The sequence below is a fragment of the Gasterosteus aculeatus genome, chromosome 16 (assembly GCF_964276395.1).
Source record: "Gasterosteus aculeatus chromosome 16, fGasAcu3.hap1.1, whole genome shotgun sequence".
Lineage (NCBI taxonomy): Eukaryota > Metazoa > Chordata > Actinopteri > Perciformes > Gasterosteidae > Gasterosteus > Gasterosteus aculeatus.
Window position 1 is genome coordinate 4,706,077 of NC_135704.1, and position 262,259 is coordinate 4,968,335.

Here is a 262,259-nt window from a genome sequence, read left to right on the forward strand (position 1 = left end):
GACAGTCATTATAAATGGCAGGTCTCTTGTTCCTATGACAACAGACTCTGAGGACCTCATTTATACTTACTCCAGCTGCTCTTCTCACTCAAAAAGTGAATGTCTTGTCTGCTCCTACTGGAGAGTCAGGAGTTTCAGAACCCTACAAGCGCCAGTGTCGGAAGGTACAGCACCTGTCCAATACCTATTGCGACAGATGGCGAAAGCAATTCCTCCCAACACTACAGGCACGCAAGAAGTGGCAGTCCACTCATCCGAACATCAACCCAGGAAGTTTTGTTATCCTCAAGGATAGCCAAGTACCAAGAAATGAATGGCCTCTTGGACTGGTAACACAGACCTTCCCCAGCGAAGACGGGAAGGTACGGAAGGTCGAGATCAAGGTCACACGGACAGGACTGACTAAACTCTTTCTCCTGTTTCTGAGATAGTGCTTGTTCTCCCCCCAGAGGCCCAGTTAAGTGAACTTATTGAGTGGCGTGTATTCACGCTTTCACGTTTTGTTACAATCAGTGTGTTATAAGTTTTATTTAGAAACAGGAAATGCCTTGTAACTTGTCAGGTCACTTATAATCAGGAAGTGAAGGAAGAGCGTGCCTCAGAACCGTAGTTTTCGACAGTTTTCCAATGCAGTTGAGTCTGCCTGCATCTTATGACCTTTTGAGCATTGTTGGTACGTATTGATTTGTTTTGTTTTTAGTTACTTATGATCTCAGATGATCATTTTTGTGACAATGTTTAGTTTTGGGAAGTTTTATAGTCTATCGTGTCATTAGAGTTAATGACTATGCTGCTATGTGTCACGGTTTGGGTTCATGTCTGGTTTCATTTTGTAGTTTCTTGCCTCTGTTCTCCATGGGTCACGTCACTTCCTGCCTTGTCCTGTCAGTCCCCTGTGATTGTCTGTGATGGCATGATTGTTTCCAGCTGTTTCCAATCACCTGCACCTCCCTAGTGTATTTAAGCCATGTGTGTCTGTTGTCACTTGTCGCGTCATTGTTACTTGTCGTAAGCCCATGTCCGTGTTCCTGTCTCCTGTTCCCTGAACTCGTTTGTGCCTTTTTGGAGTTTTGACTATTAAAGTCCTTTTTGTTCTCTGCTAAACTCTGCGTTTGAGTCCTGCCTTTTTCCCCACGCAACTTCCTGACACTATGACTGTTATTAAAGTTCATATGACAGAATAAATATGAATAAATGGTACAGTGGTTTACGGGAACATAAATAGATAAATCAGCTGTATATACATAAAAGTAGCGGTTAAAAACAACGCATTTCTTTTGTATTCTTTATGCCTTTTGTGTTTTTTAGTTCTTCTCTTTCTTACGTCAATAAACCTGTGGACAACAGGCAACTGTCTTCAGAGTCGTAATGTCAGGAAGGAGTATGTCTAACTGCCAAGGTGTATCACAGCACATGTACCGGGGCAGCATAAACTCTAAATAGGAGAATCCACCAGAGGGGTTTGGATACTTGGCCAAAGATAACCGGAATGCCTTTTACACCCGACCGTGAGACGTACAGGGAAATACAGTTTAGATCCCCACTTCACCCCAAAGAGATACGGGATGGGGTTTGTCCTGTATTTTCCGAACCCACTCGAATTCTGTGAAGACTCGTCCTATTCTGCCCCTGATTGGGTAATACTCACTGCCATCGTTGGTTTGATTGGCCATAAACCTGAAACAAACCAATCAGTCAGAAGAGAGCGGGTCTCTTGGCGGAGTGTCAGTTCGAAAGAATGGTGGAGGAAGCTACCAATACCGCCTCGCATTCAGCTCTGATGCAAAAGTACCGACGAGAGTGGGAGGATTCACCGGGAGATCGCAGAGTCGTCCCCCATCTGTCCCGTCACGTCCGCGACACCACCCCCTGTCGGCCGTGCTGTAATTTTTCTGTACTAAAGGTGGCAACCCTAACTGTAGGGCAGAGAGGTTCAGAGTGCCCAGGATGCCGTGAGTTTAGGCAAGTCCCTGGCTGCGGGCCGGACACTATCATAATGAGCACTTCTCTGTCCAAGATGGATCAGTAGAGTGGGATGTAGGATTGGGCTATACCGTGGCTTTGCTGGAGAACCCCCAAAGAAGCTGGATGGAGGATCTCAGCTGGAAGCTGCTAGAGAACGGTGAAAAAGGACCGTTCACAACGCAGATCAAGCCCATCAAAACAGTAAGAGACCGGTTTTCCAGGCAGACTAATTTAGCAGGTTTTACATGAACTTTGATTCTAATTGTTTAGTCATAACGTGATACTATATAGCCCTGATCAACGAGTCCGCTATCATGGTGCATTGATTCATGTTTGAGTGTGTGTACCTGTGAATGTGATCATATTGCCTGTTGATCTTTACATTACATGTCATTTAGCTGATGCTGTGTTGATGGTTAGCTAGCTAGCATGTGGAGGTCTGTGAATAGATGTAGGCCTATGTGTTTGTGGGTGTCTAGTTCAGTGATTCTCAACTGGTGGGTCGCGGACCCGTTTTTAATGGGTCACGGGCCTTTGCCTGGGAGAAAAAAAATGTGAATAAAAAAAAGAAGAAAAATCATCCTGTTATTTTATTTTGAAGGGACTTTTTTAATGCAGCGGAGTGTCATTTTTTTTGCCGGCTCGTCCGTCCATGTTTTCAGCAGCGTGTGCGAGGTTGGGTCAAACCATTCTGGCACGGCAGACAAGAACGTAATGGAGAAAACAATCACGACGCATCTGAATAAACATCTGGAGCGGTTTAATGACTACTTTCCCGAGAAACAGAGGGATGACGACTGGATACGTGACCCGTTTGGAATCGACATAGAAAGTGTCACATTGCCAAGCAACGGAGAGTCAGCTGATGGAGCTGTCATGTGACACTGAGCATGACCTCAGACTGGCCTTGTCCGCTATAACTCCAGACTTTGAGACTCTTGCCAAGAGCAAAAAACATCCCCAGTTCTCCCATTAGAAATTCCTCCAGACTCGTCTGTCAGTTTTCACCTCAGGTTGAAGTGAGTGCTGCTTAATTTTCTGTAAAGCACAATGTTTTTCAGGATTTACCTCCTGATGAGGTAATCACAAGAAACGTTCATTTTGTATATCTGAATCCTTTTGAATTGCATTTTTTATTTAATTTATTTTGAATTTGTGCAAAAGCTGCTCCTCAAGACAGTGTTTGTCGTAGATCTGTTAAAGTTGTTTTTTTGTGCATGAAAGCTGTTGAGTTTGTTTGAAATGGCTGAAGATTCTGAATTGTTATGTATGTTGTAATACCTTGTGTCCTTAAGATACACTTTGGGGTTTTTAGCTAATTTAGTGTAAAAGGGAATAGTTCCCTCTCTAGCATCGCTACCAGCTGGCTGTTTTGTTTTTTCATTAAACTTGTTTTTGTACTGGCATACGTATTCTGACTCCATACTTTCTCAGGTTTAAACTGCACCATATTTTCATTAAATAAATTAGAAAAGTTGAGAATGTTCCTCGATTTGGGTCGCGGCTTGTCATTAAGGGGTGATGGTGGGTCCCGGAGCCAGACCAGTTGAGAACCACTGGTCTAGTTCATTGTCCGGCATGCCGCGCTAGCAAAAATGGCGCCACGCCGTCACGTCCACCAAGTGCACTGTGGGTCTGAAGATTTCCTGTACTGAGATATTTTCTACGTTTGTTAAGATTTACCGTATGTTTTGCACTTCGTTACATTTACATTACAGGTCATTTAGCTGACTTACATTGCATTTTTAACCCATGGCTTTATACATTTTTGCCCAGGTAGCAATTAGGTGTCTTGCTCAGGGACTGAGGAGCGAGGCGCAATGACCAGACGTGTATGATCATTGCATGTGTCCGGTCCACAGAATCATCATCATCTGCCTACTTGGTACCAATCCTGGTACCTGTAACACAGGGGTCTCAAACTCAAATCAGCTGCAGGCCAGATGCAGCCCACTTCAACCGAACGCGGGCCAGACTAGCGTCCGAACGGCATGGTCGCCGAATGAGACTACAACACTAGTCCTCCTTTAACTCAGCGGGGAAGACCTAAGGTCATGTGACCGTGGAATTCCTTTATAGCCAAACGTGAAGTTACGTGAATCGAAGCTGCGCAGTAAAGAACGGAGACACTCGTCGGTGACGTCAGATGCTTCATGTGTTGTTAGTGTGAGTCGTAAAGGAAAACTCCATTAAACAAGCGATGCTAACGGTTAGTCACATGATCACCTGCGCGAAAGAGGGCAGGAAACAACTAAATTTCACCCTCCTGCTCTCTGCACTTCGGCCGACACACACGACCCGCCCCCCATGTCAGTCACATGCATGCCACGTTCACTGGACAAGCACACAGTAGGAAACCAGAACATCATAACATGTCCCACACAGCAGCTGACAGTGGGGTTACAGTATAAAACTTGCAGGCCGCACAAACATTACACTTTCATATTAGGGATGGGGCCACAAAATATCGTCCCGAGGGCCGCAATTGGCCCGTGGGCCGCGAGTTTGAGACCCCTGCTGTAACACATGCATTGACTGCGGAGCTGCGCAGCTCTCACACATGCAACAGGCAGCCATCACTCACAATGAGTTATCACGGGAGATGTGCCCTCATGTAGCAGACTGCTCACCCATATACAGCCTAACACGAGTAGCTTAGCTAGCTTAGCTCTTTTACCCGGGTGCATTTTTTAGGTCTCGAAAAGAGGAAATGTTCTGGTAAAAGAGGACGTCTGCTTTGTCTTGTGTTGCACTCGCTTGATGTTTTGATGTTTGACTGTGTTTGGAAAACTGTTGACTTGCTAGTTTTTCATAAACAAAGTAAGTGAACAGGTTTCGCGACGGTTAGGCGCTAGCAAGACATCTCGTTAGCGATATTAGCAAGCTTGTTATAACACGCATTGATGCTAGCACTAAGTGCTCTCGTGTTAGCTTCTTTGTAATGTTGTGAGCTACACAGTTGCCAACTTTTAACGAAACCTTTGAGTAAGATGTTGTCGGGGTTTGAACGCTGCTGCCGACGGGGGGGTGTAAGTTACGCTGCGTGCAGCGAATAGTGTTACAGATGCGCCGATTACCGTTGGCGAGGTTGGAGTTTAAGCGTAAGAAATTGGATGTGTGGCGTGAGAGTTAGCAGCCTGTAGCTTTGTTGGCTAGCTTGACAACAACTTTCCTAACACAGTCAAACATCAAGCAAGTGTAACACAAGACAAAGAAAGACCGCAAATAAGTTAGAAATATATACATGGAAAATAACCTACAATTTCACTCATGTGGGCCTATATGACCATGAGGTCAGAACGCACAGAAAACTGTACCAAATAATACACACTTGATGCAATAGGCTACATGCTGGTGGAGCGTGAGGGTGGATCTTCACCTAATTCTTTTTATTTTAGTTAAGGAAATTTGAATGTGAGAATATCAAACTCTATATGCAAGTAAATGAAGCATTGTTTATCCCATAGACGGTCAAACAGATGCCAGGTAAAAAAGGGAACCGTACAGATGTTTTATTTATTACTATCATAGATAAATATTTCAGTATCCTATTTGTGGTATCGTATCGTAAGTATCGGGTACCGTAATATTTTGGCAGGTATAGTATCAAAGTCATAATTTTGGTATCGTGTCAACCCTATCCCCATCAAATATCTGTATCTGTTATGCAGACACATTTTCCGTTGATTCCCCATTGGTTGGTGACTGCTATGTCACACATGTGTGACGAGATATACAGGTCCTCAGCTGCTCTTGTGAAGCCACAGTCCGTATACGTGCTGTTCCACACAGAGGAGACAATGTAAGCATGGACAACATTTAGGAGCGGTTCATTTGATTAGAAATTGGGATTTATACAGTAAATATAACTGACTCTATAGTCTTTTTGACTTGTTTGTCTTTCTATTTTAACTCAGTTAATTCAGTGCATTGTGAATGTCTCAGTTAAAGTCAAAACCAACCCTTTACTAAACAGGTAAGAAGGAGTTCCAGCTGCATTGGCCCAGGATCCAGCTTTAGGATTTCCTGGCTCTTTCTTACTGTCTATGGAAAACAATACTTTTCCCCAGTATTTTAACCTTACCATGTTTGTGAGCATAGGAAACTACCGCTACCTCGCATTTGTCCTGTGTCTACTGTTGTATGCTTTTATTATCTTTTCTAATCTTGTAATAATAGTGCTGATATCACGAGAGAAAACTTTACATGAGCCTATGTATATTTTTATTATGTGTCTTTCTATCAACTCTCTGTATGGCTCTGCTGGCTTCTTCTTCAGATTTCTGAGAGACCTACTGTCTGATACTAATTTGATTTCACGCACAGCTTGTTTTGCTCAGATCTATGTCATTTACACCTACGCATCCTATGAGCTGACTCTGTTAGGCATAATGGCTTATGATCGTTACGTTGCTATATGTCAACCTTTAAACTACCACAACAAAATAACATCAAAAGCGGTCTCAAAGTTGGTTGCCTTTGCATGGATTTATCCAAGCTTTTCTATTGCAACCTGTGTGTATCTTTCCTCCAGACTTCCATTGTGTGGCAATAAGATACCAAAGGTATTCTGTGCCAACTGGCCTGTTGTAAAATTGTCATGTGTCAGTACTGTGATTAATAACCTTGTCGGCATGTTTGTATCCATAAGCACCGTCTTCCTGCCCCTGGCCTTTGTCATGTTTACATATATAAGAATAATTCTCATTTGTAGGAAACGCTCTTCAGAGTTTAAGAGCAAAGTCGTACAAAACTGTCTGCCACACATTGTTACATTCGTCAACTACTCCATTACTGTGTTTTGTGATGTTGTCCTCAGCAGAATTGATCTTGAAGCGCTGAACCCATTTTTAGCAATAATTTTATCACTCGAGTTTGTTGTGATTCCTCCCATGGTGAATCCTCTTGTTTATGGCCTGAAACTAGCAGAAATAAGAAAGTGTGTTTTAAAAGTGTTTTTACGCTCCGTACCTGTGAAAACAAACCACAAAAAATGAGAGTAAATGTGTCTTTTCTAAAAGTAATTGTTCTGATATACAGGAGGTTCATCATCACTTTCAGGCATTCTTCATCAATATTCTGTTTCATAGTAAATTACTTATATCAATGTGTAGAGATCCATTGTTTTCTGTCAATCAGTAAACAAACATACAAGCCAGGTAAACTTTTTATGATAATATTTTCACTATTGATTCTGCAAATATAATAAATTATACCATATAATGTCAAAAAGTAAAGAAAACCGCCTGCTTTTTGTATTTTTTGTACAAAACCCACAGGGTTCAATCATAATTGGAGTAAACTGGCAAACAGAAGCTTAACATTTTAGTCTAGTTTTTGTCGACGAAAACGTTATTAGTTTTAGTCACATTTAATAGCCATATTAAACTCCTTTTCTTCCCTTCTCAGGCCCAGGGACCCCCTGTGTTGTGTCTACAACTGCATAATAGTCTAGCTTGCAGTACTTGGTTGTCCATCAGATGTCCCTCCTAGGACAGGTCTATAGCAGGTCGGCAAACTTTTTGACTCGCGGGCCACAATGGGTTGTAAAATTTGACTGAGGAGCCGGGCCAAGAACAAATGGTTGAAGTGTTTGTGTGAGCTGATATAAATGACCTGTGAAAAAATAATTACATGAAAGGATTTGGATTTTAAAGGTGTAAAGCTCCGCCAACTTCATGAGGACCAGGGACCTCATTTATAAACGTTGCGTACGCAACAAAAGACAAAAGAAGTCGTACGCCGCTCTCTACGTAATTATTGGTATTTATAAAAAGCAAACTTGACGGAAAAATGTGTGGTCCTTCACACAAGCTCGGACCCATGCGTACGCACAAAAACGGGTGAAATGAGAACTGTCGGCAAATGCAAGAAACACGCAAACGTGTGTGAAAGTGTGTAAAACTCTGCCTCTCATAAATAACAGGAACACCCGATTGATCGATCTGCAGTGTAAAACAAACAGAAATACAAATTAACACATTTTCAAAAAGAAAAGTGAAATATGTTCTGCAATGATATTGGCATGTTATGCAATTCATCCTCAAAACAAAGCTGTTGCTTGTCAGATGCAATCAAATGTACGGTAATAAAATGCCATGATGCCATCACAATGCGCAATGACGCGAAATGGCTGATCTTGCGCTCTTAGAAGATGTGGCACATGGAAAGATTCGCGCTGTAGTACAGCGCACCATTGGCCTGTTTAAGGACAGCTCCGGTGTCCCCTTTCCCCCACCCGGGGCAGACACACTTTGGCGATGGCACACTAAACGTTTTTTTGCATCCACTTTCGTGTCAGACCATTTTTTCTTTATTTCGGCCATGGTCCGAGGTTGTGAGGCTGCAGCGTTGCTCTGCAACCTTTTGCCACTCGAGTGCCTTTTTGGTTAGTAATGCCCACACTGTGCCCTCCAAAAAGCATTTTACTTCACCTTTCCACCTCGCCAATGATCATTTCGACTTCGAAGTTACGTTTCTTCGTTTTCCTCTCAGTGTTTGTCATGATTTCGCAATCGATGAATATTCATTTGTGGGCGTTCAACAGACTATATATGGGCAACTATGGGCGTGACATGAAGCCGCTGAAGCTGCGCTGCATTTAGAATTGATTGTGATTTATTAAGGGAAAACGGCGTAGGACGTGCGTGCGCACGGTTTTATAAGTCGGAATATTTCTGTGTGTACGCACGTCCCATGTTTTATCCGTACGCCGCTTTTGGCGCAAATCCTACGGAAGGTTTTATAAATGAGGCCCCAGGGATCTAAACGCAACACTTTGTTGTCTTTGTCTGTTTACTTGCAATGCTGTTGACACGGCCACCGGAAACTTCATGGTCCTTCATTGTTTCCACTGTGAAATCGCTTGTCCCAACAAAAGAGACCCCTTAACGTCCTACTGCGCAGTTCTATCAAAAGGATCCACCTGTCACGTGTGTGCGCGCCTCGATGTTGCTTAGTAACGAACGTACGGTGCCCGAGACGGTTTAACACCGTCTTCTCACGATGTGGCGTGTGAACTATAGTTGAAATGCGTGTGCCTGAGGCTTCAGAACCTGCAATGAGTTTATTCTGTTAGACGTGTTTGGAGAAGCCTGTAACGGAGCGTCTCATCCACCCGAGGAAACGCTGCCTCCCGTCGCCAGAGAACAGAGCAGAAAGGTCGGCATGGATCTCTGCTGGCCGACAGTCTGCCGAACAACCCCGAGCTGTTAAACGGGTCTTCGTCTCCACGCACATCTTTCTCCGAAGCACCGCGTCTTCAGTCTGCTAACAGTCTGCTAAACAGAGATAGCTGAGCTAAACTAAGGAAGCGCACATTCAAACTCGCCGAAGCGTAGATTTAGTCATAGTTTTTATTTTTAAGATCGTTTTCGTCACGTCTTAGGCTCGTCTTAGTCGTGGAAAAAAGGTCACTAACGAACATTTTTCGTCATATTTTTCGTCGACGAAATTAACACTGTCTCAACTCTCCATCACTTGACAGCTGTGTTTGGAGTGCCAACACTCTCCCCACATTTAGCCAGGACGTTTTCCAAACAAGTGTCTTTTATGGACACAGTGGTGGTCCTCTGCAGTATGGAATGCCGTTTTAGTCCAAATTAAATAAATGAATAAATACATGAAATATGCATTTGAAATACATCATGAAATAAATAAACGAGGAAATAAATACATAAATATTAAATACATTTAATTATTTCATGTTACTTTCATTTCATAATGCCACTTTTCATTTCATGGTACTTTTATTTCATAATACCACTTTTCATTTCATGGTACTTTTATTTCATAATGCCACTTTTCATTTCCAGAGTCTTTTATTTCATAATAACGTTTTTCATTTCCAGAGACTTATTTCATAATGCCGTTTTACATTTCACGTTCTTATATGCAAATCAGGGGGCGTGGCTACATCTCACATTCAGAACAGACAACAGAGCCTTGTGCAAAAGAAGGCTGGCTAAGGGACGTGAGTGTTGACATAATGGAAGACATCGGTGGGCTCCGAGGTAGCGTACTAGCATTAGCAGATCAAATCGATCAACATGGGTTTTCTGCAGACACGATTTTGACACATATTGAGGAGTAAGTGCTCCAAGTTGATGAAGTCAACATTAGCGCTGGTACTACAAGAACAGGTGCTGGGCGCCCGCCTCTGGCAATTTTTTGCATTTCTGCCACAAATCTGATCCTTACATCTAGATTAAAGTTATGCAGCCCATATATTGACAGACTTTATTGCATCAATTGGATTGTTGTGGAACTTGCGTGTTTCACAACTGATACTATTGTTGACAACATAGTTGCTTACATTACAATGATAATTTATGTATGTCATGGTGTGTTAATTGTTTGGTCCTACTTGTATGTCATCAAAACATGTGTGAATTCATTAGAAAACAGGGCAAAGTTCATACTGACATGTGTGCCACATTTAACCTTCTTGCTCATATTTCTTGGAACGGTACTTTTAGATGTCATGCATTTACGATATGGTTCAACAAACTTACCTCAAGCACTTAAGAACTTTATTGCAATAGAATATCTTGTCATTCCTACAATAATGAATCCTGTCATTTATGGTTTTAAATTGACCAACATTCGGAAAAGAATTGTTGCTGTTATTACTTTTAAACTACGTAGATCCTAATTAAACTACTCGTATGCTTTTTATCTAGTCAAACAAAGACCAAGATAAACAAAGAATAGGAATGAATGAATGAACAACCTGATTAACTTTTGAACCAAAACCATGACCAAGATAATTCTTAATAATAACTGTCATAATTGTGGCTTAAATTGTTTTTGATCTCTTCTAAGGAAGAGGTTTGTGAATGATTAATCCACACCTCATGTTTCCATTATCTCCCTTTAGCTGATTCTCTGCACGGTAATAGCTTTTGTTCAACATGTCTAAGAGTGAGAATCAAATGAATGTCGAAGGCATCAATCACAATGCTTTCATGTTTATCTCCTGGACAACTCCCCGCTGCATGTAGAGTCTGTAACATTCACACCGTTCATCATTAGCTTGTGACTCACAAAAACATCCTACAAGGCCTAGTTCGTGCTTACCTGTCACACTCCGCCTGAACCACGTACAACAGCTGTTAGTTACATGTGTTCCAAGTAAATAATGTCAAACAAAACAAGCCATGTCTTCAATTATGTTATGAGGGTAAAGACGGATATTAGTTGATTACTTTCACAGCCACTAAGGGGATTATTTAATCGGATGTCTACGTTACTTTTAGATTAAGTGGACTTTCATTGACTTTTTATTGCTTGAGCTTCCCCCCTTACTAAGTAATGGGTTTAATGCACAGTTTTGTTCTTTGTCAAGAGCAAGAAGGAAAAATACTGTTAAATTTGAGTTTCACCACAAAATTACCTCAAAAAGGTTTGTTCAATGTTTTATTTTCCTTTGTAAACTGTGCCTTTTAGATGTATCCATCTGGCACACAATTTCTAACTGTATCAAGGGAGACTATATCGTGCAGGTCCTTGACCTCCGTATGAGCCATCTCATACTGATAAAATACGTTCAGTAATCAGTATTAGTGGCTCCTATCTATAGCAAATTGTAAATCAGCTTATTTGATGAAATTGCATTGTTCCTTGTTCCTTGTATCCTTATGGTTGAAATGAATTCATTATAAATCACTTTGGATAAAAGCGTCAGCTAAATGACACATAATGTAATATTGTAATGTCATGTAATTAGTAGCGGCAAATCTTGCAATTGCAAAGACTTGCACTTCCAATTCATGCTCGAAGTTGAGCTTGGATCTGTATTTAGTTTTGTGAGTGGCAACAGCCGTCAGTGTACTTTGCACCTTTGTAGTATGTGAAGTTCTCATTATAGTTCTTGAAATTAAATAATTAGGAGTTTCCAGGGCCCTGTCAGGAACTCCACTCCCCGTTCGGACAATGGAGGTCTCCTCTCCGTTAGCAATGAGTCTTTCTACTGGACCCCTACTCCCACCTGGCTAGGGATTCTAATTCTCCAGCTTTGGATGAGTTCTAATCCTCTTGCGGCCCCCGCCACCCTCACTTGAGTCTGAGGCTGGATTCAAATTGTCAAATTTAGGGTTAAGAAGGGACCTAACTGAGTGAAATTACCCTGAAGTAGTGTAAGTGGCCGCCACGATAAGCTCCTTTAGCATCGGAACCACTAGACCATCCTTTAAAAAAGGAAAGGAGATCATTTCGCCCCACAATTCATTGCGGCGGAAATATTTAAAGAGTAACGTATCATTCGGCCGTTCACGAGAAATAAGCATCATGACCGAGAAACACAGATCATGTAAGTGCCCGTTAGCAAAACTCATTTGTATTTCAATCTTGTTAATAAAGTAATAATTTGAACATGATAGTTTGTGTCGTCTGCATGACTCGCACCGTATCAGCACATGGACGAAGGCATCTGAGACGCACTTCTTTTCTAGTCCATTTTTGTAGAAATTTTCGTTTCGTTTCGCGCCGCAAAGCGACGTGACTAAGTCTCTTGTAGTATCATAACTACGTAGCTAACTGAAAGTGGAGTCAGATTCCTTTAACGCTGTGGTTTTCTTTTCCTAAATCCTCATGAATTCTCCTAACTGTCTTTGCTTGACCCTATGACGTTTTCTACAGAGGTCAAGGAATGGTGTTTGTGAATAGACGTTAGAAGGTACCTTTTTTGTTAATACCACCCGTCACTACTTCCTGCCCTATTGCGCAACACATGTAATGCCCCGCCCCCTGGTCCCCTGGGCATACAGTGAAAGGCAGTTTAAAGCTACTATGTTTAAGGTACTAGGTACGGTTCTTCACAAATAACAGAAATCCTTGCATAAGGAACTGCCCACCAGCTCCCCGATCTGCTGAATAGTGTTCTGGCGGGAGCGGCGTACACGGGGGATGACGTAGAAGGAGCAGGTGGAACAGCGTGAGAAGCGGAAGCGCTCATGGCAGAAGAGGCAGTGAGTTGAGTGGACACACACAGAGACAGAATTGAGGAGGGACACGAAAGACACAAGCAAGACAGGGAAACACGAAAAGGACTGAAGTTACTGGAGCCGTGACCGTAATAGCTCTTCTGAAAATGAAGCTAAACAATGGTCCATTAGCTGAGTTAAATGGTAGGGACGAGAATACACAAATCAGCTTTAGTCAGGTTTCTGAGTGCGTTGAAGTAAATATTCAGGAGAGACATTTTTTTGTATCAGGTGAAACAAAACTAAACTATAGACCCGTTTAGTATGGTAGTCCTTTGCGAAAGCCCTCACGTCCAAACGAGGTTCGTCAGCAAAATAAGTCTTAATTGCATCCTGCATAATTATTGTTTCTGAAGCCTTTCTTCGTTTGAATCATCCTACGTCCTCAGTCTTTGCGTCCATGCATCATTGACAGGGATTAGCGGTGTCCTTGCATAATACCTCCGCAAACCGCACCACCAAACTGATTTCCTACTTTACGACAGTTGTACCGCATATGAAGTTTTAGAAGTCAGCTTTCTGTGCTCTCAAATATTGCACATTACATGTAATAATAAAAATATTTTTATGTCTATTTGGAAGTTGTGAATATGGTCAAAACCAAACCTTCAAGACGGATGAGTTTTGATACAGCAGCAGCAAGCTATAAAGAAAAGGAAACTTTCACTGTCCAAGAAACTTACAAAAGATTGCATATGATATATAGATGTGGTTGTTGCTTGAAGCTATGCAAAAATCAGTTTTAAAAAATCTGCATTAAAAATGGCTGTTTTCCTGTGAATATTAAATCCTTTGGAACCTACCACCCAAACGTCATATGAACTTTATTGATCCTACATTTCTAACTTAATGTAATGAATTACATTTGCCATGTTCTTTCATTATTTAATTATTCACAGCTGATACAGTAGATTGCATTAGGCTGAAAAAAGGAGGATCTCAATATCTGAATGTTGATAGGCTGGTTTGAATTCCCAACTGTCGTGTGTCTGTAGTAAGACAAGATGTGAGAAACAGTAATATTATGGAGCAAGTACCATGTTGAGAATAGACATCCATAACGCAGGGCAAAAACAATTCATTAACCATGATTCATAATTCTTCTCATGTAAGGTTGTTTTTTCTTTCAGGTATAAATGAAGGAATGAACCTCAGAGTTGTTCTCTTCTCTGTCACTTTACTCTGTTACTGTTTTATTGTAGTCGTAAATGTTGCTCTTATTATGACCATTATCTTGGATAAGAACCTGCATGAACCAATGTATATTCTATTGTGCACTTTCTGCATGAATGGACTTTATGGCACAACAGGTTTCTACCCAAAGCTTCTGTGGGATCTGCTGTCTCCTGTTCATGTAATCTCTTATTCTGGATGCCTTGTTCAGGCTTTTGTGATGTACTCATTTGCCTGCCGTGACATGTCCATTCTTGCAGTAATGTCATATGACAGATATGTGGCTATATGTCGACCCCTGGTGTACCACTCGGTCATGTCAAAGAAGAAACTTTTAATATTAGTATCTTTCTCCTGGTTCACACCTTTTTATGTTGTGGGAACAAATATGATCCTTACTTCTAGATTAAACTTGTGCAACACGTATATTGCCAGACTTTTTTGTGTGAACTGGGTTATTGTGAAACTTGCTTGTTTCCCAGCTGACACTGTTGTTAACAACATAGTCGCTTCCATTACAATAATCGTTTATGTATTTCATGGTTTTTTCATAGTTTGGTCCTACGTGTATATCATCAAAACGTGTGTGAATTCTTTAGAAAACAGGGCAAAGTTCATGCAGACATGTGTGCCACATTTAACCTCCTTGCTCATTTTCCTTGTGACCATACTTTTAGATATCATGCATATACGATATGGATCACAATACCTACCTCAAGCTCTTAAGAACTTTATTGCAATAGAATATCTTGTCATTCCTTTAATAATGAATCCTCTTATTTATGGTTTTAAATTAAACAAAATTCGGAGAAGAATTTTTGGTGCCATTAATTTAAAAATTAACCTACTTAGATAAGAAAAATACAATACCTATAATAATTACTTATTTGTGTATCAATTTCTTTAGTTAGTACCATCATCTAACATGAACTGGCGTTGGTTTATGTTGTTTTTTTAACTTTTTACTTTAAGTTCATGAATACATTAGAACCAAACTGAACCCCTTGACTCACATCAGTTCTTGATGGGATGATTATGTGCTATATGTATGTTTAAACAACAATTCTTCAATCGTTTCAAAATGTGCATTTAAGATAACTTCTTGTCATTCCCCCTATTACAAATGCTCTTATGAATGGTTCGAAAATGGCCGAGTGTGGAATAGAATTTTGTTCGTTTTTACTTACAAACTACAAACCAATATTAGAATGTATTTCAACTTAATGTAAATGAAACCCGCACTGCGTAGCTTGCTATTGGCTGTGTGTTTTCGAGCGTTAAATGTAATTTTATAAGCACTTCTTTCTTCTCTTTTTGCCTCAATAGATTTCCTACTTCATCAATTTTCATTTTTCCCGAGCTTCATTTTACGGTCTTTCATTTTCATTTGAAATTATTTAAATCTCATGCATATGTATAGAATGTTCTTATTTCTTAGGATTTAAGTGTATTGAATCCTATGACTGTTTTTTATCAGTTAGTCATTTTAAAATGATGATGACGACACTGTAAAACATATGTACATTCTATTTGTATTTTATTTTATTTATCTACAATTATCCCATTAATCCGAGTCTAGTCATTGTAGATTGCTTAATATTGTTGAAATTGTCTTTTACAGACAATTTTAAAGATAAAGAACATGCTTCACTCTATTAATTCTCAAAATCGATGGCCACTTCAGTGTTTATATTTTCAGTATTTAGGAATAAAATAAATTTATTACAATCTGTGAATAATTCTTCTTCTGTCTGTCGTGATAGTGGAGTTAATTAAGGAAGTGGTTTATTCATCTACTCCTCACATTTGCATGTATGGAATATGCATGTTCACATTATCTGCCTTCAGCTGATTTTCTTTATGGTGATTGTTTCTTGATTTATGTCGAATAGACAGAATCATATGAACGGACAAGGCATCAACTACAATTATGCTATGTATATGTCCTGGACAATGCCAGGCTGCACGTAGGCCTGGTTTGGGCTTTACCGGCCACGCAAACAGCTGTTCCATGCATCTAATGAGGGCTCTGTTTTCAAATATAACATGCCATCTGATAGTTGAACTGAACAAGTTGTTGGTTAATTATATTCTTTTTCAAGAATCTCAAAAGATCTGCTGCTAATAAAAAAAGTAGCTGAAGATTGTGCATAACTTGTCACTTAGTGAATAATATTGCAATCTGTAATGTACGTGCATGAGCGTTCCACTCAAATGCAAAATAAATAAAGTTAAACAATAGAAACAATCTCAGGTACATTAATAGATGATCACTTTCACTGCCATAAGAGGCACTTTTTAGTTTGAGGTATATTTACCAAATAACCAAAAAGTTGTATGCACATGAAAATAGCATTCAGCTAAACGAAAGTTCTGTATATAACTACGGTTCTATGAATCCTGGATGACCGACAGTGCTTAATACTGGATTATCTTCTGTCTCGCGCTTGCGCAGGTTGAGTCTTCATACCAACAAGTCACCTGTGACCTCAGATGACCCCTGATATACCCTGTTTTGCTCTGTATTGTAATCACTGTATATGGTTGAACGACAATAAAAAACCACTTGACTTGACTTGATACAACTTGATATAAGTTCCGGTGTCATCCTGAGATCAGTCCTACAAAATCTCCTCCCAAGTTTACGGGAGTGACCAAGAATGGTCATTCAGGATTCATAGAACCGTAGTTACATAAGTAACTTTCATCCTATTCCATCCTTACTGACCGCCAGAGGCAGTGCTTAACACTGGATAACTTTTATCAACAGAGTTGCGAGGAATAATAAATATCCATCTCGTAATGCTGGCCGCGGCATGTATATCCTCCACAGGCATACATCTCGGGACTTCCCATAATGTGGAGACACTCCTGGCAGAGTGTTCCACTCTAAATGGCTGACCCCGGTCCCTCGCCTGGTATGTCTAAGCATGGCCTCCACTACCTAGCGGGACAGGCGCTGCTTTGGGAGAGCACAGCTCTCCTCAGGCCCAGCATAAGTGACAAAGAGTTGTTCCAAACATCCGTATGCAAGCAAGGGGCTTCTACATGAGCTCTGAGGGCCCGCGTTGGGCATAGTAGCCCTGACCTCACGTCTCCTGCAGGGGGGGTCAAACTGTGCAGGCTGAATAGGCTGGTTGATGCGAGAGCGTGTATCTGGAGAGACGCTGCATTAGGCCACAGAGTAGATCCCGAGCCAGATACACCTCAGACATGATTTACTCACCAACCGGACATGCAGCTCGCCTATAGGTTTACCTGGCGTGATTGCAAAGAAAAAAGTACACCCTTGACCAATAGCAATCTCTGCTCCAGCTGTTTCAAGGGTTCAAAAAGAGGCCCGCGTAGGGTCTCCAGTACCACGCATACGTCCCCTGCGGTAGCTTTACGGCCACTCGGAGGACGCAATTGCGGAGCCCCCTTTTTTAGTCAAGGGGATACCAGTCTGTGGCCCCCTACTGTGTCATTCTTGTTAACCCTAGTACAAGGGTCGTGTTCTGAATGGCATACCAGTCAGAAACAGCTTTGATCTCTTTAGTATCTCGGGTGGGTATAGTCAGTCTGACTAGTTCTATGCAACCCGGTCGGGTAACTGGGTGAGCAGGACCATAGTTGATTGTGAGCCAGGGCATCTTGACCCAGAGGACTGGTCCTCTCCGTCATGGTGGGGGAAGTGGGTCGGCATCACACCTGGAGGCAGTAGCCACTCTTGACTGGATCAATTCAGGCTGGTCAGGCAAAGGCAACAGACTCTGTGAAAATAACCTGCTCGCTGGCAGGTTTACTATAAGACACTCAGAGTTTCCAACCGTCTCCTCCCACATGAAGAAAGCTGGTAGACATGGATTGCCCATTCCTACCAAATCCAATTGACATCAAAGCCTTAGTGATTCGAAATGCTTTAAGTTGCGTGAAGTTGAGTCTTCAGACCCACATTAGACGTTTTAGCATTTCCAGAGGAATTTCTGTTAGAACGCTACCGCTTTACTGGTAACTAGGAAACATATGGACGACATTTAATCCACATATAGATTTAACATGGTATTGACCGAAAATCTCACAGTTTCAAGCTGTGCTGTGGACGTTGATGGACCCTCCTCCTGGTGATGCCCAACCATGTTCTGTTCAAGGACAAGAATGTGCTAGTTAGCCATTATCTATGCTCATCACTTCAGTCTACATATCAAACTCCAAATTCCACTCTAGAATGTGAATGGGCAGAGCGCTGTCAGTAGATAATATTAAGACACACTTCAGTAGGCCCCTCCGGATCTCTCCCTGTGGCAGCAGACAGCGTTTCCACCTCATCATCATCATCCTCCTGTGATGCAAGAAAAGATACTGTTTCTGAATACTTTTAACTACCATCTGAGGCAAGATCGGAGTATCTGCAGGGTTTACAACTGTGCAGATGACACCATCCACAACTGTTGGATCAGTGGATATATATTATTTAAAAAGTAGGCTATATATATACACACACTACCGTTCAAAAGTTTGGGGTCACTTAGAAATGCCCTTATTTTTCAAAGTAAATAGAAATATACTCTATACATTGTTAATGTGGTAAATGACTATTCTAGGTGGAAACATCTGGTTTTGAATGAAATATCTACATCGGCGTATAGAGGCCCATTTTCAGCAACTATCACTCCAGTCTTCTAATGGCACATTGTGTTTGCTAATTGTCTACATTTCCACAGATTACCTCAACAAATGAACAGCTAGAATGCCAAAGGTCTGCAATGCTGTAATTGCTGCAAATAGAGCATTCTTTGACGAAAGCAAAGTTTGAACAACAAAATTAATATTCCAAATAATAATGTCTTGACTATATTTTCTATTAATTTTTCCAACTCATTTGATAAATAAAAGTGTTTTAGTGTTTTAATGGAAAACACAAAATTGGCCACCGGGCGACCACTGTTTTGGCTGAGGGCCAGCTCCTCAGCCTCTCTCATACCCCTTTTCCACCAACAAGAACCAGGTGCTGGTTTGGAGCCACAGCTAGAGCCGGTTCAACTGACGAGCCTCCAAAGAACCGGTTTGCCAGCGCAGAGCCAAGTCCTACGTCACAGTTACGTCTCATCTTTCCTAACAACGTTAGCACGGCGGCACCAAACACATACACATCATCAACAATGGCGGACGTTCCTTTGCTATTGATGTTCATGGCTTTGCGGACCTACATCGACATCCAAACACGGCGGATCAAACATGTTCTTGCGGCTCGCCTTTATTTGTACAGAGATTACAAGCAAGAGTAACGGTATGTACAACATTTATTTTTAACAATAAGATGCCGACTTTAGCCTGAGATTCATATTTAGCCTTAGCATGTTGCTAACCTCCTAACATCGACTTTGACTGCTGATAAGCGATCGCATTGCAGTTAAAAAAAATGTATTAAGCATTGGTTGAATAAGTATAACAACGCCATTTTTGTGAACACTTGTATGTATGTCTGAGTCATAGGCAAAAACCACTCACAGTATTAAAACTAGAAAATCTGCAAACACGTGACCAGTAAATTGTCTGAAAAACACAATGCATGAACCTATACCCTATTGCCCATGGATGAAACGTATGTATTTTTTTTTTTTTTCAGCCGGTACCTGTCTCTGCCATGATGGGCGGTGCGGTGACCGCGGTGATCCACGTCGCGCTCTCCGCTCCGGTCGCCGCGGTCGTCCTCGGGGCGCCGCTAGACGCCGGCACCGGCGTTGTAATCTCTGTCTAGAACACGTGGGGGGGGCGGTTAATAATATCACCGGTGTAATGCATCAACATTTCCAACCCGGGGTCTCCCTTTCCCCCCCTCTCCCTCCCTCTTACCTCCCATTGTGTGGCTTTATAAAGCCATTACGTTAAGAGAGCGGTTTATCCGAAAGGGCAAATAACAAAAACAAGGCAACAGGCAATCTTGCAGCTCAAGGCAAGGCGGAGGTCACCGGTAATGTGGGCATTCCCACGATCTGACCACTGGTGGGACACAATTGTTCCAGATTTCACCCTGTTACAATTCATGCAGAATTTCCGCGTATCCCCAGGATCATTTGAGTACATCTGCTGTCTGAAGAAACACAAACTACCGTTTGTGTGTCCCAATCCGAAAGCGTGTGGCTATTGCCATCTAGAAACTGGCCACGGGTGTTGAATACAGGACAATTAGCCATCTTTTTGGAGTAGGCCTCAGCACTGTATTTAATTGTGTTCAGGAATTCTGCAACACAGTCATCCCAGTGCTCCTTCCCATCCACATAAGATTTCCTGATGCTGAAAAGTTGCTAGAAATGGCCACTTTCTTTAATAATCGTTGGAGAGTTCCACAGTGTGTGGGTGCAATTGATGGCAGCCACATTCCAGTAATTGCACCAGAGGACTATCCACGAGACTATTTCAATCGTAAAGGCTGGCATTCTATTGTTCTGCAAGCAGTTGTGGATGGCAAAGGTCTATTCTGGGATGTTTGTGTTGGCTATCCAGGGAGTGTGCATGACCCCAGAGTGCTACGACAGTCACATTTGTGGGAGGCCTTAAGTGACGGGGAATTATTAGGGCAAAACAAAGTGACTATCTCTGGCTGTGATGTTGGACATTACCTGATCGGTGATCCGGCATATCCCACGCAGAATTGGCTCATGAAGCCCTTTTGCGACACTGATTGGATCAAGTTCAAGTACTTGTGCGAGAGGGAAGGACGGAAGTTGACGATGGAGGGATCAGTGAATGAATGTGCTCAGGAACTGACAAGTATGCTTGTGGCAGCAGCAGAGGTTGGCTATTCCAGTCAGTAAGGGAGGTGGTAGGAGGAGGGTGGTACCGTGGTGGACTGATGAATGTTCCAAAAGAGTACGTGAGAGGAATAAGGCGTTTAGGGCACTGAGGAGAAGTATGACAGATACGAAGGTGTTGGAGTATTAACGTAAAAGGGCAGAGGCTAGGAGAACGGTAAAGAGAGCTAAAAGGGAAGCATGGCGTTGGGAGGGGGACGGACATTGGCAGGGTGTGGAAAATGTTCCCGGAAAATTGCTATGCTATGATGGGTAAGGAAAAGGCGGATGCATTGGAGGTAGCATTTGCGAAGGTTCACAGTGGCGAGCACCTATGTGAGGAGGAGATGTGAGATGTTAAAACAAAAGGGAGATGTGTTTCATAAGAAGGCAGGGACGGAGGAGGTGATGGATGCAGAATTCACTAAGTTTGAACTGACGAGGGCACTGGTGGGATGTAGGCGTTCGGCACCGGTAGAGGATAAGGTATGCTATGAGATGGTGAAGAAGGCTCCTGATAATGTAATGGAAGCTATAGTAGGGCTGTTTAACAAGGTGTGGAGGACTGGGGTGCTGCCGGACGGGTGGAAGCAGACGGTAGTACTGCCGTTTGCTAAACCGGGTAAAGATCCAGGGAAGGTGGATAGCTATAGATGCTATAGCTATATACATGTTTTTATAATAATGGTAACTCCTTCAGAACTCTATGTTCTGAAGGAGGAAAGTTATGAATACTTCTACAAAAACAATTAATATCAACTGCAATGTTTCTTCCGGTTTCATGTACGTTAGTCATTGTGCTCACTAGATTGCATCAGGCTGAAGTAAGGGAAACTCTTTCTACGTGTTGATTGGCTAATTGGAATTCCCAGCTAAACTGTGGCTGTTGTTAGACAAGATATTAATAACAGTGATATAATGGAGCACGTTTCATTTTAAGGGTGGACGTACATGTCACAGGGCAAAAAGCAATTCACTGACCATGATTCATAATTCTTCTCATGTGAGATTGTTTTTTCTTTCAGGTTTAAATGAAACAATGAACCTCAGAGTTGTTCTCTTCTCTGTCACTTTACTGTGTTACTGTTTCATTGTGCTGGTAAACGTTGCTGTTATTGTTGCCATCATCTTGGATAAGAACATGCATGAACCAATGTATATTCTATTGTGCGCTTTCTGCATGAATGGACTTTATGGGACAACAGGTTTCTACCCAAAGATTCTGTGGGATCTGCTGTCTCCTGTTCATGTAATCTCTTATTCTGGATGCCTTGTTCAGGCATTGGTGATGTACTCATTTGCCTGCAGTGATTTGTCTATTCTTGCAGTGATGTCATATGACAGATATGTGGCTATATGTCGACCGCTGGTGTATCACTCTGTCATGTCAAAGGAAAGACTTTTAATATTAGTATCTTTCTCCTGGTTGACACCTTTTTGCATTATAGGCACAAATATTTTTCTCACATCTAGATTAAAGTTATGCAGCCAATATATTGCCAGACTTTTTTGTGTGAACTGGGTAATTGTGAAACTTGCCTGTTCCCCAGCTGACACTATTGTTAACAACGTAGTTGCATACATAACAATAACCCTTTACGTATTTAATGGTATTTTCATAGTTTGGTCCTACGTGTATGTCATCAAAATGTGTGTGAATTCTTTAGAAAACAGGGCAAAGTTCATGCAGACATGTGTGCCACATCTAACCTCCCTGTTTTTTTTTGTTGTCACTCTACTGTTTGATGTATTGTATATTAGATTTGGTTCAAACTCTCTGCCTCAAGCACTTAAAAATTTTGTTGCAGTACAATTTCTTTTCTTACCTCCCATTTTAAATCCTCTCATTTACGGTTTTAAATTGACCAAAATACGGAACAGAATTCTGTGTGGGATAATACTTAAAACTGAATGACTTTTATTTTAGGCAACATACATTTTCAGAGGCCTATAATAATGCCCTTCTATTCCTATTGGTTGTAATCTACACTTTCCATGCAGATTTACATATTCTGCTTTTAGCTAATTGTTGCAGGTAAATGAATACACTTTGTGTGCAAATCTCAAATACTCTGTAAATGTAATCTAAATATCCCTACACATTGATTAAACTGTATTTAATTCTTTCCTTTGATCTCTCATTGCACTTTGTAATAAGATTTGTGTAAACATAAAGTATGAAACCTCATATCAGGAATCAAGAAACGTTTATTGCCAAAATATATCAGACATACAAGGAATTTGACTTGGCGGTTGGTGCGTGACAGTATACAGTATGACAAAGACAGCAGTGCACGAATAATACAGTAAAATAAAAATGCTAATGCTATGGGTTAGTTCAAAATAAAAAAATAAAGTTAGGTTAAAAATATTTATAAATGAAAAATAAAGCGCACTAGCGTTTTTTAAATGACAAATTAGTGAGTTATTCTGTGTAATATTCAGTTTAAAATTACATGGATTTGGATGCAATAAGAAAACATAAAGGCATGTAATATGCACCTATATTGTTTTTTGTATGCAAATGCTTGAGCTTCAAAATAATTAATTTTGTATACAACATATTTATTGGTTTATATTTACATGATCGGCCTTTCGCTAATGGTCTGGGTAGATTCATTTATTTTATTTGTGATGACATCCCAAGTTGTTGTTACTTTGCACTTGTAACTGTATTTCAGCTGTATTTCAGCTGTAGGATTCATGAATATATTTTTAGCACACTTGTCAGTGACTTTGCTTTTGAGACTGAACTTTCACTAGAGGCAAAAGACATGTATGGCAAAGTAGAATGAATGACAAAATGATCTACAATTATGTCAATTACGATACCAGTGAACTTACTCTCTGGAACAGACGAGTATCCTGTACCTTTTTGGGCTGCTTGATGAAATCAGTTAAAGAATGTAAATTTGTTTCGGTTGTTAGAAAGTTTACTCCAGGTTTCAGCTGTGAAGAGAGACAGACCTTGAGAGTGTTATAGACAGTATCTTTTCTTACTGACGTTAATCACACCAAAAACGGGGAGTGCTTTCACTCGCCAAAGCTTGCTTATTAATTATTGGACTGCAAGGGCGTCATTTTGTTGTCCCCTCTGACTGTTTCCTGACCTGATCCAACCTTAATAACAGATATGACCATTACATAAACATTCAGAGGTCATGCTGATGCTTCATGATGGTTGCTACAATATGCCAACGGCGGCGCATGTACATATGCAGTTTGTTTTTTTCTGTCTTCCTTTGTAGACATTTTTTTGTGTTCATCAAATATGGCTTGTATGGCCTATGCATTAATGGACATCTGAAAAGGAAGCAAAGAGATTAGATTAAATGCAGCGGCCTTTGAGACGATCACTACCCACGACCGACTGCAGATGGCAGATAGAACCTGAGGCTACTGCCCTACCCAACCCGCATGTTGGCCGTCTGATGTCCGCTTGCTAAAAAGAAAGACAGCAACAGGAGTTTGGTGTCTGCTGAGCCCTCATCCTCACAGAGACATGGCGGATCAAGCAGCAGCTGAGAGGTGGACAGCAGGACAGCTGCAGGGGGAAACCTGGAGGTGGCTTCTGTGTTTACATTATGTCGCTTGCTGCTCAAACCCAGTCAAAGTTGGAGGACAAGGAAGCGACTATACAATGTAGTTGGGTTCATCAACAAAGCCCGGGACCCCACTGACTCCCATTCATACATACGTAGGACAATTACTTACAGTTCCACATCCCTTAAAATATGTCTTTAACATATGTTTTATTGATGGTCTTTAAAAATACATTTGATAACACAAACACAAAAGCATAATTGTTTTCACACACTCTTAATTTGTTAGTTTGTTTATAATATTTTATCTTACATTTTTGTTCTGTGTTTTTTACTCCTGCACTATATTATATTTATATTTATTGTGGCACCAATCCCTAAGCCATGTGCCATGTATTTGGCAATAAAACATTTGGCAAAAATGTGGGCTAGCGTTCCTAAATTTCACAATTCCTCAATTTTTTAGATTTTGCTTGAAACCTAATATACTTTTTTTTTAAACTAAAATTTGGTGTGTTTTTTAGTTTAATGGTAAAAATGTCAACCTCAAATCTAGATACCTATTATGACCCACTAAAAAGATTTATTTATTTATTTTTTAATGCATTGTTAGTCCTACTCAGCGAATCGCAGCGAGTTAAAAACAAGTTTTCTCTTCCTAAAAGTTGATTAGTTGCTTTGAATTCCCAGCTTGTGCGTTGCTATAGCTAGAACATATCAACAACGTTGAGAAGAGGGGCCAGGCACTGTGTTGAGGGTGGAGGTAGACAACACAGGCAATAATCACAATGATTACTAACAATCCCGCAACAATGGATAACACATCTCAAATAACATCATTTGTTCTTTCAGGTTTAAATGTGATGAAGTACCAACAAGTTGCTCTCTTCTCTCTAACTTTAATATCTTATTGTTCTGTTGTGGTGGTAAATGTTGCTGTTATTGTGACCATCATCTTTGATAAGAACATGCATGAACCGATGTATATTCTACTGTGCAGTTTCTGCATGAATGGACTTTATGGGACAACAGGGTTCTACCCAAAGATTCTGTGGGATCTGCTGTCTGCTGTTCATGTAATCTCTTATTCTGGATGCTTTGTTCAGGCTTTTGTGATTCACTCATTTGTCTGTAGTGATTTGTCCATTCTTGCAGTAATGTCATATGACAGGTATGTGGCTATATGTCGACCCCTGGTGTACCACTCGGTCATGTCAAAGAAGAGACTTTTAATGTTAGTATCTTTCTCCTGGTTCACACCTTTTTGCATTTCTGCCGTAAATATGATCCTCGCATCTAGATTAAAGTTATGCAGCTCATATATTGCCAGACTTTATTGCATTAATTGGATTATTGTGAAACTTTCTTGTTTCCCAGCTGACACTACTGTTAACAATATAGTGGCTAACATAACAATCATCTTTTTCTTATTTCATTTTTTTTTCATAGTCTGGACCTACGTCTATGTCATCAAAACCTGCGTGAATTGTTCAGAAAACAGGGCAAAGTTCATGCAGACATGTGTGCCACATTTAATCTCCTTGCTCATTTTTATTGTCACTATAATGTTTGATGTCTTGAATCTGCGATTTGGTTCAAATCTGTCTCCGACCATTCAAAATGTTATTGCATTAGAACTTCTCATTATACCTCCGATCATGAATCCTCTCGTTTATGGTTTTAAATTGACCAAAATTAGGATCAGAATTTTAAGTTTTATAACTTGTCAAATAAAATGAAAAGGAAATTAAAATATATGTAATAATGCATTCATTTTATTTTGAATATAAAATCTTTCTCACCCGGAATTATATTTGCATATCGAAATGATCTGCCTTTAGTGGAAAGATTGGAGGATTTATGTGCTCAACCCACAAACGCCCAGCTAAGGAAATGGTTTGGCTTTGATATCTTTTGTTTTCCTTTGAAGCTTTATTAGTGCTCACTTGTTTGTCTGCCTTAATACAATATTTGCATATAGCTACTGGTTAAATACATAATTTTTTATTCATTAGTTACATTACATGTCATTTTGCTTTTATGCAAAGCCACTTACAATAAGTGCATTCAACCATAGGGGTACAAACTCAGAGGAGCAAGAAACAAGAAAGTGTGATTTCATCAAATAAGCCGAGTTACAATTTGCTGTAGATAAGTGCCTTTAAAAGTACAATTTAAGTGCTACAATTTGTTAGTCTTTTAGTCGAGGTAGAGTCTGAATAGGTGTGTTTTTAGTTTGCGGCGGAAGATGTGAAGGCTCTCTGCAGTCCTGATGTCTTCAGAGAGCTCGTTCCACCGTTTCGGAGCAAAGACAGCAAACAGTCGTGATCTTGTTGAGTGTTTTGCTCCCAGTGAGGGAGGGACGAGCAGTTTTGCAGATGCAGAGCGGAGAGTGTGGGTCGGGATGTCGGTTTTTGACCATGTCCTGGATGTAAGCTGGACCCGATCCATTCACAGCATGGTACCTGAGCACCAAAGTTTTGAACTGGATGCGGGCAGCCACTGGTATACCGGTATACCACTCAGCATCCGGTCAGGCCACTCTGTGGCCATGCCCATAGTTGATCGCGAGCCAGGGCATCTTGACCTTGATCTTGAAGTGGGTCGGCATCGCCCCTGGAGGCAGTAGCCACTCCTGGCTGGATCCATCCCCAAAAGCTGGTCAGGCAAAGGGCTGCCCGAGTAACATGGCCCAAGTATCACCACGGTATAGCCACGGTGATGACCGTAGTCAGTCAGCCAATCCCTTGCCCCCTTGATCTTGACTTTGAAACACAGCAGAGGTGTTGTCCAACCAGACATCTGCTTTCCCTTCAAGTACAGCAGGAAATGTTGGCAGACCTTTAAATTGTGATTTGCATTTTAACTTACTCAAATGAATCCCCTCATACATTCTGTGTGTTTTTACTTTTGTAATGCAATATTTTATCTGATTGTGATTTAACATTCATAACTGAAACCAAAAGAAATGTACAACAAAATGCTATGCATGCATTAGGAAATAGGTTACGTGGACCTTTACGGCTGCTCTGAGATACAAAAAGGGAATTATTAGGTGAGCTTCCAACCTCCATGTCATCAAACAGGTCATCAAACCGGTTGCTGGTTAGCCTGAAGTAGCGCTTGAAGCGGCAGTCATCCAGACGCACTTCCTGGAGGAGTGAAATTTACTAAGCTGTGTGGCAACGGATGACGTCATGAACCCAAACAAGACGGCATTTGCCGTACCGACGTTTGAGTAAGTCACACAAGAAATAAAGAGCAGAAATAGTCGTTATTTCCATGGTGGAGAGCAGAAATAATAACTTAAGTTCTGCGTTTTCAGAGAAACTGTGTTTTCGCTGTTGTTCTTTTTGACTGTAAGGGGGCGGAGACAGTCGACATGGTATCTCTACATGTAATTGGTTACAAACCCCGTCTTTGGATTGGGTGGAGTTATGCATTCTGTCAGGATCTCCAATCCCCCCCGAGTTGGTTGATGAGAAGAATCGCAGCACGCTGATCAATTAAAGTCAAAAGTTAACATTTATTTAGAAGAGAAAAAGATTACATGAGCAATTCTCCGCAGATATCTGGCTCTAACTATTGCTTGCAAGCAGGAGGTCCAACACACCAGCACGTATCTCAGCGCTCGGTGTAATGACGTCTCCGAGCAGTAAAAACACAGAATTTTTATACACACAAGGACATTCTCCGTGCCAGTTACGAGAAGCTACAAAGCAGGTTGAGATAAGAACCCAGGTGAAGCTGAGGGTAGCGCACACACACACACACAAGATCCTCCTCAGTGGCCGGTGCAAATCATAATTAATTGACATAAAGTAAAAACGTGGATCCGGAACTTTCGTACCGAATAAGATATGAACCAAGGCCATGAACGGAAGTCCTGTGTTTTGAAGCGTCTATGAACTCGAGCTGACCGCCCTCCCTTCTCAGGACACAGCTGCAAACTAACGTTTTGTATCATGCTGCTCTTTGCACATCAGGGTCAAATACAGCACACTTGAGACACGGCTTTAGCACAAAACAATGTTATAATATATTTTACCAGTACGTGCATCTCACAATTCACAGAACTATAGAAGCCCATTTTCCGCACTAAAGAAAGGAGCTCCCGGTTTCTCTCAGCCCGCCTTAACACAGCATGTCGAAGATCCTGAGCGTGCATCTAGCCCTGCACCATCAGACACGGACCCAGGGATTAACTCCATAGCCCGCACACGTAGCCAGCCATCAGACACGGACCCAGGGATTAACTCCATAGCCCGCACACGTAGCCAGCCATCAGACACGGACCCAGGGATTAACTCCATAGCCCGCACACGTAGCCAGCCAAGTCAAAGGTGTGGCAACTATGGCTCCTCTTCACACATGAGCAGAGCCCCAACATACCTGTCCAGGGCACAAGTATGCCAGTGCTGCGGGAAAGAAAACCACTTTGCCAAAGTCGGTCGCTCTGTACCGGCTGGGGTTGGCCCACGGACAGGTCCATGAGAGGCTGGGGCTAGCTTGTCAGTCCCAACACCGATACATTCGGACAGCTCTGCACGTGTGTCCTTCAAGACACGCACAGTGGAACTAGATGGAGTCTGTGTACCGTTACTGCTGCATACCGGAGCGGCTCTATCCCTTCTCAACTGGTCCGAAGTCAAGCGCTTTCTGCCCCACAACTCTTTTCTGGCCTAGGCTGCATCTCAGCTTTCACCCATCAACCTCTTCTTCACAAGGACATACAGCCTCTCCGCTGCCTTCCCCTGGCACTACGCGATGACGTCACAGCAGAGCTGACAAAGCTGTTGGAAATAGGCATCATTGAGCCAGTGATTGTCTCGCCCTGGATTTCTTATCTGGTCATTGTGAAGAAGAAGTCAGGTGGTTTGCGTGCGTGTGTGGACCTGAGGGCGGTGAACAAGTCCGTTGTACCTGACAAATATCCGCTGCCCACGGCAGAGGAACTGACTTTTCAGTTTTACGGCTCCAAAATCTTTTCTAAGCTGGACCTCCGCCAGGCTACCTACAGGTACCTCGGCACCCAGACAGCCGTAACCTCAACGCTGTCGTCACACACGCAGTCGTCTTCCGCTACCCCAGGATACCATTTGGTCTATGCTCCGCCCCTAGCTGCTTCCAGAAAATAATGTCCACTATCTACGCTGGCATCCCAGAGGTGTTGATATTCCTGGACGGCCATCCATGCCATCCATGACCAACGTCTTACACAGGTGCTCGACACACTGGCTGAATGGGGAGAAATGTATCTACTCTCGTCCGAAGTGCTGTTTGTGTAGGTTTCGTCTGACCCCAGAAGGCCTAAGGCCACTTCATTCTAACGTGGAGGCCATTCAACGGCTGCCCATGCCTTCCAGCCCTGCCCAAATTGCCTCCTTCCTGGGCAACTTACAATAAGTGCATTCAACCATAGAGATACTGCTGTCACAGATACAAACTCAGAAGAACAAGAAAGAACAAAGTGCAATTTCCTCAAAAAAGCCAATTTACAACTTGTTATAGATGAGTGCCATTATAAGTACAATTTAAGTGCTACAATTTGTTAAGTCTTTTAGTCGAGGTAGAGTCTGAAGTGGTGTGTCTTTAGTTTGCGTCGGAAGATGTGACGGTGTAATCAGAGAGCTTGATCCACCATTTCGGAGCAAGGGCAGAAAACAGTTGTGATCTTGTTGAGTGTTTTGCTCTCCAAACGTAAACCACGTAGATCCTAATTAAACTACTTATATGCGTTTTATCTGGTCCAACAAAGACAAAGATAAACAAAGAACAGGAATGAATGAACAACCTGATTAACTTTTGAACCAAAACCATGACCAAGATAATTCTTAATAATAACTGTCATAATTGTGGCTTAAATTGTTTTTAATCTCTTCTAAGGAAGAGGTTTGAGAATGATTTATCCACACCTCATGTTTCCATTATCTCCCTTTAGCTGATTCTCTGCACGGTAATAGCTTTTGTTCAACATGTCTAAGAGTGAGAATCAAATGAATGTCGAAGGCATCAACCACAATGTTTTCATGTTTATCTCCTGGACAACTCCCCGCTGCATGTAGAGTCTGTAACATTCACACCGTTCATCATTAGCTTGTGACTCACAAAAACATCCTACAAGGCCTAGTTCGTGCTTACCTGTCACACTCCGCCTGAACCACGTACAACAGCTGTTAGTTACATATGTTCCAAGTAAATAATAGAAACAAGCCATGGGTTCAATTATGTTATGAGGATAAAGACAGATATTAGTTGATTACTTTCACTGCCACTAAAGGGGATTATTTAATCGGATGTCTATGTTACTTTTAGATTAAGTGGACTTTCATTGACTTTTTATTGCTTGAGCCCTTACTAAGTAATGGGTTTAATGCACAGTTTTGTTCTTTGTTAAGTAAAAGAAGAGCAAGAAGGAAAAATGAGTGATTTGACAATTTTACTGTTATATTTGAGTTTCACCACAAAATTGCCTCAAAAAGGTTTGTTCAATGTTTTATTTTCCTTTGTAAACTGTGCGTTTAGTATGTATCCATCTGGCACACAATTTCTGACTGTATCAAGGGAGACTATATCTTGCAGGTCCTTGACCTCTGTAGTGTGATGTGAGATTGCTCCATCAGAAAAAAACAAATCATATGTACAATCATCTTGTTAGAACAATGCAAATAAAGTTGTATCTGTGCAAAACCATAAATACATAGTGTATTGTGGCTGTAATGAACCTGTTTTGCACTTAACATTTTTTCAAGATAATAACTAAGTGCAATCTGTGAAAAAAAAAGTTAAATATTCATCCATGAAGAGTTTTGTGTATGTATGAGCCATCTCATACTGATAAAATATGTTTCATCAGTATTAGTGGCTCCTATCTATTGCAAGTTGTAAATCAGCTTTTTTGATGGAATTGCATTGTTCCTTGTTCTTTTGAGTTTGTATTCTTATGGTTGGAATTCACTTATTGTCAGTCACTTTGGATAAAAGCGTCAGCTAAGTGACATGTAATGTAATTAGTGGCGGCAAATCTTCCATGCTCGATGTTGAGCTTGGATCTGTATTTAGTGTTGTAAGTGGCAACAGCCGTCAGTGTACTTTTCACCTTTGTAGTATGTGAAGTTCTCATTATAGTTCTAGAAATGAAATAATTAGGAGTTTCCAGGGCCAGGTCCAACTTCAAGTGAGCTCCCCAGTTGGACAATGGAGGTCTCCTCTCCGTTAGCAATGAGTCTTTCTTCTGGACCCCCTCCTCCCACCTGGCTAGGAATTCTGATTCTCCCGCTTTGGATGAGTTCTAATCCTCTTGCGGCGCCCGCCACCCTCACTTGAGTTTAAGGAAGGATTCAAATTGTCAAATTTTCTTAGGAAGGTTCCTAACTAAGTGAAATTCCCCCGAAATAGTGTAAGTGGCTGTCACAATAAGCTCCTTTAGCATCGGAACCACTAGATCATCCTTTACAAAAGGTAAGGAGATAATTTCGCCCAACAATTCATTGCGGTGGAAATATTTAAAGAGTAACGTATCATTCGGCCGTTCACAAGAAATAAGCATCATGACCGAGAAACACAGATCATGTAAGTGCCCGTTAGCAAAACTCTGTTTGTATTTCAATCTTGTTAATAAAGTAATAATTTGAACATGGTAGTTTGTGTCGTCTGCATGACTCGCACTGTACCATCACATGAACGGAGGCATCTGAGACGCACTTCTTTTATAGTCCATTTTTGTAGAAATTTTCGTTTCGCGCTGCAGACGGACGTGACTAACATGAGTCTCCTGTAGTATCATAACTACGTAGCTTACTGAAAGTGGAGTCAGATTCCTTTAAGGCTGTGGTTTTCTTTTCCTAAATCCTCATGAATTCTCCTAACTGTCTTTGCTTGACCCTATGACGTTTTCTACAGAGGTCAAGGAATGGTGTTTGTGAATACACGTTAGAAGGTACTTTTTTTGTTAGTGCAGGAAGTAGTGACGGGTGGTACTATCGCGCTACACATGTAATGCCCCGCCCCCTGGTCCCCCGGGCATACGGTGAAAGGCAGTTTAAAGCTATTATATTTAAGGTACTAGTTACGGTTCTTCACGAATAACAGAAATCCTTGCATAAGGAATTTCCCACCAGCTCCCAGATCTGCTGAATAGTGTTCTGGTGGGAGCGGCGTACACGGGGGATGACGTAGAAGGAGCAGGTGGAACAGCCCGGGCTGTAGTGGAGGGTAAACGCCGTTTACGCACCTCTGGAATTTTGGAAATAGTGTTTACGCACCTCTAAATAGCGTTTACGCACCTCAAAGTTCCCTGCGCCTTGTATTCTTCCGTTGGAATAATCCGAAATAAACTTGGTGTAATTTTAAAACAGCTAAGACTACGTTTCCTATTGCTAAGAGAAATGTTTTACTTTAGCTATTGTTAGGGATTTAAGCCAGAAGTGCACCCCTAGTCAGGAAATTATAGTACGTGTAATAATGTTTAGTGTTAGAATTATAGTTTGTGTGTTATTAAATATTAGGTATTACATTAACATATTAGATGAAGTGAATGCAATTTCAATCAAACACAATTCATAGTCATTTAAATCATATAAACACTGTACACATTAACATTCTGTCACAATGTGATGTTAAAACCTGGGGACGGATGCCAATTGCCGTTCTTTATGGATTTCTTCCAATTTTATACCCAAAGAGGGTTTTTTGGGAGTTTTTTCTCCTGTCAGGTAATAAATGAACAACTTAATGCGAGGCAGCCGACTGAGGCAATGTCTTGAGAATTGAACCACAAGAACTGTCTTAAATCCTATGATGAAGTGTGATGAACGGTGATCATTAATGATGGGTTGTTGTAATGAAGGTGTACTAGTTATAAGATGAAGACTTAAACGATGTATGCTTTGTTAAATTCACTCATTGGGGCATAAAGCCAACTGAATCTACATTGTGTGCATTGGAATGTGAGGGACAGATAGGACAGAGAGGTTTCAGGTTACGGCTGCAGCTTCACACCTCGACGTGAAGGGGACAGTGCAGGAGGTGGCCCTTTGGAGAAGAAGCCAATGACATTCAAATGCACCAAGGAAGACACACCTCAAGAGTTTTCAAAGGACCAAAGTGGGGAAAAGGACTGGAGAATCTGACCTGCAGCCGCCTTGAAAAGTCACTTTAGACTTGCTCAGAGGATTCTCTATTTCGCGAAATATTCCACTGTTCGCTTAGTATTTCACTTTGTAATTGCATTCCTTATAACATTGTTTAGTTATTAAATACTTTTTGATTTTTTGAATTTAAACGAATTGACTCATTCGTGTCCTCGTTTCCGGCCGGGACGAGAACAAAGGAGTGAGGCCTCCCTCGAGAGCTTTCCGAAACCCTAACACTATAGAATCTTCCATATATATTCCATAATATATTAGTTTTTTAGTTCTGCCTCCCCTGTCAGGGGCAGGAGAGATGGAGAGTGGAGAATCTGAATTAGATTCTTCTTCCTCTGTATCTCCCTCTACTTCAGATTCTGAGACTGAGGATACAGTGAGAGGAGAAATAGAGAGCAGATGCCACCCACATATCTGGACAGAAAAACAACACACACAGTTTTAAAAAGCCAACCCATGGCTTATTGTCAATGGTGAATTTCTTGGATGCAAAATTTGCAAAAAAGTGAAAGGCCTTGGAGTGTTTAGAGAAACAGGAATGTGTCTCTCCAATGAATGGACAGCAACTAAAGTCACATACAGTCACAATCAGGGCTGTAGTGGAGGGTAAACGCCGTTTACGCACCTCTGGAATTTTGGAAATAGCGTTTACGCACCTATAAATAGCGTTTACGCACCTATAAGTGGCGTTTACGCACCTCAAAGTTCCCTGCGCCTTGTATTCTTTCGTTGGAATAATCCGAAATAAACTTGTTCTAATTTTAAAACAGCTAAGACTACGTTTCCTATTGTTGAACATATAAACGCGGTAGTCTGAATCATGTTCATCTGCGCTGTATTACGGTCTGTGACCATCCAATCAGCGCCTTGCGGCTGCAGCAGCAACCAATCAGGATCCAGGAGGTGTGTAAACACACGGATCAGCCCAGTGGTCCCCAACCTTTCTTACCTCACGGACCGGTTTCATGTCAGACAATATTTCGCGGACCGGTCGAGAAGGTCCGACGGGGGGGGGGGGGGTGTAGTAGTCGTTGCGGGCGGAACGACCGACGGGGGGGGATAGTAGTCGCGCACTCTGTGTTCGCTGGTCTACAAACTACTAACACATTTATTCATTGTCATTGATTGTATATGACTTTTACTGATAACATAATGCAATATAGCCAGGACAGCCTTACAGAGTCGCGACGCCTTGTGTTGCGTTGCTTCGCATCGCGTCAAGGTCTGTATAATCACAAAATTCAGAGTTTACCCACCTCTAATTTTACCACTACAGCACTGGTCACAATGGTGATCACAAATATCAGCTATCATGCTTGAGAAGCAAAATTTACAAACACGCAACATCAAAGAGCCACAAGGCAGCCGCAGACATAGTGAACACAAAACACACAATAGCTGTTTCCTTGCAAAAACGAGTGGAGAGTGAAGCACAGAAGACAGCCTTACTGTTTCGAACGGCATACTTCATGGCAAAGAAGAACAGGCCATTCACAGACTACCACGAACTTGTGGTGCTCCAGCAGGCTCCACCAGATATACTGCAAAAAATATAATTGACTACACAACTGATGAAATGAGAAAGAAAATTCTAAACCACATAGTAACTGAAGACCAAAGGTTTAGTGTTTTAATTGATGAATCCACAACTCTAAGCAAGAAAACAGCCCTAGTTGTTTATTTAAGATCCATTATAAGTGAAGTACCCACAGTAATCTTTCTTGATTTGGTGGAGCTGGAAAGCCAGTCAGCTGAGAATATAACATATATAGTAAGAGTTTACTACAGTGCCTCCAGACTTTGGGAATGGATGAAGATTTTATCAAAGAGAATTTTATTGCGTTTGCCTGTGATGGAGCAAGTGCCATGCTGGGCAGGAAGTCAAGGGTAGCTGCACGTCTACAACTCCTGTATCCACATCTCATTGTGTGGCACTGCCTAAACCATAGGCTGGAATTGGCTGTTGGAGACACAGTGGAGATATGGTCAGACCACGTGGCGGAATGAATGACTAAATCATCCAAGTAGGCAGTACAGTTAGGGACCTCACCTAGTACAATATTCACCAGCCTCTGGAACGTGGCCGGGGCGTTGCGCATCTCAAACGCCATTACATTATACTGTAAGAAGTTGTCTGGAGTGACAAAGGCCGAAATATCAGAAGCACGAGAGGTTAGAGGCACCTGCCAATAACCCGTCAGTAAGTCAAGCTTAGTCACATACGCCGCAGCACCTATGGTGTCGACGCAGTCATCAATGCGTGGTAAGGGAAATGAGTCAGGCACAGTGACAGCATTCACTTGTCGATCATCAGTACAGAACCGAAAAGTACCATCAGGTTTAGGTATCAAAATACAAGGGGAGCTCCACGGACTAATACTGGGTTTGGCCATTTGATGTCGCAGCAGATAACTCACTTCTTGTTTCATTGCTGCCCTCTTCACAGCGTTCACACGATAGGGATGCTGCTTGATCGGAGCGGAATCCCTTACATTCACATCATGTTCCAAGATGGATGTACAACTTGGAACATCCCTGAAAAGGCTTGGAAAATCATTAATTAAGGCAACAATATCCCTTCTTTCTTTTTCATCCAAATGTCCCAACTGGGAGTGAAGAGTTAACAGTTGTGAGTTACACAACCGTTCACATTGCTGGAGAGTGTTACGTACCACCAAATCATCCTCCTGCTTTTCTTCTGCTATATACTCTGAATGCAGTCCCACAGAAGCCATAGCCACCACAGTAGGCTGTACCGCTTTATGTGAGGAGTTGGGATGGGTCTCTCGAACATGGTACGTTTTTAACATGTTAGCATGGCAAACCCGGGATGAGCGTCTCCGGTCTGGCGTCTTAACCACATAGTCTGTTTCACTGATTTTCCTTTCAATTAAGTATGGACCAGAAAAACGTGCTGACAAGGCGGAACCTGGAATCGGCAACAGAACTAAAACCTGATCCCATGGTTTCCAGTCACGGCTAACTGCTTTCCGGTCATATTGGAGTTTCATTCTTTGTTGAGAGTTAGACATGGTCTCTTGGGCTACGGCACATGCGTCATGCAATCTTTCCCGCATCTGGCTCACACTGTCCAACACGTTTTTATTAGCAGAGCCAACTGAGTCAGACGCCAGTATCTGCTCCTTTAAAACTTTTAACGGTCCACGAACAGTGTCGCCAAACACAAGCTCAGCAGGACTGAACCCCAGGGACTCCTGCACAGTCTCCCGTATGGCAAACAGCACAAGTGGCACACCCTCATCCCAGTCTTTCGTGGTGTCCATACAGTACTTGCGCAGCATTGACTTAAGTGTTTGGTGCCAGCGTTCCAAGGCACCTTGGCTCTCCGGATGATACGCACTGGATACATTGTGGGATATCGACAATGTCTGGAACACCTTGGCAAACAACTTAGATAGGAAATTGGTTCCCTGATCTGTTTGCAACACTTTAGGAAGTCTGAATGTCGAAAAGAACTTTATAAATGCTTTGATCACAGTCCTAGCAGTTATCTTTGGAAGAGGAATAGCCTCTGGATACCTAGTGGCACAACACATTACAGTTAATAAAAACTGATTACCAGTCCTGGTTTTGGGCAATGGCCCAACACAGTCCACTATGACTCTCTCAAATGGTTCTCCGATCACAGGTATAGGGTAGAGAGGAGCTCAAGGTATCGTCTGGTTTGGCTTCCCTGTTAATTGACATACATGACATGTCTTACAATACCTTGCTACATCGGACTTCAATCCTGGCCAAAAGAAATGTCTCAGAACACGGTCAAATGTTTTAGTTATCCCCAAGTGGCCCTACCAATTGTTATCATGGGCAAGAGACAGCACCTGCTGCCGAAGCGGGGTAGGAATACGGCCCTCCAAGCACTGTCTGCCTTATGGCCGGTCCACTTTCTCATTAATACTCCTTTGTCTAAGAAGTATGCAGTATACTAATTTTTCACCTCTTCCGGCAACACCACAGAGGCAAAACATTTATGAAGACTGATCCTCTTTTTGCTGTTCAATCACTGTTTCAGGGGTGATTGCTAGAAAAAGGTCACCTGATTGGGGCCAGTTATCCACAACGTCCCCTTGAGGGCGAACCTCGTTCAAACGCGCAGGCTCATGAGGAATACACGGAACCTCACTCTCCACAGCCACTGGGTCAAACAGAGACTCAGACAAACTTACATCATCCAGTCGTCGGGACTGCGCTCGGGTAACCACACAGGCCGAAAACACATTAGGAAAATTCTTTGACAGATCCTCATCTTCTGAATTAAGGTTAGGTTTATCCAACACTTCTAACAAGGGCGTCACCTTTCCACCTGCAATGTCATTGCCTAACAGCAAAGTCACACAATTCACAGGCAGCGTGTCCATGACCCCAACACGGAAATGCCCTGAAACCAAGTCAGACGTCAAATGGACCCAATGCAAGGGCAGGGGCAATGTCCTCATCTCAATACCCTGCAGCAAGACTTGGGAACCACAAGACGTCTCTGAAGACCAAGGCAGCGCATCTGTAAGAATAACAGATTGCGCAGCTCCAGTGTCTCTCAAAATTTGGATGGGCCTTTGATCAGTTTCCATCCCCGATAAGGAGACCAAACCTGTTAGCAAAAATGGGCTGTACAGTCTGTCTGGTTTGCTTCGTGCAGAACATGCACCGCTTTTCACCGGGTGCCTCCTGGAACAGACCAGACCAACACCTTTTGGTTTGCTACCGGAAGTCATCGGTCGCCTGTCTCAGGCGACAGGTGGCAATCAGATGCCCCTTTTGATGACAATGAAAACACTCCCGCACATCCTTGGGACTGGATGACCTGTTTGGTGAAGGACGAGCAGGACTTTGTACAGATGGCACAAATGTTCTGTCCCCAAAACAAGGTGGCGTGAACGCACTCTTATGTGTCAAGGTATATTCATCGACCAACACTGCGGCCTGAGCCAACGTTGCCACCTTTTGTTCACACAAAGGAACCACCAGACGCTCAGGTAGAGTGTTTTTAAAATCTTCCAACAAAATTAACTCTCGGATACCAGCAAAATCTGTAACTTTGCTGGTTGAACACCAGCGATCAAACAAAGACTCTTTGGCAAACTCTACAAAAGTTTGATTCAAAGCCTTTTTGTGGTTCCTAAATCTCTGCCTATATGCTTCGGGAACTAGTTCATACACGCGAAGAACAGTAGCTTTTACAACGTTGTATTTTAAACTCTCTTCCAGGGAGAGAGCAGCAACAACTTCTTGGGCCTTCCCGGACAGTTTACACTGTAAGAGAAGTGACCAAACCTCGAGTGGCCAGTGCAGCGCAGCTGACACACGCTCAAAAGCAGAAAAATAACAATCAACTTCTGATTCCCTAAATGGCGGTACTAAAGCAATATGCTTACTCACATCAAAGTGAGCCTGAGGCGGAGCAGAAGACGGACTCACACGGGAGCCAGCCTCTAGCTCCAGTTGTCGAATTCTAATTCTCTTATCTATTTCCAATTTCCGAATTTCTAACTCGAACTCTCTTTGTCAAATACTCTTTTTCCCTTAGCTCCATCTCCAACCTGGCCAGCCTCATTTTGAGCCTAGAAGCGCCATTAGAATGACCTAATGGAGGAGACAAAGGGTCAAACCGGGGCAACGTATTGAGTGCGAGCAACCTCTTCCTCTACACCATCCTCTGTTTTTACATCAGAGGATCCATCAGACTCCTCTCCTGAGACACCCCTCTCATCCTCTTTCAAGGACAAAATTCCCCTCTCTACTAACCCTTCTGTTACTAGGGTCAAAAGCTCAGCTTTAAGCTTTTTGTTTAGGAACAGGGATCTCGTAGTGTTGGAAATGCAGCCAACACTTCAAGAGTAGGGGCTTCGAAGAAACGTACATGTACAACGACTCACAAAAAGACTACAGACGGATAACAACCCACCACCACACCAAGTTCACAATGACGCGCTCAGAGTAACGGGTATTAGATCCATGATCCCGGACGAGCCCCCATTTGTTACGCCCTCCTCTAAAGAGAGGATGCCGTAACTCACCGTCACACGTGAGCTGGCGAAAAGGTGGGTGAGGTGAAAAAATTGCGTGGGCGCACAAGCTGGACCAACAAAACAAAGTACCGTTTAAACAAGGTTTATTTCACCTATAATACGGTAGTGGGGGAAAAGGGGCTGAGCGGAACCAAAGCAAAGAAATTAACCAATGAATAAGACCCCTAACCTATCTAAACACAATCTGCTAAACTCTATGATAAATACAGGGGGTGGTCCACCCAGGTCTTACCTAGTGTATATAGACAGAGGTTTATCTATGGGCAGTATGTAAACCCCAGGGTCACTTACCTACCCATTGTGCGGTCCCCTTTTCCCTGGGACAACTGAAGAAACAAAAACTGAATAGTACAAACAACGTGATAACCACAGACAGAATAACAACAATAACTTATCCTTCTCCAGTTCAAATGACCAAATACATATGTAAACAAAAAAGAACTGTCACTCGAACCTAGCTCCGCTCAAAACAATAGTTCCTTCAACAACTTCTTGGGCCTTCTCGGACAGTTTACACTGTAAGAGAAGTGACCAAACCTCGAGTGGCCAAGGTTTTGTGTGTGACTTATTTTTCACAACAGTCCGCTCTCTTCACCAGCTCTGCCTCCCTGTCTCTCCCTCCCGACCTCCTTTTAAGCCACGGCATCCATGACATGTCATTCAATTCAGTACAGATGGCATCCATTGGTTTGTGTCCATCCTGGGAGAGGGATCTCTCAGGTGATCTCTTTGGGGGCTTTTTCCCCCCCTTGAGGCAGATTTATGATTTTGTGCTATACAAATAAGTACAAGTAAAGTAAATAAGTATAAGTAGAATACAAATATGATGTTATGATATATTATGTTTTCCCGCATTTCATTAAACCCCTTTGCAACTTCGCCTGTTTTTTGGCCTCTGCTCCAAAAATGCCATACCTATGATACAAAGTGTACTCAAAAACTACTTTGCCTTTCTGGAGATTTTTTTCTGTCGTGATGAAGGGGAATCCCTGTGAGTTTTCTGTAAAAATCATACATAAAAATGTTTATGTCACTGGTGAAGAAATAAATGCATATGGCACACCAAAAAAAAAATTGGATTTTGAGAAATGCCTGGAAAAAATCATATAAAAAATGGAGAAACTCACACTGATTGGTTATGAATTCAAGACCATAATCTATATATTTGAATCATTTCTGTCGTGTAAATTGAACGTATTGTACATCTTTCACGTTCATTCTGTACACATGACAAACATCGCAGAGGATGTCACATGTGTACAGACTGTAAAGCCTTCTGAGGCAAATTTGGTCTTCTTGTAATTCAATTATTTCTTGTCTTCAGCATTCTCTCTTATAAAACGTTAATCTAACTGATATCGCTCCTTCATGAATGAGGAAGAGAGCCATTGAGGAACCACGATAGCCTAACATGAATCATCTTGTTAATTTCAGCTGGCTAATTTGATCGATTTATTGAACCACGTACGAGGAATAGGGCGGAGCTCTTGATCAGCTAAACCGCTCCTGTGCCGTCAGGATCCCTGTCTGAATGTGTGTTTGAGTTCTGTTTTCCCCCAAGTCTCCTTCCCTCATGTGTCTGTCATTCCACTGTTTGTTTTACCATTGTCTTGTGGGTCTTTTCTTGATACCACCTCCAGACTCCACCCTTTGCCACATTTACGAGCGGTGCACAGCTACGACCAATGAGACTCATTGAATACGCTGTATTTCAACCCTGGTCCTGTAGACTTGGGTTGTCAACCTATTTCGTTTTCTCCCCAGTAGTCACCACTGCCGCTCTGATTTTCTCCACCTGATCTTGTGCGTCACTGACTTCTCAGTACAGTACCTGCCTCTGGTGTCGATCCAAGGGACTCCATAATCTATCTGGCCCAGTGTCGGACCTCAGGCTCCACTCTTCTTTTTGGTGCAACTAAAAAATTCGGTGAACCGATACCTGCTCATGTGGTCTGCGTTTGGGTCTTAATCTTTTTACTTCTGTGACACGTGCGTAATCCTCAGCGGGTGCCGCTGCTGCAGTCACTCTTGTTGCTTTCTGCTCACTGATGTATGCGGTAAAAGTTAAGGGTGCAGCAACAACATTTCTCTGTTCAACAACAATTCTGTGTTTGTAGCCCATTTTTCTGAATCATTGGAACTTCATTTTTAGATTCTGTAACAAGATGTGGCTCACTGTGTTAGGATAGGAGTTAGGATAGTATACCTGAAAATCAGCTGCATCTCCCTCATCCTCACTTGAGGATTCTTTGTGTAAAGGGAGTCAGAGTGCACAGAGCGGATTCCTCTGGTCAACGTGTTTATACAATTCAAATCATTTTATTCTGTTCAGCTTTGCAATCTGTAAACATGCACCCTGTCCCCAAATCCCCAAAATATAAAAAACCTTCAACCGGGAGAAACCTGAGGGGAAAACAACAGGGAAGAAGGTGTGTAGAGTATGAACAACTTAAAGATGTACAGTACATCCAATTCCTACGATAGAAATGATTCAAATATTGTGGATTATTAAGACAGGGGTAAGGCAGGACCAGTGCAGGGACAACCATCATCAGATGTAACCTCCATCAGATGCAACCACAATCCACAGAAACCTGTGAGGAGGGAAAGCACAACACTGCACGAAAAGTGAGATTTTCGTCCCCGTAAACGCCCGGAAATCTCCCTAATTTCGTCAATTTCCGACAATTTGCAACCCGCGCACGTCGCGTTTGTCTGTGCCACAAATTGTTGAAAACGAACCATGACGTAGGTGGAGAGCTGGCGGAGGTGCGAATGGCCCGAATTAGCATATGGATGCAGCGAAACCGCGGGTGGCCGAGCCGAGCGGGCTTGAATATCCTTACCAGGAATCAGGAATCAGGAAACATTTATTAGCCAAAATATGTCAAACATACAAGGAATTTGTCTTGCCGGTTAGTGCGCGACAGTAGACAGACAAGACAACAGTGCACAAGTAATAAAATAAAGTGGGATGAAATGCTAATGCAATGGGTTAGTAGAATAAGGCTAAGGCTATGGGTTAGTATAAAACAAGGGAATAAAGTTAAAAAAAATTAAATATTAAAAAGTTAAAAAGAAAAATATTAAGCATAAAGTGCACTAACAAACAAGAGACAAAGTGACAAGTGACAAAGTGATGAATTGCAGTTAAAGTGGCATGTGCAGTATGAGGGGGAGTGACCGGTGGAGTGTTATAGTCAGGCAGTGGGGGACCGGGCTCTGTTGATCATCCCGACTGCCGACGGGAAGAAACTGTGGCAACTGTGTGTGGCGGGAGGTTTTGGTCCTGATGGACCTCAGCCTCCTGCCAGATGGAAGGGGCACAAACAGGTTTTGTCCAGGGTGAGAGGGCTCTAAGTCCTGGAGAGACGGCAGATTGCGGCCAATCAGCCGCCTGCCAAATGGAAGAGACACAAACAGTTTTTGTCCGGGGTGGGAGGGGTCGGCTACGATCTTTTTAGCTCGCTTCAGAGCTATTACTCCTTATTGGATGAAACCACAACTTACGAACTAATAAAATCACTCGTGATTGGCAGCAAAACCACACGTGGGCAGACCAGGCTTGAGTTTCCTTGTTCATGATTGGATGAAACCACAACTTTTAATCACTCGTGATTGGTTGGCAGATCTGTCGCTATTGGTCACCCGCCTCATTTTATTTATATATTCATATTATGCTGTATATTCATTTCATGGTTATCCTGTGCAGGCTACTACACTATTATTAGGATACCAACCAGGACATCAATGAATTTATAGAGAAAATTTGACACATGTTTATGCAAAGAAAGAGCTTTATTAACAACACACAAACAACAACTACATACAAAGTGAGGATCTGCCCACACTTGGGTAACGGCGGTTTAAAAACTACAGCTCAGTAAACTGTCCGTTTGCCTCCTCGGGGTTGTAGACCGTCACTGGCGCCGTGTTTTCCGAGGCAGGTCTGTTGTGCAGGCGGCTCGTGTGCGCGTGGCGACCGTACAATCCACCCCGAGACCCCGCCAACAATGCCGTCCCCTCCGTCCGACGCGAGCTCCACGGTGGCGGAGTTCCAGCGTTCCACCTCGTCATCAGCCAGCGCACTTTGTCTCGATTCCAGCAGCTGTAAAAACAACAATGAATCAGTACTGTGCGATGCGTACGGACACAACACATCTATCAATGCACCTGAAACAAGTCAGCAAATAAATTCTGACCGTCTTTCTTCTCGCTCGACTCCGCGCTGAATCCTTCGCAGCTTCCACCCGCAATGAGTGTTCCGGCTGGAAAACCTGAAGCTCCTGCGTCCCGTCTCTGAATACGTCTCACAGGCGGCTGGAAAACAATTAAATGAGTGTGGTATGAATACAAAAAAAATCAAACGCAAGTCACAGTAACATTTAACAAGGAAGGAGAAACAGTGTCACTTACACACAATGACGTTGTCTAAATCTGGACTTTTCCCGGAGCAAATACGAGGTCACCGCCTCATTATGAGGCGAGATTAGTCTGTGAAAACAACATGTACAGTTATGATCGGTATATATACATATATATTCCCTTATACCGCAGAATGAAAGCATATTCTGTAAATCTGACCCTTGCTCCGGTTCGTAGCGCCTGTAGTTCGTCTCGGAGTTGTGAAGACGGCGCACCGCTTCCTGTAAACGACACGGCAAAGAAAATACACTTTAATGAAGCTGTTTCTGCTCACTTGTAAGGCTACTAGGCTACTCTTAGCTTAGCTTGAGGCTACGCTACTTTTAGCTTAGCTAGCAGTCATCGAACGTATTCTTACCCTATCTTGGGATCGTGCGCCCGTCTCCTGTTCTATGAGTCGGTTCCTCTCCTCCATGGACACAAACCCGCAGAGTCCCGAACGCTCCAGTGGAGCGAACCGCTCGTTGATATCGTCAGTTTGTTGTTGGGAGTTGACGAGACGATCCACTGAGAGCATTCAGCAGCTTCTTCTCGTCTGTCTGCGGACCGGCCGAAAGTTGGTGACCGCGGAGAGGAGTTGAAGGCGAGTTGAACGCGAGACGTCGTCCAGCCATTATTCACGAAGCAGCAAAAACCAAACAAAGGAACTGGAGATACAGTTCTTCTGAATATAGTAACACACGTGTCTGTGTATGTCGTCTTGCAAGTACTGCTGTCGGAGTCATGCCTATGACCTCACACGTGATTGGACGAGGAGTCTAAGGGTCCTCCAATCACATACGAGGTTATTGTTATACGGAAGGACCAGTATTTTAGGAAGACAAATGGTTGGGACTTTGAAACAGCTGATATGCTTTATGTAAAGCAGTGTTTTGGTGTCAGCAGAACGACTTTCCCTAGAAATCTGTACAGTGGTGCCTCTTTCTCCATTCCACCAGACACTCTTGAGTCTGACAGACATGCAATGTTGACAATGTATCATCACATGTACCCTTGTGTCACTGAGGTTGAATGTTTTGCCATGACATGTAAACGGGTAACATATATGAATGTAACTCACTCAATCGATAGATGCAGAGCATAAAGGTCAGCATATGTTCATGCTAAGTGGTGTGGAAACACTAACAGTTTTGAGGAACCCGTCCTTGAGCCTCTAGCAGAACTACGACCAGCGATTATAAAGCAGTTTATAGTTGTTAATGTTGTGTCAAAGGGTACGGCATTTAAACATGTTCTTGCACAAGTTTCCTGGCTTCATCCCCACCCGGACAGACATTTTTATGGAAAGCCAATAGAAGTTTGGGGCTTGCAGGGAACAGACACGTCATACCCAGCATCATTTCTGCCAGTTGAGCGCATTGCTAGAAGATGTGTGGTTAATACATCCTCTGTGCATTTAAGTAAGACCAAAGAAAAGGTCACTGTAGTCCTGCCACTATGCACTGTAGTTGAGCTCTAGCAGACTGTGATCTCTGCAGACCCCTCATGCTGATTCAAATGTTGTTTGCATGGAATGCTCATTTTACCTTGATTAAAACTAGTTTTTTAAAGAAGTTATTTTGTGTATCTTTTTTACATAACATTTGTCATTGCTAATGGCGTACACAGTAATCTAGCATATTTGAATTAAATAAATCAATTCAAGCTAAAATGTAAGAGTCTATAATTAGGCTACTGAGCCTGATCTATTTGTACCAGAGATTTTCTTACCTTTTAAAAAAATGTCACCTGGGCTAAAACTCCCTCTGCGACCCCGATTTGCATTTGTATAGCTCACAGCATTTTCATTTACATGTCAAAGCCTGTAAATGTACTGAGCCTGATCTATTTGTACCAGAGATTTTCTTACCTTTTAAAAAAATGTCACCTGGGCTAAAACTCCCTCTGCGACCCCGATTTGCATTTGTATAGCTCACAGCATTTTCATTTACATGTCAAAGCCTCCCCTAGAATTAGGAGGAGGGGGGTCATGGGGGCACAACTGCCAAGGGAGGCCCACATCAATTTCTGACAATTTACGGCAGTTTTCGGCGTTGCCCGCAAATTGCCGCAAACCTGAAATTCCACGACAATTTACAGTGCCGCATACTGCCGAAAATCCCACATTTCAGTCAGCAAAGTTGGTCATTTGGGTTTATGATGACAGTAATAAACCAATAATAATAACAGCAGCAGGTGTGTTAGAACCCTCATTTATAGATTGTTTACTTATTACATTATAAACAAGATAACAATTCATCTGCAACTTATGGCATTTCTGGAGTAACATTTCCAGGTATATTACACAGCATCATGCTTTAAGCACGCAGTAACTTACAATGTTTTGGCCATCTTGTTTACAGACCACAACTTGTTGAATTCAGCCCTTCACCCTTGCAATCTGTATTTAGCCCTATTGCTTTAAAAACGTATTTTCAATGTGAAATGCAATAATATTTATGGGTATAGCAACAATCTAACGCATTAGCAACACCAAACACACGAAAAATATTCTGGGATGTTTACTTTTGGTCCAGGTCATCATGCTGCACGCTAGCATGCTGCAAGCTAGCATGCTAACTAGCTTAACAAAAAGGACCGTCTTTCCCGTATCGAGTGGGCAGCACAAGTAAAACACCTGGTTATAGTTCCAGGTGTGCTTCATTCAAACACTCACGTACGTACAGAGTATTGGAGCCGGTAGTCGTGGTTCTATCAGTCCGTTCATGTCGCTCTGCTGCTGTAACTTCACCTCGTGCTGCACCCGGTCGGAGCTCTGCAGGCGTCTTAAGAACTTGCGCATGCGTTTTACAGATGTGAGCGGAGTTGCGTGTTTACAGTACAGTACAGTACAGTAATGTTTGAACCTGCCCGCATTATTATGTCTTAAACGCATCTTATTAACAGCACGCAGTCCATAGTTTCATATTTATGACGTTTTAAGTGAAATATTAAATACGTTGGAATTACGTCTTCGCGTAGACCAAATTTCGCCGACCAGTTCATTAATTATTATGAAAATCTTAACGTTAATATCGTCTATCTACCTTACGTTACAACATGACACATTTATCAACAAATTTTGGAGACGTTTTCTGGCATGTTGATGTTTCATCCCATATTTAGCCGGTTGAAAAGATGTTGAAATGAGGTCTTAGACGTTCACCCAGATAGCAAAAAACATCGGCACGGCTTCTATTTGCCGCCGGCGCTAAGCTGTTGGCTATAGGTGCGTCCCGCTAGCGGGGAGACAACGTTTGCCGCCGATTACGTCACTCACATTCCTAGCGAGATGCCGCCGGCAAACCGGAACTGCAGTGTTTTTTTGTGTTCAGAAGTCTTTTGGGCGGGGGCTAAGACGGTGGTGACTTTTCCCCAAAACAAGGTTCGCCTTTTCCCCCCACAGGTTATACTGTTACTACGCATGCGCAAGGGTTCTGTTCTGTGCGCGACCGTCGGTGGAACAGCTAGCTAGCAAAACAACCCACCCCGCCAGAACGGAAGTGGATTGCATAAATGGGCGGAGTTTAGGATGTATAGCGGAAACGGCTCATAAACTTGTCCATAGGCCTACATTTTTCCCGGCTTAAGAAGCAGATGATTGGCTTTCCCGCGGGGGGGGGGCGGGACATGAAGTAGATGATTGGCTTTCCAGCGGGAGGGGCGGGACAAACAAGAGACAAAGTGACAAGTGACAAAGTGATGAATTGCAGTTAAAGTGGCATGTGCAGTATGAGGGGGAGTGACCGGTGGAGTGTTATAGTCAGGCAGTGGGGGACCGGGCTCTGTTGATCATCCCGACTGCCGACGGGAAGAAACTGTGGCAACTGTGTGTGGCGGGAGGTTTTGGTCCTGATGGACCTCAGCCTCCTGCCAGATGGAAGGGGCACAAACAGGTTTTGTCCAGGGTGAGAGGGCTCTAAGTCCTGGAGAGACGGCAGATTGCGGCCAATCAGCCGCCTGCCAAATGGAAGAGACACAAACAGTTTTTGTCCGGGGTGGGAGGGGTCGGCTACGATCTTTTTAGCTCGCTTCAGAGCTATTACTCCTTATTGGATGAAACCACAACTTACGAACTAATAAAATCACTCGTGATTGGCAGCAAAACCACACGTGGGCAGACCAGGCTTGAGTTTCCTTGTTCATGATTGGATGAAACCACAACTTTTAATCACTCGTGATTGGTTGGCAGATCTGTCGCTATTGGTCACCCGCCTCATTTTATTTATATATTCATATTATGCTGTATATTCATTTCATGGTTATCCTGTGCAGGCTACTACACTATTATTAGGATACCAACCAGGACATCAATGAATTTATAGAGAAAATTTGACACATGTTTATGCAAAGAAAGAGCTTTATTAACAACACACAAACAACAACTACATACAAAGTGAGGATCTGCCCACACTTGGGTAACGGCGGTTTAAAAACTACAGCTCAGTAAACTGTCCGTTTGCCTCCTCGGGGTTGTAGACCGTCACTGGCGCCGTGTTTTCCGAGGCAGGTCTGTTGTGCAGGCGGCTCGTGTGCGCGTGGCGACCGTACAATCCACCCCGAGACCCCGCCAACAATGCCGTCCCCTCCGTCCGACGCGAGCTCCACGGTGGCGGAGTTCCAGCGTTCCACCTCGTCATCAGCCAGCGCACTTTGTCTCGATTCCAGCAGCTGTAAAAACAACAATGAATCAGTACTGTGCGATGCGTACGGACACAACACATCTATCAATGCACCTGAAACAAGTCAGCAAATAAATTCTGACCGTCTTTCTTCTCGCTCGACTCCGCGCTGAATCCTTCGCAGCTTCCACCCGCAATGAGTGTTCCGGCTGGAAAACCTGAAGCTCCTGCGTCCCGTCTCTGAATACGTCTCACAGGCGGCTGGAAAACAATTAAATGAGTGTGGTATGAATACAAAAAAAATCAAACGCAAGTCACAGTAACATTTAACAAGGAAGGAGAAACAGTGTCACTTACACACAATGACGTTGTCTAAATCTGGACTTTTCCCGGAGCAAATACGAGGTCACCGCCTCATTATGAGGCGAGATTAGTCTGTGAAAACAACATGTACAGTTATGATCGGTATATATACATATATATTCCCTTATACCGCAGAATGAAAGCATATTCTGTAAATCTGACCCTTGCTCCGGTTCGTAGCGCCTGTAGTTCGTCTCGGAGTTGTGAAGACGGCGCACCGCTTCCTGTAAACGACACGGCAAAGAAAATACACTTTAATGAAGCTGTTTCTGCTCACTTGTAAGGCTACTAGGCTACTCTTAGCTTAGCTTGAGGCTACGCTACTTTTAGCTTAGCTAGCAGTCATCGAACGTATTCTTACCCTATCTTGGGATCGTGCGCCCGTCTCCTGTTCTATGAGTCGGTTCCTCTCCTCCATGGACACAAACCCGCAGAGTCCCGAACGCTCCAGTGGAGCGAACCGCTCGTTGATATCGTCAGTTTGTTGTTGGGAGTTGACGAGACGATCCACTGAGAGCATTCAGCAGCTTCTTCTCGTCTGTCTGCGGACCGGCCGAAAGTTGGTGACCGCGGAGAGGAGTTGAAGGCGAGTTGAACGCGAGACGTCGTCCAGCCATTATTCACGAAGCAGCAAAAACCAAACAAAGGAACTGGAGATACAGTTCTTCTGAATATAGTAACACACGTGTCTGTGTATGTCGTCTTGCAAGTACTGCTGTCGGAGTCATGCCTATGACCTCACACGTGATTGGACGAGGAGTCTAAGGGTCCTCCAATCACATACGAGGTTATTGTTATACGGAAGGACCAGTATTTTAGGAAGACAAATGGTTGGGACTTTGAAACAGCTGATATGCTTTATGTAAAGCAGTGTTTTGGTGTCAGCAGAACGACTTTCCCTAGAAATCTGTACAGTGGTGCCTCTTTCTCCATTCCACCAGACACTCTTGAGTCTGACAGACATGCAATGTTGACAATGTATCATCACATGTACCCTTGTGTCACTGAGGTTGAATGTTTTGCCATGACATGTAAACGGGTAACATATATGAATGTAACTCACTCAATCGATAGATGCAGAGCATAAAGGTCAGCATATGTTCATGCTAAGTGGTGTGGAAACACTAACAGTTTTGAGGAACCCGTCCTTGAGCCTCTAGCAGAACTACGACCAGCGATTATAAAGCAGTTTATAGTTGTTAATGTTGTGTCAAAGGGTACGGCATTTAAACATGTTCTTGCACAAGTTTCCTGGCTTCATCCCCACCCGGACAGACATTTTTATGGAAAGCCAATAGAAGTTTGGGGCTTGCAGGGAACAGACACGTCATACCCAGCATCATTTCTGCCAGTTGAGCGCATTGCTAGAAGATGTGTGGTTAATACATCCTCTGTGCATTTAAGTAAGACCAAAGAAAAGGTCACTGTAGTCCTGCCACTATGCACTGTAGTTGAGCTCTAGCAGACTGTGATCTCTGCAGACCCCTCATGCTGATTCAAATGTTGTTTGCATGGAATGCTCATTTTACCTTGATTAAAACTAGTTTTTTAAAGAAGTTATTTTGTGTATCTTTTTTACATAACATTTGTCATTGCTAATGGCGTACACAGTAATCTAGCATATTTGAATTAAATAAATCAATTCAAGCTAAAATGTAAGAGTCTATAATTAGGCTACTGAGCCTGATCTATTTGTACCAGAGATTTTCTTACCTTTTAAAAAAATGTCACCTGGGCTAAAACTCCCTCTGCGACCCCGATTTGCATTTGTATAGCTCACAGCATTTTCATTTACATGTCAAAGCCTGTAAATGTACTGAGCCTGATCTATTTGTACCAGAGATTTTCTTACCTTTTAAAAAAATGTCACCTGGGCTAAAACTCCCTCTGCGACCCCGATTTGCATTTGTATAGCTCACAGCATTTTCATTTACATGTCAAAGCCTCCCCTAGAATTAGGAGGAGGGGGGTCATGGGGGCACAACTGCCAAGGGAGGCCCACATCAATTTCTGACAATTTACGGCAGTTTTCGGCGTTGCCCGCAAATTGCCGCAAACCTGAAATTCCACGACAATTTACAGTGCCGCATACTGCCGAAAATCCCACATTTCAGTCAGCAAAGTTGGTCATTTGGGTTTATGATGACAGTAATAAACCAATAATAATAACAGCAGCAGGTGTGTTAGAACCCTCATTTATAGATTGTTTACTTATTACATTATAAACAAGATAACAATTCATCTGCAACTTATGGCATTTCTGGAGTAACATTTCCAGGTATATTACACAGCATCATGCTTTAAGCACGCAGTAACTTACAATGTTTTGGCCATCTTGTTTACAGACCACAACTTGTTGAATTCAGCCCTTCACCCTTGCAATCTGTATTTAGCCCTATTGCTTTAAAAACGTATTTTCAATGTGAAATGCAATAATATTTATGGGTATAGCAACAATCTAACGCATTAGCAACACCAAACACACGAAAAATATTCTGGGATGTTTACTTTTGGTCCAGGTCATCATGCTGCACGCTAGCATGCTGCAAGCTAGCATGCTAACTAGCTTAACAAAAAGGACCGTCTTTCCCGTATCGAGTGGGCAGCACAAGTAAAACACCTGGTTATAGTTCCAGGTGTGCTTCATTCAAACACTCACGTACGTACAGAGTATTGGAGCCGGTAGTCGTGGTTCTATCAGTCCGTTCATGTCGCTCTGCTGCTGTAACTTCACCTCGTGCTGCACCCGGTCGGAGCTCTGCAGGCGTCTTAAGAACTTGCGCATGCGTGTTACAGATGTGAGCGGAGTTGCGTGTTTACAGTACAGTACAGTACAGTAATGTTTGAACCTGCCCGCATTATTATGTCTTAAACGCATCTTATTAACAGCACGCAGTCCATAGTTTCATATTTATGACGTTTTAAGTGAAATATTAAATACGTTGGAATTACGTCTTCGCGTAGACCAAATTTCGCCGACCAGTTCATTAATTATTATGAAAATCTTAACGTTAATATCGTCTATCTACCTTACGTTACAACATGACACATTTATCAACAAATTTTGGAGACGTTTTCTGGCATGTTGATGTTTCATCCCATATTTAGCCGGTTGAAAAGATGTTGAAATGAGGTCTTAGACGTTCACCCAGATAGCAAAAAACATCGGCACGGCTTCTATTTGCCGCCGGCGCTAAGCTGTTGGCTATAGGTGCGTCCCGCTAGCGGGGAGACAACGTTTGCCGCCGATTACGTCACTCACATTCCTAGCGAGATGCCGCCGGCAAACCGGAACTGCAGTGTTTTTTTGTGTTCAGAAGTCTTTTGGGCGGGGGCTAAGACGGTGGTGACTTTTCCCCAAAACAAGGTTCGCCTTTTCCCCCCACAGGTTATACTGTTACTACGCATGCGCAAGGGTTCTGTTCTGTGCGCGACCGTCGGTGGAACAGCTAGCTAGCAAAACAACCCACCCCGCCAGAACGGAAGTGGATTGCATAAATGGGCGGAGTTTAGGATGTATAGCGGAAACGGCTCATAAACTTGTCCATAGGCCTACATTTTTCCCGGCTTAAGAAGCAGATGATTGGCTTTCCCGCGGGGGGGGGGCGGGACATGAAGTAGATGATTGGCTTTCCAGCGGGAGGGGCGGGACATGTGCATACAGTCGCCATCTTTACCGTGACGTATTTTTCTTAAAAACACGTGTTGAAGTGGCGTGTCTCTTACATGGTTCTACTCGAAGTTGCTACAGCCTGGAGTCTGAAGTCATCGATGTCGAGTACCATTGTTTAGGTAAGTACATTTTAATCAGTAGTGTAAATTGTAGATACACGGTTCATTCCGAGTGCGGGGGGCGCCGGACTAATGCCATTGTAGTTATTATGAAGAAAAAAAAGTTCAAATGTAATATGAAGTCAAACCCTTCTTAAATATAGTTGTTTTGCCAAGTTTCGAAGTGCTGCCGTCTGTTTATCTGCACACAAAAAAACGACCTCACCAGCCCAGCCCCACCGGTTAACTTTTGGTGTTTTCTAACAGATTTGTAATTCTGTGAACTGCTGTACATTTCATGTTAGAGGACAATTCAATGAATACATTTGGCGGATCTTTCCCCCCCCCCCCCACGGCATAACAACTGATTCCTAACGTTAACAATGCGTTTTGTTCCTTTGTTCACATTTTCTTGCAGATACCTTGACCAGAGCATTACCAGTTATCTTCACCCAAGTGACCTACTGTTGGACAATCTTTTTGGATTTAAAGGTAAATGCATTGTTAGTCACAATGTCTAGTTACTGGGCCAAAAGGAGAAGAATATTCAAAGGAGTCGAGAGGGATAAAAAGGAAATTGCGGCTGCAAACAATGCTCTACTTGCTCTCTTTCCTGACTTTGACCAAGTAAATCCCCATGTTAATGAACATCTACATGGAATGGCTACAACAAGCCATGTACAAACTGTAACCCCTGTAGCACAGGAAATAATTGTTGATGAGGCATGTGAAGCTGGTGAGATGTTTTCCTCAAGCACAGAAGATGATGAAGAGGAAGAGGACAAAATTGGCAGGGTGGGCTATTGACAACATGATCCCACATGTGGCACTTGGTAAGCTTTTAACCATTTTGTCCAAGGATCATCCAACCCTTCCTAAAGACCCAAGAACCCTTCTTAAAACGGTGACTTGTGTTAAAACAATAGAACTCTCAGGTGGTGTATACCATCACTCTGGAATTGAAAGTGGAATACTATCGCAGGTGTTGATGTCTCCTGAATTGCAGAAGTTGACGTCAGTTTCAATGCAAATTAATGTTGATGGACTTTTCAAAAGCTCAAATGCCCAGTTCTGGCCAGTTCTTGGTTTAATTGAGCAATACGTGGGTATTGTCCAGCAAAACAAACTTCCGTTTGTCATTGGTCTCTATTATGGAAAGAAGCCAACCAGCCTTCACTTTTTGAATCCTTTTGTAGAAGAGGCACAGCGGCTTGAAGCGGAAAAAGTTTGTTTGAAGGGAGAGCACTTTCTTTCAAAATATCAACATTCATCTGTGACGCCCCTGCTCGTGCGCTTGTTAGAAATGTGAAAGGTCAAAGTGGATATTATGGGTGTGACAAGTGTATTCAAAAGGGGGTCCATTACGAGAACAGGATGACTTTTCCTCAAACAGATGCTACTCTAAGAGTAGACGATGCACTCTGTGATGAACTTTCTGATGACAGTCATCAATGTGGAGAAACGCCATTGTCATTGTTGTCTGTTGGTTTGGTCACGCAGTTCCCATTGGATTATATGCATCAGGTATGCTTTGGAGTGACAAGAAAGCTGTTACACCTTTGGCTAAAGGGACGGCGGCCGACAAGATTTTCGCCCAGCATGGTAAAAGAGCTCTCCAGAGTACTCCTGACCTTTACACCCCATGTTACGTGCGAGTTCAACAGGAAGCAACGATCCATGGAAGATGTCGAGCGTTGGAAAGCTACTAAATTCAGGCAGTTCCTCTTGTACACTGGACCAGTCAGCTTAAAATGCCTTGTACCAACTCAAGTGTACAACAACTTCATGCCGCTTTCAGTTGGCATCACCATCCTACTGAATGTGTCCCTGTGTGCTGACCTTGCAGACTATGCACACAGAATTTTGGTTCTCTGGTTGATCACTGCAGCAAGCTTTATGGAAAAGAACAAGTGACATACAACATGCATGGATTAGTGCACCTCAGCCAAGATGCCAAAAAGTATGGTGTCCTTCATAATATGCTTCCCATTTGAAAACTTCCTTGGGCGCCTGAAGAAAATGTTGCGTAAGCCTACACAACCACTGGAGCAGGTTGTTCGCCGATTGTCAGAGAGAAGTCAGCACAAAAGAACAAACTTCTCCAAAACAAGATCCTTGAGAGAGCACAACCATGGACCACTCCTCACTGGTCTTTCTGTGAAAAAGCAGTATGCGGAGTGTTACTTTCAAGACTTTGTTGTGAAATGTTTGGAGGGAGACAACTGTGTCCTGTTGGAAAATAAGGACATAGAATAAGGTAAATAAGGTCATACAGAATGTCGTTGTTGATGAAATGGACAACACTTTGGTCATCTACAAGAGGTTCCGGAACATGATCGATTTCTTTACTTACCCTGTGGAATCTTCCACGCTGGCCATTTTTCATTTATCTGGCCTATCAGATACACTCCACTTTACGCACACAGCAAATGTGCAGAAGAAATATTATCTTATTCCTTGCACGGAAGGAAAGGCTGGTTTTCCGTTGATTCACTCGTGAAAATTACAGATTTCTTTGAAGGGGTGAGAATTTTGCCTAAAAATGTGTATTGTACAATTCTTTCTTGTATTTTAGATGCTGTTTGCCATTGTTCAGTTTATCGACGAGGAGGGGCCATATGCTATTGGCCCCCATTTACCCTCCGCAAGAAAGACAAAGGCAACATTTTAGCCATCCGCTGCACCTGGGAAAAACATCATTTTAAGTTCATGAAGGGAGCAGGTATGAGGCATGAGACTTGTGCATTTTTTTTTCTTCTGTCACTTCTTTGTTTATGGCCCATAACTGACTCTTATTGTTCCCTGATCTAGAATCTTGGCAAGAGGCGAAAAGATATTTGGAGCGCTTCCAAACAGGTTCCAGCGTTGAAACAACAACAACAGCCGACGACGACAAGAAGAGAAAGCGGAAGAGAATCTTAAATTCCAAGTACAGACCCCAGGCCTCTTCGGATGAAGAGGAGTCTACTCTTCCGGATGCACCAGCTTTGCTGAGTTTTGAAAGAAGTGTTGCCGGTAACAAGTTTTCCGTGCTGCCCAATGCTCCAGAAGTTTCATTCGGGCTAGAAAACCAAAACGTTGAGCCATCTGTAGACTTCAGAGCTGGTATGTAAAATGTTTGGTGTGATGCTTAATTTGTGATCCTGCCACTAAACTATACCATTTGTTAGATTTTCACATTTCTGTTTCCTATTTTTCAGAATAAGGTTTCTCACCAGTGCTCCAGTCTCCACTTCTAAGAGCCAAGAGTTTGAGTACAAGTAAGTGACGTTGTTTGTCTAAGACTATTGCTTCTATTTAAGATTAGGAATCCTTTTATGCATAATCTGTTCTTCATTAGGGCACTTGACTGCCCTGGATGAAAGGTGTCTAGGTTGTCCAATTCAATAAATATATGCAATAACTTGTTGTCAATTTATCAATAGGAGAAAGTCAACACTCAATGGGCCCTTGGACTCCCCGGAAATCACGTGTACAGCAAGTTTCCAGCTATGAAGGTATATTCTTGACCTATATCTCATAATATAGTGGTAATATAATGATCTTAGTCTTAAATTTTGACTGACTAAACCCTGCAGAATCCCGTTTTTTGTGTTATGTAGATTTCCAGAGACTCCAGGCGGAGCTCCAAGCCCTGAGGGAGGAGAACCAAGCCCTGAGGGAGGAGAACCAATGCGCGAGCAGCTTCGGATGACTGCAGCTCACTTCAAGAGCAGGTGAAGCAAGTTGGGACAATGATCAAGACGTTTGCTCGCACTGGGCTATCAGGTACACTGCATATTCGACAGTCTGAATTCACAGCCTGTCACATTTGATATGAGAAGCTTCAGCGAAATGTAATTTGGAGCACTTTTTTGGACTTTCGGCTCTGGTTTTTGGCCATCAAATGTGGGAAGGACCTGAAGACAACCGTGTGGAGAATGCTTCAGAGTATCTTCTCAAATCGCCTTTCAATTTCAACAACTTCGACTGGTGTAGGGGCTAAAGCTTGTTTTAAAGACCTGTTCCTGAAGACCATTGTTCAAAGTCAGTTAGATATTCTCTTAAGTAGATGTGTATGTGATGTGTATTCAAATGGAATGACAGATCTCTATTTTCTACAGGGGCCATACGGAAGAATCCGGCAACCCAGGATGCCACTGATGAGGCGGTCCAGGTTAATGTAATGGGTTACCTGAAAGGAGCATCTGGCCGCAAAGGTGGAAAAAGGCGCCGCACAACAGAGAGGGACCCACAGCCGACTCCTCAAACCTAGGCTTGTCTAGACTACTGACACCCCTGCATGTTCTCTGTGTGTGTGTGTGTGTATATATATATTTTATGTATATATATCTTTTTTATTTATATTTCAGTGTGCTGACACATCTTGTTTCAATACTGTACTGAAATGTGGAAATAAAACGTCAAATGGAAATTTGTCTGGTTTGATCAATCATTATTCTAGATAAACTGCATGCTATAAACCTTTTATTTATATAAATAAATATATATATATATATATATATATATATATATATATATATATATATATATATATTACAGATCGCTCCAAAATAGCGTTTGCCTCCGGCGGGCCGCGGTAAAGCTGCCTTTGTTATAACTGCGGCGGTTGACCTGCTGTCCGTCCGCGAATGGAAGGCGGTCCGCCGGCAAACGCGTTTGCGAATACGCCATTCTGCCGCTGCTACGATCTCTGGCAAACCGCCGGCGGCCCGCTGACTCATTGCTATCTGGGCAGACCTCATTTCAACCCGATTTCAACCATATTTCAATGTTGAAATTACGTCTTGTGCTCACTGGGTAAGCCTAGTTTATGCATCTGCGTTTTCAGAGCGACGCAGACACAAGACCCCCTTGCGTGTTCCTTGCGTGCCTTTTCACACCTCCTTGCATGCGTCGACCCATTTTTAATTTTTCAAAAGCGACGCAAGCCTCCCACAGCGCACAAGGCTGTGATTGGTCTGCTAACTACATCCTTTACGGAGTCTCACATTTTCGGTTTTGTAGCACAATACCTCCATTATTAAAACAAAGAATGTTTACGAATGTTTTGTCGGAAGAAATGCAAAAATATGACCACTTATACAAGCCGTCATTGGCGGGTTGGATTCATGGTCTCCGCAAACGCCGGTTTGCCGGTTCGAGACGTGAACAAAGGAAAATACGGGACAAATGTATCCACGATGAAAAGCAGCAGTGGCGATGCACGGGGCTCGAAGTGCTCATTATGATTGGTTTATATTGCTTTCTTTTTTTGCTGTATAGAGATTGTGGTCCTTTCACGTTTTTCTGTGTGATCAGGTCGGTCGTCAAAGTCAAACATGTGTGAGGTCACAAAGTCAGCAGTCTTTTTTCCAAATCAAACACTAACTTGGTGAGGGTTACATTACTGTGATGGTTCATTCTCTTGACCATTTGCTAAACTGAAAAACATCTTTGTTTTGTTTTGATTTCCCGGGGTGCCCCTCCAGCAAGCTTTGTTTAATTGCTCTCCAGGGATAATAGAGATAATGGCCTGTTGACCATTTACAACTTAGCTCCCCTACAAAAATAACCTTTGAAAAATAAAGCATGCATTGTACCCTCCCATGAGCTCTCATTAGTGTTGACTTCAAACATTGCATCAGAGGCGTTGAGTGAAACACATTATTTATCATATTAAATCTAAATATTTCCTTACATGTTTACTTCTACTGAAACCAATCTCAAGCCTCTACAAAGCGTAACTACCCCTGAAGCTCTGTTATGGGTAGTCGTGGCGCAGGGGTTAGAGAAGGTGTGCTGGGAAGCACAAGGTTGGTGGTTCGAGTCCAGGCTGCCCCATCTATGTCGAAGTGTCCCTGAGCAAGACACCTAACCCCTAATTGCTCCCCAGGCAAAAATGTGAAAAAAGCCATGGGTTTAAAGTGTAATGTAAGTCGCTTTGGATAAAAGCGTCTGCTAAATGACCTGTAATGTAATGTTATAACACCTGCTTTAGTGACACAAGCGGTGGGATTAAGAAGGTGTGTGCTTGTGAAACCTGTTGCACTCGACTATGTGAAAAGTAAGCAAAAGAGATTACATCACAAGTGTTCCAGAATCATTTGTTTTCTTTCAATGCTTAGTAACTCAGATTGGTACACATGGGTGCACAGAGGTTATTGTTGGATACTTTGTTTCGAGGTCTAAGCAGTTATTTGATAATGAATCATTTTAGACATGACTTTTTCTGAATACAATCCTTGTACACATAAATTGTATCGTTACTACTATGCTGAGAAATAAGAGCTAGGTCCTCAATCTCACCGTCCAACCCGGGCCACCATAAATAGCTGCAGGCTAAGGGCTTCATTTTGCAGACGCCTGGGTGTTTATGGTGCAGGTCTTTAAGTATCCGCTGTCGGTGCATTTGAGGCACCACTACTCTGAGCCCCCACAAAACACAACACTGGTCTGCGGACAGCTCATGTCTCCTGACAAAGTATGGTTTCAGGCTTTCATCGTTCGTGTGATTGGGCCATCCATTCATGGTGTGGCTCCAAACTTTACTCAGCAACGGATCCCTGCTGGTGCCTACTTTGATATCCTGAGCTGATATGGGCAGATCTTCCACATGTGAGAAGAAGAAAATGTTGGATTCCTGGGCAGTCTTGTCTGACTCAGTCACAGGAAGTCTGGACATGGCATCTGCATTAAAGTGGTCTGCCGACTTCTTGTACTCTTAGCTAATAACTATAAGCCATCAGGATCGAGCCCCATCAGGGCGTGAACCGGATCACACCTGAAGCCACTCTACTCATTGCGCAGCTGCAGCTCGTTGGCTCGTTCTGTGGAGAGTTAAGTTGGAGGACTCCCAATGGCTCGTCACGAGTTCGTGCCCTGTTTCCGGAGAGATCGGTCGGCGTTTGGAGACTTCCCTGTGGATACCTATGAGAGACTTTTCCCTTTGGATTATTGAGAGTGAGTTTTCCTTTTTTTTTTTTTTTTTGTTGAACTGTGAGTGCCCATGGACTAAGGGATTTTGAGTTGTTTTCTTTTATTTTCCCCTGCCAGTTAAGGAGGCAGTTTTTGTTTGTTCCTCGGAACCTTACGCTCTTGAGTTCTTGTGAAATAATAAACTACGCCGTATTTTTGGCTGAACATAAACGCTGTCTGGTGTTGTGCACTTGGGGTCGAAGACAAACCATAACAGTACGAACTTGTCATGATGACACAGATCGTGGCTCTTTACAAGTGGCCCTGGATAGACCGCTTTAGCTGACGGACAACCACACGCACCAGCTGGAGGCGGCCGCCATTGCTGTGCAGAACCTCCAGGTCCGGCCACTTCAAGCCTCGGTGGAGAGTCTGACTCAGCAGCAGGTGGCGTCGGCGGCCAAGCAAGCGGAGATTCTACTGCAGCTACGGGCATTGACTGTGGCTCTCACCACCCTGCCGCTGAACCAGCCTGCACCTGTGAGGGCAGTGAATCCGCCCCCTGGGGATCCCCTCCCGATAAGTCCTGCGGTGTTCGCCCCGTTAGCCCAGGAACCCGGCCTTTCCAGTCCACAACCGTTCGGGGGTGACTTCGAGACTTGTGCCACCTACACAATGCAGTGTGAGTTGGTGTTTACTCACTGCCAAGTTTTGTGGGATTTTTCAGATTAACCACGGCTCTGCCCAAACTTGAAAAGCGCTTTCTCTCCGGTGGACGCAAAGGTCAACTCGAGAACTGTTATTTTATGATCCTTTATTTTCAAGGGTGGTTTGGTGGATAAGACAAAGAACAGCAGGTTGATAACCTTTCAACACAAAGCAAAACCCATGAATTGGTCAAGTACATTTTGATAATCACTTTCTTAAAGTAATAATAAATAAATGCGGCTGAATTCTCAAACCAAATTCAGATAAACCTAGGATAAGTCTCCATTACTTAATTGAAATGACACATTTCACTAAGTAAAGCAAAGCATGAACAAACAATAAATCATACTGTCCTACCAGTTGCGTCTCTGGGAGATTAGGAGCCGTGGCCACAGTGTCCTTTTCCTCAGGACCAAACCAGCCGGTACACCTCCGACGCTACCCGAGGCGCATATGTGACTAACCTGCTCACCAGTGGGCTGCCGCTCCCTGGTCCATGGGTGCCAGCTTTCGTCACTCCTACAGGGAGTTTGTGGCCGAGCTCCGTAAGATGTTCCACCATCCAGTAAGGATGCACCACCTAACCGGCGGGTTAGTGTCACCCTGTCCTGGGTGGATCAGCGGATTATGGTGGGGGCCCTCCTCGATTCAGGGGCAGATGATTGTTTCCTGGATTTGGAGTTGTCCAGGCTAACATTCCGCTAAAGGCTCTGGAGGAGCCTGTGGAGGCCTTTGCACTGGACAACCGGCGACTAGCCCGCATCACCCAGTGCACCTATCCCGTCTCCCTCACTGTGGCGGGGAACGATGTGGAGACCCGCCAGTTCTACCTCATCCAGTCCCCGTTGGTTCCAGTGATTCTCGGATACCCTTGGTTCGTGCATCATGAGCCACACGTTGCCTGGTCCTCTGGAACAATCCTGGAGTGGGGTGCCTCCTGTCACGCGCAGTGTCCCTTCCCCTGACTTTTCCTCCGTCCCTCGGGAGTATCATGATCTAGGAGAGGTTTTTAGCAAGTCCCGGGCTCAGTCTCTCCCTCCACATAGGCCATATGACTGTGCGATCGACCTCCGCCCTGGGGCCCCCCTTCCCAGCAGTCGGCTGTACCTGTCCCTGGTGGCAGTGGGTTTCTTTTTTTGTGAAGGATGATGGGGGTCTCCGACCCTCCATTGACTATCACCAACTGAACGACTTAACGGTCAAGAACAGGTACCCCCTCCCCCTCATGAGTTCCATCCTTCAGCCCCTGACCCAGGCTGCCATCTTTTCCAAGCTGGATCTCCGGAGCGCCTACCACCTGGTTCAGATCAGAGAGGGGGACGGGTGGAAGACCGCCTTCAAGACACCCCGGGGTCACTGAGTACCGGGTAATGCCGTTCGGCCTTACCAATGCCCCGGGAGTTTTACCAGGCGCTCATGAACGGCGTGCTCCGCGACATGCTGGATGAGTTTGTGGTTGTGTAGCTCGACAACATCTTGGTCTTCTCCAGGACCCTCGTGGAGCATGTCCAGTACGTCTGCCGGGTGCTCAAGCGTCTCCTCCTGAACCGACTCTTCATCAAGGCTGAGATGTGCCATTTCCACTCCGCCTCTCTCTACTACCTGGGTTTCATTGTGGAGAGGGGGCAGACTCGGGCCGACTCCCGCAAGATCCAGGCTGTGGTAGACTGGCTGAGCCCCACGTCGCGAAAGGAGCTGCAGAGCTTTCTTGGATTTGCGAACTTCTACAGAAGGTTCATACGGAACTACAGCGTCGTGGCGGAACCCCTCACCAGGCTGACCTCTCCCTCCCATCCATTCATCTGGTACCCGCCTGCCGACGCCACATTTCGGTCCCTCGAGGAGGTTCACCAGTGCCCCAGTTTTGCTCCACCCCGACCCAGGAAGACCGTTAATTGTGGAGGTGGACGCCTCGGACACTGGGCTGGGGGCGGTCCTTTCCCAACGGGTAGTGGAGGATCAGAAGGTGCACCCCTCTACATTCTTCTACCAATGTTTTCTCCCTGCGGAGGTGAACTTCGACATCGGGAATCGGGAGTTGCTGGCAGTGGTAGCTGCTCTGGAAGAGTGGCGGCATTGGCTGGAGGGGGAGGACCAGCCATTTACCATCTGGACAGATCACAAGAACCTGACATTCATCTGGGCGGCCAGGCGTCTCAATGGGCGACAGGCTCGTTGGGCTGGCTTCCTCAGGCGGTTTGTTTTTTCCCTGATCTATCGTCCCGGTTGCTGCAACAGCAAGGCGGATGCCCTGTCCCTACTACATCAAGGGAGCAGAATGGCTACAGAGGAGTCTGCACCCATCATTCCCGAAGCCCGGGTGATCGGCATTGTGGCCTGGGGTATCGAGACTGTCGTGAGGGGGGCGCTGCGCTCCCACCCTGCTCCGAGTGAGTGTGCCTGTCCATGATCGTAGGTGGAGGCGGGTCCGGGGCAGGAGGCATCAGGGCCACACAGCGGAGTGCTGACTCCACGCTCTGGTTCATCCTCTCCGTCTGCCCGTTAGTCTGTGGGTGATAACCAGAAGAAAGACTGACAGAGGCACCCAACCCCTTGAAGAATGCTCGCCATACCTGGGATATGAACTGAGGTCCCCGGTCCGAGACCACATCCTGGGGAAGAGAATGGAGCCGGAACACATGGCTCATCAGGAGGTCTGCCGTCGAAGGGAGTTTGGGGAGGGCCACCAGGTGCACCCCCTTACTGAACCGATCTACTACGGTTAACATCACCGTCCTAACCTGGGAGGGCGGTAGTCCAGACACAAAGTCCAAGGCCACATGGGACCAGGGTCGGCTAGGAACAGGAAGGGGTTGCAGTTGCCGGCGGGTGCCCGGTGAGAGGCCTTGCTGCGTGCACACACTGGGCAGGCCAATACAAAGTCCCTCACCTCGGAGCAGTGGTTTCTGGCCCAATGCACGCTAAAAATACACTGACCTCCTTTTCCTCCGCAATATTGTTTGCTTCTAGCCAGATTTCAAATCTCTCCAGATAGGATGCAAAGTCCTCCCTCGACTCCTTAAACTCATCCACTCGTCCGATTAGCGCCATTTCCTCTGTCTTGCCGTTCGGGAAAATCCGTGCGTTTCCTTTACATTTCCCCGCGTCGAAACCCTTCACTGCAGACTGGTCATCCTCGTCGCCAATTTGATTGGTGTGACTGCCCTTTAAAACGGAGATACCGGGCTAAAAACACATTTAAGTGATATCCCAGTGTATGACCAGTAAAAATGATAGTTTTGATACAGCAACAGGAAGCTAGAAAAAAGGTTGGAAATTTTAGCTGTCGGAGTGCCTTGCTGTTGCAATAAATTCCATATGAGACACAAAGTTATTGCGAATATGTACGTGATCCATCTCCCAGATTCCGACGGAAATCTTTTTTCATATGAATGTTGGAGCCTTTGGAAAACCGCCATCTGAACTTCATTTAAGAAACATTTACTCTAAACTTTTTAAAAACAAGAATAACAGTTGCCAAACTGTTCGGTTCAATGCAATGTAATGCATTGCTTTTACAGTAGATTGCATCATGATTAAACAAGGAGGAAACCTATTTCTGAATGTTAATTGGCTGGTTTTTAGCTGACCTGTGGCCGTAGTAAGACAAGATATTAATAACTGTTATATGAAAGAGCAACCACAATGTTACGGGTGGACATTCATAACACAGGGTAGAAAGCAATTCACTAACCATGATGCATAATTCTTCTCATGTAAGGGTGTTTTTTCTTTCAGGTTTTAATGTAACAATGACTAACAGAGTTGCTCTCTTCTCTGTCATGTTACTGTGTTACTTTTTCATTGTGCTGATAAACGTTGTTCTCATTGTGACCATCATCTTGGATAAGCACCTGCATGAACCGATGTATATTCTATTGTGCAGTTTGTGCGTGAATGGACTTTATGGGACAACAAAGATTCTGTGGGATCGGCTGTCTCCTGTTCATGTAATCTCTTATTCTGGATGCCTTGTTCAGGCTTTTGTGATTCACGCATTTGTCTCCAACGATATGTCCATTCTTGCAGTGATGTCATATGACAGATATGTGGCTATATGTCGACCACTGGTGTACCACTCTGTCATGTCAAAGAAGAGACTTTTAATATTAGTATCTTTCTCCTGGTTCACACCTTTTTGCATTATAAGCACAAATATGATCCTCACATCAAGGTTACATTTGTGCAGCCCATATATTGACAGACTTTATTGCATGAATTGGATTATTGTAAAACTTGCTTGTTTCCCAGCTAACACTATATTTAACAACACACTTGCTAACATTACAAATATATTTTACCTATGTCATGCTGTGTTAATAGTTTGGTCCTACTTGTATGTCATCAAAATATGTGTGAATTCTGTAGAAAACAGGGCAAAGTTCATGCAGACATGTGTGCCACATTTAGCCTGCTTGCTCATTTTTCTTGGAACAATACTTTTAGATTTCATGCATATACGATATGGTTCAAACTTACCTCAAGCATTTAAGAACTTTATCGCAATAGAATATCTGGTCATTCTGCCAATGATGAATCCTCTCATTTATGGTTTCAAATTGACCAACATTCGTAAAAGAATTGTTGCTGTTATTACTTTTAAAATTACACTACTTATATCCCAATTAAACTCCAAGGCCTCTTATACGGTCCAACAATGACGAAGATCAACAAAGAACAGGAATGATTGAGCAACCTGAGTTTTGAACTTTAATAATAACTAGGAAAATACTGCGAGATAACTGTCATAATTGTGTACTTCTTGCTTGCCTAAAAGATTTTCCAGAGACTTTTATATTGTGATTTGCAATTCAACTTACTGTCTCAGGTGCCGTTAAGATCTCGCCACCCCATTTTTGACTTATCAGTTTGCATGTTTTTGTTTTTCGTTCAGCAGTGTCTCACCCCCGGTGTACCACAGAGTTCAAGGGACTCGTTTCAATCGGACTCGGACTGCGGTGTCGGACCTGGGGTTTTCCACACCAGAACTCTAACTACCCCCCTCAAGATGTCGGAGGAGTTTTCCCTCCCGACTCCAGTTTATTATGAGGAGCGCTCTCGGTTACCCCTTTTCAATTCCTTAATAAAATCATTGGCGAGAAATTGAACTGCTGTGCGCGTGTGTTTGAGCCCACTAAACTACACCCATCAACAATTACATCCTCATATGAATCCTCTTGTATATTATGTACGTTTGTAATAATTGACCTGCTTGTGATTCAACATTCACAACTATAAATTAACAAAATGAGTTCAATATTTCAAATGTATGTAAGAAGTGTTATGTGACAAATGACCACTTATCTGGTTTAAATTAAGACAAATATAAACCAGGAAAATTAATGAATGAATGAGAAACATTACAACATCCATCCATCGTCAAACCGCTTATCCTGCACACAGGGTCGCAGGGGGCTGGAGTCTATCCCAGCCAACTTTGGGCTAGAGACGGGGACTGGTCGCCAGCCAATCGCAGGGCTACACAGAGACATACAACCATTCACACATCTACGGGGAATTTAGAGTCAACATTACCTTTTTAAACCAAAATAATTCAGCAGGATAACTCTATCATAATTGTGGCTTGACTGGTTGGTTGTCTCGTTTTGCCTAAGGAAGTAGTTTAAGGCTCATAGGCATCAACCACAACGCTGTCGTTTATATGTCTTCGACAATGACACGCTGCATGTAGAGTCTGCAAGATTCACAATACAAGGTCTCTCCCGTCTACATTTAAGTTGTGAGATGTACTCACAGAAATTTCCCACAGCACATTCCTGGATTTGGCTTTGCGGGCAACACGATCCCTGAATCATACAAACAGCTGTTCAGTGCATCTGAAGATGGTTGCCATTTCAACTGGTCAAATTATTTATTACACATGCTCTCTGCAATTATGTTAAGGATTGTAACAGATGCTAGTATCACTTTCACTACCAGAAAGGCATTATTTCATCTGAAGAATAGAATAGGGAAGATAGGGAATGTACACATATATCCTCTCAAGGTACAGTATTTTGGCTATGCATATGTTAGGAAATCTACGTTACGTGGACCTTTGCGGCTGCTCTGAGATAAAAAAAGTGAATTATTTGGTGAGCTTTGTACCTTACTAATGACTTAAGTGTTTGTGACGAAGGAAAACATGATATCAGGAGTTCTTTAATATAGTGTTTGAATTGTATATCTCTTCTTCTCATCTCTTCTTAATGTTTGTTTAATCTAAAATAAAGTTATTATTGGTTTAACTTCATTTTTGACTGTTTTGTGTGCGTTTAGACAATACGGGTCAAAATGACCCGCAACATAATAAACGTATTTTTTTCTCAACATAATACAAGGGTTAAATATTTTGCTGTTTGTCAACTAAAAGAAGAGTAGGAGGGTAAAACAAGTGATGTAGCCAGTTTTTCTATATTTAAAACTATTTGAGATTTCCTCAAAATTACATTTTCAAAGAAAAAGACATGATGTACTTTTTTTTGTAATCTCCCATCTATCTGCTGGCACCTACAAAAGTTGGCTTGGACAGATGGCACCGCCCCCTACTCTTCTTGGACTGTAAAAAGGGGTTGTTGATAACCCAAGAAGGCCATGAAGGGGGACATACCTGAAACGGTGCTGGTAAGGGAATTCTAGGCATACTCGATCCAAAGCAAGTGTGCACACCAGAAGGAGTGGAGAGCAGTGACATAACCTTAATAAGACTGCTTCCCAATCTCAATTTGCCCGCATCTTGCCATTAGTCTGATGATCGTATACAGGGGCGCCCGGATCCCAACAGAAGGCTATTTTTTAGATCTGAGACAAAACTTCTGTCAGACACAATGTCCTAGGAAATGCCTTGGAGGGAAAGACATAAAGACCAAGAAAATAGCAGTTTCAGTGGCTATAGGAAATTTGAGTAGGGAAATTAAATGCACAGCCTCAGAAAAACAGTCCACAACAGTTACTATGGTGATGTTTTTGTTAGACAGGGGCAGACCAGTGACATATTCCACTCCTATATGGGACCAGGGACGGCGGGGGATCGGTGAAGGGGCAATTGACCAAGCACAGACAGCAGGCTGACACAAAAGCACGGTTGTCTTGGGACATTGGTGGCTGACAAAACCCTTGTCTAATGAGGTTGAGAGTGCGATGAAACCAAGGATGGCAAGTGAGTTTGGAATTCCCCAATTGTAAAACTTGTGTACTGACAGCGTCAGGCACGAACAGACAAATGGGACGACCGTCACCTGGATAAACCCAGGAACCAATTGTTGTGCAGTTGTTTACTAGTGGTGGGGTAGTGGGGGTCAATGAGATGGAGAGGATATTTGTTTTTAGTTTCCGCAATAGACTTATAAACCAGCCTTGATTTGCCGTTGGCGCACAAAATGAGGGAATCGGTCTCGCCCCAGCTGCATCGGCTACACGGTGAAGAACGGTGCCCACTGAGAAGCTTTTCCCATGTAGATTGTAGGTGGTAGCTGCTGAAATAGGTAAAGAATTATTGTCCGGTCTGCCTTGTGAGTTGAAGAAATTCAACCTGCCAAAGACGATGATAGTGCACTTCTGCACAGCCATCATCGAGTCTGCTCCTCCTCCTCTGCTCCTCCATCACGATCTGGTACGCTACAGCCACAGCCAAGGACAATGGGAGGCCTTTAGTGCAGGCCTATTTTATTTTATACCATTCTTGCACTATGTTGTCAACCGCCAAGTCAAATTCCTTGTATGTCTAACATATTTTGGCAATAAATGTTCCTGAATCCTGATTCCTGAGGTAGGCTCATCTCTGGAGGCCCACACATTTGTGACTGTCCGAAGTAAGCATAAGTCTAAGCCACGTCCAAGGAAGTGATTCCTTCTGCTTTTAGTGCCGTATCATGTATCAGGATATCAGACTGGGTTACTGCAATTCTTTATTATCAGGTGGCTCTTATAAGGCTTCTAAGCCTTTCCAGTTGATGCACAATGCTGCAGCACGTGTATTAACAATAACTAAGAAAAGGGATCGTCATACTCCTGTATTAGCTTCTCTGCAATGACTCCCTGTTAGATGAAGAATAGAATTGAAAGTACTTCTCCTCACCTACACGTCTTATCTTAAGGATCTTACTATACCATATTACTCAAGAGCTCGGCTCTATAAATGCTTACTAGAGTCTGAGTCTCAAAAAAAAAGGATGGGAGCCAGAGCCTTCAGCTATCAAACTCCTCTTTTGTGGAACCAGATTCTAGTTTCAGTCCGGAGGGCAGACACAGTCAGCTCATTTAAGATAAAGCTTAAGACTTTCCTCTTTGATAACGCTTGTAACACTATTCCTTGACCTCTGTGGAAAACGTCATGGGGTTAAGGAAAGACGGTTAGGAGAATTCATGAGGATTTGGGAAAAGAAAACTGCGGTGTTTAAGGAATCTGACTCCACTTTCACTACGTGGTTATGATGAGACGGGAGACGCATGTCAGTTGCGTAAGTCTGGAGTCCAAAACTACAATTTTTCCAAATATAGACCACAAATAAGCGCGTCTTAGATGTTTTCGTCCACAGTGCTGTGTCATGCAGGCAACATAAACAACCAGGTACTTTATTAACAAGGTTACAATATAAATGCGTTATGCTAACCGGTACTTAGTAATCTGCGTTTCTCGTCATGATTGTTAGTTCTCGTAAATTACCAAGTAATAAGGCACTATTTAAATATTACCGCCGCAGGGAATTTTATACTTGAGAATGCATTCATTGACCAATTGTGTCACAGCAGCTGTGAGACACAAGGAACACAGGGAAACACCAGAAATGGACTGGAATTACAACCAAAGGACAAACTCCATAGCGAGTACGGCATGTGTACAGCATTTGTTAGACCTCATAGTTTCTATAAAGCAACAGCAAGCTATTTTCAAAGACAAAGAAAAGGAAACTCTAGCTGTCCAAGTGACTCTTTCTTGAAATAGAGATACATAAATATATGGTTGAACTTTGCAAATGCAACTCAGTTTCCATTGGAAATTTTTGTATGAATGTTTAAACCTTCGGTGCCTACCAACTTCATATGAACTTGATTAATCTTACATTTTGAAGTTAATGTAATAAATTACATTTGCAATTATATAAGGCAATGCTGTTACAGTAGGTTAAATCAAGGTGAAACAGGGAGGAAACCTATTTCTGACTGTTGGGTGGCTGGTGTGTCATACAGGATAATATATTAATATCGTTAGTATGGTGGAGCAAGTACCATGTTAAAGATGGGCGTACATAACACCAAACACAATTCATTAACCACAATGCATAATTCTTCTTGTGTAAGGATTTTTTTCTTTCAGGTTTAAATGAAACAATGAACCTCAGAGTTGCTCTCTTCTCTGCCACTTTACTGTGTTACTGTTTTATTGTGCTGGTAAATGTTGCTCTTATTGTGACCATCATCTTGGATGAGAACATGCATGAACTGATGTATATTCTGTTGTGTGCTTTCTGCATGAATGGACTTTATGGGACTACAAGTTTCTACTTAAAGATTCTGTAAAGTTCAATAAATAGATGTTCATATAGTAATTTGTGTCATTTTTGTCATTTCATTTGTGATTTGTATGCATTCACATGGCCATGGTGCGGCTTGCTATACACTATGAAAGTACAACACATGATGAGAACAGTACAGCTACTATGTATTATGTACTAGGTACGGTTCTTCACAAATAACAGAAATCCTTGCATAAGGAACTGCCCACCAGCTTCCAGATCTGCTGAATAGTGTTCTGGCGGGAGCGGCGTACACGGGGGATGACGTAGATAGAGCAGGTGGAACAGCGTGAGAAGCGGAAGCGCTCATGGCAGAAGAGGCAGTGAGTTGAGTGGACACACACAGAGACAGAATTGAGGAGGGACACGAAAGACACAAGCAAGACAGGGAAACACGAAAAGGACTGGAGTTACTGGAGCCGTGACCGTGATAGCTCTTCTGAAAATGAAGCTAAACAATGGTCCATTAGCTGAGTTAAATGGTAGGGACGAGAATACACAAATCAGCTTTAGTCAGGTTTCTGAGTGCGTTGAAGTAAATATTCAGGAGAAACATTTTTTTGTATCAGGTGCAATGAAACTAAACTATAGACCCGTTTAGTATGGTCAGTAATGCTTTGGGAAAGCCCTCACGTCCAAACGAGGTTCATCGACAAAATAAGTCAGACTGCATCCTGCACAATTATTGTTTCTGAAGCCTTTCTTAGTTTGACACATCGTACGTCCTCAGTCTTTGCGTCCATGCATCATCGACAGGGATTAGCGGTGTCCTTGCATAAACTGTCATACCTCCACAAACCGCACCACCAAACTGATTTCCAACTTTACGACAGTTGTACCGCATATGAAGTTTTAGAAGTCAGCTTTCTGTGCTCTCAAATATTGCACAACACATGTGATTATTTTTATCTCTATTTGGAAGTTGTGAATGTGGTCCAAACCAGGCCTTCAGGTTTAGTTTTGATACAGCAACAGCAAGCTACAAAGAAAAGGAAACTTTCACTGTCCAAGAAACTCTCAAAAGATTGCACATGAGATATGTAAATGGTTGAAGCTATGCGAAAATCAGTTTGCATTGAAAATGCCTGTTTTCCTTTGAATATTGAACCCGGAACCTACCACCCAAACATCATATGAACTTTATTGATCCTACATTTCTAGCTCATTCTAATGAATTACATTTGCCATGTCTTTTCCTTAGGCTGTTTTGAATTCCCAACTGCCGTGTGTCTGTAGTAAGACAAGATATGAGAAACAGTAATATTATGGAGCAAGTACCATGTTGAGAATAGACATCCATAACGCAGGGCAAAAACAATTCATTAACCATGATGCCTAATTCTTCTCATGTAAGGTTGTTTTTTCTTTCAGGTTTAAATGAAACAATGAACCTCAGAGTTGTTCTCTTCTCTGTCACTTTACTCTGTTACTGTTTCATTGTGCTGGTAAATGTTGCTCTTATTGTGACCATCATCTTGGATAAGAACCTGCATGAACCGATGTATATTCGATTGTGCACTTTGTGCATGAATGGACTTCATGGCACAACAGGATTCTACACAAAGCTTCTGTGGGATCTGCTGTCTGCTGTTTATGTAATCTCTTATTCTGGATGCCTTGTTCAGGCTTTTGTGATTCACTCATTTGTCTGCAGTGATATCTCCATTTTTGCAGTTATGTTATATGACAGATATGTGGCTATATGTCGACCCCTGGTGTACTACTACCACTTCTAAGTTATGCATCTCTGCATCCCGTTGACAGAGAATCACAGATCTTTTGAAGCGCAATTCTTCCCTTCACGCCATGGAGCCTGAAAGAAAAAGAGTTTTTTTGTCGTGTCACCATTTTGATATTTGGTATTTGTTTTTATTTCCTTGTTGTTTCATCCTGTTCCTCTCAGTTTCCGCTGATCAGAATTCAAATTCGTTTCAAATTTCATCATCATCATCATTTTATTTCCTGCAGGTTAAAGGTCGCATTTGTTCAGCAGAACCGTCCTACATTAATAAAAGCACCATGTCAATGCTGAGGCATTACAGAGCGTATGTTAGTTGAGCCGGTCAACTAGCTTGCCTGTAATGATTTTTAAGATCCAGCAGGTGTCAGTATTGAGCAACACAGTACCGACACAGTATCAATACAGTTTGGGTAATGTGCCACAACGCTTCATGAGGCCTCACCTACCCATCCCTACTTACATTGGAATCAGTCCAACAGACACATGGAAACTGACCAAACACTCATGTCAGGATACAAAAGGAAGTTGGCCCCAACCAGGCCTCTATTTATGGTGCGGGAGGTGACTCACCACTTGGTACGTCCTGTGGGAAGGAAGGCAAACTGCATGCGGTTTCTAACAACCAGTGTCCCACTGGACCGGTGAACGACCATGGGAGCTCGGCCACCAGTGACCGACTGCAGCTCAACTATATGGGCAAAATAACCGTTCCATATTTCACCATATCAGGTCTCACAAGGGTTGCTGATGAACCGGTGTCCATCAGTGCAGACATGCTTCCTATCTCTATCTTTACACTCTTGCAAAACAATCTTACAAAATATGTGCAGAACATAACATATTTTTATATCAAGTCCCATGTTGCGCCAATAGGCCACCATTAACATGATTAGACTCTCCATACTAAAAACTAAATTTCTCATCAGAGAGCTCTTACCAATATTTGGGGTCCCGGATCAAATTAGCTCTGACAATGGCACTCACTTAGACAATGCAATAATTGAAAAAATAACGCAAACAATGAGCATAAAACAAAAGGTTAGATTAAATAAACACCATCCCCAATCACCAGAAGTGGTGGAATGTTCAAATGGCACCTTTAAAAACTGATTAGCAAAGATTTGTAGGGAAACTACAATGGATTGGTTGACTGTGCTTCCACTTGCACTAAGAGACTTTGCTTAGATTAGAAAAATGTATTAATCCCCAGTGGTGAAACTCATTTGCCACCAAAATATTGTACAGACCAATACAGACAACAATAGACACAGCCAGCAGCGCACAACAGACAGGAAACATGTTACTAGCAACAAACAAGACTAGAAGATGCCTTATAAAACATGATGGACATCAGAAAGATGCTAAACCTAAAGGTGTTCATTCAAAAATTGAACTGTTGCTGGAATAAAAGACTTGTCCCGTGTTCTCTTTTCTATAGTGACTTCTACAGAATCAGGTGGAAGGCCAATCACTGAACCAGCCCCCCGCACCCACAGAGCACAGCATGGAAGAGAACACTAGCTAAAATCCCCTGATAAAAAACATGAGTCTTTCTGAATGCAGACAACCCAAACAATGCACCTAACCTAACACCTAGGTTAGCATGTGTGGCTATTCGAAAGAAACATAGGATCTAGTTTATAATTTAATTGAAATTGTACCAAATCGTCAGATACCAGCAACGCCACCATGGGAATTTCACCCAAGGATTAAGTCTTGCCCACACAGTAGCAAGAAGTCCTAATACACTCAGGCAACTGCCCCCGTGCTCAACGACGCCGGAGAGAAGTAAGTCGAGGAGGACTTCTCTTCTACACCAAATCAACCACAGACAAGATCAGCGGCCAAACATCAAGCTAGTCTCAACATCGAAGATGCAAGGTACTACTGAAGCTTCTGGTGATTTTTTTCCCGACAGAACGACTGCTAACAGGAGAAAGACCAGTGACGTCCCACTAAAGACCAACCATCAACAAAGCCGAAACATTCTAGAGTCGGGAGGGAAGAAAAACTGGGACAGGTGAAGTTGCTTTATGGATAAAATAAAAGTTTTTCAAGTAGGTCATAAGCAAAACAATAACCTGTACCTCTTTTTTTCATTTGTATTTTTTAGCTGTGAAGAAAACATGTTTCATGTCTTTAATTTCATGTAATTTCGGTTCAAATCTCCCTCCAACTATTCCAAATTATTTTTCCAATAAACCTTTCTTTATACCTCCTGTTATAAATCCTCTCGCTTATGGTTTTGAATTGACCAAAATTAGTGAGTAATTCCGTGCAGTATTCACCATGCATTTTTGGATGCAATAAGGAAACTCAAATAAAGATAATTATTATGAACCTCTGAAAAGATTTATTTTCTTTAAATGTTTATATTTGTAATGCATTGTGTCACGAATTGCCCTTCCCACCTGCAGCCCATTCCCTCATTAGCTCCTCACTATTTAGGTCCCCACACTTCCACTTGTCCTCTGCCAGATTGTCTTGTGTACATGCCAAGTTTTCCAGTGTTTTCCCCGATTACCGATATCCCGTCCTGACCTAGCCCGCCTTCTTTTGACCACGAATTCTTCGCCTGCCCCCTTTTTGGATTTGTTTGCCTGTCGTATTGCCGTCCTGTTTCTGGACCCTGCCTGTCCCCGTTTACGTATTTCCTGCCGGCCCCTCTGGATTTGTTTGCCCATTGGACTGCTTTCCCGGTTTTGACCCTGCCTGTATAAGTAAATAACTTTTGATTGGATTCTGCCTCGGAGTTGTGCTTTTGGGTTCAAATACCTGTAACCCTTACACGTTGTTAGTCCCACTCAGCTAATTGCAGCAAGTTAAAAACAAGTTCTCTTTCTAAAAGTTGATTTGGTTGCTTTGAATTCCCAGCTTGTGCGTTGCTATAGTTAGAACATATCAACAACGTTGAGAAGAGGGACCAGGCACTGTGTTGAGGGTGGAGGTAGACAACACAGGCAATAATCACAATGATTAGTAATCAGTGATTACTAACCACAATGGATAACACATCTCAAATAACATAATTTGTTCTTTCAGGTTTAAATGTAATTAAGTACCAACAAGTTGCTCTCTTCTCTCTAACTTTTATATCTTATTGTTCTGTTGTGGTGGTAAATGTTGCTGTTATTGTGACCATCATCTTGGATAAGAACATGCATGAACCAATATATATTCTACTGTGCAGTTTCTGCATGAATGGACTTTATGGGACAACAGGTTTCTACCCAAAGACTCTGTGGGATCTGCTGTCTGCTGTTCATGTGATCTCTTATTCTGGATGCCTTGTTCAGGCTTTCGTGATGGAGTCATTTGTCTCCAGTGATATGTCCATTCTTGCAGTAACGTCATATGACAGATATATGTCGACCGCTGGTGTACCACTCTGTCATGTCAAAGAGACTTAATATTAGTGTCTTTCTCCTGGTTCACACCTTTTTGCATTTCTGCCGTGACTATGACCCTCACATCTAGATTAAAGTTATTCAGCTCATATATTGCCAGACTTTATTGCATAAATTGGATTATTGTGAAACTTTCATGTTTCCCAACTGACACTATAGTTAAGAGCATAGTGGCTAAAATAGTAATAATAAATTCCTTATTTCAGGTGTCTTTTTTAGTCTGGACCTACGTGTATGTCATCAGAACCTGTGTGACGTGTGTGCCACATTTACCCTCCTTGCTCATTTTTACTGTCACTATAATGGTTGATATTTTTAATGTAAGATTTGGATCTCTCTCCAACCACTCAAAATGTTATTGCAATAGAGCTTCTCATTATACCTCCGATCATGAACCCTAACCCTCGTTTATCGCTTTGAATTGACCAAAATTAGGAACAATTTTGGGTGGTTTTAATTTAAAAAATAAAATGCATCATCGTGTTTGATAAGATAACTGAAGGGAGGAAAATAATCCACTAATATTTTTATACATTTTTTGAACTTTTGATATATGATCTTTATATGTAATTTCATGTTTACTGAACTCTTTGCCTCATTGTAATAAGTAGTTAAATTAATGTAATAGATTAAATCTGACACCTACCACTATTAAAGAGTTTTGGCTGTGGCTTTGTTCTGGAGACTGCACATGCACAAGATGAGAACAAGGGAAAAGGCAGTGTTATAAAAAATATACACATTGTACTATACATTTGTATGTCTATTTTAAAAGTGAATTCCACGTGCCAGCTGAGAAGAAAGACCGTAAGACTTGAGTGGACACTATCTTTCTTCTATATCAACTTGCAATGTAAAGAAAGATGTTTATTTGCATCCATGATTCCTAAAAATTGCTTTCTAACTAATCGTATTGCATGAGCATGTGTTGATTTGTCACTCTGACTGTTTAAGAACATTCATCCAACATCAATAAAAGGGTTTACCTTTACCTAAACATTAAGAGGTTGAGGGGATGGCCTCGCTGTTTTGTGTTTTTTAAAAGACATTTATATTCTTCAATATTATGGGCAAGCTGAAATCCTCACTTCCTGAGATGTCGGCCTAAACCCAGTAGACATTGGGTTTTTCGTCGATACTTCACTTACATGTGTGTTTATTTCACCTCTTGACCACCACTAGAGATATTATTTTTTACAGTATATGGTCAAATCTAAACAACTTATCTCCATTACCTCTACATTAACATTAATAACAATGATTATTTTAACGGAAAGAAAATCTTACTTATTGTACAACTCATACAATGGATCGTACAACAACTCTTTGATCCTTCATGTGTGCAGCAAGATGTTGGAGATGTTCCACCAGTCTGTTGTGTCCAGAGCCACATACTCGTCATATGTCTGCTGCAGGGCGCGCGCATTGGAGCCAAAGACACCATCCAACTCTACAAAATGGTTATGAGGACCGGCTCCATCATTGGTGTAAAACTGGAAAGTCTGGACTGCATGTTGGATAGCAGGAGCACCATCTGCACCAAGTGCTGAAGGGACAGAGGAGCCTTTTTCCAAAAGACTCATCGGGCCACATTAATCACACCACTATCCTTCAACACCTTCACATCATTCTTTGTTTTGTTTAATCTTTGCACTATTTTTTTGTTAGTTAATTGAATTTCCTACTTTTCTATTCTGTTTATTTTGTGTATTTCTATATTTTAGATTAATATAGTAACTATCTATCCATGCACCTATAGAAAAAGAGGTGTATGTTGATTGGTCGGTTTGAATTCCCAGGTCATGCGTTGCTATAGACAGATGATATTTATAACAGTGGGATGAAGAAACAGGTTTTGTGTTAAGGGTGGAGGTTCACAACACAGGAAATAATGACAATGATTACAAACCACAACAACTCTCATATAACATCATTTTTTCTTTCAGGTTTAAATGAACCAATGAACCTCAGAGTTGTTCTCTTCTCTGTCACTTTACTGTGTTACTGTTTTATTGTGCTGGTAAATGTTGCTGTTATTGTGACCATCATCTTGGATAAGAACATGCATGAACCAATGTATATTCTATTGTGCACTTTGTGTATAAATGGACTTTATGGGACAACAGGTTTCTACCCAAAGTTTCTGTGGGATCTGCTGTCTGCTGTTCAAGTAATATCTTATTCTGGATGCATTTTTCAGGCTTTGGTGATGTACTCATTTGTCTGCAGTGATTTGTCCATTCTTGCAGTCATGTCATATGACAGATATGTGGCTATATGTCGACCCCTGGTGTACCACTCTGTCATGTCAAAGAAGATACTTTTAATGTTTATCTCTTTCTCCTGGTTCACACCTTTTTGCATTTCTGCCGTGACTATGATCCTCACATCTAGATTGAAGTTATGCAGCCCATATATTGCCAGACTTTATTGTGTGAATTTGAATATTGTGAAACTTGCTTGTTTAACAGCTGAAACTGTTGTTAACAACATAGTATCGAACCTAACAGTAACATTTTTCTTATTTCAGGGGTTTTTAATAGTTTGGTCATACGTGTTTGTCATCAGAACATGTGTGAATTCTTTAGAAAACAGGGCGAGGTTCATGCAGACATGTGTGCCACATTTAACCTCTTTGCTCTTTTTTGTTGTGACTATGCTTTTGGATGTCTTTAATCTGAAATTTGGTTCAAATCTCTCTCTAACCATTCAAAATGTTATTGCAATAGAACTTCTCATTTTACCTCCCATCATTAATCCTCTGGTTTATGGCTTTAAACTGACCAAAATTAGGATCAGAATTTTAAGTGTTATTACATTTAAAATTAAATGAAAAGGAAACTCAAACTCCTGAAAAAATGCACTTATATCATTTTTGTAAAAAGCCATGTGTTAAAAATGCAATGTAATTTGCTTTGGATAAAAGCGTCAGCTAAATGACCTGTATTGAAATGTAATGTATATGAAATCTTATACATCTACAAATGTAACTTTGCTCATATCGTAATTATATTCATGATAGCATAGTTCATTGTCTGCGTATAGCTACTGGTTAAATGTATATCTTATACATTTAAATGTACAAAATGTATGTCTGTCTCATACAAAATGTAGAAATTCCTAATAATTTCACCCCATAACCAACTGACAATCAACGTCTCCTATTTCTGGGAACTCTGCTCGCCCCTCCATCCTTCATCCTTTCTTTCTTATCCTTATAAATTCATCAGTGATGACAACATTTCTGATTAACAGCGCAGTATTGAAGTCTGATGAAACGTGTCCCTATCACGGCAAACATTTGATTGGATAGAATAAATTAGAAATATTGTTATTACACAAATTACAATCTCTTATTTCCCATCATTAGAATTTTGTGATTTTATGAGAAAATCAAACACTTTATGAATATATGAAATATGTTAGAATGTAGTAAGTATGTCATGGGTGGATTTAATGTAGTTAATACTGGAGTTTTGAGGCCACCTAGTGGACATAAACTGTCCATGCCATTTTTAAATTTAAATTGTGTACTTAGGAACTTTGAAACAGGCCAGTTATCATTGAAAATACATGTAATACCAATTATATTAAATATATAAATAGCAAATGGATCATCAGACCAATAATAGCAAAACTATACATTTAACCAGTAGCTATACACAGATAATGTACAATGCATGTTATCATTCAGCCCAAGTAAGGTACAGTTTACTCTTTGGCTTTTGGCCTTAATATCGTATAAATCATTTATTTTGTTACAGATATTCATTCAACATGTATCCTGACTATTTCTACTTCAAGATCTGAGATATTTATTGTGATGTGCACAGTTTAACAGGTTACTCTGTACAATGAAATTATTATTTATAGCATTGAGGCAAGAACAAAGTGAGAGAGACAGTGTCCCGTGCAGTCAGCTTTACTTTGAGTGTTTCAGTGTGAGTATTTAATCAACAGTAGCATCATGAGATTATTGTTTTACCTGTACACAAACACTGTGTTAGTATTAAAATTACTGCTGAAAAACGGACACGAGCAAGACTCCCAAACCTATCCCACTCGTAGAGCCCGGCGGGCCTTGACTGCACGAGTATTGGTATAACATAAAACCAATAATTCCATTTGACCATCTAGTTTGATAGTTGAAGAGGAAAATGTATGTCAGTGACCCAAGCCAAAATGAAAATAAAGACAAATCTTAAGTCAAATGAAATTGAGAATCTTGTGAGTTTGGAGACTACGTTCGTTCAGAGATCTGAGATTATTCCTGCGAACCACATTTGGGTGAGTGTTGTATATTGTGCAATGTTTGTATACGTTATTATGTCCAACAAAAGATTGGTGATGGAAGAGGTCTGGATCGAAAGATTCAGGCAAAAATAAGATCTGGTGGGAAACACTCAAAGCCGTTGCAATGTCCCACTGAAGTCAACATTTGATAACATAATGGCGTCATTTAAATCGGATCCCACATTTTTACTCTGTACGTTATGTAAACAGGTAATTTATTTAACGTTTCACTGGGTTGGTATTATTCCAAACACCTTTACCTCCTCGTTGCGCGCGAGAGAGAAAAAAAATGTGTCGTGTCGCCTCCGCACCGCTGGGCGGCGCTCGTGCATCGTCACCCACCGCGACAGAAACACCGAGACGAAGGAGACCGCCGACGGCCGGCTGAGAGCACCGCAGTGTGCACGCGACCGTACGGCAGCCCGGTCTCCCGTTCCTCCTCCTGCGACGACGCGCAGCGAAGCCGTCACCTTTGTTTTGAGGCGAAGTGGCGGAGAGGATCCCGAGGGATCCGAGGAAACACGAACTTCACGTCGCGGCGCAAACCGTGAGTGGGCTGTCGCCGTGTTATTTTGGGGTTTTGCGGAGGATGAGACGAACGCGGTTGCTAATGTGATTTGGGTTCCGGTTGTGTTTATGTAAGATCAGGCTGACAATCCAGGACGCGGTTCTTCACCCGGAGAAATGCGGATGGGGGCTCACCATCATATGGACTTCTTCCATTCGCGTTGCGAAATAGCCGTGTGTGTGTGTGTGTGTGTGTGTGTGTGTGTGTGTGTGTGTGTGTGTGTGTGTGTGTGTGTGTGTGTGTGTGTGTGTGTGTGTGTGTGTGTGTGCGCGCAGCGGGATTTATGGCTGTCATCCTCTTTCAGCGTTTGCCTGTCAGTGGAGCCGGCGGAGGTCTCGCCGGGAGACCGCGGCACGTAGCTGCGATGCCCGGGGAAACGGTGGCACGAATGCTAAGCTAAGCTAGCGCGGTGCAGGTACGCGCCTCAGTGTGCGTATGTGCACGCATGTTTTGCACAGCCCCGCTGAGCGGTGCGGAGGTTTGAACCGAGCGGACGCCGCGCGCTGACCTGCGTACTCAAACGAAGCGGCGCAAACCCGTGCGGCGTTTCGGAAGCGCCTCGTTTCGCTTCTGAAAAGTGCAACAACTGAGTTTGTTTTTTTACATAAAGGGGAAGCACGTGGACACTCCGAGAGGAATCCTGTTTTTGCTGCATCCGTGCTGTGACCGGTAATGCTGAGCGATGAATCCCGAGTGACGTCTCCCCACGATGCACCTTGACCTGTGGACGCTCTGCGTCACGTGGGTCAGTTACCTGTCCGCCAGCGCGCGCATTTCACCGGAAACAGTCAAACATAAAATACGTGAGAAAAGCCCCTCGCTATTGCATATGAGTGGCAACTCCGTTCCTCCTAATGTTCTGTGCGTAGCAGCATTAAAGCGTGATGCGGTTAGCTAGCTAGCTAGCTAGCCGTTCGCTCTCTGTGGTTGAATCGGCTTTGGTGTGTTTTCTTAAAAGTTATTGCATCTTTTAAAGCAAGGATTTAACAAGGTGGCACAATACTGAGAGATCCTGCGGGTATGCCAAAGACTTACGTTATTTAAAGAGTCGACACGCGTGAAACACAAAAGTATGAAAATCGCACAGCATGTTTGCGGCCTGGTTCCTAAACGCTGTGGGTATTTCTTTGCTAATATCTCTATATATATCTTTATATCTAATAATATATTTTTGAGCACTTGGATGGTCTGTCTGTCCATTTCTGTCCATCATTGTCTTAAGGTGAGAGGTTCAAGAGAGTCCTTGAAAAAGGTCTCTTGTGGCTCACGCCGCAGATTTCTCTCTGTTAAAATATGAGTCTACTTGGCGGCTGGTGCGTATCGATGTATCTGGGGTCAAAAAAAGTTAATAGAAAGCTGTTTGTAGGTTTTCCAGTGGATGGAACGCAAGCTGCAGCGTTCGGCTCCTCGCTGCTCATAAGAAATTACAGCGTTCTTCTCTGATGGTTTCACTTCGGTGTGACACTGGGCTGTTGTGGGCTGCTAGTGGCAATAAATTCACTAGACGGGCAGACAGAAGATATAAAACTTGAAATCTGGTAATCACAGAACCCTTTATTTTCTTTTTCCTCAAAGAGAAAATGCTTGTTATTGTTATTGAGGCAGCAATAGTGCTGCAAAGGGGTGGAAAATTTCCCAAAACTTGTTGTTTTTAAACGCCTTTGTCATTATCATCATTATTACTATTTTACCATTAACCATGATTACTGCTAATAAAAGGGTGAGCAATAAAAACGTAACTCAAAACTAGATGTGAAAGATGTATGACATGCAGCACATGCTGTGTTCCGTTTTAAAGGATCTAGCTAGCAACATTGACGTAGACCTGAAAGGATTCAGGGGAAAACACTGAAACCACAAGCTTGAGAAGCCTAATTAATTTTAAGTGGATTCTTTTTTGGGAGGGGTGCGTGATCATACAAAATACACTATTTTATTTGTTGTTAATGTTTTTGTTCAATGAAAAAAGTTCTCCACACAAATGGATTAAGTCAAAAATGTAATTTTTAAAATGTGTATGGGAAATGGTTGCATGCATGTCTGCTTACGACAAAACAAACTTTTGTTGGAAACGCATGCAAACAAAATGTTGTTTTGTCATATATGACGAGGTAAATACAGTTAAATTACCCCAAAATATCCAGTTAATTCCCGTATATTCTAGTTAATTCCCATGGAAAGTTTACAACTTTGAATATTCCTGGAATTTTACAACCTCAGGCAGCAACAATGTTCACTTATGGTGAACCACAATGAATGCAGTAATGGCAATAAAATGTAACCCCCAACCCTTGTTCATGAGAATCTACATGTGTCTTTACCTCAACAGGCTTTGAGGCTTTCATATATTACAAAAGGCTCAGTGATTGTGCTTCAAACTTCATGCACGGCCTCAAACCCTGAACCGTCGGGTTCTCACTGACGCCACGTGCTAAGTGGCTGAGTCTGAGACACTATGAGGGTTTAAATGGTGTCGAATCGAATGTGTATAACGTTACCGTGGCAACGTCAAAAAAATGTAGGTTGTAAAAAATGAAAGCAGCAATGGACGTGTTAAATGACAAGATGAAGTAGTTAATAAACAAATGAGTTAATGTCTTTGAATCCTTAATTATTCTCTGTAAATGTAATATTCCAGTATGAACTCGCACCTTTTTTTTTAAGTCTCCATGCTTCCAACGATTATCCTGTGTTTAACGCTCACATTGCTGTGACTCGTGGGTAATTCCCTTGGGCAAAGACAGCATTTAATGCTGACTTACAGAAAGGGTCCCTAAAGGGCTAGAAATGTCTCCCAGAGACAAACGCTCAACGATTTGACAGTGGGACAGAACTTAACAGTCAGCGCCTCAAAGTGCGGCTGTCCCTGTAAGTGGAGATTGAGATTGGGCCACAGTTCATTTCCAATACTCTTTTCATGAGGGGGATCCCTAAAGGCCAACACATTAACAGTAGTTTGGAGCAAGAAAATAGATACATTGCAGGATTAGAACAAAAAACGGGACCAATAAACTGTAGAATCTGTAAAAAGATGTTAACTCACATTTTCCAAATTACAGCACTAATATGGAGACTTACTTTTTGAGTAAATATCTCCAAATGATAAGTATGTAGATCTGTAGGTGCATTGCCAACGCTCACCACACCCTCCTGGTCCCCTCCCCAGGTCCCAGGGCCTTTTCTTGGGGTGGTCAACCATTGTTTGGACCATTATCGGGAGTTAATCGCATGCACACCGCTATTTTTAGCATAACATTCCATACATTGGGTGTATGGAACCTCCATGCAAAAAAAGTTCCACTGAGAACCAAAGTTGTTAAAACCTCCTGTCTGATTTCAATATTAGTTTTCCTCTGTATTGCCACGCTAATTATTACAACTGACCGCCATGGGAAATAATAATCATCTGCACTTTAATCAAACCTCTCTGTTCCATGAGAATCCCATTAGTCTGCTACAAGCCCTGACTGTGGACTGCACTGTGTGCGTGAGCGCGTGCCTGTAATTGAGGTTTGGCAAAATCCAGTCGTGAGTAGTCTGCTAAAGCTAAACACTGACTGAGGGCGGCACCCTTATCAAATCCTGATCAGAACCAAGTCGTAAGGGGCCAGTTACACCAGGCCTCTGTGTGTGTGTGTGTGTGTGTGTGTGTGTGTGTGTGTGTGTGTGTGTGTGTGTGTCACAGCAACGGCTGCAGAAGATAACAAGTTGAAAGGGAGGGAGCTCTGAGCAGCCGTCCAAAGTGTGTGTGTTCTGTTACGCTCACACGTTGTGCTGATGTCTCTGGCTGTTGTTCACTCTGGGTAACTTTAATTACCCGGGGGGGGTTTGTGACGATTGTCCCACTGTCTTTACCGGACCAAATTAATACCAATTTTGGTCGAGATGAATGATTGTTTGCAAGCCAAATATTGATCACACGTCTACCGTGAAATAAAATCTCTGCAGCTGCCTCCAGTTCTTGGTGCCTTCCTGAGCGTATTTGTTTCCCCCAGCAGTGCCTCAAAAACCCCTCCGTTTGTACTGTTGTGCATGTTTCTTCAATAAAGCTTACAACGTTTTACAAACGGAAGTCCCGCTCTTTGTCTATAAGTGCTTTTGGGGGGAAAAAACATTTGCCGAATGAACTAAACTCTCTTGACTTCCGCTGGCTCGTTATCAGCGGCCACCCGTGATCCATTTGTTGCGTACCACTACGCATCCTGTCTGCTCTTCCTGAAACACACATCCTGTTTTCTTCTCTCACACTTAGTTATCAGTAGATCGTAGTTTCCACCTAATAAGGGAAAAAGTTTGTACATCTGTTAGGAGCTTCAAACGGCCCTCTCGCTCTAAATAAAAGGCACGTTAGATGTAATTGAAGCGTTCCCAGTTCACACGTGAACATACGTAGGCTCTGATGCGGAAGAGACGCAGAGGGGTTGCAGTACTTTTTCTCTTTTTACCCCAGATTTATCTCATCATCACGCCAGGACGCATTAAGCATCAAGAGCGTGCGCTCCGGGTTCGGATCCTCAAGCCAGAACACATGCCAGCTGCATTGAGTTCAGAGCACAGTTCAAGTGTGGAAAGCATGTGGGCAATTTATCCGATGATCCCGCCTTCCCACCACCACAACACATACATACGCACACACACTAGAGTCCCTGTAAAGGGAGGAGAGGACACAAAGTGGGCCGGGAGCACGACTGAGACCTGTTGCCTGAGTGGCACAATAAAATACTTCATTGTGAAGAATTGAATGACTAGATTACAGCCTTTAAAACCAGGGAAACCCAACATGTGTGCCATGGTACAACTATATTAATGCATTGAACAGCCCCAATGCGGACGTAGTTCCTACCTGCCACATTCAATGACATGAGTGGAAAGGAGCAGACCAAGAAGTCCAGTGAATTCATCTGCCTTAACGTGGTCTCTTATCGCTGCAGAAAGTAGATTTCACGCATATTTAAATCATTATTGATTAATACCGAAGATGTTTTTTTGCTTTGATTGCTTTCATGATGATAATCAGGGATAACGTGGGCCGTCATGTGCCCTGATGGTTCTGCAAATGAAGTAAAGCAGAAGATGAATCAAAATTTTCTTTGCTCAAACTCAACCGTAATTGACTTAAAAATTCTATGCAAATTTTGACGTGGCAGCAACATGTATGTGTGTGTGGGTCCCATTGGGAGGCTTCACAAAAGGCTCCGTTCTGTTTTGCTTGAACGTGAGCTGTGTGTAGGGGAACCTCTCTTTTTATTTCGCCTGCGTTAACCGGTCAGAGCAGCGCGGCTCAGCTGTGTGTCTGCCGGGCCTTTTCTAAAGATTCTAACGAAGGTGTTATTTTTTTTTTCTTCTTTTTTTCTATTTTTGCCCCCATGTGTTGCATGTTGTTCACACAAAAAAAAGACTGTGAAAAAGATCTTTAGACTGTATATTAACATATAGCCGATACCACTGAAATGTGTATGCAGAGACTTGCAAAGCCTTAAGAGTTATTTACCTCATTTTTAATTATTTACAAGTTAGCGTGCTCTTAACCGCTGCAAACGAAGATAAATACTGCAATTGACTCAAAAATGAAATGACTGTTTTTCAAGTAATTGATAGCTGCTACTGCAAACACAGCAGTCTGAGCTCCTCAACGCTTTTAATTGGAGGACATATTGAAAAACATGCCGTCACAGATAAGGTTTGCTCGAGTGCTTCTCTTACTAACTTCAAGCTACAGAGCAGCGTGAAAGAGAGGCTTGAACCGGTGGTATCGGACACCAGTCTGTGTGTTAGCATCAAAGCCTTGGACCAACAACTGTAGAGGATTTTAAAGATGCACCGTGTCATTTTGTATTGGTCTTAGAGTGGTGGGCAGCCTTGGTTGCCTTTTTTCATTTGATTAAAGCTGTTCCTGTTGGCCACGTAAAGGGTCAATAGTATACACTTGTCCGGTGTACTGCACACGTATAGTTGAACAAAGGATGGAGGCAACTAATACGAATATCTTTTACTAAAAGAGCAACGGCACCAATCTTAAATCCAAGCGATTTGATTTTTCATATTTTTGGGGATAAGCTTGTTAGGAGGAAAGGGGAATGTCGAGCAATATGTGCTTTTGTATTTATGTGCTTTTTAAATCTGACTTTTGTATTTAGCGGCAAGACTCATTTTCTGCCTGTTGTGCCAAAGTGCACTAAAGCAGCTCCTTCCTGCCTCTGAGTTGTGCTCGGCCTGCAAGGCGTGCCAGGGTAAGTGCACTTTGCCATTCACAACCGCTACAAAGAAGAAGTCTACTGTCAGCATTTGTGGATGTCAACAAAATCAGACAATTTCATGCTAATCCTTTCTCTATAGTGTATATAATCAGAGGCCCAGGTAGAGGTAATTAATATCAGATTGTCGATCTGAGTGATAAACATAATTCAGTGTTGGACAAAAGGTTGCTACAAGCTAGTATTGAAATTAGTATTTTTGGCTTGCCTGCTAATGCATTCTTGACCTCCCTGGAGGGGGTGTCCAATGTCGCTCCATCACCACTGTCATTGAGAGCAGGTTATGGCCATTGTTTAAGCTGTACACATGGGAATTGAGACACTCCAGAATGCTTAATGTGTCTTTCTACTTCTTTCCTCTGGGAAAACAAGTCTTTTCATTCCTTTTTTTTTTGTTGTGTCTGAGGAATTTTGTGACCTCTTTTCACTTTTACTAAAGATGTGTGTTCTCGGAGGGGCTAATCCATATGCCAGAACAGGTTAGCATCAGTGCGTAAATATGAGAGTACAGTCGATAGTGCGCGAGGGCGTGTGTCCACCAGCAATACAAAGGGCAGGATGAGGCCTCTGTGAGGTCACAGCTGATTGGACATCTCGTCGGGATCAATGCAACACTTTGCAGCTGGTTATGTAAACCAACAGATTATATATTAGGGCTGTCGATGGATAAAATAAAAAATGTATTAATCGCACATTTTGTAATTCATTAATCTTGATTAATGGTGATTAATGAATGTTGTTTTTACAATGATGTTTTTAATGAATGCTTTTCTTAAGACTAAATCTTAAAAGCAATGAGTAAGCTCTTAAAGCGTGCATTTTTAGTTTAGTTTAATTGTTAATGTTATTTTAAACTCAAAACTAAACACATTTCACACACATCATCTTGGAGGCAGAATTCTAACATGTGGAAGAAGAAAAAAAACTAGCGACTCTTCCTGCTTGTTTGAAGTACCAACAATCTCCCCACATTTAGCAGGATGTTTTCAAACCAGTGTCTTTTAGGGACACAGCGGTGGTAACGTTAGATGTTGAGATGCAGGTCGCTTAGCCTAGCAGCTAGCTTAGGAACGCAGCACGGGTCTCCAGCAGTATGGTGGTGTTTCATTGTGTAAGTCACCTAGAGTCAGTATTAAAATGACAGAGATTTATGAAATGTGGTCAGTTAGCCTGGTTCTACCCTCGAACAACTTTATTCTCCTTCATACGTTTGTAGAGATTGTGCTCATTTACCCTGCTCACATTCATCAACCTTCTGCGTTTCCCTGTGGTCCGTATTCTATGTAGCCGTGCACGGTGCCCCTGGTGATACTGCTATATATAGAAGGGAACGGGGGAGCGAGATTAAGAAGAATATAGTGCCTCTTAGCGAGTTGTCCTGGGCGAGCTCGCTAACACGCTCCCATTACAAAGGGTCAATGAAGCTCGGAATTGACCGGTAGATTGCGTTTGTCTGTGCCGGGGTGACTCTGGGCGACGAGGTCGCGCCCCGGCAGTGTGTCATAGACTTCCTCAATTAACCGGAATACCTTCTGGCTGAATACCCTTTGTGAAAGAACCGCCTCTTCAGGCCCTTGCCCCCTTTTAGTTAGCACAATTGCGCATAGGCTGTTATTGGCATTGATGAGCAAAGCGTTAGGGTTCGGGTTGACTCCCTCAAGGCCCATCTGAAGTCCCAGAACACCTCACGCTCCCTGTAGGGCCGTGGTTTGTTCAGATCTACTGCTAAAGAGCTACTACAGGAACGTATCACCACAGAGTCGGGGTGGTTTCCTCAGTGCTACGTCTGCTTCTGGTACCGGCCGATACAGTTAAGATTAGCAAGCTGTATCCCAGTGCTTTACTTACTCTTTATGTAGTTATTAACAAACAAGTACATATAGACCAGATATTGATGAACTAAATGTTATTTATAACAGATCAGCTCCAAACTTAAAGCGGAATTCAAATTCCAGTGTATAATGCTTAGTTTATAAACAATTAAATTGAATGGACTGCTGATATCCGATCCTGCTCCGAGAGTCATCCCCTACCACACACTAGTGTCAACTGGTTAGTGAACAACAAATTCCTTGGAAGTTCCACTAGTAACACCTTACAAGTTAAAACGTAGAAACACAATGTTTTTAAATATTGAGCCTCTCTTTCTCTGGTCAGGTGGTTCTTAGAGCCAATAGAGATGCCACAGTGGATGAAAACGCCATCGGGGGCGTAGCAGGTGCTGCCAGCCCATGGGGGCATATTTGTGTTGTCTGCTCACTCAGTGGGAACATTTTAATTTGGTCCCTTTTTGTTTCTATAAAACAGGTCAGGATTTGTTCCGGCCCTGGGCAATTTATGTCATCGCTCGTACAGAAGCTGCTGCAGGGATGCAGCACCACGTGCAGTCACAAAAACACACACACACACACACACCGTTTTTAGGTTAATCTCTTAACTATATGTTCCTTTTAAAGAACGAAACGACACTGTGCTACACAGAATAAATGTTTACATGGCCGGGCCGCGGAATTTGGTCAACGCGTGTTCCACACCTTTTCGGGAATACTTGAGACGAGTCGTTCATTTTGTGGAATTCTCGGCCTGCAGTTGCGATGGAGAGCAGCGTTATTGTTTTTCTGGTAGTGGAAAGTCTGGGCGAGCCACAGTGGAATGTTTGCTGGTTGTCTCGACGTGCGTGAAGTCGCAGGTCATTTGCTTACTTCAAAAGCAAATCACAAAAATAAGCCCCACTAGACTCTACACAAACAATAACAAACCCCCACTGCAGGATTCATTTTGTTGTTTTTGACCGAATTGTTTTAGTAATGTTATATATGTGTAACAAAGAAACCCAACATATTTGGAAATGTGGTGGTGCAGACTGTTCCCTGTGGTTTCCCTCCGGTTCACAGACCATGGCAGCGGGCTCGGGTGCTTTTGGCGACTATGTAATGGCTTCACAATGAGCGGATTCCTTTGCATATCGCTGATTTGTTTTTGAGAGTTTTCACAGAGCGAGTGTCTGAAAAAGCTTCCTCACAGCATTTAGTTTCATCGTGTCTGGACTTTTCTTGATTGGCTGCTCCAACAGTATGTGTCCTCACGCCATCAATGATGCATCATAACATGTTTCCTATCGGCTCTGCTGCTGGGACTGCTCTTGCTGGTGTAATTTGTTCAAATATACAACATAGATATTCTATCTACATCATTGCAGGCGTGCAAATTAACACCTCCAGGATTATTTTGGGTTAAGTATTTTTTCATTAATTTGAATCAATCATGAACATTGCATGGATGGATGTCATTGCTGGTGTTTTTGCATTGGTGTGGGGTGACGGGGCTGCCGTGGTGTGTGTGTGCGTGCGTGTGTGTGTCAGTCAGAGTAAATAACAACTCAACCCCATTCACTGAATCGATTAATCGATTTATATTCCTGCATATATTGATTTAAAATGGTAAATAATCGATCGTGTTTGTTTTTTAGCACTTTAGACACGTTAAACGTTACTCGATTCAGTCTGCCTGTCTGTGACGTCATCAGTACGCAGCGGCAGCCGCACGAAACTCTGAACAACAACAAACACAGCGTGGAGGAGACGACTGCGAGCGAGACATTTGCAAACCAACTTATCGATCCAGCGCGTGGAAACATTTTGGCTTTTGCCAATACGGAGGTGTTCTAAATAAGTCAGTCGCTGTTTGTAGAATATGTAGAAGACAAATAAAAAAACTACGGAAACACCACGAATCTTTCCGGCCATCTACTAAGGCGCCGTGGGATTAAACAACGCCGACAGTCAGGACCTCCAGCAGCGTCACCGCTGCAGCAGCAGCAGGTAACTCCAGCTCTGCAGACACCTCAGGCCTCGCCAGCACCAAACCCAACATCACAGTAACAAGTTTATCTGTAAAGACATGCGACCCTACAATGTGGTTGAAAATCCGGGGTTCTGTGCATTGATCCAAACATTGTGTAATTATTGTGTAATGTTTACATTGAAAATGGCACTTGATTCAAATAAAAGGTTAATACATTTGCCATCAATTGTTGTTTGCTTGTTTATAATATCCATAATTAATTTAAACCTGATTTCCTTACAAGAAACGTATATAACAATAGAAACAATATATATATATATATATATATATATATTTGCCATCGCATGTTATGCAGATCATCGTTGATCCAAATAACGCGTTGGCCGCATAAAGGAGAGACCACAAATACTCAGTGTGTTGGTCCGGTTTGGCCTCTGTGAGGAGGAAGCGTGCCGCGTTGCCCGTATGCTGCTCTGGCTCTCAGCCCTTTGACTCGTAGGGTCACGCCGCCAGTTCATCACTGCGCGGCTCACCCCGCTTCTGTGTTCCGAGGCTCTCTGTAATGTCACTTTGGCTTTTTCCTTCTGTCAGTTTTGTCAGCGCGTGTGTGCCTATGAGACAGAATCACACGCACCTCGTTGAATTCTTCTCCACACACCCTCATGCTGCCAAAAGATGTGCTCAAATTAAGACGTGTGAGTTTTCAGCACCTCGACCTTCCACGCAGCTTTCTTTAAGAGACTTACATTTCCATCAACACTTTGAGGTGCAGTGTGCGCTTAAGCTTGCGCGCGTGTCCTTTTCTTTCACGGGTCTTTTGTTTTACTTAAGTGAAAATCTGAGTCTCCTGCAGAGTATTAAGTGAATATTAAATGAAACTCTTATACCACAGGCTGGAAGCACACAGTGGTCTGTTTATTGATGCCATGAACAGTAAAGGGAGACTGATGCGGAAGAATTTCGGCGATCGATCCAACAATTATTCAGTTGTTCTACAATTCCAGCTACTGTTAGCAAAACAATTTACAACTTATCACCTTGAAAACCGAGACAGGCTTATTTAATTTATGTTTTCAAAAGGTGTTTATTGCTAATTAATATATTAAGGGTTTCACTGGAGGACTCATGGACAGATGTCGAAGTCACAGATGGGTTTTTATTCTTTAGATGTTTGTCGAGGACCGGCAATGTTTGGTATCTAAAATCGGCAGAAGGAAAAGGAACAGAAGTGGTGGGCACTGGGCAGATACTAAAACAACCAACAGAGGTCAGGAAAGTGGTGGGGACGCCTGAGGAGAGGTACATGACGAACTGGCAACAGCGTGATTGCTTTGGTTGTTACTGGCATCTGGTGAAAATTTCATGTCAATGCAGAATTATGTTTACTGAGAAAAGTGGTGACGTGTTCAATACTTATTTTACCCACTTTACATGCTCCATGAAACGATTAGTTCTGTTGGAGCAGCAAAGGTAGGGCGCCTGACTGGTGTGAGTCCCAATGGATGCCGCGCTGTGGACCATAATGATGGATTCATCATGCGTCAGGAATCAGGAACATTTATTATCAAAATATGTCTGACATACAAGGAATTTGTCTTGGTGCATAACATCAGACAAGACAGTGGGCAACAAGACAGATGAGACAACATAGTGCAAGAACAACAATAGCAATAGGAATTTAAATTAAAAGTAAAAAATAAAGTGCACCAACGAGCAGAAAGTAGTAAGTGGTGTGGAGCGTGAAGGCAGTGAACGGTGGGATGTCAGAGTCAGTCATTGGGGATCCAAGCTCTGTTGAGCCCAACTGCCGACGAGAAGAAACTCTTTGTGTGGCGGGAGGTCTTGGTCCTGATGGACCTCAGCCTCCTGCCAGATGGAAGGGGCACAATCTTTTTAGCCCGGTTCAGGGTCCTGGAAGCGAAGAATATGCCGCGCCGTTGTTGTTGGCAACCAGCATTCATTGGTTTGTCTTGGCCATTATTTAAGAGTCGGCCTGTATCGGAATACCAGCTTTAAATGACTATTTCATGGCATTTCACCACTTCTGACATGCATTTTCCAATTTCTTTTTTCTTTTTTACATCTCAGTGCTTCTTTGTCAAAGAAAATCACGAAGAGAGAAACTCTTTGTAGTGAAAATGTCTCTGAGAAGACATTTTTTATTTGTATGACATGATTACCTTTTAGACTAAAAACAGCGGCCAACGTGCATTTACTCTGGTGACTGTCTGTCAATGAAGTGAAACTATCGAGCTGTGTCGTAACCCGGCCCGATGACCTACATAGTCAGAGTGCTGTCAGCCAGCCGGCGTCCAAACAATGACCCACACGCACACAAACAAGCAAGTGTCTGGGCTGCCTTTTAAAAATGGCAGTGCACCGGCGAGGACCATCTGAAAGTCGGGAACACTTTCAGGGACACTCCGAATGGCAGATTCTGCTTCTTTATACTTTGATTCAATAAAAAACGTTGCCAGTTTGCAGATCAACTTGTCTCTTCTGTTACGAATATCCCTCAGTTGTCTTAACAGATTGGTTCAGATACAAGATAGACTGTAGAATTAGGATGCAAATCTAATATATCTACAAAATCAGAAAAAATTGTACTCACTACACAAGTAGTTTTGAAACTTCTCAGTACAAGATACCTTTTTATACTGTTTGCAAATAGTTGTACGGTTTTGGTCAAAACTCAAACACAGCGGCAGCTACGACCCGGATGGCTCCTGCGGTCAACTAGCAGCTAATTGTGCTAACAGCGCCAACAATGGAAGCACTGTTAACAACATTTTTAACTTTTGAGGGAAACAAAGGGGGCGGGTGGGTATTGTGTAACGGCGCCTTCTTGGGACCAGAGGCGTTCACTGCGGCAACCGCTTAACATCTGTGCAGTGCTCTGGCAATCAGCGACCCAGTGGGACGGACACACACACACGGGCGCACGCACACACTGCTTCCGCTCATGCGATAGGCATCAAAAGAGCACTGACCTGAGGGCACGAGCAGAGTCGCTGCATTAAAGCCCCCTTTCTGAATATTCACAAAAAACAAGCGTGGCATGTTTTTCTGCCCCGTTCAAGCGGCCCGGGTAGGAAGGCGGCGTTGGTGTCCCAACCAGGGGCCTTTGCACTGGAACAGTGGACTGCGGGCTGCAGGAGGAGAGCGTTGCGGACTCTGGTGTTATGTGTCAGCGGGTGCACAGGTGGTGCCAACGGTGGTTTCTTTGGAAAGGAAGACGTAGCGGTGCTATTACTCACCTCGGTAGCAGCGATATTGCTGCGCTGTGCCTCCCGCGGGGGTTCTGTCCAATCATCGGCGCACACTTCATTACCTTGTTCTGTGGAGGTGTGTGTGTGTGTGTGTGCACTCTTGCTGCAGAGCCCTCCACTCTTCACTTGTGTACTGCAAAGGGAATCACCGTCTGTATTTACAGCAGGGTTTGTGCTTTTTGAGCTGCGTCTTTGTTCTTATTGACCCTCAGAGAACGAAACGTGTGTGTGTCTGTGTGTGTTTAAGAGAAATAGCCGTGTTTGCAATGGGTCATATCTCCTCCGCACATACAACAGCCAACCAATTATCCCACTGCAGTTCCTTGGCACTGCATGCACTACAGATGCTTTTATTTGACATTTGATTTGGTACGAACCCTCCTCCATTTGTTTTGTATTTTGTGCTGGATGGAAGAGAGACAAAGGGAGATGTGGGAGATGAGGAAGTGGTGAGACTTTGCCGTCCCACGTCAACTCGCCTGACGCTCCCCTGCTGGCCCCGGGGATGCTGACACCACATTTTTGTTGAATCACCCCCCCCCCCACCGCACCAGTCCCCTTGTCTTTTGTCCGTCTCCATTCCTGTTGCCCTTATGTCGCCGTGTGCGTGATCCGGCCTGCTCTTCCATTCGTCCTCTCGTGTGACCTTGCGAGTGTGCAGCCGCTCTCTGTCATATTGTCAGGTCTGCTGATGCATATGCCCAATGCCAGAGAGTGTCTTTGTCCTCAGGGTTTAAAAGTGTCTTTCCCACGGGGTATTTGAGTTGAAGGGTAGTCGCTGTGCCACAGGGATGGCGTACAAAAAAAAAACACTGCTGGGTGCAAACGCTCTAAGTAGGAAGTGTTCTTTCTTAACGGCTCGGCTTCTTCCATCGCCTAGTTCATACAAACTCAATAAAAGCTGCCGCTGATCCCAGTAGACTGTGGCTGCTTGGTGCCGGACGGAGGTGTGGTGTGACGTCTGATGTACAGACACTTTGTTTACTTCCGGTCGCAATTAATGAATATCAAAATGTGCGATTAATTGGTTAATCTACTGTATTGACAGCCGTAACCTCTCTGGGGGGGAAGCAGTCGGAGCTTGTGCGGGAGGTGGAGCGTTACAAGTTAGATCTGGTGGGCGACGATGGAGATAACTGGAGAGGCGTGAATGGGAGGAATGGCCTCTCTGATCTGAACCCGAGCGGTTGTTTGTTACTGGACAGCCGTAACCTCTCCAGGCCATGGTTCTCAGCAAGAAACCGATGGATTGCCTACTCCAGATAGGGAATGTGTCCTTACCCCAAGTGAAGGAGTAGCTCTGGGTCTTGTTCACGAGTGAGGGGAAGATGGAGTGTGAGTTTGGCTGGAGAATCGGAGCAGCGGGGGCGGTATTGCACTCTTTACTGCACCAGTGTGACGAAGGGAGAGCTGAGCCGGAAGGCAAAGCTCTCGATCTACCGGTCAATCTTTGTTCCTACCCTCACCTTTGGTCATGAAGGATGGGTCACGACCGAAAGAACTAGGTCACGGGTACAAGCGGCCGAAATGGGTTTCCTCAGGAGAGTTGCTGGCGTCTCCCTAACCTCCGATTTCCACCAAATGCGGAACGGCTGCGTAACTGCTCAGCTGCGTAACAGCTCCGTGTTCCGTCGTCCGTCAATACCCACCAGGTCCGGATTTGTTGCCTTCCTGTCCTGCGTACTCTGCCCTGTAGTGCTGCGCAGCGCGCCGGCATCCGGCAAAAATAGAAGCTCTGCGTATTTGCTCCGGAGGGCTGCAGATCGCCGGAGTCGGAACGTAGCCGTCCCGCAGTCAGTGGAAATACACACATCGACTTTAATGCCGTGCCGGAGCCGTTACGCAGCCGTTCTGGAGTTGGTGGAAATTGAGGGTCAGAGATAGGGTGAGAAGCTCAGCCATTCGTGAGGGGCTCGGAGTAGAGCCGCTGCTCCTTTGCGTCGAAAGGAGCCAGTTGAGGTGGTTTGGGCATCTGGTGAGGATGCCCCCTGGGCGCCTCCCTAGGGAGGTGTTCCAGGCACGGCCAGCTGGGAAGAGTCCCCGGGGATTATATCTCTTCACTGGCCTGGGAACGCCTTGGGATCCCCCAGTCAGAGCTGGTAGATGTGGCCTGGAAAAGGGAAGTTTGGGGTTCCCAAACTTTCCTGTTTTTTCTTACAATAGTTTCTTCTTTTGTCCCTGTGTGGGTGCAGTCTTGGAGCCGGGCTGGGACCGAGGGCACTGGTAAGGTATAGGTAGAGGTATGTAGTTAGTAGTAGTCTGAATCTAAGCTATTAAAAATGTGATGTTAAAAATGTGCATGTTAAAGCTCAAGCTCTTTGTAAACCCAAACTGAGCCTACTAACTGCCTAGGCATTTTAACAGTGAAGATTCATAAATAACAAAACAAAAGCTAGCTAATATTTAACTTGGATGTAGCTGTAACTATGTCACACCATAATTACAAGAATGAAACATCGTACACAGGAATGTGACTCGTGGCGCCTCTCTGTCCGTCACACCGTGCTCGTAACTTTGTGCACGGTTTACGGGCCGGTGAGTCGATTGCTCTTTCAAAACACCAACAAACGGCAGCTCCCAAAGAGCGTGGATGCTGCAGTAGCATCAGTGACATCACAACTGGAGATGGCGTATTTCTTATCCGGGCTCGGCTCCCGACTCAATAGTTTGATTGACAGATGGTTGATGTCTTGATCCTTGAAAAAAATATATATTTCATCGTATGTCGACGCAGAGTAATTGGAAGAGAGAAAACCGAACCACAGAAAAAACCTAATTCGATAAAACCTAATAATAACAATTGCTGTTTGCAAATGGCCACCCATGGCAGTTTTCATTTTGTTTTTGCGTGATGGTGATGCGTAAACAGTGATCATGCCGCTACCTACTGTGCGACGTGAAATGCGCAGGTCGGGTTTACAGCCTTCAGTCTGCCGGCAAGTTGAGTGCAGTTCCATTCCATTGAATAGTTGTGAGAAGGAGCAGAACAAGAAGCCGACATGGTGCATTCTGGAGGCTTCCCGGCAAATGGATCCAGTCCGCACTGACCAAAGGCAACCGACTGCATGAGCCTTTGTGTAGTAAAATAATGGCTTGTGATAGTTCCATGGTCAAAGTATGGGACATATTTAGGAGACCAGACTCCCGTCAGCAGACATCGTCTACATCTCTAGGCTTTTAGCACTTTGTTGTAGAAGTGTGATCCCGTGCGATCTTCAGCGTAATGAATGCAGAGCGTCTCAAATAATTTCAGGTTGGAGCAAATGTGTGCCGTGACTTGCCAAAAGAGAAAAATATGACATGGCCCTCACCCTGTTTGAACATCCTGTAACTATCCATTAGAAGATGCCAGTGAAGGGAAATCCCCCGTCTTTTGATCCGGGGTCGAGTTGTAGATGTATGATAGCATGCAAAGACAGACCGCCGCCCCACCAACATTGTAATTCTATCGCATGTTTTCCCTTCTTTTTTTCCCTTTTTTTTGCCACCAACTAGATTCTTCGTGTTGTTGTTTTGCTGAACACTCTATAGTTCGAGATAGATAGAAGAGTCCAGGAGACCCAATGCCACGGTGGTTCATTACCGGCTCATCCAAGCAATTGCCAATCCGGGTCAGTTCATCCAGAGGTCATCCCCCGGCCCCCACATCTCTATTTCACACCCCCGAACACCGAGCATTGTTTACCTTTTGTTCAACATAATGTGCACTTTGATGCTGGAATACCAGGCACCCAAAAACCACGTTACTATGGCAGATGCTTTGCAGGTACTTTTATAAATCATGTATGCTTTGGCTCTGTCGATTTTTCACCAAATATTTGGCCTACCAGACAAACCAGGGAGCCCGACTTCATCTTTTAGAACCAAGTGAGTGTCGCACAGTAACTGATTCTTTGTTTGAACGTTTTTTATTCAGTTAAAATGAATGCAGCCTCCTGAAACTTCGTGCAGACGTGTATCTGTGACACGTTATCAAGCATGTCTGATCCACCGATGCACAAGGGTCTGCCCGATGCTTTGTCCGATGGTGCGTTTGATCCCATCCAAACCCGCTGATGTCATTTAACCGGCCGAGTAACGAGTAAATCAGAGCTAGCGTTGGTGCTTCAGAGTCTACAGGAGGCAAACAAGCACTAGAGATTCCTCCAAACACAGGTTTACCCTAACTGCTGCTGATGAGAGGTAATTAGCTTTTGAATACCAGATATTACTATCAAGGGCTTGGTTCTACAGTGCTTACAAATGTCATCTTTTTAATCACTCCATTTTTTGGCAGACCACGCATGCAGGTAACCGCGTAAGCAGCTTCTGACAAAAGGTTTTTATTTACTCTGGTTATCTTTGTTTAATATAAAAATGTGTTTGACCTGAAATATTTAATTGTGACAAACGTGAAACAAAATAAGACATCAGGAACGGAGCAAACACTCAAATGTATTTAAATAAGGAAACAAACTATCATACGGCTTTTCTCTAAAATATGAATGAACTAGTCAATCCTAAAGGTCTCTCTACCTTTTAGTTAGCCTCCACTATTTACACTATACTCGCCATCACACACTATCGCGCTCTCTAAAGCGTACACACTCGCTGTCGTGCCTCACAGCAAAATGGAACTAATATTGCACATTACACTGATATTGTCACTAGGGCTGCAACAACGAATCGATGAAAACGATCAAATTTGATTATCAAAAGCGTTGGCAACAAATTTCATTATCGATTTCGTTGTGACGCTCGATTAGAACGTCCCCCAATGAGTTGCGGAGATGCGCGATCGGATATTGTTGACAAATATATTTGTGTGTGTTGTACTTTTTAATGCTGTCATTTACGGTAGTCTAGTGCGCATATACTGTGGTTTATACGGTAGTTGATGTTACGCCTCTAAAGGGAGACACACGGTTATCCATTAAATCTAAGAAGCCTCGAATGCATTTATTTACAAATTTTAAATTTGTCTCATAGCACTTGGTTGTTTCTTAGCTGTATACATTTACTTCACTTGCACCACAATGATGAAGCTTATTCATCAAATTATTACCACGTGAACATGGAGGTGTGAGAGTTTGAGTGTATTACAGAGAACAAGTTCTGATGTTAAAACAAAACCTGTTAAAATTTCTGATATGTATTTTTCTTTTTTATAAATTATGTTCAAGGACCAACCTGTACTTTCTGAAGTATTTTTGCAATGTGAATTTGCAGTTCTGTTTTAGAATAAAGGGTTGGAAATTAAAGCTTTTTATCCGATTCATCGATTTATTGAAGAGATAATTGACCAATTAATCTATTAAACAGAATAATCGTTAGTTTCAGCCCTAATTGTCACTTTGCGATCAATGATTTTGGATCATTGAATGATACACGGCAATGCTTCTTTACACCCTAATAGATGTATTGTCTGTCGTTCCCTGTTTTATTTTTATAATTCATTCAGTCAGTAAATCTCTAAAGTAAAAAAACTCAACCCATGGGATATTCTGTCTCCTGCGTCTTGAAGAAGGGATTTTCTGTCGGTTTGACACCGGCATTGCCCTTGAACAAAGTGTTTTTCTGAGATTGAACAAAATCCATTCATCCTTTATTTTACCTTAACTTTATTGTTGAACTTGAACCCTCTCCGGGGGGGTGAGTGACCTTTCCTTAAAGCGGATGACTCCTAATGCAGATCCCAAGGGCACGACGTTGGTGGTTAATCTGCGCCTCCGGCGGCCTCACTCATCACATTCTTCCCGTCTCTTTCCTGTGCGTCACCACTTCCATAGTTCAACATTGTGACTGGACCCAAGGACAGACCTTGTTCTTCAATATGCACAATAGCCTCGGGATTTCTTTTTACACACAACCTGGATTCAGTGCCAAAAAATGAAAACGCAATATCCTTGATTTTGCTCTGCCATCCACGTTGGAGGATCTTGTTGCTTTATTACTTTTCGTATTTTTCTACAGCGACGGGCATCTACTCATTTTCTTGCCAAGCTGTTATACGAACACTATTTAACTGTGTAGGAACCTGAAAGTTATGCTCATTCTAAACCATCTAACGTTAGCCGTGGAAAGTATACGTCAGGTTACAGAATAATAAACGCAGCGTATTAGTGCATTGGAGGGTTAGCGATCGTCACTGCCGGGACAGATGTCCGCTCTGTGGCAGTGGAACTTCTTTCCTTCCTTCGTGCCTGTGGGTGTGATTGTGTCATGAGCGGAGGACATCGATTTCCTTCATTTAGTAATTAGATATTGAAATGCTGGAAGTTTCTGATCAAAAAACATTGATTTAAATTTTTTTTTAATGTTAAGTCAATACACCGTACCGAGTTGTGTGTCTCCACTTCAGACCGTCGCCGCGTCCTTCCAGACCTCCGACCAACAGTAGCGCTCCACCGTATTGAGGGGGCCTCAGCGGATGCGCTGGCTGAGGTCGAACAAGTGCCCGCCGCTCAATGACTCCTAGAGTATTCAGATATCCATTTCCCTTCGGCTTGTTTGTAGTCTTGAGGGCAATCAAACAGGAGAGCAGACAGTGACTGCTTCCATGGTTCTTGAGGCCACTGTTTGATCGCTCTGTGGGGGAGATGAACGGTATATTGTGGTTAGTCGGCCGGTGAGCTGGGCACGTCGTACGCGACTGTGTGAACGCTCTCGGTCTGAAGTCAGCCGTGACCGTTGCAGCGAAGCCGTCATGAACCCGTGACAAAAGCTTTTGATTGATTACAGCAGGGTCAGCCCTTCCTATAGGCCAGTTGTTTTTCAACCAGTGAGCCGCGAGAGGCTGTCAGGTGTGCCTTGAAAAAAAATCATTTTTTACATACTGTCACTTCATTGGTGAAAAAAAAAAGAGCCAACTTGTGTGTATGTGTCTCGCGCTGTTGGTGGTATGAAGGCTCAATACTCCCCTCTGCCTGTGGGTGGCGCTACGCAGCGTAATTAATAAGCAGATTTGCTGAGGCGGCAATTGTAAAGTGAGATTTAAGGCCGGCGCATGTTTCTGCGTTTGCGTCTGCGTCCTTGCGTCGACGCACTCGTTTCAATTCATGGGTCTGCGTGTGTTGCAGAGCAATTCACCGCCAGAACAACAGGCGGAGTGACGTGTTTTGTAGAAGACGACCTAGAGCAGGGGTCTCAAACTCGCGGCCCGCGGGCCAATTGCGGCCCTCGGGACGATATTTTGTGGCCCCATCCTTAATATGAAAGTGTAATGTTAGTGCGGCCCGCAAGTTTTATACTGTAACCCCACTGTCAGCTGCTGTGTGGGACATGTTATGATGTTCTGGTTTCCTACTGTGTGCTTGTCCAGTGAACGTGGCATGCATGTGACTGACATGGGGGGCGGGTCGTGTGTAGGCCGAGGTGCAGAGAGCAGGAGGGTGAAATTCAGTTTCCTGCCCTCTTTCGCGCAGGTGATCATGTGACTAACCGTTAGCATCGCTCGTTTAATAAAGTTTTCCTTTACGACTCACACTAACAACACATGAATCATCTGACGTCACTGACGAGCGTCTCCGTCCATTACTACGCAGCTTCGATTCACGTAACTTCACGTTTGGCTATAAAGGAATTCCACGGTCACATGACCTTAGGTCTCCCCCGCTGAGTTAAAGGAGGACTAGTGTTGTAGTCTCATTCGGACCGATCCCCCAGGGTGGGGTTCAATGACTGCTTTTGAAAGTGAGTGTTAAGTTGTGTTATTGTCGACCATTCCGTTCGGACGCTAGTCTGGCCCGCGTTCGGTTGAAGTGGGCTGCATCTGGCCCGCAGCTGATTTGAGTTTGAGACCCCTGCACTAGAAAGTCACGTCTATTTATTTGTTTATTTATTTATCATGACTTTATTGCCCCGTGCATCGCCACTGCTGCTTTTCATCAAGGACACATTTGTCTCGTATTTTCCTCCACAACTTTGTTCCTCTCGACCAGCAAACCGGCGTTTGCAGCGATCTCCCTCCGTGAATCCAACCCGCTTCTACAACCCGCCAATGATGGCTTGTATAAGCGGTCATATTTACGCATTTCTTCTGACAAAAGTTCTTCAATCTGATCAGTTCTCTCGTAAACGTTCTTCGTTTTAATAATGGCGGTATCGGGCTACGAAAGCGAAAATGTGAGACTCCGTAAAGGACGTAGTTAGCAGACCAATTGCAGCCTGGTGCGCTGCGGGAGGCTTGCGTTGCTTGGGTCGCTTTCGACGGAAGCCTAGAAAAATGTCTCGACACACGCAAGGACGCAAGAAGATGTGAAAAGCGACGCAAGGGACACGCAAGGGTGGCTTGCGTCTGCGTCGCTCTGAAAACGCAGAAGCATAAACTAGGCTTAAGAGATACCTGGGCATAAAGCCTGTGCCATCTTGGCATTAGGATGATGTTAAGTTTAATAAAACACAACAAATAGAACACGCGTTTCCCTGATTTCTTAGAGTACATTATGCTCATGCTGAAACTATGTTTGGGATTGATTTTCATATCATTTCCGGTTGTTGGTGTGCCATGAGATTTTTTCTGTGTCTTAAGTGTGCCTTGACGCAAAAAAGGTTGAAAAACACTGCTATAGGCGACCAAGGCGACCTCCTAGGGTGCCAAATTTGTGGAAGGCGCCCTCCAGTGGTGCCCCTAAGCATACATCCTTCTCTCAAGAACATTGATAAACGAAATAAAATTATCAATAACAAAAATAATCATGGCGCCTCCACCATATGTTGATATTAAGTTCTATGTGTGTTTGTGGGGGGAGATGATTCCTCACATCGGAGCTTATGGTTGCGCGCGTTGCGAGGAAACGAGCACACTCTCATCAAGCTAACGTAAAATTAAAAGGTCCAATCTCTCTGGTGCAAAGGGACGAAGAGGAGGAGAAAGCCCAGTATAGAGGTATGTATTTTCATCTCAGACAAGTCATTTCATGTCACACATCGACGCTTTAGATCAACACTCTGGTTGTTGGCTGTCGTTTACATAGCTAGTGTTGGCCTTGTTAGCCAAACTGCTTTAAGCCTTAAGGAGCCGTCTCAGCATAGTGACGGTGCCATGAGGAGGAAAGCTGTGGCTGCTGACAATCTAATCACTAATCAAAATACACCTCTTCAGGGCTCCGCATTAAGGCTCGTCAGGGACACTTAGTGAGTCTATTACAGCGAAGTGACGTTAGCTAGCTAGCGTTTTTCATAAGTGACGTTAGCAGAGCTGACAACTTAAAACCCTTGGGAGTGAGATTTTGTTGGGTGACCATAAGGTCGACGGAGGGGGGGGTTCGCTACGGGGGGGGCTGCCGTCGTGGAGCTTGAGGAGTAACCAACGCGGCTCTGACCCAAGTCCGATTTTTATTTTCTCTTTTGCGTGAGAAATTGGATGTGTGGCGTGTGAAAACATGCGGAAGCGTCACATGGCGAAACTCGGGGGGGCACACAGAGTTGAAAAGGAGGGGCAGGGAGGGGTGACTTCGGGGGAATCTGTGTACATGGGGAAAAGGGGGCTCTGTGAGGGAGAAAGGGAGGGGGACTTCTGTAGGGGGGGATGGCTGGGTTTGGGGGAGAAAGGAAGGGGGAATACGGGGGAGGGGGGTGAAAGGTGTGTTGGGGGGAGAAGGAGAGAGGGAGACAGTGAGCGATTAAGAGTAAGATTTACACAGAATTAGTTGTTTGTGAGGAGCCGTTTCAGTCCTACACCTGTAAGTGAAATCACTTCGCTTCTCCAGTGTAGAATTAGGTCTCAGGCCTGAAGCATGAGAAAAGGTTGTACCACTTTCTCCTCTGCCTCCTGGGCCTTCGGTTTTGAAGGTCTTCCAGCTGAGACTTTAATGAGGATTCGGTCTTCTGCTGCTCCTCCTCCTTGTCTTTCAGAGTCTGGTGGATTTGTTGTGTTTCCTGAAGGAGGAAAGACTTCTCCTGCTGCCATAAGAGACGTTCACTCTTCAGCTGATGTTCATATTTCTTCTTCAGTGTTGCTATGAGGTTTCCGTGGGCTTTCTCCTGTGTGTCCAGCTTGTCTACACAATTGTCCTTGGCTGTTTCCAGCTGTGAAGACAGTTCCTGATTGCGGAGACGCTCCTTTACCAACTGGTCTGTGGTGCTTTTTAGGACTCTCGTGATCTCGATAGTCTCCTGTCTCTGTTGCAAAAGCGTGTTGTGGGACAGTGACATTTTTTCAAACATAAGCGCAGTCTCGTTCCCCCTTTTTTGAACCGATGTCGTGTGCCTCAGCTTGGTATCATGGAGTTCCTCCTTGAGTTCCTCCAGCCTGGCTTTGAGGAAAGACTTCTCCTGCTGCCACTCGATAGCACGATTCTTTGCCTGCTGCTCAGCCTTCTTCACAGCAGCCAAGAGTTCCTTGTTCTTCCTCTTTTCACATGCAAGATCATCCACCAAGAAGGCGTTCTTTTCCAACAAGAGTTTCTGCAGGGAAGCTTTTTCCTTATTCCATTGACACCGTTCAGACTCTAGTTGATGTTCACATTTGTTAATTCTAGCTGCGAGGTTCTCTTTGTCTTGGTTTGCTATAATCAGCTTGGCACGAAAGTCCGCCTTGCATATCTCGTGTTCCTCCAAGGCTTTTTTATGATCTAGCAGGCTAAGTTCCAAACTGTGCTTAACTCCGAAAACTCCCTGTAGTTCTGACTGGTCGTGAAGCCACTGTGAAATCTTTGCATGCTCTGCTACAAGACGCAGTCTCTTCAACAGCTTCCTACAGGTTTTTTCATGTTTGGTTGTGAGGAAAGACCTCTCCTTGTCCCACCGCAGACAACCATCCTTCAAGTCCTGCTTAGTCTTTTTGAGAGCAGCCGTGGTTTTCTCGTTGATATACATCTGCTCTTCCAGTTTAGCCTGACAGGTCCTCCATATCTCCCCCTCATTCTCTTGGTGGTTTTTCTGCTGATGGTGGCTCTGAGTCTTGAGCAAGTCCTGTGATGCTTTCAAGTCCTGTTCCGACTTGTCAAGAGCAGCCTTGAGCTTAATGTTAATGTCCATCTGTTGGTTGATTTTAGTCTCACAGGAGTCCCGAAATAACTGCATCTCGCCCTCGTTGTTGAGGTGTTTTTGAGAGGAAATCTGGAGGAGGTCTTGTGATGCTTTCAGGTCCTGTTCCGACTTGTCAAGAGCAGCCTTGAGCTTAATGTTAATGTCCATCTGTTGGTTGATTTTAGTCTCACAGGAGTCCCGAAATAACTGCATCTTGCCCTCGTTGTTGAGGTGTTTTTGAGAGGAAATCTGGAGGAGGTCTTGTGATGCTTTCAGGTCCTGTTCAGACTTGTCAAGAGCAGCCTTGAGCTTAATGTTAATGTCCATCTGTTGGTTGATTTTAGTCTCACAGGAGTCCCGAAATAACTGCATCTCGCCCTCGTTGTTGAGGTGTTTTTGAGAGGAAATCTGGAGCAGGTCTTGTGATGCTTTCAGGTCCGCTTTGATGGCGTTTGTCTCCACTCTCAGTTTTCTCTTCTCGATGTTATTGAGGGCAGTCAATCTTAAGCTCAGCGGCCTTTCTTTGCGACGTTGCTTGAACCTGAGAGCTTGTTCCATCTTCCTCAACTCAATGTCTTGTGTCTTTGTTAGAGCCCTCTCATTTTGAAGTTGTCTCTCCAATTCCAACTCTCTGCTGGTTTCAGCGCACGGTTTTAAATTCTCAGCCTTATTAAGTAGAGATTTGACCTCCTTGGAATTTGAGGCAATTTCTTCCAGCTTTATCTCAATTTGCTCGACGTTGGCCAAACTGTTCTTTGCTTGTCTACGTGGTCTCCTGCTCAGTGGGCTTGCCATTATAACTGGTGAAGTTCTCTCTAAAGCGAACCGATATCCAAACAAAAGTTATATAATCCAAACAGATATCCGAGCTGTAGTGACCGCTAGAAGAGAAGCACTGAACTGATCTGATATCTGACTTCTGTGATCCTGCATTCTATTTTGATGACATCATTGGAATCACCATGGCAACATCTGTGATGTCATCATGCATTCTAGTCATGTGATGGTTACCATCTATGGGTCGTCCAATTGGAAATAATTCTATTGTTGCTATTGGATACCAATATACAGTGGGAGCTGGCTCAAGAATTGTTGATAGCGAACAGGAGAGCAGACAGTGACTGCTTCCATGGTTCTTGAGGCCACTGTTTGATCGCTCTGTGGGGGAGATGAACGGTATATTGTGGTTAGTCGGCCGGTGAGCTGGGCACGTCGTACGCGACTGCTGTGTGAACGCTCCCGGTCTGAAGTCAGCTCGTCGCTCTGAAAACGCAGAAGCATAAACTAGGCTTAAGAGATACCTGGGCATAAAGCCTGTGCCATCTTGGGATTAGGATGATGTTAAGTTTAATAAAACATAACAAATAGAACACGCGTTTCCCTGATTTCTTAGAGTACATTATGCTCATGCTGAAACTATGTTTGGGATTGATTTTCATATCATTTCCGGTTGTTGGTGTGCCGTGAGATTTTTTCTGTGTCTTAAGTGTGCCTTGACGCAAAAAAGGTTGAAAAACACTGCTATAGGCGACCAAGGCGACCTCCTAGGGTGCCAAATTTGTGGAAGGCGCCCTCCAGTGGTGCCCCTAAGCATACATCCTTCTCTCAAGAACATTGATTAACGAAATAAAATTATCAATAAGAAAAATAATCATGGCGCCTCCACCATATGTTGATATTAAGTTCTATGTGTGTTTGTGGGGGGAGATGATTCCTCACATCGGAGCTTATGGTTGCGCGCGTTGCGAGGAAACGAGCACACTCTCATCAAGCTAACGTAAAATTAAAAGGTCCAATCTCTCTGGTGCAAAGGGACGAAGAGGAGGAGAAAGCCCAGTATAGAGGTATGTATTTTCATCTCAGACAAGTCATTTCATGTCACACATCGACGCTTTAGATCAACACTCTGGTTGTTGGCTGTCGTTTACATAGCTAGTGTTGGCCTTGTTAGCCAAACTGCTTTAAGCCTTAAGGAGCCGTCTCAGCATAGTGACGGTGCCATGAGGAGGAAAGCTGTGGCTGCTGACAATCTAATCACTAATCAAAATACACCTCTTCAGGGCTCCGCATTAAGGCTCGTCAGGGACACTTAGTGAGTCTATTACAGCGAAGTGACGTTAGCTAGCTAGCGTTTTTCATAAGTGACGTTAGCAGAGCTGACAACTTAAAACCCTTGGGAGTGAGATTTTGTTGGGTGACCATAAGGTCGACGGAGGGGGGGGTTCGCTACGGGGGGGGCTGCCGTCGTGGAGCTTGAGGAGTAACCAACGCGGCTCTGACCCAAGTCCGATTTTTATTTTCTCTTTTGCGTGAGAAATTGGATGTGTGGCGTGTGAAAACATGCGGAAGCGTCACATGGCGAAACTCGGGGGGGCACACAGAGTTGAAAAGGAGGGGCAGGGAGGGGTGACTTCGGGGGAATCTGTGTACATGGGGAAAAGGGGGCTCTGTGAGGGAGAAAGGGAGGGGGACTTCTGTAGGGGGGGATGGCTGGGTTTGGGGGAGAAAGGAAGGGGGAATACGGGGGAGGGGGGTGAAAGGTGTGTTGGGGGGAGAAGGAGAGAGGGAGACAGTGAGCGATTAAGAGTAAGATTTACACAGAATTAGTTGTTTGTGAGGAGCCGTTTCAGTCCTACACCTGTAAGTGAAATCACTTCGCTTCTCCAGTGTAGAATTAGGTCTCAGGCCTGAAGCATGAGAAAAGGTTGTACCACTTTCTCCTCTGCCTCCTGGGCCTTCGGTTTTGAAGGTCTTCCAGCTGAGACTTTAATGAGGATTCGGTCTTCTGCTGCTCCTCCTCCTTGTCTTTCAGAGTCTGGTGGATTTGTTGTGTTTCCTGAAGGAGGAAAGACTTCTCCTGCTGCCATAAGAGACGTTCACTCTTCAGCTGATGTTCATATTTCTTCTTCAGTGTTGCTATGAGGTTTCCGTGGGCTTTCTCCTGTGTGTCCAGCTTGTCTACACAATTGTCCTTGGCTGTTTCCAGCTGTGAAGACAGTTCCTGATTGCGGAGACGCTCCTTTACCAACTGGTCTGTGGTGCTTTTTAGGACTCTCGTGATCTCGATAGTCTCCTGTCTCTGTTGCAAAAGCGTGTTGTGGGACAGTGACATTTTTTCAAACATAAGCGCAGTCTCGTTCCCCCTTTTTTGAACCGATGTCGTGTGCCTCAGCTTGGTATCATGGAGTTCCTCCTTGAGTTCCTCCAGCCTGGCTTTGAGGAAAGACTTCTCCTGCTGCCACTCGATAGCACGATTCTTTGCCTGCTGCTCAGCCTTCTTCACAGCAGCCAAGAGTTCCTTGTTCTTCCTCTTTTCACATGCAAGATCATCCACCAAGAAGGCGTTCTTTTCCAACAAGAGTTTCTGCAGGGAAGCTTTTTCCTTATTCCATTGACACCGTTCAGACTCTAGTTGATGTTCACATTTGTTAATTCTAGCTGCGAGGTTCTCTTTGTCTTGGTTTGCTATAATCAGCTTGGCACGAAAGTCCGCCTTGCATATCTCGTGTTCCTCCAAGGCTTTTTTATGATCTAGCAGGCTAAGTTCCAAACTGTGCTTAACTCCGAAAACTCCCTGTAGTTCTGACTGGTCGTGAAGCCACTGTAAAATCTTTGCATGCTCTGCTACAAGACGCTGTCTCTTCAACAGCTTCCTACAGGTTTTTTCATGTTTGGTTGTGAGGAAAGACCTCTCCTTGTCCCACCGCAGACAACCATCCTTCAAGTCCTGCTTAGTCTTTTTGAGAGCAGCCGTGGTTTTCTCGTTGATATACATCTGCTCTTCCAGTTTAGCCTGACAGGTCCTCCATATCTCCCCCTCATTCTCTTGGTGGTTTTTCTGCTGATGGTGGCTCTGAGTCTTGAGCAAGTCCTGTGATGCTTTCAAGTCCTGCTCAGTCTTTTTGAGAGCAGCCGTGGTTTTCTCGTTGATATACATCTGCTCTTCCAGTTTAGCCTGACAGGTCCTCCATATCTCCCCCTCATTCTCTTGGTGTTTTTTCTGCTGATGGTGGCTCTGAGTCTTGAGCAAGTCCTGTGATGCTTTCAAGTCCTGTTCCGACTTGTCAAGAGCAGCCTTGAGCTTAATGTTAATGTCCATCTGTTGGTTGATTTTAGTCTCACAGGAGTCCCGAAATAACTGCATCTCGCCCTCGTTGTTGAGGTGTTTTTGAGAGGAAATCTGGAGGAGGTCTTGTGATGCTTTCAGGTCCTGTTCAGACTTGTCAAGAGCAGCCTTGAGCTTAATGTTAATGTCCATCTGTTGGTTGATTTTAGTCTCACAGGAGTCCCGAAATAACTGCATCTCGCCCTCGTTGTTGAGGTGTTTTTGAGAGGAAATCTGGAGCAGGTCTTGTGATGCTTTCAGGTCCTGTTCAGACTTGTCAAGAGCAGCCTTGAGCTTAATGTTAATGTCCATCTGTTGGTTGATTTTAGTCTCACAGGAGTCCCGAAATAACTGCATCTCGCCCTCGTTGTTGAGGTGTTTTTGAGAGGAAATCTGGAGCAGGTCTTGTGATGCTTTCGGGTCCTGTTCAGACTTGTCAAGAGCAGCCTTGAGCTTAATGTTAATGTCCATCTGTTGGTTGATTTTAGTCTCACAGAAGTCCCGAAATAACTGCATCTCGCCCTCGTTGTTGAGGTGTTTTTGAGAGGAAATCTGGAGCAGGTCTTGTGATGCTTTCAGGTCCGCTTTGATGGCGTTTGTCTCCACTCTCAGTTTTCTCTTCTCGATGTTATTGAGGGCAGTCAATCTTAAGCTCAGCGGCCTTTCTTTGCCACGTTGCTTGAACCTGAGAGCTTGTTCCATCTTCCTCAACTCAATGTCTTGTGTCTTTGTTAGAGCCCTCTCATTTTGAAGTTGTCTCTCCAATTCCAACTCTCTGCTGGTTTCAGCGCACGGTTTTAAATTCTCAGCCTTATTAAGTAGAGATTTGACCTCCTTGGAATTTGAGGCAATTTCTTCCAGCTTTATCTCAATTTGCTCGACGTTGGCCATACTGTTCTTTGCTTGTCTACGTGGTCTCCTGCTCAGTGGGCTTGCCATTGTAACTGGTGAAGTTCTCTCTAAAGCGAACCGATATCCAAACAAAAGTTATATAATCCAAACAGATTATCCGAGCTGTAGTGACCGCTAGAACAGAAGCACTGAACTGAACTGATCTGATATCTGACTTCTGTGATCCTGCATTCTATTTCTATTTTAGAATTAGTTGTTTGTGAGGAGCCGTGCTTTTCCTGCACGTCCTCTTCGCATGTCTGCATGTCTCAGCTGGGCTCAAGCCAGGCCCAAAAGAGTCGGATCCAAGAAGCAGTTTAGCCAATTACTGATTAAAGTGAGTGACAAACGTAGCGCCCCCTAGCTCTCCTGCCATTTTGGTGGAGTGCAATGCCCGAATTCCTAAACGGTTTCCTCTATCTATATATCTCCATATCTATATCTATATCTCTCTCTCTCTCTCTCTCTCTCTCTCTCTCTCTCTCTCTCTATATATATATATATATATATATATATATATATATAGCGACCGCCTAGGGTGCCAAATTTGTGGAGGGCGCCCTCTAGTGGTGCCCCTAAGCATACATCCTTCTCTCAACAACATTTATTAACGAAATAAAATTGAAATAAAACACTGGTGAAATAAAATTATCAATAACAAAAATACATGTGAATAAATGTGTATTGGTGATGAATGGTATTCTGGAAGGCTAATATTTTACATTTTAAAATGTCCAGATGCACTCCAGAAATGTTTGCAGAGACCCTCACCTCCTGAAGAAGGCACAGCTGATCTGCTAGGTTCATCTCTCTGGACCTTGTTTACTTGTTATAGTTATTTATATCTATAAATGCATATTAATGAAGCTATAATCAGCTATTAGTTCAAGATTATGTAAATACACTCAGACTTATGACCTCACACTTCATTCATTCATTCATTGTAAATTACTTTCGACCTCATTCTCGATCGTTTCATAATTTTAAAGAACTCCACTGGTCTGGTTAAACTCTGCTTAAATACAGCTGCAGGTGAAGGGACATCTAGGATCACACACTGCATGAAAAGTGAGATTTTTGTCCCCGTAAACGCCCGTAAATCTCCCTAATTTACGACAGTTTGCGACAATTTGCAACCCGCGCACGTCGCATGTCGGAAACAAACCATGACGTATGTGGAGAGCTTGCGGAGGTGCAAATGGCCCTAATTAGCATATGAATGCAGCGAAACCACGGGGGGCCGAGCGGGCTTGAATATCCTTACTCCTTATTGGATGAAACTTTCAAACAAGTAAAATCACTCGTGATTGGCAGCAAAACCACACCTGGGCAGACCAGGCTTGAGTTTCTTTGCTCATGATAAAGTAAAATCACTCGTGATTGGTTGGCAGATCTGTCGCTATTGGTCACCCGCCTCATTTTATTTATATATCTATATTCATATTAAGCTGTATATTCATTTCATTGTTATCCTATGTAGGCTACTACACTATTATTCGGATACCATCCAGGACATCAATGAATTTATAGAGGAAATGAACATTTGCCAGGAACTTGTTTATGCAAAGAAAGAGCTTTATTAACAACACACAAACAACAACTATATACAAAGTGAGGATCTGCCCACACTTGGGTAAAGGCGGTTTAAAAAACTACAGCTCAGTAAACTGTCCATTTGCTTCCTCTGGGTTGTAGACAGTCACTGGCGGCGTGTTTTCCGAGGCAGGTCTGTTGTGCAGGCGCCTAGTGTGTGTGGCTCTGTATTTCTGAGTTGCCTCTGGTTAGAGGCGTCTACGAAATGGCGGCGACTGTACAATCCACCCCGAGACCCCGCCAACAACGCCATCCCCTCCGTCCGACGTAAGCTCTACCGTGGCGGATTTCCAGAGTTCCACCTCGTCATCAGCCAGCACACATTGTCCCGATTCCAGCAGCTGTAAAAACAACAATGAATCAGTACTGTGCGATGCGTACGGACACATCGATCAATGCACCTGAAAAAAGTCAGCAAATAAACTCTGACCGTCTTTCTTCTTCGACTCCGCGCTGAATCCTTCGCAGCTTCCGTCCGCAATGAGTGTTCCGGCTGAACCTGAAGCTCCTGCGTCCCGTCTCAAAATACGTATTACAGGCGGCTGGAAAACAATAAAATGAGTGTGGTATGAATACAAAAAAATCAAACGCAAGTCACAGTAACATTTAACAAGGAAGGAGAAATAGTAAACTGTGTCACTTACACACAATGACGTCTTTATCTAAATCGAAATCTGGACTTTTGCCGGAGCAAATACGAGGTCACGGCCTCATTATGAGGCGAGATTAGTCTGTGAAAACAAAATGTACAGTTATGATCGGTATCCATCCTATGGTATCTATACGTATATATTTCCTTATACCGCAGAATGAAAGCATATTCTTTAAATCTGACCCTTGCTCCGGTTCGTAGCGCCTGTAAATCGTCTCGGAGTTGTGAAGACGGCGCACCGCTTCCTGTAAACGACACGGCAAAGAAAACGCACTTTAACAAAGCTGTTTCTGCTCACATGTAAGGCTACTAGGCTACTCTTAGCGTTCATTTTTGGCTACGCTACTTTTAGCTTAGCTTGCAGTCATCGAACGTATTCTTACCGCTATCTTAGCATTGTGCACCCGTCTCCTCTTCTTTGAGTCAGTTCCTACAAATCCAGAGCCGCCAACCTCAAGCGAACCGCTCGTTGATATCGGCAGTTTGTTGTTGGAGTTGACGAGACGATCCACTGAGAGCATCAGCAGCTTCTTCTCGTCTGTCTGCGGACTGGCCGAAAGTTGGTGACCGCGGAGAGGAGTTGAAGGCGAGTTGAACGCGAGACGTCGTCCCGCCATTATTCACGAACCAGCAAAAACCAAACAAAGGAACTGGAGATACAGTTCTTCTGAATATAGAATGCTCGTCTTGCAAGTACAGCTGTATGAGTCATGCCTATGACCTAACACGTGATTCGACGAGGAGTCTAAGGGTCCTCCAATCACATACGAGGTTATTGTTATACGGAAGGACTCGCGAGACCAGCTGAGCTCGCGTATGCTCGTCTATAAACGAGACCGGTGTGCCTGCCTATGCTGTGAGTTGAAAGATGAAAGTCCTAAGACCGAGGATAAGAATAAGAGAATAAGGCTGTAACATAACAACAAAATGTGGAAAAAGTGAAGCGCTGTGAATACTTTCCGGATGCACTGTACACAGGTGAAGCCAATCATGAGAAGGTGGCCAGTTGCAAGTTGTTTTCCTCTTTGCATCTTCTCTGAAGACTGGCAACATGGGAGCCTCAAAACAACTGTCAAATGACCTGAAAACAAAGATTGTTCAACATCATGGTTTAGGGGAAGGATACAAAAAGCTAGCTCAGATTTAAGCTGTCAGTTTCCACTGTGAGGAACATGGTGAGGAAATGGAAGACCACAGGCACAGTTCTAGTTAAGGCCCGTAGCGTCAGGCCAACAAAAATCTCAGATAAGCAGAGGCGAAGGATGGTGAGAACAGTCAAACTCAACCCACAGACCAGCTCCAAAGACCTACAACATGATCTTGCTGCAGATGGTGTCACTGTGCATTGTTCAACTATTCAGCGCACTTTGCACAAGGAGATGCTGTATGGGAGAGTAATGCGGCAGAAGGTTGGGGTGCCCAAATTCATGCACCTGCCTACTTTTGTTTTAGTAATTATTGCACACTTTCTGTAAATCCTATAAAGTTCATTTCACTTCTTAAATATCACTGTGTTTGTCTGCTATAGGATATATTGAAATTTCTGTTTTGAACAACAAATGATACATAAAAGAAAATCTTGAAAATGATCAGGGATGCCCCAACTTTTTCATACCACTGTATGAACAAGAGAAAAAAATCAGTCATTGTATTGCCATAATGTATCTGTATTAAAAGATGAACATCAATTGTATGTATTTGCTTTCAGGTGAAGGAGCAACAGACACAACCCGCCCTGATTCTTCACTACAGCCTAATTTATCTTTTGTATTTGTATTTATTCGGCAGGGAATGTGAGAATGTGTGAACAAGGGACACATAAAGACATTTAGCTAATTCATTTGTTGCTGGAGTTCCAAAGTTACTAAAAATGTAACTTTTCTGAGACCATTGTATTGCCTGTAGTACATTTATCAAATAAAGATGTACAGTATAATACATACAAATTTTAGTATTGTATAGGGCAGCCAATGGGCTATAGCCGCCCTGGATTACAGAATGGCACTTATGTCCTGTGTCATCCGCAAACTCGTTATTGCCTGGTGATTTATTTTCACGGATTTAAACCCGGGGTGAAAATAGTCCCACACTATTCGTCTATTTATGCCCCCCTCCCCAATTTTAACTTCATCCCACATCATGGTATAAGTTGATAGCTGTTCTAAAAGGTGGGCTGCATTAAATACAAAATACCAATGCTGTTTTCTTTCCATTAGTAATATTTTAATGAGTAGAATGTTGCCCAAATAACAAGAAGGAGCTGCACTGGCCCATTGGGTCCGTCCTTGATTCATTCCGTCCAGCTGCTAGATAGGATGGATCTTATCTCAGTATGCAAAGGGAACCCAGTTGTGGGAGCCACCTCCTCTAAAGCAGGGGTTTCCATTGTCTGATGCTTCTGAGCCTCCAATCAAACCCAAATAATAAAAAAATGGGAAGTAATGGATTTTATAACTATTTTCATAATTGTCTTCTGTCTTGGTGATAATCTTCCTCTTTTGAAACTAAAACTCCCATAATTTATTGTAGAAATGGAGTATTATGTTACTATTCTGTCCGTAAATTAACAATAGTTTAAGCTGTTCACCACTTAAGCTGCGTCGAAAGTGTTTAACTTGAGCATTTCCTTTTTGCTTTGATCTTGAATAAAACATAAAACTAACTCTCAGGCAAGTTCCTGGGACATATACAAGGACGTCGTGAGGTTTGAGGCACCTTCTGCTTTGCAATAAAGAGCTCGTCGATTGATTGTCACAAATTGTCACAAAGTCACAAATTGCAGCCTTGGCGGTTATTTGTGATTTAACAATGTTTCATCCTGCCACGTCTTCATTCCAGCGGGGTATTTATAGTTGTAGGACTTATGATGTAAATAAGCACAGCTAGCTTCAGTTAATTTGTATGCATTGCTGCTCATTAGAACCGAATACAGGACTCTATTGGAACGTGTCCAAAAGGAGGTCTTTTTGAAATACAAGTTGAAGAAGCCAAGGAATATGTTGGTGTTACTAAGTACTGCAGCAATAATTTCTTACACATCTCTTTTGTTACAGTAATTTGTTTTTGTTTTGATCACAGATCCCGATGCAGCTTCCTTTTCTGCAGTGTATCATGTATGTCGGCCATTCTCACTTGTATTCCTTCGTTTGCAAAGAGGCCACCCAAGGTGCATAGTGCAGTTATGCTGATTTCAGCAATATGTCTTTTCTCTTACTTAGCCTGCACAAAAAGTGTGTGGTTGCATAGTTTATAACAGAAGGGGAGCAGAACGAGTAGAGTTTGACTCAGCAACTTGTTGGATCTCTCTTGATTTAATACCTCCGTAACAACTACGGCCATTAGGTTATGGTCCCCGTCTCTAGTTTCAAGCCGACAGGCTTGGCTCATGATGCCCTGCAGCCTTTAATCCAAAAAGCTACATCCTATCGATGCTGTTGCCGGGCATGTTAAACATGTACTTTCGTACTGTGAGCAGGAATGTTACTTTCAGGGTACAAATTAAAGTTGTGTATGTGAATGACTCCTGGCTGTAAGTTGAATTTCACTAATTAATATGAATTTATTTAATTAGCTTGTCTGTGTTTACACTGAAGGCGCTAAACGTTACTTGCCAGTAGTTCAAATTTGGCAGTCGCCGGCGCGTTGGAGCCCCGCGGCTCGGGCCGGAGCTCGGCTGTGGCCGCTGGACATGAGTGATGATTAGCGTTCGGCACTGAAGTGGTACGTTGGTCTCGCAGGGCTCCGTGACTTGCAGTGGTTTTTCTCTTGTGTGCCAGTATCATCCCTTTTCCAGTAGTTTGTTGCCATGTAGACCTGGCAAAATTCATTTTAAACAATGGAGCAAAGTGGTTCCCTTTTTCTTTTGACCCATCATCGATTTGTGTTTTAATTAAAACAGTTGGACTGACACTTGTCACTCCATTTTGTACAGTTATGGTACAGACTTTGGCATACCCCCCCCCCCCCCCCCGTACTGTTTGGCTCAACACCTACACCCCACCCCTCCCCCCCTTCGACCGGACCGTCAGCGCAGCCATTCCCCCGTTAACAGCAATGGTCTGCCCGTGTTTCGGCGTTGAAGTGGGCCGCACCTGATTTGTGTTTGAGACCCCCGCGTTTTATCGTTGCATGTGAGGGATTTGTAAAAAGCCTTTGGCCATAGTAGAAGAAGGTTTTGAAAGGTTCTTATGACACGTGCATGCTCCCTTCACACAATAATGAAGCGGTAAGGGTGAGGTGTTTTATTTGAGGGCAACGGAGCATTGCTTATTAACCTTTCCAATCTGGAGTTTCCCTGCTAGTCTTGCAAATCTGACCACTTGATCTGTGTTGCACTCGCATGTATCGCTGCTCCCTCTTTCTCTGACAACTGAAAGAGCATCGTAATCATAAGCAAGACCTTTTCTGACATTTTCACAGCGGATCACCAGCAATTTATGGCCATTAGTTACAATATCCAATGCATTTTTTGGGCCACAAAGAGACATTAATCTGGTGCGATCAAACTAACTTTTGGGGGTGATTTAAATAAATTCCGCCGACTGTTTTGTCAATGGCTTGCTTTAAGTTTCTCCGCTCAATCTTTCTCTGGTTTAGGGTAAGACTAATGTGGCAGCGGATGAAGACGAGTGCACATATGCTACATCAACCATGACAATGGCAACAAACAAAAGTGTGGCTGCTGGGGGAATGACTCACCGCTCACGACTCCGACAGAAGGGGCTCCGTTTTAACAGATTTCTGAAGTCAGGCGTTGGAAAATTTGGGGTAAACAATCTAAAAATAGACGCTACCGTGATGGCATGAAATTCCTGTATCTGCAAAGCAGTGCTGTGCTAAAGAGAATAGTGATAGATCTGTGTATGTTATAGTTTACTTTTTTGTCTTTTTGGAAGAAAATAAATAAAACTTAAGGACCGATGGAGACTTCATGTTCCCCCTCAACGTGACTCAATTTGATGTTGTGCAGCACTGGAGACGGAGCGCGCTGCGTCAGCATCCCAGGTCAGGAGTCACGTGACCTGCTCCTCCGGCCTGGCCGGCGGTTTCTCCCGGTGGAGGGGTGAAGGAAACTGGTTTGGGTCTTAAAAAAAACAAAACAAACTGTGGACATTCCCCTTTCAGCTACTGAATCATCCACTGCCATCGCTGAATCACAGAGTTCCCATTCATTGCTGCCAGACAAAACAGCTGAGTGGAGCACCGCACTCTGTTACAGAGTTGTATTTCAGCACCACAATGGGATTCTGGATGTAAGAAATCTTCCCTCGGCTGCTGGTGACTCCGATATCATGCAGCAAAATGCATACCGTCAGAAATGCATACACACAGACTCACGAAGGGAGAGGAAAACACTTAAGCACGCTGAACAAGGAAAGCTTTCTCTGCGATGTGAATGAGTATATGGCTGAATGGTTGAGTGTGTCCTCTGTCTTTGTGAGGTCGGCAGCCCAGGGAAGATCAGGAGGAAGCACGTCAAATAAATGAGCCAGGAAGAAATGGAGGGGGGGAGGAGCTGATGGCTCAGGAAAACCCTCCGCACTTGCTTTAAGGGAATTATCTGAGTGAGTGATTTCCGCAAGGGTCCGAGACTGGACACTCACTTCATGTCACGCACACTGACTGTCCCCCAAGCTCAAGTTCATATTTATTTGATCGTCTCTGCCTATCTGTAGATGCTGCCCTGATGGCCCCGCCCTTTTTACCTCTTTGACTCGGCGTGCAAATTCACGTTTATTTTTGCAAATGCGTTCCTGCATAATTCATCAGCAGGCCGTGGTCATGCCTCGTGGGGGGGCCGACATGTACAGGTTCTTATCCTGCGCTCTCACCTGCTCATCTGTCTCTCTCTGTCACTCTATTTCCTGTCCTGTCTCATTTTGGAATGCAATTATTTGTTGCTCCCAGTTGTGAAATCACAGCAAATTGGTTAATGGTGGAAATTGGGTGTGTTTGCTGTGCCGCGTGCGAGGCTCCAGAAGAAGCCGTCCGTGTCGCTCACTGGTTGCCGTCGCAGCTGGCAAAGCAGGCTTGTAAAATGGAAGCCGTTTGAAAATAGTCACCATGTGTCATCGCGGCGAGGCCACATCACAGCTCCCCGCTTCTTCTCTCTCACTGGTTCTTGTATGTTCAAACGGCACCGTGTTCCACGGTGTCACATGGCTGCCAGCTCTGCATGTAGATGACAAAAAGATCCGTCTCAGTTTTTAACTTGTAGTACATTTTATTTACGCCCAGCTAGCAACTCAAAAAAAAAAAAGGAAGCATGGCCTGTCAGTTGCAGTCAACAAAGATTGGGTGGATGGACACAAGTTGTCCTTAGGTAAAAATGTCGGCAGCTTACTCAAGGTTCCAAGTGGGCTGACTCAATGCTAAAAGGTGGAGTCAAAACACTGCAGACCGATTGGCCAGAAGTAGTTTCACAAGCCGTCCCTCAGGCAGCTGTGACAACTAAAAGCATTGGCAATGTTGCCACCAAAAGTGAGTTGGGTGAAGCCTAAATATGCAGTTGAAAGTTTTGTAATCAGTGTACGTGTTCTGCAGCTGCCAGACTGAGTGCCCTTCTATGTGGGTTGTGATGGCTGGTTGAGACCGGTGGTTGTAGATGGTCAAATACTCTGGTCTCTGTTACCTGTTATTGTCTATATCTATCTGCCTTGTGGAATAACTGTTTTTTTTTTTTTAATTATCCATTCCCACGTAAAACGTGTTTTATTTTGAAATTGGCATTGCATTTTTACAGTTTGAAGAAAATATACCACACATCCCGCCCTCATGTTTGTGCTGACCTTGACTCCCACTGTCGTGTTCTCTGTCCTTGGCCGCCACTCAAGGTTAAGCATTCAGAAAATCCCTTCTCAGTCAAAATAATTACTGTGCATTTGTAGTAAAACTCCTGCCTCATTTAAATGGCCCTGTAGGCGACAGAGGTCATGTTCATGAAAGGCAGATGAACCCAGACTTTTTTACTGAGCATATAAACAGGATTTTCTTCTATCTGTAATAGTACTGTAAAAATAAAATCTAAATATAAGAGTGAGCATCTAAATGAAGCAAAGCCAATTTGTCGGTTCCACTGTTGATTCCTGCCTCAAATTCCTGATCCGAGAGGTAGAGAAGGCCTCGTCTGACACCAAACCGTATTTCCGCACCTTTTTATTGGGGGTTGAAAGAGATTCACATATGTGTTAACCAATCGTCAAGTCGTACAGCCACACACAAAAGCTAACCCTCGCCATGTAGCGCTGCGGCTCCAAAGGGCGCAGTAAAACATGTGGGTGCACTCAAAGGAAAAAGGATAAACACACCGGTGCACGGAATCTACAAAAGCAGTTCTACAGCTTGACTGTATTATGACATTTCTCAGTCAACGGCACAGAAATCTGCAGCATCGCTAATCACGGAGAACTTTTCCTCCCGCTGCGCCCGTTTCCGTCCATCTGAATAACATCTTTTATGATTTTCGTCATCTGAGGTCAGCTTACCTGTCCCAAGTACGCCCCGCAAATACCTCCTCCCAAGTACTCCATCCGCTGGCAGCATCCTAAACACCGCACGGCGGGTTGTCACGGCGACGTGGGTAACGCATGCCCCGCTCTAAAAGGATCCTATCCCTTCAACATTTGACGTGCAACAAAGTAAAAGTAAATCATGTCACGTTTTTTTTTTGACACACATGGCTAACAGACAGGCGGGTTGAAGGACTCATTCCAAGTTTCAGCTCATTGCCTTTTTTAAATTTTGGGGTTTATTCAGTCTGAAGTGAACACTTGACTAGATTGAGCCCAGATTAGAGGCTGATTGCTCTGGTATATTTTCACTCGGGTCAGGAGCGTGTTTGTCTGTGTTTACATGTGGTACCGGTGCAGGAAGAGCGAGCGCTAAACCCTGCGGGCCGCAGAGGATGTCTGCTAACTGAACCCATGTGGTGTGTTGGCCAAGTGTGTACCGTGCAAACCCAGAAACCTGTTCATTTTGAGTCACGGAAGGAACACATGTCAATGGCTCCCTTCTTTGGTTTACGCCTAGTAAACAGTCTTTTGTTTTAGGGGGGATGCTCGCGGCAAGGCACTCGGGGGGGTTGTAAGCTGCTCGCCGCACCACATTGATCCTCGGCCAAATATCTCACTGTAAGTGATCCCGCAAAGACATTCCCATCAGCAACTTTTAGCGCGCTAGCAGGGTCACCATCGCGTCGACGTAGCTGAACCCGCTCGCTAACCTGGCTTTTCAAGGCCTCGGCCTAAAGCCCAGTGCATGGATATCGTGCATGGAGTCAACAGATAACTGTTACATACACGGACAGTCGATAAACAGATGCGCGTATGCACACACACACAGTCTCTCACACACCAGGGGGTCGCAATGTATGTGCTGCAGTCAGTCGAGCGAGAGTGACCTCTTCTAATGCAGCCGCTCTGTTTAGACCCCTTCTAATAAGTGCTTGTGACTCACAATCTATACTGTGTGTGAAGCCGGGGGTTAATCAGGCCGATGGGGTGTTCACTACATTGTGTATGTGTGTGTGTGTGTGTGTGTCGATAGAATGTGCGGCCCGTGTCGGGCTGAAAAATGCAAAGTGGCTCTCAGACATGAATTACCTTGATGGGGTGAAAAATGATCCATGAAGCCTCCACAACGTTTAGCCTCCTGTAGTAATGTCAAGGGTTGCTCTGTGATAGAGTTGTGCCACTAGATTTGCTAAACACTCTATGAAAACAACAAATCGGGTGTTATAATACTTTAGCCCTGTGACCACGGCTGCAATACAGAATATCTTGAAACTATATATGTTATATAACGATTGCTTTTTTTCACCAGCAATGTATGTTTTTCTTCATTTCTTTTCTATTTTTAAGGCCAACTTATGTTAATGTTTCCAGCTCTGTGGCTACGTGGTTAAAGCTGCTGGTCGAAGTGAGGATGAAGTGTGTTGAATAGAGCGAGTCTATTGCCTGTGAGCTCTTACTACAAAAAGAGGGATTGGAAAAGCAAAGTAAAGGTTCTCTGTGTACCTGAAGCAGTTTGTGCTTCCTTTGTGCTCCGCTCACGTTTCACTCTTTGTGGTGTTATTTCTCGTCACAGTGTGCGAGTCCTCGCCCTCCGTGCAAACGACACAATCGTAGAGGCTTTTGTGCAGTTTGATGCAGTCACAAGGCCATGAATAGAATGAAAAAGCTAGCACAAATTGAAGTTCTCTGATACTTTATTTCACAATAAATCAATAAAACAATAGAATCTGTTCCTCCAACACTTTGAACTGCACGTCAGTTTCACAGATTTTTCACTCAGGGCAAGTCAACTGTTTTCACAGTTTATTTCTCAGGACCTGGTACGAGCAATAAGATTGGTTCGAATGAGATTTAAAATACAGGGTTTCTGGTGAAAGTCTTATTTTTCTGCGAGAAGCATCATTCCACATGATCTGGTTGAGGGATGTTCGGAAAGATGAAAATCTGACAGTATTAACATTTTTTTTACTGCTTCTGATATAATAGACGGTTCACATTTGGCCGTTCTTTGAATAAAACATGCTGTTCCAATCCAACAGCAGGTTTTGGGGTTCTGTTTCTCTTCAACGTTAGTCATGAAAAAAAGAAACCTGTTAGCAGTTTTCTTATAAATCAATAAAATGGTTTGGATAGTGTTCCAGTGTTGGCCCTTTTTTGCAATGGCGTACTTTTGACTACTGGCGCTGAATATTTGCCTTCTTTTAGGCACGAAGTCGAGCATCAGCTGAAACCGAACCTTCTGTGGCTCCTTGTGGGGGTTGGGCTGAAACCCGTCTCTTGCTGCCTCTTGCACTGTCAAGACACACCGAGCTGTCAACAGAGGTGTCAAACGCTTTTCTTTTTTCTTTCCCAGCAAGCAAGAAAAGCAGATGGGTAAGGGGAAAAGGATGTGGGGCAGACAGGCGGGAAGCCGAAAGAAACCCGATAGCGGCTAACTGCGTCGGCTACAGAAGGAAGAGACGTGTCTAAATCATGGAGGTTAATCGTTCTTCCTCCCAGGTTCATGACTCGGCTCTGTGCTTTGTGGTGTTTCCAGCAATTCCTTACGTCTCTTGCTTGAAACAACACATTTCAAACACTAGATTCCCAGCCCCGCCTGTGCGATCCCCATTCACACAGCCACTCACGCTTAGCAGGACGTTAGTTCTTCCAAAGAATGCTGAAGCATTTTCAGTGTAAGCAGAAACAAGTCTCCCCCCCCCTCTTTCATCCTAATTCCCAACTTGCCTCCTCCTCCCCCCCGAAAAGTCTTCAGCCGTCACAGCGTCCACACAGAAGTGAAATGTGAGAGGCCTCATTACAGGTATAATGATGCCTCAGAGTTTCACTTCTTTGCACTTCTAGATCCTCTTCATCAGAAACGCTCACGGCGTCAGTGTAGATGACTATCGGCTCATTTCATTGTTAAAGATATAAACCAGCTCAAGCCTCAAATTTCATTTCTATCGGTGCAATCAGCTGATGGAGTTATCATAAATCAACTGTTAGTTTTCAGTTGGTGTGTGAGTACAGTTGCAAGACTCTTCATCTATTCATTCACGGCCTCGTCCGTGAAAAGGCAGACACCGCATGCTGTAAACAGACGCAAGCAGAGGAGTAACCATGGTGACGGTCACCTTCTCCAGTCACCTCACCTGGCAAATCTTCATCACCTATATTTATACTAACATATCAATACATCAGAGGTTTGAAGATCTCATCACTTAAGAAAGGTATCTGAGCGGGGTCACGGTTACTCACCCCGAGGTCGCTGAAAGTCTACACTTGCCGTCCATCCGTCATTCATGTAACTGAAAGCTGCTTCGTGTTTACTCACGCGCCACACGACACCCTGACGCCGTCCGCTAGCAACGAGATCCGGTGTTTTCTGAACGCCAGTATGCACCAGGATATATATATATATATATATATAATATATACACACACACACACACGTGTATATAGGCCCTGCAAAGAATGTTTTGCTCTTCTTGCTGTGGAACGTCTGTGGAATCTGAGCACAACCTTGACGCATTTCCTGGTTTTTCGTGCTTTTACTTTGACATCAGCAAGTCCGATATAATCTTCTAGATTTGTATTTATCTTTTGTCAGCGACTGTAAAAAGGGGAAAGGTTAAATTCACCGCTAAACATGTCCTGTTTGGGGGAATAGTACAACATGGACTGCATTTCTGATCAGCTCGCTCCGCATACTTTCCTATAAATACTGTAAAAGACGTCACCTTGTGTTTCTCGGCCCAAAGCCAGTCTGAAGTGAGACTGCAGAGGGAGTCTGCATGTGGAAGGGACCCGTTGATGAACTGATGTTGTAGTTTTTCTTTTCTAATGGACCGCAGCAGCCTCTCCCCTCGACCAGCACCATTTTGGGTTTCCGCCTCTGGGAGCTGCCATGTAAGAAATGCAAGTGAACTTCTTCCCTTCCTCTGGAAACGGGGTTAATTGCGCAGTGTTGAAAGTTCGGATTAGCTCAGGGCGGACTGAGCGAGCAGCGGTCGCCACTCGTTTTAAAAAAAAAAAAAAAATTAAAAGAATCTGCCTTCAGCGTTCACAAATTAAAAAGGCTCTCCAACATGCAAAGCTCTTTTAAAATATTAGCAACCCAAGTGTTGTGATGAAGTGATTCATCGTAATTTAATTGCTTACTGGCTTTTGTCTTTAATGCACCATGATTGACACGATTGACCGCCATGTTTGGCTGCTTATGTGGAACACACGAGTCGTATGCAACGAGGTCTGCAGCTGCTGGGAGAACCACATCATGCGGATTCTTCGAGGGTCATCTCTGGGACACGAGTCACTCCCCTCCATTACAGCAAAGTACTTCTAATCAGGCCCCCACCTTGTTACCGGGGGCTGTTTCCCCACCGACATGCTCGTCGTTTAGCAGCAGGCGACCTCTGCTGTCCCCACCAGCCCCTTTGGATTCTATCCAGAGTGTCTTCTCCTTTTTCCGATTCCACAATCGGAATCCAAAGAGCAGATAACAGTGGGTGAACGTTCTCAGATTGATTGCTGAATTAGCCGTGTGCACTTTTTGCCCGTGGAGACTTAGCGTGGCCCGTCCTCCTCTTCCGCTGCATTACTCCGTCACAAGTCACCAGCCAGAGGAAGCGCTAGGTGAGTCATAGCGGCTCGCAGCTGACTTGTTATGTAACATTGGGTTCAGAGAAGACGTCTGACTCTCTTGTAGATACAGTAAGTAGGCAGATGGAGCTCAACGCCACAAAGTCATGTCTGATACTCATACTGCACATCTTGAGGCGACCACCTAAACTGGGACAGTCAGGACCAAGACCAGGGTGTTGGGGGGTTGACCGAGGCTTAGGAAATGAAGGGAAGGAGCTTTAATGAGGTTATATTTTTCACAATAATTCTTTATTCATTCATTTTAGTGCTGTATCAATAAGTGTTATAGTTTGGTATAGTGTTGCTTTTTAAATGACAAAGATGGCGAGGACATCATTGTTAGACGCAGAGCGCTTTTTTTCGATGTCTACGAGCCGGTCTATGTTCGGGTTGTTATGATACGCAATATCTGTAGAAGTGAGAAGCAGCTAAGCTGTTTTTTATAATGTTGCTGCATTCTGTTTTTCCCCATTGGATGCCATAAATCCCCCAGAACATGCAACGGACCGGCCTCTTGGCATGATGTGTAAATTCAAACTAACTTTTCAGAAGGTGACTCCTGAGCACGAGGTCCTTCTGGCAGCTCAGAGGTGTAGAACACCTTGGTGGGTGTCCTGAATACAGATGATGGAGACACACACACACACACACACACACACACATTCATATCCACAGGACGCAGTAGATTTATAGTGTCTTTTTTTTTGGGACATATGGGCATGTGGATCCCATATGGTCTGCAGGAGTTACCCGTCTTTACACTTTTCAGGGTGCAACTGCTCTGCTAGAAAGATTTTTAATAAATTAGATTTTCTGGATTTGTTTGAGTAGATGATGAGGTTTTACAGGTTATACTAATACGTATGGTAATAATGGTACGTGATCCCCCATTGTTCATGTATGTTACATGCATTTAATGTGCGCCTGAACCTAAATACATATCCTTTGCTCTTTTCTTTTTTTCCTCACTTGGTTGGTTGGGTAGAGAAACATATCTTGAATTTCATTTATCTAGCCAGTGTCACCTCAGATGTTGCTTGTGTTTTTGGGGGAAAGGGAGGGTCCTTTTACCAGCACCTGCTCCTTTCCCTCCTCACCCCTGTGGAGCTTCAGGCTGTTACCTGCCTCTCCGTCGTGCTGCTGGTCCTAGGCCAGCCGCCGCGCTGAGGAGGGCCGACCCGTCCGCCTGCAGAGACTTCTTTGTTGTTTCATTTTCGTCGCCACTTTTGGGTGGAACGTGCAGCCTCTGCTCCAAAAAGTCACAAGTCAGCTTCTTTTCAAGAGCCAACTTGTGACTTGTGTACCCTGTGCGTGATAACAAAAGCCTTAAATGATGAAAGAAATGCCTCCTTTCCGTCTGCTTCACTGCAGGGTGTTTGAATTGACCGGGTGCTGTGCAGTTGTAGAACACAACACATCAGCGGGCAGCCTTCTTTCCACGGCCACTTAACTAAAACTATTCATTCCATAAACTTCTCTTTGTAATATAAGGTTACACATGTTTGTTTCTCTTTTTGTGCTAAAAGAAAAAAAAATGAGGTTAATTTTGTTTATCCATTAATCTGTTTCTTTTCATTTTTAGCTGCTCTTTAATTTTAGTTAAACAGTAACATACACCTTGTCCACATACACCGAATGAACGAGTCCAGAATACTTCACATCACACATGTATCAATGATCTTCTTTTCTCGCAGGCGCGTGGTGGGGAGTCCGGACCGCGAAGGATTGGCACATCTAAAGCGTTTTCCCCGTGACTGCTCAGTGGAACGGTGAGTTCAGGAACGGCACTCGGCTGGCACTCGCACGCAGTGTGACCAATGGGTACAGCGCCGTGTGTTTGGTCGACCAAGTGAAGCCCGACGAAGTGCAAAGAAGGTCCGACCAACTGGTTGGGAGAAAATAATCTAGGCTGCATTTCCGTTGAATCAACAGACGTGTTTGTGGACGGGGAACGCTTAGTGTGGCTGTAATCCGCCCAGCGTAGTTTCTAATGCGATGTTTACATTTTTTTTTAAACGCTGCGTTGCTGGAGAAGCGGCTATCGCTGCTGAAACGCCGTTAATGTGCCCAAGCTGCAGAGGACTGACTCATGACTCTGTGACCCTGCAGTCACTCCAATTACATAATGAGCAGAATGAGGCGTACGGTTACCAATCGCACTGAGGGGAAGACGGTTCATATTCAGTCGCAGACGCTGCACCCCGGCGACCTGGAAGGGAATCTCTGCCGTTCCCATCTCCCTTCTCCTCCCTGCACCATCTGAAGACTTTCACAAGTACAATTCATATCTGTGCGCCAGTGTGGCTATTTTTAGATGGGCTCAAATATCAGGGGATCCTGGACTCCTCTATTTCATTCTGTTTCTCTCTCTGCCTGTCTCCTCCACTTACCCCCATCCGATTGCATTTCAAAAGCCCTGCCTGTGTTTGTGTGTGGACGGTTCATTGCAGCGCATGGAGACACATGCGGTGCACACAGTTTGAACGTATGCGTCTCCCTTTTGTCCTTTTCCTGTCGGGATGGCTGGCTCACTCAAGGTGAAGATGGGCTACTACTACTGGGCCTGTGAAGCTGATTGCGTAATCGCCTGTGTGTCTCTGAAGGACAGTCTGATAAGGATGACCTCGAGTCCTACACATGGTGAGACAGGATATCTGGACCACCCTGTATTTATTTTAGTACTCACCTTCATGGAAGGGACGATAATAAATCCTCGCTTACAATCGTTTTAGTTCTTGTTGTTTTTTTGTTTGACATTTTCCCGAGCGCCATTGTTCATGGGCGAGCCGGAGACGCCACCGGCACCTGTGGCGTTGGTAACGAGAGGAGACATTCATCGCCTTCACTTGCGCTTCTCTTAAAGATTCTTGGTTTTCCTGCTAGAGGAGGGGAGGGGGGTGGTTAGAGATGATGGGGGGGGGTCGGACTGTGCCCCGTGGCGCCCAGATAGTGGCACCACGCTTTTTGCAGTCAATATGTGCAGGCAGCATGACAGGAAGCAGTAAGTAAGCTCTTACAATGTCCTATTTTTAAGTATGTATTGATACTACAAATATCCAAATTTGTGTGTTATCCGGGTTTTGCCGTGCGTTTTTAGTATCAATACACCGTTATTTACATCATCGACCCACAAGCAGCCCTTCACCTGCAGAGGTGCAAGCCAAACCCGCCGTGGCGGCGGGCACCCGGTTTTCTTGCGTCCCGGCGCCCCGTTCAGGTCCTCCACTGAATATTTAGCGCGCTGTTTGTGGCTCTCTGGCAGTGCGTTGCTGCTGGTGCTAGTCAGAGACGGGCTTTGGTCGAGCTTGTGGTCCTCGTTTTTACACAAGCATAAGACAAGGTAGACGTTTTTCTCCCATGATGTATTCATACTTAAACCAACTGTGAAATTCTGTAGAGGAGAACTGAGAAACCCTCCACGGTGCTCTTGAATATCTGCTGCCTTTCTCTTGGTGCATTTCTTCCTCTTGGTGTCTTTGCAGCAGGTCACATTGATTCCCTCCATTAATGACACAGTGTTTGGTCCTGATGATAATGACGAGGATCATGATGAAGGCAACCACTCACTAACAACACACCATATTATATCACATCATGTTGCTGCTACGAGGTCGGCCGCCTCGGGTGATTTATACCACATCCATACCGCCAGGAAGTAGGCCGGCAATATTTCACGGGTGTCATGAGCACCCCGGGTTTTTCTTTGTTTGAATGTGTGAATCTAAGCACCAGTGAAATGGGAGCGGCTGGAAAGGATGACCTTTGGTCTGATGCCTCAGGGTGGAGTGTGTCGCTGTCACAAAATAGAGCTGGGCTACCTATGAAGCTGAGAGGAGACTAGATTAGAGTTTATCTCTACTCCCCCTCCTTCTGAGGACACACGTATGGCCAAGAACACACACACACATACACAAACACACAGTGTATTTACTGAATGCGTGACCAAGGTTTTTGGCTCAATCAACAGCAGCCGGGGGCTTCGCTGAAATCTTTTCAATCTCTTGCTTTAGTTTGAGCATTTCAAGCTGAGGCATTTCAAAATTCTGCACCAGTGGAATCCTGAGCTTATATTTAATGCCTCGGCAAACCCTTCTGGACAATGATGTGGAGGTTCTGCTGACATTTTGATACCGAATCTGCTAGATTGACGTACATAAGTGAAGTGTTTTTGAAACGTCTTTCTGTGTTGCCTTTGATTATCTTACTGAAGCATTTAATGAGTTCCAGCCCCTTCGATATTAAAAAAAAATCCTGTAATAATTGACAAATGATGTCGGCCTCTCACAGGTTTTCACGTTCAGATTGGACCCATTGATGAATCCTGCAAAAAAGCTCAGCTTTGACCCCTCTGGTGTCAACCCCAATATACCCTTATATATATATATATATACTTAGCTCTCCAAAGTGACCAGCAGAATGTGCCCTGGAGGCCAAGCATCACCGGTAAGGTTTGAAGAAAGTGGAAGACTTTTTTTTCCCCCAGAGCAGCTTATGAGGTCTGCATGAACAAACGCTCAAGGTTTAAATGGGACATGAGTTTCCTTAATTTGGCGTCCGTTCAATGAGATCCTTCCAACATCCATCCTCTCCTCGTTGTTGTTGGAAAGCGACTGACTCCCTGTCTGGTTGAGTTCAGTTACGCCATCCATGTTTTGATAGAATTATGTTACTGTCGTTGCCGCAGATGCTCCGGCGCCATATGTTCCGTGTGAGCCAGTAGCCAGAGTGCTTCGACATCACCGCTGCCACGCTGATTAGCATGTATTTCTGTGTGAAGAGCCCATCTGGAGAGTACCTGAGTTCTTTCACACTTCTGCACCCACGTTCTGTTCGTCTTGTTTCTCACCGTCGTCGTCCTGTTGTTGTTGTTTTTTACTCTCGCTTGCCCCAGTGCATCACATGGCACATGCACTCTGGTTCCCGTCCACCCCTGCCTGTGACCGGACGGATCCGCTGTCAAAGTCCACGTTTGTTTTGGAGCTCGGTGACTGGAAGCCGGGGGGCCAGATGTGAAAACAATGCGTCCGCTCGGGCAAAAGCCGCGACGCAGGCTGCTGCTGTCGCTGATAGCGTGGGTTCGATCCCCGGAGAGCATGTCTGCTCACCGTCTCTGTGACATCTGTTTTGCTCTGTGCAAACTGCAGATAGGACGCGGTGCATCTGGAGGGGCGACAAGACGTCATCCATACGACTACAATAGCAGGGCCGTGTTTACGGATCTCCACGGGAACCTGGGTGCTGTGCACTTTGAGGATGAGTGAGGACCTGACATGTTGTGCACGTAGCAGGAGTATGTTTATACCTTTTTTGGCGTTATGGTGAACTGATTGATGCTGGAATCCTGAAGCCAATATTATTCTCTTTGGAAACGCAGCACTGGTTATATAACAAGTTTAGTGTGTGTGTGGTGTTTTTTTTGAGTGCGGCAAAAACAATATCGCATGTGATTGAGTAGTGTGTTTATTTTGGTTTAATGTTCGCTAACTAGCGTACCACAGTCGTGAGGCAGGATTGAACTTGTTTTAAGAAGTGATTGCTGACCTGATGGGAAAATGAGTACAGTTCCAATCAAAATGATTCAAGCCTCATGGTACATTAGGTTTATTGGTCAAAATACACATTTTGGATACTTGAATAATGTTGTGCAAATACCAACTTAGGACAGCAACTTTGTTTCATTCAGTAGCAATAATATTGTAAACGTAGTATAATGGTTTACTTTTTGGGACTTCAGGTAAACAAGCAGCAAAGGTAAGAACAAAACATGCCGCAAATGCCTGAAACCGTGTCTATTTTATTTTTTTAATATTATTTCATGAAATATCCGGACATCCCGGTTCCAATAGTGAACGCAAGGATACACAAAGCTCAGCTGAACAGGTGGAGGACTACTCTGGTCTAGTGGCTGTGATACGTTCACCACAGGTTGCTATCAATTCTAAAAATAAGCACATTTGTTGAATTAATTCAAAAATAATTTTGCGGCCACAATGGCCTGCAGACCCTGGAGATAGCTGTACCTTTCCCCGCTAATCAGCCTCCACGCCGTATTATCAGATTGTTTTGGTCCAAACCAATTTTCTTTACAACCCGACTGCTGTTGCTGCCGTTACTGAAACCGCCTTCACGCCCAGCAGGAGAAGAGCTGTGATTTCATCTGCCTCACCTTGATCAGATTACACACTGGAATTAAGATAATTACAGCTGTCGCTGATTAATGGGCGACTTAGTTATAATTATCACCCTGGATATGGCGAGACTGTAGGTAGGTGTGTGTGTGGTGTGTGTGTGTGTGTGTGTGTGTGTGTGTGTGTGTGTGTGTGAGGCAGAAAAAGACAGTGCATTTGTTAAGATGTGCGTACAAATCTCACGTGTGCATATTCTTCCGTGTGTGTGTGTGTGTGTGTGTGTGTGTGTGTGTGTGGCGCTGAAGTACAACAGAGAATAAGTAGTTGAATCATTATTTTAGAAATGATCATTTGTGTGCTCAGAGGAGACTGTTGTGCGCTGCTGAGTGTAAGAGCTGGTAAAACCCAGCATTAGCACACTAAAGTAGTATTATTGTATGAACTTTATTCAAATGACACACAGGGAGAGTAACTCGCACACACATTTTGGCCCAAGATTTCATCAATGTGCTGAGGACTTCCTACTTAATCAGTCATCATAGCTGTGCACATTGAGCCTGCTGTCTCTGGCTTATATCATATATTCATATTATATATATATATATATATATATATATATTCAAAAAGCTTATCAGCTACATATTCAGCCATGTATATGACAGCCGAATATATAACACTTAATCTATGGTCTCAACGCAAAATACTCTTTCTGGTACACCTCTTGAAATTTCTTTTCTTGATCCTCTTAATAATGTTGTCAGTCACTAAAAAAAACCTAATCGTCATTGCACTTCAGTCACAATTCAGTCAATTGTGCAGATGAATAGAATTATTATTTCCTTTACTTTGGCTGAGGAGGGGGGGGGTTTAAAGAAATTGTGGGTTCTCTTGGTGAATCAAATGAGAGTCCAACCAGCTAGAAATGGAATCAGGGATCCGTTTGTTAGGTCACCCCTGATAATGACTTTCAGATCTGTGCTATAGTTTCTGGTGCAATGGTGAACTAACTCCGGTATTGGTGAAATGATCTGAGCAATTTAAGTGACAGCAAGGTTAGTTTTTTTCAATAATATTGACAGATACTTGATATTAATAAGAACATGCATGTACACTGTCACAGATAAGTCAGAGAAAAGTACACCTGTACACCGAAACAAAAGAAAACTACTGTCTTGTGTAAATTAGCAATAAAGAATGGTTGTAGTAAGTGAAGTATGTAGTAACGTGGATTGACGTGTGGTTTTACATGTGTGTTAACATCAGTGTAAGTCTCCTCATGCACAAGTCAAGACCCTCCCTGCACCCTCTCTCCATGCAATCGTCCTTCAAGATTTCACTGCTTACCCCAGACGTCTGCATCCTTGTCTATAGTTGGATGGATTCCGGGCTTTTCATTTCAGTCTGCCGACACGCTTCTGCTTATAGCGGTTTGTGGATTATTGATCCTGAGATGGGAATGGGGGATGTGTTTTATTCCTATCGTCTGGATGCAAATCTTGCACATGGTGTCATCAAGATTTCTGGCTGTCACTGCCAAATGGCAGCAGTTACATTCACATGAGTGACCAACTTGTTTACATCATCTTCTCTGTCTCGCGACTTGAAGAGGAGCAGTCATCTGATGCTAACGGAAATTCAATACCCAATTATACCCTATTGCAGATTTACACACAACGCCGAGTCGTTCAGTTACAGCACATAGCAGCACGGCTAGTATTTTACCACCCACGCACCACTGGGATTAAAATCTTGTGTTAAATTCAGGGCTTGAGAAATTTTGCAGCTATGGAGGAAGACGTATTCTGAGATTTTCCACTTTAACTGAATCGCTAAGCAAACCCCCGCCTCACTGAGGGAGCAGTTGACACCAACAAGATGGATTTTATGAAGCTGCTCTCAAAAGGGGAGGAAGCGAGCGATAAGAGATTGAGCTGCTGGATTTCAAATATTAATAGAGATGGAGTTATATCAGACATTGTGCATGCATGAGCTATTTATGTGCACTCTAGGTTTTCAACGAGCTAAGCACCCCCCTGCTCCCCAAAGCAAACTTCTTAGTCAGCGACCAAGTGTAGCCAAGCAGAATGGACGAGCTGGCAAATGGAAAGCCAGACTTTAACAGAATACGTACAGTGCCTTGCAGAAGTATTCAGCCCCTTTGGACTTTTCTACGTTTTGTCATGGTATAACCACAGATTCAAATTTATTTCATTGGGATTTTATGTACTGGACCAACACAAAATAGTCCATCTGGAAGTCGGGAAAGTTAATTCACAAAATGATTCACAAATAAAAATGTGAAAAGTGTTGAGTGCATTTGTATTCACCCCCTTTGCTGCAAAACCCCTAACATCTGGTCTGCACCAACATCTGGTGCAACCAATTGCCTTCACATGACACGTTTGCAAGTCTCATAATTAGGAAATAGGTTTCACCTGTCGGCAATTTAATCTCAGTATAAATAAACCTGTTCTGTGGAGGCCTCAGAGTTTGAGGGGGGTGAGTAATTATGCATCCAACGGATGTCCTCTTTTTGTTTTCATTATTGTTTGTGTCTCAATACAGGGTATTTTGCACCGTTTAAAGTACTGTTGATCAAATGGGAAAAGGTCTATGCGACCGCTACCTCAGTGGCAGAGCTTGTGTGCTAAACGCTAGCTTATCACAACCACTCTGCCTCGGGCCCAGAAGAGCAGTGATAGAGATGAAACTATTAAAAAATGGCTAAAATGGCTATGGACCCATTTACGCTCGATGACATGTGTTATTTGGAGGCAAAAGAAAAGACTGACTCGAGGCAAGCGCAACAGAGCTCAGAGTTTAGCCTGTTGCTAACATCACCACAGCGAGCTAAATGATTAGAAAAGTCTAATAGGCTAAACCATTAGAGAGATAACAGATGACCCGCAGTTGGCCTCATTTTCTGTAACCACTGTAGGTATGAAAACATGCTGAATATAGAAAGTAACCAGTGATGAATCGCGAAAAACAATATTGTCTCGTATGTGCTGATAGTAATGTTCTTCCCTAAGCTGTAATGACATTGTTCGGATGAACCATCAAGTTGCATCTCACTCATTTAGCAGCTGGATAGCTAGCTAGCTACTGTACTACTTTGCTACTTTGCTACTTTGCTGCGCTGGTTGCAGAAAAATATAGACGCCTCTTATTAGAAATGCTTTTTATGAGTCTGGAAGAAGAGCTTTGTCTCCTCCCGCTATATATAAGAAACGTGTTTGTTTAGTTAGGTTTTTGTGTAGTATCATAATCTTCAACCTGTTTATACTAATGCACAGCTTCAGCTAATGTTTATAGCTTTATAGCAAATAGTTTTACACCTATTTATCTATCCAAGCGTTGCTGATATTAGCCACCATGCAGACATTATGTGGCAAAACCACTAAGTAAGAAGGAATCTTGTTTTTATTGGGTATATCTTTTTTTCTATAAGAGTAAGATGTGTGAAACGTGTTAAACCATCTTGCTTTAACATCACCTGCAATGATGTTGAGCATTTTAGGCAGTGGTTCCTGTTTTCCAAACTGAATGAAAAAAAGATTTAGCACATGACATTTTATTGGCAGGGGAATCCACGGCCCATCGGCACAGCAGATTGCTCCCCGTATGCAATGTTGAAACACCAAACATTCACTGTCCTCACACTGCAGCACTGCTGGTGTCGGCAAACATAAATTGCACCGCAATTGATTAGTTGAGGTGAAGATTTTGTCAGTGATCATGCAAGCTATTTTCTTTTTTTGCATTTTGGGATTTGAAGTAAAATATTAATCCAAGGAGAACCTTTCTCTTCAGCAGCGCTATCTGCAGTCATTTAAAAAAATCAAAAACGTGTTCTGTGCCCAGTCTAGGCTTTTGTGCGTATTTTATTTAATCCCTTCAGTGAACACCATCAGTGATTTCGCCCCATGTCAAGACTTTGCTGTCACATATTCCGTAAATAATCCAGAATAAAGTAATAAAACACCCGGTGTTCATCTAGATCGCAGAGTAGCTCAGTGCTAACATTTTCAAAATCTGCTAACTTGAAGGAAAGCACCCCACATTCACAGAAATATTCTATTCTTTATAATAATCCTTGCAGTTGATGTAAAACGAAATATGGGCTTGGTTGTTTGAGTTTACACAGACACACTCCCACTCGGTGACGGCGTGACCGTGTTTGCCGTTAAGCTTCATGCTGTTCACCCTTTCCGCCGCAGCGGCGTGTCTACGAGCCTGCGAGGTTTGCTGTTAAAATTAGCGCAGCAAATTAGCACTGATGAGTCACTCATTATCAGCGATGCTGGCAGAAGGTGGTTTGTTGTGGGCCGCGCTGCCGGTCCCGGTCCTCTATTTACAGCAAAGCAGACGTAAACAAAGCAAATATGCGCGTGTGGAATTTTAACAGTAGGTCATAACTATCTTTTCACAGCTTTTTGACGTCAATGGTCATAATGCACGCAAAGCCAGATTCAGGACAGACTTTTAAAAAACTACATTTAAAAGTGTCTCCTGCACAGTTGGATGTTTCTGCTTTTCCAATTGACATAATGTATCCAGGCGGAAGCTCTGAGTTGGGTAAATGGACCCAGCTTTACTTAGGACTACAGGAGTGTTCCTTTAGAGGTGTCTGTCCATGGACGTTCGCACAGGATTCCAAACAACAGCAGCACTTTTTTTTCCAGCTACATCCCAGAGCGTCGTTTAAATGGGGCCAAGCGCAGGAGAACAACTCTTTTTTTGTCCTCGGAGCGGCTCCGCTCACTTTAACGGCTGCGCTTATCCTTAATTGAAAGTGTCCCCTGCAGTTTATTTGTTTGCATGGTTCCACGCTCGCAGTGCTGTGATTCTAAGGGAAACTACTCAGTTTTTGTTTTTTAACCTCGGGGGGTAGATTTGACGAGTCCAATGGGTTTCAATAAACAAAGGATCAAGGTGAGTCGCAATCATGCAGCTCCAACAGTTCCATTGAAAGTCGGCCCCTTACGTCGATGCTGAAGATCTGCTGAAGGCGCGCCGATGAAAACATTATCGCTTTCTCCCAGACATCAACACCAGAAGCAGTCTGACCTTCAGAGGAGACACTGGAATTATTGTGAGACGTTGTCTTTTCCTGCTGGAGATGCCTGTACCATTTGTTTGCTTTAATTCAGTAATAACAGCGTTCCTGCGTTCCCTTGTCACCATGCTCTCTGTGCCCACTTTTGGCACGGTGCTGTGCACTCACATGCGATGCTGTCGAATGCCACGCGATTTGTGGCCGCGCAGTCGATACATGAAAAATTGATGTGATGGAAAGACAAATTGCCTCTGCTTGAATGTTTCATGCAGGAAAAGACAGACATCTGCTGGTGTGTTTTAGTGCACTTCAAAGCCGTCGGATGACATTATGTACCGATGGCTGACTTTTGACATGAACATGATCATGATACATATACAGCGGCGAGGATGATGTTCAGCCTTTGACTTTAAAAAAAAAAAAGAAAAAAACTCACTAAGGTGTCTGTGGGAAAACCACCTTCCCCCTTCAGTTTTTCGGTGCAGGGAATCACCTTTCTGCACAACACTGTCAATATGACAGCATCCTCACTTCCTCCTGCCACCGTTTTTCGTTCCCCCCCAGGGCAACGCGTGTGTGCTATAAAGAGTGAAGCTCTGGCTCAGTATCTCTCTGGGTGGAACGGGAACGAATGGACGAAAGATAAAAACATGAAGCTATAAAGGTTAAAGCTCTGCTGCAGAGAGGAGGCCTGTAGACTGTATAGAAGTGGACGTGGTCGGCCATTGGGACCCTGGAGTGAGTCATTTTTCTGTCGCCCTCTTGTATTTTGGCTGTTACTATCTTTTTACGGAAGTACAACTAAACTTTGAATAAGGTTAAAATCTAAGTAAACTGTGTTACAGTTGTAAGACCAAAAAAACAACTTCTATAACTGAAAATGCAACAATCTTCTATATTTATTTAAATTGGACCTTAACTTACGAAATTAGCACCATGCCGTACTGAAGAAGACATAAAACTAGAGATTTGAGACCATAAAATCACGTGTATAATGTTTCCTGAGTTAATAAATGAAGCAAGATCTCATTGTCTAGTGGACTAGTGTTTTCTAACTAGATGAGTCGCCCTCTAATGGCCATTAGAAAGAATGCAAGTTCGTGCCTATTCTGCATCGGCTTCACTTTTAAGACGCTGAGGTTGTCGCCCGGTGCCACCATAGGCCCCTGCTGAGCACAAGATCATCAGCTGTGGCGACTCATGACCTCATCGTCTGTTTGTGTCAAACGCCTCTCCCAAAATTCAGTTTGCGTCCACAGCCCACCTCAGGATGGTAGTTTGGATGTCCCATTATGTCATTTCAACACAGTTACGCATGCCTCTCTCACTGACCCTGTTTTGATTAAGATGATGATCAACAGTATATCAGGCGCACTCTTCTGGTCCAAGGACCAATTCTGGTCTAATTATTGTACTCTGCTCAGTTGGTCAGCATTTTTACTTTTAACTTTCTCTCACGCTCGGCCTCTTTCTCCGTCTCCATAATTGCCGCATGAGTGTGACCCATTCCCATGTTGGGGAACTAGTTATATAAACAGGGCCTTGAGCATTTGAAACACCAGTGGCAGCATGCGGCCCACGCACTGTACAATCTGTTGGGTTCAACTGCGTCGCCAGGCTTCATTCAGAAGTTAACATTAGATGCAATATAAAAACAACAACGAATTTTAAAGTGAATAATTATTTTTAAGAGAAACCTTTCCTCTGTAAAGGTCAACCTGACCATCACACACACAAATGTGACCATGAAGATCAAGGCCAGCTAATATTTTTTTTTTTTTAAGTGTCAGGAGAGAACGGAACATTGTGTCATTGAAGTCCACTCAAGTTCAATGACAGCAAATGTACCCATGATGCTTTGTAACACACGAGCGTGTGTCTCCCAGGGCTCCAAATTATCTCTCACATCTGCCGCACGCTCGGTGCCAAACAAATACCCAGACGCGACGCACACAGTCATGCAAACACACAATTCTACCCACACACGCAAAAACAAAGCCAGGAGAGGGCCCTTGTGAATTGATTAGACTGTCATAAGTGAAGTGATGATGGGCTTACATGGAGGTGATAGAGGACGTTTTTCGAACTGATTGTTCTGTCAATCTGGTGACTCTGTCTTGAATGCAAATTGGGCTCAAATGACTATTTCTTACTATTTCAGTGGAATCTGCATGCTGGCACGTGCCTGGTAAAAGCAACAAAGACATCATTGACATATGTACTGTATAATTTCCCTGTGCAGAAACAGCTAATATTTTTAGACCTCTTAACATAGCAAATTAGATGGGGGGGGGTGAAGGGTGGGGCAGAACATTTCCTTTTGGTCAGGAGATTGCTTCTATTTTAACCCCAAAGCTGTCATGTTTTGTTTCCTGTTGGTGGAGAAGCCCGACAAGAAAATTTGGAGCCAATGGGGCAGATCTCTCCAAACGGCGTCAAGAAGGGGCGAGCTTTTCCAGCGCTGTTCTAATGTGGCTTTTAACGCGCAATCTGCAGGTCTCAATTCCTGTACCCTTTGTGTTGAGCAGGCGGCAATCGAGGAGCTGATGGGTCTGTTTTGGGTGTCGATGTTACAACATTGTAACATTGAAATTGAAAGATCATAGCCGTTTAAATATCTTTTCTTTGTTTCTTTTTTTGTGAAGCAGTGTAACCTGGAGCTCTGGATAGTCTGCGTGTGGCTATGAGTATTTTCATATGTACCAATCCACACACATCGACCCCAAGACATTTTTATTCTATGGAATAAATGTGGAAAAACCCAATCGGGCATCGTTTTTCTTATTGACTTGTAGTGTTAGGGAGCAACATTTATTCCACCAGGTTTTGGTATTCGTCGCATGCAGTCCATTTCTGGAGGTCTTATGTTATTCTGATAGCTGGCAGGAAATAAAAATAGGCTTTTTAAATATAAATGCAAGATGTCAGAGGTAGACGTAATGCCTTTTGGGAGAGAAAACTACTCCATTTAAACACAACTTGGTTTGTTAACAAGGAAACTCCACAGGGTAATATTTAATAGGACGCCCCCGTTTAAGAACCACTGGGGTTAAACTCTGTTTGACCCTTGAAAGCTCTGTTTCCTCTATATGAACAGCCACTTTGTTTGCGCTTTGATCCAACGATGTCTGAATTATCTCAAAGATCGACTCTAATTCAACCCATTTAGCCGCATCTTTGAAGTCCCTCCTTTCAAACGGGAGCTAAATGGTCACAAGAATAGAAGAATACGCGGTAACCCTACTACTACATCGGGGAGGGGCCCCTCAGCGGGCCGACAGCACTCGTAGGAGAATGACGTACGCAAACGTCAGAAGTAATAAATGCAAAAAACAACTACAGGCGCAATGTGAACGCTGGAGTGAGGCAGGGTTAAAGGTCGCCCCAGTGGGCTTCACATTATGGGCTTGGAAGGTGGCCTAAGGATCCAGTTTTCTTTTGCTTCTGGAAAGAACATGACCCCTTTTCTTTGTATCAACAATTTGTGTCTAAACATCGTGCAACTGAAGTTGGGCATATCTGTGGATATACATTTCATTTGCGACTGCTTCACCAGAATATCTCACTATGCCAATAACAAAAAAAGTGCTTCTCCCCCCAGGATTCCTCTCGTCGCAGGTTCTGAACATGGCAGCGCAATAATCAATGTTTTAAACCTGTTCCTTGATGCATATATAACCACACTGGATTATAGACTATAATCCAACGCGTGTAGTCAAAGTGCTAGAGAGTGAAGCTCATACTGGAGTGTTTTACAACATCGGATTCTCTCTACCGGCCAGCAGGGGCGACCCAAGTGTTTATTTAGTAACTCATGGTCCATTTTGAGTAAAATAGATGCTAATCCGTGTGATTGACAGGTTGCTGCCGTATACCGCGTAACTACGTCACTCCTCCTCCTTCAAAGTATGGTCAGTTCTTTTCACCGGTTTCAAAAAGGCGACGGCCAAGTTGAGGAACTCCACACACCGATGGGTGACATCACAACGGCTCCGCCCCCTTCAGGCGCTATTTGCAGGTCAGTCCTGCGGCTGTTGGCCAGGACTCCCTTGGATTTTCACAATTCTATGGGATATAATTCTAGTATGATATCATTATCAATAAATAATACATGTATTGCCAGTATTTACGTGCTGGAAATACTACATTAGTAATTACGGCCAATGGTGTACTTTTTTTATTTTTTTATCCTTGCACAATCGAGAACCCCAAGCGGAGTAGGACAGCGCACCCTAGACACTGTGTGCTGTTCCAGCCCCTAATAGTTACCAAACTAAAATAGCAGCCATTATGTAACCGTGGCCATTGCCTGGTGAAGGGAGATGTCAGTGGCAGTTTTGCAGTGTAATGCCTTTAAAGCTTTCTCGGCGTGCGACAGCGAAACACGCAGAGAACAGGACAGGAGGGAAGGAGGATCAAGTTAATGGGCCATTTGGGCTGGCGGTGGTCTTGTTAATTTCTAAAATTACGATCCTCTGAGTACGACATGAAGAGAGACCAACGGTGGCATGTTGAAGTGGCCGCACATCATGACTGATTCCACAAATCTTGCCTCAGTTTTGAGTAATTTGGATCATTAGATGGAAGTAAAATATGTTTGTTCGTCCTTCTGTCAGCGACTTATTAGTAGCCTGCGTCTGTACATGCGCCTGCATTCAGAGGCACTTCGCACAACTCTTATTCTCCATCTTAAATAATTCACCAAGTCTCTCAATTTTGACCTCACAGCCACAGGGGTCACACAACCGCCATGGAGACGGATAGAGAGTCAAACCAGCTCTGTGGCCCCCGGCTGCTATGTGATAATCCCCCACCGCCCCGTTCCGCTCATGCCTCGTCTCTCTTCTGACACGCGCTCACACGAACACCGCACGCTGCGACCAAATCCAGAGAGACAGACATTGAGTCATTTAAGGCTGCATGCGCGTAGCTCGACAGGGAATTGTTTTTCTTAGCTGACGTGTGTCAGGCAGACAGAAGACAGGGAGAAATCAAAGGGAGGGAAAGGGGGGTGAAGGTGGGGCGGGGGGGGGGGGGTCAGAGGGACCCGAGCGCCACAGGGTCATCTGCCCGTGCCTCACTTGGCCCTCTGTGGTTCCCACCGCCTGGCACATCGACACCGACAACAACGCGCCAGGATGCTGTCGCTTCGGTTCTAGGCAGCGTCATCGTACCGAGTGTGACTGGATGTCTTCTCCTTTTTCTTTTTTTTCCCTTAAACAGCTCTACCTTGTGCTCGAGTTCCTCTAAATTTTGCATTTGCACATTCTGTCTGGGGACCCATCCCGTGGCCAAACTAACCCGAGCGGTCTGGGGTTAGGCTTGGCTTGCTCAACGGCCTCCCAGCGGCCCTCTCCCTGGGCGGAGAGCAGACCGCGCTGCTAGGATTGTCTGGAAGCCTTGCATATTGCCACAGATCTCGCTTCTGCAAGATGGCAGTTGAGGGTTTATTCATTGTTATATGTATTTGAAGCTACTTTTCTGAACGGTAATTTGTCTGGGATAACCTGGAGGAGGCTGTGAACGTAATCAAAGACACGGTTTTAATACATCTTTCTTCAGGTCCGCTCTCATCCGCCACCTGGCCCATAACCGGCTGTCACTACCTCTGTATTTCTTTCCCAGGCACCTCTAACAGGCTCACCTGGAAATAGTACAATTGATTTTACAGACCGACGTAAGGTAATGTCTTAAAATAATTTATTGGTGTTTGTGCGTGTTTACACACATTTGCTTGATCCTCGAGAAATGTCCCCTGCTGATAAAGCTCCCCCACCTCAAAGGGCTCTTATTTTACCTTCCTCAGCCTATTTTACTCTACACACTTTTTGCCACACACATACATAATTGCACACGCACACACACACGCGCACACGCATACATACAAGAAGACGAAAGCAACAGTCCGTGTCCTACTTTTTCGGAGTACCTCCGTTGTAATCTCTGAGCGACCGCTTTAAAGAAAGCCGCATGGGAAAGCCTAAACCGCCATTGTGCGGCGGGAGGGTCGGATGGGGGGGGGTGAAAGGGGCTCGGTTCAGGCTCCGTTTTGGAAAAGCTTGTTGGCCGGGACTCCACATTCCTGTTCAGTGAGTTTGTGCCCGATGTTTTTGAGGGCGCACATCCACGTATGCAAACATGCACATAAACACAAGCGTGTACTCGCACATTCCCCGATGATTACAACCAGGCTGATTCCCACAGCGCTTCCACCCCTCCCACCGTCACGGGCTGCCGCCTCCCCCCACGCGAGTGGGGATCAGGTGGCAGCGCTCGGTGGACTTGGACTGGGCGGTGGCAATGCAGATGTCACCTGGTGGCGCCACGCTTTCCCCTCCCGCCCTGTGTGTCTGTGTGTGTTTTGGCTTGCCAGCTGTGATGGACAGATGCCCACTTTACCAAGGGCCTTGGCAGCTCCCCAGATGGTTGACCCAGATAGACGCAGTCAGCGAGGACGGGCGCACACACACACGCGCTTTCCCTTTGATACGCACTCGCACACACTGTGTAGACCTGCGTGGGCCTCAGCACAGGGAGGCTCGTCCCATCAGAGCAGGTGAGGGAGGAAAGAAGCGCTTCTGACCTCCAACTCGCCGGGTGCAGTTTCATCAGGTCACTTTCAAGTCTGCTATGCACTCTGCAGAACAGAGGCAGGGCTGGACGGGGAGCGGGGGCAGAGTCGCCGATGAACCCAGCGGGGACTTGGCGAGCGGGTATTTGGGGCGGGGCCGGCGGGTTCCCGTGGGCTGACGCGCCGCAGCCTTCATTTCATTCGCTGCCCGCTGCTTTTTTGTGTTTTTTGTTTGGCCGGACCCACTGCGGAGAAGGATTCGTTACAGCATAGCAGAATATCACTTTGGTAATGCTTAGTCCTCCCCCCTGCTGCAGCAGCATGAGGACAATTTATCCCTGGTGGCAAACAACTAAATTCAGCAAACGAGAGTCAGCAGAAAGGGAGAACAATTTTACTTGGGCGCTATTTTTAATACACTGCGGTCAAATTCATGATTTGGCGTGAGCATAATGCCGGGCGTAAGTTAGCGCATTATTGGCTAACGTTAGCATATATGCTACACTAGTTACCGAAGGCTACTCGTGCCTTTTAATGATTGTTGACTTTCATGTCATTGTCCTCTGTCCCCATGTCCAGCTGATGGCGGGCTTCATTTGAACTCAGTGGTGTGCAGCTTTTGGAGGTCCGTCTTTATCCGATATCTGGATATTTCCATCGCACTCAAGTTCTTGACCCTTCTGTATAATTCACTCGGAAATTGGTTTTCTTTATTTTTCAAGATAAATCAAATAATATTAATCAAGTTAGTGACAGCGGGGGCTTTACGGACTCGTTGCGGGGGCGGGGCTTACCGCACTGGCTAATCCTCACCTGTCACACCGTCCCCGCGGTGCTTGTTTTTCGAGGTGTGTGTGTGTGTGTGTGTGTGTGTGTGTGTGTGTGTGTGTGTGTGTGTGTGTGTGAACCTGTGAATGCAGTCGTTATTCTCAATGTCAAACCGCATTGCGGTGCAGTAAAAACCCTTTTCGCGTCTGTTCTCTAGTCAATCCAATAGTTTCCGAGCAGGCGCGCGTTTCCCTCTGTGAGCGGAGCGCTGACATTTGAAAGCGAGCCGGGCTTTTTCTCTTTGGCAGCTTTTAATATTTCTCCGAAACAACTTGCCGTCAGTCTTAATCATCCGTCCGCCTCGCGCCACCTCGGCCCGTCTGTCCGTGCCTTGTTAATTAAATACCCACATTTTCTACGAGCAGGGCTCCGTTTCTTGTTCGCCGTGACCTCACCCCCCCCCCACTCCTCCTCCTCCTCCTCTTCCTCTGCAACACACGCAGGAAATGGGAGGTTGTGCCGTCAACCGCGCACACAGCGGGCCACGCTGACGAACAGGCCGAGAGAAGGGGCTCATTCGTCACAGGAGGAAAGTGCTGACATCCATGTTGCAACATATGATGGGGGGGGAGTGCTAAAGGCGAGGAGAACCATGTGGTGCTCCGCCGCACCGCTTGGCGGGGAGCGGGGTGGAGACGGTTTGCAAATGAGGTGTGGGTGGATGCGTGGAGCCACTTCAGGTTTATCATCCCTTCACTATTTAACCGTCCTCGAGCATCCTTACAACATCAGGTATGTTCTGCTGACATCTCCTGGTAAAAGTACGTGACACTGGCTCGGAGCGTCATGTCAATAATCCCCCCCCCCTCCCGAAAGCTGCTGCTGTTGTTTTAACTTAATGGATCAAACACGTCTTCCAAAAACCACATCCGGAACCCGTGCAGCCCAAACCTGCACCCTGAAAAAAAGCCACTTTGATGGTGTCCGTGTTGCTATGACAACATGCAAATCGTGTAGGATTTCCCGGAGATTGTTTTTAGAATGTTGTTCTTGCAGCAGCTCATCGGAGTCGGAGCGGACGCGAGGAAAGACGCAATCACAGCGGCTCAGCTCGATCGGCATCCACCTGCGGTCGTCACGTCCCAAAGGGAAAGGCCTCCTTTTGTTACGCGGACACTGACACACACGCGTGTGTGATGACATCATGTGGGTTTATAGGTATGAAATATGGCTTCATATGCAATCACTGCGGCTCAAGATAAGTAAACTCTTCCTTTTGTTTTTCATGGCAAATACGTCCACTGCCCTTTGTTCTAGCTTGTTGGCGTTGCCCTTCAAGTGTGTATGTTGCCAGTGGGGCAGACAGAGCAGGCCATTGTTCCCACTTGCATCCAGGACATTGTGTGTGTGTGTGTACACACACAAACGCACTCACACGCTTCTGCTGGTCAAGCACCCTGCCAAAAAAAACCCGTCCACCACAAGCAGTGGAGCGGATGTGTCCCAGGCCGAGGGCCCGAGGCTGGTGAAGGAGGGGGACCACACCCAGCAGCGGGAGCTGGTGGCGGTCTCGGGAGCCGAAGGGAACTCCCATGGGAAGAATAAAGTCATTGCTATTTACAGGCCCTCCTATTTAGAGCAGAACCAGGCGCCTGAGAATGTAGCTGGTAAACGACGCAGAATAAAGCAAAATGTTTACTGGAATAATCAGATTTCTGCAAGTGGCCAGAAATCACAAGAGGGTTTTGGAAGTCTGGGTAGTTCATAGATAATTGTTAGATGGTTGTGTGATTTGTACGCAAACACACCCATTTCCACGCTTGCTAACCGTGGAAAAGAATGCCGTGCTCAGCAAATATTCTCTCCCTGCAATGAGACCCACACGTGGTGCGCTTTCCAGTTAACGCTAGTTCTTTCAGTTTCTCTCCTCTGGTCTCATTCCAAGTATCCTAACAGTTAATCCATTAACACAAGTTTCACAGAAAGGTCAGATGCGGTCTTCCAACGCAGCAGTACTTCCTAAACATGTGTCCTACCTGTCCTTCTAACTCAGATGTAAACACTGACCTTCAATTTTAGCTTTGCTGAAAGTCAAAATCATATAAGAACATTTGCATTTAAAAACATAAAGCTATGTATGTATTAGGGCTGTCAATAGATAATATTAACTAATTAATCTCACATTTTGAAATGCATTAATCATGATTAAAAGTTTGTTTTTCTAAACAAACTAAACTTCATGAAGGACTAATCCCTTTATAAAGCGTGTATTTTAGATTTGATCGTGGAACATGTTGAACTAGTGATTCTTCCTGCTGTCCTCGTGCACTTTTCAATCATCATTTAACGGCTATATGCATGTGTATGTATATTAGTAGCATGTCGGTAGTTTGACTAGCTTATTTATTAATTCCTAATCATGTTGAAATACCACAGAAAAGTGTCTGAACTGAGACGGTTTTCTTCCAAAAGTTTGTTTAGCAAAGCGGAGCAGCGTCTAGAGAGCATGCTCCACTTTTACAAAGAGGCAAACAAATGTATAAATACAAATACATATTCACCTCTAGTCCTTTGCCATGGGGATCACCTCAATGAGTGCAGCACCGAAATATGCACCTCTGACCCCCACTACCCAGAATGCTTCAGTCATTCCCCTTAAAATATTTCGTGGAGCTCGCACATGAATACTGAAAAGCTCTGCGGGGGCGGAGGGGGGGGTGCACTGACAAGTGGTTCCTCAAAACGGCCTCGTGACGGTTTCAGGGCTTTTGGTGTGTGCGTGCGTGCACGGTCTCCGGAGGGTCTACCGTTGTGACACCGAGAAGGTGTCAAGTGTGACATTCCCCATTGGTCGCTGACATTTAGCACCTCGCTGTGCGTGTGCACGTGTGTCTGCTACCTGGGGCCCTGACCTGCTTTCCACACCCCTTTCCTCGCGCCGTCCACGGGCTTGACCCTTGAACTGATAAAGCCGCATGGCACGTGTTGGCCAGTCACACAACAACAGCATGAAAATTCCAATCCGAACGCTCTGCGTGGACGTGCTGCAGAATGTGTGATTATCTCGTGGCGCCCTCTGCTGGACAACCGTCAGTAGAACAGAAACACACTGGCAGACATTGACAGAGGGGGGATGGAGAGTGCACGGCTGATCCTTCTGTCCTTTGCACACGGATATACATACGAACGCACACAGTCAGTCGCACAACAAATCACACACACTTAATTAAGTTATGGATTTAATTAAAGTCGTGGCACTGTACAGGCATGTATGGGGAAAAAGCTAGGTCACGGGGGGGAGGGGGGCGGGACATTGTGTCTGTGTGGGGGGGGCTAGAGGTCAGGGTTTACAGACACGCACTCATTGTCTCCCTTCCCCTCTGTCTGTCTCCCTCTTTCGCATCATCAACCTCACTAACCCCGTTCTCGTCCAGCCTCCCCGTCTCTCTTCATCCCTCGTCTTCAAGTACCAATCTGAGCAGCACAAACGTACACACACACTCTAAAAGGCTCTCCCTGTCTCTGCTAATCCGTCTGACAAAATCCCCCCGTCCCCCCACCCCTCCCGCCTCTTAGAGTCTTCTCCACTGTCAGGTTTCAGGTATTCTGGCCCGTACGACATAAGCGTGTGGTTGGTTCGCCTCAGCGACACACACTAAAGACACAAAAGTTTGTCTTTGTGTTCTCAAATCTCAGCATCTGAGGGGACGCAGTGCCTTTTTTTTGCTCTTTCTCCTCCATTATTCTCCTCTAGGATAGAGGGTCGTCATTTTTCCAAAGAGCCCGTCGGACAGAGGGCTTATTTTTGTTAAACCCGAGTTTAATTAGCAATGCTTAAAAACACTAATGAGCCCCTTTTGGTGCAGCCGAAGGGTCTCGTGTGCTCGCCCTGTAAAAATAATGCAGACATGTCAGTTTAATGACGCCCCGGTAACTGACATGTGACCCCGTTTTGGGAAGTGCCGGTACATCCGCCGGGACCGAGCTCCTCTTATTCTCTGCTACTGGCTTACCAATTTCAGACGGAATGGTTTTGAGAAGCCGTTCCCACTAAATCTATTTTTAGAGCGTGGTGCTTTGTAGTCCACAGCGAGGACCACTCACCGAGGAGCCGACAGATGGACGCGCCCCCCCCCGGTGAAGCTGGTTCTTGCCACTGGTCGAGTTTCTAGTGGGTCTCCCTCGCTCCCACGTCCCTGAAGGAAACACACAATGCATGGAGGGGGACGTGGAGGGGGACGGGGAGGGGACGAGGTCCGAGCCCACTCTCTCTCTGGTCGGTGAGAGCAGAGCGAAGACAAAAACAAAAGTCGGCGGGGGCCGCGGCGGCTGTGGCGGGACTTGGCGGTCCGTGGTCAGCGTTGGCCTGCGCAGACGAGGCGTCTGGGGGGGTGATTTAGGTTCGTCCGCTTCCTCTGGCGGAGAATCACAAATCTCTGTGCTGGCTCTCGTTCCTCTTTGGCTCCAAACCGTCTTCCTACTGCCCTTTTATTTTCTTCTCTGTTTGACTGTTTTTAAGTTGCTCTCTTTATGCTCGGTTGACTTTAATTCGATTAGCTCAACCCGAAAAAACCTCTTGGCGTGCCGAGCGGAAGGAGGGAAGTCGGGTCGTGTTGACCTGAGACGACCCCAGAGGTCAGACCTCTTTTTGGACTGAGACACCTAAAGATGTTGCCCCTCACCGCTTCATACCCGCCTGCCTTATGTCCCCCTCTTCATTTCCTCGTTCTTCATTTCCCCTGCTCACTTTTTCTTTTTCTCTTTTTTCTCCTTTCAAGCTTTTTACGACGGAGCTTTAAGGCTTAGTTAGCACTCTAGTTCTGTCAATTATTTTCCTTTAAAAAAAATACAATGCACTTTTTGCATTTTGGAGTGTTGAATCTGAATAATTACTGGGATTTGTATCAAATTGAATAAGCGTATGAAAAATGATATCATGGCACTTGGTTACAGTGGTACAGGAAGGTCTTTCTCTCATGAACAGCAACAGGGGTTTGAACCAACGAGTGAACCTCAAGGGATTCTACTCGGTTCCCCATTTAGGTCTCAGGCCTGACGTGTCCACTAGCGCCACCTGCTGATGCCCAAAGATGCCCTTTTATCATTGCTGTGAAAAGCTGTAACTAATCACCACACTGTCATGTTCAGGGTGAGACAAGGTCGTACGGCGCGATGTGAGCGTCCGTCTGATGAAACGTCTCCCTCCTTTCAAATTGTGAGCTTCGTATCTTGGCTGTGATGTCACGTCTTTGCTAGCGTGTGCCGGCGTCAAACTGTCGTGCACGCGGCGGCTCGCGTGCGTAAAAGTGTCCGGCGGAATGTGGGAGTGTGACAAATGACCAAACCTGCTGCCGCCCGGCCGCTGGCTCTGTGGGCAGCGGATTGATTGGCGCCTCTCTGCTGGGGAGTCGCAACTGATTTCTATGGATTTTCTCTCTGACATAAAAATATGTGTAGCAGACGGTGGCTGGTTTTGCTAAAAGAGCATTCAATGATATGAGACTTAGTTTATTAGGATTAATAACCGCGTTTTCCGCCCATCATTCAGGAATAAATTTGTTTATTTGATCTAGTGGAGATCACTGTGTGAACCAGCACATCACATTTCAGAATAGGGGCCTTGTGTTTGCCAAACGAAGTGCTCTCATTGTAGCACATTATATTTAATGAATTAATTTTTTAGAACAATTTTGCCGGTTTATGGCCGGCGCAGACCAGTTATTGTAAGAACCTGGTTAAAGAATCACCAGTGTGTGAACCTTTCTCTCCCTCTTATCCACCATGATCTCCATGTGGCACCACATCTGTTGCACACTAATCCAGATGTTTGGCAGTAACTCCACTGATCACTAACTTTGAGCCTCTACTTTGTCTTTCCATCAGGTCTTTCTTGGATCACAAACATCACTGCACAGCCAAAGGTGAGACTTCTTTCCCATTGGGGTTGTCACTTTTCTTTTTCTTTCTCTTTATCCAACCCGACCCAATTGTGTCTCAAAATAGACACTTGGTCGACCGTCCAGTCAACAAAACGCACACAATGACTAATTCAGCCACAATCATCATCATTTTGAGCATTAGAGGGCAGTTGGGGGCAAAAGAAGGAAAAGGTGTTGCTCGAATGTGGTTTAGCGTCATTACCAGAGATCACCACTAGAGGTGAGCAGAGCCTCTCTGAGAGGCCTCGCACCGTTCCACTCCTGGTGAGGTAACCAAGGCAACGCAAGCACAAGAGATAGTTATTTCAGCATGGTTTTACATTTCAGCATTACACGGGTGATCTATTTGTATGAGCAGGTGTGTGTTTGTGTGTGTGCGTGCATGTTGCGGTTGTATTGAGTCCTCACGCGCCGCTCCGACACGTGCGATGCTTTGAGAGGGGGACCAGGTCGGTGCAGGGTTCGATTCCGCTCCCAACCATCACTCCTCCGCCAGTCTCCTCCCTCTTTTCCCTTTTTCTTTTTACACTCACCCCCTCGCTGACTACTGATAGGGCGAACATGGAGTCAGCGGAGGAGAGAGACGGCGAGAGGGAGGGAGGGAGGGAGGGAGGAGGGGAGTGATAACTTGGATACACGGGGAGGACAGATGTAGGAACAAAGAAGCGGTGGAGGTGTGTGGTCGTCCCGGGTAGCCCATGTGTGCAGGCTGAGCTCCCCGTCAGGTGCACGCGTTGCTCTCCCTCGTCGGTCTCCTCGCGGCGGCATGGCGCCTCTCACCAGCGGAGCGCACAGCCCGGGCTCCTACTACTGCCTGATCCGACGCAGGTTCAAGAGGAGGCGCAAGAAACGCTCCGAACGCAAAGGTAACCCGTCTCAGGGACAGGGAGGCTCGGATCAACTTTTGATGTTTATCGGCTGGAAGGAGACGAGTGAGCGCTCTCTCCTTTTTAGACAGTTTGGCCTCGCTTGTCTGGGAAAGTTTGAAGTTCATTCTGCAGCAGACTGATCAACGTCTCGTAGTCAAAATGCTATGAATTGTTCTGTTTGATCTGTTTTGTTTTGAGTTCTTTTGAGACAATTTTTTATTTTGTCTAAAATTGTTTTAGGGCATGTAGAGTATTTGCTACAAAAGAAAACTAAATATAATTTCAATAAGAGAAAATGTCCACATTTAATCATATATTCATCACCCATAGAAATATAAATTCTATACAGCTTTATTACTAATATTATTGAACATATGGATTTTATTTTTGCGTATTATTGTGTTTATTATAAGTTTTACTCTTATGTTTACTATGTCTAATGTAAACAATCATCAACAATTATGCCGCATGTGCTGTTATCTAAGGATGCAACGCGAGTAGAACTACTCGTAGTAGCATCTGTATTAAATCACAACTGTCAATCAATTCAGGACAAAGGCGCTTACAAATGAGTGTTTGTATTTGTGCCACATGTTTCCGTTCTGTATTCGGTGGCCGATGGAAGCCGCGGCTCTAAAGAAAACAAGTCCGAGGTAAACATGATGTGTTTGGATTGAAGCCACGCCGCTGTGTGTATTTGTTTAAAGATCCCAATCGTTCATCCACGGAGGACTGTCTCTCCCTCACTCCCCCCCCTCCCCACCTTCCCAGCGTGAGACAGGTGTGTTTCTCTGTGTAATTGAAGTCGGGTGACCGGGTCCCGCCGATCTTCTCTCCCCCCGAGTCAGCTGCTCTGCTCCGGGGATTAGCCTGACCGCCAAAGTAGTAATTACTCAGGTGGCCACAGCTCACTGGCGGTATTAGCCGTGTCTCAGCGCCCCGCCATCCTCCATACCCACCTTGTCCCCCCCCACCCTCCACTCCTCGTTGAGCCGCGTCCATTCATCCAAGCAAATCCACACCTCTGCTGATGCTGCGTTTTGGGCCCCCCCCCCCCACCCCCATCTCCCCCCCACCAGAGCCTTTCGCTCAGCAAACCGACTACGTCCATCAGCATTACACACGTCTGATTTTGGCCTTTTCACTCTCCTCCTTATCGCCTCTGGAACAAAGGTGGCACTTTCTTTTCTGCCTCACCGAGAGAAACGATGACTAAGCGGGCCTTTGGGGCCCGTGTGCCGCTCCCCTCGCTGATGGCTTTATTGCCCCTCCCGCCGGAAGCCCTCCTGATAAGTTGCATAGTGCTCCAGCTTTAGGGCCCATCGGGTTAGCAGTTAGCAGCTAGCCGCGGCGACGAGGTCACACGCTTACTTAAGACAATCCTAGCGGGCCACGGAGCCGAAGAAAAGGTCTTTGCTCACTCGGCCGTCGGTGAGGTCACAGACTCGCTGGTCCTTTACAGTAAGTGCAGATTAGTGTCCAGGGCGGCTGTTTCAGTTGGGTTCCTTATAAGAACACTGCTTTAATGGGCCCTTCTGAGACGGCAACTCTGCCCCACTGATGGATGGAAGGCTGCATTCATTCAGCGCAGTGTGTGCACATGTGGAATCACACATTTGAACACAGAGAGAGCAGCAGAACAGGTGTTTGCATCAACATGGGGTGGCGGTGGGCCGTGGTTTGGCTCGGCTGCAGAGGGGGCCGGGTGGGCTCGGGGGAACTATGCCAGCTGGAGGCTTGGCTGTATCAGGTTAGGTTGACTGGGTCTCTCCCCTTTAAACAACACAGTGGCGATCCGGCAAGAGAAAAAGGGTGGACGGAGAAATGGTTGCTCTATTGTGCCATTATCAATAAAGAAAGCATTCCTGAACCGCAAGAAGTATGTGTGTCCGCCTCCTTAAGCCCACAAGAACCCATCGGTAACCACACTCACCACATGTGGTAAATTAGATGAGTGCAGCTATGCAGGGAATTGTGCAATGTCCCCTAACTAATGAGATGGATGAAAGTGTACTTGGTCCTGTCCTGACAGTACCGTTTGCTGTACAGATGTGCTGGGATGTTGTATCGCTGTGGGCCTCGCACTGGTTCCCTCATCAAAATTGCCAGTGGGGTCTCGGGGTCTTGTTTGCGAGTGAGGGGAAGATGGAGTGTGATATTGGCCGGAGAATAGGAGCAGTAGTGTTGCACTCGCTTTACCAGAAAAAGAGCTGAGCCGGAGGGCAAAGCTCTCGATCTTGGTTCCCACCCTCAGCTATGGTCATGAAGGATGGGCCGTGACCAAAAGAACTAGGTCACGGGTACAAGCGGCCGAAATGGGTTTCCTCCGGCTGGCGTCTCCCTTAGAGACAGGGTGAGGAGCTCGGAGTAGAGCCGCTGCTCCTTTGCGCGGGAAGGAGCCCGTTGAGGTGGTTTGGTAAGGGTGCTCCCCGGGCGGCTCCCTAGGGAGGTGTTCCAGGCACAGCCAGCTGGGAGGAGACTAGGTGGACAGAGTATATCTCGATTACTCATCTTAAACGGTACGTAAGGATTAAAAACGGCTTATTTCTATTAAGGACCCTGCGTCTGTTTTATTAATGTTTCAGTAGTTCTACTGTCTGCTGCTGGAAGAGGTTCTGACTCATCGCAAACATTACTGCTGATCTATGTTGGCATTGGATAAGAATATTGTTTATTAATGACATTTTAATATGCATTGTCCTAATATTTTGTCGCACTGCCCTTTTCATCTTTTTCAAGTTATGTATTTAGTCATACCTAAATAAAATGATAATTGTATTCTTACATGGCTCATATTACATTTTATATATATATATATATTATAATTATATATATATATATATTATAATTATATATATATATATATATATATTATAATTATATATATATTATAATTATATATATATATATATATATATTATAATTATATATATATTATAATTATATATATATATATATTATAATTATATATATATATATATAGTGAGATGCTTGTGTTATACCTTTCCTATGCAGTTTTACGGAATTAGCATAGAGAGCACAGTGACTTTCAAAATGCTGAACTTAAGCATTTCTTCCACATTCTTGAAGGCACCTCTCATAAATGTGCCAAGCCATGACACTCAAAGACGATGCTCGCCAATGGGCCGTGTATGAAATATGGAAAATGAGGGGAACAGAGGCTTTTTCTGCCGTGCCAGCAAATTCTCCAAAATGAGCTTTTGTAACTTGGAGGGGGGCGGGGGACTGGGGGGGGGGGGGATCTGCCCGTCTGAAGCTCCCAATCCATCGTCGTGGAAGCGACTTTCCCAACAACGTTTCTGCCTTTCAGCGGTCCTTACATCCTTCGGCCCTCACACAACCGCTTCCTTTCCTCCCGTTCTTCCAAACCACCTTCCTTCTGTTACTCCTCGGACTGTTCTCATGTTCATACACACAAGGATTGAGTCACTGAAAAACGATTTTGAACCTACTTGGAACAATCTTTCACATAACGGCACGTGCAGCTTCTTAATTGATTTCGCCGTTTCCTATTTGAGTATTCGAAGGAACCGTATGCAGACGCATAACAAGATTTACAGCCTCGGGAAAGGCAAAAAAAAAAAAAAGCTCAGCCAGACCGATTAACGTTTGACAACAGACACAATGGAAACGAAAGAGCAGACACGGTCCCATTCATTTACCCAGCGACGGCTGATTATGTGCAGCGCTTTATTTAGTGGCACGGCGGCGCTCCGTCACCGTAGGAAATGAGCTGTGTCCGCCCGTCTCTGTGTAATTAGCCTTGATTAGCACGCCGGTATTGACTGTAACAGACTGATGGGGGGGGGACCATTTGTATCTGGCGAACAGAGACCCTTCATGGGTCGGCTGAGGGGAATCTTTCGTGGTAACGGAACCAGACGGCGCGTCATATCTGTAATGTAATAATATAACATCCATTCTCCCATAACAAATGTGAACCGTCGTCGGCAGGTTTGTCTCAAACTTTCCAATCTCCCCACATAAACCTGCACACAGCTTCAGCCCCCACTTTGTCTTGCGCAGCACGCTGCACCCTCCCACCACCTCTGACATCCGTCCTCTCAGGGTGTGTGCACGCTTTATCCCGCCCTCTGTCAGCTGCCACAACCCTTTTCATCAGGCACCAGTCATTGTCCCGCCCCCTCCTCTCCTCAACCCACTGCGCCCCGTTTGCTGTCTGTCAACGGTACCTCTCTGCCTGGCGATGGCAGAAGGCGCGAGGTACGAAGTTCAGCTCCCTGGATGACAGCGTGGGGCAGATGCCTGGCACGCCCACACAGCGGCATCATGGCGTCTCCCCCCATCCTCGCACACGTTGCTCTCCGTGAGCAGCGGGGCGCCGCTGCGTCTGAACCGGCCTTGGTATGTGACAAACGCAGAGTACCCATGGGCATCCAGGCGGGGAGGACGGTGGAGTTAAATGTACTGAGGAAGGCACGAGATGACAAAATACACTTTAAAATTCCAAAATGAAACGGCTGCTTTAGAAGAAAAGCATGACCACCCAAGAGCGCCCGAGGATCCACAGCAACACGAGACAACGACTATTTCTGTGCCTTTACAAACTTGGAAAATATACAGTTTTGAGGTCTTTGTCATCTTTGTAGCCATAAGAATTGACTTAAAATATCCTGGAAATGTACAGAGAAAAGGTTGTTGTTTGATGCTTGAGTTCAGTGGATTTGTCTGCTAAGAAATTGAAAAGGCTTGTTTTTGTTTTCTAAAACAACTTAAGTACACATCTTACAATTGTAATGCTTCAATAACCTGTCAATCATTACATCTAAACTGGTCATATAAACCATATTTGTTAAACAAATTAATTGATGAAAAGCTGTGAAAATATTATTGCGAAAGATGTCACATTTTAGCCCTTATAATTGTCCCAGTAAAACCAATGTGACAGTAATGAGCCAGTTAATGTATGTGGCTGATTCCTTTGTCTAATTAATATACTGAATTCATGAATGTAAATGAAAAATAATTGAATCGTTAGTACAACTTATTATGAAATCAATTTTGCTTATTAGTAACTAATGCTGCGTTCACGCCAAAAGCAAAGCGAAATTATGTGAGTAGATTCCATGCATATAACATCTGGATCCACCAATTTGCCTGGATGGACACATGGAATAAAATGGTACTGGCCATTGTAACACTTCCAAGGATACCAGAGGGTAGAATTAATATGAACTATATTGTAGAAATGGACAGGAGATGCAATGGGGTCTGAACATCAGTGGTGTCCGTAGTGTTGCATGCTGGGGGTTTGGGTACTAAAAGAACTTCCCAGTCGGTATGCACCGTGCTCGGTCTGCTGACGTCGGTACACGCCATCAAAGGGGTCCGTGTCGGGACATTTGCGCGCTGGCGGAGGCTCCCTCTACCCGTGCGCCCCGCCGGGTTGCTTGAACATTGAGCACAGCAGCAGTTTGGGCATTTCACGTGCTCACATTAGCAACTTTCAAACACACACACACACACACACACACACACAGGCACTCGATGGCTGTGCTGCGTCGTAAATCACAGCTGTCAGATAGATTTTACAGCTGCCAGTGAAAAGAGGAGAGGCAGCCATCCAACAACCTCGGGAAAATGGGGCAACGCAAAAATTTAACGTGAGTGGTGGCAGAGTTTATGGGTTTCTCCCTGTGATGAGCGTGAGGAGTAACCGCACTGGCCGCTCCACCAGTAAGATCCCCTGGTTGTGACAGCTTGATGGTTGATGACAGCCGTTGCTGCCTCATTCTCCTCGTTCAGAGAAACCTGCCGGTTGGGAATCAGCAGTATAGTTGTTGTAGCAAAACACACGTTTTGGGGCTCGTAGGTAGACAGCCATTCTTGTATTGTTACTCTCTCCACTCCATCATGAGTGCAACCCGTTTGCTGGTTTTGTACAGTCGAAGTGGGGCTTTGTTTCTATCAGAACATGATGAAAGATTCTGCACAGTATGCAAAAACCAAAGAGCGCGTCAAATCCACTACGATGTCTGTTTGTGGGAGTTCCGAGAACAGATGCCAGGCTTTATGCACGACTCCTGCCACTGATTGGATACTTATGCCCACAACCAGGGGACAACCAAGTACTGGTTTTACCGCCAGTAAGGAAGAGATTGATACAAAGCCATGCGTTTTAGCCCTGGCTCAGAGTTTCTGGTGCCTTTTATAGCGTGACGGACATGCAGTGAAATGTCATATTTCTACCGTATACTCATATCTGGGTCCTGCCCGTTCCACACGTCTATTACCTGGATGTCTAACTTGTAAGGTGTGTGTTCCAGCTGCAACCAACACACTCCTAGATCTTTGCAACAGTGTTTTATTTAGTCTCGGATGCCTTCCTCATTCAGCCAAAAGTCCCCAATTGGATGTCAGTGAATTGCTTCCTCTAAATATGCAGAGTGGAGAAGAGCATGTCCGCCCAGCAGCGGGGCTCCGACGGCAAATCGCTTCTGGCAGCCTAATTCACAGGTCATTAGAAGGGCCAAATTGAATAATGGAGTCGGCGGTAGGCGTGTCTCTCTCCCTGTTTGATGAGACGGGGAGGGCCGTGTTGGTTGGCCCGGTACTCCGTGGCCCCCTTTACCTCGGCCCCATCAGTTTCAATCAGGCAGCGCGACAGGCAGCCCCCTCCTCCCCTGCCGCGAGCCCTCCCCATTAGGACACCGGTGCCCACGCGTGTACTCGGTGCATTACCTGGTCAGTGCCCGGGGGCCGTCAGACAGGGATGAGGACGGATTCTGACTCACCCCATTTCTATTAAGATTCTTCCTCTCTCGCACCTTTCCTGAGGTAATCAGCGGACTGCCAAAGCTTTATTGGGGAAAGTAATGGGATGGTAGGATGGCGCCAGTAGCCCGCGCTTACCTAACCACATACTCAGGCAGTTAACAATGATCCCCTGATCCTCTTTAGTTGCCATTCCACCCCGCACAGTTTTCAAACAAAGTCTCTTTGCTGCATCTGAGGCATTCACCCGTTCTGGGCCTTTTACAGCACCGTCGATCACATCTGACATTGTGTGGACGGCGTCCGCACACGCTGGAATACGAAACGCACGCTTTTAAGAAGTAGATGTGGCCGTTTTATCTAATTAATCTCAGCCAATGACGATTAAACGACCACTAAATGATTCCTTGAGGTGCTGCGATGAAGCTGCTCCCAGTGTGGCGACAGGGTTCCTGCTCAGAGTAACATTTGGCTTTGAAAGGCGGCGTGAATACGGGGAGGAATCGGATGGGAGCGGAATGGATTGGAGTGGTAGCGGAGCCCGGTGGGCCGATCAGTCTGCGTTAGGGTCGCTGAGAGGGCCGTCGCATCGGCGGGCTCCCCCACACCGGCCATTTCCCCTGACCATTTGTCTCTGTCCGGTTCCCTTTTTTTCGTTTTCTCCCTTTCATCTCGTCCTCCCCCTCATCGTTGATTCCTCATCACAGGCTCTCAGTCTTGTTCGATCCTTACTTGTACTCTCGGGCCACAGCTCCTGTTTTCTTTCTTTTCGAGCTACTCCTCCGAGGATAACCGTTGTTTTACTTCTGGCAATGGATGGTGGTCATTAACTTAATTAAACAAAATGCATTCAGCCTGGCTTCATTCTCATTTAATCCGATTTGTATTGTGTTCAGTTTTGTCTTCAGTAGGGAGGGACTGATCTGTCCAGAAGTAAGACAGGCACGCAAACATCTCTAATGTTGGTTGAACGCCTTCAACCTTGTGCCCATCGGGACGGACCCCCCCCGTGCCCCGAGATTAGTGGAAAATTTAAATGTAAAAAACAAACTTTCTTGTGGGGGCGGGCTGCCCCCCTGTAGAACTTCAGCGTGGACAAACATACATCCTACTCTCACTTCTGTGTGCCAGTTTTTCTAAACTTAACCAGGTGGGTTAAACCGAACACAATAGAATACAACTCGTCCCGGTGCAGGAAAACCGTTGCTGCAGTTTGTGAATATATTTCACAAACTGTCTCAAGCCGGTTTGTCCCTAATTTGAGTTGTGATTGCACTCCGTCGCCATGGCACCGATACGATGATCACAGCCAGCATTTGTTTGTCTGGCTGCCTCTGCATGTGTTCACCTGTGTGTCCGTCTGAAAGTGTGCGTCGCGCCCGCAGGCCGAGCCCACCTTCTTCGCCCTGATGGGGAAGTGAAGAGGGCCATTTAGCTGCAGCCTCCCATCAGCCCCCCTCCCGCCCTCATGGCTCTGCTGGGGGAATCATAGCTACTCACTCTGATGATTTATGACCACACCTGAAGCCAGCCAAAGTGTGTGTGTGTGGGCGGGCGGGCGGCGGGCGGGCAAACTGAGAAAAAGAGCGGCAGGAAATGCTTCTGTGCTGTGTGTGCGTGATGGGGGGGTTTGTGGGTTTAAAGGAACCAAAGATGGAAACAGCGTCAGGGAGTTTTCAGCTTCGAGCTGAATGAAACAATGTGATTTACAGCGTTCTGTGTTTGCAGCCATAGCAGGACCTGGTTTATAGTGTGTTACCGACAGCCGTGCTGGTGTGTGTTCCTCGTGTGCGGGGGGCATTTATTTGACAGCCGGCCTTTAAGACGTGACCCCCCTCCCTCTTTCCATGAACCTTGACTGTGCCAGCCTTCTGGAATCCAATCTCCCTCTAAAAGCCATCAAATAAAAAATTCCCATTGATGCTCTCTGCCTGTGCTTTCTCCAGCTTTCCCCTCCTCTCAGCATCAGCGTCCGTGGTGACAAACAACCCAGCGTCACATATTAAGATCTGCAACACAATGAAAGGCTGAACCTGTCAATCCAGACCTTCTCTTTTCTCGTTTTGGAAAAAATCTTATCAACAGTGAATACGTCCTTTGATTTAACAGTTTTTTGTTTATTATGAAATATTTGAAAATTATGACATGAATGTATTTGTGTTGTGTCTGGTAACGGTAAATAAAGGAACATGAAGTAAAGGTTTACCTCAAGTAAAAGGATTCATAGATGTATGATGCTGCAATTTTCCTCTCCCTCTAAATATATTTCCTCTCTGTCTTGCTTGTATGCTATTATTTGATTAATTATTAAAGAATAATATAATACATAAAAAAGAGTCAATCAACTAAATGGAAAAGTTTCACTGTTCGTGTTCAAGGACTTTTTTCATTTAAATCAAACTAGCAGGAACAACGACAGAATACTTGAATTAGTCAAGTGATTGAACTTGAATTAAACGTATTTTCTTTTACAGCAGGGACTTTTCAAAGTGAGCTTTCCAAAGTAAACGCAGAATCAGTTTTATCTTTGAGTTTTTCATTTTGCCCTGTACCCACATGCTTCCTTTCCTTGAGATCTTCATTTGTTCTTCATTCAAAGCTTTCATTCTGTAATTCTTTCTTGCATCTCGGGTTATCCTTGGATACGACCACTACCGAGTTGTTTGGTAGAGCTTTGATGGAACGCTCAATCAATTGTGATCTGTAAAAGCATCGGTCTTTGGAGTGTTTTTTTTGTGACCATAAAAACACTCCAAAGACCGATGCTTATGCCATAAAACCAGGTGAGGATCATTGAAGGGATCATGAATATCCCAGAGACCAGTATGCACATGGATGTATTTGTGCAACGACAAACGCTTTGCTTCGTTCTCCTGTCTGTTATGAATGGAGCTCGTCAACGCGGCATCAAAGGGGGGGTGGTGCTGTGTCTCGGTCTGCTGTTAATGTACTTGGGGACAGGAGGAGCTTTGTAAGTGGGACAAGCATTAAGGGCTGTTATTCTCTGCCTGAGGCAAGAAGAGCCTAGTTAACCAAGTCCTTTCAAAAAGTTTAACCGCGGGTTGTTGGCATTTAACTGTCAAACGCTGCTATTTGATATCGAGCAGGTTGCGTTTTTGTGTCCTTAGAACAAGTACTTTTTTTTCAATGACAGTGGACAGCTTGAGTAAAAGGGTGGACGACTTAAGTAAAAAGTTAACGATGAGAGTTTTCAAACCTGTGTGTGTGTGTGTGTGTGTGTGTGTGTGTGTGTGTGTGTGTGTGTGTGTGTGTGTGTGTGTGTGTGTGTGTGTGTGTGTGTGTGATCATCCCAAAGAGTGAGCCTTTTCCGTGACATGACACAGTCAAACGGAGGCCATCATCTCGTCAAGGGACCAAATGGACGACTTCATTCCATCCTTGCTTACCGCCGTTTGGTGGTATCTGATATAAGTGGCCTTGGAACACATGTTGGAACGACTGGGTTGTGTAAGGTCAAACTAGAACCATCAGTAGGTTACGTGTAATATAGACTCAATGCGTCAGTCTGAAGGGCAACGGTTAATTAAAGATATGAAGAAAACATCCCATTCTTCCAACATGCGGTAAAAGCAGTAAAATGGAGGATGAATAGGAACATAATGCTGCTGTTGATTTGTTTCAATTGATTCGATGAGTTTGCTGACAATGAAACTCATATTGGAGAAAGGGGCCGTGTTTCTGATAAAAGCACTGTAGTCTACAGATAAGACACAGATAAGTCAAATATACTCAGGAGTGAATCGTACACCAGGACCGATCAAAGCTAGTCCGCTTCATGAAAGCCATTATTGCTACCAATGGCCGCAGCAGCATGTGGACCGGACGAAACTGGCTTTACAAATCCACGCCGACTGACACCTAAATAAAAAAGGCAAAATGTAGGCAGAAAGCTTGAATAAAAAGCCATACAAAGAGAAAGCGTTTTGGAGGGATACACTATAGAAGCGTCCCAGCTAGTTATCTATGTCCCAAGCGCTTTAAGATCCGTCCCTTACCATTTCCAGTGAAAGGGCAGGTAGATAAATCACAGGCTGCATCCCAAATAGTTCCATTATTCTGCAGGGAGAGACATGCGAGTGAAAGGTGAGGATAAATAGGTTTTCTGAGATCTTTCTAAAATAATTCCCTGGTTTATTTGCTGGACATGAGTTGAATGTAGCAAGGAGAAATTAGAACTTGTTCAGAGATTGTAGCAAAGCGTCAGACGGCTCAGACCAGGTCACAACTGTAGTGGTAAATACTAAATCTTTTTAGCCTGCTTTTTGTTGCTGAACTAGTTTGAAATCCTGAATATATCCTTCAAACTCACCATGTAGAAGCCTCTGTCTGCTCCTCTCTGATTTCCCTTAAACTAGGTGATATTTCTTTGAGGAGTGCAGTCAGTGACAGTGGGCTCAGTAGCAGCGGCCCTTTGGTTCTGTCGTAGTTAGATAGAAAATATTGCCTTAATGCCGCTAATGAATCGCTGCCAACTACGGCTCGATACGCACTCACCGTCCACTTTATTGGGGCCACCTTGCCAGTAAAAGGTCGGACCCTCTTTTGCCTTCAGAACTTCCTTAATTCTGGGTGGCAGGCACTCCTTTTAACAAGGTGTTGGAAACATTCCTCACAGACTTCGGTCCATATTGACATGGGAGCGTTGCTGCTGATATGTTGGCTGCACATTTATGAATCTCCCGTTCGACCTCATCCCAAAGGAGCTATTGGATTGAGATGTGGTGACTGGAGGCCATTGGAGTGCAGTCTGTGATCGCCTGATTAGCAATTTGTGTTCACAAGCAATTGAACGGGTGTACCTAATAAAGTGTCCGGTTAGTGTGTATTCATCCTGTGCATCATTCATTCATTCCAAGTTACTTTTCATGTTTTTACTTTGAACTTGTAACAATGTGGTTACAGAAGGATACTCATGTGTTGCATTTGAGTTTTAAAGGTTAGTTTCATTATTTATGCCTGTGCCTCTCCAATGTTGTAGTTTTTTATGGTCAGAAGTTGGTCTGAATTGATTTTGATGAACTTGACTTCATTCTCTATCCTCTAGTTTGAACCCCACGCCTCCCAAGGGCAGATCTTTCCATCGCTTTCTGTTTTAGAGGAGATAATGATTCACTTTTACTTGAATAAGATTGCATTTTCCCATTCCTCTCGTCCTCTATTCTTCCCTCACCTTTACCTCCCTATCCCCCGCTCCACCCCCCACCCCCTAACCACCTCCACCCGCCTGTTGGCCGGTGCGTGTTGCTCCCTCCACGTTGGCGATACTCTATCGCCCCGTCACAGCGCAGGAGAGGAATGAGGTAAATCAAAACCGCCTTATTTCCCCTCAGTCCCTCTCAGTGTGCCAGATTGAATTTGAGGTTTTTCATCTTCTTTCTCATCTTTCTCCTCTCCCTGCCTCCCACTCAGTATTACCTGAAACAAAGCCGTCTCACAACTGGATGACGCAGTACCCTTCGGAGGGACGCTCCGCTGGTTTGGTTTTGTTTGCTTGGAAAAGGGTCGCGCATAGCAACATTTCCCAAGGACCCTGTCTTTAAAAATCTCCATGCATGCAAATGTCCAATTTACTTTTGCAGACTTTAATGTCCAAAATTGTCTGGACTCTGCTCACGGTCTGAATGTGATCTAATAGTAGTGCATGAGCTGCGAGGAGAGCATAACTCTCTATCGGTAGCAAAGCTTACTCTTATCAGTGGTCACCGTTTCCCACCGGTAGTGAAGAGGTTTACTCAGTAGCTCTGTAGAAGAATACAAGCATGCATGGAAAAAAAACATATGCATACCTCAACTAAATCACATTTTGATTGGTCCTGGAATAAGTTAATAAGCTATAAGCAACCCCTGTAGCTGTGAATATTTCCAACGATACAAATGTGAGGTAATAGGCTTTGGGGAATCAGGCAATGGACCATATTAGAGAAAAAGCATAATTGGTACTCCTTTAGGGAATGCATAATTTCTTCTCCTTTATTAATGATCAGTCAGCTTGATATATTTTCTAAAAGGGGGGGGATTCACATTGATCTAATTTTTCTTTTCTGTTCAGCATGACCTTGGAGGTACTCACATCCACTGAGACCCACTCGTTTACCCACAGCGCAGCACCTGAATGCACCCAATTTCTTTATTTTCTAATTTAAATCGGGAACAATTATATCCCTCAATACATGAAGTTAGTCTTTTTTCTGAAGCCCACTGTCCTTTAGGAATGCGTAGACATTAACCTCCAGATGTACTGCTGGAGACACACGCACACACTCTCCCCGCTGATTGCACCTGATTTCAGGAATAGTTGCCGATGTATGAGCAAGGCGGTCTCCTCGGAGAATCGAAACTGACAGGCTCATCGGCGCCGCGCGCTGATTAAGCTGCACAGCAGTGTGTGTTGGAGGGAGCGAGAGGCAGGAAGAAGACGTGTGCGGGTTAAAACACCGTTCCTGCCAACATTCTGTCTTTGACTCTTGAGCTGAATGTAATGATTTTATTTGTTACCCACGTCTGTCCAATATGCACATAGCCGATATGTTGAACCAAATAGTGTAGCAACCTGTAAGTATCTGGTCCTGGTGGTGGCTGTGGGTTGCTGGATGAGTGTTCTGGAGCGTGGGGGTGGAGGGGGGTGGAGGAGGGTGGAGGGGGAGAGGCTGTGGCCTCTGCTACCTGAGAAAAATGACTCTTCCACTCGGTTGTACCCACTCCCGGCCGTCCTCCCTTTACCCCACCTTTTCATTTTCAATTATGGGTTGGAATATGAATCTTTAATAGCTTGATAATTGTGCTAGCATATTTGCTGTCACCCACCATTAGCCCAGATTAATTAGCCCATTTAGTTTAGCTTAAGAAAGTGTCTGGCTGAGGAATGGGCCCACCGATGGAAGACGAGGGGGAGCGAGAGAGAGTAGAATCAGCACATTCGGTTCTGTATCAAAATGCCGTCTTTCTCTCTTCTCTCTCCTCCTCTTTGCGGCGTTCTTCTCACTCCCTTTTTCCTCTCTGCTGCTTTAACTTTGTCATTCTCTCATCGAACGGAATCTATTTGTTTTCTTTTTCTTTTTATGTCACGCAACAATTTTTAAGTGGTTGGTTTGGGAGACCGATGGAGCAAGTCATGCAGTTGAAGCTTTCTTACAACCATTAGTTCTGTCATTAATCATTTACTTCTAGCCAGTAATGCAACTTATCCATGGACGCGCATTAATGGATCAATAGATTTGTGACCAGCAGGCGGAAATTGAAAGAATTTCATGGTTGACACAAATCATCAATTTGTTTTTCCCCTACCAACGGAGGAGTTTGTGCTGATGTTGCACACCTGTTAACACAAATGTGCAACATCAGCACAAAGTCTTCGTAGGTATTCTTTAGGTACGTGGTTTCATTTGATTATTTTTAAACATGTTTTATGCTGATTCTATGAAAAAAAGGTTATCTGAAGGCGTCTACTTGCATTATCATGCTAATATATTCTCATTATATGTTGTAGCTTTGTGATTTTTTTTCCGTTTTCCGTGATTGTCATTGTAACAGGATCGCGTTGCATCATTTTTACTTTTTTTGTTTGATCCTGTTTTTGTTTTCCCAACAGTTGACATTCCTGTCACCCAGTCATTGTTGACTTAAATCATGTCAAACATGGACCCAAGAACTCATTTGCTGCTTTGGATTCAACGGTGCACATGGCAACTGGCTAAAAGGAGCTGGGGCCCAAAATAAAGGGAAGACACACAAACTCCTACAGCGTTGTTTTTTCATGTGTAACCGGCGGCACGAGCGAACAATTCAGATAACAAGAAATCATTTGATTCCGTTAGCGGGAAAAAAAATTGCTTAATTGAGCTTTAATCGCACTCTCCACCTTGGGATGAGTCTTGTGCGTGTGCACCTGTGCTACTGGAGTAACTTGGCCATGTCGCTCGCTGAATATCTCCCAGGAGGCAGTGGGAAATGAGGTCTAATCGGAGGGATATTAAAGTCACAATAGACTGCTCCTGCTATTAAGGCCTGTCAGCCCCGGCCTCCTCCCTCACCTTGATATCTCTCAGGCTCTGAATATTTATACGCCTGAATCACGGACACCTCGCACGGCGCAATGTGTGCATTCTTTTGTGTGTGTGTGCGTGCGCGTGCTGGAGCGTTTGGAGAAATTGATCGCCGCTGTAGCCACTCGAGGTCTCTGAATGTGCTGGTGTGACCCTGCTCATGCAGTCCCCCCCTGTGTCCTCTGATCTCCAGGTGCAGCGGGGGCGAGGCAGCTCTCGGGTCAGAACAAACCCGCGGCCATGGATGTGGATGAGGAGGAGAATATGAGTGAGTCGACTCCTGATTTCTTTTCTCCATCTTCATCAGGCCGTCCGTCTCTCTCCATGTCTACCTTCAGATGTCCATCTGTGTTTGTGTCCCTCCTGTCTGTCCGCCAGCATGTCTTCCCTGGAGTGTCCACTTTGACGTGTAATCAGTGTGAATGCATTTCGCTGGCCTGTCTCAGTATTGGCACAGTGCTTATCCCACATTAAGTAACATGCGATACCAATGCAGTTATCTCACGCCGTACAGTTTCCTAAAAGTGTGTCTCCCTTTGTATCTGTTATGTGTCTAATCACACTCATCCACTTGCCCCTCCATCAGCATGATGGAAGCCATCATTTGTCCTGACCAACTCACAGAGCAGTGCATACACCCACGAGCATCTCTGATGTTTAGAACAAACCAAACCATTTAAAAATTGATTGAAGATTGAGCAAGTTATTATTATTTTATTATTTAAAGTACCTGCACCACTACCAACACAATGTTATGGGGAGCGAGCTCACTGCAGCAAGTTGGCCGCCATACGCGGACGTTCCACACTCCGCCGTAAGCCATCTAGCCTTTATATATATATCTATCCCCACGAGTACACTCAGGCCATTGTACAGAGACTAATCATTACATCTGAGAAGCTTCAGGTCATATAACAGATTGCCTCTACAAATGTCCTCTCCTCTCCAGCTTATCAGAAGTTAATTGGAAATCTCAGTTTGAGCCCAGTAACGGAGCCTCAGAAGGCACGGAGAGGCATGATTGAGTGCGTTTCCACCCACACTTCAGCGTTTCCCAGTGCGGTCACTGCCTCCCAGTCTCCTCACCTGCAATACAAATGAACCGCTTCGGTTGAGGCGTCACACTCGCCACAGGAAAACACGAGAGACGCTTTGACTTCTATGTGACAAGCTTTGCAACCAAACAAATCCTTTCGAATCAAAAGCCCTACAAACAAGTGGCATTTCAAAATGACTTGTGGGAGAAGACTGTGACTTTCTGCAGTGGTTGGTTCATGCAGCCTTCACAAGGAGTTTGACTGACTGATCCAACAATATGGAAGGTTTTGTCTTTGCATAACTTAACGGATGCCGATTGCACAGACGCTGGCATGACGACCCAAAGCGCATGCGCGTGCCACAACTCATTGCATGGTGTTGTTCCTGCAGCTCGATGGCTTTTGTTCTCTGGTCCGATTTGGAGAACTTTTGTCCCGCAAGAAGTTCTGATACAAAAAGAAATAGCTTTTTTAACGCTGTGGGATGAGTTCAAATGTGACGAATGACCGAGAGAGAAGGAGCTCCAATCTATTTGTCTGTGATTGGCTTTTCGCTCTAAACACTAATTAAGGGACTACCATGGGAGGTATTGACAGTATTCAAGCATATCACGCATTAAACTCAATGACAGCACTACATGCTGCGTTGTTTTAAAACAATTCATTTTGAGAGCCCAACTTGTAAAATAAAAATTGTCCACCTCAGCAGAAATGACCGTGCCGCAGCATCTGCGGTGGTTAAAAGGCTCCGGCTGGCCAACACACACACATTTCACCTGTCACCATTTAGATCGGTGATAGTTCCGCCTGGGCTCCGGCACTGCGATGCTGCCCCTCCTTTCCTCTTGTTCATTTTCAAAATCATCATTTGCTTGGAGAAAGCATGCACACGCCGAAACACAAAGCATGGTTTCTGTGCAGATATTTCTCGTAAATTGAAGGATATGCAGGATGTGTTTTTGATCTTTGGAAAAAAGTGTCTTTTTTTGTTTTGTTTTATTTTGAAAAACATGTCCGTGGCATTATGCAGATTGTAACGGCATGCCGGTACACTTTGCAACCCTAAAACACTGTTTTCTCTGACAAGCTCCATGGGGGGGATCTCAGAGGCGCAGGGTCTTATGAATGGCACCTCATTAGAAACTGATTTGGAATTCAGAGTTTCCTTTTCCAAATCTTACGAAAAACAGGCACACAGCATTTGAACCTCTCATCAGTGTCACAAGTCAAGACTTTAGGATCCTGCAGTAGGTGGAGTCTCCTCCTTCCGCCTCTTTGATGTATCCTCCTGTTTGCCTGGTCCTCAGCTCCTCCCCCTGCACTCTTCCCCCTGCACCCCCTCAACCCAACCTGCAATCCCACTCATGCACACTGCGGCCTCTCTTTCTCCTGAGTACCGCAAGGAGTAACCTAGCAAGCCTTTGCTGAAGGATGTTATAAATGAAAATTTTTGCCAATATTCCATCCACTTTGCTAACTGGATACGGTGATATGTGTTCCCCAGTAGGGTGTAGTTCAGGACCTGCAGCTCAAACCGAACACTTAAAATGTAACTTATTCCTCTGTAGGCACTCAAGCAATTACAAATTTATAGAGCGGATGAGAAACAGCTCTGCGTGTGTGTGTGTGTGTGTGTGTGTGTGTGTGTGTGTGTGTGTGTGTGTGTGCGTGTGCGCATCACTTAGTGACGTGTGAGCATTGCTGTGTTTGAGACTTGTTGCACTGTGCAGCCTGACAAAAGACAGTAGTTAAATTTCTCTCCTACTTTACCCTGACCATCAGAAAAACAAGCCTTCAACTATAACTTCAAGCGGTTCATTGAACATAAAATACAAAATATAGTCCCAAAAATGCCCCAAGACTGTTTTGAATGTTGACCAACTCTAAATACTCGTCATATCTAGACGTACTATTTGTAGTTACATCGATAGTCTGAAGGTTAACGTGTTCAATCACATTAAAAGACGGCTTCTCCTGCTTTGATAACGGAACACAAATCATTGGTTCAGTTCCAAAGAGTGATAAAGGAATCTATAAATTTTGCATTTACAAGATCCTGCAACGAAGGCGCTGTAAGTTACTCTTTCTGGGCACCGCAGGTTCGAGCAGCACCGATGTTAAGGAAAACCGAAACCTGGACAACGTGTCCGGCAAAGACGGGTTGGGAGTGGCTGAACAGCTCCCCAATGGAAGCGGCCTGGGCAGTCGAAAGCGCCCCTTGGAAGAGGGAAGCAATGGGCACACGCACGCCAAGTTCCGCGCCAAGAAGCGCAAGAAAACGCCGGGTCCGGTCCTGCCCAAGAACGCCCTGATGCAGCTGAACGAAATCAAGCCGGGCCTCCAGTACAAACTGCTGTCTCAGACGGGACCGGTCCACGCGCCGGTCTTTGTCATGACTGTGGAGGTCAACGGGCAGATGTTCGAGGGCATGGGCCCGACCAAGAAGAAGGCGAAGCTTAACGCGGCGGAGAAAGCGCTGCGCTCCTTTGTGCAGTTCCCCAACGCCTCGGAGGCGCACCTGGCCATGGGGCGGACGCTGACGGTGAACACGGACTTCACGTCCGACCAAGCGGACTTCCCAGACATGCTCTTCAACGGCTTCGAAACCCCGGCCGCACCCGAGGAACCCTTCTATCTAGGCTCCAACGGTAACGGCTCCCTGAGCTCCCTGGGGGAGTACCCGCTGCCCACGCCGCCCGGCAGCAACCTCGTTCAGGCCCCACTGCCCCCTCCGTCAACGTTCAGCTCGCCGTCCAGCGGCAAAAACCCAGTCATGATCCTCAATGAGCTCAGGCCAGGCCTCAAGTATGACTTTGTCTCTGAGAGCGGCGAGAGTCACGCCAAGAATTTTGTGATGTCAGTAACGGTGGACGCACAGACGTTTGAAGGCTCAGGGCGCAACAAGAAGCTGGCCAAAGCCCGGGCGGCACAGGCGGCGCTCTCTGCTCTCTTCAACATGCAGCTCGACCAGACGCCGTCCCGGCAACCCATACCAAGCGAGGGACTGCAGCTACACCTGCCCCAGGTAACGTGTTCCTTTCTCTCTGTATAGATTGCCACATGTCTAGAGAGTCAGAAACCCAAGCGTGTCCTGCATAGCCCAAGAAACTCAACCACGGAACCCAGATCATCCATCATGGTGTCATCCAGTGCATGGAAGAAGGTCTGCTTGGTTTTATGCTTTAAGAGAACACTGAGATGGGGTTTTAACATAGCAGCGTGGTATGAAGCCAGAACTAAACCAGAAGACATCGGTGTTTAACGTTAGCGTCCCACCTCGGGTGTGCAGGGATAAAGGGTGGTCGGGGTTCACTTTTCATGCGTCAGAGTGTGTGGACAGAGATAACAAAGTCAGCAAAGCTAATCAGCGCAACGCACTGTCAACAGTCCCCTCCACGCCCCGTTGCTTCCCTTTACTCCCTCTCTCCGCTTTTCAACTGATTTATTCTACGAGAACCCCGTTTTAACGATTGAGCCCCCACTAATTGCTCTATTAATTCCACGTCGCTCCGTATTTTATACCCGCAGCCAGGAACTAATGGTGACAAATGGTCTGAGTCCCCTGCTTTCTCCAAAAACACATGTTAACTTTTGTGTAGTAATTTGGAGTTTGGGATGTTGACGCTCAAAACGTTGAAGAAATACAAAAAATGCATTTGGGCATGAAAGTATAAAAATAAGCATCTATTAGATCCATTATTTTGGACCTGAGTGTTTTTTTCTCCGCGTCTTGGCCCCAGACATTCACACTCCTTGTGACACTATGGACGACCTTGCCGTTCAAGTCAAATGATCCGGCTAAGAGTGGCTGACTCCAAAGTATCAGGGAAGTAATACTGGAATAATCTCTCTCATTCGTGGTCATCCAGCCGTCGTCTCTCTTCTTGCTTGTCGTCATTTTATCCCATTAGCAACGGATTGAGAGCCAACGAGAGGAGAGGGGGGGGGGGCAAAGAACTAAAGACGCCTGAAGTTCACTCCAGGTTTAGACGAACACTTTGCTCACATCCGCTGCTCGGGGGTTCGTTTGCTTTTGCTTTGCTGTCCGGAGGGAGATGGTGATCAAACTGTCAGAGGAGCGGGTTACGTGGACCTCAGGGGGGGTCTCAGTGCTCTGACTATGGTTTGGAGCCGGCTGTGAACACTGTTACAGGTACAGGGTCCTCTAGGGGAGGATAGCTTCAACAACGCTCACGTTTCTGTGTGTGTGTGTGTGTGTGTGTGTGTGTGTGTGTGTGTGTGTGTTTGCAGGTTCTGGCTGATGCAGTGTCTCGCCTGGTGGTGGATAAGTTCAGTGAGCTGACAGAAAACTTCACCTCCCCCCACGCGCGACGGAAAGTGCTCGCAGGAGTCGTTATGACGACGGGTATGTTACAGGGGGCAAAACGTGTATGACATGTGTAGAAAATACAGCAATGAAAATCAATTCTCAGGTATTGCAAAGGCTCACCGACAGAAATTGAGAAAAGAAATGTTAAGTATTAATTTTTGCTCAGTTTCCTCTAAAATGAATGGAAAGACTATCAATGCCAAATGGTAACGACACACGCGTGTGAAATTCCTTTACTTAAGAGCTGAACATGGACATATAAGAGTTACCAAGGTCTCACAGTGGGGAAGAGGCCGTGGTCAAAACTCATTAATCTGCTCAGCCTTTGTCAACATGAAAAGCGACGCCACAGACGGTGTTGTGTGTCTGTCGATCGCTTCTCTCGTTTGCCTCGTAAACACACAATCTATAAGCTTGTTCTGCTGCCATTAATGATTAAAAAACACTGACGGGTACACTGCCCCGAGGGGGGCCATCACCGCCACCTGTGTGTAGTAAAAGACCATTTGTGCTTGAACACACATTAAGTCTCACACACAACCAATTCTCACTCACTCTAATAACGTGCGTTTCACTGACGTGCCTTTTGTTCCCTCACTCCCCATCAGGGACAGATGTCAAGGAGGCGCAGGTCATTTGTGTCTCCACAGGGACCAAATGCATCAACGGCGAGTACATGAGCGACCGCGGCCTGGCTCTCAACGACTGCCACGCCGAGATCATCGCCCGGCGCTCGCTCATCCGGTTCCTCTACAGCCAGCTGGAGTTCTTCCTCGGGTCAGTCGGTTTGGCCCGCGATGGCGGGAGGTCACTCGTATGGAGGATGTAATTCACTTCGCGCTGTCCGTCTCCATCCGCGTTGAACGCGCTGTGAAGCTGCGTTTTTGCCGTTTCGCCCATTGAGTCTTTGTCGTTGCAGCAAGGAGGACCACCAGAGGTCCATATTCGTGCCGTGCGACAAGGGCGGCTACAGGTTAAAGGACAACGTTCAGTTCCACCTCTACATCAGCACCTCGCCCTGCGGAGACGCCCGGATCTTCTCCCCTCACGAGGCCGGAGTCGAAGGTACATCGCCGCCTAAATTCACCATTTTTTATTTGTCTCGCCTTCAGAATTCAGTTGCAACGACGGCGGGTTTCTATTTAATTCAGTTTGCAGCTTTTCCTACAACGCATGGTTTAATTTAATCAGAATTTTCACCCTGAATCCAAATAGGCATTACAGGCGCATTTAAACGAGGCTCTAGTAATTAGAGCTTTTTGTCATTCTTTGTCTGTCTCTATCAGTCGTCCTCCCGCCCAGCGCACTCGCTGTCTGTCTGATTAACCTCCCTCTTACTCTTGTCAAAGTGTTTCCCGTTGCACATGGCGGGCTTAATAGAAAACAGCCACATTCAATTAGTCACTGAATAGATGGCGCCTGCTGGCGGAACAGTAGAAAACATTGATAACAGAATAATAAATAATGTGTCTGGCTTTTGTGGAAGCCATTTTTCCATCTCTCTCTGTTTGAAATCTCTGTTTCCTCATGTTGAGGTTTGTGTGGACATTTGCGCATCGGTGGGGATCCATCAGCGTCCAGCAGAGCTGCGCTCACGTCCTCACTTTTATGCATCCCTGCTCCTTTCTCTCAGACCAAGGAGACCGGCATCCCAACCGGAAAGCACGCGGGCAGTTGAGGACCAAAATTGAGTCTGGGGAGGGCACCATCCCCGTGAGGTCCAGCAACACCATCCAGACCTGGGACGGGGTGCTGCAGGGGGAGAGGTTACTCACCATGTCCTGCAGCGACAAGATCGCAAGGTGATCCGTCTCATCGTGTCTCTGTGTGGCTTCAGCTGCTGCTTGGGAGTAAGATTGTGAATATTATTCAGTCATAACAAGCAGCTGTAGCTTTTGCGGTCCTCTGTTTATTTCACAGAGGATCATTGAATGAATAAATACAGATTTAAGTTTTTTTTTTTGTTAGTCCAATTTCTTCCGACGAGAAGACTGACTGCATTCTAAGGTCTCTGTGAAACAGAAAAGCAAGATTCAGCTGGGAAAACCCACCTACCAGCCCCCCTGAAGCTTTCTTGTCAAATTTAATCTGCATGAAAGGCAAAAAATCTGCCTCCTCCCAAATAGCTCTCGCGTCAGCGTGAACATGTGGCTTTTCATACCACGTGATGTTCGGCCGTATGGTTTCATTAGTGCTTTTTATTGTACCATTTACTTGGGCTGTGGTGAATCAGATTACATGCCGGCCTTGTCTCCTTTCGCCGTGTCGGGGACGGCTGGATTGATGGATCCTCCGTCCCCAGCAGGCTATGGTGTCTTTAGTCTCTGTCTGTGCTCAAGGCAACTCTGTGCCTCCCTAGTGATGAACGATGAAACTTCTCCATACCTCCCCTCCCGCTTGGCCTCCTCCCCCTCCTGGGGGGTAATAACTGAATGATGAACGTGTGTGATGGGGGAGACGTCGACGGAGTCGGGGACGCGCCACCGGTCTTACCGGTCTTCTAGCTGTTTGGATTCCCGGCGGTTCAAAGTATAGAGATCCAAGTCAGTAGAGGGCAAAGTAGGCTGGAGGCCGTACACCTGGTACTTACTAGACAGCGAGGAGAAACGGGAGGTAAGCGAGCTGGTGCGGCGCTGGAGAACACGAACGGGTTGCAGTTGCGAGAAGATGTGGAGAGTACAGGGAAAAAGACTGCTGTCTCACCCCGGCTGACTGCGTCCCCTCGGGACTCAGCCGTTAACCAGGTGAGAAATCGTCCGCCCGCCTGCTGCTGTCCGCGTGGTGACGGATCGTTGGCCGCGAGGCCTCTATTTCATACAGCGACCGGCCGGAGCGTTCTCACCCGCGTCCCCCCCCCCTTCCTCTTTACACAATGTTGTCCCTCTCCTCTCGTTTCCTTTGGGTCACATGACCAGCCCCACGGCCGTCCTCCGCCTAGGCGCCGCTCTGATGAGCTCATGAGCTCCAGGTGCGAAGCTCTTCAGGGAGATTTCTCTGTTTTCCCTCTTTCTTTAACAGCTGACTGGGAGCCCGCTGACTCCTGTGTGTGTGTGTGTGTGTGTGTGTGTGTGTGTGTGTGTGTGTGTGTGTGTGTGTGTGTGTGTGTGTGTGTGCACAGAGCATAATATTGGATAACAACAAGGAAATATAGAGACGTTATGCAGGAATGAAATTGAATGCTTCCAAAAACATAAATCTGTGTGTGGTTCTTTTTTACATACCCTGTGTGTCCTTGGGAGTGTTTGCTTTTTCTACAGGTGTATTTGTGTAACCCTGTTTTGATGAAGAAAATGTGTGTTTGTTGTAACACGACGCTGTTCGACTGTGCTGAATGTGTGTTTTACTGCTCGCAGCGGATGAATTCTGAGATGGCATTATGACACGCAGTATCAGGCCCTCTGTCACACACACACACACACACACACACACACACACACACACGTACACTCTGGCAATATTGCATAGGGAGACAATGGTGTCTTTTGAGTAGCCCGGGTATTATGCTCGCATATTCCTCATTCTTCCGGGTCCATTTTGGTAATTTCACACACTCTCAAACAGTCTGCCTGGAGCAAAAGGGAGAATAAGAATAGTCCGTGTCTTGTTTTGGGAATTTTAAAGAGCCTATAAAGGATACGGGCTAATCAATATATTTCTAAATATATCATCAAACCCCCCCCAAAAAACACCAATACTAACTGTATTCATCCTACTAGCTTTTAGTATTGACTGTGTAGAAGAAGCCTCTTGTAGCCTATTTGGTCAAACTATCTATGACGCCTGTCATTTTTTATTAACAATGCATTATAATGTTTATGACACTGAATATTTATAGTTATAAGCACTCGTAACAGGTAAAATAATCATAGTTAGTGTTGTATTATAAATTGCATTGTTATATTTATATTATAATCTTTTTGACAAAGCATTCTAATCACTTTAAGAGGTTCATTCATGCAAAAACTATATTCCTTTACTTAACTTTACCGTTTCCAGATTTTTACGCCAACGGCAGCTGCTTGCTGTGGAATCCACGTGTACGTCATCCAAGTTGTTTAAATGCCATTTATGTTTTCTGATATGTATGAAAGTCAGATGTCCATATAATGCATATAAGATGCATATAACTCCTTATACTTATGTCTATGATGCATTTGAAGAATAAGTGTTATTATAACACTATATACAAGCACGTATTCCTTTGTTCCACTGAGCTCTATATAAAAAACAAAAACAAATGTCCACACACATAATGGAGCCACACCGTTGCCCTCGGCAACAAGGTTTTTCATTGCTAGGAACGGGCAATGGAGTATTTATGCCAATCCCACATACACTAAAATTCATACTAATATATAAATGTGCATTAAAAACAGGCCCCATCAAATGCACATGTACTTACGTATGAGTAATATCTTTTACAACTATAACTTTTTAGTTGACAATCAATAATAACAATACTATGGTATGGTTTAGCAATGAATGAATGGCTCGGGGGCTTCAGGGTAAGTTACACCCGCCTGTAAGTCTTCAATCTAACGTCTTTTCTCTCTCGCTCTTCTTGGGCGATGCTTCACAGAGCATGTCAATGGGAAAATGACACCGCATAGAAATACACCAATGAAATTGGATAACCCACAGTGTACACGACTGTAGGATTGTGTGTGATTGTGTGTGGTAGATTGCATCGGTGTGTTATGCACTAAAATATTTTTGCTTGTGCAGCTGTGTGTGTGTGTGTGTGTGTGTGTGTGTGTCCACCTCTGCACGTTGCACATTATCACACAGTATCCGTGTATTAAGCCTCTGAACTTCCCAATTGTCAGGAGACTTTCCGTCCTTTTCGTACAGACCAAAGCTGGGCAGAGGCCGATGAAGGAAGCCACACACACACTTCTGTAAGCAGCGTTGACAAAAAGCCGCTACGTTGGGCTCATTTCCTGGAATGAACAATAAAAGAAATGCTGATCACTCATCCTGCAAAATGGGATGTAATTCGTGTCTTGACTCAATAACGGCGTCTCCTAATTTAACATTTGTAATGAAGCGCTTTTACTATAGAAACAGCCTATTGGCTGCATCAGCTCGATCTCACCTCGTATGGCCTCCTTACCGCCCCCGACTTCTCCACAACCCTCATTGTTTCAACCCTTTGCGATTCGCGGGTAAAGTCCACCGACGTAGGGAGTTTGGCAGGGAGGCATAACGCATACTCGGCACTATTGGATACTGAAACATTCCGGAAGTGAACTATGCAGAATCAAAGCACTTTGTCAGCCGTTTCATGGGAACTTCAGGACAGTTGCCGCTGTCTTTGCCGTAGAACGTCTTGTGAGGTGAACCACAATATTTGGTGTTGTCTGCTGGGACTGTTTGACTATCTTCTAAAATAACTGTTTAGAAAGTCAGACCTTCAAATGGAAGCGTGCTATGAAGTTCACAGATGCAGCCAAAATCAACACAAGAAAGCGGTTAAAGCTGCATATTTCTGAAATGTCGGCATAGATTGCAGGTTATCTCATGTGCGTGTGTCTGCTGTGCAGGTGGAACGTGGTGGGCATCCAGGGCTCTTTGATGAGCTACTTCACAGAGCCAATCTACTTCTCCAGCATCATCCTTGGCAGCCTTTACCACGCCGACCACCTCTCCAGGGCCATGTACCAGCGCATCGCAGAAATCGAGGACCTGCCCCAGCAGTTTGCTCTCAACAGGCCGCTGCTCAGTGGTGAGTGGCCGCTTCCATGTGGAGCAGGTGGGGCAGGAAGCTTTACCGCTGGGAGACTTTTAACGAGGCGATAGCACGGTCGTGTTCACGCCGCCGCATCTCCTTGTTAATCTTCGGCAATCCAACTGCGTCTGTCTAAATATCAGAGAGGAAGACGGCGATCGTGAGCAGTAAACTCATTTATCCACCTCAGTGGAGACGGTTATGTCCCCCCCCCCCCCCCTCTGTTTGATGTGAGCTGACATTTACCTTGTTCCTGTGGAATTTCAATAGCTTCATCACTGTGTACATTTTCAGCATTGGCTTGAACTTGAAAAGGCCACGTAGAGCAGGACTCATGCCGCCAACCGAAAACAACAACAACAACCGTGTCTGGCAGAGTTTATATCTGCAGCTAGCTAGCTAACGTTAGCCACGCGACCGAGTCGACACTTTGGTCATTTACGAGGCCTTTTAACGTAAACTGTAATCCACTAATGTAGTTAGTTAATGATGGGCTCTGCCGCAGGAAGTGAGATATTTAGCTGGATACCACAGTCCTTAGATTTTATCTGTTATGTTTCCTTACTGGTGGTTTTGGTTCACGAGAGGCTAAAAACACGTCATTGAGTTATTAGAAAACTGTTCTTTGGGGGAGGAGTTTAACAGAACATTATTAGAGTTTTTACAAGTGATAATACCCAAAACCCAATCCGTGTCAGCAGAACCCCCAAATAACAAAGCTTCTGAAGCCTCACGTGGGGATGAGGCCATGGGGCATCTCATCCCACGGCCTGAAGCCATGTGCTCCTCCCGGGTTGCTCCCTAAATGAAGGAGATCATAGCGGGGGAGATGGGTGTTAACCTTTTCCGCTTTAGAGCGTTTTTGGCGGTGAAGGGCCGTGGCGTCGGAGCGGCGAGGATTTCATCCCTTTAAAATCATGTCCTGCCACGAGGGCTGTGAAATGGAACCAATGGGCTTGATGCACACACATACACACAACGAGCAGGACACCGGGATTTATGGCTTATTTCTCCCATTCATGCTTCACATACAGTGGAGGCTGATGGCCGGTGCCTCGCTGGAAGGAAGCAGGCTCTGACCTCATAATCCCCCTGTTTGTTTTCACCCAGTAGCACAAAAAAAAGCCAAAAAAATGTTGCTGTGGGAGCAGTTTTTTTTTAAAAGTAATGTGTTTCCAGGTTTTGTGCCATATCCATTTTTTTTTATCACATCCATGCCGTCGGATAGCAGGAGGTTAAATTCCTGTAGGTCTCCCACGGACACTTTGGAGGATGGAGGGAGAAAATAATTATCTCATCAAAGTCCTTTTACCGCTTGAAAGCTCGAAAACGTTTTCTGAAAAAGGTTCTTAAATTGTCGACATTGTTGCCACAGGAAAACATTTCCTGTCTAATATAACGTGACGCTGTCAAACTTCCAAAATGTCAAACTTGCTGACAGCGTTCTTCCTTATTGAGTTGTCTCAGCACACGAAGGAAATCCTTGAGCTTATGTTCCAAAACAAATCTTAAAAATTCATTAGACACCAGGTTTTTTCCTCCGTGTGGCCGGCGGGTCGTTCACCCTCGTGCTCCTTGATTCCAGGAATAAGTAACGCAGAGGCCAGGCAGCCGGGCAAGGCACCCAACTTCAGCGTGAACTGGACGGTGGGCGACGTGGCCCTGGAGGTGATCAACGCCACCACGGGCAAGGACGACATGGGCCGCGCCTCGCGCCTCTGCAAGCACGCCCTCTACAGCCGCTGGGTGCGCCTGCACTCCAAGGTAGACGCACCGCACGCCGCCTCGTTGCTCTGGACCACCACGGAGATTTGTCACCTGTAGTCAGTCTGAAGCAAATCTTAAAGTCTCACTTTTTTTTCAAATATGACTACCTGCATTTAATATGCTAGTCCGTAGCTTTGTATTGTGTTTATTTATATATAACACTTATATTTCTGCATTATGTCTTTCATCCACTACTGTTCATTAATGTGTTATTCTTGTTATGAGGGACTGCAGATGCAAACTAGCTGAAGCTATAATCCGGACCAGTGCAGCAAATGGTGAAATGTATGACTGAGCTGTACATGGTCCCTTTAAATAAGCACGTATATAAAGTCAATGTCTGGAGACACGAACCCTAAAATCAGTCTTGCTGATTGGAATTGTTCTTTCGTTTATGACAGACAAATAGAGAGAGGTAGAAAAGACAGAGCTGCAGTGGATGTCGTGAGCTTTTCTTCTGCAGTTGGGGAGAAAACTCATCCCCGCTCCTCTCTCCCTCTCAGCTGTCCTCCATCCTGTGGATCAAGGTGCTGAAGCCCAGCTCGTACCACGACGCCAAGCAGGTGGCCACGGAGTACCACTCTGCCAAGCAGGCGCTCATCAAGGCCTTCCACAAGGCCGGCCTGGGGGCCTGGGTCAAAAAGCCCAGCGAGCAGGACCAGTTCACCCTCTGCTCCTGAGGGACTCCTGAGCACCACGCCAGCCCCCAACACACACACACACACACACACACACACACACACTCCATCTCTCCCTGAGCCAGGACTGAAAGCAAGAGACCCCCCCGCCCCCCTTCTCTCCCCGTTGAGAACCGGCCCACAGAGGCACTTACCTCCGTCCTGCACTGTGGAAATAAACGAGCCGCCCACAGCTCACCACTGTCATTCCTCAGAGGACCTCGGCCTCGCCGCCTCCTCGCTCATCCTTTTCATTTGGTTTTAATGGATCTGCTGGTTTTCTGTTTTAAAACTGGAATCCATGCTTTTATGCCGTGGATGTGGAATTTGAAATTATGCAGTTTTTATCTATTTTTCGGATCCACCAGTGTAGCCACTTTAGGGTGAAATGTAGCCTAAAAACGCTGGACAAAAAAAACGATATGTACGGACAATGGAAAAATATGTTTCAGCATGTTGAATCGACTGCTTAAAAGAAAGAGAACACCCGAAAGCTCTAAAACATTTGAACGCGTCATGTGGTCCGTTCCTTAGACCCCTGCATTGAAACGTTCTACTGTGGCGCCGTTTGACTCGCTGACTGGTGAGAGCAGGCCAGAGGTCACAGCAGCTCGGCACACTTTTTTTTTTTACGTCTCCATCATTAATCCGCGCACACGATCTGTAAGTTATTTTAAGGCACTCTCATTTCATACTTGAACAGTGAGGGAGGGGAAAGCATTGCAGCGTACTCCTCCCGCCCCTCCCGCCCCTCCCCCCCTCGCCCGGGTCTCTGGACAAGCTTTGGGAGGTGCTGCACGTTGAATCTTTTCCTCGATCCATGGCTTTGCATGGGAACTGAACTGGGAGGCGCGCAGAGCAGGAGAAAAAAAAAAAGAGCCCCGCGCTGCCATCACTGAATGATTTTAGAATGATTGCCAGCATCTTCCTCCACAGGCAGCTTTGAATCTTTGTCTCTATTTTGTAAATGTGTTGTAATTGTTTGTTGTTTTGATTGTTTTGGGGCAGGAGGGGGGGGGGGATTTGTTTTGTTTGTCTTTCTTAAGATCGGGCATTTGAGGATGTGGGAAGCTACTGTAGTGAAACTAGTGATGAGCCGACCTCCTGGGATCGGTTAACTGTGTCACCTTTGTGGTTGAACCTTTAATGGAACATTAACGCTGTGTGGAGCCGCAGATACTCGCAAACACGCCGTAATCCCACCACGTCAACGCACACGGCAGACACGCGCGTTGCATGCTAATGCGTCGGCTAAGACCTCCGGCAACGGGTTACAACCAAAATGTATCACGGTGTGATGTCATTTCCTGTCTTCTACATCTCCAGCAACACCTCTGTGATCTCACGTTTACACCCTGAGCGCGTCGATGTGTGAAGTGTTTTACAGTTTGTAAATGACGAAATATTTACCAAGTAACAGTCAATTCCTTTTCCCAGCTGTAGGAAGTGTGTGTGTGTGTGTGTGTGTGTGTGTGTGTGTGTGTGTGTGTGTGTGTCCTTCAGCATACTCCACCAAAGATGATGTCCATGTGTGTTTCTGCCCCACTATTCTAGCTTCTTCCTATTTTTTTGTTTTAAACTATTTCTTTTGTTTTTTTTGTATATTCACTGAATAATGTAGTGATTGCTACAAAAACTGTTTATTCTAATCCATATGGGGGAAATTTCAAATGTCAGTTCTTCTTCAGTGGATCTGTAGCCGTCAGTGGACACGTGTGTATTGTGGGCGGCGATTGCTATTGCTGCCTTACAGCAAATTCTCTGTATATAAGGAACTACAAAAATCTGTCCATCCCATCCTAGAAAAGTGACTGAGTCACCGGGCACCGTAAAGCATGGCACCAACACTGCCGGGGTTTTAACAGGCTTCATCCCCATTGTAGCCACCAATGTTCGAAAAGAAACACAAAAAAAAATATGCACTGTAAGGTGCCTCAGCTAAAAGTGGCATCCACCAGCTGGCACGTGTGATGTCATATATGTACCTTTTTTAAGTGTAATTGATTGTTTTATGAGTATTAGAAAAGCAGGTAAGGAGAACCCAACAGAGCTGATTGGAAGAAAAAAAACCTCAAAGAAAACGGTGATATTCCAGAGCGCTGCCCCCCCCCCCCCCCCCCCCACCTCGACGAATAGGCCCAGACCAAAGTCACAAGCAATACTCCTGGCGTCTCCTTTTATGTCGCTCCATCACAAACAGGAGTCCCCCCTCTTTTTGTTTGTTTTTTTGTACAAGCGACTGCCTGCTTCTGAAGTTGTTACTTTCTGTTTCCTTTTAACTGCACTAAAGATGTCAACTGATGATGTCATGATAAAAACCGTCCCCGTTTATGGATCGGATGGAAACTATCACAGCAAGAACTGAACAGCTTCTGCGTAACCCTTTGTGAGTCCTGGATGATGGTCACACTCCTCCTCTGCAGCTCCGCCTGTAGTGGAACACTATTTTTTTTGTGGCGACTCCGGAGGGGGCAAGTGGGCAGCCCTGGTCCGCCCAGTGGGGGGGGGGGGGGGGGGCTTCCGGAGCCACGTTCTCTCCAGTCTCTCCAGGGGTCCGACGTGTGAAAACCTCCACCGACAACACTCCACAACCCCGCATGTACCAACACCGAAGCTGCACCTAGCATGAAGACAAACTTTTAAAAGACTCGAGTAGAAGAAAAAAAAAACCCTCATCTAAACATAGATATATAAAATGAACTAAAAAAGAATAAAAGAGTTCCTAGTTTACTTTTGCACATGGTTGGGATTCTTTCTCGTGGCGCTGTCTCTGTGTTTGATTGACGACTCAGGAGAAAGGGGGGAGACGCTTCCCGTCATGCTGTTCTCCGTTGGAGCGGAACTATGGTTTCTCAACATGGCGACGGCTGTTTGTTGTTGGAGTCCAACCTGGTAGATGGCGCCGCGCCGCCGACCACACCTGAGAGCCGCCGAGGGTTTTTCCATCCAAACACATAAAAAAAAACACATTGACTTCAAGACAATGGCACAGAAAAATAAAAAAATGTAACACTTGCGGCACTCCGTTACAACCTGCAGATATTAGTGTGTTGCTATATTAAGTGTTGTTGCTATACATTGTCTTAAGCATTAACAGTAATTAGAAGATTTCCTACATGAACTTTTGTGTGATGAATTAAAACAACTAGCCTGAAATGACAAGTAGCATCTTCACATTGTGCTACACGGTACATTCAGCCACATTTAATCAGAAAGCCTCCAGACCTGAAAATGTCCTCCCGTGGTTGTAAGGCGTCTTTCAGCTGTCGCTCTTTGACTGAACTTATCCATCCAGTAACTGCTGAAGCGCTCCGTTGGTGCAGGCGGGTCGGCATTATCACTATTGACCGCCAATTGTTTATTAACCGCAGTGACATCCAAGAGGAAATGCGCACTTTTAAATATGCCCCCACCTTTCACTGCAACCATGCTGAATGGTGGAGCAAACTAAACGCAGACCTTCATCATCAAACGCCAGTCTTCAATAATCAGACAGTTTCTGTTCATCTGGTGAGTCCAAACAGAAACTCTACACTAGCCAGCAGCCGTGCACATCCAATGTCTGCATCTCGTCTAACGTTTTGGTGTCACAGTGTGCGCAACATCAGCTGTGTGGGTTTAACAGCAAACCCCGGTGCTCAGTCTGTGGCCCTCGAGTCGTGACTGTGAAACGTTCCTCCATCAGCAACAAGCGTTTAAAGTACTTTATTATATTCCTCACCGTAAAACCAAATCGCCGCAGCGAGAATTTGAGTGAAGCAGAAAGCACAAGTGTGGAGTTGGAGAGCGGCGGGGCGGTGGGGGATGGGTGAAGGCCTCGCCATGCGGTGCGAGGGCTCGTGCCCCTGAGAGAAACGACAAGTCATTATCTGTGGTCCAGGGCTAAACGGGAGCCGCGCTCTTCCAAGGCCCACATTTCCATTTCAATTTTCTGCTCAACACACTTGATATATGTGGCAAATGACACGGCAGCAGCGCTCCCCACCTCCGGCCTGCGGTTACTCACCGGCGGGACCGTCTCCGTGACCTTGTGTCTCCCGAGGGTTTTTTTTTTTTACCCTGATGGCGGGACACCCATTGTCCCCCGAGGCCACAGAGGCCAACAGAGGCCCTGGGTGCAGGTGTGTTTCCAAACGGAACACCGTGATTCATGTTTCCGATGAGGGGGAAACACGTTCTCTAAACGGAGCGTGTCGATAGAAGAGAGAGTGATGAAACCGTTAAATGAATGTGGCATCGCATGTGGCCAGATGTGCCGTGCCTTATAAAAACACAGATCTGTTTACAGCACAGAAATCCTTCTTATACGTTGATAAAGTCATAATGATGTATAACAATAATCAGGTATTAGGTCAAGTTTCATCACACTTCAATACACGGATCATTATAAATCTCATATTTGTACTACATAATATATTATAATTCAGTCTAATTGGTTATTTGTCTTAAAGTTATGTCGGTATTCCCGTCAGTTTCTCCAAAATGGGGCTGAGCCAGCCGCCATCTACAAGTCAACTCACTGACCCCCCCCCTGCCCCCTGCCACCCCCCCAATTCAACAACTAAGTGAAATAAAAATGGTGGTACAATGCATTGTGCAAATAGTATATTGTACCACCATTAGGGAAATTGTAATACGATCCTTGAAGAAATAGTCAGTGACTGCACAGCATTATGAACGATAGTTTAGCTCTTAAGTCATTCTAAAATGTTTTATTTTGGGTTGTGATCATTGTTGTGAAGCATTATATTTTGGGGCTCTCCTAACTACTGCGCTACGAGTATGTTCATTAGGTATCATGGACGGTGTGTCATGGACAGGGTTCCCATAGAGACCAGAAAGAACATGCAGCCTGATGGAAAACAAAACCTTAAAGCAACTCTCAGGTTTTCCCTGCTGTAAATAAAACATCACATAAGAAGGGAAATGCCTGGGAGGCGACAGCCAAACGATGCAGATGAACAGAGTGAGATGTTTCTTCTGCCTTACGACACAGGCCGTTACACTTTAACCTGTTTAACCAAGAAAAAGCCAAACGGTCCATGATTCGTGGGTTGAAAGATACGAGCAAGTACGGCCTCAGTGGCTTTTATGCTGTCCTCTTCTAAAAAAAAAAAAAGTGCAGACATATTGGACAATTAAATTAATTTTATGTTGTTGCTTAATGAAAAATGAAATGTTAATTAGGAGTCTCCTCTACAAAGAAATCCACAGAGCGCTCCGGTGAATGTGCGCGCTGTGGCCTTCATCTGATTTAATCACCTTGATAAGTAATGAGTATGAAATGGATTTGGAATGGCACAAAAGGTCTTTCTCGTGAAAACATTTTCATTTTCAAAGGTCTTGGTAGGTAAAATGAGACCGGTGAAACTTTCCTTTTTGGTTTCATCCTTCTATAATAATGCAGAGCACATCTTTACCTTCAGCACTACAACCCGAGCCAACAAAACGGCTCCCCGCAGATTAAAGACATTGACTCAACATCCACACAAGTCGCCTGGTAATTACTAAAGCATCTCCTCGCCACCGCCTTTCATGCCGATCCATTGTAATTTGCTTTGAGGTGATGCTAAGTGTCGCTGTGTGTGTGTGAGAGGAGTGTAGATGGGCTCAGTATGGAGGAGAAAGTGTCAAAAGGAGACACAGATTGAGCTTATCTGTGAGCTCAGGCCTTCCTTTGTCACAGCGGCTCCTTTCTGATGAAGCCTCTTTGAACCCGACAGAATAATTAAAAAGCAGAGCGGGATGAAATTTGCATTTGCATTTTGACCTTTTTCATTTGCGTGGCGAAAATTGCGCCGCGTTTCTGTTTCTCTGTGTTTAAGAGTTGGCGTACGTAATGGTTCTGCATGCATACGGGCGGTGTGTGTTTGTGACTGTGTGGGAAAGAATAGATTCATGGCATATTACCCGGCCCATCTCTTCATTAAGGAGCTGTTTTCCAGTAAGCGGGCTCTATTTGAATAGCTAAATTGTCCAAGCAGTGTGCAAACGAGGACTAATGGCCCCGTGCCCTTGTCACAAGCGCATCCAAAGTCAAGCTGAAGAACCTTGTATGTGTGTGTGTGTGTGTGTGTGTCAGCCTATAACACTGTTTCTGTAAATACAAGGGGGCCGGCTTTGTTTTTATAATGTCCATCTCGATGTAGTCACACTTTTGCACACCAAAGCTCGCCCCAAGACAAAGACCATGGTGGAGACTCTGTGAATCATGGTGGCGACTTCTTCGTGTTTCCCTTCTCCAACGAGACAATACCATTCTACTGAAAATCTGTTGCATTTTTATATCATCAACATTGTTACAATCTTTCACAGACAGCGCGAGAGCGGCTTAATTCTACGACACTAAATACATTGTATTCAGCTTCATATGCTCTAAACATCGTATCCAGAACCTTCACTTACCCTAATTGTTGTGGATCCCATCGGTAGGCCTGGATCTGTACAGCAGAATGAGAAACATGAGCATGGAACCCATCGTGTTGTTGTTCTTTAGGGGGCGAGTTTAACCGTGGTGAAAGGTGTTCTGTCTATTACGTACACTTTATTACAGCTATATTCAGGTTCTCTAGTAGTAGCAGTTTTTTGTAAGCACTATTTAGTGAGTTTCATTACACCCAATGATTGGTCTTTTTGTCAGTAATGGTAGACTTTACCTAAAATGACCTTTTCTTTGAGGAAGGAATGAGGCAGACGGGGAATCGTCAGGCCAGATAGAGGAGAGTCTGAGTAGAAAACACATTTATTATGAACCCAGGAGTCTGTAAGCCTGTGAAACCTATTTCTTGAGAAAAACATTGCAAGGAAATAGTTGAAAGATATCAGGAGGTTTCTGACGATTCCTCTTGGGTCCAAATGAAAAACAGAATTTCTTTTGAGGAAAGAAAAGGCTTTGAAAGTCATTCCTCCCTGATCAGATGTTATGGAAACTAATATGAAGGAATGAAACTCAATGACCCATTTTAAATGCTCTGTTTTCTACCTTTCTTGTTTTTCTGGGTTAAAATGATGCGTTATGCTTATTAGTTTGAATAAGTTTCAGTGTGCAGAACAGTCTCCATGTCTGCACCACTTCTTCAGCAGGGGAAGGCAGAAGAGCGCAGACATTGATCCTTTCTATGACGGCAGAAAACGCCATCGGGGCTATTGGGGCGTTGCAGCGCTCTCATTCTGTCCGGGCCTGAGCTGAGGTGTTTCTTCAGGGAGGATCCTTCAACGGGAGAACACAAATACAGCTAAGTGAAGACTCGAAACTAAGGATCGTTGAGGACTACGTGTGCAGCGACGTAATTACTGGGGAGCTTCGAGGAGTCATCCATGAGACGTTTGACGAAACATGATGGACTGTAAGAAGAATACAGAGTTGTGTGTAATGACACACAATATATAACCTGTGCTAATCGCTCTCAGTAAAAACTGCATTCAACTCATATAATGAACCTTCAGAACATCCATTCTGGCATTGACAATAGTACAAACATCATTTCGGTGGAAGACGTGATGGGACCCTGTAGGTACGATTATACTGCCACTCAGTGGTTCGAACACGCCACCATGCGTGAGACCTTTCACCAATTATTTCAGTGTTCACTTCTGCATCTTTGGATGTAAGTCTACAGTTCCGCCCAAATTCTCTAAAGTAATGCTCACCTTCACTAATTATACGTGTAGTTTATCTCCTTTTGTAAATAAAATAAAAACTAGAGGAAGAGTTAAAGTGATCTCAATAGGCTTATTACCCCAGATGACTTTAACAGCTCTACAATACTACCTTATTTTTAAGATGATAAGATCTGTGAGTTATTCGTTAACTCACAGATCTTATCGAGCTTCAATAGTCCCAGGATTCCATCCACACAATTACTTAAGGGTAACACACTGGACACTTTCATTTTCAATCACTTATTTTGGTTTTATTGATGTAAAGACGTCCGTCTTAGAACACTGAGCAGGTGTCCCAGCAGGGGTCCGGGATGGGGAAGGTGTAACCATTGGACCTGGTTAGAGTTCAGCCTTCTTCATTTTTTGGGCTTTCTTCATGTTTTCAGCCACTGTTGAAAGAGAGCATACAAATTAGAATATGCAACATGCATTTTCTCCCTTGCAGGTGAAATGCTCATCTAAACAAAAGTAAAAACATTTGAGACGCGGGGTTTCTTGTGCTTGTGAATGCAAATACAAATACGCTGTAGCTCATTGACGTGGATGATCCACTGAATCTCCAGCACCACTAGCCGCTTTTCCCATATGTAGGAAGATATCTCAACTTGTACTTAATGGCTTGAGACTAAATTGTATTCAGATATTTGTGGTCTGGGAATTATTTCAGAAGGTTTTGGTTGAACGGATAATGTGCAGAGTTAGGTTTTATAAAACAAGATTTTCTGCCTTGACACTTGAGAGCTTAGAGTATCAAAGCATTCTGCGGGATCAGTAACAAGCAGTCTCTTGTGTCTGAGCAAAACCCCAAATAAGACAGACTTGCCATTTAAGACAGAGAAGACATGAATTACGTTAAACAGCCTCTTATGGTCGGCGCTTTGAAAACCGTCTCACTTTCTTCAGAAGTATAGTTTCTGCAGAGCTTAACGAAACACGGGTGCTGTGTACCTGTATGTTGTGTTTTCTGTTTTCCTCAAAGGGTTTATTGGATTTGACAAATGTGATGCTAGATTGGGAATAGAAAACTCGAACCACCTTGTCCAGGCAGGTTGTATGTTCTTCGATGGCGCAGGAAGCTGATGGAACTGGACCTTACATCGCATGTTCTCAGGATGTGCACACTCACTTCAAACGGCATCTCGCCATCATCTCTACTACGGGCCTGTCGTAGCTTCTGGCAGCATTATTTCAAAATTATTTTTCAAAGTGCAAAGTTGCCAGGGTGCTATTGAGTTCATCTCTTTCGCCGACTCCAATTTAATGCACCACTTAAAATTTGATTTAAACATTTGAAGTGATTCTGTTCTTATTAATGATCATCATTTCTATAAAAAAGAGCGCGTTGTGTTTCTAAGAAAACATCATTCTGCAAATTGGGCGAGGATGTGTGGAGATTTACACAAACTCTCTCAAAGCAGACAGAGCAGGCTGCAAGCTGCAAGACATTTAGGACATATAAGTTCCTCTCAAAATATAGAGTCAAAAACATGTCTTCATGCCGCTGACTGGTCATGTGACCATCATCACCATCAGAGGACGTGGACGGTCACTCACAGAGTGTCATGTCAGCCGGCTCGTAGGTGTAGAGATGGCTGGGGAACTTTCCCACGAGCTCAGTGCGCACAGTGTTGGATTGATCTGCACAGAGAGTCACACACACACACACACACACACACACACACACACGCGCGTTGATCATTTCAATAACTGTTTGGCAAATATGAAATGACAAAAGAGACGAGGCCAAGCAGTGACGGTAAAAAAACATCCAGCGAGGAAATGGAACAGGAGTGACAGCAGCCATGTGTGGACATCTCACATGGCTGCTAACTGGTGATTTGGGACTGTGTGGAAAAGGGGAATCTCCATTCGTAGTTAACCTGACAGCTTCCCACAGCATCATTAAGAATGCGTAACTATTGTTAGCATGTAATGTTTTATATATATAGTCACCCCGTCATGGCTGAACACTTATTCTGCTTCAAAGATTTCAAAACTTCAGTGAGATTTTCGGTGTCGATGGATTTAAACATCTAGTCAAATGCTAAGTATAGTAATAATGCAATGGAACTCATTACTTTTTTTACCTGAAAATTCTGAAGTTATTTTTACTCAAACAGACAGTCTGACCAACACTGTCATAAAAACATGTAATTTGCTTTTGCAACATTGATAAATGATAAAAGACTTGGCGTCCATGTATCAATACAATTTTGCATTGCAAAACACAGTTACTGTGCTGGATCAGACTTTCGCCCTCCCTCCATGAATAGTGTAAGTATATTTACCAAGAAAGAGGATTCTGGGAGTGTAGCGTCCATCGGGGGCTATTCTCTCATCCGCAGTCTCATTCTGTGAAAAGCATGAATATCGTTGATTTCTGTTAGTAAAAACTGAGCATAAAGTATTTGGCAGATGGTTACTACTAAATACTGTTTTTATTTGCAAATAAATATGTATTATGCCGGATGTTGTAACAGTTTTCCACACTGAATTCAGTGTGAGATATTTGACTTATGGCATATGAATTTAGTGGCTAATAATGCAAACAGTAAAACATGCTGAAACCAAAATCACAAAAATACCAGTTAGAAAATCCCCTCAGTGTACTTTGCTACAGGAATTACATGGCATCACATTACCTCTTTACCACAGTGCGCGTTATTCACCACATGCTGCAACTTGTGCACGGCTAAGCGTTTTTACGCTGACACAAACATCTTCACCCAATGAACCTACCAAAAGGTTGAGCATGATGAAATCCCTCCCCGCCATCTTCTGGATGGACTTATCAGCAGCAAAGGCCTTCTTCAGCGCTGTTGGAACAATCCTGCTTAGCGTGTATTTGATATTATAAAACAGGACTGTCTTTAAACTTTTTATTATAGGAATACTTTATGTACTATGTAATGAATCTGGTTGCAACAACGCAGCAATAAAGATTGAAAAAGGAGCTTGTGTGCATGGAATTGTAATTGTGTTAAGCAGTGACGGGCCGTGGATTTTCCCACTACAGTCAACCTCATTATGATGCAACAGTTACTGGTCAGTATTTTTTTCACAAAACACATTTACAGTGAAATAAAATGCTGCATGAGGCTCCACACCTATAAATACACTGCAGATGCATGAATACGTCACGATGAGACGCTGCGTAATTAACTGACAATGGATATAGTCAAATCAATGTATTTAACTCACAAGAACCAGACATATTTATTTGACAAACTATGACAAAACAATCTATCAGAACTGCACCACTAAAACCCGGCACAAGACTGGAGCTGTGCGATGGCAAAATAAGCACAATACATAATATATAATCCTATATGCAATATAATAAAAAGTATATATAAAATGTTAAAATAGATACAACTTTGTGAATGGTGAACATATATTGTGTTAATAATATTAACTTTATTAAGTTTGGATCAAGATTTGTAAGCAGGTTTTACAGAGTACTTCTAGTTACGCAATGCAACTAACATGCCTAATTTATTTAAACTTTCCTCAAGTCAGTATTTTTGAGTTAAACTACTTAAATCAAATCATATACATGCATGAGGGCCACTAGTATGTGACGAGTCAAAAGCAACAGCCAGATTTTGCCCTGTAGGCGGCCTCACTATTTATGAGCTCAGAAATGGCAGAAGAGACTTCCATTGAGCTTCCTTCCTAAAAACCAGCTGTGTGATAGATAGGACCAGCTTGGTTGGTTGGGTATTATTGAGGAATGCCCCCATTGTGTTGCCCATGAAACCAAGCCCAGGTGTGTGTTGTGAGGACAATGCAGGGTGTGTAAGCCTTTACTTTCATATTTAATACTACTCAGCTGTGACGGACCGGAGTGACTGCAGTACCTTGGCTGTACGGGCAGATGTCTTGATGATGGATGACCATCAGAGGCTTCTTACTGTGAGAGCAAAACCACAGGGAAACCACTCAACCCACTGCTCGCACAACGCTGGGTGTGGACGCGGTATTACACAACAGCATCCATGAGATAGTCGCAAGGCCATATTTTAACAGAATACTGACCAATAAATCATGTGGTACTTTTATTTTTATTTATCAATGAGTCTTACCGTTTGACCATCTCCGACAGGCCCTCTTTATAACTTTTGACCCAACGAATGCCGTCCCCCCATCCTGCAGAGCAAACCAGCAAAAAGCTCGATACAAATGAACACGCCGCACTATTTCTCAGGACTCAACTGAATCACTTCACTGACACACTCAAATTCTAGTCATTATTTGTGTGTCTTATGACCCAGACCCAAGCTCACAATTTTAAATCCACTGAGTCAATAACTCACCCACCTCTCGACAAGGACTGCGGCGTCTCCTTCTTTTTCTGCTGTTTACCAGCACTGGCACAGACACCAAGCAACAGAGCAAACACGACAAAGCGAAGCATCTCTACCTTTGGGAGAACTGCAATGACAGTTGACAATTAGAACAACAGGGAAATTCAGTGATTTCAGCAATAACCGGTAAACTTTCAGACAAGCGGCGGTCACAGGGTTTACAAACGCACACTTTACAAATCAACAGCAGAAACCCAGTCGCTGTCTTCATGTAAAATCTTTCTCATGAAAAGCTCCAGCTGCTACAGTGTTATGATCATTGTCCTTTGATCTGTAGAAAAAGCCATTCCTATTTCAAGTGTTCCCGACCTTAAAGTCACACACAATGTGTGTCTTACCTTGACAGCAGGAAGCAACAAGCGCATGTACCAGACTTGGATATACTGTGTGTTCTCTCTCGTTAGGTGTGCTTTCTATTGGGTGAACCCACCAAACAGGTAAAGCAGAGCAATGCGTTATTTCTGAACAAAAGAAATCACTCCCTAAAAAACACCCACAGTGGTTTGAATTGCTTGAACGGAGGTGCAGAGAGATACAGACTGTCAGTCTGTATCTCTTAACAGAATACTGACCAATAAATCTTAACAAAATACTGACCAATAAATCATATCGTCAAAAAGAATAGCTTGCTAATTCTGCCTGTCTGATGTTGTGGGAAGGTATACCCACCCAAACCACCGGCCTACACCTGCTCACCTCCAGCCCCAACGGCCTATGCACGTAGGCGTGGGCCTTTAAAGGATAGCAAACATAGTATTACAGAAACGTTTTAATTTCATTTGAATTTTCCTAAACACATCTAAATTGTTGTTCTTTACACTGTGAGAGTTGCAAGAGTTTTCACTGTCTCTTTCCTTTCCCGGAGCACTTTAGATGATGTGGTTCCACTCTGCCTGTATGTCTACCCGGTTGTCCATCCGAGCAACCAATAAACTAGCTAGTTAGTTGGAATGCTTTAAGCATTCCAAGTATTGTTCTTCTAATCTTTATTGTTGGAATGCATTAACGATGCATTCCAAGTATTGTTCTTCGAATCTTTATTTCTTCATCTTCAACTTCTTCTATTTCTTCCGCGCCACCTTTCAACTCCTTCACACTTTCAGCTATTAAAACCGTTCAAATATTAAAATGTTCAGCTCCTTTCTGGCTTGAGGGCTATGACTTTTCAGCTTTCTACCTCTTATGCTTGAATTTATATAAATCAATAATCATTAATATTTTAACATGGTTTTCAAATGGAGTTTGCTTTCAAATCCTCCTAAACTTCTTCAACTTTCAGATTTTTCAGCTTTGCAAATCTTTCAGCTACAGACACCCTTTCAACTCTCAAATGTTCACACAAGTCTCAACTATTTTATGAAAAAAACTGCTTCTTGATATCTATTGTACTTTTTTCATAATCACTGATTATGTTTCACTAGTTCTTCGCTCCGTTTCTGACTTTTACATGAGTGTGTATTGCGTCTGCTAGAGTGGAGAGCTCGCGGGCTAGAGTGTGGGGCATCGCAGGAATCTGGTTAAAAAAATATGGAACTTCTGTCCTTGCAGCCAAAGTATACACTCTAGAGGCTTCATTTCTTCAGATTAATGAGGGTATGGTTGTGCTGATTGGATTAATGTGTTCATGGAATCCCAGAGTTTTTTAGTTTTGGCGCAAGGAGTGTTTGAGTGACACAACCTCTGCCAAAAGCCCCATAGGCTCCAATACAAATCTGCCGACATATTTCTCACAAAAATCCACAAGGTACACGTTTTGTAAACGGCCATATGAGCCGTATTTATTACCGGACAGACATAAAAAGCACATCCACGCGTTCGGTAGAGTCTTGGGTCTCATACAAACGCCGTATTTTTTAGATAGCTGTTATAGTTTTGCGCTGGTTCTCATTTGTTTGAGGTGTGGATTCTGTGTAACTCGCTGTCCTGTGTCTGCACTTTTGCAGCCGCACAGGTGCGCCGTTGTCGTGGTTACGAGCACTCACACGCTGCAGGATCTGTCTGTGGCTCACAGCTGCTCCTTGTGACCTGATTAGTGGAGTCACATGACGCAGCTATGCTTTCTGTCAACAGACCAATATGATAAAGACACTAGCCCCCCCTCCCCCCTCCACCCTGACCTCTACTTACTGTTAATCACTGTCAGTCAGTCAGTCAGTCTAATTCTCCTCCCCTCTCCCTCTCTTCCTCACCACCATTCCCTTCCTCACCCTCTCACCCTCCCTCCCTCTATCTACACCCCCCCACCCCACCCAATGCAATAGGTGCGCCGTTGCCGTGGTTACTCGTAAACACGCTGCAGTATCTCTGTGTGTGACTCACAGCTGCTCCAATGACGTGATTAGTGGAGTCACATGACGCAGCTATGCTTTCTGTCAACAGACCAATATGATAAAGACACTAGCCCCCCCTCCCCCCTCCCCCCTGACCTCTACTTACTGTTAATCACTCTCAGTCAGTCTAATTCTCCTCCCCTCTCCCTCTCTTCCTCACCACCATTCCCTTCCTCACCCTCTCACCCTCCCTCCCTCTATCTACACCCCCCCACCCCACCCAATGCAATAGGTGCGCCGTTGCCGTGGTTACTCGTAAACACGCTGCAGTATCTCTGTGTGTGACTCACAGCTGCTCCAATGACCTGATTAGTGGAGTCACATGACGCAGCTATGCTTTCTGTCAACAGACCAATATGATAAAGACACTCGCCCCCCCCTCCCCCCTCCACCCTGACCTCTTCTTACTGTTAATCACTCAGTCAGTCAGTATGTCTGTCTATTTCTCCTCCTCTCTCTCTCCCTCTATCTCTTCCTCACCACCCCTCCCTTCCTCACCCTCTCACCCTCCCTCCCTCTATCTACACCCCCCCAACCCACCCAATCCAATAATTTCAAAATAAAAGCCACATGGAGGGAATTTTTACTGTAATGTTTGTGATGAGGCCTATTAATTAAAAACTTCTTAGTTTGAATAACAAACATTCTGTCTCCCACTACGAATATTACTCGTACTTCTAGTACTACAACTGATACTTCTACTACCATACTACTAGTATTTCTACTGCTATTAATACTACAACTACTACTAATGTTATTACAAATACGACTATGGCTAATAGTATTACAGCTGTTTCTACTGCTATTGATACTAAACCTACTATTACTGCTAGTACTACTAATACCACAATTATAACTAATACTACTACTAATATTACTACAAACAATTTTACACAAATTTAAGTTCCTGCAACTTCTGTTTTTAGAAAATCTATTGAAATTCAGCTTCCCCACTTCCTGTATTTTCAGCAGTTCTTTAAAATAATTTCAGCTATTCTTATGCCTCTATCAACAGCAATTTTTCACTATTCATTTCTGTATTTTTTTGCAATATTTCAAATTTATTTCAGCTGTTTTCATTTCTGCTTTTTCAGCAAATCTATTGAAATTCCTTTCAGCTTCTCCCATTTCTGTATTTTCAGCAATTTCAAATTCATTTCAGCTTTTCTAATATCTATAATTTCAGCAAATGTATTCAAATTCCCTTCAACTTTCTGTATTTTCAGCTATTTTAAAAAGTTCATTTCAGCTTTCAGCTTTTTGCATTCCAACGCATTTTCAGCAGGAAATGCATTTTCTAGTTGTTGGAATGCATTAGATGCATTCCAAGTATTGTTCTTCGAATCTTTATTTCTTCAACTTCTTCTATTTCTTCCGCGCCCCCTTTCAACTCCTTCACATTTTCAGCTATTAAAATCCTTCAAATATTAAAATGTTCAGCTCCTTTCTGGCTTGAGGGCTATGACTTTTCAGCTTTCTACATCTTATGCTTGAATTTATATAAATCAATAATCATTAATATTTTAACATGGTTTTCAAATGGAGTTTGCCTTCAAATCCTCCTAAACTTCTTCAACTTTCAGATTTTTCAGCTTCGCAAATCTTTCAGCTACAGACACCATTTCAACTTTCAAATGTTGACACAAGTCTTAACTATTTTATGAAAAAAACTGCTTCTTGATATCTATTGTACTTTTTTCATAATCACTGATTATGTTTCACTAGTTCTTCGCTCCGTTTCTGACTTTTACATGAGTGTGTATTGCGTCTGCTAGAGGCGGGGCCTCGCAGGCTAGAGTGTGGGGCATCGCAGAAATCTGGTTTAAAAAGTATGGAACTTCTGTCCTTGCAGCCAAAGTATACACTCTAGAGGCTTCATTTCTTCAGATTAATGAGGGTATGGTTGTGCTGATTGGATTAATGTGTTCATGGAATCCCAGAGTTCTTTAGTTTTGGCGCAAGGTGTGTTTGAGTGACACAACCTCTGCCAAAAGCCCCATAGGCTCCAATACAAATCTGCCGACATATTTCTCACAAAAATCCACAAGGTACACGTTCTGTCAACGGCCATAGGAGCCGTATTTATTACCGGACAGACATAAAACGCACATCCACGCGTTCGGTAGAGTCTTGGGTCTCATACAAACGCCGTATTTTTTAGATAGCTGTTATAGTTTTGCGCTGGTTCTCATTTGTTTGAGGTGTGGATTCTGTGTAACTCGCTGTCCTGTGTCTGCCCCTTTGCAGCCGCACAGGTGCGGCGTTGTCGTGGTTACGAGCACTCACATGCTGCAGGATCTGTCTGTGGCTCACAGCTGCTCCTTGTGACCTGATTAGTGGAGTCACATGACGCAGCTATGCTTTCTGTCAACAGACCAATATGATAAAGACACTCGCCCCCCCTCCCCCCTCCACCCTGACCTCTACTTACTGTTAATCACTCTCAGTCAGTCAGTCAGTCTAATTCTCCTCCCCTCTCCCTCTCTTCCTCACCACCATTCCCTTCCTCACCCTCTCACCCTCCCTCCCTCTATCTACACCCCCCCACCCCACCCAATGCAATAGGTGCGCCGTTGCCGTGGTTACTCGTAAACACGCTGCAGTATCTCTGTGTGTGACTCACAGCTGCTTCTATGACGTGATTAGTGGAGTCACATGACGCAGCTATGCTTTCTGTCAACAGACCAATATGATAAAGACACTCGCCCCCCCTCCCCCCTCCACCCTGACCTCTTCTCACTGTTAATCACTCAGTCAGTCAGTATGTCTATTTCTCCTCCTCTCCCTCTATCTCTTCCTCACCACCCCTCCCTTCCTCACCCTCTCACCCTCCCTCCCTCTATCTACACCCCCCCAACCCACCCAATCCAATAATTTCAAAATAAAAGCCACATGGAGGGAATTTTTACTGTAATGTTTGTGATGAGGCCTATTAATTAAAAACTTCTTAGTTTGAATAACAAACATTCTGTCTCCCACTACGAATATTACTCGTACTTCTAGTACTACAACTGATACTTCTACTACCATACTACTAGTATTTCTACTGCTATTAATACTACAACTACTACTAATGTTATTACAAATACGACTATGGCTAATAGTATTACAGCTGTTTCTACTGCTATTGATACTAAACCTACTATTACTGCTAGTACTACTAATACCACAATTATAACTAATACTACTACTAATATTACTACAAACAATTTTAAACAAATTTAAGCTCCTGCAACTTCTGTTTTTAGAAAATCTATTGAAATTCAGCTTCCCCACTTCCTGTATTTTCAGCAGTTCTTTAAAATAATTTCAGCTATTATGCCTCTATCAACAGCAATTTTTCAATATTCATTTCTGTATTTTTTTGCAATATTTCAAATTTATTTCAGCTGTTTTCATTTCTGCTTTTTCAGCAAATCTATTGAAATTCCTTTCAGCTTCTCCCATTTCTGTATTTTCAGCAATTTCAAATTCATTTCAGCTTTTCTAATATCTATAATTTCAGCAAATGTATTCAAATTCCCTTCAACTTTCTGTATTTTCAGCTATTTTAAAAAGTTCATTTCAGCTTTCAGCTTTTTGCATTCCAACGCATTTTCAGCAGGAAATGCATTTTCTAGTTCCGACTTATTCCTCTATTTCTTCCGCCGCACCTTTCAACTCCTTCATACTTTCAGCTATTAAAACCATTCAAATATTAAAATGTTCAGCTTCTTTCTGGCTTGGGGGCTATGACTTTTCAGCTTTCTACCTCTTAAGCTTGAATTTATATAAATCAATAATCATTAATATTTTAACATGGTTTTCAAATGGAGTTTGTATTCAAATCCTCTTCAACTTCTTCAACTTTCAGATTTTTCAGCTTCGCCAATCTTTCAGCTACAGACACCATTTCAACTCTCAAATGTTCACACAAGTCTCAACTATTTTATGAAAAAAACTGCTTCTTGATATCTATTGTACTTTTTTCATAATCACTGATTATGTTTCACTAGTTCTTCGCTCCGTTTCTGACTTTTACATGAGTGTGTATTGCGTCTGCCAGAGTGGAGAGCTCGAGGCTAGAGTGTGGGGCAGCGCGAAAATCTGGTTAAAAAAATATGGAACTTCTGTCCTTACAGCCAAAGTATACACTCTAGAGGCTTCATTTCTTCAGATTAATGAGGGTATGGTTGTGCTGATTGGATTAATGTGTTCATGGAATCCCAGAGTTTTTTAGTTTTGGCGCAAGGAGTGTTTGAGTGACACAACCTCTGGCAAAAGCCCCATAGGCTCCAATACAAATCTGCCGACATATTTCTTACAAAAATCCACAAGGTACACGTTTTGTCAACGGCCATAGGAGCCGTATTTATTACCGGACAGACATAAAAACACATCCACGCGTTCGGTAGAGTCTTGGGTCTCATACAAACGCCGTATTTTTTAGATAGCTGTTATAGTTTTGCGCTGGTTCCCATTTGTTTGAGGTGTGGATTCTGTGTAACTTGCAGCCATGTCTCTGCATTTTGCAGCCGCACAGGTGCGGCGTTGTCGTGGTTACGAGCACTCACACGCTGCAGGATCTGTCTGTGGCTCACAGCTGCTCCTTGTGACCTGATTAGTGGAGTCACATGACGCAGCTATGCTTTCTGTCAACAGACCAATATGATAAAGACACTCGCCCCCCCTCCCCCCTCCACCCTGACGTCTTCTCACTGTTAATCACTCTCAGTCAGTCAGTCTGTCTAATTCTCCTCCCCTCTCCCTCTCTCTCTTCCTCACCACCATTCCCTTCCTCACCCCCTCACCCTCCCTCCCTCTATCTACACCCCCCCACCCCACCCAATCCAATAGGTGCGCCGTTGTCGTGGTTACTCGCTCACACGCTGCAGGATCTCTGTCTGTGGCTCAAAGCTGCTCCTTGTGACCTGATTAGTGGAGTCACATGACGCAGCTATGCTTTCTGTCAACAGACCAATATGATAAAGACACTCGCCCCCCCTCCCCCCTCCACCCTGACCTCTTCTCACTGTTAATCACTCAGTCAGTCAGTATGTCTAATTTTCCTCCCCTCTCCCTCTCTATCTCTTCGTCACCACCATTCCCTTCCTCACCCTCTCACCCTCCCTCCCTCTATCTACACCCCCCCACCCCACCCAATCCAATAATTTCAAAATAAAAGCCCCATGGAGGGAATTTTTACTGTAATGTCTGTGATGAGGCCTATTAATTAAAAACTTTTAAGTGTGAATAACAAACATTCTGTCTCCCACTACGAATATTACTCGTACTTCTAGTACTACAACTGATACTTCTACTACCATACTGCTAGTATTTCTACTGCTATTAATACTACAACTACTACTAATGTTATTACAAATACTACTATGGCTAATAGTATCAGTATTCCAGCTGTTTCTACTGCTATTGATACTAAACCGACTTCTACTGCTAGTACTAATACCCAAATTACGACTAACATTACTACAAACAATTTTAAACCTCTTTTTATTCATCTCAGCTTTTGTTATTTCTGTACTTTTTAAAGTTCATTTAAGCTCCTGCAACTTCTGTTTTGCAATATTTCACATTTATTTCAGCTGTTTTCATTTCTGCTTTTTCAGCAAATCTATTGAAATTCCTTTCAGCTTCTCCCATTTCTGTATTTTCAGCTATTTAAAATTAATTTCAGCTTTTCTAATATCTTTTATTTCAGCAAATGTATTCAAATTCCCTTCGAGTTTCTGTATTTTCAGCTATTTTTAAATATTCAGCAAATGTACTCAAATTCCCTTCGAGTTTCTGTATTTTCAGCTATTTTTAAATATTCAGCAAATGTACTCAAATTCCCTTCAACTTTCTGTATTTTCAGCTATTTTTAAATATTCAGCAAATGTATTCAACTTCCCTTCAACTTTCTGTATTTTCAGCTATTTTTAAATATTCAGTGCAGCTTTCAGCTTTTTGCATTCCAACGCATTTTCAGCAGGAAATGCCTTTTCTAGTTTATCATGAGACTTGTTGGAGATCGTTAGCTGTTGCTATGGGCGCAAGCGATGCTTAGCAACCGTAACCGTCAGCGCATGCGCAGTCTTCATCACTGGTGCACTGTGGGATTGCTGAATATTGACATGGCAACCAGGCGACAGAGCCAGCAGGATTTTTTTGTACACTCCTGAATAGTTGTTGCTGTCTCCTCTGCGTTTAAGCCCCTTAGCTTGACGTTCGCCCGCTGCCATGAACGTGGCGGTGGTGAAGAAGACCCAGGACACGCTGGGCAAAGTGATAAAGAAACCTCCTCTCACGGAAAAGCTGCTAAGCAAGCCGCCGTTTCGATACCTTCACGACATCTTCAGCGAGGTGAGACTCACATGCTAACTTCAGGATTAGCAACTTTGCGTTTGTTTCACCGCCACAACGGGCCACTTTAGCCCTTATTTACCGAAAGGCTCGCGCCAAATAAAAAGACGAGCCAGCCAGTCGTCTGGCTAATGCACCGTTAGCATGAACTATGCTAACCAAGTAACACTCAATTCGCGGTAACGTTAACTGACGTTACGGCTACCACAGCCGTCAATGCGACTCTGGTATCGCGGATGAGGTTGGTCGAGCAGTTAAACCATCAAAGTCGACCATGAACCAAAGGAAGGGTTGCTAAAGATCGCTAACAATTGTAAATGAGGTCGCTTTACGTGAGTAATTTAACATAGTGGGTAAGCTAACTTGAGCTATCCGTGCCTATGGCGTCGTGTAGTTTCGAGCACACTCGGGGATCGAACCGGTTCCGTTACCGTCGGCTAACCACAGTGAGCCGTTCGAGGTACCAGGTTGGATAAATGTGCGTGGCTCTTCGTCACGTTGAGATCACGGATGCTGAGCGGCTTATCGCCGCTGGGCTGTTTGATAAGACCAATGGTTACGTGGTGCTGCGATGAATCACTGCGTGTTCAAAGCTGCCCGCGCATCATCACAGGGGTTTGCAGAGATAGTAGAAGCCTCAGTGGTGGACTCCTCAGTAACACGCCTGCTTCACCACTTCAGCAGCTGCTCCTCTCCGCTCAGCTCCAAGCTCCCTAACGTCACTAATCTCCAACGTTAGTTGTCCCCTCCAGCTTTGAGGTGATGTGGCCTGTTACACAGACACTTTGTGGACCATACTGAGATGGAGCAGACTAAGTTTGAACCCATCAGAAATAAGTCAGTCAGCGTGGTTACATGGATTCGAATAACTGGCTTAGTCGGACTGAAATCGAATTATCCGTTTCATGTAAACACCTTTGTCCGACTATGTGCGGTCCGACTACGATCCGACTAACACCCCTGGATAACTCCATCCGATCCAGTTGATAGTTCGACTATTGCGGCATGTAACGGTGAACCGGATAAGGAACTGGCCTTTGCATCTTTGCGCATGCTTGTGTCTCTATAAAACCATGCATCACATCCAGGGCTCTTTCTTTTATTTATTTTTTTCACACACAACAGAATCCTTTGATACAAAGTGTGAAGTACGATAAAATCTGTTCAACCTTTCTCAACCCACGTGAGATCTCATTCCCACTCCACGCGTCTTAAGTAGTCAGAGGCGACCCATGTATATTTGATGAGGGAAGCGTGTCGGGATGTGTGACTCCTTTCCGCTGCTGACAATGTGTCTGACTGCACAAATAGGCATCCACATTATAGAGGATGCTGAGATATTGATGCCTATGTGTACTTTATATATTTTTAGTTTTTAGGGAAATGCAAATAATCTGACAGCTGAGTGTTCAACCTTAACTTGTTATTCCTTTCAGGTCATCAAGACCGTAGGTTTTATGAAAGGTCTGTATGGTGAAAATGAAATGAAGTCCGACAATGTTAAGGTAAGTGAACCACTCTGTCCTCCTGGTTGATTATTTCTACTCCTTTAGGCCTCCTGATGCATAACGCTGATATCACTATTTTTGGTTAATTGCATTTCCCTCATAATTGTCTCACATAATCTGCACGTATGTCCTAAGCAGCAGCCTTATTTGTGTATGAGATAGCCTGCAGGTGATCTGACGCCCAGTCTGAGGGCGGCAGTGTGTGAGTAACTCTACACGCTCCCTTTGTGAGAGGATCTGGCATGACATGACTAAGAGGGCATCCAAGGTGTCAGAAGTGTGCTGCTTGATAGTTGACCCCAAATCGATACTCGACAGAAGGATGCTGCATGGGCTCAGCTACAGGTCCCTGTTTGAAACTGGATGTCCCCCAACAGGAGCATCACTGTAATCAGATCATGTAAAATTGAGGATGTTGAGTTCAGAAGGTACCATTGTTATGCTCATACACGTCTGTCATGGGATAACAGACGTTATAACAACACTGCTGTGTTGTTATGTGATAATCTCATCACTACCTTACTCTCTTCAGTGCAAATCTTTTTTTGTAAATGATGTTTTTTAACTCCTTTGCACTGTCTGCTGGCATCTCAGATGCTGCATTATAACAGACTAGCAGCACTGCTTAGCTGGGTCATTTATCTGGAATTCAATGTCATGGGGCGGGGGGGGGGGGGGGGGGGGGTGTTTGCTCTTCTTTTTGTGGAGGCAGGCTTTGTTATTAAATCAGATTTTACAATGGACTCTGTTTGCCTTGTCTTTTTCCTTCTCAGGATAAGGACTCCAAGATAGTCTTCCTCCAGAAGGCAATAGACGTGGTGATGCTGGTGAGTGGCGAGCCCCTGGGGGCGAAGCCGGCACGCATTGTGGCCGGACATGAGCCCGAGAAAACCAACGAGCTGCTGCAGGTCATGGCCAAGTGCTGCATCAACAAGGTGTGTGTTCTTGGCAACGCACACAGACAGAAGAGATCAATTGCAAAGGCTCACTTTCCAATTCTCTCCTGTCCCCAGTCTCCTATCATTCAGATGATATATTTGGAAAAAAACTGTTTCCCATTGTGTGTTATTTCTAGCAAATAATAAAAATCTATGTCTAGTAATGTCTAGCCGGCCTCGGGAAGAACTTTTTAATTGAGCCCTGGAGAGTAAAGAGATGAGCACGTCCCAATTGGATATCTGTTCTACAAACACTGTTTTGATTTCATGTCATGGGGAATGTTTGTATTCCTCGGATCTTATGCAACCTATTTGCTGTTGTTACATACAGCCTAGATTTAATAGATATATTTCAACAATGAAAAAAACAACAATAAAAATCCCCCAAATTAATGAGCATTGAATCAATATTAATTTAGCTCTGAATGTAAGAAACTTAAGTAAAGCGTTAGCTGAATATACTGGTCCAATATGTGATAGCTGATTAGTTCATTCAAATATATTAAAATAATGAAATTCTATTCAAACAACATTTCATATTATTCTGGTAGCATTTCTGTATTAAAGCTTTTCTCCGTTGCTTTGGCACAGTAGTTTTCATCCTGTGAGTTGTACTGGTCAAAATGTCTGTCCTTATTCATCAGCGCATTGTATAAGAGTTTACTGTGGGAAGACAATAATATGTAGTATACAATAGTGTAACAAGACTGCAAAAAGAAAATGATTGACTGTATGTGTACAAGTCTGAAATGATTGTTTTCAAAAGACGGTAAACAATTCAAATTCATAACATGAACCAAATGTTGTCTTCCAGATGTCCAGTGACGATGCCGTGAAGCGAGTGCTTGCCGGAGAAAAGGTGGACATAAAGACCAAGGCCAGCACCACCAGGTCCCAGGACAAGGAGAATAGGGAAGGACGCGAACGTCCTCTTGATCGAGAGGTGAGAGTCCTCCGCCCGCTCTGAGGATGGAATTACACACTGCTCACTCCCAACATCTGGTGCACTATGTGCCGTCTGCGTTAGCAGTTAGCAGTTAGCATCGGCAGTGTCCCAGCATGTGCCTTGGATCCTCACCCTGTGTGTTCGGCGTGAACTATTTTAGGAGAGGAAGACGATTACAGACCGCAGCGGGAGCCGAGACCACAAGGACCCGGACCAGCCCAAGGAGCCGCAGAGCCGACGCAGGGATGGGGAGAAGGAGCAGCACGGCGCCAGAGAGCGCTCAGAAAAGGACCCCCGCGCCAAGGACAAGAGCCGGGATCGGGAGCGAGACAAAGGACGGGGGAAAGACAGGGACAAGGAGAGGGACAGAGAGAGGGAGCCAGAGAGGGAGCCAGACAAAGACCGAGATAAGGCGAGAGACTCTCGCGGAGCCCGGGAAAGAGACAAGGACAAAAGAAAGGACCGAGGCAAAGACAGGGAGCGCCACAAAGAGCGGGAAGAGCGGAGCAAAAGTGGAGAGAGCGGCAATAGCAAGGTATGCCTGCCTGTTTGCCTCAAGTCTTAAATGTTTAGCAACAGACCATTATTTACCTCACGTGTGTGTTCGTGCGTAGGCCAGAGTGTCAGAGCAACCACAGCAGGCGGCGAGCCCCGAGCCCAGCAAAACAGCCAAACCTGTGCCAGCCGTGAGTTCCATCACTCATGATACATTGTTTATTATTAGAAGTGATTGTCTCATAGTGATGATGGTGTGCTTTACTAGACACACTTTACATGTTCATCTCTACTTTATTTATGCTGTGCCCCTTCTTCATGTAAGGATGAAAGACCAGACGAGGAGGTATTGAAGCCCGCAGAAACCAAATGCGGAAAAAATGAGAGCTTTGCTGTAGTCTGCGCTTTTGTTTAGGATGCTGTGACCATTGATTGCAATAGCGTTAGGGGGGCGGCTACTTGTTTTAGTGCTAATTTGGGCTATGGTGTTTAGCAGGCATGTGAGGCCTTGTGTCCTCATATTATTTGTATCATTGCTAAATGTGACCTCAGTTTGTGGTGTAATGTTGTGTTCTTTGTCTCTGCAGCCTGCAGAAGCAGTTGAGAACCAGGTAAGTTCATAATCTGTGGCAGTTGTTGTTTTTTAAACACACTTCATTCCGTTTCAGTGTTTTTATTGTTGCTGTGATACAACTAACTTGCCCCCCATGTGCTGTATTTCGCATGCAGCAGTCTGTCAGTGTGTACGGTTTCAACATTAACCCTCCATGTTAATTGGGGCCTAATTGTTTAGCAAAGAAGTTGATGACTGATCATGAAAGGACGGCCCAATAGAGGGTTCTACATGACGGGGCGTCCACAGTCAGTGAGTGATGTGTTGCTTTTCACTGCTTATTGTTGTAAACGTGTATCCTTTGCCTGCTTGTCTCTGCTTCTCTCACAGCCTGACAGTCCAGCTAGAATACCTCGGCCTTCATCTGCCAAAGGGCAGAGGCGGAGACCCAAAATTGGAGGTCAAGGTAACCCCCATCCCTTCTCCCCCAGCACCCAACTTAAAACGACTAACTGCCCTTGACTAAATGACTAAATAACTGCCCTTGAATCATCAACCGAGGGGCTCTTCGACAGCCAAATAGATTTTACAGTTGACGGGTTTCTATTTGCGAACTGGTCTTATAAATTCACTGACTGGTTCCACTCAGTGGGAGGTAAAAGTGACTCATCAGGATTACTGTTGGCAGTGTCGACAAAGGTTTCATGGAACTGACATTAAGAAAGACACTTTGTGTTTTCATACTCTGTGTTTGCATGTCCAGAAACTAACAAGATCTTTTTCTGCTCTCCGACAGATGAATCTGACAGCGAGGGAGGTAATTGTTCTCTATCTCATCTCATTTAACATTAGGGATTTTCCATGTGGTCATCGTGACAGCAGAGGTGCTGCCCTTAATCAAAAATGCATTTTGAGGGGTTCCTTTATGAATTGCAGTAACAGAAAAAGAAAGTTTTAAAATTGATCAATTCATAAATAGACCAAAAACTTTAAAGTCAGCGCTCCACTTCTTTAGTCCTGAAAGCACAAGGATCAAAGGATCCAGAAATGTCTTCCCCCAGTATGTCAGCGCGCTCCCTTTAGAGTGCATGCTCGACATTCTCTCACTGCGACTAAATGACGTTCTAGATGGGGCAACAATATGCTCTTTTTTTTTAAAGGTCTGAGCAAGTCAGTGAAGTTCATTAATAACGTTCAATGTCTCAAGGGCCTCAGAGGATTACTAAAGCAACTCTCCTAGAGGACAAGAAACCCCACCGCCGTACGCAGCGAGGGCAACAATTGAGTCTTAGCAGCCGGCTGGTTTGGGAAATGTCAGTCGAGCTCCGTCCAAAAGAACAAAATCCATCTGAGCAAATTTCTCTTTTGGCAACGGTGTTCTGAACTAGCGGTATCTTTGTCAGGTTGTGAGCATTCAGGACATAGAAACAGGCCGGTACTGTGTGCACTCGTTATACAGGCATGTACATTAGTGTCCAGTGGAAGGACGGATCTAACCCTCGCTATGTTATACTGAGCTAACTACAAGTCGCTGCTGTCCCTTCGCAGACGGAGATGCTCTGTTAGCCCAGAGACCGCCGCCCCAAGAAAATGGAGAGACTGCAGCGTCCTCGGTGCCATTTGACGTGGCCTCCAGGTCTGTACAGTCAACACTGAACCGTACCTCATTATGCAAGCGCTTTGCTGAGGTACAGGACATTAATCCAGCAATACTCTTCACTTAAGACAAAAACACCTCATTAACTGTAAATATTTAAGCTGCTCTCACAATTATCTGGGAAACATCAACATCTAACGCAAAGTAGCTATTTAATATGACCTTATGACCTTTCTTTTTTGGAAGATTTGAGATGTTATTTTAATCGTGTGGTAATTTTTTTCATTATGATAATTTTTCACAATGAGGGCAATGATTATAAGGGATCCGTCTCACTGGTTAAATCATCTTATGCAGTAGGTCATCAAACATATAAACGTTAAAATTCGGTTGTAATTTCTTAGTATAAAAGTTATTTCATTGCATTTTATCCGATTTATTTAAATATTAGGGTAGTTGCGCTAAAGCTAAAATGAAGCTTGTTCCTGGGCCATCACCAGTATCTGTTCCAGCAGAGCACATAGTGGAGTGATTGCTGTTTTTATTTAAACATTTATGAGTGTTTGTGTGTTTAAACCATCTAATCGAACGATTGGCCGACGAGCTGCGTTCTAGCGATTTTTTTTTGGTTCCAAGCAACAATTATCATCCTAAAGTCTGAATGAGCTGTCTTCTCTCTGAGAGCCGCTAACAGAAGATTTTCCCTATAAAGCACGTCAAGAAATAAAAAAACTGCAACCTGTAAAAAACAATGAAAAATGGCTTTTATAAATGCACTCGTATGTAGTTAGAAAATTATTGGTTTAACAACTTAACTTCAGTTAAGTGTCTAAATCTTTTTCAATGGGCGACAACAGGCGGATGCCACGGCCGGGCAGCGCTCGCCCAGCCCCCCCCCGAGTCAAGAAACAGGAAAGCTCCGATGTGACGCCGGCTGAGAGGTGACTACACTGTTTGTAACTGTGATAATCTGACCGCTCCGTCAGACAAACACACGCCTCACCCTACATGGTACATACACAGCTTTCAGTCAGAAACGAGTCTCTGTCCCAGCAGGCTGTCCAGTGCCAAGCCCCCAGCACCAGTCATCATGGACGGGAAGGTGCTGTCTGATGACGAGGAGGACGAAGATGAGCAATTTCTCGTGGAGGAGGCGGTGCCTCCGCCCGCGGAGGCTCCTGACATGGAGGCGGTGAGTGACTTGGACGGCGAGCTTCTTGGAATGTAATGCGAGTACATTGGATAGTTATCCTCTATTTCTTTCCCTTCCAGGGGCAGGACCTCAACGGCGAAGACAAACATGGTACCCGCTCGGATCTGATCCTCACGTTATTTACTGCTTCTTCATTTCTTATTCTGGGAGGCTCATTAGGGGCACATCTTCTGTCCCCTGGTGCTGTGAGGAGGCTCACCTCTCATCTTCCTCTCACCGTTTCTCTCCGCGCAGGCAGCCTCGTGAAGAAGATCCTCGAGACCAAGAAAGACTATGAATTGTCCCCGTCGTCCCCCAAATCCAAAGAGCAGGTAAGGACGGTCTTAGCAGTAGTTTCTCTGCTTGTCCTCTAGGGGGCAGCATCAGCCTAGTCTGACTGACTCGGGGGACACTCTAAAGCTCGCCAGCCGGTCTCTCCACTAGCTTTGCTCTGCAGTGCAAATGTTTTAACCACAGTGAACGGCCCTGCGCAGCCCTGGCTATTATCAAAATGAAGATATAAACAAATGGAGTGGAGAGGTGTAATTGCGCCGCCTCGTAACCACAAATATGCTCCCCTTCAGTGAGGCCGAGGGGCTAATAAGCAGAGAAGCAAGTGTGGCCTCTAGCAGACCACACACAAGTGATACACTCATCAAGATGTCTGGAGCAAAATGAGCTGGTTGCTCAATGTCTACGGTACGCTTCATTCTTTTGTCTGTTCCTTCTGTCGATATCTGCCATCTCGGAGACTTGCATTCTGAGCAATCTTATTCTGGCTGTTTACTCTCCTTCCCCTGGTGTGTTATTCCACAGAACAGACGGTGAACAACCAGTTTGAGGTTTCACTCCTGACGTATTTCTTACTACTTTCTTCTCAACATCTCTTCGATGTAGACTTCTTAGGCGTGTTTTTTTTGTTTTTTGTTCAACATGACTCATCCCTGCTGTTGATCACGGATTCCTGTCCGTCAGTCAAGAGAGAGCCGCCTGTCATTGTTATTTTCAGTGTGTAGCTTCGGGTTTGGTCTGTAGTCCATGGTGTGAGATGGCTTATGCCGCCTGCTTTGGGTGGTCCTTTTCACTGGAGCACAGTCTCCCGGGCACCCCTTCCTAGCTGACCACCCTGACTCTGATGGATGCTCTGTTTTGGGCTGTCACTCATGCAAAGCATCCCCCGATCCATCTCCTCCCCACGGCGTCTCAGACAGCATCCCTCGTAACTCACACCTCAAGTTGTCTCAGCTTTGCCACCAGTAAACTGAAATAGCTTGACAGGAATTCGTTGGCCAGACATTTCACTTAACAGGTATTTGTGTGTGTGTCTGTGTGTGTGTGTGTTACATGTACTTTTTACATACCTCTTCCCTCTCGGGATGGGATGAAATACAATTTTCTACGCCGGATCGCAATAAAAAACACTCACAATAATTCGATTGAGGTACATTCCCATGATCAGAATAATTGAATATCATCACAAAGCATTATTACGGTAAATTAGTGTAAAATAGAACTTAATCAAAGAAGAATTTATATTTAGGCTAAGAAAGAACAGACATGTTACTTTTTCAGAAATGTGTCTAATTGGTGGACTTTTTCCTCATGAAAGAGGTGTGTCCTATTAGTAAAGCAGAATGCAAGATAGTGATTCCTGTATGTTAAGCGTATTTGTATGATAGTAGGGATTACATTGTGTATCTTAATCTCTTTGGCCAGGATTATTATGACGTGAACTTTTTATGTCGCCCCGTTCCCACCACCCACATCAACTCTTCTCTTACAAATAAAAGAAAACATGCATGAAGATAGAGGAGCTCTTTGTGGAGCGCGAGCGTTGCGTAGCCTTGTAGAGTTTATCCTAATTTCCTTAATGGAGCCTCCTCTGTTTTCAGAGTATCCTGCACGGTCTGCACAAGCGGCCTCTAACAGGTATGTCTGGACATCGGGCCTGTCGAGTGCACCCCTCCACCATTATTGGCCTTAGCTCGTCAGCTGCATAAAGAACTGTAATGACTTCCTTCCTGACATGAAAGGGTGCAGAGGTCAACCTAATTGAAGAGGGGTTTTTTTCTCCTCTTTTTCTTGTAATCACGGTAAAACACACACGGTCAAAAATGTAAATATTGAGCTCCTTCATTCAATGCGGTATGACCGACGGGTTTGAGGTTTCAGCTGCCGCCTTTCATTTTCTCAAAAGCCGATGTTTATCAAAACAGCGAGTGAGTCACAAGCCCCCCTGTTTGGGACCTGACGCCCCGTTCCGTCAGGGGAAGGATGTTGATAATCCAGGCCACGCATTCTTGTGTTCTTTGTCATTCCTGAATGAATTCAGGCATTGTTTAAGCCGGTTGCCACATTATGTAAATAAAAGTCATTCTTAAACGGTCAAATGATTATATTTGCCACGTCCCACCCCAGCGTGTGTGTGACGGGAGAGTTTGTTGTATATTTATGGGGATGCCCTTCCTCATGACCCCCTCGGCGGTATTGTATATTATTGCAAGATAGCTCCCTTTTTATTTAGACAGAATCTGCCCTTCGCAGCAGCTGCGTTTTCATAAGAATTTTTGTGTACTCTTTTCCCCCCTCATCAAATTAGCCTTGATGAAGGTTTGTAATGTATAAATAAACCCTGTGGCATACAAATGGATGGCTGCTGAGTGAGAGTCACGGAGGAGAAGGGCCAGAATACTCTCTGCAGAATTGTCAAGAAAATAAATACTCCTCTCTGCAGACCTCTGTGTCTTTATACACATTTTTGTGGGAGCATAAGGAAATGACCCTGTGGCATTCCATTAGTCATACTACTTTTGTAGATGTCGTTGGATCAGGGGGTCCGGTTTTTGAGGAGTACCTACCTGAAGCACCAACAGGCGGGGCCACACCTCGAGTCACAACCCTCTGAAATTTACTTTTTTTCTCACCACGAAAACGTTTGAATGATGAGCAACTTCTAAAAAAGCTAATTTCCATCTCCAGTTACTGCCGAGGAGCCTCCGGAGGTTTTATGTCAGCTCACCTCGTAGCCCCGGGTGTCTCAGTCGTCTCCCCGAGGGGCTGCCGTGGTCTTACAACAACATCCTGTGACCTCAGTGGCCGTCAAGCTTTGCTCCTCACCTCGCTGACTCCACGCTATTTTTATGATCTAGCTCAACTTTTAAAACGGCCCGCTGTGACGAACGACGAGGAAGCCCATAAACAACGTCCCAGAGCCAGTATCCGCTCGGTGCGTCGCTCCCCAGATCGTCTGCAGGAACACATTGTTAAAACCACTGGGACGCCCGTCGGCGTCTTCAAATGGTCGCCAGCAGGATTGTTCCCCAGACGCTCTGACCTTTATCCACGGCCTCTTCAATCATCTGAACATCCTTTGACAAATCTTCTTTTTGTGTGCTTGTGATGACAGAAGAGCAGTTCATAGTGAGAGACATTTGAGCGTGACCTACTGGAACGACTATAACTTGTCCTTAAAGTGATACAGCTAGAATGTTCCAATGGGAGGTTTGTACACTTGTCTCTTATCCTCCCAGTGAAGCCGATTAATGACCAACGATGGAGCGGCTCTCCTTATGATGTAAGCTAATCTCCCCATGTCAGCTAGCATCTAGATAATTGCTTTCCCAGCTAATGATACCCTGGAGGTATCTCCTCCGCCGACGGGCTCCATCAATGTATATTTCTAATCTCAAAGGAGACTGAGGAATGCCTTCCTCTTGCCTCCAGTCCATAAATCACATATTTGTTAGTTACGAACTGAGGCAAACGGGCACGCGATAACTGGGGTGAAGTTCAAGGTACATTACAGAAGGATTTCAATCTAACAGCAATGTGCAGTCAGTGCTGATGAAACCAAATACACTTCCACAAGACGGAGACATCTCAATCCACCAAACAATTCTTTGGGTAAAACTCTTCTCGGTCCACCTGCCGTTTGGAGCGTTCGCCAGTGGCTGAGTCCTCCCTATTGCCGGGGGCTTTCATCACCGTCTGAGATAATGGGAAAACCTTCCTCACCTCCCACTCCTCTGTGGTCACTACGTCCAAATATTGTTCCGTGATCCGGGTGAAGAAAAAGGAAAACCAGGAGCACCCAGGTCTCGCAGGCCCTGACGGGGACCTCCATAAAGTGCTGATTTATACCCAGCTGGACAGAGTGCACACGAACCAGGGGTCATGTTTTCATGCCGAGTTTTTTTTTTTTTGTTTTGTTTGTTTTTCCCCCAACAGAGAAGGAGAGCTCGGGGGTTGAGGGGATGGTAGCAAGGGGACGGCGAATAGAAAGAAGCCCTGGTCCTGTCTGGGCTGTGTGGAGCGAAACCGCAGCCCGGCAGGCGGAATGAGCCGTAGAGTGTTTGTCTAGCTGCGCCCAGTGGAAAGCCACCCACCTCGTTCCAGAAGCGCCGGGGGCCGAGGCGTTTCGGGCCCTCGCACTGCGGAGACCCCACAAAATAGGTACCGCAGAGCGAGGGCCGTTCGGACTTTGTGCTCGCTGACTGTAAAAAGACGTGACGGCAAACACCGGATGTTTGATGTCATCTCTGCAGTGTGGTCTTGTCCAGTCAGGCTGTAATTAGCGGCTCGTTCCGAGAGATGGCTCGATAAGGACGCATGTGCCAGCGATGCCAAGCATGTGTGACAGGCGATGCGTTGTGAAGAGGAAGCTGTCGCTCAGTTTACACTGCGTGGTGAATAGGATTCCCGCCGCCTTGTGAAGGCAGGTGCTCCCATGTGTGGAGCCAATTGGTATAAATTGGTCCGAGGGTTGAACTTGAAAGGAGGAAGAAGTGTAGTAGTTGTTACTCAATACTGTAGTAAAATAACCCCACTGCCACAGCTTGTTACTAAAATAAACAGGACTTAGAGACCGAGAGTGGTGCGAGCGCGTGCGTGCGTGCGTGTGTGTGTGTGTGTGTGTGTGTGTGTCTTTCTTTAGAGTCGCAATGGTGAGTGCCGTCGCATTGCACACTCGGTGTGCAAAGCCTTGCAGAGCCCAGCTGAACAAACATCCTTGGATTTACTCCCCGATACCCCCCCCCCCCTTGTTTCTGCCATTGAGTGTAATTTGTATATGGTGAACGTCCCCCTCCCCCGTCCCACAACTACCACACGCAGCACACACTGGAGGCCTTCATCAGCCAGCCCCCCAGCTCTGCCAGCACCGTTTGATCTCTATATATACAGCCAGGTCGGTGGAATTCCTGCCCAACATTTTTAGCCTTGAAATCCTAAACCACTAAATGCAGGTTGTGGGCATTTGAGCCTCTGCTGGCAAAGGTAGAATTGCTAAAGAGGGTTTGTTATGTTTTGGTCTCCGGAGGCCCAAGTATTTTTTTTGTGTGTTCATACAGCTGTTTTATTCATGTTTTAGTTTAAAGGTGCTAAATGGTTAATAACACAGAAAAAGACACATTGCATTGTAAAGATACAGGGCAGTAAGGCCCACCTGAGGGGAGAGGGGAGAGAAGAGGGGGGGGGGGGGGGGGGGGCATTCTCCATCCTTTGTTGACGTAGCTGAGCCTGCACTGCTCTCACACAACTGTTACAGCTGACAACAGTGTCTCAACCAACGATGTCGCCACGGAAACGTAGCACCCAGCCTCCCGTCCCCCCTCAGGTTCTCGCCGCTCAAATGTCTCTTCTTCCCTAAATCGCCTTTCTCCTCCACTCGCAGGGCTTTGTGTCTGACGCTGCAAAGAAGAAAGAGCGGGAAATGGTGACGCGGGAGATAGAGCGCCTGCGCTCGTCCATCCAGACGGTGTGCCGCAGCGCCCTGCCCTTGGGTAAGATCATGGACTACATACAGGAGGACGTGGACGCCATGCAGGCTGAACTGCGCGCCTGGCGGCGGGAGAACAAGGAGCACGCGCAGGCTTTGCTGCAGGAGCAGAGGTGAGGTCGGCGCGCACGCTGCACACTTCATAGGCTGAGCCGCGGTCCCGCGCAACGTGCTATCTTAACATTTTGTGTACCGATATCAGGAGTTCATATTCAGCAACTACGCATGTGTTGCTTTTTTGTCTTTGCTCTGGTTTTAAACCTCCAAATTGATGTTAAGCTTCTACCCTCAATAACCTTTTCTTATGCAATTTTTAAATATTGTGTGATGCCTTGTTGTCTTAAATCAAAAGTGATGAGCAACTGTAAGGTGGCAGTTTGAGGAGGATCTTCCAACAGCTAAGTGTCTGTTTGTTTATTTATTTTTGTTCAACCTGTTTTTAAAATGTTGTTGTGTGTGTTTGCATGCTTGTGCTGCAGAGTGACGGACAGGGCGGTGGAGCCTCTGAAGTCGGAACTGGCTGAGCTGGAGCAGCTGATCAAGGACCAGCAGGACAAGATTTGTGCCGTGAGATCCAACATTCTGAAGAATGAGGAGAAGATCCAGAAGATGGTGACAGGAATCAACTTCTCCTCCAGGCCCTGACGTGACAAACTAACTGTAGTTAGAAGAAAAGAAAGACCAAATAAATGCACTGGATGTCTGGGGATGAACAGTGTCTCGTTCACAATGATGGTAAGACGAGAGTTGTTCTTCTCTGAGACCAAACGCTGAACCTTGAGCTGGTTTTGTCACAAAAGGAGATGGACCCAAACATATCAGGCACCATCTGTAGGTGTTGGTAAATAGAGGCTCCAAGTGATGGCTTGGAGGTCCGACTCTACTCTTCTATCTGCTTTGAATGACTGATGCATACATTAACTGAATCTTCTTGCTCAGCGCACTAAACTGACCGACCATCTACCCCTTTCCTGTAATGGTGCCTTTGTGAAACAAGCCTGTGCACAGTTCACTTAATAGCTGCATTTCATTTGGGATGATGTCATCAAAAGCCCTATATATTCACTATATAGAGTAGTAAAACATAAACGTTTGTTTTCTCACTCCTGATCCCTGAACTTCAATTTGAAACCTATTTACTTTCTGTTTAACTTTTATTTTTTTAACCGAGCAGAAAAGTTGTGGCACATTGTGGTGGGTTTTGTTTCATTGCCTCTTGGCTGTGGGGGAACTTTTAATCCAGTTAGTGCTGTTTCCAAGGTGAATATGACATCTGCTCTAGTATTTGTTCAACAAGCAATACACAAGTAATTAAATATGTATCCAACTACAGTTTCAAGGGCTGGCAAATGAAGCCAAGAAGAGGACTGTTGAGTCCTGATGGGCGGATTGATTGAAATGTACGTTACATGTCGTACTGGGCTTTTCTTTTGCTTTCAAACGTTGTTCTTTACGCTTCCTTCTTCAAGTTACTCTTCCAAAACAAATGAAGAAAAGAAAGAGATTGATTCTGTTTTTCAAAAACTAAACAACGTTGTAAATATGGACAAAAAATGTGATTTACAGATGTAGCAAATACGACAACATGAGGCAACACTAGGCCGATAATAGGAGCAAAAAAGTATAAAAGTGAGTGTGAAAGAAACCACTGTCCCTGTTTCCTTACCACAATGTGTGGATGAAATGCAAACAACAGAAGAAGATCAGACCAGTCATGGGGATTCCTTGCATAGTGGGCGTTTTCCCCTCTGAGAATGTAGTTAACATATTCTAGTACCAATGTAGTTTTAAATTGCCGTTATTACTTGGACAACTGTGGGTTGCTACCTCTAGTTCTACTGCACGGATTCATTTCCAGTGTTTACACCAAATTATTTTTAAAAGTCTTGGTTTGATTGATGAATGTAAGCCATTATTCTTACGTACATGGTCAGTACAATAGTTGTGTTAATGGCCATAAACAGGAAAACAATGCAGTCGAGTTTCACTCATTCGACCTTCAACAAACTGCAGTTGCTCAGTGCTAATTTGAATTTGATCCATTTGACTGATCTTTTTGAGAGCCTCTCATTAGGAGGAGCCAAAGGTTTCATTTGTAGTCTTATTTGACTTCTTTTTCACATCAGTATTGTATTTAGTCCATCAAATGTAATCTGTTAAAGTCAGCTATAGAGATATTACATAAACCTGTGGAAAGTGAGAACCTGCGTGTTTGTCTTATATGAAACAATGTAAACTACTTGTATCATAATCTTTAAACTGTACATTTTGTATATGTGGAGATTGTATCATAGTTCAAAAATTATATAATTTTGTAGTGGCGTGCAATAAATGGTTACGTTGCAGTAAAGACGTGTTTCTTGTTGTTTTAAGAATGTTGCTCCGAGATGTTAGAGAAAAGCTCTAGACCCAAAGTCAAGTTGGCCCCATAATGGAGACTTAATGAGGTCTGGAGCGAGAGCAACATGATAAATGACCTTGGTTTGTGATTTTCACGAGTCCTCGAGGCGTCTGGCGCGGCCAAATCACACTCAGCGGGACTCCTTTTCTTTTGAAGCCATGTCCGACAAGACAGAAGTAAAACATTTCACTTTTCTTATTGAGACCCTTGAGTAACATTAGCAGGTCTGGAAAGCCCTGAAACAGCTGCAACACGCACAAAGCTTAATAGGAAGCCCCTCTAACAACTATTGAGCGAGATTTGGATGGAGCATTTGTGATGCAAGTCAGAGATTTATGTGAAAGCCCCCGAGCAGACGGACTGGACAAAGACACCGGGCCCAGTCTCAACAGGTGGATTAAGGTAAGGCGAGCGCGCCGTCCTCTGTTGTCCAGCTGCGTTTCCCTTTCCTTTTTTACTATTTAAGGAAAAAGCCTCTTTTTTTTCTTTTTTTTCCCCGTTTTAATTCTACAATGGATCTTGCTGCTGAGGAGTGACCACACCGTTTACTTTCACTTTTGTTGTCCTTATGTTAGGCCCAATCGCTACACCACACTTTGTCTGGGTAAATCACACGGCCGGGGGTTGGAACTGGTCACATGACCTCTCCGAGCTGACCTTCATTCATTCGTTTACCCGTGAATGGTTATTAACCTGAGAGTCGGGGATCAGCTGCACACTATGTCCCCAGGTACTGTGATAGAATGGGTTTCAATCACAAAATTGTATTTGCCAATCACTGCTCCCTAAACGGAGATATGATGACTGAATTCCAGAATTTAAAAAGGTTTCCCCGATGAAACGGCTTTGTCTGATCAGACGGTTGGACCCGTACGTTTATTTGTGGAGCACCAGGCTCCGCATGCCTCTCTGCTGTACGTTACCCACGCAAAGCACTCTGCACAACATTCAAAAAGAGGGTTTACGCAGCATCTTTGCTGCAGCTGAGCAGCGTGTATACATTTAGGAGCTGTATGTGAGGCCGTGGGCCCTGCATTCCTTTCGGTGCTGCTCCGTGACCTTTAAAACGACCTTCTGTGAGGTGGGCTTCATTCATTGTCATAACCACAGATGAGCCCACCATTCTGTTAAAGGTGCAGTGCGTGGGACCGGGAGGCCTCGGGGCTGCTGTTGAAACATGGCGGCTGGCTCCGTGAAGAGGTGAAGACATATAAACTGCTCATTAAGGCAACAAAAGCACAATGGTTGTCATCTGCGTTTCATTATACACTGAAGGAATCATTCGCATTATTTTCATCACTGCCGATCACTATTCCCCTAAATGCTACGTACTGTTACTTTGCTACTATTGATGGTGCCGAGGACTTGTGTGTATTACATTTATAAAGAAGATAAAGAGGAAAATTCATTGAGTCATTTCAATATTTGTTTGCTTCAGACCAACTGAATGAGTTTCCCCCCCCTGGATTTAGGATTTGAACAGCGTCATTTTGAACCATTGACACCAGTATTTCTAAAGTCTAGTTCCAGCCATCGTTATTCCTTTATTTGTCTTCGATTCATTATCATTGAAAAGTGAATTCTTTACGAACTCATTTCCTCTGTTCACGGACATTGTGACGTTTCCCCTTTAAATCCGCCAGCTGAGCGCAGCCAGGAAGTTACGCAGGAAGGTGCGCGTCAACACGCGCACCTTCCTGCGCTTTGGCGTCTCTCCTCTCACTCCGTCCGTGTTCTTTTCAACCGTGTGTGCGGGAGACCTGTTCCGATCCTCCGGGGGGGGGAAGAGGGGGTGGGGGGTGAAGGTGTGACAGTGCAGCAGCATGGCCGACGGTCCGCGGGCTGATGACGACCACCCGCCCAGGACCCGGTCCCCCCCCCTCATCACCGTGTCTGATCTGCCCAGCGCCACCGCAGCAGGTAACCGGGAATGCGGGTGCTCTCCTCCCTGTCCGTGCGCAGGGAGACCTCGCGACACGTGACACAGAGTTGTTGTTATTGAGGCGGACCCCCCCCAACCCCCCTTCTGCTAGGTGCGCCCCATGTCGTCCCATTGTTATTGATGGATGCGTTCATGACCATCGGAGCCTTTTTGCACATTGACAACAAGTGCAATATAACGTTATAGTCCTGCCACGTGTGGGCAGAGCGGCCTGAGTTCTCCTGTTGTTGTGGGTAACTCGTCTGTTTGAGGGACCCAGATCTCTGTGAGGGTTTCAGAAATACTGCTTCTTGCTACAGTCACACGGCAACGAATTAGTATGCAGTGAGAAAAGTGCTGTTAAATGCATGATTCTCAAATAATTCATTGGTGTATTTTCACAATATCCTGCATTCTGAAACCTTAAAAACTGACTGTTGTCAACCAAATAAATTCTTAGTGACCTCTTACAGGCGACTAGTCTATTAGCTGACGTTAAACGACTCATCTGCAAAATAAGGAATCACACAAAACTGTCAGTTGTGTACCAGATACATCATTCATAAGTCATTCAGCGTGAAAACGCACAACAAATCAGAGCCTTAGCCTCTGATCTGTGTGTCCTCACCAGGCCAGAACCTGAAGGAATGGCTCCAGGAGCAGTTCTGCGACAAACCCCTCGAGCAGGACGACATGCGGCTGCACAATGCGGCCTACGTGGGAGATCTGGACACCCTGAGGAGCCTGCTGCAGGAAGACTGCTTCAGACGGTGGGAGGCAGTGAGGCTTCTGATCGAAATCTCTTTTTGCATTTTTAGTTTTGTGTGTTTCAGCAGTCGCACTGCATGCTGCGTCTTTCTGCCAAAGTGTTTGGACCAAAGTGGTTTGTGGTTTCGGTGCCGCGTGGCTCGGTAGGTCTGCTGAGTGGCGGCCCTGTAAGCCCTCGGCGTACAGAACATTCCCTCGCACGTCTCTACCACCGAACCGGCGTGTAGCACACGGCCACAGGCTGGACCTTTCAGCGCCATTGCCTCTGAGCGAAACGCGCCCCTTTTTTCTCCCCGTGTGCGTCCTGGTTGATTGATTGGGCCCAGTGGGGCTGTAATAGAGGGACCGGGGGCCACAGGTAGTGAAACGTGTAATGCTTACAATGTCGGAGCCAGGCGTGACCATCGAACAGCGGTCAGCACTCGTTCAACCCCAATCCCACAGTGGTTGTATTCAGCACTCGCACTCCACACCCAGCCAACCCATTATTACGGGCTCGGGGCAGTTCATCTCCATTCCACATGCTTTACAACATGCTGTTATTTCAATAAAGACAAACGTTGGGTTTCTCCCTGCCCTAACTTTATCCAAACTTGCCCGGGGGGAGTGGCGTTGAAAGCAGTTTACCAGGTAGCTGTTTGAAATGACCCAAGTTTATTTTGTTGTTCGTGTGGTTGTATCGTCAATGGCCTGTTGGACTTTGGGATACAACCATTAAGGACTCCCTTGTCTCCTTTGGGCGCCAGGCGTATCAATGAGAAGTCCGTTTGGTGTTGCGGCTGTCTGCCCTGCACCCCGCTGCGGATCGCGGCCACGGCAGGACACGCCGCCTGCGTGGCCTATCTGATCGGCCAGGGCGCCGCGGTGGACCTGGTCGATGTGAAAGGTCAGACGGCCCTCTACGTCGCTGTGGTGAACGGCCACCTGGACTGTGTGCGGATCCTCCTCCAAGCCGGAGCCGACCCCAACGGGAGTCGCCACCATCGCAGCACGCCGCTGTACCACGCCGCGCGGGTGGGAAGCCTGGACGTACTGCAGGAGCTCATCAGGTAGGAGGGTCGTCTTTTAACGGCTTGAAGGCGTCTCTCCTCTCCATGACAAACTAGTCCATCTTTAAGCCCCCTTATTTTATTATTTTATTTTCATATACGTGTGTGTGTGTGTGTGTGTGTGTGTGTGTGTGTGTGTGTGTGTGTGCGTGTGCGTGTGCGTGTGCATTTATCTTTTGTTTAGGCCGTTGTCTAGCGAACAAAACAAGGACCAGACTGGAGACTTTACTCAAAGCAGCATGACAAAGTTTATTTGCAACAAATTGTTGTGCAACATGTTTGTGTGTTGGTGTTGTGACTTGAAATACATGCTGTTCGTGCAATCCACCCGTTATTACTATGCATTCATTGTTTAAGTGTAATTTCATTCTAGCTTATTTCAGGACCACTTCCTCTGCATTCTATCGAGATTCATCTCTTTTTATTAAAGGCAATCACATTTAAGAACTGTGCTTCCCTCCGTCCAGGTTCAAGGCTGACGTAGACATGGACCACCAGCTGGGGCCCCGCCTCCTCTTAAGCGCTCGCACCCTCAACACCCTGGTGGTGTGTCCTCTCTACATCAGCGCGGCCTACCACCACCTCCACAGCTTCCGGCTGCTGCTCCAGGCCGGCGCTCAGCCCGACTTCAACTACACGGGGCCCGTCTGCCGGGAGACCCTGACCCGCGGCCTGGCCTCCTGCCTGCTGGATGCCGTGCTGCGACACGGGTGTGAGGCGGCCTTCGTCCACCTGCTGCTGGACCACGGGGCCGACCCGGCCCTGGTGCCCTGGGACGGATTGGAGCTGGAGGGTCCCAACCGGAGGAAGGTGGATCCGGAAGCGCTCAGCGTGTTCCTGGAGGCGAGGCGTGAGTGACAGCTGAGTTAGTCAGGAGGAAGCTTGGGGAGGTTTCTGATATTTTTGGAAAGGAACTGCTTTTTCGTCTTTTGATGATTTATTCTATAGTCAAATTAATGTGTTTTAAGTCGTGTAGAACACTGGTCATCAACCTTTTTTCATGTCAGGCAATATTTCGCGGACCGGTCGAGAAGGTCCGCCGGGGGGGGGGGGGTGTAGTAGTCGCGCGCTCTGTGTTCGCTGGTGGGCGAAACTGCCGTGCACGTGCACAGTAAGAGGACAATTGTAAACGTGAAGAAAAACGCCTGGTGACTCGTGGGGAATCTGTCAGCGGGACGAGCGCACATAATTAGGAGAAAATCCAGTCAATTTTCAAAATAAAACATTTTTCAGAAAAATAATATATATATATATATATATATATAAGCTTTCTGTGGTGCGGCCCGGTACCAAACGGCCCACTGACCGGTACCGGTCCACAGCCCGGTGTTTGGGGACCACTGGTGTAGAACACTTTTTTTGGGGGGGTTGCTGGTTACAAAGTTTTATATCATTGTGAATATATAATTCACTCTTTAGAAAATCCCCCCAAACTTTCACATAAGTTTCCTTTTTAGAAAGTTACCTTGATTGCTTTTACAGGTTGATACCCACCGGCAGCGCTTTTCTGTTTCAACCATCCTACTAGTGTGCCGCTGTGTTTGTTCAGCCACCGTCAAGAGAGAACGATCTCTCTGAGTCGTCCACGGCCAAATATTTACACCAGGAAACTGCCATTTCACAGCCTTGTCCATTCTGGATTCTTGTCACACTTTTGTGACACTTAAATAGAAACGAGCCCTTGTTTTATCAGTGAGTCGTGTGCTTTTGTCAAATATAGATGCAGAGCTCTAATTAGGCCGTTCGGTGTCCTGTTATCAGGGTTTTGGCTGTAAAGGAGATCCTCCTCTGCTTTGCCCCCCCAGGATGCCCTCGCAGGCTGACCAACCTGTGTCGCATCGGGATCCGCAGAGCCATGGGCAAAAACCGGCTACATCACATAACCTCGCTACCGCTGCCAAAAACCATCAAGAACTTCCTGCTTCATCAAAACGGACAACCGGAGCTCTTCCCGCCCAAAGCTTAGAGGAACAACAAAGGGAAATAGTTCAGCACAACACAATTTTGTGATCCTTGTTCGCCAATCGCTAAGGCAGACAGTTCATTTTATATCAATGGTCCTATCTTGTTGTTGTTGTTGTAACGATTTATCGACCTATCGGAGAAGCGTTAGTAAGTCTTGGCTTGCGTGTGAAAATGTGATTTGGTGAGAAGCTGTGAGCTAGCAGGCCATGTGTTGATTGTCAGAAGAAGATCACCCACTTCCACTTCCAGCTCTTGAATTGAACTGTTTATGTAAACCAGGATTTGAGATCTTTCACTAAAACGAATGCAAACATGTGCAGCTACCAGAGGCGTTCCTTTGGATCTCCACAGCATTGATCTTACTCGCTCTCCCTTCTTCTTCTTCTTCTCGCTTTGTCGGCCGGTCCTCAGTGCATGTGACGCCCCTCTGCACTGCTCCCACACAGCGGGTCGATGCGGATGCATGGCACTCCCCCCCCCCCCCCCCCCCCCCCCCCACCCAGGACACATTGTTAGCTCTGTGAAGACTTTTGCCCATTGTTTGCAATTTTAGTGCTGCGAGCCATTAGGAGGAAGATGAAAAGCTGTAAGATCCACGTACTTATTAAGTTCAGACTGTAGGTCATTTATATATATATATATATATCTGTATCATATATGCTAATTATTACTAATGTTAAGTACAAGTGTAAAGAAATGTTCAAGTTTGTATTATGCTTCTATTGATGCATCAAGCACTTTAGTTTCTCATTCTGTGTTTACAGTCAATTATCTTATTTTAGCCGTATGCCTTAACATTGAGTTAAGTTTGATGAGACCAGAAATACTCAAAATAAAATTGTGGATATTTAAGGAAAAGAAATATGAATAAAAAGTATTGCAATTGATCTTAACTGTAAACCGAAGCAGGAGAAGATTCTGCGTTTGGGAACAAACTACTTATTTCGGTCACCATCATGTAAGACCCGCCCCGTTCAAGCATATTGAAAACTGGCTGCTCTGTGAGTCTGTTGCACCTGTCTGCTTCCCAGCACGTTTGTTGCACATATAAATGGCTTTGTGTTGTTTCTCAGACGTTGTTACCGGTCAGCATGAAATGTCAGCCCGTCTGGCTTTGTGTCTCATGTCTGTGTGCATACAGTTCATGTACATTCGTTCCTTCTCTCCTGGGCCGGGCGTCAAAAAGTGCTACCGCTTTCCATGCTTCTGGTCCTGTTAGCAGAACATGATTCGTCCTGCTTTTCTCGCAGCTCGGCACAAGCTCTGTTCAAGTCCAAAATATCGCCACAGAATCCTGGGAGTATAAATTAAATCTTTCATTTGATTAAATCAAATCTAGCTGAAGAAAATCTCTCCTCTGTCAATTTCAAGGCAAAGGACCCTGCAGAGCTTCAGCACACTAGTTAATGACATCCCATCCGCATTATGGATCCTTTTACAGACTCGTGTCTAGAATCTGTTTCCAATAAGTCCTAAATGCTCAGGGTGGTTTAACTGCAGAGATCAGATTTCATATAAAAATTAAATTATGTTAAACTACTTTTTTTCTGTTGCCTAAACGTATCAGTGCACAATGGCTTTGTGTGCTAACAAGGCACGCTTCTTAACCATGTTGATTACCACACAAGTCAGTCACTCCCCTGATTGATCGCTGTCATGTTGTCTGGTAACTTGTGACATCTGCACGGAGTAATACAATACCGGTGTGACAAAGTGCTGAGTGGAGACTTTATTTTATTGTTGAGAAGCTGTTGTCACGAAGTTTGAGTTGGTGGAAACCCAACTGGAGAGTCCGGGTCCTGGGAGCGGCGAGTGGACGCAGCGCGCAGCCAATGGGCCAAGCCAGAAGAGGGCTGCCGATCCAATAAAGGTCCCGTAAAGACGGACGGGGTCTCTCTCTAAAAAGCCGTGGACCGCTCAAAAGAATCATCCTGTAACAAGCACTTCTTGATCATTCAGTTATTTATGAAAAACAACAAGCTTACCTGAAAGTGGCAGCTTTTGTGTGCGTGCTCGTGCATGAAGGGGACAACTGTCACATGGCGTCTCTAGATGGCACTGTCTTCCTTTCAAGCGTGGCGGATCTTTCCCCATATCTTATTTCTCTTGCTTTCCCATCTCCGCCTCTCGTTTTACCTCTTCTGAGTTTGCGTTCAGCCGTGGACCTCAGCATGTGTCCTCAAGAGCCTCGTCTTTTCAGAACTCCTTTAAACAAGTCTTTCATTAGCAGAACACACACACACACACTCACACGGCCCTTTGCATCCACGCAGAGAGAAGCGGAGATTGGACGGTTTGGGAAACCGCTGTCTTCCTGTGGGGAGTTTCCATTGCAAGAACCTTTTCTCTCATGTCTGATTTATTTAGTTTATTTAAGGCCCCCCTGCAGTTATTAGAGTGATTTCACGTGAGCTCCTTTATTCCACAGTTACACAGCACTGCTGACATGAAAACCTGAACAAAACGATGGCACTAGACGAGAGAGGCCGAATGCTACACAACAGCAAGTTACAATTTAGTACAGTATTTAAACTCTGAAGTCACTTCCTTTTGTCCCTCATGCAACAAAAGGGAAACGAGGCTGGAAAAAGGTCTGTTTCTTTAGGAAATCCCGGGCAGGTTGCGGTTCATAGCTGCATTTGCACCGTGAATCTAGCCGGTGCTAATCTGTCCCCCACGCGGAGGAGACGCCCCGTTCACGAGGAGCCCACCGCGTTCAGACGTGGGCTCCGGGTGCTTTCCACCGATCTGGTGTTTTCTGTATCAAGTTCTGTGTGTGCTTATTGTGGACAACATGTGGATGTTTGTGTAAAGGGCAGAAAGAGTTGTCGAGTCATTCCCCACATTGTGTGAGCTCTGCTGCACTTGCACCGCTGGGGAGCCGGTTACCATTTGGTAATTGCCACCCGTTTTATTTGCAGTGATGTCATTGCTCAGGCGTTCTGTAACTCTGCTTCCTCCAATGACCACGTCGTTGCGTGTTTACCACACACGCACGCACGCACGCACGCACGCACGCACGCACGCACGCACAAAGCTTTTCAATTTTCGCTCCTATCTCACATTTCACACGATGGTGGAATTTGTCAAAACGTAAAACGGTTTAACATGACTCATGTTTCTTCCAAGAATACCGGCCCGTTGACACTGGTCCTTTGAAGTGAACAGGAATGGTTAGTTATGGATGACAAAGCCTTAAAATATTGATTTTATTTTCCTCTTGTGGGTCTGTGGTGTTTCTAAGTCAAAAATGCTTCCCGGAATGAAAGGGTCTTCAGAGTCGCCCCCCTGGGGTGTTTGGTGTGCTGGTATGCGGAAGAAATTTATCATATGGTATTTATTTATTAACTATATTTAAGAACAATTAGCATGGACATTATTCTTTGACAACGTATTATACAATTACCTTTTCTGACATTTTAGGATATACTGTACTATTACTTTTTTAATGATAATGGACTCGTTTTAAAGCCATTTTAATTATATAATTTATTCTTTACTCTGTTTTTTGACATACTATATTTTCACTTATGACATTTTTAGAACATACAATGACATGTGATTACGTAATATTCCTTGACCTTTTATCTCATTTCAACAACATACAATACTTTTTAGTGATATTATAGCATCCAGTATCATTTTGTTTTGTGCAGACTTGAGTTCCATGTCCTTCTATCCCTGGAGGTTATCTAACTTTAGAATATTAAAGAAAGGATGGGAAAATATCCTACCGGGATCCTCAGGAAAACTACCAGCAGGAAGCTAATGCTATCAGAACAAAATACTCCAGAAATATATTTTTTCTAAGTATTATTTTTCCTGAGGTTTTTCCAAACGTTATCTAAGGATCCGGGAAAGTTATTTTTTATGTTCCAGGAACATTATTTATGTAACATTCCAGTAGCTTCTTATGCTTTTTAATGACACTTAGCATAACTTATACTTTGACCTTTTTAAAACATTACGACATATTGTTCTGTGATTTTTTTCTTTAAAGATTTAAAAAAACAATAACCTTGTTTATATATTGGTAGACATTCTTTTGTGATTTTTTTCTTTTTTGATACTATAACATGTAAGAGTTTGAAGGCAGGCGGCGGGTGTGCGGCCGTCCTGCCCGTGGCCTCATTCAGCGCCGCGGCGAGCTGTGATCTAAAGCAGCGTGTTGTGCCAAACTGTAACGCCACAGATGTGGATTGTAACTCCAAGTCAGGAAGCACTTTTCTGCGTTTAAGGCCATCTTGCTCTATAAACCACTCAATCAGTGCTTCGGTGCAGCACAGCCAAAGGAATTCCTTCAGCTTTATAGATATAATTACGGAGTATATGGTTGGAAATTTTGAAAAAAATCTTTACTTATCAGTGTGTTGTAATTAAAGCCCTTCTACGAGTTTCCCCTCCGAGGGCTTTAATTAAAACACACTTAATGAGGCTTAATTTGACAATTTTCCAGGAGAGACTTAGTCTGGAATTGTGGGCGAGAGCAGGAAGGACATCAAGTCATTCTGTAATTACTGTCGCAGCGCGTATGAGCTGTTACACTTAATTAGCGAGAGATACTAAAGACTTTCACACACCTTCTGACTGTGAAAAAGTAATCCGTGAAGTGTAAGAACCATAAATGCAATGAAGTCTGTTACAATTAATTGTCAGCAGTGATGATGGGAAAGGAGGATGTGGAATAGAATAGCAGATCGATTCTGATTCTTTATTGCAAGTTAGCGGTGCTGGTGGAGAGGCTCTGTGGCCTGCTGGCTTCTTTGGTCTGGTCGGGTAAATATTGATTGGTTCCCCTCATGGGTTTGGTGGTCCCCTAAACTCTTAAACTACTCAGATGAAACTGCTGGCATGTGACTGACCGTCGATCTGCTCCACCTCACAACAGAACGTTTAGGTAGAAATGGTATTTTCTGGCTTTCGTTTAGGAGACACACACTTCTATCAGGAGGCTCCTGAGTTTGTGAGCCTGGGGATCAGTTAATGGCAGCATGACAATGTCCATTACACCAAACTACCCATGTTTAATTACTTCCGCAGGGCCGGACCGCTCATGGGAAGGATTTTCCGCCACTGAGAGGATCCCGTGGTTAGGAGTGTGTGTGTGTGTGTGTGTTGGAGGGGAGGGGGATGCTGTGGACGGGGAACAAAGCAGTAGAGCTGTCAGGGGTGGTCGGGTTAGGGGTACTGTGTGTTTCCCATCCTTTTCCTCCTCCTTCTTGTGCCCTTATTTAAACCAACTAAAGAAACGTTGGGCAGCTTCCCAAACCGCCGCCTGACAACAACAAGAAAGCCCAGTTCACAAAAGAGGGGAAAAGATGAAGACCGTCATTCGGTGGCCACCACTGTGGGAATGTTGTAAATTGGGTTTTCCTGAGGCCTTGGGAATCCCACACCAGGCCCGGAACCTGCGGGCATGGAAAACGGGGCCCGGCTCCCCCGAGAGAGGAGATGTCTCTGGTAAACAACAGCACATGACCTCATGTTGAGGGGGAGCTGACAGTGACGCACTTTCTTTACTGTGCATTAGGGAGGCAATCAGGCAGCATAGACAATCTAAACATTGCAATACAGAGGATCAAATGTTTGTCCGACCAAATCAACTAATAACATGTGATATTTATTTATAGCATATAATGAAGTAAATGAAATGATGACGGCTCTACGGTGGATCCAGGGTTGTGCAGTTGATATTAAACTAATAATCTAGTTATGAATAGTTCAAGTTCAATTAGAATTCTCACTACTATTGTGCAAAGGGGAAGTGAAGGAGCTTCTAACTGTTACAGCAATCATTGGTAGTGGAGATCTATAAGCGATATATCTGCAGCTATAATAAATAGAAAAAAGTGTAGACTGCACCCGAGGGTCGTCATCGTTGCAACCATAGCTGAGCAAAGTTGTCTTCTTTTTCAGAATCCTGCTCTGCCTGCATTGTTTTTTGTTCTTGAGTGTGTATATTATGGGAGGGTTTTATGTTTGCATAAGTGGCTCATTGCAGCCGTCAATGGTGATCATTTGGTCCTGAAATTTCTACGCTATCAGAATTTTACCGCAGAATATTTTTGGGCTGCAAATCCAAATGAGATCTACCTGCAGACATTGCATAGCGTAACCGGGCCTTTACTTTTACATCTGGCCGGTTGTTGTCTGTTGTTGGAAAATATCAGAATGTGGCATGAAGAATATTAAATGTATTATACTGTATAACACATGTTTTGAATGCCATGCTGATGCCGACACATTACAGGTTGAGCTGCGAAGCCGCAATGGAGCACCACATCAAATCGAGCATTCCTCTGCTGATAAGCAGCTTTCCAGATATTCTAGCAAGAGTAAAAAAAACACTTTAAGGGAAATGGGTTTGGCAACAGCCAATAGTACAATTTTTACTCTCTCACTGAAAGTGAAACCTTAAACTAAGTGAAACTGACATTAGTAATTGTCGAATATATTTAAAAACAATACAGTGACACGGTGTTGATCCATTCTGGCAGTGTTTAGGGCCTGGTGCACATAATGTGTAATGGGAATGAAGACTGAAGGCAGAGATGAGTGCAGCATCGCGTGACTGAAGCCAACTTCCTGTCCTCAGTGAATTCCACGGAGGAGTGTGCGTCTCCTTTGGTTTCCGGTGCTTTTTCTAGAGCCCCGACTAACAGGGAACGTGTTTGTGTTTGTGTGTGTGTGTGCAACAAAAGTGGATGGGTAATAGCAAGACATAACGTATGCAGCCCTTCCCATTTATACCCCAAAAAGCCACATAACATTTTATTGTTGTGTACCTAAAGCAGAAAACAAACAAACAAAAACATTATTTGACATGTATTTATTATAAAACTGCTCAGCCATGTAGTTGGATGGTGCGGAACGTGTGTCTGGTGTCATTCAACAATTCAAAATGAATATGTATGATAAATAATGGGTTTAAAACCGTATATGGGATATGGGAATTTATCAAAATGGAACGTTTTGAACAGAATCAACCTCTCGAGTTGAGCGAACCCGAAACGGACTTCAGCGATGGAGCTCGTCTCCGCTCTGTGGGCCGAGTTATCTGTGACGTGTCATCTCCTGTGGGCGGAGAGCCAGGCAGCCATTAGCACAGCCCGCGTCTCTAATCAAGCCACTGGAGGAGGTAGCCGTTGACCACAGTGGGCCTCCTCTCTCATTTTCTCACCCACTGGCTCGCCCGCCCTGTGGGAGAGTCCTGTGCTGTGTCACAGCCTCGGTGGTTCAGTGACAGGTGGACAGGTGGCGGCTCCTCGGGGCCCCGTGGCTGCTGTGCAACAAATATCCCCCCAATGCAAAGAGGAGAGAAAGCATTTGAGCTCACATCCTTTATAGCTGTCGCACTGGCTTTTTGTATCTGGACAAAAGGGGGCGAAAAAGAAATGAGTAGAATTTGCTGCTGGTTGTTTGTGTGCGTTCAGCTTCGTCTTTGTTGGAAGGAGGAGGAAGGAAACGTGCATTCTCTGGCCGCGGTAAAGCACCACATAAACATTTCACATTCTACAGCTATTTTATTTATCACGGCTCACATCCGCATCCTATGGTAATGAACCGCACATTTCTCGGATTAAAGGGTATGACGCGTTTGCATGTTGTGTTTATACAAAGAAATATGAAAGGTGTCAGATGGAGTGTGTGTACAGCACAAGTCCATGAAGATTGTTTGCAGAGAGCAAACTCTGGTCTGTGCATGGATGTTTCACATGCAATGCAGCAAGCTCTTTTCTTCCTGACTGTGTGTTCCATGCACAGCACTGTGACCAGGTGTGTGTGTGTGTGTGTGTGTGTGTGTGTGTGTGTGTGTGTGTGTGTGTGTTTATCCTGTCAAATGTGTCCCACATGTGGGTGAAGGTCTTACGCTTGTGCACACTTCTCTCCTCCGCACTAATGCCACTGCCACCACCAATGGAGCTGAATGGTGTCAGACAAAAGGTATTTGTTTTGACATAATAAGTGATTTATTCTTTCCTGCATGTAATGATGAGTTCAACTGCATTATTGTTGCCTGAGATTTAATCTCCATCTCCAATGTTGTCATACAAGCTGTTTCTACAAGTGTTTAAAGGTATGTAGGCCATGTTAATTGTGAAATGTTTAAAATAATACCAGATTAATATAATTATGTAGCAATGGTAGGCCTATACCCGTGTTTCAAGTGCAAACTCTGAAATGGTGGCGTGTTATTCATTTTTTTAAGGTTGTAAAATCTAAACTACACTTGGATTAATACACTTAGACTTCATGACAACAAACATACTTAAAGTCTTAGTTTTGATTTGCAATGCTACACATTTAATGTGAATATTTAAATACAAAAAACGTATTCGTAAAACAAAAAAATAATAATGTACATTTTCATGGTACTAAAAGCAGATGGTGATAAAAACAAAGCAAACACCACACGGCAAAGCTCTCGTCATGGCTGTAAATCCCCCATTTGGTTGTGGCTTATTGTTTCATACTTACTGCCCTGCTGTAAACAGTTGCCTGTCTCCTTCAGACCCGCGCAGACATGGAACGTTATCTCAAGACTATCTCAATCGTTCTAGTCGAACCGCGACATTGAAGCGTCCAAGGTTCTAAAGTACAGTCTCATGAAAAGCTTGTTTCTTATCATCAGTGTCTCTCAGTGAATCCTTTTCTCAGATGATCTTTACCCAGTTTGTCAAAAAAAAAAAGACAACAATTCAATGCCTCTAAAAGATTTGTGGGCAAACGCCTCCGATGTGCACAGCAGTGTCCTGTGCACTCAGAGACTTGCATAGATACAGATTATGAACACAATACAACTCAGTTGCTCAGTGGCCTTCACGCTGAAGCTTAAAGCTTTGGATGTGGCGAGGAGGAGCGTGTCAGTTTCTACATTACATAAAGTGCCTTTTCAAAATGAACTCCCATTTTTAAAAGACTTTAGACCTTCAGGTCGTCTGGGTCTACTTTCTGTTCCCAGAGTCAGAACTAAACACGCAGAAGCAGTGTTCAGTTATTCTGCCCCACGTATCTGGAACAAAGGTCCCAGAAAGCTGCAGGTGTGCAGAGTCCCTCCACTTTTCTGTCTGCTGCTGCCTTTAATCGACCCTTTCTGCATTACGGAATTTTGGTAAACTTCACTGCAAATATTACAAATGATATTGCGTTGCCTTAGTAGAAAACAACACTTAGTTAGGTTTAGCAAAAGGAGCCTGCTGGACTTTAACTGGAGTAATAATTCACGTTTTAATCTCAACTCTGTTGAATGGGATACAGACATCAGTGTCCTCGCTAAAAGTCCTGTGTCTTTTTGCAATACACAGTGTATAAAAGAGGACAACTGTCCCCCCTGTAGGACAAATAGGAGAACATCGTCACCTGAGTTTCACTGACTGTTATTAATGACTCATCACACAGCATGTTATTTTACATCAACAAAACTATATTTTGATGCAATCTAGTTTATGTCCCTCCCCAATGTCCCCCCGGGACTGCACATGAGCATCCCTCACGCCTTGCTCCCCTCCTCTCCGGCCTAATTCAAAGCATCTTGTGGGGTGGCTGCAGCAGAGAGAAGGATGTGGCTGACGCAAATAAAAGGATCATAACAAAAGGATCAAAGCGGTCGCCCAAAATCTATTCCGTCTGGACACGTCGGCTTTTGCAAGAAACAAAGCGGGTCAAAGACAAGACAGAGAGGGTGATACAGAGAAAGGAAAGGGAAGGGAAAGAAATAAAGAAAATGGGAGAGGAGGAGGAGAAGAAAGGCCTGAGCTCTGTATCTCACGGCGGAGGTCATCTCGTGCCGCGGTTTGATTGATGCGCTGCTTCTTCCATTCCAGCTTCTTTATGTCTCTCACGCTTCCAAATGTCCATCACACTCTCTTACTCCGGGTGATGATCAAACAGCTGTGTCGAGCCTCGTGCATTACTCAAACTAGTCGCGCGGCTTTTCAAAGTCCAACCAAACACGTCACACGCGGCGTTTGATGGGGCGCTGACGAAGCAGCGCGCTGGAATCCGAGCGGTCAGCTGGCATCGGGTTAGAGTGAGTAGCTCCACCAAATCTAGAGGATTTGATTTACTTTCTGCTTTGTACCATCATCACAGCTGCATGAGCACGGTCCGCTTGTCATAATCCATCACTGTCTCGTTCCTTCGGTCTGTTCTGCTCTGTGGTGATTTTGGTCACTCTGTACTTTTGTCTACTGTCTTCACCAACGCATGTGCAACGTTTATTTTCTTAAAAGAACGTACATGCATGTAGCCGTACAATGCCACCAGAAGCTGTCAATTAAAATGTAAAATCTTGTGATGATCGAGTGACAATCACTCTAAATATTCCAACAAAACAGTTATTGGTTCACTTTTGTTAATACGGAAAGAAATACAACTTTAATACGGTCTGTTCAGATTCCCAAAAACATCTTGTAGTACTTTTTTCTGCCACCTGTTGGGATTGTATTTGTCAAACTTTGCACATCTGGCGGTGAGGCAGGATAAACCAAACAGGCAGATCATTCTTGTTTATTATCTATTATCACATTATCTGGCTTTGTGTGTCAGTGTCTGTTTTTTTTTGCTTATTTTTCTCTTTTCTCTGAAGCTCAAAGAGTCTGCGATGTTCAACGTAAAGTTTTCGATGAGCGCTGTGATCATCTGGTGAATTACCATGAATGTCTAGTGTTGTGGTTCCTGCTATTCTCTGTTTTCATCCCCCCTCGCGTGACTGAACTCATTGAGTTAAATGAACAACCTTTTTTTTTATATTTGATTAATGGTAAATATTCATTTGAGATGAATTTGATCAAAATGAGTTGGACTAATTCAATGTAATCCTGTTGCATGGATGTTCTTGGATTGAGTCATGTCTACACATATGTATTGGATGGAAATCCTGCACACAAATAAATTGCGTTCTTCCAATGACTTATTCTTTTGAGTGCAAAGGAAAAAACAAACAAGCTGAATCTGCACAGAAATCTCTTTAGATAATGATACTTAATCCTCTCCATTCTGTCCTTTTAAACTCAATTTAAAATACGCCGAAGCTCTGGAATCCGCAACACATTTTCCCTGACACAAAAGAAGGAAGTTAATGATGCAAAGACACAGGCAACTGTCACTTGGATCCTTTTCTAAACAGATCAGTGAGCATTTTGAATTTTGCCTGAAAAAGCACAGCGTGACCGGCGCCCCCCCCCCCCCCTCCTGCACTGGCTTTTCCTTTCCCTCGACGAAAGGAAAATGTGGATTCTCGGAATTATTATTCCGTTCCCCTCAAAAATATACAAAGTATGAGCAAGAGTGAGAAATACATATTCCAGATCCATCGCTGAAACGCCGGCGTTTTGGTGCAGGGCCTTTTGTTTGACTGTGTTGAGGTCCCAGGTGGGCCTGAGGGATGGGCGGGTTTACAGTAGGGGGGTGAGGGGGTGCTGTTTGCTCTGTAAAGGGCCACCTCCTGCCAGTCTTCCTTAAACAAAGTCGCTGTGTGACAGTTTGGTGGAAGCCTCCCAGTCACCGTACGGGTCTTTGTAATCACCACAGAAGAACATGCCAGCAGAGTGGCTCCATAACTCATCCACACAAACAAACTCTGATGTCGGTAAATGAGGCCCGAACTCCAACCCCCGAAGGGTGAGACTTGGCTTTTGTGGTTTTCGCTTGATGAAGGCAAACAATGCAGCTGTATGCTGGCGAGAGGACGGGAAAGTGGCAAGGATTTTTTTGTCCAAGCCAGACGTTGCAGCCAGGAAACTTCCCATCAGTGGAGGTCAAACGGCTTTATTCATTTGTTTTATGGTCTGTTGGTGATTTCCGTTTGCCGTCGCTGTTTTTTTGCACAATCCCTTTGGTGTAACTTGACGGTGATGGCAAAGGCCTTTTGAGATTCATCGCTAACAATCACAGTGTACATCCTCTACGAGAAACCCGTCCGCAGGGAGAAGAGAAATCCTATTTCGTCTTAATGTAAAGTAAGTGATACAAAGTTTTAACACAATTCAAAGGACTTTATCTATACTGGATATGTGAGACATAAACGTTTGCCAATCTATTCACTGACTCAGTCCAAACATGCTGCCAGCTGTGCTTGGGTGGCCGACTTCAAGACTTGCATCAATGCTGCTGTTGTGAAAACCCTGCGTGTGCGGACCCCTGTCTTTGGTCTAAACTTATCGGTGCACAGTTTGACGCGGCTTCGCGAGACCTCACAGGCCGCACTTGTAACGTCTGACAACCTCTGAGGCCGGAAGAAAACCCGGTCAAGGCCGTCCATGACAGCTGGCTCGCCGCACGGCCTAAAACAATACACAACGCGTCCCTGCTGACGGCCATCGGTGCGCACTCGCACGGTCACGGCGGGGGGAGGAACGCACGCTCGCCCTGACATCGCCAGACAGCGAAAAATAAACGGACGCACGGAAAAAGAGGATACGTAATGAATACCAGCGGTGTGCGGAAGAAGGAAAACCCATCTTCTTCTCCGTCACACGGAGCGCCGTCGCGCTGCCCTTTCTCACCCGGAGCTTCCACGTGCAGCTCCATGAGTGCCATTGGAGAGTTAGCAGCAGGACCGTGAAGGCACCAGCCGCAGGTCATTAAAATACCTTTGATAATACGGGATGCCTATCAAATAATGTGAACCACATTGCACCGCTTTCCCCCTGTATGAAACGGGGAGTGCACGTGGGGTTGAGTTGATATCTCTGCCTTTGAAGTCGGGGTATAGAGACAAGCGCCTGGGAAAGTGGAAGAAACGTAAGACACAAGTAGAGCAGAGTGCAGGCTTCTGCCAGGGTCATGATCCGGCGTCTTCTCATGGTGTTCAGACCAAAAAGCAGCGGAGTGGATGGTGTTTATTCAGCGAGTGTGGCATATGTTCCTGTGTGAGAACACATTTTACAGCTCAATTTAAACTTTTCCTTCCTGATTTGTGTTTTAGGCGGTGATTCAAGTTCAAAGTGGTGAATTGGTAACCTCAAAGAACACCCGTGGCTGCCTTGTGTAAATACCAACCGTTGAAATTGATGGACATTTAGAGGGAGGAGGATTTTCCATTTTGGCCCATTATTTTTTCCAGGCTTCCGATGTCCGGCTGATTTAACTTGAAGAGAACACCGGAACAAAGTGCATTCTATTGCTGTGGAATCTAGAATCTCTTTCACATGAGGTTGAACAAAAGGTTGTTTTCAAAGAAAATTGTCCCGCTCGATATTTTTTGCCCTGCACACATTTAGTGACTCAACTTGGGTGTTTGGCTCCACTCTGGATGTGGAATTCCTTCGTGGCACCGTTTAATCAGGTGCTGGGTAAACAGGTCTGGGGTGCAGCAGCCTGGCTGTCTGTCTTTGACATTGCCGGAGTCTCTGACGGTCTGAGCCTTGGAATTCCTCCTGCGTGGCTCCAACTCCTCTGCTGTGGGCCAAGCCGGTTCCCCCGGGGCCCGGCTCCAGGAGGAAATTATTTTTCATTGCCCTAAAACACAACGTCTGCTGCCAGTTTGGCCGCGTACCCCTGACGCTCATCTCTAGGCCGTGTGACAAACTTCTTCCTGCCAGTGAGGGTCCAGCTGTGAGGTCACACGCGGGGCTTCGGTCCTTCGGTTAGATTGTGTATTATCTCACATGTACTCCCGTTTCTTCTCTCAAGCAGTCGGAGAATGCCATCGATCTCTGCTGGATGTTAAACTTGACTTGACGGGAGGCTTAGTGGTTTTTACTGTCAAACAAACAAGGGTTTCATGCTGTGCTATTAACCATTGTGTTTCCAGTGGTTGGCGTTGGCCACTGGGAAAACCTTACCCAAATATTTCTCCTCAAATGATTATTTGACTGACTTTTTGTCGTTGTGGTTTCCATTGTTTCCACAAAACATTGATAAAAATGTGTTGTTGATGATTGGGTGGTTTGTGTATTTTCTCCTATTCACTGTGTGACAAGTCACAAGTCTTCCCTTAAGAATGCAATGATTCATCAGGTCGACTAGATGGCTGCAGCGTTTCAGGTGACTAAGCAGGAAATCCACCGAGTAGATTGATCTCTGGCTTTTCCACAATGTTTTAATTATTTCCACAAGCCAATCAGATCTGGATTGTTCCTACAAGATTCCGAGAAGAAAAATGAAAGGAGCGGTGAGAAGGAGGAGACAAGGGGCCAAGTGGAGCTTCTGTCACTGAGCATGATTGTAATAATAGCATCAGTACATTGTTAGAAAGGTTCAAGAACTGTGAGAAATCTGAGTTTTTTCACAGATCCTCAGATTAAAAGAAAATTAAATATCACCTCATCCTTCCAAAAGTATGAACATGAAATATTATAGGGGATAGTTGGAGATGGACACACACTGTGTACTTTTAGGATCGCGTTGTGGTGGAAAGCTTTGCTTGTTTCAGTCTCTTCCCAGCGTGCATGAAGACGGGTGAAGAGAAGATGAAGGGGAAAGATGGTGGTGAAGAGACTGAAGCCAGTGTCGTGTCCGGTGGAAGATGTCACGCTGTGACGGGTGTCTTCTCGTTCTCATCCACTCTGCGTCTCTTTTTGACTCTTCCCCTTTGTTGTCTTCCGCGCCTCAATCTTTTTTTGTTCCCCTCTTTATTTGATTTATTGAGTCTCATTTTTTGGACTCTCCTTTTTCCAACTGTGGTAAAAGAAGGAAAAATGAATCATTAATATGCCTTTTGCTCTCATGGATGAATTTTCCGGCTCCTGGGAATCTGATTTCCTGTTTCTGCTCCTGTCAAGTGATTGGTGTTTATGTTTAGAGATCTGTTTCTTATAAAAACCTTTTGTTTTCCGGCCTCTATTCCTTCTCTCCTCCGCCCCACCACTTCCTTTCTGCCTTTCTTTTTGTCTATATGAGACGTTCCAAGATTAGGCTGACTCAAGGATAAGGGGTCTTAGTCCTTGGCAGCAGATGAACCAGTCAGACGGCAACACCTACAACATGAGCCGTTTATTCCAATCCAAACGTCCGTATCGGGGAAGGGGTGCGTGTGTTGGAGGCGGGTTTGCCTCGGATGGAAAGAGCACATTAATCCCGGATGAAGTCAACCTCTTTTTACACTCCTCACACCGGCGTTTGAAAGCTTAATAAGCTGTTGTCGGTTAAGAGGTCAGAAAAATCCTCACTTACTGCCATTCATCCCTTTGGATGTTGGATGGAGTCATGGTGTGCAAACATTAGTGCACAAAGAAGGAATCTGCTTTGTAAAAGCACATTAGAAAAAAACATTTAATGAGGCACAAAACAGAACCTTCCTCAGCTCGTGATGTGCTGGCTCCTCTCTTCCTCCCCTCAGTGTAAAATCAGAGCATCGTCCCAAGAGCCCTTCGATGTTAAAAGTCAATTATGTTATACAACCTCTTTGGGAGACTTCAGCGTTCTCTGCCCGGAGAGCGGAGGCGAAGTCACAACCTGGAACTTGTCCATCATTCTTAATTAATCAGAATTAATGTGTTCTTTTTCAGTAACGCCCGGCTTCACATTTCTGCAGTTCACACCTGGGAGCCTCTGGCACAGTGCTGTAGTGCTGAGCGGCTCCAATTGGGAAACCAGGGGTTGGGAGCCTTGCATAGTAAAAGACGCCCCATTGCTTGTGTGGTGCTTGGTAATTCAGATTATGCTAACCCATATCATTCATACCCATATCATTCATATTATCATACGGACATTAATGTTGATGCACTTTTCAAACGTCTAAAAGGATCGTATTTCCCAAAATGTGCAAGTATTCCCTTGAATATTTAAAAGGTGAATTCACCAAACATTGCTTTCCTTTTCCCAGTAGTGCTATTTATAAATTTAAATAGTTTTGAAAATATCAGCCAAATAGATGTCTTCCTTCTCTCCAAATAATGGAGAGATTTTGCAATGTTCTGCAAATTTCTGCAATTTCAAAACAGTGCCCAATATGAAAGGTTCATTCTTTGGAACAAACAAGGGGCTGTGGGTGCACGGCGTGCCAGCAAGGAATGCAGCACTCATGTCTGCAAATGGATCGGAACATTTTAGAGTTGCTGCTCTTATTTTCAATGCTGTTTTCTTTGACTTTGCGATGTAAAATTGCTCTGGGCCCATTGCTTATGTGTGTTGTCTGGTTGTATGATTTGGTACGGGAGGTGCCTCCCTCCAGCTCCCCCAATCCCAACTGCAACTGTCAACTGGCAAATCAGCTTCTCACGGAAACCAGACGTTTAATTGTTCTCAGATGCTAAAGCCTTTGGTGTGAGCAGTAATGTGTGACTTTGTTTAGGCCGGATTAATTCAGGGCCATTGATTAAGAACGCTTGTGTCCCTCCTCAGCTTGAGGTCTGAGGGGTTTAGAGGGCAGATGAGGGCAAGGTTTTAGGGAAGATAGAAGCGAATTATTGTGCATTGTTACCCTCCCTATTAGCAGTAATCACTGTTAGCAATAGTAATAGTATTACTGTTTCTGTAAACCGTTAATGTGGTAGGTTCTGGTCTTTGATCTGCCCAGATCAAGTCATATGTCATTGGGAGGGAAATTTCCCTCATCTGCTTTCTATAAAACTAAACCATACACACTTGATACAGCAGGATCAATGCAGACGCTTACTGAGAACATTACATTACACATTTTGAAGAACAAAGTTAAGTCAAGTTTTGTTTTGTTTTGAACATTGGATCAGCAGTTTTTAGAGACACTGGATAATAAACTGCTGATCGAGTGATACATTTGTGATAAACTCCAACTGTTTCTCAGTCTTAGTCTTAACCCTTTGACATGAACACCAGCTTCAGACATCAGAATGCTCGTCATGCACACCCTCTCACATTGCCGGCCACTGTAGATCGTTTGAGCCTGAGCTGAAAGCAAGACTTTGGTTGAAAACAAGTTGTGACATGAAACTCTATCCCCGGCCCACGTGTCCCGCTAGCATTTGCTGGATGAGTCAAAAACTCAGTCCATCAATTCTTGATTGTTCCCCAGTCAGTTTGTAGTTTTACCTTCAAACCTGACCATGTGACCCAGCTGCTGTGGACCTGTTTTAATCTCCAGGGCGCCTCTGTGCAGTTGTTATTCCTCTACAGTCCGCAGGTTTGGCTACACTGTGCCAACAGCTTGGGGAAAAATAATAGAGCCATCATTATTCTTTCAGATGGGAGCTGTTTGGAAGGTTCTCAGCATAGTGCACCCCTTCTCTTTCCTCACTTTAGAGTCATGGCAAGAGCAGCAATTTCCTCCTGGTTGGGATGTTTTTGTCATATGACAGTTGAGTCCAATAAAGTATAACGTCCAACTGCGCTTCTTTGGCATATACAATATCTGTTTCTGGTCCATATATATTTAATGATATGTTGATGGATTACTTGTTATGAAATAGTATACAGACTAAAAAAATAGTTGTTAAAGAAATGAATCCAACTACGGGTGTGAAGAGCGTGGTGGGTGAAAGCTTAGCTGGTGGAAACAAACAGCGTCCTTTCCATTCAGAATGTGAACCGTTCCAATGAGTGTGGCCTGTATGATACTCCACCATAGGCCTGATTGGTCACAACATTTCATACTAAAATGGATAAGAGTAAAGTTTCATTACATAAAAAAAAATAAAAAGCTTAATTAATTAATTTGAAAAAAAAGACGCACTCCCAAATTTTTGTTTGTTGAAAACGTATATAAAAGAAGTGGACGTAGTCGGCCAGCCATTGGTTTGTGCACCGTAGATTATGAGACTTTGCATTTTTGTTTTTTTGGCCATCGCCACGACACGAGGAGCTGACGTTAAGCCCCACGAACGCAGAATAAGAACAATTTTGTCACAATTGCAGGTGAAGGAAATACAAAATGTTTGAAATACTGAAATGCTTTAATTCACTTTTTAAGAGTTCGATAAGAAGATTGATACGACCCTCAAACCTAAACATGAGGTTAAAACAGGAGTCAGCAACATGGCTCATGTCAAGACTCCGTGAAGACGCTGCAGCCTGCCAAGAAATACTCCACAATATAATGGCCTCTGCCATTTAGAAGTGCTGCTGGATAGATGTTGTTATTGCTGCTATTTCTCAAAATAGTTGAATCTATCAGAACAAGTAGGAACTATTGATCACGAGAAATCCAAATGCAACTGTAAAATGAAAAAGAAGAAAAAGCAAACAAGCCTTTGTTGTCTATCTATTGCACATCCTGTATCTGTCTCCCTACTGAGGCTGCTGCAACACCCCAATTTACACCATGAAGGATCAATAATTTGGCCACATTTCCTCACTCAATTTAATGAGAAAACCTTTAACTGGTACTGTGACCGTCTATCTCTCTATCTATGCAGAAATGAATTCATCTAGCAGAGATAAATGGAAACGGCACTTGTCACATTCTTCTTTCACTCAGGATTTGTCCCATCAAAGACGCTGAGCATCTGTCAGCGGAGGGAATAAAGCATTCATGCTACCAGAAGAAAATCATTGGATGATCAAATAATCACCTGGCTAAATATAGAGTGACATTGGAGATCTCTTGATGTCTCCGAACACTCAACAACATATTCACCATCTGTCCTGGGGGACAGATTGGTGTTTGTTGGACACATCAGTGTCCGGCTACACTTGTTTGGGGTCCTCCAGGCTTTATACTTCCTCAGTCATGTTTACCTGCATAGCATACTATATTATTTTCTGCAATATCTACAAACTACGCTACATTCATTTCCGTAGACCTGAGGCGGGACGTGAGCCGGCTGGACGACGTCATCAGGGTTGTCTCACCTGTAATATCTTGCTGTCACTCATTAGAGAAATGTCTTGCCCCTTGCTGGTTTGATTGTTACATTGAACTGCTCCTGTCACCAGGATATTATTGTAGTCATGGAAACCATTTCTTTTCTTAGTGGACCTGAAAGTTGAAATGGACATTTAATGGGTTGAGTGAGTTTCATTGTCCTTGAGCTCTGGAAATCTGCTTTAAAAAAAAAACAGTTTAAAATTCAAAATGAAGGGAACATTTTTTACTTTTGAAGGGAACCTCCATCTTTTGCAGCGTGGTGATTTATTTTTTGGGGAATGGTATTGACATCTGGTGCTCTGCAGGTGTCGCCACGATGATTTCAGTCTACGCATTCCTACAGATCAGTCCTCACATGGGCTCTGCGACCCTGCAGCGCATTCCTCAAGGACACACACCAAAGGTCTCATAACGAATGCACGGTTTGGGATTAATGAATATAATGGTGGTATGAAGGAGGCGATGATATGATGTGCACACATATATTGTAATATTATCGAAATACCACCTGTTGTCACGCACTGTATACACACCCATGCTCCAAACTGATGTGTTTCTATCAAGCAAAGCGCTCTAATACATCTTGAGGCTCAAGCTGCCCCAAAGAGACGGCTGGTGCCCCCAGAGTGGTGTTTGCATGAGGCCCACTTTATGACCATGATGCTTTTTCCAGACCAGTGCTCGGCCTGAAATGCAGACAGAAATGGGCCGGGAGCCAATAAGCTGCTGCTTAACTTTAAGGATCAGAATCGGAATTTCTTTGGCAGGCCTTTTAGAAGTACCTGAGTTTGTATTTAGCAGCGTCACACAATGTGTCGTCGCCCAGAAGATGCCATAAACCGACCGACGGTACCCCAAACCCCAAAAGGTCTCGCATGCAGGAGAGATTTGCACGCAATCATTCGAGGCATTTCCTGCATCATTTTCTCTTCAGCTGACTGGCGTGCGCTTTGAAGCTCATTGCCTTACAGTAATGCTGAATGTAGCCTACCGTTAATTACAGGTAGAGGCCTGAGGCTATCCGAGTCCTAATCTGTGGTCAAGGATAACTGCCGCTCTGAGCTATCGCTTCAATGTGCCGTGACACGCTAATGGCTCAGTCCCAGTGGACATCAAAGAGCAGTTTGTGGCCGGTGCTGAAGATTACACCACGCGGCTGCCATGCTTTTCTCTCACAGCAGCCAAGGCAGATCCCATGGTTTCACAACCGAGATGTGTATCAGCCTTGTGGCCAAGAAAACAAGACGTGCGTCACCAAACAGAACCCTGAAATGTTCTGTGTCCTGTCTTAAGAGCTTTTTGTGGAAATCCAAGTTTGTGTGTTACATTTCTTAGGATTGGGTCAAAGGAGACCTCAGTAAACATGCATGTGTGTTTGTTTTCATGTATGTGTGTGGGTCTGTGTGAGAGAGAGAGTGTGTTAGAGAAAAAAGAAAAATAAATGAAAAGTGCGAGCGAGGTTTGAACATTATAATGTATCTTGGCACCTCCTCTGAAAAGAGTTAAGCAACACAGCAAAGTAATTTGTCGGAAATGACACAAGCCCCGTGTGAGCTAACACAGTGTAATCCGCCCAAATATGTCACTGATTTAAAATCATAACATTGTACAGGACATGAAACAGCAGGTGCGGATCAATCGCGATGCGTTTGATTTACAGTCAACGTGCTTGTTTTCCACTCAGTAACCCCCAGGTGGGAAACAGCTTCGAACCCCACGCTCCGTAATTGCGAGCATGTGGCCTCGCGCAGCGTCCAAGGCCCTCTGGCATGTCCACGGCGGTCTTGACTTTTTTTTTTAACAGCATGTCCATTGGAGGAGCACAGATTGGTGCCGCAGTGTAGTCTGCATGTCACCCATCGACTCAACGGTATAACAAGCACACACAAGACAACGTCTCCACGCCACGGTAGGGAGATGAAAAAGCCGGATGTCGGCGGCTCGGTTTGTCTCTCTGTTTGTACTTTTCCCTCACTCCTTTCAAACTGGCTGAAGGGGCTGCTTATCGCTCCTCTCGGGCCCTCCGGCCCCCTTCAATGGTCCCATAAACAATGAGAGCGGATCTGAATGTGACAGGCGCGTTCTCTTCAGCCCGGACCAAACCCAACCGAGGGCCGTCAGCTGGGGGGGGAGCCGGCGCTGGCAGCCGGCGCTGGCAGCCGGCGGGCAGCCGGTGCTGACAGCGACCCGCTGCCCTCTCAGCGCAAGCTGCTCGCGGAGGTAATGCGCATGTAAAGTTAATGCGACGACGCCTTCATCCCAGAATTGATCATTTTAGCCACAGCAAACAACTTCGTTTGGTGCCTGATTTACACGCCGAACGGGTTGACGGACTTTTGGACAGAGTTGGAGACGAGACGCTGATGGGCGAGATTACACAGCACGCATTAATCAGGATGTTGTCCTTTCTGATTTCGCCTTAATGAGTTAATTAAACTGTGGGGCGGAAAAGGGGGGTTAGAGCAACAGTGGAACTGAAGGTTCATTAACTTAAGAAAAGTAACCGCAACTTTCATGTGTGTTCCTGAAACAAACAGTGACGTCCCTGCTGGGAAATCAAACCCACACGAATGACGATGGGATTGTGACCTTCACATTGTTCCCTCCACAAAGAAAAAAACTCGCCTGTGCGTCATGTTCAAAGAAACATTCAGGATCCATCACATCTGCAACTATTTAGGGAGAATGAATTATTTCAGTGTTTAAACTTGGGTACAGCTAACACCTTAGGGGAGGAAAATCAAATGGGACCAACAGGCCAGGAAATGTGCGCCAGGGGACTTTTGTCAATCTCGATCTCCCCGGATCGGTCTGGATGAATCCGGTGAGATCAGCTGCTGCTGTAAACAACACTCCGCAGCTGAAGCCGCCACGTGTTCACTGCCACAGGCAGACCCCCTTTGAGTCCGCGTCCTGGAGGACTTTGTCATATCAGAACCACGTGCCCGCCAACACGCAGCCTTTTTGAATCAGCGCGCGGCTCTCCGTGCAAACCTCGAAGGAAGAACTCGCTTATCGGACTCCCCTGCATACGCACACGCTACGCACACGCTAACGCACACCCGTCATTACAGAGCGCATCCTCGCCTTGGTTTGCCATTTATTCATCATGTCATTTGCAAAATAGGACGATTTTACTGTGGCTGCTAGACCTAAATTATGTGGGAAAATCTGTGTTGATGCTGCTGGGATGTTTGCTCAGGTCGCTGAAGCGTCACAATACGCGTCTAATAAACCCCGTTAGCATCTTCCATTTTGAATAACAAAGAGAGTCCGCGTGTTTCTGACAGTAGTGATTGTTACAGATAAAACAGTCCCATTCAGAAGGCACCGGGTTTGCGCGGCCTGCTGCGCCATGATGCTCGCCACAATCCCCTCAACGTCTGCTAAATACTGAGTGTTTTTTGTCAATATTAGCGGGACTACTTGAGGGGAAGTTTATAATTGGACACGTGTTTCCCCCGCTTTTTTGTCGTTTGGAGATCAACTGATTCCATTGTAATACGTTTTTAAAGCAATGAGCGATCCACAAGGAGGGGTAAAGTGTTCTTAAGAGCTCCCTTTCAGCCTTTACAAATGGCCAGAGCAACCCGCAGAGCAGCACGGAGGCCCTGGAAGTATTTAATCCATGAGATGTGTCAAACAGCGGCAGAGATTCAGGCACATGCAGGTAAGCAGTTGGTTTGAGAAGTAACGACGCACACTGCCCTCCGTCGCTCAGAGACTGGGGAAGAACCGGGCTCATTTCATTTTTGCCTTTACGATTTATAGACAATGGAGGATATGCTTTTTGACTTCGACCAGGATGGCGCAAAGGATTTTGCATTTTGGGGACAAATGGACCAAAACTTCCAGTTTCAGAGCCAGCTGGACAACTTCCTGCTGGACTACAGCACGGCCGCCGGCCAGCTCTCCCCCTGGTCCTCCCTGGGGAGTCAGTCCATGTTCCCCGACGCGCAGCTGACCTTCACCGACCTCGACGTGCAGTCCCCGGGGGCGGACGTGTGCACAGAGGGAGAAGGCTCCTCCATGGACGACCCCCTGGAGGTGACCAAGCACAGGGCGCGGCGGATGGTGACCCATCACCCCTACAAGGTGCAGCGACACGCCGCCAACATCCGGGAGAGGAAGAGGATGCTGAGCATCAATTCCGCCTTCGAGGAGCTGCGGTGCCACGTGCCCACGTTCCCCTATGAGAAGCGGCTGTCGAAGATAGACACCCTGCGGCTGGCCATCGCCTACATTGCCCTGCTGAGAGAGATCCTCGTGTCGGGCTGCGACCCCAAGTCCTACGTAGACGAGTGCATGAAGAGCGGCTACAAGAATCACACCAACGCCATCTGGAACACCAGCGGTGAGCTGATCACCCTCGTTAGCTCACAATCCAGCTGTGATTACCTGATGACTGAGTGGCTTCACGTGCAGATGAGGTCGAGGTAATCTTATGGCCAGCTAATTTAGATATGTTGGTCAGAACTGTCAAGGTTGCTGGGTGGAAGGCAGGACTCAGACGCAGAGTTGTCAGGAAACACAAAGGACTTTAATAGTCAAAGGTCAAAAATCCAAGGGGGCAAAAACACACAGGCATGAACTATGGGTATCCAAGACAAAGACAGGACATGCGTGGCTAAAGACAATGACGCGACAAGTGACACAAGAGACACATGGCTTAAATACACAAGGGAGGTGCAGGTGATTGGACACAGGTGGAAACTATTAGACGAACACAGGGGATGACGAGACTAGGCAGGAAGTGAAGTTACCCGGGGACACGAGTGGCAGAAAACTACAAAATAAGACAGGAAGTGAACCACACCGTGACAGTACCCCCCCCTTAAGGGCCGAATTCCAGACGGCCAACACTAGAGCGAACAAGGGGTGGGTGGGGAGGGAAACCAGAGACGTTGGTCGGACCACCCGGGAAACTCTGGCGGGCGGCCCGGCGGGTGGCCAGACGAGCGGGGAGCCTCTGGGGGTCGGCCCGGCGGGTGGCCAGACGAGCGGGGAGCCTCTGGGGGTCGGCCCGGCGGGTGGTCACCAAGCCGGCTCCGGAGCGGCGACTGCAGGGCACGGAACGTCTCTAGAATGGCAGGCTCGGGGACACGGGAAACCTCCGGGGTCGGCGGCGGCAGCTCGGGGACACGGAACACCTCCGCGGTTGTCGGCGGCGGCAGCTCGGGGACACGGAACACCTCCGCGGTTGTCGGCGGCGGCAGCTCGGGGACACGGAACACCTCCGCGGTTGTCGCCGTCGGCAGCTCGGGGACACGGAACACCTCCGCGGTTGTCGCCGTCGGCAGCTCGGGGACACGGAACACCTCCGCGGTTGTCGCCGTCGGCAGCTCGGGGACACGGAACACCTCCGCGGTTGTCGCCGTCGGCAGCTCGGGGACAGGGAACACCTCCGTAGTCGGCTCCAGCTCGGGGACAGGGAACACCTCCGTAGTCGGCTCCAGCTCGGGGACAGGGAACACCTCCGTAGTCGGCTCCAGCTCGGGGACAGGGAACACCTCCGTAGTCGGCTCCAGCTCGGGGACAGGGAACACCTCCGTAGTCGGCTCCAGCTCGGGGACAGGGAACACCTCCGTAGTCGGCTCCAGCTCGGGGACAGGGAACACCTCCGTAGTCGGCTCCAGCTCGGGGACAGGGAACACCTCCGTAGTCGGCTCCAGCTCGGGGACAGGGAACACCTCCGTAGTCGGCTCCAGCTCGGGGACACGGAACACCTCCGTAGTCGGCTCCAGCTCGGGGACACGGAACACCTCCGCAGTCGGCGGCGGCTCAGCCCCCCCCATAACCCACCCCATAGCCCCCCCCTCAAGGGCCGGATCCCAGACGGCCCTCAAATCACCAACGGGAGGGTGGGAGAGGACCATGGGATGGGAGGGAGGGAGCCTGAGTCTCGGAGCGGGGACTGGGGGCGTCGGGGTCATGGCTGAGAGTCTCGGAGCGGGGACTGGCCGAGTCGGGGGCATGGAGCGTGGCGCCGGAACTGGTCGGGTCGGGGGCATGGAGCGTGGCGCCGGAACTGGTCGGGTCGGGGGCATGGAACGTGGCGCCGGAACTGGTCGGGTCGGGGGCATGGAACGTGGTGCTGGTACCGGGGGCATGGATCGTGGCGCTGGCTCGGGGGTCGGGGACATGGATCGTGGCACTGGCTCGGGGGTCGGGGACATGGATCGTGGCACTGGCTCGGGGGTCGGGGGCTTGGGTCGGGAGGCCGGGACGGGAATCTGCTGCGGCCCAGCGCGGGACATCTTGCGCTGCGACCGAGCGGGGTCGGGACGACGCTGCGGCCCAGCGCTGGACATCTTGCGCTGCGACCGAGCGGGGTCGGGACGTCGCTGCGGCCCAGCGCTGGACATAGTGCGCTGCGGCCGAGCGTGGGGAGCATAGGTGGCCTGTAGTCGGACCGCAAGGTCCATTACCCGCTCCCAGTGCGAATCGCCGCCAGACGACCACGAAATGGTCTCCTCCTCTGGGGACCATGTGGGGGGCGGCGGATGGTGACCCAGATGCCTACTGAGGGCTCCAGATGGGGAGACGGAGTAGTACAAGTACCCAGCTGGAACCCCCGGGAGGACCGTTCCCCCACTACGGGCAGCCCGCTGGAGACTCCGTGGACCGCCCATTGCCAGACGGGTTCCCCTGAACTCGTCCAAGGGAAAAAACTCTGCTGAGTCCTTTCTTGGTCGCGTCATTCTGTCAAGGTTGCTGGGTGGAAGGCAGGACTCAGACGCAGAGTTGTCAGGAAACACAAAGGACTTTAATAGTCAAAGGTCAAAAATCCAAGGGGGCAAAAACACACAGGCATGAACTATGGGTATCCAAGACAAAGACAGGACATGCGTGGCTAAAGACAATGACGCGACAAGTGACACAAGAGACACATGGCTTAAATACACAAGGGAGGTGCAGGTGATTGGACACAGGTGGAAACTATTAGACGAACACAGGGGATGACGAGACTAGGCAGGAAGTGAAGTTACCCGGGGACACGAGTGGCAGAAAACTACAAAATAAGACAGGAAGTGAACCACACCGTGACAAGAACATAATCATAACCCGAACATAATCAATCAGCAATGTATTATTTCTAAAGAACATCAGTCTTGACTCATACAGGTTTTTGCTAAATGTTTGCAAAATAGACTGGCTACTTTCCTCTCTGAATATTGGAGAACATATTGTTTACTAGATGATTCACTGAATTCATCTTCACATATATGGATGATATATATTGGATGTCATGAAACCCTAATAGAGGTTTTCAATGAACACACAGTGATCTCAGACTAATGCTGTGTGTTTTCTGCACACTCTTACCCCTGAGCGCGGTACCATCAGGCATCTTTCAACTGAAAGCTCATTTCACTGAAACACAATTACCTGGATTCTTACGGCCGCCGCGCTCTTAACTAATTCTGTGGGAATCTGCCTCTTCGTGGCGCTTTTCAGGAGTGAGTGTGCCCCCCCATCAGCCGCCCCCCCCCTCCCCCCCGCCCCTCAGACCCAGGACTTAAACAGTCATTAAAATGTAACAAAACTTATGTGTTTGTCCTGCTTTTGTCTCGCTCTGCCCCCCGTGCTCCCTTTCCCCAGACCTGACGGCCCGCCTCTCTTGGATAAAGTGGGATTAACTGAGGAACGTGGGGCACCCCGAGCGTGGCCATGGCGGCGGGGAGGAGGCTCAAGTTTGTTTCACGCTCTCTCTACGGGGTCGACGGATCGACATCTGCAGACTTCTCATCGGGTCACACACCTCAGGCTTTTCTCAACCTCGACCCACTCCTTCCGCCTCCGGGGCTTTTAATATTCTAATTTATTGTTGACTGGTAATTGAGAGCCATTGTTTCTGCTGTTTGGGGGGGGGGAAGAGGGTTGGCATTGTTTGCCCAATTGGATGGGTGGCACTTGTCCCGGAGTGAGGGAGAGCGATGGGGGGGGGCACACTGGCACGGGTCTGAATGGACTTTCTAAAGGGCTCATACTTCTGCATGTAGCGCTGAAGTGTTGTCTGGACTCCGCCTCATTAGTCTGCCAGCCGATGTGTTAAAAAGAGCCTTGATCATGTAAATGAGACAATGGGCGTGAGAAGCAGATCCGTGCAACGTCTTTTAGCGCGTCAGGTGCTGATTCCAAACACGCCATGGAGGCTAGTGGCGTACTGCGCGTTTCATTTGTCGTCTGCTGTATTATTTATTTATTTATTCGTCATTTTTGTTATTTATGACTGTTGTACTACCTTGGATGTGTCTTCCAACCAACTGTGATTATTTATTGTTCTGTCGTTTGGGATTTACTGTCCATTTGAAACCTGTGAAAGTCTATCTGTGTATTTGTCAACATTGATCTCTACTCGGGATCATAAAAAGCTTCTTTTCCCACAACTTATCCAGTTCATTTGTGGTCGATTCACCGTTTCAATAGTACATCACCTCTCTGCCTCCCTGATATCTTTTTGTGTTCGCTTTACAGATGACTCAAAAGCTCTGATATCTATTCAAACCAGAAGGCCACGTTTGACCAAACACCTCATAAATGTAGTGAAGACTTCAGAGCTCAGCGAGTCCAGACGGAGCGCTTTGCTCTCCACACAACCAGGATCAGTGAGGAATGTTACAGGTGTCATTCCTCAGAGGTGAGCTCTATTCCAAGCCTCAAACTACCGCTGTGCCGATGATGGATGGACCGCTGGTACAAATTGAGAAAACACTCAGTCTCTGTTGCCGTGACAGGACACAGACTCTTCATGTAGAAGCTGGGGGACAGAAAACCTTTAACCAAACAGTTCCAATGTTTCTTATATTTACCTATATCATCATTTTGTTATTGTCCTGACTAGCGGCATGGCAGGCAGAGTGGATATGCTGGTAATTCAAAATTAGCTCTAAACACAAAATTTAGATCATCATTATTTTTCAGGTACTGTACATGGTTATAAACCAAAGTATTGGATAATCTGTTGCTCCCGTTCTCACCCCCGACTCATCAAATACAGACGTTTGAGCTCCGCACTCTCTGCACACAAAATAATGCTTTCTACTTGCTCCAATGGAAACCCAGCTGCTTCGCTATTAGTTGGTAAGTCAGCATAATGTGTGAGGTATTCTAATACCGGTGTCTGGGAGGTGGATGGTAAACCAATTACAACACTGTTTTCCTGTCTTGAGTGAAACTGAAAGCGATTATTGACCCTTTGTCTTGAGAGTTCTGAGTCAGTCCAGTTATACATCGAACTCTCTCTTTTGCTAAATCTGACTAAATGACTTTGTGACTCTGTGAAGACGGTTGTGAATTTAGGAAGAAAATGACGTCAAAAACTAGAGCTGTTCCTAGAGCATCATAGTTTGAATTTTGACCTAGCGTTGTTGCCAAATTTCATGGACATCCATTGAGAAAGAAAATCAAGCAGGAAAAGTCAATAGGATTCATCCATTGGGCACAATATATTTTTTTGCAAAATGCAACGGCAATCCATTGAATAGTAATTGAGACTCACAAACCTCAAATTGTCTATCAGAAGTATCAGTATCAGACAGTCAGTTGTACGTCCTGTAACGATCCATGACTATCCGTTTTTACTCTATGAGGATGTAAAGCACAAAGAGAAGATGAAAAGTGGTTATTTGTGTTTCATCTGGGTAGTTTCTCCCTGCAGCCCACAGATGCTGCTCCAGCGCTGCAGGTTTATATGTGTAAAACAGGTAAAGGGTCCACAACTCCTCTTCTACACGTAAACGTAGGGCCAGTAATGGAGCCCTGAGGAGATAATTAAGAAATAACCCAGTTACGAGATGCACACCACGTCCACACGGACTGAATTCCTGGTTCGGGGGGGTTTCGTCACGGTAAATAAAAAATGGCTCCCTAGTTGTTCTAGAAACCGAATGAATGCAGCATCAAATATGTTGCCTATTAGTACTCAGCAAAAGGGTAATAAAATGAAATTGGATCGGTGGATTCTAGAGAAGAAAAGCTGTCCTATTGTCCGTGTGTGTGTGTGTGAGCGTGCTCAAACACTTCAGTGACTCCCTGCTCCTACAGGTGCTTACAGATGTTGCGGTGACTCCGTCTACACACCTGTTTGATGTGAATGCACACAAGGGACCTTGGATTATGTAAGAAACAGGTTGTCCTGAGGAACATGGCTTAGTAAAAGAAATATGTGAAACATAATGTAGAGCAGTTTTCATAGCAGAAGAGCATTACGTGAACTTGCCCACAATAATTATGTCAATGCATTTGATGGAGCCGATGTGGCACTGCGATGCTCAGGGGCCCACGGGTCCCCCTAGTGGCGTTATTTGTTTCCTTTATTCATTCATTTATTCAAGCAGAACATTCTGATTTGTGTCGGAATCAATAGCTTTGAGCTGTGGAAAGATTTGTATCCAGCCTGAAAAATTCTGATATTTGTTGTAGTCTTTTTTTGAACCATTTGTTACAAATGTCCCATAAAACAAGCAGACGTACACATGAGTGCAACAAGAAGTGGAGCAGCATCATCGACCCATCAGCTGTTTTTCGCTGCTCAGGATCACTATTACAATGTGTGTCGCACCACGTTCATTTACATGACGACTCATTTATACACGCAAGTATATTACTCTGACAAATTTAAAGTATGAGCTAAAAGGCTTAATTGGGTATTGTAGAAAAAAACAAAAGGAAATCTGCAGGACAACTGATGAAGCTCATGAGATATGGTTGAAAGCTCTAGAGAAAGCTACAATTGGTTAAACGCAATAATCAGCCATACGTGTAACTATTTATGGATTCAAGTAACCAAATTACATTTAGAAAGTCACCCGGAGATGTGAATCACTCTGAATACCATCCAGATGACACTCAGCCAAGCGGAACATTTTGGGGGCCAGAAAGAGGAAGACTCCTCCAGTCTGTGGGCCGCATCAGGCGTCCTCTATATTTGTGGGGAGGTAGTTTATTGATTTAACATCCGGCAGACTCACCGCGGACAAACAGAGCGAGGCCGCGCTGCCATCAGCCGGCAGTGTGTTTATCGTGCTGGTGTAGACGTGGAGTCCTGCACTTGTAAATACAATTAGTGCATCACATCCTGTTGGAGCAATGTAACGCTCTGGGTGCAGGAGATGTGAAACAGCCCTGTTGAAGGGTCAAACACGTGTCAATTTCAAGTCTCTTGGCTAAAAGTTGACACCAAAACGTAACATGACAGCTCACGAGGTGTTCTTTTTTAAATGCTCGTGTGAATGCACACTGTCCCCTTTCGTTCTCCTCTTTCCAGTCTGAATCTCATGTAATTTATGAATTTAAAATGGTCAAAATATGTGATGATATGGTATCGTCCCCATGGACATCACTTAGTCCAAAGAAGAGACAGAAATGAGGCTGCTAGAGACAGTGAGAGACGGACAAATACCGTCTCCTGGTCCGTGCAGGGCCGTGATCTTTAGCGTTGCCCAAACTGATTTAAATGTACAAGAAATAAGTACCCCAGGCTTGAGGCAAAGCGCTCTTACATCTAAACGGTGTATAGTTTATGTTTCTGTTCCGCTATGTTCAATAAGCTGCATGTGGAACACTGGAAGAGGACTTAAGCACCGGGCACAGGATGGTTTCACATGTTATTATCATCAACATATTTAGGAATAGCACACTGCGCCAGTGCAAACTTTTCTTAGAAGTGAGCTCTTGGGAGTTTTGTTGATAATCCACACACATCTGCTTAGAAATGTCTCTTTCCTTGTGAACGCTAAATTAGGTAAATGAGTTTATCAAAACAGAGAAGAACACAAACACATCCACACAGAAATGCTGCTCGCTCATCGCCATGGTGACCCAGTGTGTTGGCACTTTAATAGCTGTGAAGCTCTAGTTAAATAGCTCACCTGTTTTTCTCATTACAGCTCCTCCTCACGAAAGCCCGCTCAGAGCTAATAACTCAGATCGCAGTGTGTGACGGAGAGATGCGGTGTCGTCTTTACGATGCGTCCCCGGGGGCCTGCGCTCCAGGGCCCCCCGGGCAGCGGGGCCGCGCGTATGAAGCCTTTTCCAGAGGAGCTCGGGAACATTCAATAATTTCCTCCCCGGATTAGAACCGAAGTCCTCCTGGTGCCCACAGCAAACCCGCTTTGTGGAGGGAAATAAACAATCAGCTTTCCAGGCCCGGAGGTGCTGCAGCATGAGCCATGGGGGGGTAATGAAGCCTTCTTTAATGATATAATCTTCTACTGCCACACAGTCCGGCCTTTAACAGAGCAGAGGGTGGTATTGGTGACACAGGTGACATTGAGGGAGTGACAGTGGACTGTAAATGCCCCCCCCCCCCCCCCCCCCCTTACCCATGTTGACATCCGGTGTCTTCACCCTACTCGTCCCAGGCCAATCAGCAGAGCAAACAGCACTACTGTTTGTCCAGCCCTCCTGCGCCGCCTTCCCCCAAAGCTAATCCAGTCTGACGCCGCAGCGGCCCGAGTCCAGCCGGGGCCACCTGGCCGGAGCACTGTGAGCCCGGGCCGAGCGCCGCGCTAACCTCGGCACCAGGGTCACAAGTGCAGCACTAATTGCATTGCGTTATTTGCGCGGCGGGCTGCGAGTGCACAGTCTCTCTGTGGTTTGTTCTGCAAATTTACTCTGACCCCATCAAACAGGCCCCTCCCCTCTCGCTCTTTGGCCGTGGTTAAAGTTCAGATTCTGAAATTCTGGTACGTTCATAATGAATGTAATTGTGTTATAGCCAACATAATTGTGCTGGCAACTCTGCTTTTTGTCAACGTCAAGTCAATGAAGTGCATTGGAGTTGAGGTGAGGGTTGAATTAAAGGTTTGTGTTGAGAGTTTGCTCTTTTTTGGCAAAACTCATAAATAGAATGAAAGAAACTGCATACCGATGTGCACCCCCCACAACTAATCCACGTGTGGGTGTGTGTGTGTGTACATACACAGGGAAGAGAAGGGAATGGTGAGCAGGTCTTGGAGCGGGTCGGCCATTAATCATAGGCGTAGGTGGTTTGGTCCAGCCTCACGTCTACACGGAAACCCAAATTGATCCCACTGTGTAGATCTTGGGGAAAAGGATAAAAGTGGCTTTGGGGGAATACACAAGTGAAATTCTTTGAATGGACATTTTCTCAATGGCTTTGTCCACGTGTTCTCATCCCAACTCGTCACATAATGACACTCACACACGTCAAACTAGAACAGCTACAGTAACCACGTGTTTAGCGCTGTGAGAAACTACTTAGATAAAAAACATTGACGTAGCATAATTGTGCGGAAATTTCACTTTAAACTGGTTAAAGGTTTTTTTCTTGTATCAAACTGTCGAGTTTTATTGTATTTGCGTGAAAGGCCGTTACATGTCACGCAGGCGCAGGCCTCGCCAAGGAAGGCCTCGCCAAGGAAGGCCGCGCCGAAGCACCAGTATTCGCCGACCTGGGAACAGCAGCCGGTTCTTTACGCGGTGATATTTTGCAGCCTCGTTTTGATGAAGAGGTTGGGTTTTGGAACAGGGCTTCCTCACCTAAAAGATCCAGCATGTTGGCCGAGATGGACACAGTGCTGTATATCATGATTCCTGCTCCCCTCACTCATCTCTCATGGGGTGTGAAGCCTCGCAGAGCCGCACTTCAAAGCTTGGCTTGTTCATTGGATGGCCATAACTCTACAGGGCAGCAGGGCAGAGTCAGGTACTGAGCATACAGGTTTCAGGGGGGGGTGGTGTGTGTTGGGTGGAAGGGAGGGGCCTTGTGTACCCCCCTCCATCTCCAGATATCAAAGCGAACCCTGGCAGTGGGGGTCTCAGCCATCCCGGGCTCCTTTCCACACAGGAGACAAAGCAGCAAGCCGCGAGCCTGCATCGTATTAAACAAAGCCTAAATGCTTCAAGCTGTTACACACTCCCCAATGAAACCTCTGTGAACGGGCCCCTAATGCGATTTCAGAAACACCTTGTCATCGGCCCCTGGGGCAGCAGAAAGGAGAAGTGTGGATACATGAATGAATGGGCGCTCGGCGTTACGGAAGAATGGCTCTATGAGTGGAGGTGCCTATGGTTTTATTGCCCAATATGTACCTTTCACCAATATTGCCTGTTGTTCCGCCCACTTTAGAAACCTCTGCTAAATACAGGCCCGTATTCGACGCACCACCTGTGGCTGATAATGTTGAGCGGCCCTTTGGTTATTTCATATACGCTAGAGGAAAGTCTGCGTCTACGCACGTCGGGATGCTGCAACATGAACAAACTTGTAGCATCTAACTATTTTTCATAAGAAAGAAAACAATGCTGGTTCAGTTTGTCCTTTTAAGTAATATGAGTTTTTAAGAGGTTTTTATATAAAGGTGCATGTGCTTTTCATACTATAACTATTTCCACACTATATTCCGACCACCATCGGTTGTCAAGTTCTTCCTTAGAACAGACTTGTGTGTCACATTTTCACAAACCAATGGGCAATAAAACAGACTTAACTTTTGTTTTGGAACTTGATGGCACCAGTACACTTGGGTTTAGTTTAGTTTTTGTTCAGAAAAAAATAAATGTCTTTTAGTTTTACCTCTGGTGAGCATTAACATTTACAAACCATGAAAACATGATAAAGTCCAATGAAAGAAGCAGCTGCGCTGTTGTGTTTGTGATGTTGGACTTTTTTTTTGTCTATTCAGGCATCTATGAAAATATTTTATATTTTATTTTAAGTTACTTTCCTAATTATGGGCACTGCATAATGCTAATGAGTATGAAACTAGCATGTACCATTCAAGTAAGATGAAATGGTTATATTACCTAAGAAACCTTTCAATTCTGCACAATGAGAACCAGCAGCTGGCCCCCTTTCACTGCTTGGATCATCTTGAATCAATTTCTGACACACACACACACACACACACACACACACACACACACACACACGTGCATGTGCATGTATAGAAACACAGATGTACCCAATGCGTTTGATAATCAGGTGATTATGTATACTGTACATGAGTTTAAAGGCCCATCCACACACACATTCACCAGCCGAAATATGCCAGCACACGGGCCATTTCTTCAGATCCCGTCTCCAGGATCATTTGGGGTGAGCCCCGCAAGTGTCTGCAGAAGTGGAAGTCAAGGGTAAGCGATCCTGGCAGGCACATGGACCGCAGAATTCCACTCATCACGACCTCTAACAAATCATCCCTTCCATAACTTCTCTCGCACGTCCGTAACCATCCCCGTCGGATCAAAGGCGGAGGGAGTCGTCACGCCGACGTACATTTGGCCTCTTTCCTCCGTGAGCGTCCTCAGCCGATTCTTCTTTTCTTCCTCTCTCCAGACCTGTTCTTCATCCCTCAGCACCTCTCGGCCTAACTTCCTGTCCGGCGACCGGTGCTTTCGGTTTACGAGGTGCACGTGAAGGCAGAAGGTCGTGCACGCAACAAGGATGTGTTGTCACTGATGTGACAAGCGAGGGGATCTGGGCTTATTAGGACCCGGCCCGGACTCAATGTGGAGCTGCTTTTAAAGGTGTCAGACAAGACAGAGGTACGTCATCTGCCACGCTGGGCTACGGCCTAAGCTCACCTTTGATCTGAGAGGCAGGTCATCGGCCTCTCTCTCTCTCTCTCACTTCATTCTGCGGCCTTTGCCTCTCCGTCTCCCGCTCCATTCATCTCTCTCGCGGGGTTCAAGCGAGAACCACAGAATCCGAGAATTCCTCTGTTCTCTAACAAGCGTTGGGTGGGATGAACATGAATCACTCGCTGACGCGCACAAAGAGCCCTCCAGCCATAAAATCCCTCTAATGGGTTTCCCATCATTTCTATGATTTCACGGACTTTGTTCACCTTCATTTGGTCACGATCAGCAAATCGCGTCGCTGCGTCGAATCTGTTCTCCTCTCTGTTGCTGTCAGCTGTCAATTTAGGAGAAATCGCCCGGCCCTCCAGCCGCCATGTGCGGTGCCCAGGTTGAGTCCGTCCGACTCTCCTCCTTGCATTCATTACCTCAGCGTTCTCATAACTACCAGTGTGTCAACTCCACAGGGGCCTTTTTCTGTCGTACTTACGGCTTCGCCACCCGTTTGAGATACAGAATGTTAACAGCAGCACACTATTCGCCTTCTCATCACGTTGTGCGTATGTCAATTAAATATCCCTTCACCCAAATCAAAGTCCCTCCATATGTGGAGTCTCACTTCTATATTGATATAAATGGAAAAAAGAGCAACTTTGAATGCTTGCTAGTTCCCAGGGGAATCACCGTTCCCCTGGGCACGGAGGCCTCCTGCAGCTGAGCCCGGGAGCAGGAGGTCAGAGGTCAGTGAAGGAAAGGGTGTGTGGGTGTTTGTGTGTGTTCTCTCACGTGTGCACGTTGCTCCTTTCATCCGAACGCGCTGCGCTTATTTCAGCAATACTTTCATATTTTCCCGTGAGAAACATTACCTGCTCTATAAAGATGGAGGCCAGTAGAATGTGACCACACGTTGGACCTGTACTGAGGCCCGCAGGTCGGAATCCACCGCGCTGGTACCGAGTAAAAGTAAAGTGACAGTCAGCATTACCAACGCGAAACACTAAGCAGGCCGAGGTCTACTTTGGGCCGGGGGAGAATTAAAGGTCCCGGTACCAAGGCAGCACTCGTGGGCTTAAACAACGTTGTGCAACTGTGAAGTTCTGCTCCATTTACAGCAAGCGGTCTCCTCACACGGGTAGAGGCCCAGATACACGCTGGAGATACACGCAGTTTGATTATTTTCAGATACTCTTGTTTAACTAAAGTTTTCACTAGAGTGTGAATTTACTAAATTGCCTCCTAATAACGGGCAATTATTTGATAAAATCTGACTGACATTAACAGTTTACGCCTTGTCTCCTTAATAATCTTTTTAGGAACATCCTCCAATGATGTTGGTCAAAGGTTACATGTCTCATTAGAACAGAAATAAATAATGTATTATGTTCATTTATTTCCATTTATTTTGTACAGCCCAACGCGGCGAAGGGCTTCACAATCTGAATAAACACGGCCTCCTGCGGTTTGTAGCGTATACGCATGGTTTCAAGGAAAGTACATTTGACTCAAGGAACATAAATCTTATACAAAAGATCACCATATTTTTGTGAGAAAGCCACAACTATACAGAAACACCAAATGTTCTCCAGGTCAGTCAGCTGATTTGGACAAAGTGTGCACAATGTGGATGAAGTCAGTCGGTAATGTGAGCCACCTGCGCTCTGTGGGGGATACATGACATGACAGATGAAGAGGTGGACCGCTGACAAAACGCATGGAGGAACCGTCCAGAGCTCCTTGGTTAGTTTAAGACTTTCCTGTTTCGCTTCCACATTATAAGAACCGTGGCAGCCGACGGATTTGATTCGATTAAGGATCAAGCAGATATATTTCCACAACTCCGCGTAAATCTCCCATGAGCGCACAGAGAAACATACAGTGCAATAATATTAGTATTTACTGTTTATGGACCAAGTAAAATGCCCTGCAGACACAGCTGAGGTTTCCCTCAAAATGCATACGGGTAGCTCAAGGTTTTGGGACAATATTTTGTGGGAATAATATTAGTATAGACTCTAAACTTTCATACTAATTTCACCAAACCAAATATTAAAGATGATCACCACTAATTGAAGGTAAATATAATAAATCCAATAAAGTTTTAAAAGAGGTTTCACCAGAATTGTGTGTAATCGTTTATTTCATAATTTAATTAATTGTGTTTTCAATACCAGAATGAAGTCAAACCCATAATGAAATCCAATCAAACGAGCACTAAACGAGCGCCCTGCTTTAGTCACGTCCCAGAACACACACGCAACCGACGGGTCCCTCCTGCTCACAGCGGACCGGGACGCACTGACTCCCCCCCTCCCGCCCTACAAAGCCCTCCCCTTCCCCTCCCAGAACTATTTAGCATCTGAACCCGGGATAACGTTTCCAAACGAATTTAAAAGGGAAAAAACCTCCAGGCGCGAGGAGAAGCCTGCCAACACCAGGTTTGCGATCCAGCTTCTCCCGACGCGAGAGGCGCAGAGCGCGAGGCATCCACCAATCACCACCCTCATCTTCTCGGATACCCTCGCTTTCTCCCCCCCCCCCCCCTCCTGTTGCAACCACGGCTTCAAAGGTGGACGGCGCGTTTTCCGCTCTGTCCCTGACTTTCTTCAAGAAAGAAATGGAAGAGGGCTCCAGTTGTCCGGGCTCCCCCGTGGATAGTCTGGGGACCAGCGAGGAGGAGCTGGACCGGCAGCAGAAACGCTTCCCGGCCAAGAGGAGGCAGAGCAAGAAGTCCAGCGGGGACAGCAGCGGCAGCAGCCCGGGCCCGGTCAAGCGGGCCAAGAAGCCCAGTCCGAGCAGCAACCAGTCGTACGAGGAGCTGCAGAACCAGCGGTGCCTGGCCAACGTGCGCGAGAGGCAGCGCACGCAGTCTCTGAACGAGGCCTTCTCGTCGCTGCGCAAAATCATCCCCACGCTGCCCTCGGACAAACTGAGCAAGATACAGACGCTGAAGCTCGCCTCCAGGTACATCGACTTCCTGTGCCAGGTGCTGCAGAGCGACGAGATGGACAACAAGATGTCCAGCTGCAGCTACGTCGCGCACGAAAGACTGAGCTACGCGTTCTCCGTGTGGAGGATGGAGGGCGCGTGGTCCATGTCAGCATCCCACTAGCAGCCAGGGACCTTTGAGGCGACGCCAAAGCGGTGGGTACCACATACTGAAGGGAGGGGACATCTGTGGGGACGGACGAGGGGGCCCATCGTTTCATTCCTGAGATGGACGACGATATATTACGGGATCGCGATATGCGTGTGACGCTCACGGATTATTAAGCTGCACTGTGATCTTGGATAGATATTGAAATGATTAACAAAACGTGCGCAGTAGCCGTGACGTAAAAGCGTTCGAGGGGCACGTGCAGCTCAGTGAGGCCTCAGGACCCCCCCGCCGGGTCGACCCATTCCGCCCATCGGAAAAATGCATTTCCATTTGAAGTTGATTATTGATACATATACTATATATAGAATATTATTGTTTATTTATATACAAAACGACTGATTTTCTCGTGCCGCGCGCAATCGAGAATGCGCCTCGCGGACTAAAAAAATAAACACAACTGTTTTGTTTTCATTTTACGAGAAACGCTTTAAATGGGATATTTGTTATTTCTGTAGCCAGTCCGCATTCAGACGCTCGTAACTGCAGGTAGAAATAAAATAAAAATACACGCGTCTGGGCTCCACCAACACGCAGCTGTATTGAGCCACGCGCCTCGTTTATTCCCACAATCACGCGCTTCGCTGTGCGCAGAGGAACAAGTCGAATACAGCGCGAGACAATAATTAAATACAGTACAAGAGGGCCGCACGCAGGACATCGAGCTGTTGGGATTTGGTCACTTTAAGCAGGTGAGAGCGGACTTTTGTTGGAGTTTGTTTTCACCTTCTCTTGGTAAAAGACACTGTGACGTAACGACCGAATATCCCGCGATTCTTTAGTCTGAGTCTCCGGATTGACAATTATTACAACGTTGTTACAAAATAAAAGCACAGGTTGGAGTAAAGCTGCTTCTTCTCGGGTGGCTTGAAAGAGTTCAAGCTGACGCTGACTGACACTTTGGGTTAGAATAACACGAGCCGGGGTTTGTTTATTGCTCGTGGGCCTGACAGAGCGCCCATCAGCGGGCCTTTGTTGTCCTGTAAACCGGCCCGGTTCCGTGTGGGAGGCCAACGAGCTTCATTACAGGGATTTGTGTAAGCACAGTAAATTAAAAGGGTTTTCAGCTGAATGGAATGTTACAGAAAAAAAACCCGAAACATTGAAGCCTTTGTAACTTTGTATCTCAGAAACTCTCCTCTTCCTTCTCAAAATATGGGGCATGAAGTACCGTGTTCTCTAGGAATAAATTGTCTTAAATCATTTGGTTGCCAGGATTAAAATGGAAAAAGAAAATGAACATCAACATCCACGCGAAGATATTATTCATAAACATGTATAAAAAAAAGGCCTGTGAAAATATAATTAATTGTGACCATATTTAGTCTTTTTTTTTATTTCTTTGACTTTGAACAATGTTGCTCTGAGGAAATCGATTTTATTGTTTCAGTTTGTCCACTAATCCACGGTGATTTTATTCAGGTGCATAAAAACCGTGTGCGTGTTTTCCTCTCTATTTAACTGCAGCTTAAGGGCCACATTTAAAATGCACCATTTTCCTGCTTCTCAGTCACCATGAGGTTTGACTCATTATTGATTCATTAATGACTTCCCACAAGCTATGCAAGTCAGTGAATGTAAAATAATAAAAAATAAATATTAGAAGAAAAAGAAATATCAATAGATTATTATTATTATGATTATGCATGCAGTTAGTTTGCATTTAAATATTGATTATGTGTATCTCTTCTCTCCATTGCAGACTGTTTACTTCTACAAAGTATGAAAACCAAAGGAATTATTGAAGAACCCATCAACCTCAAAGGCCTGGCAGAGAGACGTAATGTGACCTACAAACGCTTTGGAAGTGTGTGTGTGTGTGTGTGCGTGTGTGGATGCAGATTCAACACACGCTTCTGACTCTGCAGCTGTTTGTTGCAGAGACAATATATATATATAAATATATATATTGTTTTTCAAAGACTTAAAACCAAAGTATAAATTTATATAGAAGGAGGCATATTGTACATACCTGTGTAACTACGCCTGTAGTCTGTAAAGGGACCAATGCAATTTTGAGTCATTTGCTGCATGGATTTGTTTCACTGACTTTCTTTATTAAGTCTCCAAAAATCCGTCCGATGTACATTTTTTTGTTTTTGCTTATTTATTAAAACACATATTTTTGAACAAAATATGATTTACATTTAATTTTGTTGTATTCCCTCTGTAGATTTAAATCTGTTACAGTTAGTTTGGTCGATTCAAGTGAAATTTCTGCAGACATTTCATCCAACAAGACAATATTGAAAAAATGAATAAATATCTAGAGCAGATTTAAACAAAGTGTTTTGCTGGTTCAGGTTATGGTTGCTCGATTGAAAAGTGCATCGTAACATTTTCTTTTCACTGGGTGTGTAAATCTCCCCCTTTCTTTCTCCCCCTTCTCCTAGTTATGGAAAGAAAACACCGACTTAAAAAAAAGAAGAAAAACGGTCATAAAATATACAGCTTCATTAGAAATATCAGCCAGTTTCAAACTCAGCCCTATAAAATACTCGTCCGCTCGCATAACGAGTAATCATTTGAAATGCCGAAGCCTTTGGGCTCTCTAACGAGCAGGGAGCCCCGACAACCACAGATAAGGACAATAACTCTCAGCCTGCCTTTAAATAATACTAATTGACAAAGAAAGCATGCAGGAAACTGAAGAGACGACTGAACACATTCCTTTGACTCTCTCGCTCCTAAAGCATTAAAGTTGTTTACATCTTGTTTCCCAGACATAGTTAGATGCAATCGGAACACTGAAAGGACCTCATTGTTAACGTGGGGCTCGCTGGTGTAAATGGTAGGCTGGCTCTGTGTTGCTGTTTCAGCTAAACTTTGCACCGTTGAGATCTTGACTTTCAAGTGGCACCCTTAAACAGCTTAATCGTTTTATCGCAAGCAAAACAAACACTAACTTTCACTTCAACTGTACTGAATCTATATTAAGATCTTAGATGGAAACAGGCCAGGAAATGCCAGTCAGACATTTCCCAGGGAGGAAACTGTTTCACAAAATGGTAAATGCCAATAAATGCTTTGTATTGCACCACGAGGATGCTATGAAATATGAAACAAAAGCTTAAAGGTTTGGGAAAATATTGTGTACATATGAGTGTTTTTCCGTTATGCGTGATTCTGTCTACAGGGTTCGAAGGAGAAACACCTGCGAGAAGATTGAACACTAACGCACCAAAGCTCCATTATTTATTAGTTAACAGCCACGCGGTTCACTCCTCCACCCTCTGATGCGATTTGTTCGGTGGATGGCGACCTGACAACAACTCATGTGTCCCTTTGCTTTTTATTACCAATCGTACGTGGTTAAAGGAGGCTCACTAGAGGGAAAATCAGCTGTTTTCATTCCATGGCCATGGTTTTGAAATTGAGTGATGTATGTGACACGAAGACGTGTGTGACACTGGGATCTCTGTGACTGATTCTAGTTCACTGGTTCAGGTGCGACGTGGCCCTCCCTGCAAGGAGGCCTGCATGCATTAAGCCAGCGATGCTCGGCGGTGAAGTTTACACGTGCTGATATTCTCTGCAGGATCACAGTTTTAAACATCGTTCATGTTGGCGTGTCAGGGATGCGGTTCGGCGCGGTGGTCTCGGATGCTGCTGGACTTCCCGCTCTACCCACGCCGGCTTATCCGTAGGAGCCCGTCTTAAACCTGCTCATTATCCCGGGTCCTCACAGCTGAGCAGCCCAGAATCACCCGGGGCCACTTCTCCAGCGGCGCGAGAGATCCAGATGTTTCCCGTAAAATCAGACGGAAAAAGCTACAAAACTTTATTTTGCAGTAAAAAGGGAATAAAGTGAAGGTTTACACTGTGTGTGCCTCAAACAGTATTCGGTTTTCGTCTGGTTCAGTAAAAAAAAAAAAAAATTAAAAAAAAAAAAAATCTAAGGTTAGCCTTACACCACATTCAACTTCCCCTGTGTGTGCGTGTATTTATGTGCGTGTGTGTGTGTGTGGGTTTGTTGGCAAAGCTGAAGGTCAGCTGTCTCACCACTGCCATTCACAAAGCATTACTCAGACTTACGTCTGACCATCCCTCTTCCCTTCTTTCTCTCATTGGGTGCTGTTGAGGATCTCCTGGTTAAACGGATCAAATGAGAGGCATTTAACCAACTAATATGTATTAATATTAATTTGCATAGGTCCCTTTTATTATTAACATTTTTAAATAAATAAAAAAACTAAAATAAAGTTGAAAGGATTGGATCCTGGCATATTCCATGTCATCTCAAATGAGTTATTATACTACGTACAGTTTATCGTACAGAATCAAGTGTTTGATTGTAAAAAACAACGTTATTTTACAGGTGCTGCGCTCACAGTACTACGCTGTATGGTAATGGTAAAAACAGCAGACATATTGAAGATGCCGCTGCTTGACGGACAAAGCGCAGCAGAGGAACCCGCGGAGCCTCGGCTGTCAAGGCCGCCTGGATGAAACATAAACAAATAATTGTTCTGGCCTTTTCTTCATTCCATCATCTAATCAAGAGCCCAAAGACTTTGATCCAGCTCTAGAGGGCCCCCTCTGCATAATCATTACACCTCAGACCCAGTGCACCCCCCATCCCGACTTCACAGGCACACACACGTCTACACATTCACTCCTGCATTTTGTCTGGTCCAGATGGGGCCTGTTATTGAGTGGAAAGAGAAGCAATAGTAACCTGAAAAGGACGAGGATTTAAATCAATCAGCTTCCAGTCACAAGCCTTCTCTTCTCGGCCAAAATATGGTCCACCTCAAAATAACCTTGGACAGGCTTCACATCACTTGGCCTTTGACACTGAGGCCCTCAAACTGGCTCCTTAGTGACGCCGTGAAAAGGGAACATCCTCGTGTCACGCGATGAGACACGGGGACAATAAATGTTATCGCCGCGTTGAGTGCTCACGCCTGCATCCGTATACCTTTCTCTTCATCCGAGGAGGAGTCCGCAATTTCCTCCGTTTCCAAAGCTTTTGACGCTCTCGTCTGAGTGTTCTTTATTTAAATGGCTGGATGCCACTGTGGATGTCATCCTCTCGCTTCCAAAATATTTATTGCACAGCTCATCGGGGCTTCTTGTGGATCCATGACTTTGAAATTTGACAGGAAATGAAGTGTAAAAGTAGCCTATTGGGATGTTTTCCCTCTGAAGTGATGAGGATCACATGTCTGTGGTGCCGTTGGAAAAACAAACAAAAAAACAAAAAAGAACAACTGTGTCAAACTGTGAACTATCGGTCATCTCACATTGCCATTTGAGCACAGACGGAGCTGAAAGAAAAGAAACCTTGGAGGAGATCCAAGGTTCTAAGATACCTTAGTGCTTCGCGGGGTATGATGGGTAGTTAAGTCAATTAAGGCCAAAACAAATAATAATAAAAATAAACAACGATGTATGAGCACAATACTGAGTGCTATCAGACGTCTGAAGACAACCTGTAGCTGAGCAGGTTTTGCATGGGAATGCATCTGTACTGCATCATTCTTTATGTGTAAGACTCTGCCCTTGGCTCCGACTATTGCAGTCCATCTTCTCCTCTGGCACCGTCTTCTGTCCATCTGGTCTCATCTGACACACACGGCCCAAGTGTGGACCAACTGCTGTGGACAACGTTGTATGGGTCCGTTATCCGTTCCCACCCTGAACGAATCAGCCTTTGTCGTCCTCCATGTAATCTTCTTCCAGCATTGTCTGGTGCTTTTAATACACGGCGGCTATGGCTAAGAGGGCGTCCCGTGGACTGAGGCGAGGGGTACCA

General features: G+C 44.8%; 12 protein-coding genes, 4 long non-coding RNA genes and 1 pseudogene across 27 annotated transcripts; 13 read left to right on the forward strand and 4 right to left on the reverse strand.

The window, feature by feature from the left end:
* The first annotated feature begins 6,011 nt into the window (after positions 1–6,011).
* Positions 6,012–10,806, forward strand: LOC120834067 (olfactory receptor 6N2-like). The gene is made up of 3 exons (XM_078091333.1): positions 6,012–6,917; positions 8,300–8,353; positions 10,789–10,806. Exons 1-3 carry the CDS (start codon positions 6,012–6,014, stop codon positions 10,804–10,806), a joined length of 978 nt encoding a protein of 325 aa, XP_077947459.1.
* A 3,228-nt stretch (positions 10,807–14,034) lies between these two features.
* Positions 14,035–14,976, forward strand: LOC120834266 (olfactory receptor 1D2-like). Its single transcript, XM_040202180.2, has one exon. It carries the CDS (start codon positions 14,035–14,037, stop codon positions 14,974–14,976), a length of 942 nt encoding a protein of 313 aa, XP_040058114.2.
* Positions 14,977–21,621: 6,645 nt separating this feature from the next.
* Positions 21,622–23,248, forward strand: LOC120834267 (olfactory receptor 5AR1-like). The gene has a single exon (XM_040202181.2). It carries the CDS (start codon positions 21,876–21,878, stop codon positions 22,806–22,808), a length of 933 nt encoding a protein of 310 aa, XP_040058115.2. The 5' UTR covers positions 21,622–21,875; the 3' UTR covers positions 22,809–23,248.
* Positions 23,249–25,113: 1,865 nt separating this feature from the next.
* LOC120834268 (olfactory receptor 1D2-like) lies at positions 25,114–26,174 on the forward strand. Its single transcript, XM_078090629.1, has one exon. It carries the CDS (start codon positions 25,224–25,226, stop codon positions 26,172–26,174), a length of 951 nt encoding a protein of 316 aa, XP_077946755.1. The 5' UTR covers positions 25,114–25,223.
* Positions 26,175–43,407: 17,233 nt separating this feature from the next.
* On the reverse strand, positions 43,408–44,400 carry LOC144388835 (uncharacterized). The gene is made up of 3 exons (XR_013453104.1): positions 44,213–44,400; positions 43,831–44,122; positions 43,408–43,736 (listed from the first exon to the last, which is right to left on the reverse strand). It is a non-coding gene; the product is annotated as an uncharacterized LOC144388835 (long non-coding RNA).
* A 3,974-nt stretch (positions 44,401–48,374) lies between these two features.
* On the reverse strand, positions 48,375–49,367 carry LOC144388855 (uncharacterized). Its single transcript, XR_013453122.1, has 3 exons — positions 49,180–49,367; positions 48,798–49,089; positions 48,375–48,703 (listed from the first exon to the last, which is right to left on the reverse strand). It is a non-coding gene; the product is annotated as an uncharacterized LOC144388855 (long non-coding RNA).
* Positions 49,368–52,683: 3,316 nt separating this feature from the next.
* Positions 52,684–57,200, forward strand: LOC120833543 (uncharacterized). Its single transcript, XR_005714347.2, has 8 exons — positions 52,684–52,809; positions 53,207–53,280; positions 55,364–55,510; positions 55,600–55,893; positions 55,989–56,048; positions 56,214–56,285; positions 56,391–56,556; positions 56,892–57,200. It is a non-coding gene; the product is annotated as an uncharacterized LOC120833543 (long non-coding RNA).
* A 6,888-nt stretch (positions 57,201–64,088) lies between these two features.
* Positions 64,089–65,054, forward strand: LOC120834259 (olfactory receptor 4K1-like). The gene has a single exon (XM_040202173.2). It carries the CDS (start codon positions 64,089–64,091, stop codon positions 65,052–65,054), a length of 966 nt encoding a protein of 321 aa, XP_040058107.2.
* Positions 65,055–67,545: 2,491 nt separating this feature from the next.
* On the forward strand, positions 67,546–76,606 carry LOC120834270 (olfactory receptor 8H2-like; annotated as a pseudogene).
* Positions 76,607–76,953: 347 nt separating this feature from the next.
* LOC120834271 (olfactory receptor 5F1-like) lies at positions 76,954–77,889 on the forward strand. Its single transcript, XM_040202185.2, has one exon. The coding sequence runs from the start codon at positions 76,954–76,956 to the stop codon at positions 77,887–77,889; it is 936 nt and encodes a 311-aa protein (XP_040058119.1).
* Positions 77,890–79,647: 1,758 nt separating this feature from the next.
* Positions 79,648–179,625, forward strand: adarb1b (adenosine deaminase RNA specific B1b). Of its 6 annotated transcripts, none has more exons than XM_040200822.2 (12): positions 79,648–79,896; positions 125,267–125,341; positions 147,982–148,019; positions 163,919–163,993; positions 166,862–167,787; positions 169,014–169,128; positions 169,701–169,869; positions 170,012–170,157; positions 170,726–170,894; positions 174,636–174,817; positions 176,406–176,584; positions 177,091–179,625. In XM_040200822.2, the coding sequence occupies exons 4-12, from the start codon at positions 163,966–163,968 to the stop codon at positions 177,265–177,267; spliced, it is 2,091 nt and encodes a 696-aa protein (XP_040056756.1). In that variant the 5' UTR covers positions 79,648–79,896; positions 125,267–125,341; positions 147,982–148,019; positions 163,919–163,965; the 3' UTR covers positions 177,268–179,625. The 6 variants fall into 6 exon arrangements, with proteins under 6 accessions (XP_040056756.1, XP_040056757.1, XP_040056759.1 ...); XM_078091405.1 differs by having other exon boundaries at positions 79,747–79,896; positions 163,272–163,993; XM_040200823.2 differs by lacking the exon at positions 125,267–125,341.
* Positions 110,818–112,516, reverse strand: LOC120833594 (uncharacterized). Its single transcript, XR_005714355.2, has 5 exons — positions 111,819–112,516; positions 111,619–111,680; positions 111,428–111,514; positions 111,214–111,325; positions 110,818–111,124 (listed from the first exon to the last, which is right to left on the reverse strand). It is a non-coding gene; the product is annotated as an uncharacterized LOC120833594 (long non-coding RNA).
* Positions 179,626–185,155: 5,530 nt separating the features above from the next.
* On the reverse strand, positions 185,156–190,212 carry LOC120833593 (anterior gradient protein 3). 2 transcript variants are annotated; one of them, XM_040200832.2, is made up of 8 exons: positions 189,632–190,212; positions 189,247–189,360; positions 189,012–189,075; positions 188,787–188,839; positions 187,666–187,742; positions 187,215–187,278; positions 186,481–186,564; positions 185,156–185,315 (listed from the first exon to the last, which is right to left on the reverse strand). In XM_040200832.2, exons 2-8 carry the CDS (start codon positions 189,341–189,343, stop codon positions 185,266–185,268), a joined length of 489 nt encoding a protein of 162 aa, XP_040056766.2. In that variant the 5' UTR covers positions 189,344–189,360; positions 189,632–190,212; the 3' UTR covers positions 185,156–185,265. The 2 variants fall into 2 exon arrangements, with proteins under 2 accessions (XP_040056766.2, XP_040056765.1); XM_040200831.2 differs by having other exon boundaries at positions 189,464–189,836.
* Positions 190,213–197,606: 7,394 nt separating this feature from the next.
* traf3ip1 (TNF receptor-associated factor 3 interacting protein 1) lies at positions 197,607–213,320 on the forward strand. 6 transcript variants are annotated; one of them, XR_013453123.1, is made up of 17 exons: positions 197,641–197,965; positions 199,402–199,470; positions 200,247–200,408; positions 201,226–201,354; positions 201,518–201,892; positions 201,972–202,043; positions 202,440–202,463; positions 202,796–202,871; positions 203,202–203,222; positions 203,954–204,041; positions 204,860–204,943; positions 205,056–205,194; positions 205,275–205,305; positions 205,450–205,526; positions 207,087–207,123; positions 210,866–211,083; positions 211,450–213,320. XR_013453123.1 is itself a non-coding variant. In XM_040200829.2 (16 exons), the coding sequence occupies exons 1-16, from the start codon at positions 197,843–197,845 to the stop codon at positions 211,613–211,615; spliced, it is 1,851 nt and encodes a 616-aa protein (XP_040056763.2). In that variant the 5' UTR covers positions 197,607–197,842; the 3' UTR covers positions 211,616–213,320. The 6 variants fall into 6 exon arrangements, 4 of the variants coding, with proteins under 4 accessions (XP_040056763.2, XP_040056762.2, XP_077947533.1 ...); XR_013453124.1 differs by having other exon boundaries at positions 205,059–205,194; XM_040200829.2 differs by lacking the exon at positions 207,087–207,123 and having other exon boundaries at positions 197,607–197,965; positions 205,059–205,194.
* A 1,713-nt stretch (positions 213,321–215,033) lies between these two features.
* Positions 215,034–220,787, forward strand: asb1 (ankyrin repeat and SOCS box containing 1). Its single transcript, XM_040201633.2, has 5 exons — positions 215,034–215,291; positions 215,924–216,062; positions 216,807–217,109; positions 217,577–217,959; positions 218,915–220,787. Exons 1-5 carry the CDS (start codon positions 215,195–215,197, stop codon positions 219,073–219,075), a joined length of 1,083 nt encoding a protein of 360 aa, XP_040057567.1. The 5' UTR covers positions 215,034–215,194; the 3' UTR covers positions 219,076–220,787.
* A 20,507-nt stretch (positions 220,788–241,294) lies between these two features.
* LOC120833957 (uncharacterized) lies at positions 241,295–246,188 on the forward strand. The gene is made up of 3 exons (XM_078091409.1): positions 241,295–241,471; positions 241,573–242,155; positions 245,404–246,188. The coding sequence occupies exons 1-3, from the start codon at positions 241,430–241,432 to the stop codon at positions 245,439–245,441; spliced, it is 663 nt and encodes a 220-aa protein (XP_077947535.1). The 5' UTR covers positions 241,295–241,429; the 3' UTR covers positions 245,442–246,188.
* A 9,539-nt stretch (positions 246,189–255,727) lies between these two features.
* On the forward strand, positions 255,728–258,636 carry twist2. Its single transcript, XM_040202554.2, has 2 exons — positions 255,728–256,488; positions 258,204–258,636. Exon 1 carries the CDS (start codon positions 255,962–255,964, stop codon positions 256,454–256,456), a length of 495 nt encoding a protein of 164 aa, XP_040058488.1. The 5' UTR covers positions 255,728–255,961; the 3' UTR covers positions 256,457–256,488; positions 258,204–258,636.
* The last annotated feature ends 3,623 nt before the right edge of the window (positions 258,637–262,259 follow it).

Bases quoted from the DNA above. Each gene is read 5' to 3' on its own strand.
- LOC120834266 (XM_040202180.2), top strand. From the start codon at position 14,035: ATGATTCATAATTCTTCTCATGTAAGGTTGTTTTTTCTTTCAGGTATA.
- LOC120833593 (XM_040200832.2), bottom strand. From the start codon at position 189,343: ATGCTTCGCTTTGTCGTGTTTGCTCTGTTGCTTGGTGTCTGTGCCAGT. The intron at 189,076-189,246 runs GTGGGTGAGTTA...TTTGCTCTGCAG, and splicing joins GCCGCAGTCCTTGTCGAGAG to GATGGGGGGACGGCATTCGT. The intron at 188,840-189,011 runs GTAAGACTCATT...TTGCTCTCACAG, and splicing joins CTGTCGGAGATGGTCAAACG to TAAGAAGCCTCTGATGGTCA.
- twist2 (XM_040202554.2), top strand. From the start codon at position 255,962: ATGGAAGAGGGCTCCAGTTGTCCGGGCTCCCCCGTGGATAGTCTGGGG.
- LOC120833957 (XM_078091409.1), top strand. From the start codon at position 241,430: ATGAGATGTGTCAAACAGCGGCAGAGATTCAGGCACATGCAG. The intron at 241,472-241,572 runs GTAAGCAGTTGG...TACGATTTATAG, and splicing joins AGAGATTCAGGCACATGCAG to ACAATGGAGGATATGCTTTT. The intron at 242,156-245,403 runs GTGAGCTGATCA...CCCTTTCCCCAG, and splicing joins CGCCATCTGGAACACCAGCG to ACCTGACGGCCCGCCTCTCT.
- LOC120834259 (XM_040202173.2), top strand. From the start codon at position 64,089: ATGATGCATAATTCTTCTCATGTAAGGGTGTTTTTTCTTTCAGGTTTT.
- asb1 (XM_040201633.2), top strand. From the start codon at position 215,195: ATGGCCGACGGTCCGCGGGCTGATGACGACCACCCGCCCAGGACCCGG. The intron at 215,292-215,923 runs GTAACCGGGAAT...TGTCCTCACCAG, and splicing joins GCCCAGCGCCACCGCAGCAG to GCCAGAACCTGAAGGAATGG. The intron at 216,063-216,806 runs GTGGGAGGCAGT...TTTGGGCGCCAG, and splicing joins CAGGAAGACTGCTTCAGACG to GCGTATCAATGAGAAGTCCG.
- adarb1b (XM_040200820.2), top strand. From the start codon at position 148,804: ATGGCGCCTCTCACCAGCGGAGCGCACAGCCCGGGCTCCTACTACTGC. The intron at 148,904-163,918 runs GTAACCCGTCTC...TCTGATCTCCAG, and splicing joins GAAACGCTCCGAACGCAAAG to GTGCAGCGGGGGCGAGGCAG. The intron at 174,818-176,405 runs GTGAGTGGCCGC...CCTTGATTCCAG, and splicing joins CAACAGGCCGCTGCTCAGTG to GAATAAGTAACGCAGAGGCC.
- LOC120834271 (XM_040202185.2), top strand. From the start codon at position 76,954: ATGATTACAAACCACAACAACTCTCATATAACATCATTTTTTCTTTCA.
- LOC120834268 (XM_078090629.1), top strand. From the start codon at position 25,224: ATGATTACTAACAATCCCGCAACAATGGATAACACATCTCAAATAACA.
- LOC120834267 (XM_040202181.2), top strand. From the start codon at position 21,876: ATGATTCATAATTCTTCTCATGTGAGATTGTTTTTTCTTTCAGGTTTA.
- traf3ip1 (XM_040200828.2), top strand. From the start codon at position 197,843: ATGAACGTGGCGGTGGTGAAGAAGACCCAGGACACGCTGGGCAAAGTG. The intron at 201,355-201,517 runs GTGAGAGTCCTC...GAACTATTTTAG, and splicing joins AACGTCCTCTTGATCGAGAG to GAGAGGAAGACGATTACAGA. The intron at 204,944-205,055 runs GTGACTACACTG...TCTCTGTCCCAG, and splicing joins GATGTGACGCCGGCTGAGAG to CAGGCTGTCCAGTGCCAAGC.
- LOC120834067 (XM_078091333.1), top strand. From the start codon at position 6,012: ATGGAAAACAATACTTTTCCCCAGTATTTTAACCTTACCATGTTTGTG. The intron at 6,918-8,299 runs GTGTTTTTACGC...CCATGGTCCGAG, and splicing joins TAAGAAAGTGTGTTTTAAAA to GTTGTGAGGCTGCAGCGTTG.